This window comes from Lepeophtheirus salmonis, chromosome 3 (genome assembly GCF_016086655.4).
Source record: "Lepeophtheirus salmonis chromosome 3, UVic_Lsal_1.4, whole genome shotgun sequence".
Taxonomy (NCBI): domain Eukaryota; kingdom Metazoa; phylum Arthropoda; class Copepoda; order Siphonostomatoida; family Caligidae; genus Lepeophtheirus; species Lepeophtheirus salmonis.
Genome location: NC_052133.2, coordinates 9728501 through 9997414, shown reverse-complemented (window position 1 = coordinate 9997414; position 268914 = coordinate 9728501). Strand labels below are relative to the sequence as shown.

Below are 268914 nucleotides of genomic sequence, written 5' to 3'. Positions count from 1 at the left end.
TTACAACTGTCAAGCTAGTATAGCTAGGAACGGTTGCAACAATTGAGTTATCAATTCAAAATAATTGTTCCATATTCATAATATTATATACGAGAAATTAACTCTCAAAAACAACTTATAATTTTCTGCCCTGGCCAAAATCCCTTACTTGATTTTAAGTGTGATTATGAAAAATATTAAAGAAAAATAAACTTTTTACAGTAAATTTGGAATACTTGTTGCAAATATTCCCTATGTCAGACATTTCTCCAATATGTTTGAGTTTAGGACTTAATCAAATTATATTAATTGATAACAAAAGAATTAATAATCGCAATGATTTATTTCACAGGAGAAACATCAAAATACTGTAAGGCTTTCTAGAAAGTAAAACTGATTCTACGCCTCAAAAATACTTTTATCCAATATTTGAGAGAAAAGTTCACAAAACTAATTCACTTTTGTCAACAATACTCTACATTGTAATATACAAAAGTGATATATATATTAAATAGCAGTAGCTTTTTTATTTTACAGAAACAGGGATCAATGCAACCGCCCATTGCTGCAACTGACCCCGGTCTCTTCTACATATCCTGCTCCGAAAAAAATATCGTGTATAATGATTTTTGATTGAAAAGGTTTGGGTTTTCTAGAATAGCCTTCGCTTCTTCCTATAGAAGAGAGTGAATCAAAAGAAAGCTGCCGTGACCAGGATTCGAACCTGGGTTACTGCGGCCACAACGCAGGGTACTAACCACTATACGATCACGGCTGACTTTTTGATGGAAGCATTTTGAAGATATAGATATTTTTATTCGACATTATAGTACCCTTTCTCACTCACAAGACACACTCTCGGATGATGATATTAAAACTGTATTAGTTAGCCTACTTCAATGATTCCATCACACATCAACTTTTTTTCTTTCCTTTTTTTACAGGAAATCTTAGCGGATGAGTTAAAAAAGGCATCAGAAAAAAATTAAAAAATTATATTCATTGTAATCACATAACATATACTGTATTTATTGTTAACTTTTTGGTTGTTAAAAAAATAATAGAGATCCACAATAAAAAGGTTTATATATGTATATGAGAAAAAAAAAATTCAAATTGAATCACATCACTAATTAGAAATGCTTCCTTGCATCATGATTTAAAATCTTTTAACCCCAAATTGTCAAACAATTCTCCAAAACTTTATTACTTCCTAGTTGGTTTGATAATATATTTATGAATAATTAATTCAATTTTCTTTTGTTCTTTAATACTTCTTTTCTTTTTAACTTGTCCATTATTTATAACTCTACTCTTCTTGAACTGTAGTTTCCTCAACTGTGTTAATGGGCTGAACAAAGGAGTTTCCATAGGGGAAGGTGTAGTATGTATGGAGAGGGATAGTGGAAGTATCTGTTGTAAGTAGGGGCTTCAAAAGGAGCAGCAGAGTAGTAAAGAGGAGCGTGAGAAGGACTCATACTAGAGTAAGCAAAGCCCTTGAATGAGGGACCAACAGAATAATAAGGATAGGCAATGGGGACAAAATGGGCGCTTAGCAGCTTTGGAAATGGCCTTGGCATTCTTGTAAATGCTCATGAATTCCATTTTGGCTTCTGCAACATCAGTGGAGTCTGCCAAATAGGAATTCACGAATGGAAAAGGGCTAATTTTGCATGCTTTTCCGCAGTGGATTAATCAAATGCAGCTTGGAAGGTGGTTTTGGCTTCCTTGACCTCAGGAGTATCTTATTATGGGGCAGACATAGCTCCAGCAATGAAAAAAGCAGAAACGAGCTGGAAAACATAATATAAAATTCATTATTACCTAATTTTTCTCCAATCAAAAGGAAAAACATTTTTTAAAGAGATAATGAATCAATTACCAAGATATTCATGATAAATGATTTAAATGTGATGATGATGACTGGAGCTCAAAATGAAAACTGATGTGCTTGGATACATAAACATAGGGTTTATATTCTTTACTTATCATTACTTTGAGTCATGAGGGGTAATTGCCCTTCCACGCCAACTCGGCACCTCCATAAATCATCATATACACACTATCCTAACCAACCTACAACAATAACAAAAAAAGTAAAAAAGTGGGTTAGTTAAAGGGATATTCGAGTATGAAGCCATCAACAACAGTATCTATAATATCTAGTTTTCTTATATATTTCGTGCTAATTGTAGGCAGAATTTGTTTTGTATGTAAATCCGTTAAGTTTTGTTTTGTTTTTTAGTTGTTAGTTACAAAGAAGGTTGCAACCTCTCTTTTAATTTAACACTTGCGTGTTATACTTATATCATATTCTTTCAAATTAGCACCAAATCATTAGAATGAGTATAATAACAGATAATCATATTGCTTACAATGACGTTGCTTCACCATGATATTACCATGAACAATCTAGTATCACAACTAAAATATGTACATTGTATTTTTTTTTTTATAAGCTGTCAATTTTCTGCTTATTTTTTCGTAATAAGTGTTCAAAACAATGATTGGTTGAATTCAAATTATCTCTTTTAAACTGGGAATGGTTTAATAGATTGAAAACATTTTCCTTTTTGTTCAATGTTATTTTAAAAAGTTTAGTCGAAAAATATTTTCAGTTCTCAATGAAAATTTACTGATGACGTCATTGGAAATCCAAAAAAGAAATCAATATGATGGTAGGTTCGGATTTTAAATCCAAAACAAGTTTACATCTAAATATTCTGGTAACTACTAGATACATGTTAATGAAAGTGTGCTCATTAGATTCAACCTACAAAACTGTATAAGAATAAATTGAAAACCCAATAGATGTCTTCCCAATACAAACACCGTGCTGCCATTAGTTTGTCTCTTCGTACCACTGCACACCAAGGAGATTATTGAGTTTACAAAGCTCGCCAAATATACTGTTTACAAAGTTGACAAGGCTTTCAAGGAGTCTAAAATAAATAAAGGCAAATTACAAAAGATGATTAATTGTCTGATGTAGTTTTGAATTATTTTTGGGTTGATATTGTATAATTGACTCATCGGATTTCACAGACAACAAGCTACAATACTTAATACATGTTCTCCACGCTCTTTGGGTATTTGAATGCATACTTAATATTTTCTTCTTTTCCTACTAAGATAGATTATTAATTCTCCTCTATTATAGTCCCAGTCCAAGTAGATGCGTTGTTTTATTTTGAAATGACCGTATTCTCCCACGAACAATCAAGGAATGGCTCATTTGTCAACAAACGAGCTGAACACAACATGATCATGTGTACAAATCTATGATGCCCTTAATACAGAAAGAAATACTATTATGGTGAATCTGATATTTTCTAATAGTTGCCCCAAAAAGAAAGTAGCATTATACGATTTATATTTACAATATGGAATAACATTTCTACGCTCCTTCATGCATATTGCATAATGATAAGCAAGGGCAGTATATAAATATCATCTTCCAAGGGCGTGTCCCGTGTGTGCGAGAGAGTAATGTAACGTTGAATAAATATACTCTTATGTTTTCTAAGCATAACAATATGTGTCAGCCGTGATCGTATAGTGGTTAGTACCCTGCGTTGTGGCCGCAGTAACCCAGGTTCGAATCCTGGTCACGGCACTCCTTTTTCGTGATTTTTTGCACATTTTCCAAGTTAGTAATTCGTTCCTTCCAGCGATAAAATAAGTAATACAACGATTAACTTACAAAAGTAAAACAGCGTTCATGTATTTTTAGTGGTACACTGATGAATTAATATGTGAAAAACACTAGGTAATTTAATTGGTATAAGAGAACGAATAGAGATTAAACGTGATTAAAAGAGCCTAAACGAAATAATTCATACTTGATTATTATATCTAGATATTTTACGTCAATTCTTTGTTTTATAATAAATGATCTAAATTCATAACGGTTCTAGAAATTTGTTCGGTGGTTATGTCTGCGGATAATACCAACTACCGACATACAAGCATTTTGAATGGTAATATTCGACATTAGATTAAAAAATATTTGAAAATATTATAAGATTTGATTACCATTCAAATGACGTATAAGAGGTACAAATTAGAGGTTGTTATGGGTAATTAAAATATTGCTTGAAAATAAAAAAACATTTCTAATGATGTGAACAAATATTATATGTTACCAATAGAGTTTCACTAAGTTTGATTCATAATATAGAAGAAACATTATTTAGCATGACAATATTAGTCAGAGTTGGAAGTGTAGCAAACTTTGAAGGAAAACAATAAAATTATTCAGCTCAGAGTTGACTTGTAGACTTTTTTTTTTTTTTAAATATCAACAAAATAATTTGACCTTCTTATGTAAAATTTTGCAAGATAAAATATTTATTTTGAATACAATGAATTTTTATAGATAATGACGAAATAATTAAGCGGAAAGTTAGAATTATGAATATTAACATGAAAACGTTAGATTTGTAATTGTTCAAAATACAAATATTCAAATCAATATCTTATACTGTATAGATGTATTATACAATGAATTATTATGTTATATCTTACAAATCCTATTTCGAACTCTTTCCTGGATGTTATGCATGCGGTATGTAATCTAATAATTCTGAAATTTGTATGCAAAATATTAATGAAACAAATTCCTGCAGGATCTGTTAAAATAATTTATTTATATTCTACAATACAAACAGTGTTAATAATAAATACACATAGAGATCAAAAGTAGATCAAATAAATAAAAAGTAACAGGACAATTACGTTTAAAAAATATTAATGAACACTATCTTTCATATTTTTTGTCCTGAAGTAAAAAATAGCTGATATAATATTCAAAAAAATATCTAAACAGTAGCTAAACTAAATAGAAAAGACGATGTCTTCCTATTATTGACTTGATGAGATTAAAATATTGCCCAGACATCCAAAGAACAAATGTTTTGATATCCATGCCCATGCCCATGCCCAGAACGAAGAGGATGACAGAGGGAACACTTAATTCTTCCACGTGTAATGAGAAGTCAATAGCTAATTATCCAACAAAAAAATTGTGACCAGGAGAAGTATTTTTATTTCTTTTATAAGCTCCAAATAACATATTTGCCTTTATTAATTTAGAAGAAATATCTTTTGTCACACAAACTTTTGAATTTTGATAAATTATATCAGCTGAAAACAAGAACAAAAAATCTGTAGATTGTATTTGAATGCAACTCATCAAGAGTTACAACTGTCAAGCTAGTATAGCTAGGAACGGTTGCAACAATTGAGTTATCAATTCAAAATAATTGTTCCATATTCATAATATTATATACGAGAAATTAACTCTCAAAAACAACTTATAATTTTCTGCCCTGGCCAAAATCCCATACTTGATTTTAAGTGTGATTATGAAAAATATTAAAGAAAAATAAACTTATACAGTAAATTTGGAATACTTGTTGCAAATATTCCCTATGTCAGACATTTCTCCAATATGTTTGAGTTTAGGACTTAATCAAATTATATTAATTGATAACAAAAGAATTAATAATCGCAATGATTTATTTCACAGGAGAAACATCAAAAAACTGTAAGGCTTTCTAGAAAGTAAAACTGATTCTACGCCTCAAAAATACTTTTATCCAATATTTGAGAGAAAAGTTCACAAAACTAATTCACTTTTGTCAACAATACTCTACATTGTAATATACAAAAGTGATATATATATTAAATAGCAGTAGCTTTTTTATTTTACAGAAACAGGGATCAATGCAACTGCCCATTGCTGCAACTGACCCCGGTCTCTTCTACATATCCTGTTCCGAAAAATATCGTGTATAATGATTTTTGATTGAAAAGGTTTGGGTTTTCTAGAATAGCCTTCGCTTCTTCCTATAGAAGAGAGTGAATCAAAAGAAAGCTGCCGTGACCAGGATTCGAACCTGGGTTACTGCGGCCACAACGCAGGGTACTAACCACTATACGATCACGGCTGACTTTTTGATGGAAGCATTTTGAAGATATAGATATTTTTATTCGACATTATAGTACCCTTTCTCACTCACAAGACACACTCTCGGATGATGATATTAAAACTGTATTAGTTAGCCTACTTCAATGATTCCATCACACATCAACTTTTTCTTTCCTTTTTTTACAGGAAATCTTAGCGGATGAGTTAAAAAAGGCATCAGAAAAAAATTAAAAAATTATATTCATTGTAATCACATAACATATACTGTATTTATTGTTAACTTTTTTGGTTGTTAAAAAATAATAGAGATCCACAATAAAAAGGTTTATATATGTATATGAGAAAAAAAATTCAAATTGAATCACATCACTAATTAGAAATGCTTCCTTGCATCATGATTTAAAATCTTTTAACCCCAAATTGTCAAACAATTCTCCAAAACTTTATTACTTCCTAGTTGGTTTGATAATATATTTATGAATAATTAATTCAATTTTCTTTTGTTCTTTAATACTTCTTTTCTTTTTAACTTGTCCATTATTTATAACTCTACTCTTCTTGAACTGTAGTTTCCTCAACTGTGTTAATGGGCTGAACAAAGGAGTTTCCATAGGGGAAGGTGTAGTATGTATGGAGAGGGATAGTGGAAGTATCTGTTGTAAGTAGGGGCTTCAAAAGGAGCAGCAGAGTAGTAAAGAGGAGCGTGAGAAGGACTCATACTAGAGTAAGCAAAGCCCTTGAATGAGGGACCAACAGAATAATAAGGATAGGCAATGGGGACAAAATGGGCGCTTAGCAGCTTTGGAAATGGCCTTGGCATTCTTGTAAATGCTCATGAATTCCATTTTGGCTTCTGCAACATCAGTGGAGTCTGCCAAATAGGAATTCACGAATGGAAAAGGGCTAATTTTGCATGCTTTTCCGCAGTGGATTAATCAAATGCAGCTTGGAAGGTGGTTTTGGCTTCCTTGACCTCAGGAGTATCTTATTATGGGGCAGACATAGCTCCAGCAATGAAAAAAGCAGAAACGAGCTGGAAAACATAATATAAAATTCATTATTACCTAATTTTTCTCCAATCAAAAGGAAAAAACATTTTTTAAAGAGATAATGAATCAATTACCAAGATATTCATGATAAATGATTTAAATGTGATGATGATGACTGGAGCTCAAAATGAAAACTGATGTGCTTGGATACATAAACATAGGGTTTATATTCTTTACTTATCATTACTTTGAGTCATGAGGGGTAATTGCCCTTCCACGCCAACTCGGCACCTCCATAAATCATCATATACACACTATCCTAACCAACCTACAACAATAACAAAAAAAGTAAAAAAGTGGGTTAGTTAAAGGGATATTCGAGTATGAAGCCATCAACAACAGTATCTATAATATCTAGTTTTCTTATATATTTCGTGCTAATTGTAGGCAGAATTTGTTTTGTATGTAAATCCGTTAAGTTTTGTTTTGTTTTTTAGTTGTTAGTTACAAAGAAGGTTGCAACCTCTCTTTTAATTTAACACATTTGCGTGTTATACTTATATCATATTCTTACAAATTAGCACCAAATCATTAGAATGAGTATAATAACAGATAATCATATTGCTTACAATGACGTTGCTTCACCATGATATTACCATGAACAATCTAGTATCACAACTAAAATATGTACATTGTATTTTTTTTTTTGATAAGCTGTCAATTTTCTGCTTATTTTTTCGTAATAAGTGTTCAAAACAATGATTGGTTGAATTCAAATTATCTCTTTTTAAACTGGGAATGGTTTAATAGATTGAAAACATTTTCCTTTTTGTTCAATGTTATTTTAAAAAGTTTAGTCGAAAAATATTTTCAGTTCTCAATGAAAATTTACTGATGACGTCATTGGAAATCCAAAAAAGAAATCAATATGATGGTAGGTTCGGATTTTAAATCCAAAACAAGTTTACATCTAAATATTCTGGTAACTACTAGATACATGTTAATGAAAGTGTGCTCATTAGATTCAACCTACAAAACTGTATAAGAATAAATTGAAAACCCAATAGATGTCTTCCCAATACAAACACCGTGCTGCCATTAGTTTGTCTCTTCGTACCACTCGCACACCAAGGAGATTATTGAGTTTACAAAGCTCGCCAAATATACTGTTTACAAAGTTGACAAGGCTTTCAAGGAGTCTAAAATAAATAAAGGCAAATTACAAAAGATGATTAATTGTCTGATGTAGTTTTGAATTATTTTTGGGTTGATATTGTATAATTGACTCATCGGATTTCACAGACAACAAGCTACAATACTTAATACATGTTCTCCACGCTCTTTGGGTATTTGAATGCATACTTAATATTTTCTTCTTTTCCTACTAAGATAGATTATTAATTCTCCTCTATTATAGTCCCAGTCCAAGTAGATGCGTTGTTTTATTTTGAAATGACGGTATTCTCCCACGAACAATCAAGGAATGGCTCATTTGTCAACAAACGAGCTGAACACAACATGATCATGTGTACAAATCTATGATGCCCTTAATACAGAAAGAAATACTATTATGGTGAATCTGATATTTTCTAATAGTTGCCCCAAAAAAGAAAGTAGCATTATACGATTTATATTTACAATATGGAATAACATTTCTACGCTCCTTCATGCATATTGCATAATGATAAGCAAGGGCAGTATATAAATATCATCTTCCAAGGGCGTGTCCCGTGTGTGCGAGAGAGTAATGTAACGTTGAATAAATATACTCTTATGTTTTCTAAGCATAACAATATGTGTCAGCCGTGATCGTATAGTGGTTAGTACCCTGCGTTGTGGCCGCAGTAACCCAGGTTCGAATCCTGGTCACGGCACTCCTTTTTCGTGATTTTTTGCACATTTTCCAAGTTAGTAATTCGTTCCTTCCAGCGATAAAATAAGTAATACAACGATTAACTTACAAAAGTAAAACAGCGTTCATGTATTTTTAGTGGTACACTGATGAATTAATATGTGAAAAACACTAGGTAATTTAATTGGTATAAGAGAACGAATAGAGATTAAACGTGATTAAAAGAGCCTAAACGAAATAATTCATACTTGATTATTATATCTAGATATTTTACGTCAATTCTTTGTTTTATAATAAATGATCTAAATTCATAACGGTTCTAGAAATTTGTTCGGTGGTTATGTCTGCGGATAATACCAACTACCGACATACAAGCATTATGGTAATATTCGACATTAGATTAAAAAATATTTGAAAATATTATAAGATTTGATTACCATTCAAATGACGTATAAGAGGTACAAATTAGAGGTTGTTATGGGTAATTAAAATATTGCTTGAAAATAAAAAAACATTTCGAATGATGTGAACAAATATTATATGTTACCAATAGAGTTTCACTAAGTTTGATTCATAATATAGAAGAAACATTATTTAGCATGACAATATTAGTCAGAGTTGGAAGTGTAGCAAACTTTGAAGGAAAACAATAAAATTATTCAGCTCAGAGTTGACTTGTAGACTTTTTTTTTTAAATATCAACAAAATAATTTGACCTTCTTATGTAAAATTTTGCAAGATAAAATATTTATTTTGAATACAATGAATTTTTATAGATAATGACGAAATAATTAAGCGGAAAGTTAGAATTATGAATATTAACATGAAAACGTTAGATTTGTAATTGTTCAAAATACAAATATTCAAATCAATATCTTATACTGTATAGATGTATTATACAATGAATTATTATGTTATATCTTACAAATCCTATTTCGAACTCTTTCCTGGATGTTATGCATGCGGTATGTAATCTAATAATTCTGAAATTTGTATGCAAAATATTAATGAAACAAATTCCTGCAGGATCTGTTAAAATAATTTATTTATATTCTACAATACAAACAGTGTTAATAATAAATACACATAGAGATCAAAAGTAGATCAAATAAATAAAAAGTAACAGGACAATTACGTTTAAAAAATATTAATGAACACTATCTTTCATATTTTTTGTCCTGAAGTAAAAAATAGCTGATATAATATTCAAAAAAAATATCTAAACAGTAGCTAAACTAAATAGAAAAGACGATGTCTTCCTATTATTGACTTGATGAGATTAAAATATTGCCCAGACATCCAAAGAACAAATGTTTTGATATCCATGCCCATGCCCATGCCCAGAACGAAGAGGATGACAGAGGGAACACTTAATTCTTCCACGTGTAATGAGAAGTCAATAGCTAATTATCCAACAAAAAATTGTGACCAGGAGAAGTATTTTTATTTCTTTTATAAGCTCCAAATAACATATTTGCCTTTATTAATTTAGAAGAAATATCTTTTGTCACACAAACTTTTGAATTTTGATAAATTATATCAGCTGAAAACAAGAACAAAAAATCTGTAGATTGTATTTGAATGCAACTCATCAAGAGTTACAACTGTCAAGCTAGTATAGCTAGGAACGGTTGCAACAATTGAGTTATCAATTCAAAATAATTGTTCCATATTCATAATATTATATACGAGAAATTAACTCTCAAAAACAACTTATAATTTTCTGCCCTGGCCAAAATCCCTTACTTGATTTTAAGTGTGATTATGAAAAATATTAAAGAAAAATAAACTTATACAGTAAATTTGGAATACTTGTTGCAAATATTCCCTATGTCAGACATTTCTCCAATATGTTTGAGTTTAGGACTTAATCAAATTATATTAATTGATAACAAAAGAATTAATAATCGCAATGATTTATTTCACAGGAGAAACATCAAAAAACTGTAAGGCTTTCTAGAAAGTAAAACTGATTCTACGCCTCAAAAATACTTTTATCCAATATTTGAGAGAAAAGTTCACAAAACTAATTCACTTTTGTCAACAATACTCTACATTGTAATATACAAAAGTGATATATATATTAAATAGCAGTAGCTTTTTTATTTTACAGAAACAGGGATCAATGCAACCGCCCATTGCTGCAACTGACCCCGGTCTCTTCTACATATCCTGCTCCGAAAAAATATCGTGTATAATGATTTTTGATTGAAAAGGTTTGGGTTTTCTAGAATAGCCTTCGCTTCTTCCTATAGAAGAGAGTGAATCAAAAGAAAGCTGCCGTGACCAGGATTCGAACCTGGGTTACTGCGGCCACAACGCAGGGTACTAACCACTATACGATCACGGCTGACTTTTTGATGGAAGCATTTTGAAGATATAGATATTTTTATTCGACATTATAGTACCCTTTCTCACTCACAAGACACACTCTCGGATGATGATATTAAAACTGTATTAGTTAGCCTACTTCAATGATTCCATCACACATCAACTTTTTTCTTTCCTTTTTTTACAGGAAATCTTAGCGGATGAGTTAAAAAAGGCATCAGAAAAAAATTAAAAAATTATATTCATTGTAATCACATAACATATACTGTATTTATTGTTAACTTTTTTGGTTGTTAAAAAATAATAGAGATCCACAATAAAAAGGTTTATATATGTATATGAGAAAAAAAATTCAAATTGAATCACATCACTAATTAGAAATGCTTCCTTGCATCATGATTTAAAATCTTTTAACCCCAAATTGTCAAACAATTCTCCAAAACTTTATTACTTCCTAGTTGGTTTGATAATATATTTATGAATAATTAATTCAATTTTCTTTTGTTCTTTAATACTTCTTTTCTTTTTAACTTGTCCATTATTTATAACTCTACTCTTCTTGAACTGTAGTTTCCTCAACTGTGTTAATGGGCTGAACAAAGGAGTTTCCATAGGGAAGGTGTAGTATGTATGGAGAGGGATAGTGGAAGTATCTGTTGTAAGTAGGGGCTTCAAAAGGAGCAGCAGAGTAGTAAAGAGGAGCGTGAGAAGGACTCATACTAGAGTAAGCAAAGCCCTTGAATGAGGGACCAACAGAATAATAAGGATAGGCAATGGGGACAAAATGGGCGCTTAGCAGCTTTGGAAATGGCCTTGGCATTCTTGTAAATGCTCATGAATTCCATTTTGGCTTCTGCAACATCAGTGGAGTCTGCCAAATAGGAATTCACGAATGGAAAAGGGCTAATTTTGCATGCTTTTCCGCAGTGGATTAATCAAATGCAGCTTGGAAGGTGGTTTTGGCTTCCTTGACCTCAGGAGTATCTTATTATGGGGCAGACATAGCTCCAGCAATGAAAAAAGCAGAAACGAGCTGGAAAACATAATATAAAATTCATTATTACCTAATTTTTCTCCAATCAAAAGGAAAAAACATTTTTTAAAGAGATAATGAATCAATTACCAAGATATTCATGATAAATGATTTAAATGTGATGATGATGACTGGAGCTCAAAATGAAAACTGATGTGCTTGGATACATAAACATAGGGTTTATATTCTTTACTTATCATTACTTTGAGTCATGAGGGGTAATTGCCCTTCCACGCCAACTCGGCACCTCCATAAATCATCATATACACACTATCCTAACCAACCTACAACAATAACAAAAAAGTAAAAAAGTGGGTTAGTTAAAGGGATATTCGAGTATGAAGCCATCAACAACAGTATCTATAATATCTAGTTTTCTTATATATTTCGTGCTAATTGTAGGCAGAATTTGTTTTGTATGTAAATCCGTTAAGTTTTGTTTTGTTTTTTAGTTGTTAGTTACAAAGAAGGTTGCAACCTCTCTTTTAATTTAACACTTGCGTGTTATACTTATATCATATTCTTACAAATTAGCACCAAATCATTAGAATGAGTATAATAACAGATAATCATATTGCTTACAATGACGTTGCTTCACCATGATATTACCATGAACAATCTAGTATCACAACTAAAATATGTACATTGTATTTTTTTGATAAGCTGTCAATTTTCTGCTTATTTTTTCGTAATAAGTGTTCAAAACAATGATTGGTTGAATTCAAATTATCTCTTTTTAAACTGGGAATGGTTTAATAGATTGAAAACATTTTCCTTTTTGTTCAATGTTATTTTAAAAAGTTTAGTCGAAAAATATTTTCAGTTCTCAATGAAAATTTACTGATGACGTCATTGGAAATCCAAAAAAGAAATCAATATGATGGTAGGTTCGGATTTTAAATCCAAAACAAGTTTACATCTAAATATTCTGGTAACTACTAGATACATGTTAATGAAAGTGTGCTCATTAGATTCAACCTACAAAACTGTATAAGAATAAATTGAAAACCCAATAGATGTCTTCCCAATACAAACACCGTGCTGCCATTAGTTTGTCTCTTCGTACCACTCGCACACCAAGGAGATTATTGAGTTTACAAAGCTCGCCAAATATACTGTTTACAAAGTTGACAAGGCTTTCAAGGAGTCTAAAATAAATAAAGGCAAATTACAAAAGATGATTAATTGTCTGATGTAGTTTTGAATTATTTTTGGGTTGATATTGTATAATTGACTCATCGGATTTCACAGACAACAAGCTACAATACTTAATACATGTTCTCCACGCTCTTTGGGTATTTGAATGCATACTTAATATTTTCTTCTTTTCCTACTAAGATAGATTATTAATTCTCCTCTATTATAGTCCCAGTCCAAGTAGATGCGTTGTTTTATTTTGAAATGACGGTATTCTCCCACGAACAATCAAGGAATGGCTCATTTGTCAACAAACGAGCTGAACACAACATGATCATGTGTACAAATCTATGATGCCCTTAATACAGAAAGAAATACTATTATGGTGAATCTGATATTTTCTAATAGTTGCCCCAAAAAGAAAGTAGCATTATACGATTTATATTTACAATATGGAATAACATTTCTACGCTCCTTCATGCATATTGCATAATGATAAGCAAGGGCAGTATATAAATATCATCTTCCAAGGGCGTGTCCCGTGTGTGCGAGAGAGTAATGTAACGTTGAATAAATATACTCTTATGTTTTCTAAGCATAACAATATGTGTCAGCCGTGATCGTATAGTGGTTAGTACCCTGCGTTGTGGCCGCAGTAACCCAGGTTCGAATCCTGGTCACGGCACTCCTTTTTCGTGATTTTTGCACATTTTCCAAGTTAGTAATTCGTTCCTTCCAGCGATAAAATAAGTAATACAACGATTAACTTACAAAAGTAAAACAGCGTTCATGTATTTTTAGTGGTACACTGATGAATTAATATGTGAAAAACACTAGGTAATTTAATTGGTATAAGAGAACGAATAGAGATTAAACGTGATTAAAAGAGCCTAAACGAAATAATTCATACTTGATTATTATATCTAGATATTTTACGTCAATTCTTTGTTTTATAATAAATGATCTAAATTCATAACGGTTCTAGAAATTTGTTCGGTGGTTATGTCTGCGGATAATACCAACTACCGACATACAAGCATTATGGTAATATTCGACATTAGATTAAAAAATATTTGAAAATATTATAAGATTTGATTACCATTCAAATGACGTATAAGAGGTACAAATTAGAGGTTGTTATGGGTAATTAAAATATTGCTTGAAAATAAAAAAACATTTCGAATGATGTGAACAAATATTATATGTTACCAATAGAGTTTCACTAAGTTTGATTCATAATATAGAAGAAACATTATTTAGCATGACAATATTAGTCAGAGTTGGAAGTGTAGCAAACTTTGAAGGAAAACAATAAAATTATTCAGCTCAGAGTTGACTTGTAGACTTTTTTTTTTAAATATCAACAAAATAATTTGACCTTCTTATGTAAAATTTTGCAAGATAAAATATTTATTTTGAATACAATGAATTTTTATAGATAATGACGAAATAATTAAGCGGAAAGTTAGAATTATGAATATTAACATGAAAACGTTAGATTTGTAATTGTTCAAAATACAAATATTCAAATCAATATCTTATACTGTATAGATGTATTATACAATGAATTATTATGTTATATCTTACAAATCCTATTTCGAACTCTTTCCTGGATGTTATGCATGCGGTATGTAATCTAATAATTCTGAAATTTGTATGCAAAATATTAATGAAACAAATTCCTGCAGGATCTGTTAAAATAATTTATTTATATTCTACAATACAAACAGTGTTAATAATAAATACACATAGAGATCAAAAGTAGATCAAATAAATAAAAAGTAACAGGACAATTACGTTTAAAAAATATTAATGAACACTATCTTTCATATTTTTTGTCCTGAAGTAAAAAATAGCTGATATAATATTCAAAAAAATATCTAAACAGTAGCTAAACTAAATAGAAAAGACGATGTCTTCCTATTATTGACTTGATGAGATTAAAATATTGCCCAGACATCCAAAGAACAAATGTTTTGATATCCATGCCCATGCCCAGAACGAAGAGGATGACAGAGGGAACACTTAATTCTTCCACGTGTAATGAGAAGTCAATAGCTAATTATCCAACAAAAAATTGTGACCAGGAGAAGTATTTTTATTTCTTTTATAAGCTCCAAATAACATATTTGCCTTTATTAATTTAGAAGAAATATCTTTTGTCACACAAACTTTTGAATTTTGATAAATTATATCAGCTGAAAACAAGAACAAAAAATCTGTAGATTGTATTTGAATGCAACTCATCAAGAGTTACAACTGTCAAGCTAGTATAGCTAGGAACGGTTGCAACAATTGAGTTATCAATTCAAAATAATTGTTCCATATTCATAATATTATATACGAGAAATTAACTCTCAAAAACAACTTATAATTTTCTGCCCTGGCCAAAATCCCTTACTTGATTTTAAGTGTGATTATGAAAAATATTAAAGAAAAATAAACTTATACAGTAAATTTGGAATACTTGTTGCAAATATTCCCTATGTCAGACATTTCTCCAATATGTTTGAGTTTAGGACTTAATCAAATTATATTAATTGATAACAAAAGAATTAATAATCGCAATGATTTATTTCACAGGAGAAACATCAAAAACTGTAAGGCTTTCTAGAAAGTAAAACTGATTCTACGCCTCAAAAATACTTTTATCCAATATTTGAGAGAAAAGTTCACAAAACTAATTCACTTTTGTCAACAATACTCTACATTGTAATATACAAAAGTGATATATATATTAAATAGCAGTAGCTTTTTTATTTTACAGAAACAGGGATCAATGCAACCGCCCATTGCTGCAACTGACCCCGGTCTCTTCTACATATCCTGCTCCGAAAAAATATCGTGTATAATGATTTTTGATTGAAAAGGTTTGGGTTTTCTAGAATAGCCTTCGCTTCTTCCTATAGAAGAGAGTGAATCAAAAGAAAGCTGCCGTGACCAGGATTCGAACCTGGGTTACTGCGGCCACAACGCAGGGTACTAACCACTATACGATCACGGCTGACTTTTTGATGGAAGCATTTTGAAGATATAGATATTTTTATTCGACATTATAGTACCCTTTCTCACTCACAAGACACACTCTCGGATGATGATATTAAAACTGTATTAGTTAGCCTACTTCAATGATTCCATCACACATCAACTTTTTCTTTCCTTTTTTTTTACAGGAAATCTTAGCGGATGAGTTAAAAAAGGCATCAGAAAAAAATTAAAAAATTATATTCATTGTAATCACATAACATATACTGTATTTATTGTTAACTTTTTGGTTGTTAAAAAAATAATAGAGATCCACAATAAAAAGGTTTATATATGTATATGAGAAAAAAAAAATTCAAATTGAATCACATCACTAATTAGAAATGCTTCCTTGCATCATGATTTAAAATCTTTTAACCCCAAATTGTCAAACAATTCTCCAAAACTTTATTACTTCCTAGTTGGTTTGATAATATATTTATGAATAATTAATTCAATTTTCTTTTGTTCTTTAATACTTCTTTTCTTTTTAACTTGTCCATTATTTATAACTCTACTCTTCTTGAACTGTAGTTTCCTCAACTGTGTTAATGGGCTGAACAAAGGAGTTTCCATAGGGGAAGGTGTAGTATGTATGGAGAGGGATAGTGGAAGTATCTGTTGTAAGTAGGGGCTTCAAAAGGAGCAGCAGAGTAGTAAAGAGGAGCGTGAGAAGGACTCATACTAGAGTAAGCAAAGCCCTTGAATGAGGGACCAACAGAATAATAAGGATAGGCAATGGGGACAAAATGGGCGCTTAGCAGCTTTGGAAATGGCCTTGGCATTCTTGTAAATGCTCATGAATTCCATTTTGGCTTCTGCAACATCAGTGGAGTCTGCCAAATAGGAATTCACGAATGGAAAAGGGCTAATTTTGCATGCTTTTCCGCAGTGGATTAATCAAATGCAGCTTGGAAGGTGGTTTTGGCTTCCTTGACCTCAGGAGTATCTTATTATGGGGCAGACATAGCTCCAGCAATGAAAAAGCAGAAACGAGCTGGAAAACATAATATAAAATTCATTATTACCTAATTTTTCTCCAATCAAAAGGAAAAAACATTTTTTAAAGAGATAATGAATCAATTACCAAGATATTCATGATAAATGATTTAAATGTGATGATGATGACTGGAGCTCAAAATGAAAACTGATGTGCTTGGATACATAAACATAGGGTTTATATTCTTTACTTATCATTACTTTGAGTCATGAGGGGTAATTGCCCTTCCACGCCAACTCGGCACCTCCATAAATCATCATATACACACTATCCTAACCAACCTACAACAATAACAAAAAAAGTAAAAAAGTGGGTTAGTTAAAGGGATATTCGAGTATGAAGCCATCAACAACAGTATCTATAATATCTAGTTTTCTTATATATTTCGTGCTAATTGTAGGCAGAATTTGTTTTGTATGTAAATCCGTTAAGTTTTGTTTTGTTTTTTAGTTGTTAGTTACAAAGAAGGTTGCAACCTCTCTTTTAATTTAACACTTGCGTGTTATACTTATATCATATTCTTACAAATTAGCACCAAATCATTAGAATGAGTATAATAACAGATAATCATATTGCTTACAATGACGTTGCTTCACCATGATATTACCATGAACAATCTAGTATCACAACTAAAATATGTACATTGTATTTTTTTTGATAAGCTGTCAATTTTCTGCTTATTTTTTCGTAATAAGTGTTCAAAACAATGATTGGTTGAATTCAAATTATCTCTTTTAAACTGGGAATGGTTTAATAGATTGAAAACATTTTCCTTTTTGTTCAATGTTATTTTAAAAAGTTTAGTCGAAAAATATTTTCAGTTCTCAATGAAAATTTACTGATGACGTCATTGGAAATCCAAAAAAGAAATCAATATGATGGTAGGTTCGGATTTTAAATCCAAAACAAGTTTACATCTAAATATTCTGGTAACTACTAGATACATGTTAATGAAAGTGTGCTCATTAGATTCAACCTACAAAACTGTATAAGAATAAATTGAAAACCCAATAGATGTCTTCCCAATACAAACACCGTGCTGCCATTAGTTTGTCTCTTCGTACCACTCGCACACCAAGGAGATTATTGAGTTTACAAAGCTCGCCAAATATACTGTTTACAAAGTTGACAAGGCTTTCAAGGAGTCTAAAATAAATAAAGGCAAATTACAAAAGATGATTAATTGTCTGATGTAGTTTTGAATTATTTTTGGGTTGATATTGTATAATTGACTCATCGGATTTCACAGACAACAAGCTACAATACTTAATACATGTTCTCCACGCTCTTTGGGTATTTGAATGCATACTTAATATTTTCTTCTTTTCCTACTAAGATAGATTATTAATTCTCCTCTATTATAGTCCCAGTCCAAGTAGATGCGTTGTTTTATTTTGAAATGACGGTATTCTCCCACGAACAATCAAGGAATGGCTCATTTGTCAACAAACGAGCTGAACACAACATGATCATGTGTACAAATCTATGATGCCCTTAATACAGAAAGAAATACTATTATGGTGAATCTGATATTTTCTAATAGTTGCCCCAAAAAGAAAGTAGCATTATACGATTTATATTTACAATATGGAATAACATTTCTACGCTCCTTCATGCATATTGCATAATGATAAGCAAGGGCAGTATATAAATATCATCTTCCAAGGGCGTGTCCCGTGTGTGCGAGAGAGTAATGTAACGTTGAATAAATATACTCTTATGTTTTCTAAGCATAACAATATGTGTCAGCCGTGATCGTATAGTGGTTAGTACCCTGCGTTGTGGCCGCAGTAACCCAGGTTCGAATCCTGGTCACGGCACTCCTTTTTCGTGATTTTTTGCACATTTTCCAAGTTAGTAATTCGTTCCTTCCAGCGATAAAATAAGTAATACAACGATTAACTTACAAAAGTAAAACAGCGTTCATGTATTTTTAGTGGTACACTGATGAATTAATATGTGAAAAACACTAGGTAATTTAATTGGTATAAGAGAACGAATAGAGATTAAACGTGATTAAAAGAGCCTAAACGAAATAATTCATACTTGATTATTATATCTAGATATTTTACGTCAATTCTTTGTTTTATAATAAATGATCTAAATTCATAACGGTTCTAGAAATTTGTTCGGTGGTTATGTCTGTGGATAATACCAACTACCGACATACAAGCATTATGGTAATATTCGACATTAGATTAAAAAATATTTGAAAATATTATAAGATTTGATTACCATTCAAATGACGTATAGAGTCCAGAGCAATCCCTCATTGTTACTCTCCGTCTTTCATGAGCACTTGCACAAGTTATTACATCAGACATAAATGTTTTTTCTTCAAGAATTAAACAATAATAATAATAAGTTTACAAAATAATAAAACCTGTTCGGATTGCAAACTAAAAAATGCACTCTTATTTTCTAGGACATATTTTATACATCTCTACTAAATACTAATAGGAATTGGACTCAAAGAATGCTCAATATTTATTTGTTTGTTTTTTGTTTTTCCGAAGGATTTATGTACATGCGACATACAACATACACAAGTCTATTTTTGGCTACTCACATCATACAATGTCCCATTTTGCAAATATGTATGAATGTAAACGATTGTGCAAATAGTTAAGGGGAGAGGGGTATAAGGTCATTGATCTATGTAAATACAATACTCTCTTTTTTTTTATTTAGGAATGAGTTGCATTCCAAGAAAAAAAAATATTGGTTTTTTTAATATTTTTATTTTATGGGAAAAAAATAAACATAGCTCTAGATATCATATCATTTTTTTACACAGCAATTTTCATGTAGGATGGGTATTCCATTTTTTTAAATCTTTAAATAAGGACAAAATAAATGTATTGTTAGAGTGGTATATAATATGACCAGCCAGTATGGGAAAAGGTGCAACCGGATATTTGAATTAAAGATTTTATAAATCTACTGAGAAATTCAAGTGGTACATTTTATTAGTTTTTCCGTACGTCATAATTTATCTCTCTATCTTGAGATTGTGGAGAGTGACATCAGATAGTTGAAGTTCAATTATTACAACATTTTAATAATAGGGAAATTACTAAGCAAAGTGAAGAATATATAATTATTGGAGTAGGAAGACTTTTTTGATACATTCGGACAATAATCACTTTGGAGGATATTTTGCTTATTAACAAAGCCATTGAGCCAAAAATAAGATCAATCACTGCAGATGATTATGCAAAGAAAATCAGATGAAAATGGAACGGTTATTTTGATAATAAATTTCCTTAATTTTTAATTGCGGATCAAGTGTATATTGCTCGATGATGAAATGTATACTTATGAAGTTTCTTAATGTCGAAGGAAGAATAGAAGTATGGCATCTTTTTTTTGATAACAGAAAAAAAAATCAAGCTCTTCTGAAGAAAAACCCTCTAGATTGCAAACTCCAATGACTGTCTAATCCTACGTGGAAACTTTTTTGATCAATTCTAATCGATTAAATCGATGTACTTAGCAAAGTTATTTCCTTATTTTGAAAAGGCTGGGATAATTGAATTTCAACTTTCCAAAACGGCTGTCTATCATTTCTAGATAGAAAAAGAAAGTATGACGTGGGGACAAACTTATATAATTTAAGTTTGCCCCCATGTCATCTTATATTATACAATGTACCAAATTCAACTTAACTAAACACAATTATTAATATGTTTTGGGTAAAAAAAAACGAATCGGTCCATGTTTAATTAAAATCAGGATAACGACACAAGAAGAGGTGAGGAACACGGCCAATCCAGTGATTTGATAAATAAATCACATCAAGAAATGAGTATCTTAAGCCAACTCTGACAAATAATCGTTGGTAAACATTATAAAATTTGTATTACTATTTTCCATCGATGGTGAGGGAATTGAGGTTTATAATTACTTGAGAGACGAAGGGGAGTTCTTAGTTCTTGTGCCTCACTGCGTATATTATACTTTGTACTTTGGAGATAAGCCAATCAATTTTCCTTCTATGGAATATCCGTATATCATGAGGACGTTACAATGAGCCAATCCGAGGCACTTATAAGTTTATCCAGATCTCTTCATCCGCCTTCCTAAGGGCAGGAGTAATGGAACTCAGCTGTTAAAAAGGAAATATATATTAAATCGAATAATTAATCTGGAATGGTTTGACATTTGGATAGAGTTTATTTATCTTGTGTTATCGGCGTAAAACTTTATATTTTGTAATTATGAACGATGAAGAAACTAAGGTAATTTTTTTTTTTTTTTCACGTAATCAAGTGACTTATTTTCAAAGATATATATTATTCCAATTCAAGAGCAAACAGAGTTATGTTCCATATTAGTAATTGTGCATAAGTTATGAGGCTCATTCTTTAGTAGAATTATTTATTCATACATCAAAAGGTTTTTCATGTTGTTATAATCAAAATTACACAAGGGATCCATTAGGGGGGAGAAGAATTTTGTACTAATGAATTCAAACCAAAAAAGGAATTTATCTTTTTGAGCGACGAATCGAAAACTTATCTAAGTTTTCCTCTTATTCATCTGGATTCTGACATATCTGGAATTATAGTAATTCAGGATTATTATCGTTCAAAGTAATTTTTCTCCCCTTAAAACAATCACCAAATAAAAAGTAGGACTAGTAAAGCTTATGTAAAAGTGTTTTTATTGATTCTGTATCTTATTGTGAACTCCACATATTTCAATCTTTAGGCTGAACAATGATGAAAAACGACATTCCTCTGTAGACCCTTATAACTTATTCATAAGACATAGTGATGATGAATATTATAGCTTAGATTGTAAAAAAATATTCAATGAATAATTTAAAAATATGTAATCCCATGGATTTTTGTTCGATTTTGTATTTTTTAAGTGATCTCATTTTTTATGGGGGTGTACTAGCAAATAGGCAAAATATTTATCATATTGTTTACGATTTTAATGCAATTTTATTATTTCATGTGCAGAAATAATTAATATCACAACACCGCGCGTCGTACAAATTCAAATAAAACAATTATTAATTATATGTAATTGAAATAATATAATTTCCTACTCATCGGGAATGGATATCTTCATTGTTTTGATCCTTGAATCTCTGTCCCAAAGAAGGGATCCACTCTACTCCTTTAAGAGGTATGTTAGTTTTCCTCCGATGAATTATCACCCCATCGGTCCTCGTGGAATTCGGAATCTGAACATCTCTTGAGATGCATGATCAAGTTTACCTTCCTTCGATTGTCTCGATCTACCTTTGGTCCGGACTCTTGGAGAAAATAGAAGACCTCTTCTTTCTGTCTTTTTATTGAAGAATGATCTCTTAGGCCTAAGCAACTATCAAATATAAAATTTGTTTAAAAAGAAGCTTGATAAACATTATGAAGGCTCTGCACCTTTGGTTAGAACAGTTTATAAGTGGTTTCAAAATTTTCAAAGTGCCCTTTTGGGCACAAGGAACATTGAACGTTCTAGACACCCTGTTGAGGCTACTACTCCATAAATCATTGATAAAATCCATGATATGGTGATGAATGACAGAAGAGAGATTGTGCGTGAGACTTCTAGTGCTGCGGGCACCTCGAGTTGAACCCTATTTCCATTAATTTTGGGAAAATGTTTTCAAACTATGAAACCATTCCCAGTTTAAAAAGAGATAATTTGAATTCAACCAATCATTGTTTTCAACACTTATTACCAAAAAAATAAGCAAAAAATTGACAGCGTATAAAAAAAATACAATGTACATATTTTAGTTGTGATACTAGATTGTTCATGGTAATATCATGGTGAAGCAACGTCATTGTAAGCAATATGATTATCTGTTATTATACTCATTCTAATGATTTAGTACTAATTTGAAAGAAGATGATATAAATATAACATTCAAGCGTTAAATTAAAAGAGAGGTTGCATACAATTTACATAAGGATTTACATACAAAACGAATTCTGCCTACAATTAGCACGAAATATATAAGAAAACTAGATATTATGGATACTGTTGTTGATGGCTTCATACTCAAATTTCCCTTTAACTAACTGACTTTTTTTCTTATTGTTGTAGGTTGGCTAGGATAGTGTGTGTATGATGATTTATGGAGGTGCCGAGTTGGCGTGGAAGGGTGTTTTTGATCCAAGCTTCAGTCATCATCATCACATTTAAATCTGTTGAGGATTGAGTTGGTGCATTGTCATGATGGATTTGACTTTTTTATCGCCCAATCGTGAGTGTGTTTCTAGCATCTCGGTTTTCAAAGGTGCAATAACGATTAATATTATGCACCTGTAATAGTTTTACCCTTTTCCAGATATTTGTTTAGATTCCTTGCGAATCCAAAAGTCAATCGCCATAATCCCTCTGGCCTACTACTCGATTCAAACGAAAGACAAACAGAAATAAATAAACTGATCTGGCTGAAAGTTGTTGTGCGTTCTTCCAAGAGATGCTACTAACTAAACATAACCTCGATTTGCGCCAGTAGTGCCATCTCTCAGACTTTGTACGGACTTTTCAAACTACCCCCGTAAAATATTTCCTCCTCTAAGAATGACTGGGTGTGAATCTACCCACATTGAGTTCTAAAGAATAATTTCTCGTGACTGCGTTGTCCATTGAGTGATATTGCTCCATATAATTTTTTGCTAATTTAAGTGTGATTTGTAGTTGTAAAATTGAACAAAATTCAAGAAATGGTGAACATTCCAATTTATTTTGTTAATTTATGTATACATATTGTGCAACATTTCATAGGGATATTAGACTAATTTTTTACTTATTATTCAAATTTGTAGAATGAGTTCAGATACTGAAGAGTTCTAGCTATACTCTAAATCCTTTATTTGATTTAAGAGACTAATATTGACTCCAATATGGCCCCTTCAAATAAAACATGTTAATTAATTGTATTGTGACGATGAATTTTTGCTAATTTAAGTGTAATTCGAGACACAGTCAAAGGGTACAACTAAGAATAATCCTTTTTAAAAGAAATTCTTTGAAGAATCTATACTCCATTTTGAAAAACATCCTAGCTTGCTTTTGTGTAAATGGCCCACATATGTACTTCAATTTACTTTTTTTAAATGAGGCGCTGATCTTTAGCTACAAACCCTATATGCATGTATTTGTACAATTTGTGAATCCTCCAAAGGGTTAATCAGAATAATTTTTGTTCTAGAGAATGATGATAATTCGTTCCAGGGTGACATATTATGTATTTAACTCTTCTTTTTTTTAAGTTTATCAGACAAGCTCACCGTTAAAAGTGTGTCTTTCTAAGACGGACAGACACATAAACTTTGCTTTATTAACATAGATAAATTAAATCTTCTACATTTACATCTGTATGCATAGAGCTATAACATAGTATGTCAAATAAAGATCTATTTAAATGTATATATATATATATATTATACCTATGTGCCTATCTTCATAAAGGTATATACGGGGTGGTCCATTGAAATCTAAACACTTACTAATTCAATGCTTAATGAAGTTTGAGTGTTGATATTAATTAATATTTCGATATATTAAGGCATAAACAATTTATTGTGCCTCCAGGAGACCCAACTAAACCATTAGCGAGTCTGAAATGTTGTAGAGGAAGAAGAGCTCTGGCAATAAGGCCAAACTGGATCGGAGGAGTTACAAAAACTGCCCAGGCCTATCCCTTCAAGTCCATGAGGGCCCCTGCAATAGATCTCGGGGTTTCCCACCAGACTATCCAGAGACCTATCAAAAAAGTGTGGAGAAAGATCCTTGTGAGGGTGGACAGGCAACTTTTGACACCAATAATGAAATAAACTCATATCCTCCGTTACAAAACTCATTTGAATGAGTCTTTTGAGTTCTTTAGAACTCTTTTTTCTTCTTTTTACACTTTTGACCCCCTATAGCCCTGATACAAACCTCCTTGACTACACCTTTTGGGTGCATGTGTAGGGGGGATGTCAGTCATCCAAACACCAAGGTCCTGAAAGCCACTGTCAGACAGCACGGGAGGACATGACAAAAGGCTACATCCACAAGTGGGTGCAAGGCCTCTCGCTGCCTGGAAGCCACCAATGCCGCTTAGGACAACTATATTAATTATTAAAAGAGCTCAAACACACATATTTATTTAAAGAATTAATTTTTGTTGAAATTAAATATTAATTAATTAATTAGATCATGTTGAATTTTAATATTCAAAGTGATCAGATTTAATGGAGCACTCGGTATAACTTGAGAATGAAGTATGTATAAATCTAAAACCAATAGAATACTTCAAGTAGTAGGTACATACTTACTACTTAGTATGTAATGGAAAAAGTAGATAAATATGGGATATACTTACATTTAAGGGATATATTTTTTGTGAATTATGAACATTATGAATTTAGCCATACAAATCAAAAATGAATTAAGTTCTGCAATAAAACAAATATATTTACATGTCAATGTTCTTTTAAATTAATTGGGCTATGGGGAGTTTCTACAGTTGAATAAAATATGATTTGCTGCTACATGATAAATAAGTAATCAAAAATCAACATCAGGGCGTCCTCAGAAGGTGGGCTGGAGGTGCTGTAGCCCAAACCCTAATTGAAGGAATTTTTGCTTATTACTAGATTTTTTCAAAAATAATTATATTTGACATTTTTTTCAAAAAATTTAATTTTTTATATTAATTTAATTTTCGGCAGGTAGCTATGATTTTTTGAAAAAAATTCCCAAAAAAATTAATATTTGAAATTTTGTTTTTAAATTTTTTTTACTACAAAACTTAATTTTTGCCAAAAAGATTAATTTTTTTTTGGAAAAAAAAACTAACTTTCGGTTTGTAGCTTTGAATTTTTGAAACTTGTTTCCAAAAATTTTAATATCGAAAAAAAAATTTTAAATTAATTTTTTCTTTAAAAGTTTTTTCCAAATTATTTAATTTTCTGTGAATAACTATAGATTTTTGAATTAAAAAAAAATAATATTTCAAACTTTGTTCGAAAAAATTTAATTTTCTGTTAATAATGATGAATTTTTGACATTTTTATTTAAAGAAAAATGCAGCTGTATCAGAATAATTTAAAGAAGTTAGGTTTATATATATATTATAATTTATTCATAAATTTTAATATATTATATCGACAAATCAAGATTTTAGAAAAATTTTCTTCTGTTAATTTTTGCCTACGATCAGTATTGGTAGTTTTAAACATATTAAAAGACCCCTCAACGTCCACATTAGTAGTTTTTTTAAAGTAAATTTGAAGTTTGCAGGATTTTTAGGAGTCTTGTTAGATGGAGGCATCTCATAATCATCACCATAATATTACGTCCAACCTTTTGCGTAAGTTGAAGATCAGGTTTTCAAAATTTGGAACAAAAGTATTTGTTGCAAGATTCATGAGAAATTATTCAAAAGTCAATTCTGTGACAAATGTATCCTTCCTCAATTTCCCTGTCGTCGGAATCTGAGTACTTGGCATATCCAATCATATCATCATAACTCTGATTGCATTCATATGCATATTTTTACCTCGAAAAAGAGAGTTTAATGAAGGAAGGTTTTCTACAGCGAGTTTTTCACTCGAAAACTATAATCAAAAATGGTTGTGCCCCCATTTTCTGTATTTATTTTATACCAGTTTAAAAAAATAATCAACTTTTACGTTTACATGGTCATTACTTGATGCATTTTTATGCCTCTAAGGAGTAGATATACAGGATACATATTATATACAAAATTATTTGCAATGAATAAGAACCATTATGCAATATGCAGTGTCTTATTTGATCATCAAGTGCTCCAAGGAGTAGAGAAAAAAAAATTCATTGTGGATTTTCTTTTTATATTTCCTTTTTAATATTTCAAGAAGATAAATGGTATATCATTTAAGGAATCGTGAAAAGAGAGATCGTAGAATCTATTTATGGGTGTGATATTCTTTTCTTCTTTTGTCCACAATAGCTTCATTTCTTTATCAGATGGAAAGAAAACAAAAGGGATCTGGAGTCAATTTAATAGTGATGATTAGTGAAGTAGGAATTCTTTTGTTTTGAGTAATATAGAACATGCAAGCGTTAGAGCACGTCAAATCCCTCTATTGTGAAGTCAACATGGAACTAAAGAATTCATACTACAAACTACTGTTGTGTTGGTTCTTTTTTAGGACTGAAGACCATACAGTTCAGTCTCAGTCCGATCCAGTCCTAAAAACTTATAAAATGAATAGAACTAATTTTAAGCTTTCTTACGTTTAAAAAAAAATTCTCTATTTATTAAAAGTGTCATTTTTGGCTCAAAACGTCGAAGCCAATTTAAAGATAAAGAAATAGTCCTATTTTATAAGCGACAACAAACTTCTTAGTCTCATAAAAATGGATTCCGTCAATCAATTCTTATATTTCTTTCACTAATGTATTGACAAATATTCAAGCTTTGTTAAGTGTTTTTTAAAAAATTATCTGTCAACCGGAAAATGTTATTTTTTGCCCCAAAGTGCCACGCAAATCTACAGTTCATTACATCTTCTATTCATTAGCGACTACAAACTATTTCATCTAATAAAAACTGACGCTGGCAATAAATTTATATATTTTTTTCATTTATGACTAAATTATATACATGCTTCCTTACATTTGAAAAAAAAAATATCTATTAATTAGAAGGGTCATTATTGTCCCAAAACGTCCAAGTCAATTTTGAGGTCATTTTAAGTTATTACATGATGCTGTATATTCTGACTTTTTCTTGAACTTTTGAAAAGCCAATATAGTTTAAACCCTCTAAAAGAGTGGTTCTTAACCTTATTGGCGATACTGAGCCCTGCATGTTTTATCAATGTTTTTATGTCGACCATCCTCGAAAACGATTGCTCACAAAGATATGTTGTTGTAAATGGTATGAGTATCTCCAGGGATTTCTTCGCAATGAGAGAGTATGTTACAATTTTCTGACACCAAAACGTTGACAGCGTTGTTTGAATATGGTTCTGCTGAAGTTCAATGGTTTCATCCAGATATTCATCATTTACGTCTGCTGTCACAACAATAAACGTGAAAGTCTGTCTCACTCATGCTGGATATGACAATATGGCGGGGAAGTATCCATTGAGAGACTTTGTAGATCTTCTAAGTGAATGGAAATTGCTTGCTTCAGCTCTCCAGGTACAGAAATGTCTCAAATTTCCACAAAATTTTCGATCATACTAACACAGTCGTCATGTGGGGAAAATTTGAAAAGTTATAATTATCTGTTCCTTAGTTTGATAATGGTAGCTTTTTTTAAATGACTAAAAGTTTTGGTCCGCTGAGATTACGTTGACTCCATTGCCCGGTATCTTTCGATTGAGATGATTGAGAGAATCGGAAATATCTGCCATGTACGCGACAGTGAGAATGAAATCAACATTTTCTTAGTAATCTGTGTAACAAAGTCCCTACTCTCGCAAAAAACACAATTCAGCACCTTTCCACGTTTGAATAGTACATATTTTCCTAATTCTGAGCCCATTTCCTTACACAGCTCTTTGAAGATGTGGTACTTCATAACCCTTTTCTGCACGTAGTTCGCACATTCAACAACAATTTTGAATACATGTGCCAGTTTTGGGGGCAAATTTTTTGTTGCCAATACATGCTGTTCAGAACACAGTGTGTAACAATTATGAGTGGTGCGTCGGATTTCACCAGCACTCCATGGCTGGAGCTCTGTTTAACAAACAGCAGATACCATGTTCCATGAAAGTTTGTTGACTTTGAAGAAGGAATCCACAAGTATCTTCAAATCGACTGCCTTGGTTTTTTTTTTGTAAGAGACTTATAAAATAAAAAATCTTCCTATATAATCCTCATTATATAGCGTACGAATACAACAAGTTGGCTAAAATTGGAAATGTTCGTGGTCTAATCGAGTTCAAGGCTGAATTTTGCAGGGCTTGAAATCAGATCTGCAACTACTTGAGCCAAGATATCATAACTTATGCCGTCTATTCTGCTGCTGATAGAGTCATTTGAAATTTGTGTATGGGTAAAAAGCCAAGAACATGCAAAGTAGCCTGTCCATCAAATCTGGCTCTCTTCACCTTGAATTCAGCAAGTGTTGTATTCTTGTATTTCCCATCTCAATGCAGCTTTAAGAAGTACTCCTTCAGTTTTTTTCTTCTTATTGATCAGCTGTTCGAGCAACTTAATACGAGGTAGAAAAAAAATTAGAGAACTCCTTCTTTTGTAACATACATGGGATTATTAAAAAAAATTGGTGGGGGGGAGCTTCAGTAACTTGTAGGTTGGCTCAAGCGCCCCCCTTCCCACCAAAAAAACGCTAGCGACGCCACTGATGGTAGGTATACATCCTGGTTTTTTTTCGGTTTTTTTTTACTCGTAAGTTGGATTTTAAAAGTAATTACATAATATAAACTGGACCTATACTGTACAGACGGGACCGGACCGAATCAATAAACACAGTAAGAAAATTACTCAAAACCTCTCTTTTACAAAAAAAACAACATATATATATAATTTCATCCCCTTATCCCGCAAACTTGAAACTTTATTTTGTATTTTCTTGTCAGCAGTCTTTTTATTTTCCCATGGTTCTTGAACTCAAATCAAATTTGATTATGTAGTAAGCCTACATATAATAGCATATAGTCCAACAGTTGGGAAATACTGAAGCTAAAAATCACATGGTTAAACGTACTTGAGTAGATGTCTTGGTTAGTAGTGACGAGGGAATAAGGGGAGAAGAAAATGAACAAGAAAATTGGCAAAAATTACTCCGATGTCGATCTTCAATTATACTCCAATAAGGATTTACTTTATAACTCTGCAACAAATCATCGAGGTTCCTCTCCATAATTTATGAGCACACATGAATGTTCAATCAGGTTTTATATGTAATTGAATGCAGTAGAAAAGGAAGTTCACTACTCGGGAGTTAAATAATAATTACAAATCCTAAGTATGAAAAATAATTCTTCAGTCAGCTCTGTAACACTATTGAAACAAGTCATCAATTGCCTAACGTTCATATGTTATTCATTGATCTTTTTTTTTTGTTTTACATAGAAGGACCAATGGAAACGGGCTTTTGGGATTAATTAGTGAGAGTTTTTTGTATGTGTGTCCGTGCTGAAGTGTCAATGATGGTAAATTTGGGGAAGAAGAGTTGAGGATATTATGAGTTATGTTCTATAAAGGTGGAAAAAATCAAAACAATGCATGCCTCAGTCGATTCTCAAGTCTTTGCTCAAAAGTCAAAGTCCTTCAATAGTTTCACTGAGTCCATGAATATTTTATTGAGTCGTCCGATTTCTTTTGAGCTCATTTTAAACACATAATAATTATTAAGGATGTCAATTTTATAATAAAAAACTAAGTTTATAAATGAGAAAAGGAAAAAAGGTTTTTGTTTGTATTTTTTGTTCATTATTTCATAAGTGTCTGTCGTGTTAACTTTTACATCTGAAGTAAGCACTATAGCCTATCTCTGCTGTAAATTGTTTTAAAAATGCATAAGAGAATAAATATACAGGGTGGGGATTTTCAATCTGGAAAATTAAAGGATGCAAGGATATTTTGCTCTTACATGAAGGGGTGCATAGTGAAGTCCATGTTGACCACTGCCCCCGTGAATACAGGGTGTCCACGATAAATTGAAACTACTTTAAACTTCATCCAGATCCATAATGTGGATATTCGGGGTTAAATCATACTAATATAAAAGGTTGCGTGAACAATACACTATAACTTCTACCACAATTGTTTTGACAACAAACAATAGTCATCATAGAACAAGCAAGGAGAGACACCATCCCCGAATTGGCTCGCGCTGGACAAAGGCCCTCCGCTATCTACAAGCTTCTTAACTACCCCAAGACTACGGTGTACCGGGTCTTCAATGCTTGGGAGGTTGAGGGGAAGGTCTGCCGCAAGGCCCACAACATGAAAAGTGACCGAATCCGCTCTCCCCGCTTCCTTGAAGGCCTCCGGAAGTCCATCAAGGCTTCGCCAGGAACTTCCTTGTCCAGGTTGGCCAAGAACCATGGAGTGAACAAGCAACTGGTCTCCAAGGCTGTGAATGAGGACCTCGGGTACAGGTCATACCGAATGGCCAAACAACACATCCTCACGGCATCCATGAAGGCCACCAGGCTCACCAACGGTAAGCGTCTCCCCAATGACCTGAACAGCCATGGAGGAAGGATCATCTTCTTCTCCGACGAGAAGAACTGGATTGTCGACAGAAGCTACAACGTCCAGAATGATAGGTGGCTTGCCAAGGAGAGAGAAGAGGTCCCTGTGGTCTTCACCACAAAGTTCCCGGCCTCCGTGATGACCCTGGGTGTCATCTGCAGCACCGGTGAGGTGATGCCTCCTTTCTTCTTCAATCCCAAGGAAAGGGTTAATGCGATAAGGTACTGCGAAGTCATGAAGGAATTCGTCATCCCCTGGATGAAGGATACGGCCGCTGGTAGGGAGTTCATATTCCAACAAGACCCAGCGGCCGCACACATCGCCATGAGGACCACTAACCTCTTCAACTCCCAGGACATCACTTTCTGGGATCGCAACACCCGGCCCTCCAACTCACCCGACCTCAATCCGTGTGATTACTACTGGTAGGGGAAGTTGGAGAGGGAGGTGTGCAAGGTCAACCACATGAGCATCACGGCCCTGAAGGGCTCCATTACGAGGGTCGATTCTGCGGAAGTCATCAGGGCGTGCAAATCCTAAAGGGGCATGATGGAGAAGATGATGGCTGCTGAGGGAGGACATGTTGAATAAATTTATTGTTTAATATCCTATCTAACTTTTTCATATTATCAAATACACTCCAAATTCTCTTTTTAAAAAGCAGTTTGAATTTTAATATAGTTCCAATTTATTGTGGACACCCTGTAGAAGTCTGGTACGAGTCAACAGTGTTTTATTTACGTTTATTGGACTAGCTCTCCATGACACCCCACGAATTAAAGTCAAAGGGATTCAGATTAGGTGAGATAGGAGGCCATATTTTGTTTTTGTTTTTTTGCCTCGTGAAGTCTGGAGTGCTTTTTTTATCTTGGAACTATCATGAGTCTGTCAAAAGCTTAGCAACATTGTAAATAGTTTATTTGGGCAGCTTCGTAAACTCCATAATCTCCTCAAGAATGCACCTGGTACAGAGGCACACAATAATTGCCCCCCAGCGTTTGTATTAGGAGTATACCTCAAGGATTTTGTATATGCACTTATACCATTTTGTTAGCTTACTCTTATGGACCCACTTTCAGATGCAAAAATCTCAGGTTTGCCAAGATATTGTGATTTAAATGTAATATCCTCCTCTGCATATGAATTTAAATATATGTATGATATTTTTTCTGACCTAATGCTATTATAAATGTAGAAGATTCTCCTCTTAATTACACTAATTAATTTTCTCTCCACCAATCATATAATAAGCAGCTTATAGTAACAAGGGTCTTAATTCTGTAATAACAAGTGTATCTCCGCTGCCTTCTCCTCGAGATCATTTTTTCTTTACAAAGTTGCATCCATAATTATAATATAGGAATCTGAGTGTGAAGGCTTGTCTTCAGTTCAGTATTGAATAGATGTTGAGTATCAACTGAGCACAAGTTTAGTCTATCAAGTCAAAGTCAAGTTGCAAGTCTTGAATGATGCGATTTAGATGAGTTACAAGTATCATTCACCGCTTGGTCCCTTAGGAAATCCTGGAATTCCTACTTCATCCAACTAATAAGGTTGTCTTTGATGTTACATGGGGTTCAGTTAGTTTGTCATTTAATCACACCCCACATTAAAAAAAAAACCATCAGATTCAGATCCGGTGAGTTAGGAGGCCCAAAAAACCGGCGAGATGAAGTCGTCAAAATTGTATTGGAGCCTTTGGATATTTTTTTTCGAGGTGTTGTAGGGAGCCGAGTCTTGCTGTCCCATGTAAGGCCTCCAATTGGCAAACGTGTAGATCCAGATCTTCACGGCCTCACATTGTCTTTGGAGGTAACTCCCGCCCCCAAACACCATGGTGTGGGTTGGGAACTTCGTCTGCATTACGAGGGGCAACACCTTGGGGTAGACGTTCAACTACCTGTTGGTTGTTGACCTCCTAGTACAGGAAAAAATTTAATTGTCTTAGAAAACCCAATGTATGTATCCATGAAGTGGGTCTTTGAGACGGTTGAGGAGCTTTTGGGAGTGCTTTATGCGCTTTCTCAGGGCCTTTTTTGTCAAGATCCTAGCCTTTCCTGATTTTGTACTGTGATTAACGAAGTTTTTTTTAATGCAAAGCCGGATCAGCGACTCTGGCTGGCCAACTTCGCAAGCAATTGACCTGACGCAGTTCCCTGGATCCTTATTAACGATTTGTTGAATTGTGGCTATAATTTCTGGCGTCCTGGCAAAGTCACTTCAACCTTTGACATTAGCCCACATTATCGTGTTCCTCAAAATCACCTTTAGATACCTCAAATTCCCTCCTAAACATACAAACGATCGTCTCACTGAGTCCCAAAATTTTGAGGAAAGGTTATGTTGTCACTCCCGGTACAAATTATTAAGAGGGATCTGTACCTTTTCCAAATATTTGGGAGAACGACTTCGATCGATTCCATTTTTTCCCAACATGGTGCAGGTTTGAACAAGCTATCATCAGCTGATTAAGTGCCCTTGTTTGCCCAAGAGAGCGCACCAATGTGGTGGTATAAATAGATTGTGCATATTGTATATGTTGCCAAAAATTATAGTGCAGAGGATAGAGATCTGGGTTAAAGGAAGCCACATTTTTTTAGAACAATAAGACACATTTTCCTTCTGACGTGTGAGCAGAGGCCTCGTCCTGTTGCAGTATGTAATTTCCGTCTGGGACAATCTTACTCACCCAGGAAGGACCTTTGACTCTCCTTTACTATTTAATATGCACTTCTTATGCGTTAACCTTTTGGAAACCAAATTAGTTGCATTGCATGGCCATTTGAGACTACAAACCCCACTGACAAAAACCCTATTAACAATTAACCTATTGATTGTAGAGTGTACCACAGCAAGCTATGACACGTGCATCCAGATATTCATGAATGGTGTCGCCTTAATTGCACATTTTTGCCTTGCAATATTAGTTTTCGGTTTTTTACAAGATCCAGGCTTTCAATGAATCTCTATAGTTTTTATTTGTGTAGTTAATAATTATTCTAGAGAGCTAAAACTGGTGCCATCAGATATAATGTAACGCAAAAAGAAAGAAAAATTGCCACTGTTTGTCCAAATCGGATAATTAAAAGCAGATTTTATTTGGAAACCCCTACCCTTTTAAGTCATTTCCTAAGTAATAACTTAATCAACTAATTATATTAAATGATAAGGTAAAATATGTTTTGAATTAAATTATGGTGGGGATATGTTTCAGTCGGGAAATGTACGAATGATATATCTTAACACCATTTGAAGGAGGCCCTTATTTTATATTCTACGGTCGACATTCTATCGGTCGACGTTTTGTCTATTCGATGTTTAAGCTATTCGGGAGTTTGTCCATTCGACGCTTTGTATGTATACGTTTTGTTCAAGCCCCCATAACGACACCTTTCAAGATGTTTAATAATATATTTTCAATGTATCTTTGCAGATTAAATTATAATTTTACTGATGCTACAATTTATTAGTTTTTAAACTTTTTATTTTGCATAGAAACTGAGAAAAATAAAGATCTTCAAGTAGCGCCATTCTTTGAAATTTGACAATTTTAATTTTATAATATTTTATTTATCTATATTTATAAAACTAGGCTTGTGAGCGAAATCAAAATTGAACGTCGTTCCATGGAACATGCGTTTAATGAAAGAAACGGATTTTTTTTTTTTTTTGAACGCTATCTAAAAATCAGATTTTAGCGATCCGTTCCAATAGGTGATAGAAGTACGACTATACATTGAGAGTGCAGTGGATTTTGGCTACTTTAACTACAATTAGCGCCTCCAAAGGATTCATCAAAATCATTTGTTCATTGAATTAACAATCAGTAGTTGTAAAATGTATTCCCTATGTTCAATTTTGACAAAAATTATTATTCTTTCCCTTTTGGTTGACGTGCTACAAACATGCAATTTTGTTACAATGACTCAGTACTATTAAAAGTTGGTCAAAAGTTATTTATAATAGATTTTAATAATTAATCATGACTTCATTCATCAATATTTACATATGGGATTAAGGGAAGATCGATATGATTATGTTAGTCGGCATTTATTGTTTTGAATTTGAGTTTGATTAATTTTTTTATGATTCCCATAGACATTTAAAAACAAAAAGATTTGGCCCCCCAGAAATACATGAAAGCGTTCTCGTTTTTCTACATTCAATTTAATTTAACATTTGTAGTATCCGACTTTTTTATTCTTTTAACCCTGTAGAGCTACATTTAACGAGCGCGCTAGTGTATGTATGTATACTGTACAAGCCTGGTACTACCTTATAATGGGAACGCGGAACAGAACGAAAATAATACCTCAACGAAAAAAGAAAGATTTAACGAAACGCAAAAATAGCAGAACGCTTACATGTCTGGTTAAAACAAAGTTTGTATTTCTTCCTTTCTGGATGCATGAATGTCTACATGTATGAATATATGACAACAAGTCACCAAGTGCACTGTATGTAGTGCTCCATGATTTATATCATAGACATATTTTTATCTAAGGAATAAAAATGTAGTCCTATTAATGAAATGTTGCAGGCATGTGTCTATCGTAACAAGCGTGTATACATTGTGCAATGAATATAGTGTTCCTTGATGTAAATCATATAAATATTTTTGAAATAAGAAATAATAATGTAGTAATGAAAAAAAACACATGCACAAGGGTATATATAACAAAAGCAGTCTTTCTGTTTGTTTTTTGTCATTGGTCTCTTATGTACAGGGCTGACCATAAGTTTTAAATCTTTTTAAATTTTATATTTTGAGTGATAGATTGATCGTAGAGAAAAATACTCTAACAAAATATATTTTATTATTAATGCCTTCTTTATCAACTACCTCCCTTAGACTTGATTGAAATGATTCACATGCTGCACGCACCATAGATTTGGGAAGTTTCCACCATTTCATCTGAATTGAGGTACAGAGATATTCCAAATTTAAATATTGACGAATTTTTACCTTCGACTCGAGATAACCGTACATAAATTAATCGAGGGGGTTTAAGATATGGATTCAACAAGGGCCACATAGATTTTCCCCAAAAATGATTTTTTCTTTAAGCCCCCCTTGGAGCTGCATCTTTTTTTATAAATTAATTATATTGTCATTTATTGTAATCCAATGGCAATGGTATAAATTTAATTAATTAATGAAGAAAGTGACACAAAAAGTATAATAATTAATACAAACAACAAAAACATTAAAGTTAGTTGACATAAATAGAAACTTTTCATGTCCCAGAAAAAGTTTCTGCCCCAAAATAACTCCGAAACTAGCATATGTACAGCTCTATTCCATAAAATATAACATGTAATATATAATAGAAATAGTATACGATGTACAATAAAAGCCGTTACATTTAAAAGTTTTTAGGTTGTGTTTATTATTTTAAATTGTTCTGATAGATTAAAATTAATATTATTTTTATATTATGTCGTGGGTATTATCCAATGAAAAAAATCTTACTGAAAAGTAACTTTAATTGTTTTAGAGGAATTGGCTTTAACCCACAGAAGGACCACAGGATCCAAAACATATAAAATGTAGTCACCGTCTTGATACGGAGGCCCTCCGGAATAAAAAACAAAAAGAGGTATTTACTATTAACACGTTTCAGAATTGTTCTTTGGTGCAAGGAAACATATTTTGATGATGAGGCTAAGATTTGGTCGTTTTGACGGTTTAATTTTTGATCCAGGTCCCATTTCTTCTCATCCGCAAAGACATTTTCTCACGGCGGGCAAAGTTCTAATAACGTTTTAATTCTTTGAATCTATTTCATCCGTTCATCTTCTGTGAGATTTTGACCGTAACGAAACATCAGAGAATCCATCCCTAGGTCCTTATTCAATTCATCAAAATCTTTGACACACTGATCTCCTTAGCCCTTTTGCCATTGATATGATGGGGTTTTTGTATATTTTTTATTTAACATTGCAGACGTTATTCGAGTGGACTTCTTGGTTTAGCATCAACATTTCCAGTCGCTCAAATCTTTTTGACGTTATATTTAACAGAGGTGAGATTGATTGAAGCTCTAAAAATCAGATAAATTTGAAGGGATGATTTGCCAGCACGATGAAAACTGCTTTTATTAGATGATGCATCTTGACTAATAAAAATATCTTTAATGGTCAACTTTTTATATCAAAAGAGAGGAATTGAACTCAGATTGTATAACAATCAATCAGATTGCAGTTCATATACTTTACCGCCAAAATTTTACAAGCCAAATCTAAGAGGGTTAAGACTTTTGAACCCCCCTGTATAACATAATTCAATTACATTTTAAGTACATGTTCAGATTTGAATAAAATTTTAACGCTGGCATGTTATAATGATTTTTTTAATTAGTGAGTAATCTTAAGACTAAAGTATTCATCAGTCATCCCAACGTATATATATATATATATTAGTAGTTACGTGAGAGTGCGCTCATGAAAAACGGAGAGTAACAATGAGGATTTCTTGGCGAGTTATCCCCTATACTATTAATTAGCCGACGCCTAATTACTCCAAGTAATGCCAGGTGCTATCACTAGTTTCTAATTTATTTTTTTAATATAAATTTCCCCCTCCCTCTCTCTAATCAAACCTGCGTTATAACTAAAAGGGAGCTTGCCTACCACAGCATCAGAAGCACTGAAGTATTTTTTTTCTTTTTATTAGTAATAATTTATTACTAATACATAGTCATAGTATTCGATACGTTAAAAATTTATATCGACTATTAACTATTGGCGACTATTTGCGAGATATACCCAGAAGTTGATTAATTTCTTTTCAAGTGTAAAAACGAATTTACCCATCTCCAAAAACAACTGAGCTCTTTCTTACACGTCTTGGTTAAGGGCTCACTTAAAAACCTTCCAACGTTCTTTCCCATAAACGGTAGGATCTCTCATATAGAATTTGTAAATGCCATCAAGCAATGTTCAATTTGCTTTAATTTTGGACATGGAAAGACTAAATGTAATCAACACCCAAAAGGTTACAAAGATTACACGAGGTGGATTTTAAAAAAACTTAAAACTAATGAAAATAGTCCATTCTCGGAAAATATCACCGATGAAGAAATGAAAAGACTGAACACGAAAATAATATGGAAAAAGGAATTGAAACTGAGACAATACTCACAGCAGTGCATATGAAGAGAATACTGAGATAAAAAACACAGTGACAGTCTTAGCAGTAAACCATCATCATCATGACGAAATCAAGGTTGGTGAGGACTCTGTAACTGGAGAGGGACGCAACAACAATGTGAAAAGGAAAAGAGAACAAAGTAACGAGGAAGAGAAAAAAGTTACACTCCAGTATAATACTGAGTTGAGTATTATTGACCAGGACGAGACAAATAAAATTCACAGCAAAAATTTAAGTCATACATCTATAAAAGGTGAAAAGGAAGTCAAAAAGAAGAAACAAGGTATATTGGACGAAGTTGTCCAACTTCTAAACAGTTCAAAGAAATATATTAATGAACTCATGTAATATAAATAAATTTAAAAAAATCCACAGAAGGTCAAAGAATGGAGTCCAATATCTTAAATATTGATACCAATATAGCGACACCTAATGCTCCCGCTTGTGGAATAGTGAGGTGTATTCAAATAAATATGGGAAAAAGGACTTCTTGCACTACTGAATTAAATCAAAGACTACTAGGTAGGGATAGCTGTTTGATAATGGCAACTGAACCCCCGTTAATCAAATGTTGCTAATTTTACAATACAATCAGCTTTTGTAATTCATAAGCCTAATCCAAGGGGGCAATTTTGGTCTCAACAGATCTGGTAGACAAATACAAGATACATCAAATCTATAGTATAGTTGATATGGTTAGTGGCCACATACAACTTAATAGACATCTTTTTAAAATAGGTAAGACCCTGAGCCTGATCTGTCGACTCTGTGAAGAAGATGAGGAAACACCATTTCATCTTATCTATAACTGTGGCTACAATGCAAGAAATGACTGAACTTGCTCTGGAGTCTGTGGAAAAGAAAAGATCAATGGAGGAGCAACTTTTGAAGATTTTTAATATGTTGTGTAATTGTGATCTATTTTATAATAATAAAATTAGAAACTCATAAATGAACATCTACCGGCTGATACCAGATTGAGTTCTGGTGTGGTGTATCTAGGAGCTAAACAAACAAGATATACCCAACTCTAGCTTCATTATTCTGCGTTTTTTATCCTCTTTGTAAAAATCAAAGCACGGTCAAGCAAACAATAGCCAAGCACGGATTAAAGGTCAAGAAATGTTTGGTGGGATTGGAAAGAATCATTGACTATGAGCTGCTCCCAACAGGAAAAACAATCAATTTGGACTTATATCATCAAAAACTGGTCAAATTAAAACAGGCGATCGACCAAAAATGGCAAGGGTGTTGTATTCTATCAAGACAACGTTTAACCACACAGATCTTTAACGATAAGCTCCGAAGGCTGGAATAAGAGGTTCTATCGGACCTGCTGTATATTCCAGACCTAACACCAAGCGATTATTACCTTTTCAAGTATTTGCAAAGTTTACCTTATGATACAAAACTGGCCTCAATAGAGGCTTGTAAAAATGAGCGGCTCAAGTATTTTACCAATAGGGACGAAGATTTCTTCAATCGCAGAATAACAAAATTGCTTTCAAAATCAAAGACTGTCAACAAACAAAATGTTGCATATTTAATCTAAATCGGATAATCCTAATTATGTTAATTTTATTGTGAAAATAAAATAAAAAACGCTCAGTACTTTTTACTTCGCCTATTTAAAAAGTAAAATAAATTGACATAAACCAACTATCAGTTTTATTCCATCATTAAGGCTAGAAATTGGATTGAATTGAATTGTTCATTTAAATTTCTTTCTAAAACTACTTCTGACATATGGGAATTTAGAAAAAGAGTCGCAAAGAGTAGGTGTGGCTTTCTTTTGTATCATATACTTAACTTCATAAATTACAACTTTTTCTTACTGAAAAACTGGGAGTTGATACATATTTTATACTTGGGATTTGGAGGGAGTGTCCCACCTTATGTATATATTTAAGGATGAATTTTAAATAGAAAACTACATTTGTGCTTAATTTATATTTAGGGTAGTCAAATATTTTCAACAGAAACATACTTTACACTGCTAGTTTCAAATGTTTAAATACTATTGGCACTACAATAAAGAAAGCCTTATAAAATATTATCATTTATAAAGAAATATTTCCTTTAAAAATTTTTACGTACTTAAAAAAATGGGGTAAAAGTAGACTCAAAATTACGCTATTTAAATTTGTAATATTTTCCTAACTATTTCATATATTTTGCACTCGTGAATACAAATTATATTTTTTTTTTAAACTCTTTATAACAAGATTAAATTTGTGATTATTATAGTCTTATTTTTGATGAATACTTCCATTAATTATTGATGAATTTTAAATATTCGACGTGCAAATGCATTTTTTAAATTGGAAAAAAAAAGATAAGGAAAAGCAAAAGAACTAATAAAAACCGAACAAATTAATCACATTCACCAAATCTTTATTAAAAAATTAAAAATTTACAAACAATTTCCAGAAAATACATTTTTACAATCATAAAAAGTAGAATTTATTATGATGGATCTTTGTGGAGCATACTAAAAAAGTTCCGGCCATAAAATTTATTTAAACAGATTTGGAGCAATTTTGCTTTAATATGGAGTAGAGAAAATTCTTGTTCACGTAGGGAGAATTAAATTATACTTCAATAATAGACTTGGGATTTTTGAGCATTTTTTTTTTTTTTTTTTTTTTTCACAAAATGAGGAGAAAAAGATTGCTCAAATTTTTGAAAAATGAGGGAACAAAATATCAAAATTGAACAATTTGTTTTTATGGGAAAATATAGTATTATAAGGATAATTTAAAGTAATTAGTGTTGTGAAATATTTATCCAAATTTATTTATAAATATAGCCATGTTATATTGACAAATTAATATTTTGCGATTTGATTGAAAAAGTATTTATCCTTTGTTGCAAAATTCAAGGGGGATTATTCAACTGTCAATTTTGTGCCAAATTTCCCCTTCCTACAAATTGACTGTTATCAAAATCTGGTTACCTATCATACCCAATCAAGTAATCATAACACTAATTGCATCATATACATAGTTATAGCCCATAAAGAGAGCCTAATAACGGAAGGTTTTTTCAAGTTCATTTGCCATCGAAATATATCATCAAACGCTTTTGTCCTATCGAACTAGAATCCAATTTTCTATATTTATTTTATACCACTTTAGAAAAATGAGAAATTTTTACATAAAAAGGGGCAAAATTATTCATTTTTCTCAAAAAAGACTAAGTGAGCATTTTTAAGCGATTGAGCAAGAAATGATTATATTTCTTCGTTGGATCAGATCCTATACATTTGTGTGCCAAATCTAATTTATTTCTTTACACAACGAAGATAACACTTGTCAATAAAGTTTTAACTTTTTTTTTTTTTTTTTTTTGCTTTTTGGATTGAGAAGGTGTGTTCCTGATTGACTTTACTCCGACTAACATTACATTGACCTTAATAACCCAAAATTTCTGATTTTGTGTGCAACTAAGGGTTTTTTGGTTTTTGAATTTTTTTTTTTTTTTTTTGATCAGCAAAAAGTTTCCAAAAATTAATATTTTAAAAGTAATTTAATATTTGTTGATTGAAAAATATTTTTGCATAAATATTAAGCTATTAAAGCATATTAATAGTATACAAAAATTTTGTTCGCTTCAGAAAACAAAATCAAATTTTATTTTAATTTCAAATTATACAAGTTTCAACCAAAAATGAGACGAATAATTTTAAATGAAAGATTTACTGTATTTGAGATGAGGGCCATACAATTATTAAAAATTCCATGGATGATCGATATATCAATGGTCTAATTTTTCTTTTATTTTAATACAAATTACGGAAATATAGATATTATGGGGTACATTATTAAGTTCAAATACCCAAAGTTCTATTACACATAAATACATAATAATCATGTAATTTGTAAAGATTAAAATAAAATGTTAGTATCAATTAATAGTTTATAATAATTACATAATTATATGGACCCATATTGTAATGAAATAATGTATTGTAAGATGAAGAAATTACACTTGTACAATTTGATTATACAAGCTACAACACATGGGCAGAGCAGTCCCGGCCTTTATACATAGATGGCGTTATTATTTTATTATTCATTCACCCCCTTATCAGTTAGTAGCAACATTCAAAAGACAGTTGTCAAAATTTTTTGACAATCTCTTCTTTAGTTTGTGAGTTATTGAGACAAGTGTGACGGTACTTTTTTTATTTCCAAAAGAATGGATCAAAACAAATTTATGTTTTAATTTTACAGTGCCTATAGATAAAAAATAATACCGTTTAGGCTAAGTAATGGCTTGAAAAGTGCTATGGCGACTCCGTTCTATAAAATAAATAAATAATTTAAAAAAAGGAAATTTTTGAACGAAAAAAGCGTGTTTTCCTTGTAAAGCCCGGGATTTTTAGCCCAATTATTATATTCAAAAAATAATAATTTAATATACGAGTAATTATATTGTAGCGTTGATAATTCTTGTGGTTAACACCTCCCCCCACCCCCTACAAAAAATAATAATAATAGTGAAATCTAATACATATCGAGAGTATTTAAAGGAAGTAACGGAGTGCATAAAGTTATACCTGACCAATGGATCGATTATGGCTTTTAACCTTGACAGGAGGGGGGAGGATTCAAGGGTGCCACTATTTATATTATGTAAAACCTCGGAGGACATTTTGAAATTACATAAAAACTGGGGGGGCTTTCTAACAGTGCCTTGAGATGATTGCACAAAATAAGTGTATTACTTTTATTCTATATATTAATGTTCTTGTACATAAAATGAAGATTTGAAAATAAATTTCTTCAACGATCACAAAAGTTTGATTATATCGATACATCGATTAAATGTAAACTACTTGGGAAATACATAAACTTTGTTGATGTAATCTTATCTCAGTAAAAACGTACTTTAATCTAAATATAATATGTACCTACCTATTGTATACTTACAAAACTTGAAAAATATATGCACATTATGGCGATATACATATTTTCTAATTTATTAACATAAATTGCATATTTCTTTTTTTTTTCTTTAGAAAATAATCGATAAAGTAAATCTAAGTTAACTAAATCTTTAGTCTACACCAAGGATATAAACCGAAGTGGCAAAACACCCTAATGTCGTATGTAAATATAGCAGTAATTCATTATCTCTCCCCCAATTATATTAATTCAGTAATACCACATGTCTCTATCCCGCCTTTTCCTTGCTTTCTTATACATATCCCATCTCTTGTTATAAATATGTAGCACTTTATAAAACCTCAAAAGCTTTTTCTTGCTGGCAATCTGAACAAGTTTTTTTGTTTTTTTTACAAGTAATAACTAGTGCGTCTGTTGATGGAAGACGGAGAGTAACAATGAGGGTTTGCTCGGGAGTTATAAGTGTAAGTCCTTGCTGGACTTTGGAGTAGAAATAAAGATCAGCATCAGAGTAATCCTAGCCTATATGTGTAGGCTATATACAGAGTGGAATTTATGTTTACTTCCTTCTTCAAAGAGTTGCTTGCATCTAAACTAATAAAACGTTATAACAGTCCACTTTTTACTATTTTTGTACTATGGTTAGGACAGTAAACACATTTTATAAATTTTATATTGAACGGGTATTAACTTTATTTTTCATCCGGTCATTTCAATACTGTAAAGTTTAAATAATTGGGTTCTAACCAATATTTATTGAGCAACCTTTATAATCGCATGATTTTACAATTGTTCACTAAACATTTTAAGTTTAGGTATCAAATCAAATACAGGATACTCCTCCCTATGAAAAATTATACATTCTATTATAGGAATAAATAGGCAGTGTATGAACGAACTTATCAACAACTACAAAAATTATGGTTTAACTCTATATGGTATATAGTTTATTATCATTATATAAAAAAACAAATACTGCGTTATCCGAACGCACGGTGTTTGAAACCGCGTTATGCAAGATTTACTGTATGTTCCTAAGTCCTAGTTCCTAACGTCCAACCCCTTCTGTGAAAAAATATCAAAGGTTGCGTGTCGATTAATTAGAAATGTTGCGTAAGACAATATGCTCTATTTTAAATAGGGGTGCACCCATGCATCGGTATCAATATCGAAATCGGCAAGAATTGCCCTATTTTGAAGTATTGGAATAAGATATTGGAATAGATTCAATACTGATGATTCAAGCGATACTTAAGGATACTTATTTATATACAGTATCAAGCCATAAAAAAATAGTTTTTTTTTAATTTTTAAGTTATTCAAGTATACTTAACTTCCATGCCGAACAAAAAAGGTACTACTACATCCACTATTCAATAAATATCACGTGATCGTCTTTTCCCCACTTGGTTTATTGCACTGACCATTGTATATTGGAAATAGGGATTAATTACGTCCAGCACGACTTTTCAGAGGATGACAGCGCTAGTATCCGCAGCAAAACTCAATAGTACTTTAAATGATATTCATGACTGAAAACATTATGATATGTGAAAGATTCAAGCTCAAAGTAGAGTTTATATCACAAAAAAATGATGCCACAAAGTAATTTGAACTTTTTGACAGGAAGTCCGACTTCCTCTTAGTATCTAAAATTTAAAATCCTATCAGATCATTTAATTGGACAGAGGACGCTCTAGTGCTCATTTTTGTACATTATAAAAAAGTCCATATTGAGATTGTTTAACCTCCTGCGTCAAAACCTGGCATCATTTTAAACAATAGTTTTGCCCAAAAACATTATAAAATGTGCAAATTATGAGATCAATTCAAAAATGAGTTTTTTCTTAGAATTACCTTAGCTTAAATTGACAACGATATAGAACGTTTTTAGAGAGGCTCTTTTTTTTTAATTAAATTTCATACTTTCAGCTATCAAATGCAATAATTTTAAGCTTTTTGAATCTATTTGTCTTGAAGCTATGAGCCTCTGAATAAAAAGCACCTATTTTCCACTTTAAACAAAGATAAATCGAGTTAAAAGTATGGTGCAGACATTTTAAAAATGTTTTTAGAATTTTTTAACATTCAGCTTTAAAATATATTAACATAATTTATCCCTATCTTCAACACCGATGGCATGAAACAGCTTTGAACCTAAAAAATAACTAAAAATGTATGGCCTTTTTCTGAAGGCCACGAGGCTATGCGAGAAAAAATAAGATCATATTTGGAATTAAGGGCTCAAACTCTACTAAAAGAGCATATACTGTTTTTGTACCATTTTTGCTAATGGACAGTGTTATTAATGATACGCAATTAAACTACATATATATAAATATAGAACTGTTTATTAGGACTCTTAACTATGACTCAATATTTATACATATTATTTGTGCAATGAGTTCAAACTATATATTATTGTATATTTTAAAAAAAATGAGATTTCTTAAGAGCACACCACCACAAGTCCTAATATTAAATATTTTAATAGTATAAAAGCAGAAATAGTATTTGTAATATTATGTAAAAGTTATTCTTCAAATATGCGAATGAATTAATCTTCTTCTTTTCTTTTTTTTTCTCCTTCTTCTGCTGAAAATATTTATTTTCTTTTATTTAAAAGAATTTTTGATATATGATTTTTTTTAAATACGTACATATTTTAAAGCAATAATAATTTACTTTAGAAATCATATTTCTTAGAGTTGTTAGGAAATACTATAAATATTTCCAACAGGAATAAATTTGAGATAATTAATCGTTTGATACATTAGGTTTGCAGTGTATCCGACTGAACGTTTAAATCCTGTACTTATCTTAGATCTATTAATAATAAAGGACTCTCAATCAGCTGTGACAAGGGAAGCGGGAAATACATAAATAGTGATAGTACGATTCCAAAAGAATATCCTGATGCCGATTCCGATGCAATTCTAGAAAAAAAATCCAATTCTTTAATATTTTAAATAATAGTTAAAAATATTGGGTTTTGAAAATTCAAAAATTGAAATTTTTCGGAAAAAAATTTCTAATATATAATTTGATATTAATTTTTTTTCCAAAATCTACAACTATTAACAAAAAATTAATTATTTTGTAAAAGAAATTCAAAACCCCATGGCTATTCTCAAAAAAATTTATTTTTTTGAGCAAAAGTTCCAAAATCCACAACTGTTGACAAATAATGAAAGTTTGTGGAAAAAAATTTAAAAAATTAAATTTCTAATATAAAATTTCTTGAAAAAAAAATCAAATGTTCAATTTTTAATTGAACATATAAAAAAAATTAATTAAATTTTCTTGTAAAAAGTAAACATTCTTTAATTTTGAAGGGAGTTATTTTTTTCATAACCTACAAAAGTTATAAATAGTTAAATATCAGTAATAAATAAGAATTAGAATTGTAAAGTAATCATTATTTTTACGATGCCGATCCCGATTCCAGAAAAAACACCCGCTGCTCTTTATTCCCGATTCCAATTAATCATCCTATCACTAAAAATAAATAAATAAATTGCAAGAATGACTCCTATGTCGATCCCCAATTCTACTCTGATTCCAAGAAGGACTTACAATTATAATTCTGCCACAAATCCTCAGGCATATTTTATAAACACACTCGAAAGTTCTATCAGATTTTGAATATAATATAATATATTTAGGAAAGGATGTTCACTACTCAAGAATTAAATAATAATGACAAGTGCTGAGGAAAAAATAATTCATTTTTCAGATTACCAATTCCGAAAAAACGGGCCAGCTAAAAAATTCACAGGGTTTACATCATTACTTATTTTCAAAAACATAAAATCGAAGTCTAACAATAACTTAAAGGGTTATAACAATTTTGATATTTCAGATTGTTTTCTAATTTGTCAATTATAATAAAGTTATCAATATTATATTTGTATCTTTATTTATGGATTAATTGTTCAGTTTTTGAACACCGCTCTTATCATTAGATGTTTCCTAAAATTGATTAAGAAACAATGATTTAAAAGAATGTTATACTTGTACATTCAAATACACGATATCCTATACTTTATACGTAACAGTTAACGTACATATAATTCAGTTTCGTTGAACAATGTTTCTAGATATATTTATTATTGGAATAATTTAACGCTAAATTGTTGTGTTATTCAAATTTGAATTAAGTTTCAAAAAGTACTTTAAAGTCTACGTGGAACAAGATTTGTAGAAAATATTTCATTTAAAAAAGAGTGTATTTTCATCTCTCTAGTACTCCTTACATACATAGATCTGGACACTGACCTTAATTGAGTATATGTAATAACCAGCAGTATACACTACACCATTACTGAGTTGTAGAGAGCATTTTCCTTTGTTTGCTTCTGAGATATTTTTGAAGATACTTGCAAGATCCTTTCCCTTGTAAAGTTCTTCCAAGATTTTCATATTGTAGTATTTTGTTTAGTTCTTCACTTATATTTACTCCAGCTTTAGAATTTCATTAAGTTTTAGGTTTTTTCTTCTTAATGCTTCTTTCTTGCTCCTGTTCTTTAGAAGGTAACTTGATCCTTATTCAATCCTTAGTAGAGCCGTCGTTGAGGTAAGTAAATTGTTTTCCTGTAATTCCATCGCCTTGTCTATTATTCCTTCAATTTTATTGCAGATTTCAACATCTCCTAGCAATGAGACATTCAATTCCCAGAGGGATGGAGGAAATAATCGGAGAATGGTCATAATTATGGTGTAGCAAGGTTTTAAATCCGTCCAGCATTTCAGCTGTTTCGAGTGAAGCTAAAATCTAGTCAAGTATACTTTTTCTTTAGATACCTAACTTCGTAGTGCCAGTAAAAGTAATATATTGTTCAGTCGGGTTAGTCTTGATACCAAAGACCCTGAAGGAGGAGATATTTTGCCATTAAACACTTTACATCCGTCTTATTTTCCAGTTTCGAGATCCTTCATAGTTCATCATTTTTGGTACCATTCCTAAAAAGTAGACATCATTGAAGACAAAATTTCCTTTGGGATTAGATGAGACAAGCTAAAGAGGTAATTTAGATGAACTTCTCACTTGTATAAGGATTCCTCTTGAAGGATATGAGTGCTGCGAAGTAGCGTTTGATGCAAAATATGGATGGGTGGAGGGGAAAAGATGATCAATTCCCCCAGGATCTCTAAAGCGTGTCTCCATTAAAATTTCAGGGACACTTATCATTTTCAAGTAATGGAAGAGTGACGAAGCCCTGTGCAAAGACACAATGGAGTTTACATTATATGTATGGAAGAAAAATTTCATGGTTATTATATTACTAAGCGAAAGGGGATAGTCTTTTGGGAACTTGGGGATCAATTTCTCTCCCCCTCTTTCATTCTCCAGGTCTGAACTATTTAGAGTTCGTTTACTTAATTTTTTATAAATAGCCAAATGGTCAGGCTTTTATGTCGTGTGCGGTTTCTTCTGTATAAGGACTTTCCAATCGTTCCTTATGGGAGTGAGGTTGTAGGTCGATGGAAAAAATATTTTTTTACTAAAGTAAATAGTCTTTGTATCCTTTTCAACTGCCTCATCTTCTGGCGAAGCCTTTTGTAAATTTAACTCCTACCCATTAAGGTGATCGAAAATACACTTTTCCTCCTTCTGATGTATCAACCCCATAGATATTTCTTGTGTCCTACCTATTCCCAGGGGAAGACCTAATTCCATCCTAACATTTCTATCAAAATCTGTGTAGGATATCCTGTGGGGTACATTGCAACTTGTCCTTGAATGGCCGAACTTTAAACAGATATAGGCTTGGATTTGCAGCACCATCGATGAAACTTAGACCTAAAGACCCCCTAGTGGTATAACCAATTCAAGTTTCTTCTGAGCCTTTATTTTAAACTTGTACTTCCCCGTCATTATCTTGTTGAGGGACACTTCAAAATCGCCAATACTTTCATGAAAAATGAGCAATTTTAAACGTACAGGACTTTATTGTTGTATGAAGTAATTGACACGGACTTTTGGTACATAATGTATGTTAAAAAATAAGAAGCTGTGTTTTCATATTTAAAAAAGGGATCTTTGTAAAGAAAATTAATAAGTTTGGTGATCAGAAAAGGAAAACAGTTCTTGTGTATGCTATTTTTCCTCTTTATTTATTAAGTTAGGTCGTATTGTTGTTAAAGTAAGCATTCTCGCCAATCTTTGGTATAAATTGTTTAAAAATGGGTAATAAAATAAATACATTTGAATTCAAATTTAAATATAAGATTTTCCCTGGAATAATCATTTTCTACCCCCCTTCCACAAAAAAAATAATGTAACAGGCATTTAATATTAATAAGGTTCTTATATCAGAGTACCGAGAGTTGTCATGTTTATAATGAAAAAAAATAAAGGTAAATATTAGTAAAGGTAAAACGGTTGGTGCGAGCACTCTTTCTTCTTTTTTGTTCATTATTTAATATGTTACTTTGGAGTTAACTTTTCACTCTGAAGTAAGCATTCTTGACTATCTTTGTTGTAAATTGTTCTAAAAGATCATAATAAAATAAATATATATGTTTTTAGATATAATTATAGTATTTTCGCTGCATTAATGCTATTTTAAACGTAGGAGGTTCTCCTTTTTATAGCAGTAATTCCTTTTCTCTCACAGGAAGCTGATATCAACAAGGGTCTTAATTCAGTAGTACCATACGTCTCGCTTCCGCCATACTTCTCTCACACTATTTTCTCCTACAAAAATGTCAACTGTAGTACTACCACAAGTCTTACTCCCGCCTTCTCCTTGTAATCTTTCAAAAATCCCATCCCTAGTCATATTAAAAAAGCCAAGAAAAAGGGAGTACGTATGTATTTATATTAATAAAGTAAAATTAATCGACGTCTGATAACTCAGAGCAATGCCGGGTACTTCCTCTAATAAAATTACAATGAAGAATAAACCAATTTCAGGACTTTTTACAACTGTCCCCTTTGTACTGAGCGTTACATGCGACTAGCTTCTTCATTCAAGTATCAGAGGTAGTACCCGGCATTATACAGTATAATTAGGCATGAGTAAAAGACAAACTTGCTTTAATAATATAGAAGATGACTCCCTAACAAATGTTCAATGGTACTCTCCGTTTATTATATTTACGTATGTCACATTCAGTCTTATCATCATTTCAGTCATAAAATAAGGTGATGGAGTATTAAAAAAACTACTCGTAGGCTGTGTAGTATGAATATGATAAAGGTTCCGTTGAATTACAAAAGGGCTGATACATTATTAATAGTGTTGGATCGGTCTAAAAACTAAATTGACTGCAGTCCTATCAGTCCCGTCCTTATATAATTTGTCAGTCCTAAGACCAATCCTTATCTGTCTTTTGTAGAAACTACAACAGCTACAATTACGTAGTTACGACTAAATACGTCATTTGAGTCTCTGAAGTCACATCATAATTCATAACCTCTTTCAAAGAGACAAGATACCCTAGTAGTATGGTCTGAGTGATCCTTTCGTTAAATTTTGCACGATTCGATAATGGTTTCAGATGACTTTTGTTCTCACTCCTGCTTTCACATTTCTAAGTAAGTTTTCTAACGGCGAGCTGTCATTCCAGATGTGGCAGAATGGTCTTACTTTATCTAAACTGTTTTCCTATTCTAATCTCAAAACAGTAATTGATTTGACCAAACAGCCCATCTTTAGTTATACATTATATTCATGTATAGGGATGTTGAGCGATATTGAAGTCCGAAAAGTTCCATTCAATGTATATTATATTTTATTACACATACTAGAAGACTAGGAAAACCCGAACTTCTTACTTCTTAAATCCCTTGATAACTTTCTAACGAAGAAGAGGAGAGATCCAGCCAATCAAAAGTTAGCCAAAGTCCTCCAACAGAGTAACAGGCTCTTATATCACTATTTAATCGAATGAATAGGTAAAAAAGCACTTAAGTCCTGTTGATTTATATTTAATATCACATATGTCAGAAATGAAAAGTACCTTCTTACACATAGGCTTCGTATCGTTTTCCTATTTTTATTTGTATGAAGTTGGCTGTTCTCGTCTGAGACATAAATTTTAAGTTATATATTGAAGATGCTACCTGATTGTGCTGGCTATTAGGAATAATCACCTACTCATAACAAAAATTACTGTGCAGTAATAAGTTATTACTCCATAACAATGTTTGAAACCATGTTAATTTGATAGGAAATTGATTTGCTCTCGCTCATTTGCAGAAATTGCCTTGTAATAGTGTATACCTTTTGTACATAATGGATGTCATTTGAAAAAGGATGATTGTTTAATGCTTAAACTTTCTATTTAAAAAAATAGTTATTTTTTTTAAAGGGTAGTTATGAGCTGTTAATTTTATTCAGTTTATAAATGTGAGAAAATTCTTTTGCACTTCCGTTTAGCATAAAAGAAAATAGCACCTTGATACTCTGACCGGGGAGTACTTTTATACTGGAGTCTGCTTTGTATTTTACAATAAAATAAAGTGAAGTTGTCATCTCCCCTTCGCAGAGAAACACTCCCAACACGTAATGTTTCTACCCCCCCATATGCTTGACGGTGGGGATTTTTCTTCCTCACAACACTTTTGTTTTGTTCATATAAGCAAATATCCCTCATAGTTAAAATAAACCTACCATTAAAATTATAAACTATTCTTTTCTGTCAGTGGTCAAACTTACAAAATCAGCAAGCCATGAAATACTTATTTTCTCCTCCGTAGGTCTTTTTTCAATTATTATGATAACTTATAATTGCTAATTAAATATAATACTTAACAGAGACGGATTAACGTCAATGCCATATTATTTAACTTTCCAAATCTATTGGATCATGTTTGAGCTGCGTCCAGATTATGATTATCTATCCATGACGATGTTAATGAATGTGGTAATGTATTCAGTATTACACTATATTATTATATACTAATCTTATAAAACCCGTTTCAATTTAAGAACCCAAGAGATAAATTAAATATGAGTGTGATTAAATCATCAACTTCTGAATATTTCTATAATCAACAAAGCAGCTCACATTTCTTTGAATCAATCGGAGAACATAACTATTAATCGATATTACATTATTTTATGTGAATATTTATAATAGTTATATGATTAATCAAATTGTATGATTTATATGAAACTTTAAAAAAGTTAGAAAATTAAATTAAAATTTATATTGTTTACAACTTTACTTGGTATATTTATTTATTTATAAATCGTAACTCAATCAAAATTTATGAATTTAATGATCGAAGCTTTAGTTCATTTAGCAGACTTAATTTTATATCATAAATTCTTTCTTTTTCTAGCAAAATGATTTTGGCTGTTCATTATTTCTTAAGAAAAAAAAATTACAAACAAATTGTAAAAGATATTTTATCTAAAAAGTTATTAAAATTTGTGAGATTATTTTACATTATGCTGTCATTATCCATGACAAATGTTCTTCTTTTTTAATTAAAGTATTTACAGTAATAGCAAATACATGTCTTGGATTCTTAAATGTAAAACAATGTGTTTTTTATAGTATTTACTTGAAAAAAATTATGTAATATTTGACAAAGATGAATTGTAGTAGTTCAAGTACATGACATCTGTTAGTCTTTTGAACCCACTTCTATCCCTGGCATCCAAAAATTAATTTAACAAATAATGTATCCCAGTTTCATTGACATAAATAAGATCATTTTCAGATGAACAGACCAATTCAACACAATATTTTTGTCGTAAATATTTCATTATGCTAAAGGTTATAAATCCCCCGACGTAATAAATTACATTTTATATTCAGGTAAATTCAATTAAGTCTGTGATATCTATATAAGAAATCATTCAGAAAAAGGTTTTTGAATAATTTTTAAAGAAGAAGAGTTGAATGGGAAAATTTTCTTTTCTTTAACAGAAGGAATTAAAGTTCATTTTCAAAAGGACTTAATTCAATCTTTTTTTTCGCTCTCTAAAAAAGGTATGCAACTCAATAAGTAATTACCACCACCATGTTGACGATACCATCCGAATCCCCTTTCAATGGAGTTAGGATTATTTTTTCTGAATAGTATAAACTTAGCGTGTTTTATATAGATAAGTCCTGGGCCAATCCTTTAACTGTGTCAATAGTAGTCTGAAATGTTTCCGTGGATAAACTGTTGCGCTTCGCAGATATTGTTTTCTATTTCAATAACTATTCCCCGAATGAATTTAGATTTGTGTTCATTGATCGTTAGAAATTGGTTTTCTACTGCCATGCCTTAATTTTATATGAAAATGATTCGATGAAACTTTTCAATTCTCTGTTCTATTGTTGATTCATAAAATTTTTAGTGATAAGTTAACTTTTGTTTTTTGTTTTCTACTTGATGTGGATGAATTACTTCATTAGTTAATTTATGCGCGTATTTGATGCCTATGCTTATTTCCTATTTTAAAATAGGTTTAATACCTTCTAATTTTGTAGTATAAGTAATTTTGTCATTTTCAAAAGATGGGAAGACAAAATTTCGACGTCATAAGAAATTATTGTAGAAATTTTTGAAAATATACTCTATGTGAAACAGGAATATTTTTTTCCATCATTTAAAAATAATTTTTAATATAAGGTGCCTTAATTGATAATTTATCGAAGTATAATTATATGAATATATATATATAATTATATAATATAATATTATCCACATTTGCTCAATCCGATATAATTGAAATACATTGAATGAAACTGGAATAATATTTTTAGTATAATAACTTGTAAAATATCAAAAAAAGTTCTCAAGAGCGCTCCCTGCTCTGACTATGACAATTGATAAATTATCATTACTGAGTTTGTCTTAGTATATGCATTATAAAATAACACGAAATAAAATCTATAATACCGGCAAGGTTAATAAAAGTACAAGGTTATACCATATTATCAATGATAATATGTGCGAGCGCATGACGCAATATATTTTTATTGCACCATATATCCCGTTTATAATTGATAGTATTAATTAATTTTCAACGATTATCATTCATAAACACCAAGGAGTCAACATATACTAAATTAGTCGACGTTGAATTTAGGCAGGAGGAGCGGAGATGCGCCGTATTGATGTCCCTAGTCAATACCAAGGGCAAAGTGAGCAACAAAGAGATCTGTAACGTTCTTGGTGTGCAAATGCGCTTTGTTCAAATGATCAGAAAGAGGCTGGAGGGGAACAAAGAGGAACCTAAGGTCATCATAAAAAAGAAACTCAAGTTCAAAGAGATGTGTGGAAAATCTTGGGATGATGAATTCATCCAAAAAGGTGAAAGCCATGATTCTGGAAAATCCGAGCAGATCAATTTCAAGTTTGGCTAAGGAATTTGGATTTGATAGGAAGACTGTTTCAAGGTGTATCCAGGAGGACTTGTGTTGCAAGTAGTACATGCTTCAGATGAGAAAAAGGAGGTTGGAGTCAGTGAAAGAGCCATCTGTACAGGCGTGACTAGGTTTTTTCCTTGTGACATTTTTGACATAATGTAACTATCAACAATTTTTGAGAAAATTGACAACAACCCAGTCTCTTAACCTAATATTGTAATCATAATTAAAAGCGACGCTATCTTGGAGCCCATAGTTGATAATTTTATTTCATAAAATGAACAAATATTCAATAAATCGTGATGAAACTCGATCAAATGGGGTTGAAAATAAATAAAAAAGCCATAACGACCGTATTGAATACTACTTGGTGCCAATGATATACAGTAATATGTTAATTAAATCAAAGTAATCGGTGCTTCAAATGCCTATGAATGAATTAGTACAATTTATTTTGTTTTGGATCGATTAGGGACGAAAAAAGTAGAATATTTAATATAATAGTTATTTTATTTGTTAAAATTATTCATCAAATATGAATGATGGTGTAATACATTTTTGGGTCTTATATATAATAAAACTAGACATTAAAGGTTCAAATCCTTTCATTTGTAAGTCCCATTTTGGCATCCAAATTCATGACAGTAATAGTTAACCATTTTTCTAATATTCATGAAAAGAGTTTTTTATTCTTATAAAACTTGGTTGCTTCACATGGCAAACATCAACCTTGATGACGTTACATGAAAACGCTCTTTAAAAAGTTTGACAAGTAAATTGCCTGACCGCGACAAATAATTATTTAAGTTGAGGACAAACTACATTGTTTAGAATTGACTTAGTATGGGGGAATCAACCGCCTACATAAAAAAGGGACAAATCGAAAAATCTGAAGCTTTTTTGTTATCAGTTATGTTACAATTTAAGAATTATTAAGATGAAATAAGTATCGTGAGCCATATACTGAAGAAAATTGACTTAAAGCTGTAGTAGAAATAAAAATGTTTTCTTTGAATTACTTTTATTATTCAACATAACAAAATTTATTTATTTTTCATATTTGTTACATGTTATGAAGATTATAAAAATATAACTTGATATCAAATGTTGAAAATTTATGTGCTCAATTTTTCTATTTATTTTCGAATATTGATATTTGGAAATCAAATAATATAAAATGGTAAGTTTTACATTTGTAGTCAAAGCTTATTTAGAACTATTGGGGTAAAACAATTATTTTTACGAATTTCGAAAATCGTATCTGTATATAGCTTGATTTGTATGATTTAAAAACAGTTCAATGTCACGAAATAACATTTTGAAATTACAAAAGGATCTTAAAATATCCCATATACTTATTCTTTGGTATATTTAACGGATTATACGAGAACCGTGCAAAGGTGGAACTTGTAAGTTTTGACTCAACTTCAGTTCATATTTTGAAATCTTGCGACTTGACGTCATAATCAAAGACTCTTAGACTTGAATTGGATAGATTAGTCTCGTGAGTCGACTTGGAATCAAAAGCAATTTAAACTGAATTTAAGAAAAACCTTAACAGTTAACTCTAGGAACTATAGGCGGAGTTTGTCAGAAGGCCAGGCCCTCAAGGATTGATTTTATACCAACATGTATATTTTATATACTTTGGGAAATAACTAACTCTTACAACTCCCCCGCCCTAGAATATCAAACTCTGCCTATGCTATGGACCCCACCCAACATTATTATTATGGACTTAAAATTAGCTCGATAAAATTATTAATGGACTATAACTGGAGTCCATGAAAATATACAAGGACTTGTACTTGTGAGCAAAGACCTGAGCCTAGATTCTTGCGTAGACTCATCCATGTGAGAAATAATTAATTAAGCCAATACAAATATCACAACCGATTAACAAGTTATCGATAGATATATAATTGATTGATCTTTTAAGTTTGATTCCGGCAACATCGAACTGAACTGTTTGATAGCAAGGTGTTTCTCAGTACTATTTTTTAAGTCCCAGGATTTAATTATTTACCCATTTAAATATTGGCATTTATTACTAAAAGAACCTTTAAACCAGAGGAATAAGTGAGTGAAATGTGATTGAATAGAAAATTGTACTTTTTTATTTGAATCAAGAGGACTCAAAGAGTCACAAATCCGACCCGAGTATAGACTTCAGCTTGAAATGAAAATATGATAGCGAAACTAGGACGGATCAAATTCAAACTAGACGCAGTATTACTGTATTTTTATAACGGCAATCCCTTGTTCCAACCCAGACAACAAATAAATAATAATGAATTGACGAGATTTCACTACAAATATCGTGATTATCAGATGTTATTACAAAATTTGAAGTTAATTTATTACATCACATAAAATGATGAATGTTTTTTCAATGAATTCTAGTTGTGTTATTTATGATAACTACAGAAAAAAGAAACAAAATATGATTGGTAGGTATATTATTATAAAACACTTTAACATATAAGGAAGTTAATTTTATTTAAATAAAAATAAATAATCTTTAAATTTCGAATAGGTAATGGAATGAATTGGAGTGCTAATAAGAAAAGGTATAAAAAAAGTATTAATGTAAGAGCCAGGAATATGTAAGAAAATAAATGAAGCTTAAGATTAGGTAAATATTAAGTAGTTATTTCAAGGGGGAGTTTAGCTCAATAAGTCATTAATATCACTTGCCGTCAATGACTTTACAGGCTTTTGGGATTGGTTAGATGGTGAAAACACATTTGTGGGATTCAGACCAGCAAAGTTTGAAGATGAACTGGAGGACGCAGGACTCATAAAAGTACTATTTTGACTGCTACCAGAAACTGCCATGGAGTTCATAGTACTAGGAGTAGGCCTCGAAGGGAAAAGGGAGTCAAAAGCACTCAAATCAGGTTTACTTGTCTGTGATTGCATTGGCTGATTAAATGACTGGGAAAATTGTGCTGACATTGAGGATTGGGATGGAGTGTTAGAATTTAACGACATTTGACTTAGATTAGAGTTGATAAAAGCATTTGTAGTTGATTTTTTATTGAATGAGGACATACTTCCAAGAGTTTGAGTCTTGGGCTGTGAAGCAGATTGTTGTTTTTGACTCTCTGCTTCTCTCAGGATTCTCTGTTTTTCTTCTAGACTTAAAGAATTAGACTTAGAGGAGGCAAGACCGTCACCGGGCTCTCTGGAAGAAGAAGAAGGGCTCATTAAATTTGTAGCTAATTCACGAGTATCTTTCTGTTGTGTATATTGCCCCAATCCCATATTCAAAAAAAGGTCATCATCTTTCGAAGCCGATGCCACAGCAGATGAAGGAATAAGTTCTCCGGATTTATTTAACATATTATCCGACATGCTTATTTGAAGAGCTGACCTAAAATATTTTAATTATCTATAATATATGTAGATCCTCAAATATTCGATTAATTTTTACTTTTGTTCATCCTTAATTGAATTAAGTTGTGTGAGTTTTGCACGATGCTCAATTTCCACTTTAGCTATGAGTTCTCTGATTAAATTAACAATAGTATCGTATTGGGCGACGGTTAATCCGTTCTCAATGCTCAGGGGGAAAAGAAATGGAAGTAATTTGGATGCGATCACTTCTTTTGTTAGGCCAAGCTTCTCTTCATCCATGGATAACTTTACAATCCCTAAAACAAATTACGGGCATTGATACAAGAACATAATTAAAATTACAAGTATTATAATTACCTATAATCCCCATAACAACAGCGGGTTCACGCGAAGATATTTGTTGTAACATTGGAAGAATTTCATCAATTACTAACCATTTATCAAAATGTTTTAGTAATTTGCCAATACAAATCAAGCAATTGACACGAACCGATAAGTAATTTGTATGTATACATAACTTTTTCAATCTAGGAAGTAAAGCATTTTTCATTGCTTGGTAGTCCAATAGTCCTAAAAATATAATTAATTATAAAGAAACAGTTAAAATTGAAAATAAAAAAATCTCAAGAACTGTTAATATAATGTCAAAATATATTTTTTATTAGTACTTTAATTTATTAACGTACTTATCAGAGATGGGTACTCGAGTCAGACTTGTAATTCGAATAAATATAATTAATGAAGGTGACTCAAGTCCACTCGAGATACATAAACAAGCTGGTCCCGATTTTTTCTCAAATGAGTCTTATAGAATGTCTCATTTCTGAGATATTGAGCTATTTGACTCGGAAGTTACTTTTTTACCTTAGAGGACTTGAATCAGTCATCACCTTAATCAAGTCCAAAATCGAGTCATAAGCTCCAAGTCTGACTCAAAATTTGTAATTCGAGTACTAATCTCAGGTACAAAAAAAGCAAACGAAAAATTTGATTGTCTTAATCCAATATATAGTTGAAGTTTTTTTCAATTGATATATTATGGTTTTGTATTAATTGATCTTAGAAATTTGTAAGAGATTGTGTGCATAAGTTTATTTTCAAACATATTTCAAGGAATAGCTCATTTTTGTTTATCATACGTACCTTTATCTTAAGAAAAGCATAAAATGATAAATAATGTTATGAATGAATATTTTGAATAACAACGTATTACCTGCAAATCCAGGAATGATAGACAAGCAAAGTTCTTGAATTTGAGAAGTATCTGATTCTAAAGCTCGATAAATCATGGGCAAAACATCTGATTTAACATCAGTTGGAGGTGTTTTTGAGAGCAACATCTCCATTCTTTGCATGAAAATGAGCAAAATCTAAGGGATGAAACAAAGCAATTTGGGAAGAAAAAAAATATTTACTTTTCATATTAATAAGATTACATACTTGTATTGGTTCGACAATCTTCATAACAGGCTTTAAATCCGGAAGAATATACTGTACAAAGTCATTATTATTTGCTTCCTCTGCGATCATAAGAACACTTGGTAAAACAAATGGAATCATGTGAGGATTAACAAATTCTTTTGCCAGGCATGGGACAACCCGGTGCAAAGCTACACGCTTGGGTAAACGAGGTATAACTTGAGGTAACCCCTTATAGAATTGTGATTTTTGTAGATTATCCCATTGAAACTGAGAATCGAGATTATTTAGAGTTTTAACTCCAACATCATCGAAAAATGGTATCTTCGAAAATTGAGCTGCATCGGGACGTAGTTCAGGAGTTACATTCAAAAACATTTTTATATATTCCTTTAGATCAGTGGGTATTAACTGAAGATTGGACTCTCTAAGTCTTTTTAACTGAAATAATATAAAATATATTATATTAGTTTTATATGATAATTATTTCCATGAGCTTACCTCGCAAGAGTTCTTCTTGTAAAGTCCCCAGTTTCTATCATTTGCAAACAAGGGTTTCGAGTTATAGAGCGAAAAGGCGATCATTCCAAGTGAATACATATCTGACGCGGGAGAGCAAGTACCAGCAAGTGCATACTCCGGCGCAAGAAAGTCTAAATCGGGATAGCATTCGGATATGAGACCATGATCATATTCTGGAAAGTCCCAACTCGGAGGGGTACCTACTGGAGCTGAATTTAATAGACAATAATCAAATCCAAAAATTTTCCACGCCCCTTGATGATTAATGATGACACTTTCAGGACAAATGTTTCTATGAAGAAGCTTCACGCTTTCATGTAGAAAATCAATTCCTTCACAGAGTTGCAGAAGACCGTATTTAATTTCAACATCAAACATTTTATATTCTTTTGCCCTGTTACGTGTATCCTGAGGCATGTTATCCCATTGACCCAGAGCATTTGCAAGGGAGCAAAATACGGGCTCTGTTGCAAATGCTAAGCAGTCTCTTGACTCTTCTAATGGATGTTGTACAGTAAGTATTTGGGGATGTCGCAACCTTGTGAGTTGAGCAATGCCCTTGCGTGTGATATCCAAGATATTTTCTTTATCTTGCTTATCATATCGATCTAATTGTCGTTTTTCAAAGACGAAAATAGAGGCTATTTGCTTTGTACTCTTTTTGGATCCGCTGTAGACCTTCCAGCACAAATCTATTAAAATTAAAATTAAATTGTTAATAATATGTGGTGCGTCAATATAAAATCATTCTTCAATAAAAGTCAAGAAAATGAGAAAATCTATTTAAAAATTTTTACTTCAAATATACAATCAGTCAAATAATTCATTGACATATTTGAATCAATTATAAGCATTGAACTCAAATTTGTGGGATGAGTTAAGATACTCAAGAATTATACATATAATTTAGAACCTTTGTTTCACTTATTAAAACTATATTGGACCCGATATGGCCCCTTCCAAATTTCTCATTATTTATTAGTGACGATCTATTTTGGCTACATTAAGTGCAGTTTTCGGCGCCTCCAAAGGGTTAATAGGAATAATTTGGTAATAGAAATTGACGATAAATCGTCAAAGAATACAAATATACATAACCCAGTCGCAATTTTGAGAAAAATCATTTCTAGCTTGCATTTGTTTTAACAGGGAACTTATCCTAGTCAATGATAAATAATTATATAAATAGATTTAACTCACTCGGTCCAGCTGAAGCAATATGTTCAGAGACTTCAAACTCTCTAGCTACAGGATTCCCGGGAAGAACGTTGGATATTGTATTTGCCGCCACGGAAAGCGATGAAGCGGCACTAAAAACAGTATTGGATACTGAATTTGAAAAAGTGGATTTGAATTTGTTAAAAACATCCATATTCTGTTTGGGGACCTACACATACAAAAATAATCACTCAAATTAACTCTATAAATTATCTTACTTACCTCTCAAACGATGGAATTTATTATTTAATTAACTACAAACAAAATTGACATCTGGATCAAAAGTGTCTCTCTAGACGGGGTCTTACGTCATTCTCCTTTCAATGACGTAAGCAAATAACAAGCGTACATTCGTCGTATATCGTAGAAAGATAATGAACAGATATACAATTATATCACTAAACCTTACAAAGTACCATACGATTAATATATGTGATTTAATTCCGTACTTTCTACTTTTAATGTAGATTCTTTGGGTGCAACTGTTACGAGGTACAAGGGGCATTACCTTGTTCCTTCCTCTTGATTTTTTTTTGGCCTCTCCTCTCAACTATGGAATTGTATTTTCAAGCTGTTTGTAGGCAGAGGTGGGAACTTGAACTCGAGATACGCGACCTGACTTGATGTTATTGACAAAGACTCTCGACTTAACAATGGCACGGAAGCTATAATGTGCTCAAGAAAAGCCTCAACACTATTACAACCTTATATCATTATTTTGAACTTGAAATGAATTCAAAATAAATATTTGGACTTGATCAAAATATTAAGGGACTTCAAACTTTACTTGGACTTGCAGTATAATGACTTTTTCCCCCATCTCTATTAATGTAAGTAGAGAGTTTTCCTTGGTTAATGTTACATTTAAAATTCAATCTTATTTAAAGATATATTCTTCTTTTCGAGGTTGATAACAGCAAAAAAAAGTGTCCGTAGTGTTCTTTCTTAACGAATGGTAAACGTGCGTGCTTCACTGTAAAGCAACACCCATAATATCAATGATGTCACAACCACTTTCATTAGTCATTACAATCACTTCAATATGCCAATACTATTGTCATTTATCAGATAATACTTTCAAACTTGAATATTGTTATGTTATAATTGCGTACAAGCTGTAACTTGTACCAACAGGGTGTACTGGTTAAAATTAGAGCTTTTCATAACGAATTGCTGTTTTAACACGTCAGTCATATTGGTTACTAACTAATTTCATTTCGATCTTCTATTGAAATTATGTACTTCTTTATTATACAATTTCCTACTTTTCATCAGAAAAGTGATGGATTACTCTTTATATAATTATTAAATCGAAAATCTTGTTGAATTACATTATCCTGATCACAAGTTGTACCGAAAATTCATCATTTAAAATACTTAATTTCATATGTACATTAAACGATACATTCTACATATTTCAAAACCCCTAACTTGTATACCTAGATTTTACCAGTAATCATTTCTATATCTCTCTTTATATAATTACATCAACAGTCTTGTAAATAACCAACTATGAATTGATGCCATCATTTCATTTACATCTGTAAAATTCCTTATTTAATCAGTACTAGCTAAAACGACAAATTTTGATTTAATAATATAGAAGAGAACTCCCCAAGAAATTATCAGTGTTACTCTCACGCAACTGCTCAATTAATATAATGGGATTGGTGATGAGTACTTTAGTCTTTAGAGCGTTCACTTATAAAAACAAACAAAATTCATTTTAAACAAACCAGCATATATATGTGACTCGTTTTCATACATTCAGACAGACAGAAAGACAAACTTGGATTTATTTTATACAATAAATTTAATAGTGTGAATTTAAATTTACAGTGTGCTATGGAATTTGTAGTTATTTATAACAAAATAGTTAAGAACTAAACAATTCATATATGGACCATTCATTCCATTATTGGATTCTCCTCATCACAAGCCTACTCTAAATTCTTCATATCACCTTGTGGTTGCAACTTGTGAGGGGCGTCCGCAGGAGGTGGGCTGGAGGAGGGGTGCCCTCCTTAAATTAAGGAATTTTTACTTTTTAGAAAATTTAATATTTGAATTTTCCCCAAAGATTTAATTTTCTGCGAATAGGTCTGGATTTTTTTAATTTTTCTCTGAAAAATTTAATATTTGAAATTTTTTTCCAAAAAAGCTTAATTTTCCTAATTTATTTCGAAAAAACTTTATTTTTTGGATTTTATTTCAAAAAAATTTCAAAAACCAAGGCCTCACCGCAAAAAAAATGTATAATCCTACGGACAAAATACAAAACATGGTAAGCTATTATAAGCTAGGAGTAATTTTCATTACAATTAATAAGTAATGAAGGAAAAAACACATAAACTTTTGTTGTTAATTAATTAACAACAGAATTCATTCAGGTTACATTTTCATAATTACTGACACGCTATTATGCAACTATGTAGACAATTCTATTTACTGAAGTCATATTAAGGCATATTTGACCAACAAATTACACGCCTACTTATACATACATATTATGAAAAAGAGGCCTATATTTGGGTAGGTATATATTAGGTAATGATGAATCTCATAAAAAAGTGGTTTTATTGTTATTTTGACCTATTTTTTTTTTTATTTTTTTTTTGAGCAACTATTTTCAAATAATTGAGTCCTAATAATATTTCAACAAATTATGATTTTATATTAAAAAAACAATTTTACTCTAAATATATTGAGTAAAAATTATGGTTGACTATCGTTACAACATCATGTAGTCCATCAACACAAAAGCAAACAAGAATGATTTTTCTCAGTCGTTAATTTGTCAGGAATGCATTTGTAAAATATTCTAATTAGTCCTTTAAAGTACTCGCAGAATGCAAATAAAGGTTGCAAAATTCCAGGTCATAATGAAAGAATATGATAAATTATTTTTGAATGGTCAAATCAAATAATGTTTCATAAATTAATCAAATGGAGGATTTAGTAGACCAGGGGTTCTCAACAAATAGTTTGTGTGCTAAATCTAGCCCAGTTTGTCTTTTTTTAAAAAGTAATGTCTATTAAAATATTTAGTATCATTTATAAAAAAATAGAATCAAAGTTTATATTTTATAAATTTAGCTAAATTTTCCTATATTACTGACCCACCATATCAATAACACATAATAATTTGGCCTCAAATTTTTGTCCACCATTTAGAACCCATGTTCTTAACTATTATTACTAATAGTTACGAGTATTTCAAGCTATCCCAGAAATTTGAATATAAGACCCATAAAGGACATGTCAACGAAATATTGGAGCGTCAGGTCTGGTTTTACGGTGTACACCCGCGTTGGATATAATTTTGTATTAAAATTTAACATACGATTAGAATATATCTTTAAATATAGACAATAAAAGTAGAAAAAGGATTGAGCTTTTCCAAGAAAAAGGTAATTTAGAAAAATATATATACGAGTATATTTACTATGAAATCTCAAAAAGTGTCAGGCACATTTATGTTTGCCCCAGATGACCGCTCACGCTAAAACAGGCCTTAGGAGTTTGTATTTATGTTGTAATAAATAAATCAATTGATTGAAACTTAATTTTTATGTGGATTTGAATATAATTATAAGATGGTCAAAATTCAAACATCTAGCTTCTATAATAGATTATGATGAAATATATGACATTAAATTATTTCATAGTCGAGGATTATTAATCAAAATTGTACCTACAGTATTAATTAAATAATGAGAACCATATCTTTACCTTATGCTTTGACAAAATAAAAAGATACTACATCGTTTTTATCTAACCAAAAAACGACTCTAAAGGTTATTTAGAAATTTCCTTTAGACAACTGTGAATTCTTGAGCCTGTATAATAGAATATTTAATAATCTCCAATGACAAATATATAATTTGAAATGAATGGACCATTATTATAAAGAGTTTCTAAGCTTAAATGCATTTGACATTGATCATTATATGTGTTTCTTAATGACCGTATAAATAATTAGATGTGAACATATTTGAATACCATGAGTTATTTGTCAATTAAAAATATTTTATAATTTCGAATTGCCTTTTTTTTAAAAAATAGGTATGCAATTTATAATGTCTTAAACCCATTTAAGGATTTGCAGTATAATACATAATAAAACTAATTTTTATTGGATGAATGGTATCCCCCCTCCTCCCCCTCCCACTAGAAATAATTTATAGAATTATTGTGCAATTAGGATTAAAAGTCAATGAGATATTAATCCTTATTACAGAATGTTCTATAATATTTCCGATACACCTTTAATATATGGTTAAATGTTGAAATACCCATATCAGGACTATATTATATAAAAAAAGATGGAATAATTTCACTAACTCATGTACTTGATAGAGAAATACTCCTGTTTTTTAAAGAGAGATAGTATTTACCATCATGATCAGGTAAGAAGAGACTACTTAAGAGATCAGATAATGCATCCAAAACTTTTCTATAACATTTCCGCCTAAGAGGTTTTACTTATTATTGCACGATGTGTAGCAGCCTGTATTGGATTGAGTGAGAGTTTTGACCAAGTCAACGTCATAATAATAATAGTAAATGAACCTGAGTATAAAAACTTCCGCTTTCAAAAGGATGCCGAAATATATATAAATATAGTAAGCGTGTATCTCTTAGGCAAATCTTCTAATATAAAACTATATAATAAAGAAATATAAGATTCTTGCTCCTTGAAGAAACTAAAAGGCAGAATCAAAATGGCGATTCTGAAAAGGAAGAACACTACTGCGTTAGGCAGAGAATGTGAGGCGTAGCTACGTAGAGCGGAAAAGGGGGGGAGTGGAGAGAAAAGAAAAGGAAAGAGAAAAAGAGAGAGAAAAAGAAAGAAAGAGAGAGAAGTGAATCGAGATGTCAGTTGAATTTTTGCTACCCACCTGTGAGGATCCGCATTTTCCCCCCCTCATCTGACTCGTTTCTCAGTTTATTTTCTAACGGATTTTATTTATAATATTATATTTAGACTACATACACAATTAAGTTAGAAAAAGTGATTATTTTCTGTTAATAAATGTGAACATTTTTTTGTGCAATCCTTGATCGGAAACTCGGCTATTTTATAATATATCTTATAATTTTTGATCTATACATAATTAAGGTATGAAAAACGAATTAAAATATTTTTATGGTCCTTACCGAATTATTATCATAATTCAACTAACAAAATAGATGAATGAGAGATGTCTTATATTATATTAATATCATATGTAAAATAATGTTTATGCTTATTCAAGGTTATTGGGTGTATGTTTATCTTGGGGATTAGAATGATAAAAAGTTGCGAATTGTGTATCAATCACTGATAATAATTATTAAAGAAAAATACCATGTTTTAAAATACTGAAAGCTGTAGCTATCTACAATCAGAGATGAATGAATAATACATATATACATTGTTATAATAATATATTATAAATACCTATGATGTACTGGAGACTCGAACGTTATTTGTTCCAGAATTAGGGTCAATAAACTAAGACGCAAACCACCACATCCTTTTCAATCATTAGTTGCGAGAATAATACGGAAGAGCACATCATTCAAACGATTAAAGTACCGAATTTTTGTTTGTAGACCTAATTAGATGTAATTCAAGCAAACTGGGCCCATTTTTTGCTGGTGTATAGGACAATATTGCAAATAATCAATTTTGAATGTGACTTGATATTTATATAGTTTAGCCTGCGGAGACAATTATTCGCACTCTTACTTGTTAAGAGTCCTTTTGTTCGAGCTTAGAGTTTTAAAAATAATACTCTTGTAAGTATATAAAGTAAATTCTATTTCTAGAGATTTTGTCGTTATCCCTTTGAATCAAATACTAAGTCGTTGAAGTCATAAAAGTGATATGAGAGTATTAATATTATATTATGGCTTAAGTTTTTGTGGCAAGGATCTTTTTTAATTAAATACCTCACGAAATTCAATGATACTTTTGCTCTTAATTCATGACTTACACGCATAGGTAGTTAGATATTTATGTTCAGTGTTTGCTTTTAATACGAGCTTTCCTCTCTTGTAGTTATCATAAGTAACATGCAAATTCGTAAGATAAAAATCTTTTGAAACCTTATTGAATATGCACTTTCGTATTGTAAGGATTTGATCTTAATATATATATATTTTTTAATAATGAATGAAGAACCCATAATATTTTGAAACAAGAGTCCAAACTTCATGTCTTGTTTCTGTATAAATATCCATCAAGTCGTTTTCTCCAATTAAAGTCTTGGAACAAGTGGTATTTTATATAGGTACATCTGTTGGATTTCACTGTGAATCTATACAGATTATATTATATATGTTTTGTGTTTTTTTTGTAATAGAAAATGAGTTAAGACGTTTCATTTGAGCTATTTGTATTATGTACCCATATTTATATAGATACATACTGATGAAGGAATAAAGTCATTAACTATTAATATTAAAACTTGTATGTAAAATTATTTGTAGCTACATATTTTCACAGAAAAAATAACTATTATTTATATATTTGCTGTATTTTTACATACGAAATATTATGCACTCACAAATATTTTAACGGAACAACACGTGACCTACTTACCATATAAAATGATTTTTTTATGCATTTACCTTAATGCTAAAAGAATTACACTATATACATACTTTTCCAAGTCAACTTTTTATAAATTATACATACAGTAAGAGCAAAATATAATCGGCATACCTCTATTGGGGAAATAGTGAGTTTTTCTTACAAAAATAGAGGGTTTTCAACATAATTCCATGAAAATTGGACCGAATCCACATTACAACATTAGAGTAATTCCAAAATCAATTAAAATATACTCAGAATTAAATAGAGTTTTTATTTAAATACATAAAATAAAGTTATATCAGTGGCTTACATTTGTAATTTGAAAAGTTATTTTATATCATCTAATTAAGTCATATAAAAATTGAGTTTGATATAACAGTATTTATTTATAAAAATGTTTTGAAAAAATTGATAAAACCGTTGTAAATTCACGTCCTATTCACGCACCGTCAACATTATAACAATCTGTAAAAAAATAATTAAGGGGACCCCTTTTTTTTCTTTTTTTTCCATATATATTGCCCAATATTTGGTAGACATATTTGAGTCAATTATAAGCATTGTATTCATGTTTTTGGGATGAGCTAAGCTACCCAATAATTTTAAGTAGAGTTTAAGGTCTTTATTTGATGTAAAATACTTATATTTGCCTCGATATTGTCTTTCAAATGCAATATGTCCATTGCTTATTCTTTTACTGTGACAATCAATTTTGGTTAATAAGAATTAGCTTATTTATGATAATTTGTCAAAAAATGCAAATGTATTCCACAATCAATTTTGATAAAAAATATTCTAGCTTGCTTATGGGCATGACGAGCCACGTTTATATTCAATTATGTTATTTTACGAGGGCAGTCTGAAAAGTTTCCGACCCTCAACATGAAGATCGCAGCAGTCGTAAATAAAAGCTAATTTAATTTATTTAGCATCTGTTGAGAGTTACTCTCTAAAGTTTCAGCTATTTTGGACGCGCAGTTGCTATGTAACAGTTGTTTGAGAAAGTTGATGTGAGTGTTTTTATGAAAAAGGACAAAATCCTGTATCGAGTTGTGATTAATTATCTATATTTTTTTGAAAGTGTAGCCTTTCAATAGAATTAAACAATAGCAGATATACAAAGGCTTGCTGTGTTAAAATCTGACACGTTCAAGTCAATCCAACTATGAGTATTGAGCCAAAAACAAAAAGTGTCTGGTGAACAAATATTTTGCAGAGAAAAACGAGGAGTACTATTTGAACGGGTTAGAGAGATGGGAGCATCCCTGGGAGAAGTGTGAAAAATAAAAAAATACAATAAGAAAAAATGTCTTGGATCTTTGTTAGTTTGGAAACTTTTAAGACCATCCTCGTATAATATAATTTTAATTGATATGATATTTTTAAGGATTTATTTTCTAAAAAAGAAAAAAAAGCGCATTCGTTCAAATTATGCAGTGAAGCACAAATTTGAATTTTTTTCAAAAAATTCAAAAAAACAACCCCTAGGTTAGCCTGACAAAATTACATTAGGAATTTTTTAATATTTGGCCTAAATTTGAAATAAATATGTATTTAATTGTTTAGTTTTATCAATCCATTTTTCATAAAATTTAATTTAATAGGTTCTGTAGCCCATTAAAATATTTAAATAGTGGGAACGCAGACCATTATATTAAAAAGGTTGGCATCTCAGGTCTAGATCTATCATATAGGTCAATGATTGAGGACTTCATGTGTTTTTTAAGATTGTGAATATCGGCAGAATAACGTCAATGAAGTAAATAGGGGCCAAATATATTACTAAACTTCAAATTTCCTCAAATTTTTTTAGTATACATTTCAATCTGAACAATTATTTTTGAAAAAAAATTATAATTAATAATCTAAGTAAAAAGCTCATTACTTACCACGGATATTCTTAAGTATTGAAGAATTACTCACGAAAAATAAATCTAAATACAAATTATGAATACAAACTTAGGATCTGTTACTTAGGTTGAAAAAAAAAGGAAAACAGAATGGCGTTGATAGGCTTCAATATATATATAATTGCCAAAAATCAGGATAGGGAGAAAATCGGTCCATAGTTTGAAACCGAAAAAAATTGGTCCACAATTTGGAATCGAATACATCCCGTAGCCAAAAAAAAGTCGGTCTTGAACCAAGTCTCAACACAAGTATAAACCCTATAAAAAATATTCCTAAACTTGCAAAACATTGTTCTACCCAAGGTGAATAGCAATACAAGGTTAGACCATTATGAAATACTTGGGCTTGCTAGAATTTTCAATTTAATGTATCGCACTGACTGCTGGGCAAGACAAACAGATTTTGACAAAACACGAAACCAATAATATTCTATGACGTCACTATTAAAAAGCGTGGTGGAAGTCAAACATAAGTATTACACGCGTTATTGTATTACCTTGTATTTCTATTAACCTTGGTTCTACCTAAGTATTTCTCGTTTTGATGAAAAACAGTATTTTTAATGTGAGGTGATAAATATTGTCAATCTGCATTAATGACCATAGATGAAAATAATTAGTAATGCAAATCGTGTGTATTCTGGCAATGCAAAAAAACAACAAAAAACAAGTATGGTAACCCTGACAATTTGTAAAATGTTGTAGAGGAGAACAGCTTATGGGAGAAATAAATAAACAAGGGAACTGGAAAGAATTACTCCGATGTTGATCACCTATTCTACTCTGAGCCCAATAAGGACTTAAAATTATAACGATGCAATACGTCTTCCGGGTTATGAGCACATGCAATCAGTTTTTGAGTATAATTGAATGTAGTTGAAAAAGAATTTTTAATACTCAAAAGTTAAATATTAATGACAATAGCTGAAGGATAGAAAATAGATTATTCAGAAAACTAATTTCAAAAAAATGGGTGAGCCAAAAATAAGAAAACACCTCATAATTTACATAATTTAAAATGATAGTATCATTAACAGGGCCTGACTTTTTGTAGTTACTATCTGAACATTATTTTCTAAAGCTGTGCTCATTATTCTTTGATTCTTGAGGAGATAACATATTATATTTATAAACTATAAAGTGTAAACACGAATGTTGGACTCTGATTTGAATTGAGGATTGACATGGGAGGAATTCATGCCTATATCATGGCCAAATACAGATTGTTTTTTTGTTTATTTTGGGGTTATTTTCTCCACAGTTTTTGTCCTTAACATTTAACTCTTGAGTAGTGAACTTCCTTTTCTACAACTTCAAACTATATTCAAATCCAGATTTAACATTCGGAGAGTAATCTAGCGGATTTGTTGGGAAGTTATTTGTAAGACCTTGTTGGACTCAGAGTAGAATTGAGGATCAACATCAGAGTAATTCTGAACAATATTTGTTTCTCCCCCATCTCCCTCGTTACAGCTGATTGTAGTTGATCTAATAAAACGTCATGAAAGCTAAGCTGTTCTCCTCCAAAACATTATTAAAATTATCAAGGCAAGCACGTTAATTTACGGTATCTTTTTTTAACATACCGGTGATGGATAGTATATTATTTTCATCTATGTTAATGGTTTAAAAATAAGGGGAAAGTAAAAAACATACTGATGTATGTAAAAATGAACTTTTAAAGTTCATCATTATACATACAAAATAAGTAGGTATAATCTTTTATTAAGGCAGTTGGTAAGTCCTTAATTGAGAAAGATTTGACATTTATAGCGTGATATTAATAACATAGATCCACAAAATAGTAGTTTTTAAAAGGTTTTTTTTTCGAAATGAAAAGAAAACATAGTTAGTTATAAAAATGGTCTGTATTATATGCATGTTAAAACAAAGAAACTAAAAATCAAAATGTTAACTCTGATATTTTGAATAATATTTTGAAAGAGAGCAGTTTAATTGCCATGACGTTTCATTAAATCAGCTGTTACAAAGGAGGAGGTGGAGAAGGAAATAAACAAGGACATTTGGTAGAATTATTCCAACATCGAATCTCAATTACCTTTGGGTCACTCTCCGTCTTTTATGAGCACACACGAATGTTCAATCAGGTTTTGAATATAATTGAAAGTTGTCTGAAGGAAAATTCATTGCTCATACTTTTATTCAAAAAATACAAAATCCGGTGGTTTTTTTTTTTTTTTGTTTTCTTCACAATGGAGGCCATGAAAATTGGATTTTTGAAGGAAAAAAAATCCTACCAAAAATAAGCCCAGGGAAGCAGCGATGGATAAATTTAACTTGCGAATTTTTTATTTTTTTCAAAGAGGTTTTTGAAGTAGAGATTATCAGAAGCGACATTTTCTTTTCTTTTTTTTTACGTGGATTTTGAATTTTTTTTCCAAGGTAAATAATAATGACAACAGCTGAGGAAAACAAAATTCATTCTTCAGATACCCAATTCCATAAAAAACAGGTGAGATAAGTCCTAAGTTTTTGTTTTACTCTGAGTATAATACAGACAGAATAGACATTGGACTAATTCCTGCCTATATCATTCCTATATACTGAGTGGGATTTGTCTTTATTTCCTTCAATTCATAGCCGCTTGTTGCTATGAAATTATAAGTAAAAAAAAATTACAAATTAAATTATAAATATTAAATTTTTTTGAATTTTTAATCAAAAATCCCCAGCTGTTCACAAAAACTTTCAAATATTAAATTTTGAAGAAATTTTTCCCAAAAGTCCACAGCTGTTCACATAAAATTTAATTTTTTGACAAAAAAAAAATTCAAAAATTAGATTTTAAACATTAAATCTTTCAGGAAAATTTCAAAAATACGCAGCTTTTCCCAAAAACTCAAAAAGTCCATAGCTAACAACAAAAAAATTGCAAAAATCCATAGCTAACAACAAAAATATTTCAAAAATCGATCGCTGCTCGCAAAAAATTTGAAAAATTAAATTTTTTGGAACAAAATTTCAAAATCCATAGCCATTCTCAGAAAATTAAATTTTTTGGAAAACAAATTTGAATAATTATATTTTTTGAAAGTTTGGATATTTGGGGGACAGCCCCTCCGGAACCACACCCTGATTGACGCCCCTATTGGCGCATGTTATTTTTTTGCTGTTGTTGGTAACCTGAAAGGTGTTTTTTTTTATTTTCTAAACCTTTTAAATGTTCTCTCCGCAAAAAAAAAGATATCAAACCACGAGTGTTTGTACTCATGAATGGAGTAGAGAAACACTTATGAACTGTTGAGAAGATAAAAAGTGTAAGTTTTCAGATAAGAATTGTAGATCGGCATGGAAATAATTCTTCCCTATGTCATTGCTTGATACGTAGTAAGACTTGTGAATATTTCCTTTATCTCACAGATAATTTAATGAAGCTCTTTGAGAGCTAAGCTGCTTTCATTCAAGAAAATATTCAAATTGTCATATTTAGCAGGTTTTTATTTCAGATTCTTTGATTTTAAACATAACAAAATGCTTCTTCGATCTACAACCCTGGGTATAATCTATTATTAAGGCAGTTGGTAAGTCCTAAATTAAGAAACATTTATCATATGACATTTATAGCATGGTTCTACTATGAAGAGAAGTTATCTAGTTATAAGTATTTTATCAATTTATATTTTAAATGTCGATTTTTTTTTTTCTTGACTCTAAAACTATTATCATATGCATTATTAAATGAAGCCTTTTTATTTCACTCGGCTTATTTATTTATTTAAATATATATAAGGAAGAAAAATCTAATTTGTGAAAGCAATATAAGTGCTTGTTGGCAAAACGGGGGTCTCAAGCTTTACCACTGTGGCATACTTGTCCTTTAATATTCTATGTACTTATATCTGTACATAGATTACCGTTTTTTTGTGCCAGGAATCAATTATCATTTAAAGAACTATGTCATTAATGATGTAATGGTCTTATTTCGAACTAACGGGAGTAGCCGACATTACTGGAAGTTATTAGGTGTTGATGAACAGACAAACAATCTGTGCTCTAATAAAATAGAAATGTAAACCCCTTTTCTTTCCTTTATTTAATATGTCGAGCTGGGCTGTACCTACAAATACTAATTATTAGTAAATTTTTATTTCTTAGATCAAGGGGTGTCACACAGTTCTAATATTTTTGGAGCACACTAACAATTGAGGCTTCGATAGACAAACAGACAAACTTTGTTTTTATTAATTACATGTAGGTATATTTAACTTCATCACGTGGATAACTTTATTATATCTTGCAACATTTCTTCTGAGAAAAAACTGAAACATATGGACCAAAATTAGTTGATAGTTTTTAGCCAATTCTTATATTTGTGCAATTATTATTTAATAATTGTATACAGATTATTCACAAGAACTCTGTTTAGGGGAATGGAAGCAGAAACATTGACAGCACAGGTTACATTTTTGTATAGTGAGGAACGCCGTGTGATGAGTTCATATATATTCCAGCAATGATGAGCGCATCGAAAAAATCAACTCAAACTTTCTTGACGCCAAGGTGGTTTGGTACCCCTCTATTAGAGTGGTGTTTAAGTATAAATATATATATATATTTGTTTCATTGTCCAAAAATGCTCCTTTTCATGAAACAAAAAAAAAATCATATGTCAATGTACATTTTTGCCCAGAATCCAGCTCGTATCTAAAAAAAACCAAAAAACTCTCGTATCTCAAGGCATTACTGTAGTTATATAAATATATGAATGATGATTTTCTTTTGTTCAATCTCTTCTATCATTATCATGGCTTTAATAGGACGAAGGATAGCTTCTTTTTTCTCTCTTGAAAATAACTTCGATATATGTAGTATCGATTACGTTTATCTAATTATATATCAATATTAAAGGAAGGAAATTGGTTATTTTCACTACTAGTATCAGTATACTAATATCAATATTAGGGTTGACACTCCGTCCAAGACCGAATTTTACACCCGGGTCGGTCTTATGTGATTTTTTCTATAATTCAAAAGGAGAATAATACCCTATGATTTATATTTAAATTTACACTAAATATTATTTTTTATTTGCATTAATTAACATATAATATTCATATAAATAAATCTTAGTATGAGAGAGAAAATTATGTTTCAACGAATATAAAATTAAGCATTGGAGTTGTCGTAATCATTTTAATTAAGTATATCTTCAATATCCAGGTATCCAGAAAACAATCATCTCCCTAATCTCTTATAGTAGGGTTGATGGTAATATCCTGCATCGATAGAGAAGTGAGGCCGAGGGTACTGAAGATTGTTTTTCAAAACTTTATTAAAAAAACTAGTTTGTAAAGACGGTTGTGAGAACAAAATTAAGTTTATTTCTAGTAAATTATACCTAAAAGCAATATTTTTTATTCAATATGCCCATCCAATAAGCCTCATGTTCTTGGGCACATTCAAAAGCAGCTTGGCTCTAGACAGCCTCTCTCCTTTGTGGCCGTCGTTATGAGATGTTTCTTCCTTCTGGCTCTTAATTTTGTTCTCAAATCATCTTTAATTATCCTTCCTAGCATACCTCGCTCACATTTAACTTCTTGGTCATACTGCAAATCGTTCTCATTGGATTTCTAGCAAGGCGGTTTTTGACACGCATTATTACCTTTGTTCTTACTATTCCTTTCCGACATTACCATACTTTCTGGCGACTGCTCCTGTGAGTTCAACCCTCTTTATAATGATATACACGCCCGTCTGGCGTATTTTGAGGTCATTGGGAATCTCGGTTGGTTCATTGGTCTAGGATTTTCAGACCGACATCCAAAACTAACAGATATTTTCGTAAAGGTAGAGTGTTCAAACTCCCTCTTTTCTGTACATATCATATGATGTATTAATTTTTATTTTAAAATCTATGAGACTTCAATGATAAATGATTCAATAGAATTCTTTTCTCTCTATACGTATATGTATAAGTATATCAGGGGGTCCAGAATTAGTGACGTCCCACTAACTTAAACGTAAGTAAATTAAATTATTCTGTGACGAGATTTCGTACTACAAGTGTGATACCTTGGACTAGAGGTCAGGAAAAGTTGTTATACTGCAAATCCAAGTGGAGTCTCAATTTTCTGCTGACAAGTAAAATGTCCATGAATTATTTTTATCGAGTCCTGGTCTCAGTTCAAATAAAATATACCTTAAAGAGCACTTTATATCTAGTGAAAAAATTGGAGGGAGTTTTTAGTCCACATCATGCCCTGAGTCTTTGATCGTGTGATCAAGTTAACTTGCCGTGTTCTCAAAATATGGACTCGATGGTTCGAGTTGTCTAACTACCCATTTTGGATCGTAGAATCGTTTCCTGACACATTCCAAATGAAGTATAATATTGTTTCATCGATAATTTTGAGCACTTTAGTTCCAAAAATTTGAGCCTCACTTTACTCACTCTGATCTTAACCCAATTTGACTTTTCAGCGTATGATATATCCAAGGTGGAGGGTTATGTTGTTTTCATGCTCAACAATGACTCGCTGATGGCAACCAAGTAGGTAAAAATGAAGGGAGACCTTGTGCATACTAGTTGCAAACTGGCCTTCGCCAAGTTGTTCAGGACAAGGGCAAACACATTGAATGAGATATTAGTCAATTGTAGGACAGTGCTAAACCAGTAAAAAAGTAATATTACCTCCGCCAACGAAGTTGAACAGATGATATGTTTTTCCTTCTGTTTGTCTGTTAGTCAAATAAAGTTTTTATGTATTAAAATACATAATCGACCATCACTTTGGAACATATTGAGGTACAGAGCTCAAATTAGTGTTCTTATGTATGTTTTATAAATATACTTCGCATAGCCAAAATCCAATTTAGAAAAAAGGACCATAGACAGAGGTTGGTGTCTACCGAGTGCTCATTCCATTTACATATTATTCACATACGAGCCATAATCTGAGTTTTTTTTTTAATGGAAGATCAATTATGGCCCATCGGGTACATCGGTACAGACCAGACTAAAAAAATGAAATCTCACACCGAGTCTCAATACTAGCATGCTGAGGATATTTAAGATCTGACAAGGGTTTTGTTTGTCATCTGAAAAATCCGTTGATATATTTGTAAAATCATAACAGATAAACTGTTATTTACAAAACTTTTGGATTGGGATTCATTTTGCCTCTTAAAAAAAAGCATTATAAATGTATGTCATAATTAAATACACACACGGTATAACAACAATTTCTACATATATGTACATAAGTCTTTGCCACGAGCTTATTTTAAGAGTATGTTTTGAAGGGTACAGGTTTTCAATCAGGGTATTCTTTTGTTTTTTTCCTCTATGGACTACATAAAATGCAAATTATAATGGGAATTTACATAATATGATTTGCAATATTAATTATGTAGGTCATTATTACATATTTAAATCTAGTGATTCCCAACCGTTTCTTAACTTTGAAGCCCTTTCATATTTTTTAATGTTCTGTCGGTTTCCACCCACAACAATAATTAATTATTTATTTAATCTCTGAGAGAGCCGAAGGGCCTTAAAGATACCCAGTTGGGGTTCATTGCTTTAATCCAATAGATTTTTTGTCATCTTGGATCAACTTTTAGCAGACGCTGAGAGTAAACACAGAGTGGATCTACAGTTTTCGGATACGGGTCGTAATACATGTAAATATTTCAGTTTATTTCGGTTAACCAAACTTTCGGATCCAGGTACGAAACCAAAATTAGACGAATACATATTTCAAATTTTATGAGTATTTACCCGGAATCGAACTTAAATAAAGTAAGATCAGTAATCAGTACGGATTAATGATGCCGAAACAATTAATAACCCAATTTTATACTATTAGAACATAATTATGATTTATTATTAGAAATATTATAAAAATATTGGCATTGGAATAACAACGCGATGCAGTTGTTTACGTAGATGTCCCTTTAAAGTCCAAGCACACATCAAAATAAATGTAAATGCTTCCTTTGATATAGATAATATTTTTTTTTAAACAAGGATTATGTATTAATCACACTATAAACCTTTTAAGATCCAAAAAATCTATGGGATCTTTTTTTAAGATACGTTTGAGTAGCCGACGCCTGTTTGAATCCCAAACTCAGATAATAAAAATTACCTATGCTGTGACCGAGTTCTTTTGATCCGGATCCAGGATTTGCCTTATCTTCATTTTTAAAGATACGTAACTGTTCAAGTAGTCGATGCCGCCTGGGTTCTCGGATATTTTCAGGTACTAAAAGTTTTCTTATATTATACCTGGGCACATTCGGGTCCTTGAGCCATCCTATCTCTAGTGGAGTGGCCTTTAAAAAGTCAAAGTCAAGTTAAAAAAGGCCAATAACTATAATGAAAACTAAATATAATGTTTTTACAGGTGCTTTGTGGTTGGGTATTTACTTGCGCAATTATTTGCACACTGAAGCATAAATTGTTAAAAAATGTTAACTCAAATGAATCTTGAATATCGAAAATGTATGTATAATTCAACTTTTCATTGAATGAATTATATATTGGAAGCTTATATTATGAAATAGCAATAACTACGAAATTTTTGGGGTTGTTGAACTCCAAGAAATGTCCAAAAAATGGGGTATTGAGATCTTTGGGAGGAAACCCTAGTGTTAGCATTATATTTTAATATATTACCATTATTTATTTATTATGTATTTTTTGTGTAAAATAATTGTGATAATTTGGAATTTATTATGTGCCACATAATTATCATAGTTAATTAGTAATTTTTATCAAGAGAGTCTAAATAATATATGGTATATCTAATGATAATTTAATTATTGGGTAATGCTTTATATCTTCGGAATTTGTCGTCCGTAAAAACACACAGATATCACGGGAAAATGGGATGAATAATACCATACTAAGTAATAACTTGTGTTGAAACTACCTTTGAGACCAAAGTTATTTTTTTCTAGAACGATCTTGATTTTTTATTTTTACTTTTTCTAATTATTTATTTATCTTGACTGTATGGTTAAGTTGTAGAGTAAAATCCGGATGAATATAAATACGCTTATATTCAAAGTTCGTTCTCTCAGATACCAATTGTTAACTGCATAAAATACTTCGCTTATTTGAAACATGAAGTAATATGTCAGCTTAAAATCAACTTTTCCCACTTTTTTGCTATCGTTTTCTTAGGAATGCATGAGAATGAAGAATTCCCATGAGGATTTTTCTGTTTTATACTTACAAATCGTTAGCATTTTTGTTCTGTATGTTTATAATACAGAACATTTTTATATTGCCTTGCAATCAATACAGTGACATATACCGCAGGGGCGTCTGCAAGTGTTGGCAAAAGGGGTTTTTATTAGAAAATGTATTATATGAAATTTAATTTTTGAAATTTGATATGAATAGTTGTGGATTTTGAAAAAAAAAAATTCCAAAAATGTGATATTTGAAATTTAATTTTTAAAACTTTTTCCAAAAAATTAAATTTTTTGTTAATAGTTGTGGATTCTTGAAATTTTTTTGTGAATAGCTTTGGGGTTTTTAAAAAAAATTCCCAAAAATCTAATTTTTCAATTATTTTTTCCAAAATATTTAAACTTTCTGATTAAAATATATAAAAAAAAACCAAGCCCTTAAAATATAATCCTGTAGACGCACCTGTAGGGAGTTCCACATGAAAGTACTTTCGCTGAAGAAAAGCTAAAAATCTTGGATGATCTGTCAAAAACAGGATCTAATCAAACCTCGAAATGGGAGTTTCAAAATTTTTTTTACAAATGTATACAAATATTCTGATTTTTTATATACTGTGAAGAGAGACAACTTTTAACCTAAAAACATTTGAGTTTCCTTAATTCAAATTTGACTGTATCTCCTAAAAAAAAAAGATCATAACAATTTATTTACCAGAAAAAAATATATTAGCCAATTAAATATTTTTTAGATAATCTGGAGTGAGGGCCATTATTGAAATTTTTTTAAATTGGGGGATATAGATAAAAAGGTTAAAGACCACTGTTGTAGACCAAAATTACTACGAGATCGTTCCAGTTTGCAATTTGACCTAATTTGTTTGTTAAAAAAAAATATATCATCTCACTCACAGACAGGTCTAAAATATTTCAATACTATTACTTATTTACCAATGTTTATAAATAATTATCTCTCTTTATTTCGTTTATGCAAAGTAAATATCCATTTGATTAATAATTAATTTAATTATTTTCCAATTTTTTCAAACTGTCTTTCAAATGACCATTCTGCCCTTTTCAGGCAAAACACACCATTTTCATAATAAAGGATGAGAAAGTTGATTTCAACGTCTATCTTCTTCAGTAGGATCCTACAATTAATAATGTTTACAGTCATTAATATTAATGCTCCAGTATTTGAATGTGTTACCAATCAAAATATAAAAGTTGTCTTTCAACTATTGTAAGTGTGATATGACTGGATATTTTTTTTTCTACAAAGGATTAATAATAACAATTTGTTGCTAGAAGATGACGATAATTTGTCGTTGAAGAATACAAATGTACTCCACACTAAATTTACAGAATGGGGATCCAAAACTTGCAGTAGTATGACTTAGTTATGAAAATCGTGATTTTCATGGAGTCAAGAAACTACAACTCCTAACCTATTTGGGAGTACTAGAAAAACTGTACTGGGGAAAATTGCCCGTGTAAGATTGCCAGTTAGGAAAATTGCCTGTATTTTGTTCAAAATTATAAATCTCTTAATATTATTTATGAAAAATATCTTGACATATTTGTTTGTTCCATCCCCCAAGGGAATACCTTCAAGTGTGAGTAATATTATTGCAATATGGGAGGAGGAAGAGGCGGGGAATAATTAGCTTTGGGCCTCTTAAAATAAGTTTGAACACTGAGGGCTTAAATTTTTTAGAATTTGATTTCAAAAATCCATAGTTATATACGAAAAATTTCAAATTCTGAAAAAAAATCAAAAATCTACATAAAAACAAAAATTCCTTAATTTTGGCGGGTGCTACACCCCCTGCAAACACTTCTGGTTTATTGTGTTTTATCTGAACAGGACAATATTGTTGCGAGTGTTTTCCTCTGAAAGACAGAGATCTTAATAGCTCATATTGTTTCTATTGTGTTGCAAATATCTAATAATTTTTCCCCCTTGGCTTCTATTCTTCGTTTATATTAATATCTGCTCTTAAAATTACATAAATGAAACACTTTGAAAAGCTCTCCTTTAGATTTTGTTTTATATGTGCATTTTTTTTCTCTTATGACTTTATTATATTCTGGGTGTAAACGAAAAGTTTTCACACTTTGCATATTATTCTTGTAAACTAAATATATTGTACTTATAATATAATCTACAAAACTATTTCTAATAATGTCAGCTATATTTATATCCATTTATGTCACCATCATGACAGTAATCCTCATACGAAAAGAGATGTAAGGATATAGTCGAAATCCATTTCAATACAGGCCTGTTCAACAGCTTCCTTTGTCGAATACAAACTCCATAACGTTCTCTATATGCCTACATCTCAACATGCACCTATAAACGAGGTCAACATTAATTGTTTTTTCACAGGAAAATATGATTACTCTTCGAGCAGCAGACGATTTAAATCAAATACTAGTCCTTTGCAACGTTGAAAATGGGTCTGTTTGATGCTGTTTGTGAGAATAAGCATATTTAACATTATGAAGGACCAAGCCTTGCCACTACTTTGTAGTGGAGGACACTCTAAATTTTTTAGTATGATTGCAGATTTTAAGTAACGAATAGTTCTTGCACCACCTTGCTGTACTTCATTTTAATCTGAATGAAATCAAATGAACTCATATATGGTAGACATCAAAGGGAGAAACATTATTTGTAAACTTGGTCTCCAATCACAAGTTCCAAATGGGGCTGGAAAGGCTGGGCACACATGTGAACATGCTGCTCATTTTCTTCAAGGAACTTGAGATGGGGAATGTTGCTGTGTTGGACTTGCCAGGCTTTGAAGTCCACTTGTCACCAGATGCTGTAGTCCAGTAGGTTGAGGTTCGGGATCTAGTGCGGTCAGATGATGGTTGAGAAGACTCTTACAACGTTCCATACGGAATTGTCCATGCTTTTGAGTCAAGAATGCCATCTCCTCAAACCTCTTTGACTTTCCTCTAGCAGCTTTGACGAACTTTGGGACGGTAGACCTGTGAAGGGACTTCTATCAAAAGAGTTTGGGAGTTATCTTGATTAGCTTATCGCTTTGAGGACAAAACTTGAGATCGGGTACTTCTTCCAGGTGCTTGCGAACGCGGTTGACGATGTCCATCAAAGTTGAAATCTCTAATCCTTTTTGTTTCCATCTATGTGAAAAATTGAGATATTTTGATTGCCATGTCTCAATTGAAAGATAACAACAGCAGCTTTTTATTAATGCATCCAACTGTATGATTGAAACTCTCTAAACCTCTCAAAAGTACAATTTAAGATGTGGTGCAAGACTTATTCACTACACGGTTGACTTTGGTTGTGTTCATATGAATTATTTTCTTTTGGTCATCAGCTTTGATAATGGTTTTTCCGTCACTGTCATCCTTTATTTGAATGTTCACATCCTCTTCCAACTTCTTTATTAAATTAAAAACATTCTTTTAAGCTTTGAATTCTCAATTAAAGTGTGACCCGCTCGAATCAAAGTTGTGGCGTTGAGTTTTGTGTTCCAATCTTATTCCATTCTAAGCTGTATTACAAACTAGCGGTAGTACCCAGCATTGACCAGAGTAGTTAATGTTTTTATAAATAATTTAGAAGATAACTCCTCAAGAAATCATCTGTGTTACTTTCTATTTTTCATGAGCACACACACCCTCGTAACTATTCAATACTTTTATCAATTCATATGCATTCTCTCCCTAAGAATGAAAAATAATAATAAGATCTTGAGGAAAAACGTTTAATATGTTGGGATGACTGATGAGTACTTTAGTCTTAAGAGCACTTTCTAACTAAAACAAACAAAATTCATTTTAACATAGGAGCTTTTATATTTAATTCAAATCCTAACATTTTCTCAAAATGCACATAATTATGATACACATAAGGGACCAATTAGAGGAACAAACAGAAACAGTGCCGCATATTCGATGCGGCCCGCACACCCCTGCAATATTTCATTAATACAACTACATTGTTTGTCCAAATATATTTATGAAGTACATCAGGGAGCACTATATACAGTGCACCCTGTGACTCGTTTTCATAGATTCATACAAACAACCTAATATTACTTCATTAATATAGATAAACATGTTTGATGACAGCTAATATTTCATAAGTAATATGTAAGACCAGTATGTTTAAAATAAGTTACTTTCATTTTCAGAAATTTGAATGAGTTAGGGGTTTAAATTTTTAGTTTCACTCCGTATACATAATATACACTTTATCACAAATTAAGTCAATGTTCATAATTTATTTAAAGCACTTGATTTTTTTATTTTCCTTCATTTGTGTATCTTGGACTCGTAATACTTTCATTTTGGCGTAGAAATAAATGTCCATACTTTTAGCATGCGTTTATTGCAAACGCTTTTGTTGAATCTTCTCTTTTTTTTAAACAATATTTCTTTTAATAAGTGTTGTAATAACCAGTCGTTGTATATAGCTTTTTCATGTGACGTTAGTATTGTTGATGTCGACCATTTTGAGAGTCTTAACAACTAAGTTTTATTAAAATAAAACCCTTTTTTCATTTATATTAAGGAAAATAGTCAACTATTGGATGTCAAAATGGGACACACAAATAAAAAGACATATACCCTATCAATAGTATATCCCTTCATTGCCTGCCTAGTTTTATCATATAACAAATTTATTAACAATATGCTATTACATCGTTATACAATTTTATTTCTATATTGTAAATAAAAATTAACTATTACAAGGGAAAGAATAGGATATTTTTCGTCCCTAATTGATGAAAGTAATAATACTTGTACAAGTTTTGACACTTCATAAGGATTTTTAGTTCGTAATACTATGATTTTATTCAAATATCAGTGTTCATCATTGACATCAAGTAGTATACAATGGAGGTGTAAAGTCTATTTTTATTTTTAAAGCCATTTGATGGTGTTACATAAAGATTAAATTCGAAATTAACTGTTAAAAAAAAAAAATAGGCCTCTAGTCTTTACCTACTAGTCGAGAAAGTAATACTTAAACGTGATCGTCGAATTTCCATTCGCGCACTCCAAGCAGTTGGACGTCTCCAGAACCAACGTCTACGCCATTAGCAAGTCCGAAAAGTTGGAGATGAAGAAGGGCTCTGTCAAAAAGGGCAAACTGGATCCGGAGGAATAAAAGAAAACAGTACAGGCCAATCCTTTTAAGTCTATGAGGACCCATGAAGAGATCTCGGAATTTCACACTAGACTTCCCAGAGAGCTATCAAAAAAAGTAGGTAAAAAGGCCACTTTTAATACTAGCAATGAAAGAAACCCATTTTCTCCTTTCCAAGACTCTTTGAATGAGGCTATTTAGTCTTTTGAACCCTCTTTTTAACACTTTTTACCCCCTACAGCCCTGATCCCAACTGTCTCGACTACACCTTTTGTGTGCATATCGAAGGGAAGGCTTGAAGTGTCTTTTATCCAAACACTGAGACCCTCTAAGCCACTGTCTGTCAACACTGTGATACCATGACAGATGACTACATCCTCAGTGTGTGCCGAGCCTTCTGCCATGGCCTGGAAGCCATAAGGGGGCTACATTAATGATTAAAAGAGCTCAATCACACATATATATATAGTATTAATTTTGTTGAAATTCTATTGTTCATTGGTAAAATTATATCTTGTTGAAGCTTTAAATTCAGTCGTCAGATTTTTTTGGACCTCTCTTTATAATAGAATATTTCGAGTTTTTCAAGTAATATTTTGTCGTAGCTTCAGTAATAAAAAAATTAAAAAAATGCCGACTCCATTAAAGTTGTTTTTGTTTGGAGTTCGATTAATAATTTAATCCAACCCTATTATTTATTAGGTAGATTTCTTCTAAAGAAAAAGAAAAAATAGTTTGTTTTTAAGGTTTATAAAACTTTTAATGGGATTTTAAAGATAAATTCATTTGACCTTAATCTGTAAATATTTATATCTAGGTTATTTGTTCTTCTTTCGTGTACATAGGTCGATATTTTTAATCTTACAATTATCTCTTTTATATTTGAATAAGTGTTAAGTGTGTTACACCGCTCATATTGATTACAGATTTGATTAATTAGACAGTTGGAAGGATGATAGTAATAGGTAGAGTTGTTATTTTGTAAATAAAAAAAGAGCGCGAGGAGAAGGGGGAAGGAGATTATTATTTTTTTTTTTTTTTTTTTTTTTTTTTTTTGGGGGGGGTATAAAATGAATTTTTCCTACATTTAAAATTGCATTAGTGCTGGTAAAATATCATAATTATATTTAAATTCTTATATATTTATTTTATTATGTATTTTAAAAACAATTTACAATAAAGATAGGCAATAATGCTTACTTAAGAGAGTGGAGTTAACGCCACAAGGACCTATTAAATAATGAATAAAGAAGAAGAAAAAGCGTAGCCGTTTTTCCTTTTCTCATTTTAAAAGTAGTTTTTTTATTATTTAGAAATATGTTAACTCGAGTAATAGTTTATGACGCCATAGTATTATCAAAACTAGTTGTTAGTAAAATTTCAAAATTATTTTCAAAGCTCGTCATTTATACATCGGTCCTTATCAAGATTAAATCAATTTTATTACATCAAAAGTTTTAAATGTTTTGTACAAATTTAGATAAACAAACATATCACTATTTTTTTTTTCTTTTTTTTTATATGAGCTCCTTGTTAAAAAGAGTCCTTCTCCAACACACTAATAAGCACAAATACTTTTTTTACTCTGATAAAAGATAACAAGAAGTTAATCTTTTATCCGAGTAGAATTATAGTAAGTCCAGTCTTTACTTAAGATATTTTTTCTTTTGGTTCTTTTACCTGGGATAATAGAAAAATATAATATACCTATATTCATATCTTCAACTCATTTAAATATTAGGCTTTAAAACCATTGTATTTCTAGATTTATCGTTTTTTAATTCACAGAATTCAATTATAATATATTTTACATATAGTTGTATGTGGAAATGTGGATATTATAATGTATATTATATAATCGCTGACTCAAACGAATATGAAAGACATATATAAGTGCCGCTCAGATAACGAATTTTTATATATTTGAAATTCAAGTATTGTTTGGATATTATTTCTTATTTTTACATAAATTTTCTTCAATAAATTGATATTTGATTAGCTTTATATTCAAATATCTGCTACAATGTAATCTTTTTAATTAAAGATAGGATGGATCCACATTTTCTTGAATCTGGGTCGGCTCGGATCTTGAGGGTTAAATATTCTAGTAAATTTTATTAGTATTTTACCTAAATTTCGGCATTTTTTAAAATAAGATCAGGATTAAGGTTACATATTTAGTGATTACTGAGGCTGAAACTGGGAATTATCCAATGGTATTACGTTTACAACATAATTATTAGTTAATTTTACAATTATTGTTATGGTAACATTAGACACGTAGTGAACTTTATTGTATCTCGCAACCTATCCTCTAAAAAGAAACTGAGAAAGAGGCTCAAAATCAGTTGGTAGTTAAACAATTCTTCCAACTATGGAATTATTATTCAATAATAGTTGATAATTGTTCGCAGCTTATTAAGTACTATTTCGTACAAAAAACCAATCAATGTTAAGAATACATACTTAATATATACTTTTTTTTTTTAAAACCAACTTTTTTTATTAAAAAAGTTGCGCTTACGCGGAACACCAATAATTTCTTTTCCTTTTTCATGAAGAATAATTATTCTTTTAGAAGATGATATAGTTATTAATAATAATTTTTATTTTTGTTTCAGGTAAGAATACAATTTTTTTCAAAAAGTCCTGAAGTTTACGAACTTCAAACATTTCTATGAATAAAACAAGATTTGCATGTTTGTTTATCTGTGGATGATGTATTTTTGAGTGTGTGTTTCATATAGTGATGGGACGATTAATTGGAATTGCGAATTGGAGAATTGTATTTATTTTCGGGAATCGGTATCCGGAAAATATAGTTTAATCTACTATTCCAATTCTTATTATTTATTTCTGGTATTGAACCATTTATTACTTTTGTAAGTCAAGAACCAAAAATAGCTCCAAACCCCCGCCCCCAAAAAAAAAGGAGGAATTTTTGCTTTTACTAGAAAATTTAATATGGCAATTTGGTACAACAAGAATTAATATTTTAAATTTCTTTTTTTGGAATCTTCCAATCACTAGCTTAACATCTTATAACTGCATCACTAATTGCTCTAATCAAAAACCATTTTGAATAATTAATTCGCGAGTCTGTGTTGCTAAAGCTCTGAGCATCATATTAAAAAAGAAAAGAAAACGGGAGTACATATCTAATAGTGTTGTGTTCCAGTCTAAAAAATGCTGGACTCATGGGAGTACCTTATGATTTTTAGTGAGCCAAACTAATTTGGTCCTTTGGTCCTACAAAAAAAAAAATTGGCGTCATTTAATATTCGGTCTAAACAGAAAATGAATAGTTCATGACGTCTGTTTTATTTCAAAATTGTGAACATCGACCTACAACTCATCAATCAGAATAGGTGAAAAAATGTTTCTCTATAGATTGAGACCGAAAAAATCCTGTCTGGTTTCGGTTTGAAATTACTAGACCGGTCTGATACTGTTATGATTTTTAGTGAACCTGATCAATTTGGTCCTTTTAGAGAAGTTCAGTCTGGATTGGTCTCAAAGAAAAATTTGGTTTAGTCTGAATTGTTGATGACGTCATGCATGCTTCAAAATCTGGAACGTCAACACAATAACATTATATGAAGTTAAATGTATTGCATATTTTATATTTTTACAACTCATAAATTAGGATTAGATTAAGGCAGGGAAAAATAGGCTCACGATTTGAAATCGATTAAATTTCAGTAAACAGTTTGAGATCAGTCTATAAAAAGATATTTAAGACTCAACCGGAAAAAAAAATCGATCTTGGACCAAGTCTCAACACTAAGACTATATAATTAAAGCAAATTGTGTCTGTTCATCGACGTCTAAAAACTCCAAACTATACCAGATACTCTCACTAGCTGATCAATATGGCTTCAAATTTTATTTTTTTATTTGATATCAAAAGAATCAATTTTTGGACTATGTTCCCTCAACATTCAAATCAAAAAAACTAATTTTAGGATCACTATATAATATTCATAATAACAGATGGACTGAAAAGTTACGCCCTTAACAAAGAAAGCAAATGATTTTTCGTTCAAAATTGTCTTTTTTTAATCATTATTAATTATTTGCTTTATGGAGCGGAATCCCCATAAGACTTTTCAAGCCATTGCTTATATTGAACAGTGTTTTTTTGTTGTTGTTTTTTTCATCAAGAAGCAGTTGTAAAATTAAAAGACGAAATTTTTTTCATCCATTGTTTTGGAGATATCAAAAATTGTTTCACACTTAGAATAATAACTAACAAACTAAAGAACGGATTCTTAAGAATATTTGAAGGCTGTCATTGGGAGGGTGGTACTAACTAAAAAGGAATTGAATTTAAAAAATATAGCGCCATCTATGTGTGAAGACCTGGTACCTTTCAGCTCCTATGTTATATATTTAACAAAATACTAAACTCATAACTCCTACAAGTATTTTTGTTTTGTTGTTAATGCCTCAGGCTATAGATCATAGAGAATACTAATATAACAAACATTAAATAGAAACAAATGCATGTTTCATACCAAATGCTTAATTAAGGTACATGATAATTATTAACAGTATTTTGTGCAACATACATTCATTCCCACCGTAGAACGTTTGTGAAATTCATTTGTATTATTATTCATTCTATGAGATATTTCGAGTATAACAAAAAAAAAAAGTTGTTAAATTTGTTGCTTAAGTAATTGCTTATAAAAACAGTAAAAGTGAACATTTAATATACCGGAGAGAAATTTATTTCTCTTATAATTTGTGAAAAAACGTTTAAGTTCGTTGGGACCCGTCAACACAAAAATAAGCATGAAAGATTCTTTCCAATTTGAGTATCGAATGATATACATTTGTATTCATGTGCGAATAATTATGGTCAATTTCCATCAACGAATAATTATGATAAACCAATGCACTTTCAGTAGCAAAACGTCATTATCACAATAAAATCATTATAAACTGATATATTTATAGGCCATATCGTGGCCAAATTAAGCCTCATTCATAAAAAAAAAGGCTCTAAACCAGGGGTGTTAAACGTACGACCAGGGGAATGGCTCCACACAGCCTGTAGATTTGTACGTTCCCGGAGATAAATCTGCAATATTAAATTAAATGAATTAAATTCACTGTAACTTTCTTTAAAATCTGTGATAGCTATATTGTCGCCTAGGAAAACAGGGGTTGAGTACTCTTAAACAACACGAAATAACACTTTGGTGTAACAAACAAAAGTAGGTTGTAGCATTTGTTGGCAGTAATTGCATTATTAATTTTTCCTTTAACCTCGCACACTTATCTACGATATGTCCATGTCAAAATGGACAAAAGTGAATACAGAGTGTTGTATTTTTTTTTTAAAAAAAATGGCTGTTTTTTGATATGTTCACAGAGGTGAATGGAAAGCCCATTTGCTTGGTATACAATCAGCAAGTTTCGGTGTTTAAAGAATGCAATCTTCGGCGAGAAAAGGAAACTCAATAAAGTGAAAAATATAAAGCTTGCAGGGAGAACTGAAAAAACAAAACGTAAAGGAAACAGTAATCTTTTTTCATCCGGAGTACTTTTTACCGGATTTTTTCCTCGTCATTTGGGAAAATTATGGAGCAGAGCAAAAAATTTAACTTTCTGTGAATTTTTTAATTTTTTGTTGACAACTATAGATTTTAAAATATGTTTCCAAAAAAATTAATATTTGAAGTTTAATTTGTCAATTTATTTTTATAAATAGCTATGGAATTTTGTTTTTTTTTCACGAAAAATTCTAATTTTTGGATATTAAAAAAAAAAAATAATATTTGAAATTTGATTTTTGATCGTTTTTACCAAAAAATTTAATTTTTTGTGAATATCTATGGATTTTTGAAATTTTGTTCCCAAAAGTTTGAAATTTAATTTTTCATTTTTTTTTTAAATTGTTATGGATTTTTTTATTTTAAATTCTAATTTTTCAATTTTTTTTTCAAAAAAAATATTGAAATTTAATTTTTGAACTCTTTTTTAAAAAAATTTTTTTTTTTGTGAATATCTATGGATTTTTGAAATTTTGTTCCCAAAAAATTGATATTTGAAATGTAATTTTTGAATTATTTTTTTTAAAATTGCTATGGATTTTTGAATTATTTTTTCAAAAAATTCTAATTTTGTATTTGAAAATAAAAAATCCAAAAAACCAAGCCCACTTCCTAAAAAAAAAAAAAAAAAATAGATTATTTCTTTGTATTGAATAAGAAATATGAAGAAAATTACTGCATTAAGTGAGGGGAGAAACAAAATAGTTCATAGAGTAATTACAGGAATTTGAAAACTGTCCAATTTTGATCCACTGTCTAAAACCGAAATCTTGAGCAAACTATTGTTTCAAATCGGACCGAGTCTCAACCCTAATGTACAGATTACATTGTTTACTGTATAATATTCAATAGGATCCTTATTTAAATGTATACCTAATATTATGTACTCTTATTTCTTAATTAAAGAGTAGTCACGAATTCCAACTTTCCTTGAAAGACGACGTCAGACGCGATACTCTTTTATATAAGCTAACAAAGGCACACACAAAATGATGGAACAACGTTTAAAATTAATTAGTTAGGCACTATCAAATAACTACATCATTCATTATTTATCAATTTAACCTGTTTCGATCTCTTTTTAAATATCTAGGTAGGGAAGACAGGGATACTTTTTGTTTGTGGCTCAATTACTACTAACTACGAGTTCGACTTAGAATCCCCTAATTTTTACACAACATACTTACAGATATTTACTATTGTCTAAGTGTATTTAAAAAGTTATCCAATTTTTTAGTTTTTAACCAAATTGTACTTAAATTTGACTCGTCAAATGTTGCACCTGACCTTATAGCCAGGGACGACTGTAATAGTTTTTTTGTTATAGTCCGTTTGAGCGAGAAATTTAAAAATAAAAATAGTATAAATAATATTGTTGATGATTAAAATAATAGACTTTTCATTTTTTTGAATTTTTAACTACTAACAATTAGTGTTGGATCCGTCCGAGGACTAATTGTCTAACCAGCCTTTTTTTTATCGGTACCGTTATTTTTACCATTCAACAGTCCAATGACACTAGCTATCTTTATAGCTATTCTTCACTCATAGCTAGGATTGAATAATATAAAAACGAAGAAAATGATGAATGTATAATAACACCTCTACTTTATACTTCGTATCTTGTCTCTTTAAAGAGATTATGTTGAACAGCTATATGGACATAATTAGTTATTACGTCATTTCAGCACTTGTCTGTATATATATATATATATAAAATACAGTTTGTGTGTGTCTGTATCCCTTAGGGATGCCCACACGGTTGAACCTAGGAGGGTGAAATTTTTAACCTAGTCATGATAACACGGGTGTACCTACTTTTTCAGGGGGGTTATTCTATACCAAAAAACCCCTCAAAAACACAATTTTAGAAGCTCAATTAGGGGGGTTGAGTTTGAAATCATAATTTGATGGTTGTCTTAAAAAAAAAAACTATACGAATAACTACGTTTTCCAAACTTATTCAAAATCATAAAAGTTATGGGGGGAAAAAAAATATTTTTTCAATTAAATATTGAATCCGTAGATAAAATAAAGTTTGTACGAAATTTATCTGGAGATTCGTTTGCATATAAATTTGACTCATAAAAAGGATGTTTAACTGAAATATTTGTGAATACTTTTTTTTTTTTTTCGCCAAGCGTCAATTATCCATTTTTTAAAAAGAAATACCCCAAAATGATAAATTTTGGACATGAAATTTTTGAGTCTGATATTTCATTGAAGTATTTTCAATTTCTGGCACATTTCATTACATAATTTGTGCAATATTTGCAAAAATGAACGAGTAATAGAAAGTTATTTTTTCCACCATTACTCAACCGTAATCCCTAAGATTATGGCAAAAGTTAGAGATCGATTTTGATCTAACTTAGTACGAAGATTATAATATCGGGTGTGTCCACGTTGATTTTCTGTTTTTTCAACTTACAACTGTCCCTTCTACTCACATTTCAATCGACGAGAGCATTTATACTCTTTACAAATCTTTTAGCTAATACTTCCCTCTTAGGAGCATTTAATATTTTCTTACAAAAATAAACTATGTAGAGTACTCATAAAATGCGAAAAACACTTTTTATTTATTTTCTTCCTTAAAGAAATGTCCTTGATTCTAGCCTTCCATTCTGTCTTATTTTTTTACTTAAAAGCTCCTATACAATACAGTGTGCTTAAGCGAATCGTAGAAAAAAGCTTAGCCAATTCTAATTAAAGATAGGCGAATCCACGTTTTCTCGGATTGGGGAGGGTTTTGTTCTTTAGACGTAAATATGTGGGAAAATTTTGGGTATCCGAACTTTCGGATCCAGATCTGAAACTAAAATTAGACGGATACTTGACTTGAATTTAATTAGTTTTTATTTAAGTTCGGACATAAATATAATAGAATCCGTATTAAGGTTACATTTTTACTGATTACTGATGCCAAAACAATGAATGATCAAATGGTATTACAACTTGATTATTCGTTATTATTAGAATTAGTGTAATATTAACATTGGACACACTGTTACCTTTATTGTACCTCGCAACCTATCCTCCAAAGAGAAACAGAGAAAAAGGTTCAAAATCAGTTGGTAGTAAAATAATTATTCAAACTATGGAATTATTATGCAATAATAGTTGATAATTGTTCACAGCTTAATAAGAACTAATTTGTATCCAGCCAATCAATGTTAACAACACTGATTAGAGAAAAAGAAGAAAAAACTTCGATAGTTGAAAACCGAATATAGTTGCGATTTTTTTGTTAGAGCATGAGGTAACACGATGCAACTGTTAATGTAGATGTTGCTCTAATCCCTATTCCTGATAAATAGAATGTATATTCGATATAGATATTATCTTTTTTTACAACTAGGGTTAAGTACAAATCAAGCTTTTTTCGATCCGAAATATCCCTCGGATCTTTTGTATGATCCATAAAAGTTAGGGTACCTAAAGCTAGTTAGGGTCTCAGATCTTTTCAGATAATGCGAGTTTACTTATGCTTTATCCGGGTGCAAGATATGTCCCATATCCAGTTTCAATGCCCTGTGGAGGCTGCGGTTGTGTTGGTAGAAAAGATATTTATTATTGCAATTAATTATTTGCATATTCAAATTTCATTTCTCAAAATGGCCACCTTCTATCTCAACCATGGCCTCAATTCTCATAATGAAGGTACAGTAGAACCTCACATCATAGTTTCCTGGCATGGTAACCATTTGTTTCTCAAAAACAGCTATATGGGCATTGTTAGACGAGTGGGTTTGGTACAGGCTTTAATTTCCACATAGCCCCATATTTCATAATCTACAGGAGGAAAATCAGGGGATGATGGGGGCCAAAAATTGGATGGTCAATTAATAACCAGTTTTTCCCTATCTAGTTTGCTGATTTTTACCGATTCAGTAAGTAGCTAAGGTTTCCTTTTGACATATGAGTTAATACCAAAGTCCCTCAATTTGTTCTGTCCTCCACTACCTGTCCTTCTCTTCAGGCTTTACTCATCGTTGATATTTTTCTTCACCTCATAAACAATTGTCTTTCTGCAAGGGACAATCTCACAAATGGGGAGCAAGTCAGCAAATTGTTGTCTTTTTACTTACATTTAGAACACTTGTTGTTCTCTGACTGGATCAAAACAAAAAACCTCTTTAAAACCTCTCCGCTACAATACCTCGAAAATTTACTTATTTTTTTATCAAAAAGCTTTAAAAATCTTTCTACAATTTGCTGACGCACGGTGTATATGTACATATAAATATTATCTTTTAATTGTAAGCTAATACAATAATAATAATCAAAGGAACCTGAGGTGTACACAATATATGGTTCCCATCTGTCTCAGTATGCATTATAACTTTGAGGAAATATGAATTTTAACCACAAAAATGATTGTAATTATTTATTTTTTCCTTTGCGGATAATCATTTAGCAATTAACTTGTGTGAACTGGAGGTTGCCTCCTTTTTGTGTGCAATTGTTTTATAAAAAACATCCTCCATATATATGTAAATAAGTTTAGTACAAGCTACAACTTTCTATAGACCCTCCCCAAATTAAAGAATTTTTGCTTTTTACTAGAAGATTTAATTTTAGATTTTTTTTCTTTTTAAATTAAATTTTTGAATTTTTTAAATATCTAATTTTCTTGAAATAGCCGTGGATTTTATATATATGTTTTTTTCCTAAAAGTTAAATATGTGAAATTTCATTTTTGATTTTTTTTGTGAAGAACTCTGGATTTTGAATTTTTTTCTTCAAAAAAAATAAATATTTGAATTTTTTTTGGGTAACTCGGGAATTCACAAAAATTAAGCCCCCCTCAAATTATAATCCTGGGGACACTCGTGCATAGTGTTAAGGTTTTTCTTGAGTTCAGTACATATACACTAAGTTTCGAGTTTAAGTCGAGTAACTAGTCCCAACTATCAAGTTCATGTCTCGAGTTCAAGCCCCACCTCTGGAATTTACAACTCCATGTATCCAAGTTCCATTCATGTCTATTTAATTATGTCTTTCTGCTTAGAAACACACTTGATTTAAAATCTACAGACATCATACGTCAATTGTTCTATTTACATACTTATGTAATATTATTAATTAGCTCTCTGTATCCTAACTATGTTTACGTAGATATAAAGAGCATTTTTTTATTGGCTTAAAGAATAAATTATAAAAAAACTTACTCCATTGAATACTACTTGATGTCAATAATACACTCCGCAAAGTGGCATGACAGTATATGGATTATTTAAATAAAAAATGGTGCATGCTCAGAAGAATTTTTACAACGTTCTCTAGTCTCAATGTGAGTAACATACCTAGCATTAAAATTTTTATTATATATTTAATCATTCAGGGAATTGTATTTTTTTTTTTGCCACAAGACGGCGCCACCTTGTTTACAAACAAATATAAATAAACTACGTTCATATCCCATTAGGGGGGGGAAAAAGTAGGATAATTACATAAAAACATCTGATTCCTTCCATTGTAATAGTTAATTTATTGTCTACACTATGGAAATAAGATTGTATAACATATTTTTAATACATTGTAGGGCCTGATATATAATAAAGGATTGATTTTTCATAGATAATAAAGGTTTAAGTTCTTTTATTTGTTGGTCTAATTTAAAAATCCAAATACACAGCTGGAGTTCTTTATGTTTCTTAATATGAATGAAAAAGGGTATTATTTGTTATACAACTTGGTTGTTTATCCTCCTAAATTGGACAACATCAACATTACTGACGTCACATGAAAACAATTTATTGGCTTGTAGCAAAATAAGACAAATGTTCTCCTTAAAATTAATGGCACTTCCTAAAAGTAAAGTATCGTAATATCCTACTTCCCTCTCTCACAAATATAGTTTAAATATTCTTTCTATCTTTTGTTTCTATGTGATAAGTCATTTGACTGACGTCACAAATTGCATCATAATTAACATAAACCACATTGGGAGCTATAAGTACATATTTTTACAAGAAATCTTGAAATAACTTCATCAAATGGCTTTAATATAATCGGGTGGTCTATTGAAATACGAACAATTACTAATTCAATAACTAATGAAGGTTGAGTGAGGGAAATTTTTACACCGGACTTTCCAGAGAGCTATTAAAAAGTGGGTGGAAAGAGTCTCATGAGCTTAGAGAGGGCACTTTTGACACCAGCCATGAAATAAACTCATCTTCTCCGTTGCAAGACTCTATAAAATGAGTCCTTGGAGTTCTTTTGAATTATTTTAGACATTTTTGTAGGGGGTACATGCCTGATGCCAAAACCCTTCAACTACGCATTTTGAGTGCAGTTCCAGGGGAATGCCTGCAGAGGCCTTCAAAGTTCCTGTCAGCCTGTACTGGGACGCCATGACAGATGACTACATCCGAAGCGAGTGCCAGGCCTTCTACCGCCACCTGGAAGTCATAATTGCCGCTTAGGATCGCTACATTAATGATTAATAGAGATCAGACACTTATTTATTTATAGTATTAATTTTGTTGAAATTATCTAGTTAATTAATAAATTATATCTTGTTGAAGCTTAGAATTCAAGGTGTTTATTTTTTAATGGACCACTCGGTATAAAAACGCGTATTGAATATAATTTGATATCAAATTTAAAGAGTGACATTTGAATTTAATCTAGTTAATAGGCAATAAAGATCCCTATGGAATTGCTAGATTTTCACTCGATATTATTATATAATAAAGCTAGACGTTATAGAGATATACTTTTGAATTCAAAGGCTTTAACCCCCCAAAATATATTTTATTGTGACCACAATATAAAATTATTGTTAATTATAAGAAAATTTAAATGCAAGAATTTCGGATTTTTTTTTCAACTTCTCCTTTCTAAAAAATTCAGACTCTTGAAAAAAAAATCCTAAAAAAATTTTTTTGACAAAAAAAAAAAAAATCCAAATGCACTTCTTTTCTTCTATTTTAATTATATAACAGTTCTGATGTCCTCATAATTTTCGCCTTTTTAAAAATTAAATCCTTGTCCATTTCTAACAAGTAAAAAAAAAATGTTTTAAATTTAGTAAATCGAGATTTTTGAGTCTTTGGTTTGAAATGTACAATTTTATATATATTCAAAGTAACTGACTGACTATTCTTGCTGATGTTTATATTTATATATAAAAAAATGAACCATTTTTTTAATATAACACGGTCTTTCAAATTAGATTTGGGATTTTTCAAAAAACGCGTGGTTTTTTTCGATGAGGCAATGCGTTTGCAACACTGGAAGGTTAATAGTTAAAATTTGCATTTTTCCTGTTCAATGATCCATTGATTATTTGTTTGCATTGTCATCCACTAACTTTTTGAGGTAAAAATGTCTGAAATTAAGGATTCCAAAACCCATTTATCAAGTATAGGGTTGGGCAATAAAATGTGAACTTTGGAGCCTTCTGGACTTCATAATATCTGTCAGAAGGTGATATTGGGGTCTTCGTGTATAAAGAAATTCTCCAGTCACCTTTCACGCTCCTCTTGATTGTCCTAGCATCCACAGAGAAGTTGTTGGCGTGGCGATTATCGATTTGGTGTGCCCCTCCTTCATCTTCTTCTCCAAGCTGGAAAGTACCTCCGAATCTCTCTCAAGTGTGCCTCCACTTTCTGTTTTCCTGGATAGGTCTTATCCATTATTTTTCATCATGCCCAACTTGAATACCAGGCTCCTGGACCACTTCAGAATGTGCATAATCATCGCCACCTAAAATTAAGCGTTCCTGAGATCTGAGTTGTGCTACCTTTTGTCTCCTTGCTCACTCATAATGACAAGATAACGAGATGTTGATTTTAGTTTGTTTATGCACAAAGCATGGCTGAACCAGAAGGCCAAAAAATGATCACTAAACCATTTTAAATTGTTGAGAACAATATCGAATATATCCTGAGTGAGCAAAAAGCCAAAAGGTAGCACATTTCAAATCTCCTAGATGCCAAAGTTGAGATGGTGAGGATAATGTACATTGTGAAGTGGCCAAAGAGCCAAGTTTTCAAGGTGGCCAAGATGAAGATTGATGAAGAAGACCTCTTCAGGAAAGCAGGACGTGGAGAGCACAATTTAAAGAGAGATTCTGGCTGCTGTGACCATCAAGAGGGTCATGAAGGGGACTTGGTATTTTCCTCATGCACGAGGAGCCTACGCCACCTTCTAACGGAGATAATGAAGGGCAGGAGGCTCAAGAGTCTGCATTTTGCTGATTAACTCTGTACATTGCAAAAGAAATTCATGCTCCGGAGTAATTTGAATTTTTCGACAGAAATCCAGACTTCCTATTAGTGTTTAAAAATTGAGATCCTGTCATGTTTTGATGAAATAAAGTGCAACCTAGTGGTTATTTTTCTACATCAAACAGTCCCTATTAGCAACAACACAACTGCATTGTAAACATATAAGTATATTACTTATTAGATAAGTATACAAAAATATGACGTATTTTTGTAGATAAAACGCTTCGTTTTTTTTTTCTTCATATCGTTCATTATGTACATAGGCATAGGTGTATAGAACTAACAATAACTATATGAGGTACATCATTACAAATAGTGAAACTCTAGATTACTACCTATTTACCTATGTAAACTTAACAATGTTATCGTTGAATTTCATCAAAAATGAAACTCAGTTAAAAAAGTAAAAAAACAAAACTTGTTTGAATAATCCCATCCTCCTCACTTTGAAATGTAGCTTGCGTGAGCTAATCGTATTACACCAGTCAGAGCTCCATAAAACCATTTTTATTTGCAATCGATGTTGGATTATTCTAATCATAAATGATTATATTATTATGTGCTTATTTTATCCTTCAAAATCAGGGCGAGTATAATAATATATGTGCCTGTAGATTTAAAATATCCAAGTTTAAGTGTCTAACTTAATTACCCCCGTTCACTCAGATGTCAAGTACTAAAAGGTGGTCAACTTCTGGGGTTCTACCGTATGTAAAGTCTGTAAATACAAATCGTACCGTTTTTGATAAAATAAATTGCTCCAAAATTTATTAGCTTTCATACGCTTTTTGCATACTCATTGGTTGGGATGCGTCAAAAACAACGATAATGGATGCAAAAAGACAATCTACTACGGATCTCAACTACTACATAGGGGAGTACAGTTCTCAACAAGACTCAGAACCTGGTCATTACAACTCAAGGTTGGTGCAAGAAAAACCTCCCCGGTTTCTGGCCTCCGAAATTATGGCTTCCTTATCACTAAACTCCTCGCGACTGGACTATGAATTATGGGGCTTCGTAAAGAGTCTTTAATGTCCTCTGACATAATGTTGATTAACTAAAGGGAAGTAAGGTTTTCAAGTCCAGACTGGGAGCTGAAGGAGGACATTTTGAGAAATAATTGTTGATATTATAAGGTATAATTATCATAAAATTACTCATGATACGATATACATGACGTTATTGATGAAGTGGATTTAAATCTTACTATCAAAAACGCTATGATTTGCTTGCACTCAAAATACATATGGTACAGCCCCGGAATTGGACCACATTTCAGTACTTAACATCACGGTGAACGCGGGTTTAATAACTTGGACACTTAATCTTCGAATTTACACGCCCAGACATTATTTCACTCGCCCGGATTTTGCACAAAATAAGATACTCTCTTATTATTGGAACAAGACTACAGGGTATGCAGGTACTGGGCAAAAAACTTGCACATTGGTAATAAAAAATAAGATATCTTGCTTCTTATTAAAAATTTGTCTAAATATATATTATTGCACATCAAATTTAAGTCTATATTAATACGGCAAAGGTTATGTGTCATTCTATTTGCTTGTTTGCTTGCTTGATTGTCAGAAAATAACTCCATTTAACAATCAGTTTATATTATTAAAGAAAAGAAGAGTGAAGTACAATTAAAAAATACTGAATATGAAATGTAATGAGGTTCGACAAAATAAGTTTGTAGGAAAAGCACATCAAGTGAGCGATCTAGAGACTAATGTACTCCCGGACTCATCAGGATTACATATATGTTATAAGTATTAGTACCTTGAATATTATTGTACTACAATTTGTTCTTCAGTCTATCCTTAATTACTTCTGGCAGTGTCAGGTACTATAGCTTGTAAATTAATAAAGTTAAGCACGTTTGTGCTCTTTCCAAGCTTATCTGGAAAACATTCACAATTCAAAAACTACATGGCCACTTAGGGGAGGGAGGGTGAGTTGTTAATTAAAAACTACATAAACTTGAATAACTTGCATAGATGGTGTAAATGACGTCATAGGGAATATGGGGCAAACATTTTAGTAGAATGTTTTTAAAAAAATCTTATATTAAATGAAATATGGAAAACCTTCCTAAAAAGATAATTTAAAAAAGGCTTAGCCTGATCTAATAAGTGTTAATTTTGAAAAAAGAGTATAAAATTTTTTCCTGAGAAAAGGTCATATAATGAAATACGGGAAAATTATTATTTCTAGGGGGGGGGGAGGATAACACAAAAAAAACAATGTTATTTTTAGGAGTGGGTTAAGAAAATAATCACGTACGGCCACATCTGGGGGGTGGGGGGGGATTATGATAATATGAAAACAGAACCAAGTGGTATATGAAATACATTATTTAAAATGATTACATCTTCGGGTAGACGGTCTGAGTCTTGATTGAAATATTGGTCGGAATTGGTTTAGAATAGAATAACTTAAGAACGAATCTGATTCAATAATTAATTCGTCATAGACGAAGTCTCATCATTATTTCCTATTAATCCTGGTTTTGGATTGTCTCTTCCAAAAGTTTAATATTATTACTCTCGTCAATTTTTTATTTATGAATAAACAGATGGTGTTGTAATAATCGTGACTCATATTCGTGTGTTTTACTTCATTTTGATGCTATTGTAGTAGTCTCTTCTCTTTTTTATATATCCAAAAATATAATTACATAATGAGGATATTTTTGGCTGGGGATATTTTGTATGTAAATATGTTTGTACTTTGTTCATGGTCCTTTTTTCGTGTTAATATTTTTTCCTTACGGCATACACAATTTTGGGCTCTCGAAACAATTAAAAAACTGACTTTTGTAAAGTTTGTGCCTCTCAGGCCTAGACTTGTGACTATGGGTTTGTGTGTAGGGAGGGGGCGGATGCTACACCCCTGACTAATATTTTGTTCTCAAATCTGTAGAGAAGACAACATTTTTTGTCAATTATTATTTCGTTACAATTTTGAAATTAACAATATTTATTGTTGACTAATATTTTTTATTAAAAAAAAAAGGCTACTCGTCAAATTTTGCTTTCCCGAGGAAACAAAAGATTCTGTGAAAATTCTCAAAAATTGTTAAAAAGCACCACATCATCATACTTGGGACGGTTCAAGTAACCTTGTGTTGTCTCAGTCCTTGTTTATAGGTCGTTTCCGGTGTTGTTTTTAAGATCGTCGCTCTTTAAGATTATATGTACTGGAACTTATTTAAAAAAGAAGAAATAAAGTTAAATGACGTCATCAAGGATAAGTTTTTCCAGTTTTTCCAATTTTTCCAATCTGGACTATCAATTTTTATTATCCAAATCTCTTATGATTATTTTTTAATCTTGAGGCGATAGCATCTAAGTATGAAATAATCAATAATACACCTGCTGATGAAAGACGAAGAGTCTTTAATACACTCAAATTAGAATTGAGGATTCATATAGGAGTTATTGCTTCCTATATTTATCTTAGCTTGATACGCAATGAGATTTCAGTTTATTTCCTTGCCCTCATTACTGACGATTTATCTAATAAAACGTCTTGGGATCTCGTTAAAATCAATTTAGACCGGACCGAAAAATGACATGCTCTACTGCCAAACATTCTTCAAATTATCAGAGTTAGCATGCCATTTTTCGGTGCCGGTCTAAACTGTTTTTTGCAAGCAAATTTGGAACGAGATCCCAAGACGTTTTGTTAGATAAGTTTATTATCTAGAGCACGTACTAGAACAGGAACCTCCTTTCTATTGCCTTTAGTTTTCCACTTAAGACTATTTAATATGACTAAACTTCTTAAATTTTCGTTTTAATAACATTCCAAGACTTTTCGAACATATTGTATGATTTATGCAACACATTAAATTTTATATATAACATTATTGTAAGCTGATTTTCGAAACTTTGAGACACACATGACGTTATGAACAGAGACCATTTTTTTCTTTGAGACCGGTTCAAACCAAATTTATTTAAAAGACAAAAAGTTATATCGGTCTCAGACTGGTGTAGGATTTTCGGATCGAAAACCAACTCTAGCTTTTTATTTGGACGAATAAGTGAGACACTCCTCAGTTTTCATCCTTGAAATTTGATGCATGAAATGCAGAAATATTCATCATAATTACATATTTATTATACCTAAAAGAATAAATTTGATGGACATTTATTTTGTCTCATCGTAATGTTAATAAGGAGAAAAATATTTTTTTTTTCTTCCTTACCTTGGACTTGCTCTCTCAAGGTAAAAAAAAAACAAAAAAAAACACGATGAATTACATACACTCATATATTATAATTTATAGCTGTACGATTCATTCATATAACAACGATAAAGAGACACTTTGACATCAAATGTTTGTTCGTTAATACACATGTACTTAACAACTGAATGCTTCAAAAACAAATATTGTGGCATGATTTCTCAATTACTGGGTAATTGTCTTGAGCCGGATCCCGAAAAATATAATCTATATTTTGTCTCTTTGTCTATATGAAGACGAGTCACAGGGTGCACGTTATATAGTGCTCCATGGTGTATATCATCAACATATTTTGATCTAAGGAATAACAATGTAGTCGTATTAGTCAAGGTTCATAAAAATATAACGTTATACCATAACGCCTGTAGGATTGATGCTTAACTTCTACCATGCTTTTAATATTTACGTTATTGTAGATGAATGGTTGCTTATTTTGTCAAAATATGTTTTTCTTCCCTTGCAGTCGATACTATTTATCAAATTGAAAATTCTAGAAAGCCCGATTACACGATGGTTTAACCTTGTATTTCTATTAACCTTGACATTAATTTAAAAAATGCAGGCGTGTGCGTATAGCATGGAGTGTGTATACAGGGTCTACTGGATATAGTGATCCCTGATATAAATCATATCAATATTTTTGATATGAGAAGTAATAATGTAGTCTTGTTAATGAAATATTGAAGGCGTGTGCATGTATACAAGGATCACTGTGTCTGCTATTTTTGTTATTGGTCTCTTCATAATCATTTACAGTACTCGAGTATGTTGAGGTTTAAATTAAATATAAACGCTCGAATGTTAAAATGATTTTTTTTTTTTTGCTTTTATTTGTGAACCTTCCAAAGACTAAATTACTCATCAGTCATCCCCGCTCATGAAAAAAAAATTATTTTCTTTTTTGAGGACAGAACACGTCATATGAATTTAAATATCTATTATTATATTGTGTAGCTACGTGTGAGTGTGCTCAAGAAAAACGGAGAGTAACACTGATGATTTCTTGGGCATTAATCAATTAATATTGATAAAGAATAATGTTGTTGTTTTTTTGGCTTACGCATAATTACTCCGGGCAATGCATTGTACTACCTCTAGTTATTAATAGGTATAACAAATTTCCCCTCCTGGGTATTTACAATAACATCAACTCTTGCTTCCTTGAATCTAAAAGCATGTCCCATTAAAGGAATATGGGCATCTCATTATGTGACCATGGGATACAATTGGTGTATTAAGTGAGTTGAGCCAATCTGACTGAATTGAGTGAAATATTTGTACTTTTTCAGAAAATCTTGCTATTTGTCGTTGAAAAGTCTTTTAAAAGTAACTTGTATTCAACTTAAGGGTCATTTAGCGAGTAAAAAAATAAAATATCAATGAATTTTTTAACCAAGTGAAGGCATTTTTGATCCAAGACATAGCAAAGTAGTCAACGTAGATCTTGCAGTCGTTGAGCATGTATAATCGCGTATAGTGATCCCTGGTGTATATCATATACACATTTTGATCTAAGAAATAACAATGTAGTCCTATGAATAAATATTGCAGGTCTGTACATTTACTCGTTATAAGTAGAATAGATGATTGATATTGAAGTAAATTTTGCTACATACATATGTCTTTGCTGGATACGTAGTGGGATTTATATTTATTTTCTTACTATGATAGTTGTTTGGAGCTAATCTAATTAAACGTCATGACAGCTTGTCAGGGTTACCACGTTCATTTTTGGTTTATTTTTTATTTCATTTTGGCATAATTTATCACTCTCCTCAAACCCTTTGACTTTCTCCCTGCAGCCTTGACCACCATTGACTCTGTATTAAAGTAATAATTTTCTTAGAAAAAATATAGTCAGATGCTGTAAAATTTGGTTAATATTGTTCAAAATCAGCTAATTTAGATATACTAAGGGGAGGAACAATAGCTTTGGTGCGACCAAAACAAAACAGAAATCAAACGTGTTCAATACTGGTTCAAAGGGTGATGAGTGACTTATGAGGGAACTATTAGATTTAGTTTCATTTTATTAATTAACTTAACTGTCTTCATATGTTTTTCATTTTGGTGTACATAATATACACCTTCCGATCAAAGTCAATACACAACCCTTTGTGATTGGTATCTCGACCCGAAGTTGGGGTCGAGATGTAGCGTCTACGAGACACAACTAATATTTCACTTTTGAAAATAATATAAAATAAATGTCTTCTCACTCTTCCAAGACGAAAACATAAATCCTTTATTTTTAGTAGTACTCTTATAAATTAAGGATAAAAAAGAACAAGAAATAGATCCACACCACACGTACAACAAGCAAACTCCAGAAAATAAATAATAATTATCAGTGAAGATTAGAGGGACCACGGAGACACCAATGCTAATGTTTTAAATTAAGTTTTTGGTTTCGGACAATGTTTTGGATTCTGCGCTCAAACATAAATTTCATTATGGGTTTTAATTTTTTTGCTCAAAATTCGTGCTCTCCAGTATTATTTTTCAAGATTGTTTTTAAATTTACACACCACAAATGTAATCTAAACTAAATTTTGAGAAAAATCATTCGAGTTTACTTTTATGTTGTCGGGCTATATAGTTGTACATCCCTTTTAAAAGAATAATTATACAATGAGATGGATTAAATACAAGGTTGCTTGAAGCCCTATATATAGCTATATACGGTTGCATTTCTAATATAATGTATTTACATAGAGTACTCCTTAGACATTATAAAATATTCTTCACGTTGGCATAATAGATCTAACAAAATAAATGCAAACCCATTGCTTCAAGTCATTGTATATATAAATGGTATATGGCTTAGTTAAATAATAGATAATAGTGTTGGATTTAAAATATTCCTCAAACAACCCCGAAATATATATATACTACTTTAATTGTGGCAAAATTAAGGATAACTTATAGAGATAAGAAGGTTCTTTAATCCGGATCCTATTTTGTTTAGGTTCGAACCTTGGATAAAATTCTCTTCAAATTCGAGTCAAGGATCCTTCTAATTTTGGCTGCAATTATGGATTAAAAAGTTTGGGTAATCTTTATGTCTAAAGATCCTAACCGACCCGGATCCGAGAAATTGGGGATCCGTCCTATAAAATGCCATTCCAAATGTGTTAGTACAAAACATGAAATACTTATCAATTCCAGCAACTTCGTTACCGAGGGAGAGTGTCTCTTGTACTCCTGGGAAAACTATATTAAAAAGTGTACAAGTTGTAAAAGATGCAACAAAAAAAAGATGAAAAATTTTAAGGGAAGGATTTACAGTACTTGGGATGAGGATAATGGAATAATTGAATATTTCATCATTGATGATCGATTGATTATTGGTCTAATTTTGGCTATTTTAATACAAAGTACAAGGATTATTTGTGCCATATTATAAAGCTCAAATGCCCATAGTTATATTACTCAAAAATACCTAATAACCATGCAATCTTAATGGATCAAAAATAACATATAGTACCAATGTATAGTTGGTAATTAGAATAATAAATATTGTAAATAAATAATACTCATTAAAAGAAAGAAATTGACACTTGTACAATTTGATTATACATGTTGTAACTTGTACAGACAGGGCAACTTTTACACGACATATATAAACTTGGTTTGAGGGCCACGTATTTTAAGCGGTTCAGCGCACAGTAGTTTTTATTTTCAAATATATAATTACAAATAGCCAACTTGGTTCAGGAGGTAACCAGTAGTAACTGCTCGTTGTTCAGCTTCACTTACCTGACCGCTTAAAGCAGGTTTGCGGGTATTTTCTATAATTACTCACATTATTTGATTATTATTGACCACCGCCCTATTAATATAATCAAAACTGACATAATTGTTGAAATACCCGAATCCCTTTGATTGAACTGGACTTCATTAAAAGCTCAAAAACTCCAACTTGAATCCATCACTAATTAATAGGTTAAGTTGAAAACCAACCGCCCTTATATATACATATTTAATCAGCGTTTAATGTGTGCTCTCTTGTCTTTATGTTTGTTTAACTCCTCCTGATACCTCCTATGTTTATTGATAATATCTTTGCAGGAGGATTCTATAACTGAGATGAAACTCTTCTCTTTATGATGACGCTTTGTTGTAGAAAAAAGCTATATTGTAATAATTAAATGGCTTTATTTATTTATAAATATTGTTATCATGATTAGAGCTGGATTTTAGGTTTTCTAAATCTCTTATCCTTATTATATCATTCTTGAGTAGGGTACATATATCTAAGTATAATTTAATAACTAGTGAGTGTGTTTATTTTCTCCCCAAAATCATACAACAGACAGCTGATATTAATAAGAGTCTTAAATCAGTAGTACCACCACATGTCTCATTCATGCCTTCTTCTGTGCTCTTACACAAATCCTACCTATAAATATAAGTAAATATTTTAGTATTACAATCACTGTAGCTGAGCTAGGAATTATCTTTGAAGTTAATATATATGAAATAATAATTTAGTCGTATTAATGAAATATTGCAGTCGTGTGCACGTATAGCAAGAGCACTGTTTCAGTTTGTTATTGTTATCTTATGTATATCACAATTCAGGTTCATTATTAGTATACGCTAAGATTTGAATTAAATATAAACACTGGTATGTATACATGATTTTTTTATTATTAGTGAACGTTCTTAAGACTAAAGTACTCATCAGACTTCCCAACATATTTTTTTACTCAAACTCTTATTTTTAATATTATTTCATTATTGACGAGAGAACACGTCATATGAATTGAAATAAGTATTGAGTAGTTACATGTGAGTGTGGACCTGAAAAACAGAGAAACCCACATGGGAATTGGTAGGGGAATGATATTTTCTATATCATTAGAGCAAAATTTGTTTTTTACCAGACGCCTAATTACTCTGGGCAGTTCTTAGTATTACAGCTAGTATTCACATTATGATAATGAATGGGAGTTTAGATGGGGTTTAGGAAGGAGAAAATGAAAAAGGGGGGATTTCTTGGGGAGTTATCCTCTATATTATTCAAGCAAAATTTGTATGTTCATCAAGGCCTAATAACTTAGGGCAAAAAAATATTGCGTGCTTATTTTACTCGGTTATAACAATACTTTATTTTTCCTTTTTTTATAAAAAATTTTCAATAAAAAAATAAAAAAAATGACGTATTGTTTATTCATTTCTATAGTCATTTATTATTATAAATTACCCTATTATAACTTATATCTTCTTTTTTCAGGTAAGAATACAATGTTTTTCATAAAGTTGGGAAATTTATACACTTCAAGGACGATGCATGTCACCTCTAAACATTGATCAGTATGTCTCAAGTCTTTTCTTCATTTTTATGAAGATGAATATTTTTAGACTAATTCCCGTCTCCAAAACTTTGAAGAAAAAAAAAAAAATCCAAGGATCAATCTAATATCATAAAAATATTGGCCTGTTTGATTTTCAACTTTTTTCAAATTTCGAATACGGGTATTGCGGAAAATTTGTCATACGCAATGAAAATTACCTATGTAAAATTTTATTTGTCTACGATGTCATGTTTAGGTAACACATCTTGTTACAAGTTTGACAAGAAACAAAAGTTCTTAATCTCGGCAAAAATGATTAAAATACAGCGCACTAGTCATTATTTTGGATTTATTAATGATGAAAGACATTATTCTAACCTATGCAAAATATTAGTACCGTTTTTTTCTAAAGCTACCCTATGAAGCAAAAAGAGAGAATAATATAAGAAAATGTAAATCCTACCTCCCTGAAAATGTAAAAAAAGGATGCGCATTATATACAGTTCTTCAAATTTTCATAACTATAAATGTCTTTTTAGTATCTATATTCACTAAGCAAAAAGGTTTTCCCCATATTTCAAATTTTGAACTAGATGTGCAACCTAAAGACAATGGAATTTTGTATAGGTAATTTCCATACCATATGACAACTTTTCTGCAGCAACCGTAATTCAAATTTTAAAAAAATTGAAAAACAAAGTGTCCTAATGCGTGTGGATTACATTTGTTTTCCTCAACGACGAATTTATCGTCTATTTCTATTACCGCTTTTGAAGGACCTGCAAATTGAACCCTTTAAAGGAACTAAAGTTGATCGTTGCAATAAAAAAATGAAAAATGCATCGATTTGAATTAAAAAGGCCATATTGGTACAAAATTAAGGTTGACATAAAAAATAAAGGTTCTAAATTATAGCTAAAATTCTATGATATATTAATATATCCCACGAATTTGAATACAAACCCCTACATATAATTGACTACAATATGTCTATGATATATTGGTGCTGTATGTGCAGCGTTTGTTTGTTTTATAACATTGCACTTTGAGGGCCTGTAACAATTGTGTATTCTGAGATAGGACGTTGTTTGTTGTTCATCGATCAACCAAGTATTTATTCCACAATCTTGGAAAAGGCAGAGTGTGCTTGTCGGGATCTGCATCAGATGAGACAATGATCAGATTACATACCTCATCAACGGGGACAGCTAATTTGTCTAGAGAGTCAAGAAAGAACTGGAAGAGTCAGTAGGCGATACAAAGACTCTGCTCAATGTCCCACTGCAAAGAAAACGTTTATTTCCTTATCAAAATTTTATTTTCACTTTGTTGGACCCTGTGTTTGGCCTCCAAGCTCTCCGGACCTCAACCCCATGGACTTGTTTGTCGTGGGTGCAGTTGAGCAAAACAACAACAAGTCATCCAGCAACAGCGAAATCTGAGCTGATGTACAAGATCCGAGGGGAATTCCAGAGTCTTCCATAGGGCACTGTCGTTATGACCTGCTCCCTTTTCTGAGGTCAAGTTGAGGCCTTTAATGACGCCAAAAGACGAGTATATTGAATAATACTTTTTAAAAAAAGATTCCACCTTCATTTGGAATTGATTTTTATTAAAATCGGAGTATTAGTTGAGGAGAAAATCCATGTAAATAACAAAAATCGTGTTTTTTGTTAAATAGAGGTCACACTCTGTATATATGAAGTAAAAAAATCAAAGAGGATTATCTACTTTTCTTGATTTTAGTTCAACATTGTTTTTATGTTGAGGCATCACTGCCTATGTAATATATTTCACTATGAAGAAATACTCTCACACACAACAAACACTCTCGTTCAAATGCTCTTCCGCTTCCTTATTTTGACGGTCAAATCTTTTACGAATATGTGAACATTTATTATGTACTTATGTAGTACACAGGTACTCCCCCCCCCTCCCTTCGTTACTCAATGACCTTTAAAAACGTACTTCGTCTTATTATTGTTAATATTCAATTCTTTTAAGGATGGGTACATTATTATTATTATTTTTTGTCAATGGGTTCCTGTATTGAATTGACCCTCAAATTGAAAGTGAAGTTCAAAGGTTTCATGTACACATTAACACGGTGATTTTTTGAAGATATTTGAAAGACAACTTTTAATTTAGATAATACACATATGAATACACATATCAATTATGGAATCCATGTATGATAATATGTTCTTTCATAAAGATAAAAAATCAACAATATCAACAATCTTTTTTTTATTTTTTTTATTTACTAATCTTAGAACTGTTATTTTTTTCTATTTTTGCCCATCCATGATAACATAATCCTTATTTATGAAACTATTCATTTAGTTCATCAATGTGAACAAGAAGGAAACATATTTCCTCCCGAAAGTGGACGTCCTTTAACCAACAAAAAGGCTGTGAGCACATGATCAATTTGGCAGATCTGAATACTTTTGAAACATATGTTGTATTATCTTTAATTTCTCACTATAAAATCTTCGATCCTCGGCACTAAATTTTTACATATTAAAATATAGGGAGTACTCCTAATGCATTTTAGTTAATTTGATCAAACTTTGTGAATAATTCAACCCAAAGTTTAGAAAAGGATATTTTCTATTTTTGAAAAAAAACACAATAATAAATGTGGGTTTCGGCCTGCATGTAAAAATACTGTTGCATGGTGTAATCTATGAGCCAAAAAATAATTAAGTATAGTGTTTTGGCAGTCCTTATAGTTCTATAACTCATTGGGACCAGTCTTTAAGACTGTTGGTCCTTCTGACTGTCGGTACTAGAAATGAACAAAAAAAAAAGAAATACTGTTGAGTTTTAGGATTGGACCAAGAATTAACTAGACGAGACTGCAGTCTTCCATCCTAAATAAGGACCTACACAACACTAATTGCAACTATTTAAGGAGTTGAATTTATATTACCCACAGTGGTTCTTTTGAAGGAGCAAAGTTGATTATTTTTACAAATGTATTTTAAAGCAGTTGATTCATTTTTCCCTTGTGTTTAAGGATCCTTCACAAAGTTTACATATATACATACATAAGATAGGTAGAGTGTGTCTACTCATTAATAAAAAATGTAGGCATGGCGTTATTCTACAGGTAGAGAAGATAGGTATAAAAATAAACGATGTACATTGTACATATTGTAGGAACAACAGATATTTATTTTTATTAGTGCTAAGACTCGATCTCAGATTGAATTTTGTTCAGTTCGGTCTTATCCTATTAATTATGAATGTTTAAATTGGTGTTATACTATTTTACTTACTTAAAAAAAATCACTGGTTAGAGTAGGGATCGATAACCCTTGGCTCCTGAGCCGTGTGTGGCTCTTTCATCCTAATACTGCGGCTCTGGTATGGAGTTCAGTAAACAGTAACATTTGAGGTCACTGAATTATGGTTATTTCTGATCTATATGGGTCCATCTGAAACGTTTGAGTGATGAAAAGATCGGGTCATCATTGGAGGAGGATGTGCTCAGTATGGAGCTCTACCATTGAGAATGTCCTCCCTTCACTAGGTTCAAACGAACGATTGAATTATAATCCTCGAATGAACAGTAGGAGTGAGTTCCTTGGTAATGTAGGGATTACTTCCGCAGGTCAATATATATCAATCGGGAGCCCCTTATTGCATAATTTCTTTCTATGACAGAGAATACGGTAGATTTTCTCTGATTTCAATAGTAATTATCTTGGTCCACCGATACCTGATTTCATTGCCTTAGAAGGCATTCCAAAAAAAATGATTAAGTAATCTCGTGTGTTAGTGTTGATCATAAAGAGAAGGATCCTTCATCTATAGTAAGGTGCAGGTTCCAAAGGATGGGTATTAGCGATGACATGGAATATGTGAATCCAAACGTCATTTTGAAGAATACAGTCACTGTTACACCTCAAAAATGGTTAAGGTATAGATTAGGAACGTCCTGTATTTTTACAATCATGTCACGGGAGGATCCTTAGGAGATAAATTACTATTTTTACCATAAGAAGTTGGAAAGACCTCGTTTGATATATTCTGCGAATGCAAAAAAGTTACCCCGGTCCTTAAGATGGCGGAGAAAGAGATCTTGATTAACTTTGAGGCGAGTCTGAGTCCCTTGGAATTTGTTTATTGTAGCGTCCTCACGATATAGGTGGAAGATTGAGTGGATCATCAACAAAGTAAAATGCATAATACACGCAGTGAAATAAGAAGCAAGAGCAGAAATCTCCTCGTGGCTCCATGATTACGTCTCTCAGACAATTAAAATCCCCAACTTTCTTTTCTTCGATGGGAAATACTAATACACTAGAATATTTATGGAATGTTTACTACTAATAATGAAAATAATAAACATGACGCCATACATAATGCACAAGTAATATCAAATAAAAATGAAAATAAATCCCTCGGAACAATATAATTGAAAAACAATGCATGTCTCAAAACGCCTAGAATGGATGACTAGAATTACCCCTTTGAGCAATTTTTGTTTGATACATGCATAATTAGAATTGAAGTGCAACTTTTTAATTCATTTCAAAGAGTTGTTAAACTTGGCGTTTTTTAAGAGTAAATATATATAGTGATGTCAACAAGTATTTGAGGCTCTCATTGTTTTCTTTTCGGGGGTTAACTGATTCGAACGGCTCTTTGAGTGTAAAAGGTTGTCAATCCCTGGGTTAGAGCCTAATAAGTAGGGATATCCAAATTATACATAAAAATGCATAAAATATTTAATAAAATATAGTATAAAACCTAAGTGTTTTCCAATAGATTCATATATCGGTAATGAAAAGAAAAATGAATGCACTTAATATTTATTGAGGAAAAATGGATTTTTTTAAAAACCTCAATAGCTTTGGCAGCAAGATGAATGGGATAAACGGGTGTGGGGAATCTAATAAAGAGAGCTCTCTTGTTTTTGGAGGGAAAAATTTAGAGACTGTGTACTGTGGAACCATTGCACAATACACATTTTCTACTTGAGGCCCCCCTCCCAAAGGACCTAGCGACACCTCTGGCCTCAGATATGAGACAACTTGTATTACATTTACAAAATTGTACTGCACGAAAATAACAAATCCTGCAACAACCGACTGTGTTTAGAACACGTTTGTTTACTTTAAGTTTGAGTTCAATTTGTTTTTTCTCAGTTATCCAGTATACTTTGATCATACATTATCTTTTGACGATATTTAAAAAAATGATAAGACATATGTCATCAATTCACGTATCTTGTATCTTGGTATAAATATTTCATTTTTGAAAAGTAATAAATAGTTGAATACCAGTAATAAATAATTATACATAAGAATCGGAAATTACGCCTTATTTATCCGATTCTAGAAAAATCACATGTTTTTCCAATCATAAGTATAATGATATCAAGATAAGTTTTTGTACAATTATTATTTGAATAGTCAAGAGCCATATATATTAGTTCAAGTTTTTTTTTTTAAATCAAAGATTATAAATTTTACTTTTACTAGAGTAAAAATGAATTAGAAGTATTATTTACAATGATATTATCTTAAATAACTGTACTATCGTCTCTCTAAAATTGAACACACACTGAACATTGGAAAGAGTTGTGAAATTTTGTAAAATTGGAATAAAGGTTTACTAAAATATATAGAGTACTTAAAAGTTTGAAGAACTTATAGAGAAGGTTATTATTTTTCGTTGTCCGAACTATTTTGGTCTGGACTGTCCTCAAAGAAAAATTCCATCTAGATCGGTTCCAAATAATTATTCATTCTGGATTGGTTTATTTTTTAAATTCCTCGTAGGGTGGAAACGGTTAGTGAAGGCATCTCCTGAAAGAAAAAAAAGCTCCTAGTCAGCCGTGCAACAGTCTCCAGTGCCATAAATACTGAACTTTCAAATGCGAAACATTGTACTGTCGACAGATCCCACAGCATCTAGAACGACTGATGGTTGGTCACAGAGTGAGCTAATGTCTCCCATTTCTTTAAAACCAAGTTTCCAGACAGTACTATGACCCTTGGGAGCAACGATATTGTCATAGCCCCCTCTTCTATAAGCCAAAGGGGAAAGTAGGTGCCTACAGGTACAGTGAACTCATGTCTGACCAAGTAATACCTTGGATGAAATCTGAGGCCAATTGTGTCGAGTTCATGTTTCAATAAATCTTGGCCCCCTCTCACAGGGTCAAAAGATCCAAAACTTGTTGAAAGAAGATAAGGTGCCATTCTACTTGGCTCTCTTATTGATCAATATGCAGTTAAAGGTGGTCTGGATTTATCTGAACGACCCTGTATATATAACTTGTACATGACGTCAGTTGTGTTTTGAAATTGTGACCATTGACTTCCAATAATGAACAACTTATCAATCAGGATAGAAGAGAAAATCGGTCCGTAGATAGAGACCGAAAAAAACAGTCAGTCTATATATTGAGACTCCAAAATCCGTCCACCATTTGAAAAGACTTAAATTTCCATTTATGGTCTAATATTGTGGTCTGGGCCGAAATATTGGTTCAAATCGAAATAGAAAAAATCCTTTAAGACGGAACAGGAAGAAAAAAAAATCAACCTTGGACTGATTCTCAACACTGGTAAAAAATACTTTGAAGAATTTCTTCTTATCTTGATTTTAGTTTTAGATTATATTTAGGTTAATTCACTACATATGTAGATAGCTTTAAAGACTCACTCAAATAAGAAGTCATATACCTTAAAGCAGTGGTTCTCAATTTTTTTTTTTGAGTTCAAGCCTTAAAATATGTGGCTTGACTAGGAGCGACACCTACGCCTCTCATAGAAATATGAATATAATATTTAAAGTGCATCTTATGCAAATATATTATTTGGTTTTTTACCCCTATTTTGGCGTAAAAATGATGTATACTTAAAAAAGTATATATATATTGTCAAAAGCAAAAATTCGTTGATTTGGTACAGGTCCTGCTGTACCCACCTGCGGACGCCCCTGGGTGTATCCAATAAGTTTTGTATTATAAAAATATGTAAATTCATCATTATTGAAGTTTTTGATGGCACAATTTAAATTGTATACTTTTTTTTTGAAAATCAGGCCACGACAACCCCTTCCCCCAGGTTGTTTCCCGTTACCCCCACAGGGATCGCAACCCCCACTTTAGGAACCGTTACCTTAAAGGATGATCCTTCAATACAACACATTTCACTTTTTTTTTCATTTTGAAGTAGGTCCACAGGTCTGCCATGTCCACATAATTATATATTTTTTTTTTGGGGGGTGGGGGGAGATGTTGGATTTAAAAAAAAAAAATTTTTATTACATCTCAAATGTCAAAAAATTGAATAAAATTGAAAAAACTTGCAGCCATTCACAAAAAATTAAATATTTTGAAAAAAAATTTCAAAAATTAATAGCTATCCTGATATATATTTTTTTAATTATATTTCAAAAATCTACAGCTATTGAGAAAAAATTATTTTTTTTGGAAAAAAAAATAATATATTAAATTTTTTAGAGAAAAATTTCTTAAATTGGAGGCGGGACTCCATTCCCTCCAGCCCACACCATGGGGACGCCTCTGATCCAGTTATTCGACAGGTGTTTTTCTGATTATATATCTAATATGAGGCTCATTTTAGGACTTTCGTGAAAGAGAAAAAGGGAGAAAAAAACTGGTTTTTTAAGAGATGTTTTTTGTGTCAATAGTCCTCCTCTGCAGTGAGTGATGTTTTGTTATTATATTTTATGCGTCTATTAAGTTGTTGGGATTCTTTACATAACAAAAATAATAAGAATTAGTGTTGTATTCAAGTCAAAATGTTTGAGTTCGGTGTAAAGACTGGGGTCCCAATTTTTTTACAAGTATCATGTCTGGCATACGTTATTTTAAATAATTTATGATAAATAGGATAAATACTAATAAGTTGACTTGGAAAATAATTTCTTTCGTTTTACTGAGTTTAGAACTAAAAAAGTACACGTACAACAATAATAACCAAGTTTTATTAAGCAACCAAACGACAGTTTGAAAAAAAATAAATAAACAAGTTTTGTGTTCATATCATGACTTTAAGTATAAAACTGTCTTAGCAACAACAAAAAATACGTGTGCCATCTCCTCCACGCAGTGTTTCCAGGTGGGTTTATGCAAAATCAGCTAGTTTAAACAAAAAACAGCTGAAAAATCGACAAAATATTTTTTTTTTTGTAAATGTAATATATCTTATATGAAGGAGTATATTTATTATTTCCGGACTATTTTATTCCTTAACTTGGTTTTTATTAAATTCATTTGCTGAATGCCCTTTCAACTTCAGCATTGGAATGAGGCAATGTCATTATTGTCAAGGCAACATACTTAAGCTCAACAAAATGATGTAGGTTAGACGCATCATTGTATATGACCAAAATTTTACTGTGTCTTTTGTTTCTAGCCGTTTGAAAAGGGTTATTATATTGCACCATCGAATTTCTATTTTTGTTATGTCCTCTGAAGGTATATCCAAAGATTTTAATTTGAGTACTGAGGACTTTTTCACGACAAACAAAGTATTCATAACACTACATATTGGCATTGTTTTATATACTTTCACACTGTCGGAAAGCCTATTTCTAAGTTCTTTAATAAGCTTCAGAAAAAATTAAGAACATTGATCCCCGAGGTTCTTATCCCGATCCTCTGACAAGTGATGGTTCATAATAGAGAGGAAATTTTCAGCTTCATATCTTAAGTACAATTTAGAAACAAGCAATTTCTTCCAGACTACATGTGAAAGTATCAACCTGATGCTGATTGGTAGTAAGTTATAACGCTATTTACCAAATTTTCAACCAAAAGAGTCAAGTCTTAAAGCAATTTGATAGGATCACTATGATTGGAATCAAAAATCTTGTTGACTCTTTGGAAATCATTCAGCAAAGATTACAAAAATAACAAATAACTGTAATTATATTAATCACTGTGTAAAGAGTGGAGCATTTTCGATGTGTAGCACCTTTCGGTTAATTTGGTGTAACTAAAATGAGTTTTTAAGTCCAACCATTGGTCACAAACTCTTTGTAAAGAAGAAGCTATATATAACCATCTTCTTTGGTTAGCTTGTACAATTTTCAGAGGTTCATGTCCATCATTTATTAGTCTAAATAAATGAGCATATGCCTGCTGTCTTGAGGAAGATTTTAAAAACCAGTTATACGTTTCGATAGCTAGAAATTTTATCAGAACTTGCGTGCGAAACAGGCAACTGCGGTGAATGACATAGACAGCAAATATACACTAATGCAGGAACGTCTTCTTTTAGTTTTCTGTAGACCCAAGATCAGACAAAAATTGCCTAAAGTATTGCAAAACTCAGCTAAGATTTCCAACCATCAGCTAGATGATATTTTTTCCAGCTAGATCTATCTGGAAATCAGCTAGCCTGGCAACACAACTTCCTTGTCGGTGTCAGTGGCGAGAAGGATGTAAAAACTTCTAGACGTAGCTCAATAGACAACGCACTCGAGATTAATTATTGTTAGCGCCCCGATCGAGGCAGAAAAGAATATATATAATGATGAAAATCCAGTGTAGGATGGGCATATAAAAAACAAAAACGAAAATCACCATGACAATTTGAAGAATGTTTTGGAGGAGAGAACGAATATTGCTCATGACGTTGCATTACATCAGCTAAAATCAGCTGTGATAAGAGAGGAAGGAGAAAAAGATATAAACCATCCAGGACTGAAGGACCGACTAATTGGTTGTAGGACAGTTGAATAAGAGATAAGAATGTACCTATTCGAAAAAAAGATTGAAATGGAGTGGGGTAGAAAATACTGCTTAGAAACGCAGACCTGGGACCATTCGAACTCGAATGTTTTTTTTTTAGTGCAAAAAATTTTCAATGTGCTAGGCTCCTGATACGAGGGGTGGTCTTATAAGTTTTCAACCTCAACGTGAAAATGGCAGGGCTCGTAAATTAAAGATAGTTCCATCTTTTTAGCATCTGTTTGGCAGCTACTCATGAAAGTGTTCGCCATTTTGGATTGGTAGTTGATATGTAACAGTCGTTTGAGTGTGTTGATGCGAGTGTTACTGTGAAAATGCACATAAACGAGTATGTAGCTGTCATTAAATATTTGTTTTTGAAAGGGTAACCTTTAAATAGATTCAAACAATAACAGACTTATAAAGACTTGTTGTGTTAAAATTTGACGCGTCTAAGTCAGTCTAACTCTGAGTAATTGACAAGACAAAAATCAAAAGTGTCTTGTGAACAATTATTTTGGATAAAAACGCCGAGTACTATTTGGAGGGGCTACAAAGATGGAAGAAGTCTTCAGAGTTACAAGGAGATTAAGTTGAAAAAGAAAAATTAAGAAGAAATTGCTTGTATCTTTGTTAGGTCAGAAACTTTTCAGACCACCCTCGTACAAGTCTGATATCTCTTCTTTGGCTTAATACCCTATCAACATTTTACAACAGTATTAATAGGATTAGTCCTTAGAATGGACAGGATCAAACACATTTGAACGCTGGGCAACACTAGTTACACCTAAAGATGGTATTTTTGTAAGAGCGCGAGGAGTAGGCGAGAGCGGGACTTATGGTATTTGTAAATTACAACCCTATTAGCTGCCTGTTTTATGATTTTCGGGGAAGAAAATGAACAACTGTGCTATAAACAGGAGAAGATTCTACATTTAAAATGGCATTAGAGCAGATAAAATATTTTAAATAAATATATGTTCACGTATATTTATTTTCTGATGCATTTTTAAAATAATTTATATCAAGAATGCTTATTTCAGATGGAGAAGCTAACACCACGGGGACCCATTAAATAATGAAGAAAACGAAGAAAGCAACCGTTTTTCCTTTTCTAATTTCGAAGCATGTTTTATCATTAACATATCTAACTATTATTCATTTCACAGAAACTATTATAGTTTTTTGAAATTCATATTCTAAATATGCCGGCGTTAAATTGAATGAATGAAGGTCTAGTTTTGAGGACGAGGAGGAAACAATGAATTAGTTAATTATTATCGGAAATAAAAAGTATGATTGATTTTATGGAAGGGAAATTGTCTTTTTTTTGTTTTTTGATTCATTGATTAGTATGTATCTTGTTGCCCAGGGACTCAAATGACTCCTCTGCATGCATGTATTCCAGCATGAAATATATACATTAGACTGTTCCATTTTCAGGTTAATATTTTGACACACATAACAAATGGACAATTTGCCGAGTGACCACTTTGTCGCAAAAGTAATTATATATTTTATGATGAGTCGTGCAGCAAAACTATGTAATTATGATTTCCATTCATGTTACACTAATTTTTAAAGATACAATATTTCATTATCTGCCACGAATTTTTAATCATGAAGCGCTCATTAATTAATTATCGTCTCTAACTCTATAATTCTCAAGATGGGGATGTTATTGGACACGAAATTTGCATTACAAAAGGAGTTTCTTTAAAAAGCAATATAAATAATATCTTTACCTAAGAAATACAAACATCGAATACATCGAAGCATATAACAAAATACACAGTTTGTCATTGTGTTGGCAAGGTACCGTCCTGATTTATTGGATTTATTCATTATTTCCCTTACAACTGCTCTGATAGGTGTTCGAGTCACCTGTTAAAGTATGTTATGAATTTAAGTAATTATTAATAAATGAACACATAATTAATGCAATTAGTGTAATAATTAACATTTTATCTTTTAAAATTAAATAGTATTGCAGAATGAATTTTAATTCAAAATACGATAACTTGCCCAAAGTCAGTTTTTCGATTGACCCAAGGAGAAAAGGTCATTATAATATAATAAATACAGTTTTTAACGTATATTATGATATTTGGGACACACAAGCGGCCTAAAAGTTCCCTATTTTGACACAAAAATACCATTTTTCTAAACTAAACGGTTTTATGCAAAAAAAGATCTTTGTGCAGAGATATATGAATTTATACCCGAGAAAAGAATAGTCGTAACATAAATCATACATACATTAAGAGGGCAACGAACAACTACGGATATAATTATGCATTACTAACTCAACTAACTCATATAGAGCGTAAAGATTTATGTAGTAGTGTTTTGAATAATAAAGACTAAAGAGAAACAGAAATCAGTGGAAGATTGTTGTTGTTTGCTATTTATAGAAAATATATTTTTCATAGTTCTCCTCAGAATACATAGTATTTCTGTGATATTGTGTATAACCGTAATTGCTTGATATTATTTATATATAAATATTTATTAGGGTTGTCACAATACCAATATTTTCGGACTGGTTCCGATACTAAAATAAGCATTGATATTATGTCAGTACTTTGTGATATCTTATTCTACCAAAGTATAAAACAAAAATATGTTAAGGGTTGTTGTAATATGACTGTAATCACAGAGGGGCCTGGATCACTGGACTCCCTTTTCAAAATTAGTATGTATAAAAATATCTTCTATAATATTATAGCAAACATTGTACCAAAGCAAAGAAAATATGCTTCACCATGCTTCATGTTTAAGTTTACACTTAAAGAAACGCTAGCAGCTCAGTTTTTGTTATAATTTTTTTAGAAAAGGGAAGTTGCGTTATATTCTAATAATGGTTTATTATTATGTTTATTTATGAATACTGACTGTATCTTCAAAGACGACAAAATGGAAGCCAAATTAACTCTTATGCTGGAAATGCTCGCACCCCAGAAGACCTCAACCGAGATAGGCAATTACCTCAAAATCAGCCTGGACGGCCGTGTAATACATAAAAAGGTTATTTGAAACCCAAAGAACAGTTGCTAGAAAGTCAGGTCAAGGTCAGAAACATACAAAAAGAATAAAGGTCATCAATATGCGTCTCAAAAACTGAATTGCTAGAAATCCAGTTGTTGGGCAAAAGATGAATGTAAAAGAGATGACGCTCCGAAGGGTAATTAAAAATGACTGGGGAGCAAGGAGAAATAAATGTCTTATTACGGTGGGCACAAAGGAGAAGAGATTGTCTAGAGCCAAGTTTCTTTTGAATGTATCCTAGGACATGTGGCTTCCCAGCACAACAGATCTTAATCTTTGGGATTATTGCATCTAGGCTAAGGTCGAGGGAGCTTCTTGTAACACACCTCACGGATCTGTGAGATCTTCGGAGTCAATCTTCAAGGCCACCTGGGCTGATTTGTCAAAAGGTTTACATCTGTAAGTTTTGTGTGGCCTTCAGGAAGAGGGTAGATGCTGTCATTGAGGATGAGGGAGGCCATATTGAATATTTTGGAGTTTGTATAGAATTGAGGCTTAACATCGAAGGAATTCCAGCCTATTTGTCCTTCCTATATACGGAGTGAGATTTGTGTTTATTTCCTTCCTCTCACGACAGTTCGCAGCTGATTTTCCTTTTCTACTGTATTTTAGTATATTTCAAACCTTAGTGGACATTTGTGTGTGCTCATAAAAGACGAAGAGTTACCTTGAGGATGTGTTGTGGAGTTATAATTGTAACTCCTTGTTGGACTCGGTGAAGAATTGAGGATCAACATCGGAGTCATCTTTGACTAAATTCTTGATTATTTATTTCTCCTCCTCTCCTTCGACAAGGGGGATCATTTTCTGCTTCTTTATTTTTACCTGCTGGTAGGGAGAATGCATCAATGCGGATTATATATGTTAACAGTAAGATGCCATTTTTATTTATTTTTATTCATTGTCATATATATATATAGCTAAATTGCAGACTAATTAGTAATCAAGGGATTCAAATTAAGAGTATACACTTCTGTTTATGATACGTCTCGTTTGTTGTTTTATTTTAAATTTATATCGTATTGAGGTGAATTTTCCATTAGAATACTCCTGGTTGTAGTTTTATGAAGTAATTAAGTTAGAAACATTAAAATCCGATTTCCCTCCTTTGAGCGTCAATATCTGTTCTTTTGATGTACAAAGAATCAATCATCCTGAGAATTGTATAAAATATGACCCACCGGCATGCTAAAAAAAGAAACCCCGAAATCCAATTTTATTTGCTTTATGAAGCATAGTCCCAATAACATTATTAAATTCGGTATTTTTTCTCATCAAGAAGAATTGAATACATTAAAACACGAAATTGTATTTGATCCACTGTATGGGAAATAACAAAAGAAGCTTCGTACGTAGCACAATAACTCTCGTTAGAAAATTTGGATCCAGGAAATGATATTGAATACAGACAGGATACCAGCTACCTTATATGTGCAGTGACCCAAGTTCCAGGAGGGGAGCCGAAAACTAAGGGTGCTTAAGACAATGGTTCTCAAAGTGGGGGCCTTGAGGTGAGGCTAGGTGTAGGGGGGGGGGGTTAATATTATGAATATATATATATGTGTAATTCTTAATTAATTTTAAAAATTGTGAATAAATGATACGGCAATAATAATATCGTAGTACTTAAAAGAAAATAGAAGTTGGTGTGGTTGACTTATTTGGCTAAATCCAGATGATTTCGCGCTATTTTAATATTTCTTTTACAGATGAAGGGTTGCGTGATACGATGAAGGTAATAATGTCTTTCATTTACATCAAATTAGGTAGATGTAATATTAAAAAGTTATAAATATACCAAAAATACAGCAAACGAAAATAAGCACAATTAATTGCGGTCTCGATTCGTCTATTTCAGTTCCGGTTCTAGTAGTTTAAGAACCGGAACCGCTAGACCGATAATGGCACCGGTCATGTGATACTATGATGGAGACTGTTTTCAAAATATTTCATGATAACTAACTTGAACATGGGATAAGGGCAAATTTGAGCTTCCAAGCGAAAACTCGAGAATCCCTAAAAATATCAAGAAAGAAAAATTAAAAAAAAAAATTGAAGGAACCTTATAAGAATATAACTTTTTATTTGACCACAAAATATAATTTTTGAATAGAAATTTGGAATTCGATACACTACATAATATTCATTTGATGATGTTAGAAGATTAGTCCAGGGTTCTTTACTCCTTATAATTAAGAAGTGAGTAACATGATAGAGCCTTGCCTATCAAAGAAAATGAATGTGTTTTATAACGTTGAATTTAATCCCTTTTATTCATGTAGTTGTTGTATTTGCTACACTCGCACTCCATTAAGTGTCAAATTATTTCTGAGGTGATATTGTCATTAGGAATCTAATTCCGTTTTAAATATTGTGTACAAGTTGGATGTTTTTTTAACAGTTGTTGTAACTCATTCTGTAAGCAGATTGGTCAAATTGCAAAATCTCTTGAATCCAGCCATTTAGTAACACTCATTAAATATATTTCAAAATACTATGCAGGTATAAAATTATATCATTTGGGAGAACATGAAAGTGAGATCATTCAAGGGGTCTAAGTTCGAAGCATACTCAGGAACTTTATTAAATTTAAGAATTAAAAAAATCGGAAAAATTTACGAAAGTTCACGAAAAGTTAATTTTTTTAGGAAAAAATTTCAAAAATCCATGACTATTCACAGAAAATTAATTTTTTGTAAAAAAATTCAAAATCAAATTAAAATTCGAACGTTAAATTTTGTCAATTTTTTTTTTTAGATATTAAATTTTCTTGTAAGAAAGCTTAAATTCCTTAATTGGGGGGGTACAGTCCTTCTAGCCCACCCCTAAAACGCTCCTCAATATTTACCCCAAGACTGAATATTTTTGTTATAAGTATGTGAATGTAATACACAAATTAGTAAATATTCAATTAATTATCATAATCAAGGGTCTCATTACGGTGAATCACAATAGTTTTAACTCCACGTATTTAGCTATTTTTAAATGATGCTCGGGTAATGGGCATATGTAAACTTATAACCTGTTATTTAAGACTCATATTAAATATGTAGCTATAACCTTTCCTTAAAAATGAAAAAAAAAAAAATGTCAGAATAAATAATTATTATTTATCTGTACATAATTTTTTGTAAAGTTCAACTCATGATAGATTAAAAGAGCATTATCACTATTTTGGGCTTCTTAAATAAAAAATAATTTTGGCAATTTGAAGAATGCCTTGGAGGAAAACAGTTTAACCCTTTAGACCTGTATCTGAATAATTCGTTATACTATAAAAAATATATATATCGAGAATAAATAAAGAAGTAGAGCTTAGAAACACAACGAGGCTGGTAGATAAAAGGTTCTGTTTACACTTTAAGTTTTGTAGTTTTATAAATGTGAATTTTTATAGACTGTCGAAAAAGAAAAAAAATACAGATATAATATAATATTCATGTTTAAATAATTTGGAAAACATATTTTCATTTAAAATTGAATTCATGGTCTAAAGGATTAACTGCAATGACGTTTCATTAGATCAGCTTCAATCAACTGTGACAAGTGAGGAGGAAGATAAAAAAATTAACTAGGATATGGGCAAGAATTACTCCGATGCCGATCTTCAATTCTAGTCCTAGTCCAACAAGGGCTTACACAAATAAGACTGCAAAAAATACTCTAGATTTACTCATCGTCTCTCAGCTCTAAAAAATCATTATTTTGGCAATGTTTAAGGCTTCTCAAGACATTTTTGCGTAGTAAAAGCAAATCTTTAAAAATGAAGGTTGAAAATTGTTCAAACTGTTAAGATGTGTAATTTTTAGGTTTATTGACACGTTTTACTCATGATGATGACATGAGTAAAAAATTGAATATATATTATAATTTTTAATATTTGATATCTCTTATCAAATGACACCATTATAAGGTTATTTGTAGAGTAATGTAGATTCTAGGGAATAATATTTATTTAATATCCTTATCTTATTAGACTATGGAGGATTTAAGGAATAATCTTTTAAATAGTTTGTATCGATTTAAAAAAAAAAAAGATGATTCTGAAAAAGAAGAAGGAATTTGATCTATTTTTCCTTGGAACTTTGGATTAATTTGGGGTATTTCTTCCCTTCCTCTCCCTGCCTTTTTATTGTTCTTTTTATATTTAAATATGTCATGAAGCCAGAAGGAGTTAGATCTTCAGAGTATCTTGCAAGCTTAGATTTTCAAATACAAAACAATAAAACAAGTCTAAAATGAGGTGGTAGTTGGCCAGTATCGTCAACTTTTTTATTTTATTTTAATATACAAATTACTTATTATTTTATAAATTATATTTCTCTGCATATATCAGAGAATAAGGGATTTTGTTATTTTGGGGCAATCAAATAAATTTGTAGGTATATGTAGATCTCTACAGGTCAATGGGTATGTTTAATGATGTAAATATTGCATATTTTTTAGCCCTCCTCTTTAATCTGAAAAATGAATTTTATTTTCCTTAGCTATTGTTGTTATTATTCAACTCCAGAGTAGTGAACTTCCTTTCCTTCTACATTCAACCATATTCAAAACCTGATATAAAATCGTGTGTGCTTATTAAAGACAGAGAGTAACCCTGATTATTTGTTGCAGAGTTATAATTAAGAGTCCTTGTTGGACTACGAGTAGAATTGAGGATCGACATTGTCTGAATTCTTGCTAATATCAATTGTTGCCGGACATGTTCTAGTTTTGCTTGATGGAGCTATTTTTTTAACATCTTAAAACGGAGGGACATCTTGATTAAAATTATTTTTTAAAGTGGGAATTTATATCGTCCCAGGTATGATCCAATATTGGATACTCTCCATTGTATGAAGTATTTGGAATAATGTATTCTCTGAAAATGGAAGAAGATGATTTATTTAATTATCTTTAAATTGTGTTGTCATCCAACTTGATCTTGATCCAGAAACGTACTCTGTATTTCTCTGTCAATGTTTCTGCTTATTTCCCACTAATTAGTGTCCAAAACGTTGTTGATTGGTTTAATTCAAATTAGTGTTGTGTCAGTCATTATTTATCCGGTCCAGTCCAGACTTAGGACCGGTCCTTGGAATTATTAAATATTTCAAATATTAAATTTAAAAAAAAAATCAAAATCTATAGCTATTCTCAAAAAACTAATTGTTTTGGAAAAAAAAAATCAAAAAACCATAGATGTTCACAAAAAATTTAATTTTTCAAAAAAAAAGATTAAAAAATTAAATTAAATAATAAATTTTTCAAAAAAAAAAATTAAAATATTAAACTTTATAGTAAAAAAACAAACAGAAATTCCTTAATTTGAGGGAGCCACAGACCTCCAACGCCCCCATGCAGACGCCCCTAATGTGTGCAGTAAGTGGAATACAACAGCTTCCAAAAATAATGCATAGTAATAGATGTTGTAATATTTAATGAGGATATCTGTCATTGTTGTGTGGGATGTTATCAATAGCCAATAAAAAAATCATGTATTCCTTTTCATAAATTTAGTAACTATTTTAGTTATATTTAAATATATAAAGTTCTAAACCTCAAACAGCATATTCTGAATGTTGTTTGTATTTCGAACACAACTCTATTTATGTGAACTAATGATATTCAAATCATATATTGTCTAATTTTGAATGTATGTACATACCTACAGTATGTAGCAATATTGCTTCCTTTTTATTAGTGATGGGAGGATTCTGATGATTCTATAATATTTTAAATAATAGTTTAAAAATACTATTTTGCTCTCAGGAGCTTTCACAGGATTATATATATTTATAGGGGGAGGGCTGCTTTGGTCTTGGGATTTTTTTGAATATTAAAATTGAAAAATTAAATCTCAAATATTAAATTTTTTCAAAAATCTACAACTATTCACAAAAAATTCAAAATCATCAGCTGTTCTCAAATACAATTTTTTTTTAAGAAAAAAAAACTCAAATGTTAAATGTTTTGGAAAAAATTAAAATATACATAGTTATTCAAAGAAAGTGAATTTTTTTGGGAAAATAACTTGAAAGTTTTAATTAATTTTCAAATATTAAATTTTCTTGTAACAGTAAAAGTTCCTTAATTTTAGAGGGACACTTTTTTTTTTTTTTTTTTTTTTTTCCATAACCTAGAGAAGTAATAAATAAGATTTTGACAAAACACACAACAATTGTCTATGACGTCACCATTGCTATAATTTTCAATTTAATGGATCGTACTGACTACTGGGCAAGAAAAACAAATTTTGACAAAACACGCAACCACTCATCTACCATGACGTCAATATTAAAAGCGTGGTGGTCGTCAAACATCAGTCGTACACGCGTTATAGTATAACCTTGTATTTCGATTAACCTTGCTATAAACTATGTCCACTTGGACAAATTGTGTCTAGGATAATTTTATTCGGTTATATCATACTTAACACAGGTTTGAGTTCTCATATTTCTACCTTCATCAACGAAGTTGACATAACAGAGGTTATGTTTTAATTTTTCTGTTTATTTGTTTGTTGGTCACCAGGACTACGGCAAAAGTTACAGATCAATTTTGAACTAACTTTGTTAAAAGATAATAAATATATGGTGACATTAAGAAGCTTTTAAATTTTGGAGGGTCAAGGTAACACAAAACATTAAAAGTATATAATCGCATATAAATTTGCAACATATTGATTATTGAGCAAATAAATCCAAGCTCAAGATTAAAGGTCAAGAACGTATAATCGACCATAACTTTTAAACAAATTGAGACACAAATAATCTCTTTGTGGCACACAATACATAAACATATATAACACATATTGATGTATAAATGCAATAGATATTAAATTTCATTAAATTCAACATGCTCAACTTTGCACATTTTTACTTTAATATAGAGAATAAATAATGCTGCATTCAGGAAAAATTATGTTGGGGGATGTTTTGTGTTCTACTGAGCACTCAATTTAGTTTTGGTTGATGTTTAATTTTTTTAAAAAAAAGAAGGATTTTCTCTGGTTAACACTTCTAATATTAAACTTGTAATTTCTGAAGAAAAAAAAAACCCTTGAATTTAACACTTTTTCCAAGGGACAATAAGTTTAAAACACTGGAAGGTAAAAAGTAAGAAATTCCTATTTTTTTTTTTTATATAAATGATATATTAGATCCATTTATTTTTTTGAGCCAAAAAATGGTAAAGCTTATAAAATAAAGGATTTCAAAACTCATATCCAAAATATGATGAGTACAAGTTCAGTCCCTGATGACGTTACTCAACTTCTTTGTTTTATTTTTAATCACTTTTAGTCACTGACAGTTTTGGGACAGATAGGACGAGTCCTAAGACTGTACTAAATAAATAAGACCTGACGCAACACTAAGAAAGGAGTATAAACTTTAGTCGTTTATGCTTTCAGCATGGCTTATCGTCATCATGAATGATGACGTCACGAGAATAGCCCCAAACATAATTTCTTTAGTTAGTTTACAAATGCTCTTTATGAAATGAAAGCAATTGTTCTTACATTGATGCTGTAACAACTTAAATCTGTTCCTCAATTTTGAAAAACCATGAATGTTGATAACAGGAACGTACGCAGGATCATATTTTGGGGATGGGCTAAATTTTCGTCCAAAAAAATTTCAAAAATCCATGGCATCTCACAAAAAATTAAATTTTTCGATAAAAATTCAAAAATTAATTTTTTTGGACGAAAATTTCAATCAAACAAAAACAATCAAAGAAAATTAATTTTTTTCCAAAAAAAATTAAGAAATGAAATATCAAATATTTATTTGTTTGAAAAAAATTTCAAAAATCCAGAGCTATTCACAAAAAAGTACATTATCGTTTCAAATATTTAATTTTTGGATTTTAAGTTTTAATCTATAACTATTCATAACAAATTAATTTTTTTGGAAAAACATTTTGAATATTCACTCCTTAAGAAAAAAATTGTAAAATTCAAAAACAATCAAAGAAAATTAAATTTTTTTCAAAAAATTTCAAATATTAATTTTTTTGAAAAATAATTCAAAAATCCACAGCTATTCACAAAAAATTTCGAAATTTCAAAAAAAAATTAATTAAAAATTGGGCCGAATAACAAAAAAAATTCTAATAAAAAGCAAAAAAAAATTGTTAGAAGAGGACTCAGCCCCAGGATAACGATAATAGTGATGTTTTCTTTGTTTATTTTTTTCAATTTAACCTCAAATCCCCAATAAACAACAAGATCCGTTTTAATCTTCATTTTGTTTTATCTCTCCCTACAAATTCTTCAATATCTGTTTATGTATTTACCATCTACATGACGTGTTGACATAGGTGTTTCAAGGTCAAATAACGATTAATATTATTTTCTGATATTTTTTTTTGTGTTGGATCTGAGTAATAACTATAAAGTTCGAGTTCAAGTATGAAGCAATCTAACATATTTTTTCATTGAATTGATAAAATTCAACAAATAAGTCGGTTTGATTTCTTCAACAAGGTAGTCAATTAATTCATTGTTAATCAAATACTGTAGGTCATTTTAAAGAATATTTATTTGCATAATAGGAAATTATTTCCAAAAATTGTGTTAGAGCCGGATCTCCCGGAAATGATTTCTTAATCACTAATTGTGGGCAGATTGGTTTTGTTAAGCCCTCAGATCCCCTTTCTTTTAAATTCCGTAACTTGATTTGTTACGTAAAAAAAATATTATTAATGATGAAGGTAATTTTGACAGAGCTAGAAGTTTTATACTTCTAAAATACATAACCATCCCCAATTAAATAAAGCTAACAGTGCGTGAGAGCATATATTTTCTGGTGTATTTAGTTATATCTATTGATTAAGATATTGTGTAATTTTTTGATTATGTGATTGTATCATAAATAAGCTGAATGGAATTCATTCAGTTTTTGTTTTAAATCGGGAACCAAATGAGTAAACTGGATGCTAAAAGGCATCGTGTATCCGACTTGCTTGACGCACATTAAGCCAAACAAGGCATAACTTTCACAATTTGGGTCAATATGAGGACTGTCTGCAATATCCAGCATGCCAAAAATATTGACGAGGGAAAGTTCAGAGCTCCAAGTGGTGGAGTTTTGCTCCCGAAACTTTGTTGATTTCTTGCCAAAGGACTTGACTTGACATCCCCCTACTTGAAATTTCGTAAATATATATTTTTTTTATATCAGTTGAAATTTTGAGTTTTTGAAACAAAAAGTTTTGTTTTTGCTGGGAAAAATTGATTCTGCACTCTGTATGTTATGACGTAATTAAATGGAGATTTATCATGCAAAGAAGTATTTACTGGGAATTTTCTGTTGGTGTATACCACCTAAAAATCCCGTGTAAATATCCCTGTCGATATATGTAAAATTATATTTTTCGATGAGATTCGTCAATACTCGACTTTTGATCATTCGTGCTTTTCAATTAATACTTCGGGGCAGTTCGAGTAATTTCCAGAAACTTGTCCAGTTATTTTTGAGTTTGAGTAATACTCGAATCCAACACTATTGTTTATAAATTTTTTTTTTTTTGTAAATATTTCTTGCTTGAAAAAGCACCTTATAAAACTTTCTTTCCTCCAATAAATACCTTCGTGGGACGTTAAACAAATACAGTCAAAATATGTTTTTAAAGTTATTTGTTTACAATTGTTACTGTATTTTTTTGCATACCTTGCAAAAGGAAATTAATTATGCTAATTTACCCTTTTGAGTTTAGTAGTAGTAGGGAAGGCCTGAAACAGTTGCAAAACTTTTTGATTGAGGCACTATTTACTCTCCTCAAATTTTAACACAACATCCTTATATACAGAGGTGTATAAAATTGTGAAATGTAATTTAGCCACAACTCTTTTTGCGACCGGTAATTTTGACACCTACATTTTCGGTTTGTTAATTTGGCAGCCTAGAGATTTTCCTGCATGTCTATTTGATGCCTTTTTATGTTTTATATTATCGGTTCGAACTTTACCTTGCGTCTTTACTGTTGTATCTGAGCTATATGAAAATATACTCAAGAATAATGATGTAAAACATTGAGGGAATAAAGAAGGAATACTGTAAGGTGTAAAAGATCATGATTCTATTCCCATAGGAATAATTGGCTGGTGATACCTTAGTTACAGTTATGATATTAGTTGCGTGTGCCGTTTATTCGCTATTGTTCATTATTTAATGGGTCGTCGTGGTGTTAACTACTCCTTCTAACGTAAGCATTCTCCCTTATCTTTGATGTAAATTGATTTAAAAATACATAATAAAATAAATATATATGAATTTAAATATAATTACAATGTTTTCTCTCCACTAATGCTATTTTAAATGTAGAAGACTCTCCTCTTTATAGCAGTAATTAATTTTCTCCCCAAATTCATACAACAGGCAGCTGATATTAATAAGGGTCTTACATCAGTAGTACCACATGTCTCATTCCTGCCTTCTTTTGTTTTCTTACACAAATCCTATCTCTAAATATCTTAACTTGTTTGGATTAAATAATTATAAGAGAAAAGAATAATTTAAGTTGAGTAGTTTGTAAAATACAACTATTTTTCCGAATTAAAAAAGGAAAAACGGTTGTTGCGTGTGCTCTTTCTTCTTTTTTGTTCATTATTTAATCAGTTGGGTTTGTGTTAACATCCCCCTCTAAAAGAAAAGTTCTTGTCTATCATTGGTGTAAACAGATTTAAAGATGTATTATGAAATAAATACATATGAATTTGAGTATAATTAAAGTATTTTCCCAGCACTAATACTATTTTAAATGTAGACGATTCTCATCTTTATAGAAGTAATTCATTTTCTCTTCCCCCACCCCAAAAAAAAAAAAATCATATAACATGGAGCTGATATTAATTCAGTTGTAGCATATGTCTCGCTCCTGCCTTCTCCTTGCGCTCTTTTTTCCCCACAAAAATGTGAAATCTGGTTATATTTTATCAAATTCCTTCTTACGGAGTAAGTATTGAATCTAAAGTAGATTATATCAAAATAATTCAAATGATATAATTTACAGCAAAAAAAATAAAAAACTTATTGCATTATTACGACGATAATGCTCCACAAATAAAAGTACCTTCAAGACTCAGAATAAGTTTGTATCCTATACCTTTAAGAAAAGTTTTAAAAAAATATTGATTTTTTCCGCAATAGTCCGCATTATACCATATATGTAATTATGATGTCAATTTTATGACTGTACCTTTTTGATGTTCGATAAAAAAAGGCCTTTTAAACTGAATTCAGCCTTCCCTATGAGTAGTACATATGAAATATAGCATACAAAATTATCTTTCTATGTAGAAATCTACTTAGGTGCATATGTAATGTAGAAATATATCATTGACTAAAGTAGTGCATAGTCCATGGTTACTAGTCCTGAATTCAAAGAAGTAATTGGTATAATGTACGGCCGACGGCAGGGGTTGTGCTAGATGAGCTGTTTTGACACTTTTGATCCCTCTACATCTCTGATGCCAACACCCCCGACTACACCTTTTGGGTGCATGACGAGGTGAAACCCTGTAGTTTCCGTCATCCAAACATAGATACCTTCAAAGCCACTGTCAGCGTGTACTGGGACTTCCATCTGGTACCTGGCCTTCAACCACCGCCTGGAAGCCAACATTGCCGCTAAGGGTGGATACATTAAGAGAGCTCAGACACACATCCATTTATTGTGGTAATGTTGTTGAAATTCTATAGTGAATTAATATATTATATCTTGTGGAAGTTTCATATCCAAATTGTTCCGATTTTAATGGGCCACTTGGTAATATTATAGTAGAACAAAACTAGGGATGTCCCATGATTACATAATTTAGCAAATATTGTTATATGGGGCATCCCTAGTTTTTTTTGGCATACAATTAGGTTGCTTATGCCTTTAAATATGCTTGAAATGATGACGTCAATTGAAAAAGGTACTGGATCTATATTATGACTATAGGTATTTTGAGTTTGTATGAAAATGGGTTGTTATTATTCTGCTACCAGTTATTTGAAATTTAAAAAAAAACAAAAACGGAGAGAGTGAACAAATATAGACGTGTTCTCTTGGTGAACGTTTCTTTTATGACTAATAATGTTTTTATTTGCTTGCATGCTGACTCATAAGCATACAAAAGAACGAAAATAAATTATTTGCTCCTAAAAATTGTTTGTCCTTATGTTAACAGTACATAAAAGAAGAGGGGAAAAAAACATTTCTTATCAAATTTAGAGTAAAGATTGTGTTTTTTTTTTTTTCCTATTACTTCTTTTTGCAATATTGTATACATTTTTTGACTCTTGCACACTTTTTTATCGACCTCTGTTCATTCTTTATGTTCCTCTGAACAGGGGCTCTCAACATTTCGCAACTGAAGGATGGGATACTCAAAACATTTTCGAGGCACACTACCCAAAATAAATGATTGAACCCCTAACATGCTTACACAACAAATAATATACTCTATATATTTGTTGTGCCACTGTCAACAGCTGTAATGACGAAAATAGATATTCTGTTTACTCTCAGTGAGACACTTGGGCTAGCCTCCGGCAAAAAACGTCATCAAATCGTGGTGGAATGAATGTGAGGATGAATCTCATTCAATGTAGATTTGATTTTGTGACAGTCACAAAGGAAACACTTTACCTACATAAATAGGGATGGGGTTTACATTAATTTTCGACCGTCCAGGACAAGAAAATTATTATTATGTCGGATAGTTTAATGCAGTGAATAAACAAACAGATAGTTGTTCCCAATTTATGTGACCTCTGTTCGTTTTGACATGTGACACAGTTGTACTATAGTGTAATAATTGGAGTCTGCTTTATTTTATCAAATTAACATCGAATGTCCTTATTTTCCGTTTACAGTTTAATTACAGTGTCTATTGTCTATGCAGAGTTTTAGGAATCCATGTATAAACATGCAGCCCAATATTTCATGAACATATTATTGTCAATTATATATTTTGTATTCAAATGTAAGTGATAAGTTGATATATTCAAAGGTTAATAGAAATACATGGTAATACCATAATGTGTGTACGACTGATTTTTGATTTCCACCACGCTTTTAATATTGACGTCATAGTAGATGATTGGTTGCGTGCTGTGTCAAAATCTGTTTCCTTGCCCAGCAGTCGGTGTTATACATTAAATTGAAAATACTAGCTATAGTGACGTCATAGACTATGAATGGTTATGTGTTATCTTAAAAATCCTTGTGTCTTGCCCAGCAGTCGGTACCATACATAAGATTTAAATTTCGAGCAAGACCGATTATATGATGGTCTAACCTTGTATTTCTATTAACCTTGATGTATCCATAATATTTAATAATACAGGGTGTTAATATCAAATCGGTGCATTAAAAAAAAAAAAAATTATCACTCAGACTGCATTTTTCTGCAGATTCCTTTGATAATTATCTTGAATTGTATATTTTCAATGTTTAAAAGAGCTTCAACATCAATTACGGCTTGGATCTGGGCCTGAAAGTAGGAGCAGTTGTTGGCAAGGTAATTCCTTGGCATGTTTGTCAGTATTTTCTTCATGGCATCATATGTTCTATTTCTTTTTTAGATTTAGCGTGGCTCCAGATTAAGATCTGGACTGCTAGGGGCATATTTCTCTCCTAATGAAGTCATAGCAGAGTTTACTCAACCACTTTAGCGACCTGTCTCAGACATAAGAAGGTACTTAGTTTTGTTCCATGTTCAGGACTGGTACACCAGTCACATTTGAGACCTCCCAATTTGAAATCTCCTTATTGTTGTTGACAAAAATCATTGTCACGGTGCAAGGATGTTCTTCCTCTCTAAATTCAATCTTCTTTATATCTGTAGCAACTGTCGTCATGATGCCTAAAACTTCACCAAAGTGTGTTGATACAACAATATGCAAGCAAAAATAGACTAATCTCCACGGATTAATTATAATAATTTATTGACAGAAGTTGATCGAAATATATAATCTAGACTCCATTTGGGGAAAAATCATTCTAGCTTGTTTTTATGTTCACGAGGGACCACCACATATGTATTTACAAGACGCAATGTTGAAGGTTTATAAGGTAATTAAATCCCATGCATACTAACGATTTACCTGGGGTGTAATCATCCATTTTATTTATATCTGATGGTAGCTGAGGCTTATTTGGGACTGTCATTATAGTAGTAATTACATATTATGGGATAGCATATCACTATGGTCCAAATGACCTTAAGAAATCATCATGCAGGAGACTTGGAGGTAATTCCGATTGATAACGTCTTCTCCAGGAGGTCACGGACTTAAAGGGAAGAGGAGACCCCCTTTGATTTGTATTTGTTGAATGGTTCTCCTTATTTTTCAAGGTTGACAACTATATATTTATACAATTATAATTCTTGCAAGGTTATGCACAGAAATAAATGCTAAAAGACCCATTCATTTTTTCCCCCTCTGTTATAAATATGAACTCTAAGTTATCTATTAGACTGCTTTTTGTTCGCGTGAATACGTATTTTTAATTTTTGCTGGTAACAAGAGAAAAACGCATTTTGACAAAGTCTGAAGCCTCTAAGGATTGGTACATAGTATACCAAAATGTAAATATAGTTGAATTGATATTATTGCATAAAAAGGAGGAACGTGAGTGGTATGTCGGTCCTTATTTAGGACTGAACACTAGTGATGGGACGATTATAAAAAATATCCCTGATGCTGATACGATTCTATGTATTAAGAATTCCCAATTCCGATTCTTTAATATTTTAAGTAATATTTAAAAACGCCATTTTGCTATCAGAAAAGTACACAGGATTATATTTAGGAGGGGGTGGGGCTTGGCTTGAAAAAAAATCGAAATTTTTTAATTTTTCGATTGGTAAAAATTTTAAATATTAAATTTAAAAAGAAAAAAGTTCAAATATACAATTAGATATTCCAAAAATCCATGGCTGTTCATAAAATATATTAATTTTTAGGAAAAAAATTTCAAATATTAAGATTTTTGAAAAAAAAAAATTCAAAAGTCCCCAGCTGTTCTCAAAATAAATAATTTTTTTGGAGAAAAATTTCAAAAATACAAAGTTATTGAAAGAAAATTAATTTTTTTGGAGAAAAAATTTTAAAATTTAATTAACTTCAAACATTAAATGTAAAAAAAAAAATATATAATATTAAACTTTCTAGTAAAAAGCAAAATTGCTGTATTTTTTTTCGGGCGGGGGGGGGTATTTTTTCATAACTTAGAAAAGTAATAAATAGTTAAATACCAGTAATTAATAATATGAAATAAGAATCCGAATCGCAAATTAAACATTATTTTTCCGATTCCAGAAAAAACACTCGATTTTCCGATCCCATTAATCGTCCCATCACTACTGAAAACTATAGTCCAGTTCAGTCCTTATTACTTATAAAGTTCGGGCCAATGTTTTTTTTTAATCAGTTATATTACTGAGACTGATAGGATTGACCCTAAGACCGGACTGGACCGAATAATTAAGGTTCAACCCAACACCAAGGAACATTATGTAAGGTGTAGTAGAAATAAATCAATTATTTTTTTATAGTTATTTTCCCACTACTTTATCAACATTTCGATAATTGGCCTTCCAACACGTGGTTCCCTTAGAACTGAATCGACGAAGCCAAAATACCGCGTGATTAGATGTCACAGTATAAGGACCATAAACGTTATACACATTTTCAGCCGCCTAGCTTACATTTTAGCCTTGTTTGAAGAAAATCTGTAAAATATGGCGTATTTTCTCTTTGCTGGTGTCCATTGTTGACGTGACGTCCCCTCAAACGAACATGAGTTAAACAATTACAAAATTGTCTTTATAGGATTTTTTAGATCTGGCCATCTGGCGCAAAATCATCACACTTATATATCATTATTAAAACCATCTAATAATTGGTTTCTTTTTCGTAAACAAATTATTTGATAAATAGGGATGTGCTCAAATCAATTATCCCATCTTAGTTAGAACCCTTAATTGAGTAAGAAATAGGGGATCAATATTTTGTATGGATAAAGAAAATACAAATACACATCAAAAGTACAATTTTTACTCATAACATTATATTTAGGACGATACAAAATAGTGTTGTCTCTGTCCTAATTTCGAACCGCTGTCCAATCAAGTTTTGTCCTTAAAAATGTTCGTATTATAATGAAAATAGGAATAATTTTTGCTAGATAGATGCAATGAATGATACATATCTCATACAATTTATGTTCAAAAATAAGATGAATTATCAAATTTCATGTGCACGGTACATATGGTATGCTTCCTTTTTTTTTAATGTTTTGAACACTCGCCAGACCCTATATTTTGGGTCTTTGTCGATTTTTTGTTATTCAAAAACATATCAAAGAATATGCATCAAATTTTGTGTAAAAAACGAAATTAAGTATTCCAAAAGACTTGAAATATTGACAGTGACATAGGGTGAAACTGTTCTGAGTAATAAAAAAAATATGTTTACAAGTGGTACAAACTCTTCCAAGATGGCCGGGACAATGCCAATGACGAGCTTAGTTCTCGACGCCTATGCACGTCAACAACAGGTGAAAACGCTGAAGTAGTGAAGAAAATTGTTATTGAAAACCGTCGAATCACTATCAGGGAAGTTGTTGAGGATATTGACAAATCGGTTAGATCGTGCCATAATTTTTTTTAGAACGTTCTGCGCATGAGAAAAGTGTCAGGGAAGTTTGTTCCGAAAATACTTCATTTTGACCAAAAAAATTGTAGAATTTTTTTGCCCAATAACAACACTACAATCATGCATCAGGCACCATATCCAACGGATTTGGTCCCATGTTACTTCTTCTTGTTCCCAAGAATGAAGAAGCCTATGAAAGGACTGAGATTTGCAACGATTGAGGAGATAAATACTGCATCGCTGGAAGAGCTCAAGGTTATACCGGAAAAGTGCTTATGAGGAGTGCGTCAAGGATTAGAAAAAGCGTTGACACAAGTTTATTGTATCTGAGGGGGATTACTTTGAAGGAGACAACATAAATATGTATTGATTAATCAATTAGTATTTTGTCCTATTAAAAATATAAAGTCCCCTTACTTTTTGAACACACCTGATATATCGTATGCGGCTTAATAAACCATCGGCATTTTAAAGAAAACTTCGAAGGACTGACAGTCCTAAAGATCGATAGGACCGGTCTTAATACTGTACTCGACTGAATAAATAAGGACTGACAAAACACAAATACAAAGGGCCCAATCGATCCAACAATCGTGGTACTATGGTAGGCGGATGGATTTTCTTCCAATTAAAATGGCTTGTACCATGCCAAAAGTTGCCGGAGAAGCCTATAAATTTAACAAAGTCAGTTTTTTATTCTTCCCAGGAGAAAAAGTCTGCGTGCAGATCAAAAAAATAAATACCCGAAAACGGGAACAGTCTACTACTATCTGTCTTTGCAAATCCTTAATAAATGTACTTTTTTTTATAAACGTATGTGGTAGGAATCTGTAAATATTTCTACCTTTATGGCAACACACCTACAATAATAATTACACATATGTACCTATGTTTAAATGTACACCAACCCATAATTTGCCATGTCTAATCCTTGATATTTAATAGCGTAACTACATGGTATAATTCAATGTCTATGTGAATTAAATTAATTGATAATAATTTTGTGTCTTTTATTTATTTAAGGATATTTTAATTGGCCGGGTGTGGGATTCGACTTGTTGAACATACGTTATCATCCCTCATGTCGCATCACAGTGATGAAGCGATGCTAATCGCCGGATCAGAGTCTTTTTGGGAGCCCAGCAATTATAAAACAACCACAAAAAGAATTGAGGATGGTAATAAACTCTGTGATGAGCTCGTGACTCTAGTTCGAGAGCGTTCAGAGATTGAAAAGACTTATGCTAAAAGTTTGAAGGCATGGGCCAACAAATGGAGCACTATCATTGAAAAAGGTATGTTTGTAATATTTAGTATTAAGGAAAGGGCGTCTGCAGTATTATATTTTGGGGGTGGCTTGGTTTTTGAAATTTAAAAAAAAACATATCTATTCACAAAATAATATCAAATTTTTTGCAAAAATTTTCAAAAACCCATTCCTATTCTCAAAAAAATTTGATTTTTTTTGCAAACTAATTAAAAATCCACAGGTATTCACAAAAAATTTCAAATATTAAATTATTACAGCTGCTCACAAAAAAAATAATTTCTAAAAAAATTCAAATATTAAACTTTTTTTTTTAACATTTCAAAAATCTACAGATATTAACAGAAAATTACATTTTATGAAAAAAAAAAAAGATGAAGCATTATTTTTTGGGGGGAATGTGAATATTTTGAGGGAGCTACTCCCCTTCCAGTCCACACCCTGTCGACGCCCATGTAAAGAAACAAAGTTTATCTGAATGAATGTATGAAAAACAGTCAGAGGGTCCATTGTATATACTGCCCCCTGATGTTTAAAGATGGGAAAATTATAACAATAGTACTCCCTGAAAGCGTAGATGAGAAACTTATTTTCTTCGCTTATAATTTATGTTTTTGATTTTTTGTCTGTTCGCTCTTGCCCTTGAGTAATTTATTCTAACCCAAGGATGTCCAACCTTTTAATATAATGGGCCTCATTGACACTTGAAATATTTCTAATGGATCCCAAAACTTATTAAATTAAATATATTGAAAAAGGCTTCATAATATAAAACAATACATATTTATTTCAAATTTAGGCCAAATATTAAAAAAAGGACAAATTAAATTTTTCATGGCCAAAATCCTTTAAAAAAGGCCAATCTGTCAACCCTATTCAGGGGCATCTGTAAGATTATATATATATTTTTTGGAGGAATTAACATTTTTGCTTCCCTGGATAAGTTGATCGAATGACCTTTTTTTCTGGTTTCTCATTATGATTACTTGTTTTTCGCAGATCGATAATTTTTCAAAATAATTATTTTATTTTGGAAGGCTATTATGGAACAAAAAGATAGAATAAATAATAAAAGTTATCTTTCCTTTCTGAAAATGTAAAAAAAAGGATGCATGCGATATGCGGATCATCAGATTTTCTTTACTTTTTATTATTTTTTTTTTTTGTTCCTTGCAACAATTTTAGAAATAAACTTTATTAACACTTTTTATGGAAAAAAAAATAATTATTTATCAAAATTATTCAAGTTATAGTATCTATATTCACTAAGTAAATATATTATATAATTTGATCGAAATGTACGACCTAAAGACGAGCACTGAGGACAATCCAATTTTCCATATGGAATTTTTGTACCATTTGACAGCCTTTATGCACTAGCCGTAATCGAAATTCGAAAATAAGGGGAAAACCAAACTTTTGCCCGCTCACAATAACACCGACCCTGATCGATACTGATATGGGGATTAGCATTCTTTAATTTGAAAATAAGGACCAAATTAAAAGGATATATATATTATTCATATAATGTTGGATACATAACCATTGATATATGTTTCTATGTGTATGGATTTTGATTATTTTTTTAATTAAATATCTGCAACAAGTCCATAATGACGGGGGAAAAAGTTTTTCAAAAGTTAAACGTACATTTCAAACCTCAAAATGATTCATTTTATCAGTATATCATTGTTTTTTTAAGCAAGTTGTAATTCACACCCTTTGTTAAAACTTTATTAAAACTAAAAATTGATGTATTATGGGACTGCGTATTTGAAAACTAGACATTTTGAATATGGAAATTTAACATGTTTAATTTCGGGAAGTGGGGATCTGCATTAACTAATCTTTGTGCAGACGTTGACACATGTGTTTCCATTTATAATCTCTAACTCTATCGATTCTGAAATTTGGTAATTATGTAATTCATAAACAAGGGAGGTGTGTAAAGAAAAAACTAAGTATACCAATTAGAAAATGAAAAATGTTTGATGTATGTGTCCTTTTTTATTTATTGTTCAATATCTAATCATTCATGGTTGTAATCTCTTACCCTATAAAAGAAGAATTCGCGCCCATCTTTGCTGTATATTGATTTGAAAATGTATAATACAATTAATATTTATGAATTACAATATAAGTATAAAATATTTTTTCCCTGCACACTAATGATATTTTAATTGGAGAAGGTTCTCCTCTGTATAGCAGTAATTCATTTTCTCCCCCCCAATTAATGTAACAGGGAGTTGATATTAACAATGGTCTTACCATGTGTCTTGCTCCTGCCTTCTCTTCGCGCACTTACAAAAACACATAGCTTGTAATTGGGGCTCATGGATGACCAAGAATCATCAACAGAAGCTTTGAGAGCTTCTGGATTTGGTGCATTTATCCGGTAGCCTCTTGTCTCTACATATGGCCAGATTGAATGTTGGTCTCCAAAAAGGACTGTGTAACCTTTGATGGTGCTACGCCTTATTGGAGCTCGTCTTCATGATAATACCAGCCTTAATAGCTTTCATGACGTTGTAAATAATCTGCATGTGTTAGAGGCGAGTAATCTTGATTATTCGGTCTTTATGTGCGTTTGACTGCGTTAATTTTTTTTGGGAGGGGTTTCGATAGACATAGTTTGTCAATTCCTCTTATGTGTTTTTTAAGAGGCCAGACGTCAAAATTTTGACATATATATCCCTATAAATCAGTGATTAAACTCGTTTCATATCATGAAATTTTAGTATATACTTAATTTATTAAAAATTAATGGTTTTTTTGTGTTTTTTTTTTATGAAAGCAAATAAATAATGTGATTTTTTTTTTTTTTTGCTTGTTGGAATATTGGCTTGAGGAAAAACCCTATTAGACTAAATATTTTTGGTCTTAATCGTAAAAACATGTCAAGGTTTTCTGTTCTTAAAAACGTGACTTAAATGTTTAATTCTGAAATTACTGAAGAGGAACTTATATATAACAAATTATTATAAAAAAAATACATAGCAAAAATGCTTTGAATTTAAAACTCTAATTATTATATCCTTTCATCCAACAACAGGTCCAGAGTATGGTACGACAGAAGCTGGGTGGAAGGGTGTTCTCGTTGAAGCAGATAGACGCTGTGAGCTTCATTTACGAGTTAAGGAAGCTCTTTTATCAGATGTGAATAACCAACTTAAGATATGGCAAAAGGAAAATTATCATAAAGTAAGTATTAAATGACTTGAATAATTATTTTTAGGGATGCACTGATTAGGAATATACATAGATGATTGTCCCGATATATCGACCGATTATTGATTCATTTTCTAGTACAGTTTCAGCAAGCCCTGTAAATATCAGTAATATATTTTATAACATCACTGGTAGCACTGACCTAGCCTTGCACAGTCTCTCGCTTAGTTATTCTCTAAGCTTTCAGAAAAGGAGGATACATGCAAGGCCCGAGCCGTGTGACATCCCCCATGGAGTATCAGAGTAACTAAAATAAATTTACCATTTTTATTAACAGCTTAGGAAAAGGCCCCCAAAAAGGCTTGACCTTATTCGAAATACGTCATTAAAAACCTCCATTTCTAAAAAAAAAAAAAAATACTGGATTTGATTAAGAATGAACAATTTTTTTTTTTTTTACATATTCCTTCAATGTGTTCGATGGAGTTCCACTGATTAAGTATAAGTAAACATTATAGTTCTACAATTACTAAATCTGACATAGGAATCATCTTTGAAGTCCATATACATCATGTATATTTCCTTCACTAGGAACAACTGGGACTCGAACCTATGCACATTGAGTTCAAGAGAATAATTTCTTCCGAGCACGTTGTCTCCATTGAGCTACGTCGTTCCTTTCATTATGATTTGGTGAAAAATGATAAGGCACATATTTAGTTTCCCAAAAAAGTACCCTCATATTACAGTCAAAAAAGATGAAATGTCAGTCGGGAAATGAGACGGGAAAATACCCCTCCAAAAAATAGCTTTAAGGAATGTTATATAACAAGAAAGGTATCATCTGGAGTCATTTTAGTTTTTCGACAGAAAAACTTGACATCCTCTTAGTGTTAAATTTTTTGATATCATCACAGTTTTTGACTGCATAGAGTCTGCCCTAGTAGCTATTCTTGTACATCAAACAGCCCCTATTCTCTAAAAGATTATCTTTCTACATGTGTTACCGCTCCCAACGAAGTTGAACAAAGGTAATATTTTTGCCTATGTTTTTAACAAAACGTTAAAAATACATAATCGACCATAACTTTGGAACATATTAAGGTACAGAGCTCATCAAATTGGTATCCTTATGTTGGTTTAATAAAGATGTTTCATATAGTAAAAAATCTTTTTTAAGGATCAATGACTCTATGCAGAGGATTGCAATTTACCGGATGTCCATTCTAGTTATGAATGGTCTCCTCCATTTTGTTATAATTTAAATTAATGTTTATATAATGTATTTGTTCATTTAGCTACTTGAATCTTTATCAGTAATGACACGTTTATGGTACCAGTAGTAGCTAATCCACCAAATAACTTAATTAACAGCATGCACCGATTGTCGATTCATCGATGCATCCCTAACTTATTTTAATTAGATTTGTGTTAGTCCTTATTTAGGACTGAAGTCCCATCCAGTTATGTTTCGCTCCATTTAAGTACTGCATATCAGTCTTAAAACTTATAAAGTTCGTTCCTTGATTATGTCACTCAACTTGATTTCTTCTCTTTTTAATCAGTTCTAGTACTGACGGTCGGAAGGACCGATCCTTAGACTGGACTGGGCCAAATAAATAAGGAGTGGCACAAGAGTCTTAATTGAAATGTATTCTCTTTATATATTTTTTTTTAAATTTCAGACCCTGATGCATATTCGAGAAAAAAAGGACATGGATGAACAGTTTAAGAAAGCACAGAAACCATGGCTCAAATTGTTCACAAAAGTTAATAAAGCCAAGGCAGACTATCACTATGCCTGCAAAACAGAAAAAAGTGCCATCATTAATGAGAGAAATGCGTCGGGTAATACATCAATGTCTCAAGATAACGTAAGTTCTTACTCCGAATCATGATCCTATCCATAATTATTAGTGTTGGGTTTTCGTCTGACAACCCTAGACTAGTCTGAGACCGCTATGATTTTTAGGGTACCCAAATAATTTTCACCTCTTAAAGAACATAGATTGGTCTCGTATAAAATTCGGTATAAATCAATTCTATAGATGTATAAATTAATTGTTGATGACATCATGTGTGTTTTCAAATTGTGAACATCGGTATTATATCGTAATATGAAGCTTGGTATGAGCAGAAAATTGGTCCATAGGGTAGACTCAAATATCGGACCAAATCAGAACAGAAAAAAGCATTTAAGGTCGAGCCGGTAAAAAAACAGTCTTGGACCTAGTTTTCTGCTTCGACGGTATCTTTTTAGTGCTAGGTTTTGGTTTGACATGTCTAGACCGGTCTATTTTTAGTGAACCGCATGAATTTGGTCCTTTAATCAATCTCAATCAAAACTCAGTACAAATCGATTCTATAGATGCCTTATTTGATGACGTCTGTTGAGTTTCAAAATGGTGAACATTGGCCAACAATGGCGTCATAGGAAGATAAATGTGTTGCATAAGTCATATTTGTACAACTCATAAGTTACGAGTGGAGAGAAAATCGGTCCCAAAAAATTGTGTTGGGTTTCGGTTACTAAATTCTAGACTGGTCTGATCTCCTTATGTTTTTTAGGTAACTGAACTAACTGTGTCTTTTTAAGATCTTTTGTCTGAACTGGTCTCAATAAAAAATTCGCTCTTGATAGGTCTTAAAGAAAAAATCAGTCTATATATTTAGAGCGAAAAAGTTGTACACGATTTAAAAAACTATGAAATTTGGATCTACGGTCTGAGATAATGATCTAAATCGAAGTATCGGTCCAAATCAGTCTAGAAAAAATCACTGAAGACCAAACCGAAAAAATAATTATACCTTGGATAGAGTCTCTAACGTCATGACAGCTAAGCTGCTCTCCTTATAACATTCTTCAAATTGTTAAGGTTATAATGTTGATTTTAGGTTTCATTTACTCTTTCAAAATACTAATTAGGACTAATACTAATTAAGAACAATTAGGACATAGGAGGATCATATTATGAAAGTAGATGGAAGGTTGGTTTTGAGTTAGTCTCTTATGAGTATGTCAGAGGGGGGCTTGGAGTCGATCCGTCGACTGAGGGATGAGCTCAGAGGAGATTGCTATGTAAAGCAATATGATTTTTTCTTGTAAGGACCATGGCAAAGTCAAACTCAAAACTTTCTCTACATAATGAAACCTTCCATCTACTTTCCATGATCCTCCGTAGTGTTAATTGTCCTAATATCTTGAAAAATTCCAAATCAATCTCGTCTTAATCTAAAAATATATTCTTTATAATATTCTAGAATATAAAGTTTGAAAACGTACAAAAAAAAAATATGTTTAATGATTTCCTATGTATATTGCCAATATGTGCAAGGCATATTTGAATACCATAAGTTTACTAAGTATTTAGGGGAAATATAATATGTCTTATTTGTTGCTTAGATATGTGATGAGTAAACACAAAAACAATCATGAACAGAGATTAAATATAGGAGAAATGTCCCATTTTTTTACTTCAAATAAACATACTGGCCAATATTTTAAAGACGTATTTCGGTCAGTTGACATACCCACAATTGTTAATTATAATTTAAAACCTTCATTTGATTCATATTACTTAATTTGTGCCCCACCCTTTAAATTATAACCAATTTCTGATTCTCACATTGTACACGCCCTTAGCTTTATTGTATCACGCAACCTTTTCTCTAAAAAGAGAGAGAGAGAAAAAAAAAAGCTGGTTAGCCAAATTAGTCAATCATACCAACAGCTATTTACCTCTTAAGTACTCCCTGACTATTATCGTCATATTATTTCTCTACAGTTTTTAGTAAGAATTTCAGGATATTATAATCCTACATAGTATTTTATTTGATACTTTATTATAATATTACTTAGTAAATATTTATTAAAAGCGTAGCTGTACATTTTTATTTCAATATGATAGCCAAAATGTATTTATAGACATATTGAGAGGACTCAACAAAAAATTGTATTCCTGCCCTTTTGAAAACGGAGTATAATTATTATACATATATTTTTATAAATTTATGATGTATCAAGACAAACAAACAACAAAATTGAATTGTTGCTACTTTTAATACAATTTGAAGCACTACCAAAGGGTTAAGAATTATAATCTGTTTATAGAATTTGACGACAATTATTAGTCCAAGAGTATTAAAATATGCAATCCAGGCTCTCTTTTGTGTTGAGGGGCCACATATGTATGTAAAAACTGCTCTAATGATCTACCAATAAGGTTGATTTAATTGAATGAATGATATATAACAAACTGTCACTTTATATAAAGAATATCTTACCCTATAATTGTTACTGTTTGTGCCTTGATATTAAAATGTCCGAAAATGTATCCAAATTTTAATTATGAGATCTGTGCAAAGTTATATTCATTTTTTTCTTAGGTTTAACACTTTCATGAGGTCAGAAATTTCGGATTTTTTAAAACTAGAATCCTCGTTCATTTCTAAAAACAAAAATGTATTTTTAAATGGATATTCTTTAATGATCCATTAATTATAATATATTTGCAATTACATCCATAAAGTTTTTAAGCCAAAATATTGTCAAAATGTTTTCAAAATGAGAATGCTTCAAAAATGCATAGAGTGTTTTTACTCACGTCAGAAATTGAATCATAATTATTGGAGACGTCATTTTGGGGCTCAAAGTTGATATTTTTACTACATAAAAAAAGACAAATTGCCAATAAATCTTGATTAAGCTTCATCAAATGGCTCTATGAATAAAAAAAAGGTTTCATACTTGTATTGAATACTACTTGATGCCAAAGGTAAATACTGATATTTGAATATAATCAAAGTAATATGTGCTGAAAATCCCTAAAAATAAGAAAAGTAGGATAATTAGAGAAAAATATTTTATTCTTTCCATTGTAATTTTTATATAAGATATGGAAATAAGATTTTATAACATGTTATAAACTGTTGGTCCTTGTTTGACTAACAGTAGAATTGAGAATAAAAAACAGAGTGACTCCTTCATATATTCTTATTTAATACGGTGGAACTTTTGTTAATGTCTTTCTTCTTACCTGCAGCTAATTTAATAAATTATTGCAGAAACTTAAAAATTTGGCCTCTTTATCACTTGGCTTCTAAAAGTAGCTTATTTGAAAATTGTCAATTTTTGTTTAGAAAAAGTAGAACAAACTTTTCAACAACTGTCATCCAACTTTATCTTAACAAATTAATTAGATAGAATTAATTTAACTGAACTTTTCACAGATCCTCTACAAAACTATGCTAGTAACTCAGCAATAGATAAATATTTATCTATATATAGCCATTTATTTGATATATGTATGTTTTATAAGTGGCCAGTTAACATAAAAACAATCTTGAACAAAAATCAATATTTTTTATAGGTGGTACAAATTGTAAGCAGAGTCCCAATTTTTTATACTGTATGACGAATCAAGACAAATAAATATCATATCATGAGTGCCCCCCTCCGAAAAACACTTTTGCCTAGACATAAGCTAAAAATCATATCGATGATGTGTGTAAATGTAATCTAATCAACCAATGTTTCCGTCGAAATAGGGAGTTAAAAATTACTTATTTACATAAGTATCCAAAAATACTTACTATATATATGTTTCGGATATAAGAAAAATCCGACTATAGTTAACTTTTTATCTTAAAAATCGCGATTTCCTTTATCCGGATTTGAATGCATTTCTGTTATGATTTGATATACCCACGAAGATTAACTACCCTTTTAGACCTTCATTTGATATATGAGACTTAATTTGGCCACAATCTGGCTTTTCAAATCAAATGTATCAATTTATAATTGATATTTTATTAATAGACGCTGAAAAATTATTCTCTTGAACTCAATGTGTGTAGGTTCGCAGACAGATTGCTCCTAGAGAAGGAAATTTACTTTTTGTATATGGACTTCAAAGAAGATTCCCAAGTTAGATGGAGACAATGTAATATTATAATGTCTACTATATTTATTTAAGTTACTTATCAGTGCAACTCCATCTGACCAATTTATTTACATATAACTATTTTGTAACGATGAATTTTTAGCTTCTTTAATTTGCCAATTTAGGCGGTCCCAAAAGACACAAAGGAATTTGTTGTTCATAGAATTTGACAATAATTATTCGTCAAAGAATATGTATTCCAGACTCTATTTTGTGAACATAATTCTTCCTTACTTTTCTCTTGACTTACAACATATTAAATTTGATTTAAAAATTGTAAAGAGTGTATAGTTAAATACTTGTGTCATGTAAATACAAATATTTGAATTCATTATATGTTTTTTATTCAAATTTCTGGGATGAGTGTAGATACCCAAGAATTTCAGCTATAGTTTAGAACTTTTATTTGATTTAAAAGACGTATATTGGCCCCGATAGGGCCCCTTTTAACCATCAAATCCATCAATTTATTATTCTTCTATTGTGATGATTAATTTTGCCTACTTACTTACGGCACATCCATAGGGTTAATAAGGTTAATTTGTTGCTAAAAATTGGCAATAATCAATTTGTAAAAGAATACTTATCTATTCCACGCTCAATTTAAAGAAAAATCCTTCTATCTTGCTTCTGTATTGACGGGCCGCATTTGAAAATATATGCTAAACTTCTTACATATGACACGTTCTTACATTTATTCTATCACACAACTTCTTCTCCAAAAAGAAATAGAAAAAAAGCCACAAATAGTTAATAGTTTTCTTATCAACTATGAAATTAACATTCAATAATAGTTGAGAATTGCTCAGAGCTTAAAAGGATCTGATTCTAATTTAACTAATTTACTTTCAGAACACTAATAAAGAGGAAAGATGCAGAAAAATCCACAGCTGACAATAAAGTACACACATATTTTAGTCAATTGTAGTCTTATTATTCAATTAACTGGGATAAGTAAAGATAACCAAGCATTCTAGCTGTAGTTTAGAAATTTTATTTGTTTTAAGCGACTCATATTATCCCTTATTAAGAGTTTATATTTAAATATGATCTGTTCATTTGATTTTTGAATTACTTGTAAACAAAAGAAAAAAACATTTAAAAGACAAAATTATTTTGTTAATAATTATTATCCGAGTTATTTTCGAATTACAAAAAGATGTATTGAAAAATAGTTACTTGTGAAGTGAACAGTGAACTTACTACTTATGTTTTATTGCCAATTCCTAAAACTGGTTGACATTTTCCATATTCATTTACAATGGGTTTTCCCTATTTGAAAATACTGCAAGGTATCTTTTCTAATATGTTCTTTGTCAACGACAATGCCTTTCGTATGTCCAATAAAATGTGTTTTAACACTGCAATGATCTATGAAAAAATGAACAAAAACTAAAAAAAAGTGTATTTAGTATTTTTTCAATCATAAATCTGTAATGTTTCTTTGTGTTTTGCCCATCCATAACTACAGCGTGCGATCGGTGTTTAACAACAAACTTTGAGTGCATACTCAGAAAGGACGTTGTTTGTTGTTTCGTCGGCTAGTCAGCAGTGTTTAGCTTCAGTTTAAAAAAATGGAATCGATCAACGAAATATTTATTCTACAATCGTAAAATAGTTAAATTCGTTGCCGTACGAAAAAGGTCCTTTGTCTGGAGAGTCAGGAAAGAACTGGAAGGTGATATCCATTTCAAACAATAATATATATAATAACAATAGTGGAATATATTTTTTTGTAAAAAAAATCCAAAAATTAATTTTTTTTAGTATAAAATTTTCAAAATCCATAGAGGGTCAAAAAAAAAATTCCAGAAATCATAGCTATTCTTAAAAATTTAAACTTTTGAAGAAAAAAAATCAAAATTAATAGCTATTCTTAAAATATTTAATTTCCTGGAAGAAAAATTCATAGCCATTCTCAAAAAAGTAAATTTTTGGGGGGTAAAACTTCAAAAATCCTAAGCTGCTCAAAAAAAATTCAAATATTAAATTTTCTATTAAAATAAAAAAATCCCATAGGGAGCTACAGTCCCTCCAGTCCACCCCTTGTGGACGTCCCTTTATTACTAAATATGACTTAGAAGAATGTACATAATATGTGTGATTTACTGAGTATACTCAAAGTATTGACATAAGAATATTTTTTATATGTACTAACTTCGGTACTTAGACAATCAAGGGATTTGATTTTACTACTCTTTTGGTCGGAATATATCTATCAATATAATATAATAATGTATTTGGTTTTAAGGGTTTTTTTATACGTAAAGATATATGTATATGAATTATATCTCTGTGGTAACTTTTATTATTCAAAATGACTATATTAATATTACATTTACTTACAATTTCAATACAAGCCATAATGACGTATTATTCCTGTCTCAACTCCATTTTAAAGTCACGTTTGATACGCACATGACTTCCTCATCATAACGTGTTTCTCAATTTCTAATAGAAAACAAACTTCCAATACATATAATAGTTATTAAAACCATTTGCATAGTTCAGAACATTTGGAAAGACAAATTCCCTCATAAATAAAATGTATACCGTTCCTAAATTCGGACGGAGGTCGTCCGAATCCCGTTTTAACTCTTTATATCGTGTCTGAATTGAACAAAAGCCGTCTCACGGAACAGTGATTCCCAAACTTTTTTGGGTTCGACCTTTGAAATATCTGACTAGAAAATGTGCGACACCAATACCTCTCATTTGGAGTATATTTCATCCAAACAGATTACTTAAAGCCTATATTAAACCTCTAAAGTTAAACCCAGTGGTAAATAATTAAAGTTATTTGACTATATTGATCAAGAATTTCAAATTTTAATTTCACATATATTAAAAAAACATACAATGACGAAATAATCGAATATTGTAAAAATAAAATCAGTAATATAAATACTACTTGGAATTCTATCAATTCTCTTTTTTGCCATGAAATAAAGTTAAAATTGAGACTCCCAAACATATAATATTAATGGCCGTGGATGTGCAAATAGGTTTATAAATCAATCAAGGTATTAATGTCCATTGAGTAAAGCAGGTCTATTCTATGTTTAATTTTGGGCAACTGCAACTAGAAGATCATTCTCCACGTGAAGCCGTATTTATTTTTGTTATAAATTATAAATATTAAAATTACATATATTTTTCTTCTCGTTTAAACATCTTGCGACCTTCCGTTGTGTCCTGCGACTCATGCCAACAAGTGTGGCTACATGGAATAAACAATTTATATTATTTCTAGCCCATAAATAACATGTAATTTTCTTGTCAAATGATTTCTGCAATAATATTAATGATTAATGCGTAAATTGCGTTTGTAACTGTCTCATTTGAAAGGAGTCACCCTTTAAAAGGCTGAGGTGTTACGTCGCTATCACAAAAATATAGAGTGTATTTTCTTATAAGCTGTCGATGTTTCTACTTCTTTTCGGGGATCTGAACGTTATTTGCTTTAATTAGAACTAGCTCTTTTTAAACTTTAAATATTTCCCAATAATTATTTAATAGCCATTCCAATGTTGGGAAGAATTGGCTAACTACTGCCAACTGATTCTGGGCCTTTTTTTCTCTCTATTTATTTTTGAAGGAAAGGTTGCGTTATCCTCTAAAGGTATCAATTTGATGAATATTCAGTTCAGCATAAGTGCCGTGAGTTCAGTCCAAACCTCACTGACCTCATACTTGTCTACACACGACTTTAGAAACAGATCCTAATTAAGTACCGTTATAACAACCCTAATAATGTATAAAATAAGTTATATTTTATCATCACTTGTATATTTCCTTTTTTGCCCACATTTCTTTTGACAAAATTCTCCAAAAATCTTAGAATTGGAATATCTTCTATAAAACCTGCAATCCGCTCTACTTATTCCTATCACCAACGATGCAGGCAAGTACTTAATATTGGACAAAATAGTCCTCTCTAGGTTCATGAACAAAGAAACATACATATATATTTAATTAACTATCACATCACATCCTCACTCTAGATGTAGTATATAATTTAATTGTCGTTTTAAGATTGAAGTAAATGAGTTTTTATATCTATCTGTATATATTATAGCAATACCCCCATTTAGTCTGGGATTCGCTGGTGGAGAACGGTTTATCGCTACAAAATATTAGCTCGTATCCCTACCCAAGGTCTATAGCTCCTCATACGATGAATATTTAAAAAGTGCCAAAATTATTTATATACATATATGTTTCATTCCATGATACATTTTTACGAGGAAACGGATTGGACTCAAATTTTTGTATGTGGTATCATTGACATTGATTATTGATTTGGTCAGAAATGAAATTTTGGGTGACCTGTTACTTAGTCCAACTCTTAGTTTTGAGGTTTTAAAGATAAAGAAATTATTATTTTGCTGAATATTTGATTAGGGGTACATCGTAAGCCTCAACAATGATAGACAAGTATAATACATTATTGAATACTAAACAAAACGTATTTATGAATAAAAAAGTAACCTAGGTGCTCATAAAAGAAGGGGTGTAACCCTGAGGATTTGTTGGGGAGTTATAATTGTAACCTCATCCCATGTCACAGCTGCTTGTAGCTGATCTAATGAAATGTCATGATAGCTAAGCTGCTCTCCCCCAAAACATTCTTCAAATTGTCAGGGTTACATTTTGATTTTCGGTATCTTTATTTTTAACATGACCAAAAACACACGATTTTAATCACTACGTATAGAGTTGGAACCCTTAAAAAAAAAATTAACTGTATAGAGAAAAAGCTATGGAATTGGGAATAATTCTATGATTTATAAAAATTTTAACTTTATTCCTTAGTTTACTGTCAATAATAACCTACACAAAATTTAAGTCAAATCCGTTAACTCTTAAAAATTTCTCATGGAATGACCCATAATGTATAATTTAACATTATTAAAAAAAAACGAGATTGGGCTTTTGCACTTCACAAGAGTTAAACAAATACTCTCAGACTGTGTTACACTATAAAGTAAGGTAGACCAAATTTAGATATGAATAAGGATGCGACTTCTGTTGAGGTGAGTGATCACGCCCACAATTGCGATCTGCTTCCTCTGTTTTATTATATGAGATACTTGCTATAGCATTGAAACAAAGAGGGAAACCTGTTTGCTTGAGTCGTTTCCTGGTTGTACTGATATTTTTTTCCCAACGCTAGCTATAGCGTTTTATGATACCACAGCGGACGTTACTTCATCATTTCTCCGCATGAAGTATGCAACTTTTTTTTTCCTTAATTGATTTAAATGGGTGAATTCATGGACGTTATATTGTTATTTACAGAGTAATATTTTACTCGACGCCTTTAGTTTATAAAAAAATGTGGGTAGGATCAATACTTTATACAAATATTAATCAGGTGGTCTTCGTTTAGACACTTGGTTTATAGCTTTGCTACTTTCTAATGCCAATAGATAATAAAGAAAATTGAGCAAACTGATAACTTGACTCATATCAATTATTATTTTTCTTTTTTTTCCCCTCAAACTGTACTTTTTCTCAAATAAAGTTGCTTGATACTCAACCACTGGCTTTGACAATTTTAAACAGTTTAGTATATTTTATTGAAACCAATTACAAGATATAGACACTTTTTTTTTGCGACTCTGACTCGAGGTTGTAAACTTAGATCGAGGCAAACATTGAAGCATCATTATCTTTGTATATGGACGGTTTTTTTATAGTATTAATGACGATTGCATCAGGCCTGATCAAAATATCAAAGTAGGATACTTTAGTGAAATTACGGTAGAATATGTCCATAGCACCAGGCGTTCTTATACATCATACATTGTGGAAAAAAAAAAAGATAATATAACAGAGTCAATAGATGATGATCAATTAAATGAATAATTAAGGTTTATTTTATAACTCCTGAAATTTTCGTAACAAAGAATAAAATTGATACAAGTCTTGAAAAGTCCAGAAAAAATACCCAAAATGAAAATAATAGTTATTTTATATAACTTAAGTCTCTCACCTAACGGGCATGACCGTTGTTTACTTATATTAGTTTGTAAATAAGGCTACAGAGAGTGGCGCCTTATTGCGACAAAATAAAACAACTCCCTGCTCTCAAGCAATCTATCCTTTTATTAGTCTAGGTTTCAGAACCGCTTTACGGATAATAAATATTTTTGAACTTTGCTCATGTGGTATTGACAAATTTCTTAACTCAGATATTTGTTTTTGCAATGCTGTCAACCAAATGGCAAAATGAAGATCACGTGATCAATATTTGGCTAATATAATTTAGAAAGTTTTGGGGGTAATGCAAGTACTACTTCCTAGTGTTACATGAAATAAACAACATGCTACTACAAGGGGGTCTGCAGTAGGTGGCTGGATGGACTTGTGCCCCCCCCCCCGCCAAAAAAAAAGGAATTCTTGCTTTTTACTTGAATGTTTTTTGTTCAGGATGAAAAAAATTTAGGCGAAATTAAGGGTGAAAATTTAATTTTCTATGGATAGCTAATAAATTTTGAAATTTTTTTCCCAAAAATTTAACTTTTTATGAATAGCTGTGGATATTTGAAAAAAAAATCCTAAGTATTAATTTTTTCCCCAAAAAATACCAAAAACCAAGCTCCCCCCTCAAAATATATTCCTGCGGATGCCCCTGTACTAGTTTAGGGTAAATTAATTTTATTATAAGATCTTTTTTGATAACGATAAAAAAAGTTACCCAACCACTGTTCTATGCGATACTTTTTTATGTCCACTAAGAGAGTTTATTTTATTTTAATGTGTAACTAACGACGCAACCTCCATAAATTCACCTTTTTAATTGAATTAACAAGGTGAGTTCTGTGAAAGCAAAGTCATTTGTGGTATAATAAGAAGCAGCATCTTGCAGGGTGGGTGGGAGGAGAATTTCTCGTAGGGAAGGAATCTACTCAAGTGAATATGCACGTTTCGCTCATGGGTTCGGTCTTACCCTTTTGCCTGGATAGTTACTGTATCTCCCTCATTCTATTTCCGAGTCTCGTTCTCATATATTGTTATATCTCTTGGGCGGGTCACCCGCACTTAAATCTCACTCAACTGTAACTTCAGACACGATTCCAATTCAATGTGAAAATAATCAGAGACTAGGACTCAATCACAAATGACTCGACTTTGACTTGTTAACAGTTCTATCAATTACTCACATTGTTTGGGGTATTGCTGTAAACATATGTCTTATAATTATCGTAATGTACATTTAAGCACTCATCACCTATTCAAAAATGACCGCCCCTTGCATATTGTTCTTCACGAGTTATAGGGATGTAATTATCAAATAATTATGTTATTATCAAATGAGTATTACATGTTTGTGTATACTAGCCGTGGCATGGATCATTGTTCAGAATATATTTAGGCTGCAAAAATTGTTGTTTATATAAAAATAAATATTCTTTGTAGCAATTTGTAGTCTGTTGACAGATATTAATTAGAATTATATCATTATTTTTGTATGTGTGAATGAAGGTTCAAAAATGTCAAGAGCGAGTGAAAAAAGCTAAAGAAAATGTTGTCAAGTGTAAAGAAAACTACGAAATCGCATTGCAGGATGTAAATGGTTATAACTCACGCTATATCGAGGACATGAAAGAAGTATTTGAAAAGTGCCAAAGGATGGAAGCCCAAAGACTTCAAACGTTTAAAGACACTCTATTTTCTTTACAAAAGTGCCTTAATATATCGGATGATCCAGAGTAAGTATAAAGAAAAGGTGGGTTCACACATTGATAAGATTCATTTAAAATTAATATTATACTATTTTCTATCTCTGGAACTGCTATCCCACGATTATCACGTCAAAACATTTATTGTATCTTGCAAACTTTCCTCCAAAAAGTAATAGAAAGCTCGGTCCGAGACTGATTTTTTTCTAGACCGATTTAAACTAATATTTCGGTCTTACTCACTCCACCGATTGTCCTCTCATCCCAAATATGTATACAAATTGTACATACATGAATAGTGATGTATTTCTTAAGGTGGCATATTTTTTTTTTTTTTTTTGGAATTGGTAATCTGGAGAATAAAATTTATTTTCTTTAGTAGTTGTCTTTATTATTTAATTCCCGACACATCATTACTTTTATTGTAGCACGCAACCTTTCCTCCGAAAAGAAACAGGGGAAAAAGGCACGAAAAAATAAGTTGGGAGTTAGCTAATTCTTCCAAACTATGGAAGTAGGATTCAATAACTGTAAGACATTTTTTACAGCTGAAAAGGAGGTAATTTTCATTCAATCAATCATCGTTGAGGACACTAATTAGGACAAAAAATCGTAAAACTTTAACAGCTGATGACAAAATACTTTGTAAGTTTTTGAGTTAGCGGGGTAACGCCAAAATGAGTAGTAAACTTCCTTTCCTACTACATTGGATTATATTCAAAACTTGATCGAAAATTCGTGTGTTCTCATAAAATATGGAGTCTTGTAGATTTGTTGCGGAGTTATAATTGTAAGTCCTCCTTGTCCTTAAAGTAGAATTAGAGATCGATATCGGAGTAATTCTTGCCAATGCCCTTTTTTATTTCCTTCTCCCCCTCTTCCCTTGTTACAGCTGATTGTAGCTGCTCACCTCCTAAACATTCTTCAAATTGTCAGGGTTACCATATTTCTTTTCGATTTCTTTTTTTATGCCCAAAATACACATCTTGTTTTGAACGATGATGGGTTGAAATTGAATATACTTTTTACCAAGCTAGCTATAAAGACAAAACTTTTAAAATGTATATTGTGCCAAGAAATTTGGTTCACCTTTTTTTTTAATTATTATTAAAGACTAATAAAAGAATAATCTTGTTGTCTTTTGCACAAATGTGCCTTTTTTTCCATTAATATTATAACAATATCCTACTCGTTAAATAACCTGCTTAGAGGAGGATTTTATATCTTCATTTACTCAAATCTGTTGTTCTTACTCTCTCCTTTTTGACATTTTCCTGCTCAAATAGAATAACTTTTTATGTGACATTTGATCACGTAATTTTTCTCGGGATTTTAAGAAAGGTTTTGACATACAATAAAGATCCCATTTTGTCATTTTTTTTCTTATCAAATTGAACATGACGCTTGTTAATGTGTGAACAGTGAACAATACTCTTTAACAATAATTTGAACTGAATTTCATTATTTCATTTTACAGACTTCCACAAATTTATGAAGAATTTTACCACACTGTGAATAATGCAGATCATGAAAAGGATTTGAAATGGTGGTCAAATACCTACGGTGTCAACATGCCCATGAACTGGCCACAATTTGAAGTATGTTGTGTGAATGTTGGAGTTCTTTATTTCAAGGGGGAAAACTCTGTCCTTTTCATTTTTTTTAAATAACATTTTCGACTTTTTAAGTTTTTGATTTTTTTACATTTTTTTTATTTTTTTTTTATTTGAGTTTTTATAATTAATGATTGAAAAATTATTTATGTATATGTATGTTATGTACAAGTTATAGTTTCTACGTTTAATGAGGTGATATTTAATTACATCATCAGTCATTTAAATTAACAACTATTAATTTCATTTTGATGGATTAAAATTACTTTATAATGAACACATCTTATCAATATTAATCATAAATTATATCATTGATATATCGACCATATATGGAATATTCAATTATCCCTTTAGCATCACCACAAAGAGTCTTAATTCTTCATTTAAAATGATTTATCTTATTTTTTTAACTTGTATGCAACATATATATTTATTTTTTAATATTATGATAATTATATGGCAATGAAAGTCGTTTAATTTAAGAGTTTCAATCGTTAATACTTTTTATTTATTATTTATTTACTTAAACATATTTTTTATTTCCTATTATCTTATATCCTTGGAATGTTTTTGTAGGAATATACGGAAGAACTTCGTGACATCACTTCAAAAAGAAAACACGAAAAGTTTCCTGATGGAAATATCACGCTTATTAATCAACGTGCCGTTGGAGATGATTTGCCCGTAAATATATTGCTTTTTATGTGAACTAGGAGCAAATTTTTTAATCAAAATCAGATTGCACAGTTCCTTCTTTTTACAAAAAAATATGAGAGGACTCTCATTTTGAGGAAATATTATTATTTTATTAAATAATTTAAATACATATGTGGTTAGTTAACACAAAAACAGTCTTGAACAAAAATCAAGGAGACGATAAATATGTGATTTATTTTTTACACGTAAATTTCATAAGTATATTTGGATCGACTATAGGCTTCATATTCAAATTGCTGGTAGAAGTTAAGATACTCAAGAATGATAAAGTTTATAATCTTCATTTTGTTTATGACAAGATGAATTTGGCCCGAATAGGGCTTCTTTTCAAATAAAATCGATAAATTTATATTTTTTTTTATTCTAACATTAATTTTTTGCTACTTTAAGTGCAATTTATAGCATTAAGATTAATCAAAATTCAGAACCCTTGTTAATAAAACTTATATAAAAGGGTTTTTTATGATTTAAAAGGGTTGTTATTGATTCAGTATCTTGTTCTGAACTCGATATATTTCAATTTTTAGGATAAACAATGATGAAAAACGACACTCTTCTTTAGACCCCTATAACTTATTCATAATACATAGTGATGAGGAATATCATAGCTTACCTACAAATATATATAATATTATAGTAGGTGTTTTTTTGTATGGAAGGCCACTTATAGAAATGTATAACTAGGGTATTTATTTCACAAACGAAGACAGATACGGCCCTTAGATATAAACTAAAAGTTGTTCAGAATTATAAGTTAACTACCTAAATCTATGTTTAATTCTGATTGGATCAGATTCATGGGCTCTGGAGGGCAGTTTGTTTTTTGCTTATAAGTTTATTTATTTTTTCATAAAACAAGATTGAGTCCCCGTGTCTCAAATTTTTCCCTAAGGTAGGGGTTGTAGTTTCAAAAATGAGCCAAAAAAAAATTATAAATCTGAAAAACGAAAAAGTTAGAACGTACATATTTATTAATTACGAATTAAAAAAGGGAATTAAGAAGAGGATTAGCGAGTTTATGTTGGTATGTATTAATAAAATAATTCGAAATAAAAATCTCTAAAACGGGTACTACATAGTATAATAGAAAAATATTCCATGTATAATTTAAAAAAGATCTAATTAAAAAATATAAAGCTCTGAGGCTTTTTGTTCCATTTTGTATGATATGCCTCATGACTCTATCTATATTTATAAGAGTCTAAAGAAGAATGTCGTTATTCATCATTTTTCAGCCTAAAAATGGAAATATATCGAGTTCAGAACAAGATACTGAATCAATAAAACATTTTTAAATCATAAAAACCCTTATACATAAGTTTTTCTAATCCTTCTTTTAATTTAGGCATTGTTTTAAGGGTAAAAAATCACTCTGAAAGATAATAGTCCCGAATTACTATAATCCTAGATATTTTCGAATTCAGATGACTGAGAGAAAAACTGTTTTGGATTCTGTACTCAAAGAGAAATTAGTTTTTTGCCTTGAATTGATTTGTACAAAATAAGTGCTCCCCTGTGTAAATATTGATGGAAGAATACAGAATGAAATCCAGACTCCATTTTGAGAAAATATTATTATATCTTGCTTTTGTGTTGACGGGCTATATATGTACTTTTGTACTTTATTTTTTTACAAAAAAAAAAAAAAAAACTTTGCCCTCAGCTATACCTAATTAGAATATTTTACAAATTTAAAATTGTTCTTAATAACTAACAAAGTGAGAACATTTATATATCTACATAATCCTATTTGAGCCCGACCGATATGAATTTTTTGGGCCAACCCCAAATACTTATGCAGAGAAAAAAACTAATAGAACGTTCAATTATTTCTTTCTTCGAATTAACCCTTAAAAATATTGCACAAATCCCAAATATGGTCACTTTTGTCACTATAAAGCAATATCCCGTCGGATTCTAATATTTCTTGCTTAGCTTGTGGTTGTCTTTTAATTCAAGACTCTTTTAGTAATAAAAGATTTAAATGATAAAAAAACAGTCTGGCACATATTTATCCATGGATCTATTTACATTCAGATTTTGATAATTTTTAGACTGTAGATTCATTTTTATATAGAGCAATACAAAGGGCTTTTATTTTATTTTATTTATGACCTGGTTGACCATATTTATAATTTTATAAAAATAACTACTTTTAATTGGGATAAGAAATGTCTAAAATTACACGAGTTTTCCACCCTGAAAACTCAATCTCATTTTTAGACACAATGTAGTTAACTTTTTTTTTTTTTTTTTAGAGAAGAAATATCTGATAGATTCTTCTCAAACTGCTTATAGTCGGCTCGCCCATATATCGGTTGGGCCCTAATCAATCAGGGCGTCCACAGGGAGTTGTCTGGAAGGGATGTAGCCCTCCCAAATTAAGGATTTTTTAATTTTTACTAGGAAATGTAATAACGGTAATTGTTTTTCAAAAAATTTAATATTTGAAATTGAATTATTGAATTTTTTTTCCAAACAAATTAAATTTTTTGTGAGTAGCTATGGATTTTGAAATATATATACATACTTATAATCCTGCGGACGCCCCTGTCTATATACATTAATTTACTTTTGGTGAATGTGATTTATTCAACTCCTGTATTCAAATTTTTATAACAGCCGATGGAGTTCCTAAAGAAACCTGCTAGGATTGCTAATCGACTATCATCTTCTTCGGTTAGGGAGTTATCATACTTCTTGTAGTTTTTGTGTCCATCTTCTTTATTCTTTTTGTTTATTTTTCTATCGTTTGATTTTTATTTTTCTCACAATCCTTAGTTTGAGTTTTTCTATCCCTTTTATTCTTCTCATAATATATTTTCCGTAATTTAATCTACAGGTATTTTAGTGTACTAATCCACTTGTGGTGATATTATGTTCTATATATTTGTGTAATTAATATTTTGCACTTATTTTTTGGAGGATATATTAATATTTATAGCTATTTTGTAGCTCATATTAAACTATGTTGGATTATAATTCACGGTATTTTGTTTATTTTAATCTTTTTTACAATTGCACTATTTGGGTGGGGGTTTGAAGTTATCTAACTATTTATAAGCAAAGAGTAATTGTTGTATTTTGGAATAGTAATACTGATAAATTAATCAATGAGTGTCTATTTATACTATTATTTCTTTGTCCAGGAGTATCCTAGTGGAGTTCGTCAAAAAAAGTCTAATAGTATCTCGAGTAACAACAAAGATTCTCGCAATGGAAAGGCCATCTCTATCCCCACATCAAAATCTTCAGAGCAAGAAATCAGTCAGTCCCAACCACAGGAAATGGCAGTGAGGTTCGTTTTCTAAATAGCTTCTATATATAATTATGATTTGGTGTCGAATGACAGAGATAATGGGAATTGGGATTGTTTTTCTATATAATTTCTTTATAAATCAATTTCATTTCATTTCTTATCAATATTGAGTATTTGCAAACGTAATCTCCCTGTTAAATAGTTGATTATGAAATAGAGAAAATTGGATTTATTACCTTGTTATATCTTTATCAATTTTTTAATTACGTTATTTGAATGAAGTTGCTATTTCATTACATTTTGAGCTATAAATGAGTATTTGTACATAATTATACATAATTGTATTTCTTCTAAATCATCCAATATAATAACTTTGACTTACCCTCCTTTCTCCAGCGAGAATGGTAGCTTTGTTGTACATGTGTTGCGTAGGGTTCCATCTGTATCATCGCTTTCAAGCGTTGGAAGGAATCTTCCTTCCAGTGTACCCATGAAAGAAGGAATGGATTCGGAGGAAAATTATTCAAATTGGGTGTATGAATCTTTTTAAATCCTTTTTTTCATATAATTTGTTGTTCGAACTATGCACTCAATGTTATTATTATTAAATCTAATACGTCACATAGTATCATTAATCAATGGGCACTCACTTATGTATTAACTATGTACATGAGTTTTAATACTATTTGAGATAGAAAGAAAACTAGTCGTGGCGAAGTTAAAGCCGCTATTTACTTTTAAATATTGTTAGGACTCTTATATCTATCAGTAAATATTATATGTATACCTTCAATTACATCGTCACCTCCTAATTATTTGAATAGCAATCAATGTCAATGAGTTAAAGGGATTTTAATTGATATTATCCTTCTCTTTCAGTAATGGAAATTCAACGAAGGACTCCAATCCATTTGATGACGATGAATGGGACGATGAGCAAGTGGAGCCCTTGGTTGACAATGGAGAAAAAGGCGTTCCCGTGAAGGCATTATATGACTATGATGCTGCAGAAAGTGATGAGTTAGACTTTAAAGCCGGTAATTATGCATATATAAAATACATATGTGCCCCTTCCACCGGCAGAAATGTGTACTCCTCTCAAAAGACTCTGTAACACTTTCCAGTTACTTTCAAGAGTGATTAGTTTAATATGATTCGATAGGATTTGAGTAATCCTAACCCTTATTTACTTCCTTGGGCATTAATCTACCACAAAAACTGATATATCCGATTATATTCCTCTATCCAATTTTTTGGGATGGCGGTGCTTCATTAGTTTTGCAGCTATAAACAAATTATGTAATTAATCATTGAAGTTTCAAATTATATTTTTTAGACGTTTTTATTATTTATCTTTCCAATCATGAATATGAACAATATAATATCTAATAGGCCGGTTTGTTTTACAACTTTTTCAAATTTCGATTACGGGTCGTTCGGAAAAGTTGGGATTTGGTAAGGAAATACCTATGCAAAATTTCATTTTTCTAGTTTGTCATTTTTTGGTAGCACGCCTCGTTCAAAGTTTGAAACAAGACAAAAAATTTCTTTACTTTTTCAATAAAGATTAAAATACAGCATTTATCCTTATTTTGTATTTATGATTGTTCATAGATATTATTCTAACCTATAAAAATATTAATAAAGTGTTTTTCTAGAGCTATCTGTTCGAGCAAAAACAGGGAATAACATAAAAAAAATTTATCTTTCCATTCTGAACATGTAAAAAAATAATGCATGTCATCAAATGTTCCTAATGGTTTTCTCATTTTTGCTCATAAGACCATTATAGAAAAAAAACAACTTTTCAAATGCTTTTTATTGGTTTGAAAAATGTCTTATCAAAATTATTTTAGGCAAAATAACTAAAATTGTATTCTTAGTGTCTATATTCACTAAGTAAATTTTTTGCTATATTTCATAATTTGATCGAAATGTGCGACCTAAAGATGCCCGCGTAGGACAATACCATTTTGAGTTGGTAATTTTTATACGATATGACAACTTTTCCGCTCTACCCGGAATCGAAATTAGAAAAAAGTTAAAAATCCAACTACTCTTCAATCTGAAATGGTTTGTTATATTTTCCAATGCTGTGATCATTATTTTTAATTGTTGAAGAGATAGCTTCTAAATATTAAGTAATCATTGCAGCGAGTGCTCCAATGAATGACGGAGAGTAATACTAATGATTTTTTCCAGTGCAAATAACTCTAGTTACTGTGACACATTTACAGTCATTACAAAAGCAAGCAATAAGGATTTCACTCAAAAAATGAGCCTAGAATACCTACATTATTTGTATTCGTCAACTAATCTATCATTTATGGAAATTCCAGATCATAATGAAAAAATATGGTAGGTTTTACATATTTGAAAGGCCATATCGGCGCCAAATAACGTCACATAAATTGGTATAACAACCCATTCTAGAAAATTTAAATATTAAATCCATCATTCACCGAAATGTTTCAATGAAAGTGAAGTAAAAAAGAATAAATTGGGTATTTCTAATTTTATCTGTGAAATATTGCTTTGTGTTGACATTCCACAAATATGGAGTGAGTTAACATAAAATCAATCATGAACAATAAGTAAATAGAAGTAGAAATGTCAAAAAAACAAAAAAAAAACATACATCGTATATTTCAAATATAGGCAAAAACATACATCATATATTTCAGCCAAATATAGGCTTTGTATTCAAATTTATGGAATGAGTTGAAATACCTAAGATTATTACATATAAGGTCGATTTTTGACGGAATAATGGGAAAATTAGAGCTATGCTTCATATTCCTATGGACCATTTCCTATTGCCTATATCGTTATCTGTTGAGTCTTTAGGTCGATTTTTGGTGGAGCATCGGGCAAAGAGGTAAAGTAGAACAATAAAATCATACTCCTCAAGATCCACAAAAAACGGTAAGGGCAATAGGGAAGAGTTCATAGGACAATGAGGCATAGTTCTACTTTTCCCGATGCTCCACCAAAAATATATCTATAGTTTAGAGCCTTCAATTGATTTTAGATATATAATTTGACTCCAATGTTATTAACTTTCAAATAAAATCTAACAATTCCTAATTATTTCATTGTGACGATAAATTTTTGCTTTTTTAATTCCCTCCACCAACGAAGTTGAATGGAGGTTATATTCTCACCTCAGTTTCTTTGACTGTTTATAAGTAGGATTACGGAAAAAGTTACGGACCGATTTTGATAGAACTTTGTAGAAAAATTACATATCTCAGCAGAAAAAAGCATACATATTTTGAGAGATCAAGGTCAAAGATCACTATTAAAAACGCATAATCGACCAGAACTTTAGAAAAAATTGAGACACATAGCTTAAATTAGTGTCATTTGGTAGGTGTAATAAAGGCTCATCTTGAACAGTATAATGTCTAAATCAAAGGACACAAGGAAGTTCAAGAAATGTTCAGCATTGCAAACTTTTGAATAATAATGGGGGTCGCCAACTCTCTGAAAAATAAATAAGGATCACCTCAATGGAAGGTTTTGATACTTTTCTTTAAAAAATATGGGGCGATTCCGTTTTATTGTTGTCCCTTATGCTTTGCATGTGCCCACCAATAGTAGCATATTACTTGAGATCCGTCAGCCTACCCTGAGGAGTGCAAGTTGAATGGTTGTTTGAAGATGGACCACTGCGTAGAGAAGTGTCTGCATTTGATTCATTGTCAGCCATGCTGCTTTTTTCCCCGCTATCTTCCGCAACAGTACCTCCTTGCCTAATGGGATGAGCGTATTTTATCATCATAAACGTGTGAAAATATGCTGTCAGCTCATTTTCCCAGAGGAGGACATGGTCTGGGAACACGTTTACTGCAAAATTTGATATAAAGAGCATTGTTATTCATTTTCCGGGGGGAATTTAACTGACCAATTTTTAAAACTCACAGTATTACGGGACAAAGTGCGGTCCGTTTCAGCTCTATAGGATAAGTCATCATAATTCGTTGATAGAAATTCACGATGCTTGTTCGTCAAAAAATACAAATGACATCTATACTTATTTTGAGAAAATATTTTGTGATTACGGCGCACATATTATGTACTTATTTGAACATTTGTTAATACCATTCTTTTATTCTTTATTTTTCAGGTGATTGTTTCGAAAAATTAGAGGATGAAGATGAGCAAGGATGGTGTAAGGGACGGAAAGATGGGAAAGTGGGACTTTATCCAGCAAATTATATTGAAGTTCTCTAATAATATAAAAAAACCACACGAAACAACAGAATTACTTTATAAATATATATTTATACACATATACTTTTGTCGATAAATATGAGCAAAGACATTTTCATTGCTTTTTTATATAAGAGATAAACTTTAAAAAGATAATATTGTGTAATCATACATTTTAAAAGAACAGAAAAAAAAATCTATCTTATGAAATAGAAAAATTTTATGAATTAAGTTTCTAGACAAGAATTTATATATGCATATAGTATGAACAATATATTAAATTGCTAGGGTTGTATCGGTTCCGTCCAAGTCCAGCCATGTCCCGTCTACATCCTGTTATCGTTCCTTGGAAAACGTCCCAAATAATTTTTAAAGCCCCCTATACGAGGGATCATTTTCACTATTAAGATTATAATAAAGTTTCTTAGTTGATAATTTAAATTAGTTGTGTAAAAATTTAATTATCTTTAAAACCTGTAAATAATTTGCAGTTATTCTTAATTTATGCATAATTAAAGTAAAAATTAAGCTTATTAAAATTATAGAAGATTTTCTTTATGATAACTTCACTAGTAGTTAATCAAAGATTTTTCTATGGACGGTTCCGACTTGGAAACGTCCTTCAAATTTAGGACTGGTGTGGACGTCAAAACTTCGGGGCCGATACATTCCTATAAATTGCTAACATAAACGTTAATATATAGATTTACATGATATATTGGTGATGGACTTTACGTAATTCAACATAGTACTACGAAAGATGTTGACTGTTAATTATATTTATAGATCAATTTCATATATATATATTAAATTCAGACCTTTTTTTTTTTTTTTTGTTTAGATAGTTGATTTTTTAAGAGCTTATCACTTTAATTATCATTAATTAATTATTTGTCATGTGTTTTTTTTTTCATTGTTATTGAGTGTATCCTAATATTTAAATGTACAACATTTCTGTCACATCCAAGTCCTAATAACAGAATCCGTGGAAAGTTGTGTTAAATATCTTCGTTGGTTTAACCCTATTATAAAACCAATGCGTGATCAAAACTTTCTGATTTGATTAAATATGAATGTTTAATCATTTCTAACAACATTTTTTTTAAATCGATATTTTTGAGTTTTTTCGTTAGTAATTGAGATTTTTTTATTTACTCAAAATAACTGACTGACAGCTTTTGCTGATGTTTATGAAAGAAAATATTGATTTACTCCTTATAACACTTCTAAAATTAGATTTGTAATTTATTTCATTCGATGGCATAGTTAATTACTTGAATAGCTTAGAAATTGTATACGACATTTTATTCAAAATGGCCGTCTTTATAACAGACTTAATGTATATGAAAGGGACTTGCATTTATTACTATGATTTCAAGTTTTATCCATCATAGCTGGGATTCTTGCAGAAAAATATACCACATACATTCAAATCGTGGATGTATGGAGGCCTTTGTTCCAGAAACCAATAATGAGGCCTTTCCCTTGACTTCCACTGAAGATAGGAAAACACAATTTATAACAAGTTTAGCAATAAGAATTAATTTAACATAACTCTTTGCGGAACCTTCACAATCTGAATAAGGAGTAGTTTCCATATTTCTCGCCCTGTATTGTAATGAAAACTAATTTTTCTTTGTTTGTTATTAAGTTATAATTATATTATTATATCTTGTTGATCATTTAATTAATTAATCATTATTAGAGTGATGAAATTGGCACAAAATATAAATAGCTAAACATTTGTATGTAAATAAAAAGCTTAGTTAATTAGATTGCAATTCTACAATGATCACTTTTTCTGAATAATTGTTCAACTCAAAACCCTCCAAATGTAATCTAATGACTCATTTTGTACTTAATGAAATCATTTAATCAACATTAATTAGTCGACCCTTCATATTTTTTTACAAATAAAGTTATATAAACAATCTGTGACAACCTTGTCGATAAATTATTTTCCTTTAATATTAATACATATATTTATCCTGGTCGACTGTGAATTCAATAGTAATTTTACTGTTGGTTTGTTCCATTCCATTTTATTTAATATATCAAAGTCATGGTCAAAGGTATTGCCATTCCACTCATTTTTCCACAATAAAAGTCTTGCTTAAGTCTAAACAAGAAGTGTCTGATAATTTCGTTATTAATAAACTATTGCATCTAATGATGTTGAACGACAAAAACATGGATGATCTCAATTTAAAATAACTTGAATTTATATCCCTTTTTTTCTTCATTGTAATTGATATTTTATCATTTTGTAACAAATTATATTGCTCGCGTTCTTGATTAAAGTTTAATTAAGCCTATAGACACTCAAAAACTAGTAAACTATCAAAATAAGAAAATATAGTCGACGAAGAGGTCTATTAATAAATTTTATACTTATTTGTTAATTATAATCAGGCAAGAAAAGGAAACTCATATAATTATTTTGGTCTGAGAGTCCTCTTGTTTAGGCTAGAGTTGAGGTGTGGAGATCACATGTCATAGTTTGGGATTTTAGAGAATAATTATATAATTAATATGTAAATAGCAATTTGTACAAGTTAGAATTTGTAGGTATCATTACACTATATTTAATAACAGCATTAGTCATTCTAATTACCCAGTGTCATTTGATGCTATCCTTCATTTTAATTTATTAAAATAACTTATTTATTATGTATTTACGAGTAATAACCCTGTGGATGCATATGAACTTTATAATTTGCCACAGACTACGTCCAATCAATTAATAATTTTTATTTTAAAAAGTAAAAAAAAATCACCAATAACTAATCAAAAAACTAATGGAATATTCAATTTTGTATCTCATTTTTTGGTTGCAACTCGTACCATTTGCTTTTACAGGTCTATAAAACACATGTAAGATCATTCAGTGTTTTTCTACTTTAAGAGTCAATACTTTTGAACACGACTTTCTATACTCCTCTAATGAAGTAATGTCAAAAAAAATTTACAATTGCAATAAATGTTTATAGCTATTAGTTTTAAAAGATGTGCCATAAAGTGGATCTGCCCAAGACGACGCCCTCTGATGGCGTACATCTGGTATTCGTTGAGACAATATTATAATTTATAGCACACTAATAATATATTTTATAATTCCCCAACTTCTGTTGGTTTGTATTTGAAGAGTATAAGCTTTTAAAAAGTCATAGCTCTAATATCATTTAGCAGATAATAATTATTAATTCTCTTGTAATTTCAAACAATGTTATAACAATTCTTTATTTGCATATGCAGTATAATAATTTTGCAAACATCTTATTGTATTTTGCATTTATATCTTAGAATGTACTTATTTAACATGATTTTATTTGTCTAATAATGGAGGGATGGGAGGTGTGATTATAATATGGGTTTAATTATGTTATGTGTCTTCATTCTTTATGGCACTGTCTTGCTGTAATTTGTAGTTGCTTATATGCAAAAAAAAAATATATATATATATAAAGTCAATCTTGGCTATATTTTTTTTTAATCACTAGATCTATTGTTTCATAACTTAACGAAAGTTATCACAAAATACATTTTCTAATTTGTTGTGGTTTTTTTTGGGTAAAGTTCCAGTATTTTATTGATTATAAGTAGGACCTAAACAATATTATATAGAGTTTTCACTGACGTCATAGGTTGCATAAGCTGCATATGACGCATATTTTACATATATTTTATATAAAAAAAGGACAAATTTGCAAATAAATCTTATGAAAACTTCATGTAATGACTTTTAAAAGAGCTAAATGTTGTGTCTTGACGAGCGTGAGAAGACACAAACTATTTAAAGGTGGAGAGATCCAGGACAACCGAGAGAAGTTTGGAGAATGAAAGGCGTGGAGGAATCATACAACGGTTATTTATAAGAACATCTGTACTCTGTATAATACAAAAACCTACTCTGATAAATACATAAAATACAAGACTATTTTTACTTAAAACGAGGTAAAAGAATGTACTTTACACATATATATATACAAGAAAATAAGAGACGAGAAGAAGGGGGAAGAAAACACTAATACATAACACTAAACATATCACAAAGTTACGTCACTAATAAAAAATTCACAATGTATGTATTCGGTTGTCAATTGTCGATTTTTCTGCTTCTTTCCCTTTATAAGTCAGATCAGATTATAATCAGAGATGTCAGCGACATTCTCTAAACGAAGCCATCATCAACCTCAAAAGGTTGCTAGATGAGTTTCAGCATTATTTTCCGTATTTCAAAAGAGACAACCCAATGAGGCAGTTCCCAAGGGATCCTTCAGCTTTCGAGTTGACAACTTCCCGAAAGAAGCAAAAGACATCAAGACCAGTTTCTTGACCTGGTACATGACTCTACAGCAAAGGCTTTTTTTGTGGAGACAATCCTGAAGGCATTCTGGGCCACTATACGTGGTTCATATCCTCGCGTTGTTGTGGTGTTGCTCGCACTAATGGTTGCATTTCCCTCCACGTACCTGTGCAAGTCGGGGTTTTCGAGCATGGCTGAGATCCAAATCAAATTGCTAAACCACCTGATTAATCTTTAATCTATTTTGAGCTACGTCATTTCAAAAAAGGCAAAACAAATACTAAAGTCCAATTAACCTTTATGCGCCTAATGCTCTATTTTTTGATGTTTTTTATGGGCTAAATAAACTGAGGAAGAAAAAAATAACGAATCCTTTCATATGTATTTATTTCAACTGTTAGTAAAAAAATATAATATAAACAAACCAAGATTAAGGGTCATCAAATGGCATAAAATACAAAGCGTATATTTACGTACTATACACTGTATGGGTTAAAATTGAATTGGTCAAAGACCAATGCTGTTGTTGGAAATTGAGAGTTTGCTCACTAAAAAGTGGGGAGCTGGAGAAAAAAAGCTATTGTGGTTAGGCTTTAAAGTGATAAGGAGTAATTTTTTGGTGGGTAATGTAAGCTATATATATGATAGATAATTTCATGATACAAAATATCAATTAATTGTACTCTATTATGAAAAAGATTACTTTTCAAGCATGTGGTAAAAAAATTAAAACCTTACAAAATTTTATCCTTTCAAGATATACATACTTGAAATTTTTGTACAATGTTGAACGAATTAATATCATTTCATATTTTATTTAAAAAAATCTACAATGAAATGTATCAGTTGCTTCAATTATAAACTTAAACCTTGAAGAAAGTAACAATTTTGAACACAGATTTCAAATAACTCAAAAAGTCTCCGTTGTATCTTTTTCAAACTGAAAGAATCGAAAGACTTAAGCAATTTAAAAAAGCTTCTATAAGTTTTAGGAGATATTTCAAAATATTTTTTCTTTCGTATATTGCAAAAGTTTAAAACCTCCTGGGGTGTTTTCTTATTTTTAGTAGTAAAGGAATTTATTTTTAAGTTGAATTCTTTGCTCAAACGAAGTGAAATAGTGATGACACTTATTTTGCAACCTTTTCGAATAAAATAAGACTTGTTTTTTTTTTTTTTTATTGCAGGCACTAGTGGGGGAAACATTCAATTTCATCATGGCGTCATCTCCCGTGGAGGGTTTCAAGGGGCCTGTTTTCTTTTTGTCCGTATAAATCCTGAATTTTGCAAAATTACTGATTGCAGTGTGAACAGCTGTCTTGCTACAACACACTTTTACGACATCATCAATTTTTGGACATGCTGTAGATTTCTGATTTTTTTTTTTTTCAAAAAATTTAAACGGTAAAATTTGATTTTCGAAATTTTTTGTTAATAGCAATAAATTTTTGAATTTTTTATTCCAAAAAAATGATCTTTTGCAAAAGGCTAAGAAGATTGATGTTTTTTTAAAAAATAATTCAAAAAACCAAGTATTTTTCCCGTATATAAGTTTGTGAACGCCCTTGCATTATAAATATTAGAAATTATCTAAACAATTCGACCAGAGAAGCAATAATATTTAAAGTTATATTTTTGAACACAAACACACAAAAATAGCAATTAGGTTTATATTAAAAAAGTATTGGACATAACTAATATAGATTAAGATGAGTACAAAAATTCAACTTTTGGCAAAAACACCTAAATATAAAACTTTAAAAATATATAAAATATAGCATATTTCTATAAACTCTAGAATAAATAAATATAAAGCATTCATATGAGCGCCATTTTAACATAGAGAATACTCATTTACTTTCATGTAAGGATTCAATTTTCTTAATTATTTCTCGCATTAGGAAGGAATCTTCACTATATTCACCGGTTTTTAATATTATTTCTTTTGCACGACTAAGCCTCTGTATTTCTTTATTGATATTATCGCTCGATGATGATGTTTCTTTTTCTGTAGAAATGCATTCATTACACCGAACACGTTTGACAGGAATGGTATCAAGTTCCTTATGTTTGTCTACCGCCTAAAAAAGCAAGGACTTTGTATTAAAAATCTATACATAAATTCTCAGGGGCGTCTAGAGAGGCTGGAGGGGTTTTGGGCAAATTAAGGAATTTTTGCTTTATAGTAGAAAATTTAATTAATTTTTTCAAATTATTTTTCCAAAAAATTAAATTTTCTGTAAAAAGCCATTGATTTTTGAAAATTTTTTAAAACAAATAATTTTCTGTTAATAGCTATATATTTTTGAAATTTTTCTCCACAAAAATTTAATATTTAAAAAATTGAGCATTTGAAATTTTTATCCAAAAAATTTAGTATTTGAAATTTAATTTTTGGATTTTTTTTGAAAAATAATATAAAAATATAATCATGTAAACACCCCTAATTCTCACTTACTATTTGATGACCAGCTATTTGACTTTTAGCTATTCTTAGTTGAGTATTAAGTTCAGATACTTTATCTGTATATTCAGAGATTTCCGCGTCCCGTTTTTTCAGCTCAACACAGAGCCTGGAGTTATCCTCCTTCTCTCTCTGAAGATCCTTTTCTAATAGTTTTATTCTTCGATCTTTTTTAGCTAAACTATCCTTTAAAATGCCTCTCTCTTTTTCGAATTCTTTAATCTTTTTTAAGAGCCTTTGGACTTCTTGACTCAGATCCTCGTTTTGTTTATTCGTTTCTTTATGCCTTTTAGAGAACTTGCTGGACTCCAATGTAAGCCTGCTTCTCAGTTCTTGTATTGTTTTATCTTTCTCTTCAAGCGTGTTACTTAAAGTCCGTTGATTCTTAAGAGAGTCTTGAAGAGTCTTCTGAAAATGATTAAATTGTCGCAACTTTGCCTGAATCGAAGAACTCCTTTCCGATTCATGTTTTTCCCATTGCAGTCGATATTGCTCTTCAAGTAAATATAACTGTATGAAAAGAATAAAAGCTTTATAATATATTAAGCAAGATTAATTGTTCATATTTACTTGTTTGCGATTCCATTCACGTATGCCTTCGTCCTTTTCCGTTTCCAAAGGAGTATGTTTATTTACATTATCGCCATCATTCGAATCTACCAAGAGAGATACACTACTCGATAAGGATCCAATTTTTCTTTTACAAAAGTTTACCACAGGTGAGGTAATTTCAATTTTTTTAGACTTGTTAGACATGGATTCACCATGAAAAAGATTAAACAGCTCAATAACAGATTCTCCAATAACTTGAAGGTTCTTATTCACGTCCAATACTTTAACGACTATATTATTATTTTTTAAGATTTTGAGACAAATAGAAGGCTCTACTTTAAAAGCAAATTTGCAACCCCCGTATGGTACAAATTTTCGTGTATGTGGTTCAACCCAAAAGTCATAGGAGTCCACCTCTGTATCTTTGATCAAAGGTGTATATTTATAACGAAGTCTAATATTCCTTCCAGGAAGGGAATCGAATTCAATGGCTTTTAAATCAATGGATAAACTATAGGATACTTCTATATCATTTGAAGAATTTGGTTGAGTGCTCATTGGATTTTGTATTTGAGATGTATTATACACGTTAGATTCACGTACTTGAAAAAAACCATCATCACTTAAATGAGTATTTTCTGAAGCCCTGTCATCCGTATTTCTCAAATTAATATTTTCTGATACAGCACCATTCGTATTTGCTAAATTAGTATTTTCAAATGCAGCATCTGTATTCCCCATATTAACAAGAGAAATAGAAATCCCTAAAGATGCATCTTCACTATTATCAAAAGAAAATACCTGACTGGATTCAAGTATCTTTTTTTGAGTCAAATTTTCCACAGTCAATCCCAAAAATTCAACCAGAGAAAAATAAATTTTAGCAAGAACAAACTTTTTGGAACATACACAAACACAGAATGGAGATCCATGTGTAAAGAATTGTACAATATCCGGAAAAGAGGAATGCACTTTTATCACAGCTTCTTCAACATCGAAAAGGGGATCTTTGAGATCTGTGAAAGGCTTTGTCGTAATTGTTTCTCCGAAAATATCATATGAAAAATAGAACAACCTTTCTTCCTCTTCCCCAAAGAGTAATTCCTTATTTACAGCCTGGATGCAGAAAAACAATTTCATTAGATAAGTACAATGAAATAAATGAATTAAACAACTACCAAATGAAGGTTAGAAGCATAGTAAATTTCGATTTTCAAATGAAACACTTGGATTGGATTGGATCCCATCTCAAAGAAACCTCCTTTTTCGTTTAATGCGATTTTAACGTTATTAGAGGGGATCGATAAAGTCGATTTCTCCGTGGTGGAGTCTTCTTTCGGATGAATTTTTAGAGTGAGAAGCCATTGGAGAGAGGGAGGATCTGTAATAAATAATAATAGTATAAAATTAAAATTTTGAAAAACGCATGAAAAAAGAAATGATAATATAGAGCAGGGGATTCTACAATAAATGAATATGAAACGATATCTTTTTTTGTCGTATGCTTATTTTGACTTGAGTGCAAAAGTGTTATAAAATAAATGCTTTAAATTCAAACTTTAGCACCTTCCCATTTCCAAAAATAATTAAATTTTTATATAGGAAGTTACACATCAAACAAATACATCGAATATGTATTATAAATTTTTAACCCTAAAATTTTGTTTGTTGGACATTTGCTAAAAAACTACAGCTTTTATACAATATTTAACTAAAATGTGTGAAATTGCTACTTTTTTTACATGTATAACAACCCTGTTGGTAATTGTGAGAAAATTTTTGGTATAATTTTGCATCATAAAATACGCTAAGTAGATAATTAATAATTAAAACAAAATCCAAAAATCATTTTTTCCCGTTATTATAAAGCATTTAAGGGTTAATTTAATCCAATTTTATAATGAAAAACATAATATATAACTTTAAAAATCAAGATAACATTGTAGTTAATTCATAATTCAATTAAAAAAATTGAAAATTTTTCTAACAACGCTTTTCCTTGTTTTTATTGCATGAAGTTGGCTTCAGAAAAAAAAAAGCTACCATATTGAAGAATTAGTATTGAAAAAAGAGCTGATTATTACTGCATTATGATTTTTGAAACCGTGCTAGTTTGATGGGAAATTGATTTGCTCTTGATTATATGGAGAAATTGGCTTGGCCACAACTTGTGTAATGGTGTATGTACAAGAGGTTCCCGCATAACGCAGTTTCAAACACTGCAGATTTCGCATAACGTGGCTTTAGGAATTATTATATCGATGGATCGTTAAGCCAAATAAGATATATGAAATATAAATTAAGATTATTGAACATATATTGCAAAAAGCATTATTTTTTGCATTAAAAAGTGAACATATTATATAATTTACACTATTACATAATGGAATCATAAAAAAAGGAAAAACACACTCACTGACATTACGAAGGATCGATTTTACATCCTAAATAAGGACCGAACCAACATTATATATTATATGAATATATTATCATAATCAAGGTTAATATAGATACAAGGTTAGACCATCATGTATAAAGCTTTCTAGAATTTTCAATTTGATTTACCGTACCGACTACTTGGCTAGAAAGATAGATTTTTATGTCATAGAGTATAACAGCGGTACTCTAACTGTAACAGCCAAGGAAAACGACATATAGCTACTCTTAGTAACAGTTATACTCTGTAACATCACTAATAAAAAGCGTGGTGGAAGTCAAACACCAGTCGGAAGAGCGATATGGTAAAACCTTGTATTTCTATTAATCTTGGTCATAATATATTCGAACTCATCAACGACTACAAAAATTCTTGTTTACCTCAATATATGTATAGTTCTTTATAATTTATTATCATCATATACAAAAACACGATATGAGGGAACATACCGCACTATATACAAAGTTATACAAAAGGTCAAAAACGCAATATCGACCATAACTTTTGAACAGATTGGGATAGTGAGCTGACATCATCTCTTTGTAGCACACAATACATATATTTAAGTATGAATGCAAAGTATATTAAATTTACCGTCGCATGTTTTTGACTTTTAACTTAGAGAAAGATTTAAAAAAAAAAAAATTAATATTTCATTTAGAAAAAATCAAAATTCTAGTCTTAACATATATTTGGACCTAAGTGCCCCTTTACATGTTTGTCTCTTCTCCCTTCTTCACCCTCTCTGTGTCCACGATGGACCTTGATCTTTGAGAAGGACATAGTTTGTGACAATGGTTAAGATGTTATGAGGCTTAAACTTTGAATTTACTATATACATCATTTAGTACAGGAGCATCCACAGGGGGTGGATTGTAGCCCACCACCCACATTCAGGAATTTTTGCTTGTTACTAGAAAATTTCATATTTGAAATTTAGTTTAATTTTTTCAATTTTTTTTCCGAAAAATTTAATTTTCTGTAAATAGCTATGGATTTTGGAAATTTTTCTCCAAAATTTTTTACATTTATAATACAATAGCTGCGAAATTTTCATTTCTTTTTTTTTCCAAAAAATTAATATTTGAAATTTAATTACTTAAATCTTATATTAAAAAATTTTAAGTTTTAAATTATTTTCAAAAAATATAAATTTTGTAGGATTGGCTGGGAGTATTTTAACTTTTTTCCAATTTAGAATTAAATTTTTGAATATGTTTTTTCAAAAAATTCCAAGTCCCCCCCAAATATTACAGTGTATGAATAAGAAACACTTCTTTTGCACTCCCGTCAAGCACAAAAAAAAAAGAGAGACTTGTCTATTCATTCCTTACAGTGTTCCCTTAAAGGAGTTACCACTTAGAGTGGGATCTTTTTTAGACCCAAGCAGACGCGACCATTTGGATTTGGACTCGAAGAAATCCTCAGGATTTGTTTGGTCCGGAAGAGGAAACGTCTCGCGCAAGTCCAAAACTAATGCTCCAACCTTCACATCCCTTTCAAACACAGTTATCCGAATAGGCACCTTCTTACTCCTCAAAGTATGATAGGTGTTCCGATCCGTGGTCCAAGCCAAATCCTCGGCAAACTCCAAAGAAGTAGAGGAACTTGAACTCACCTCTTTTGTCTCATGTTTTGTCTCTTTGAAGTTGGCAATCACCTTGTATTTTCGAGGACCTGCCCGGGCCATGCAAGTAGGAAGACCACGGAGTCCAATGATGGACAGGATAATGACATATTCTTCATCCATAGTCCCATGAATTATGAATTATTTAATGACACAATTCACAAGGTAGAGTCAAATCCTTTTCAAATATTCTATTTGAGCCCTCATTAAATTGACTCCAATGAAAAACCTTTCTCTTTCTTTCCTTATCTTCTTTCATCCAATCAAAGCTTTGCTTCTCCTTTCTCAACAATAGAGATGTGAAAATTCTCGAACTACTCGTCAATATACATTTAAAAAAGTACAGTCTGGATATTAGTGCTCTTTTTCATTAATAATATGTCATAAGCTGGGAAGATTTGCACTATTTTCTCATCTCTACTCAGTACTCAGATAATACCGGGTGGCTCATTGAAATCTGAACACATACTAATTCAATAATTAATAAGAGTAGATTGATTTAAATTATTTCATATTTCGATACATTAAAACATAAACAATTAGTTACAAACAAAAAAATCTGAGCTCTTTAGCCTAGGTGCAAGTCGAGAAAATGACACTTGATCATGATCGATGCATTTAAATTCAAGCACTCCCAGCTGTTGGGAGTCTTCAGTACCACCGTCTACACTGTCAACAAGTCCGAAAAGTTGGAGATGAAAAGAAGGGCTCCCGTCAAAAAGGCTAAACTGGACCCGGAGGAATTAAAGGTAACAGCCCGGGCGAATCCCCTAAAGTCGTTGAGGGCCCATGCAAGAGAACTTCGGGTTTCACAACAGACTGTCCCGAGAATACATCTGCATCAAGTGCCAGGCCTTCCGACGGGACTGTCTGGAAGCCATCTTTGATACTCAGGGTGTCTACATTAATGATAACGAGAGCTCAGACACACATCTATTTATAGAATTAATTTTGTTGAAATTCTACTCTTAATTAATAAATTATATCATGTTAAAGTTTAAAGTTCAAAGTGTTCAGATTTTAATGGACCACTCGGTATGTATTTTATCCTGAGATAATATATTAAGGAAGACCTTAAATAGATATAAATTACTGTGGTCTTCCTTGAAGACTTGCTACTAAGTACAGAGAGCAACAGACCGGAGGAAGAGCTTGAAAGTAATGAACACTGTATTGGGGGCTTGGGTTACAATCATCCATTGACAAATATACTTATGAATGAAGAAGTAGGTACTACTACAATAATATAAGATCAAAATACAAGTATAGATCATCGCTAAAATGTACATTTAAAGGACTCAAGGTACTCCCTTGAGTCCTTTAGGTACATTGATTATTATTAAAACTAAAGGACTTGAGTCCTTTTAATTAAAACTATTCCCTACGTCATATACCAAATGTGTCATATATTTATGATCCTGCCTATTAGATGTAGACAGGATCTGTATCCCGATTTTACTTGTATTTTAATATATTTCTACCTACTCAAGAAATACTACGTGAGTCCTTTACTAGAAACTAAATGACTCACGGGACAGAGCGGACAGACAAGAAATCAAGGTGATAGACGGGAAAGATGTGTTATGTAGAAATGATCAAATTCTATGCAAAAACACGTACAGGAAATCGAATCAAAGCTCTGAACATTAAATTGAAGAGCAAGAAGGAAATTAGGAGTTTAAAACGGCTCTGACAGTTATCAAATTAATCAAAAACTCCGATAACAAACATAAATAACAACATTATGCACTTACATGTAAAATGTGTCTACAGTATGCGTAAATAAATGCTAAAATGTTGCTCGAATAAACCGGTTGTACCATTATTTATTTGAATTAGTTCATAGATATAATTTTGATTTGATTTTAAACTCAAACCGAATTTGATTTCTGTATAAAATGATGTCTTAGATATGTTATTATAGATCTGGACATTAGTCATTTGTCTTCATATAAATTGCTTATGAATCATAAGCATTGATCATAAGTTATGATCAGTTTACAAGAAGAAAATCTTACATTTTGAGTTATATCTTAGAGTAAAATACAAATGCGGTCCAGCATTTTCCATATATTTATTACAGCATTAAAATGGGACTGCTTACTTCTATCAAATTATAAAAATCATGAGCGATGCACCTTTATCATCTACCACCTTGTGAAAAATCTCTATTGGGGAACTGATGTTAAGCAGTTGAATAATATTTGACCTGATTTTGCCAATTGATATTTGATGTGTGATTCTTCTTATCATTATTTATGTATTCATAGTACCTAGGATGTATTACAAACAAGTAAATGTATACAAAATCATTCTTATATATACTATTAAAGTAACAAGGCGTATTTTATTTTATAATCTTTAAGAATTATTTGGTGCTTACGCAATTTAATTATAAGCATCAACCAATATTGATATTTTTTTTCTAAAATTATATAAAAAGTATTGAAATTACTTCATCGTTAAAAGCTTAAAAATGGCTTTTATTATATTTTTTGAACTTTTTCCGGCTTCTAATTAATCTTTTAAGTCATGAAAAATCACTTATATCTTATAGTTTCCATGATTTTCTGAAAATTATTAAAAAATATTTTTTTTTTGAATAGTTCCAAATTTTGGTGAATGGGCTACTTTGCTCAGATGAGCAGAAAAATTATTGAGTAACCAGAATGGACATGCTTGTGCTTTTGAATGATTATTTTTATTATACTTTTCAGGGTTAATATTAAGGGAGGAAAATAGGCGAATAATATTTTTTTTTTTGCCAAAAAATCTATTTTGTTGGGAGGTATATTAACAAGTTAGTTTTTATGAAATATATGGAAAATATATATATATTGCACCACACAAATACCTTTTTTTAAATCCTTTAAGATCCCCACTACCTGGAAAACCAGTTGAAAATTAGGCATTATAGGATTTTCATGTTCAAGGAAAGTTGCCCTTGAGAAAACTGACAGCGTGTAAAATTTCCCGTCATTTACTAACAAAATCGCAAGATCTCTTTCTGTTTGAGTGATGTAATTTGAAATAATAAGAATGGGTGTACAGACGGATTTGACTAAATAGGAAAAAATGGTAATATTATTATATGATTGTACCAATAGAATAAGGAAGATTACACCCACAGAGAGTTCCTACACTCTTTGATGCATATTCCTTAATCAGAAGCAAGGATAGTTTATAATTTATATTATTATATTAAATAAACATACATGTAAATCCGGTGTGTTTTTTTAGCTGTCCCCTTAATTTGTAATTGGTAGTATAAAGAACCAATTTTATAATTTCAGTTGTCATGGTTATTTAATTTCTGAGTAGTGAACCTCCATTTCTAAATATTATATTCGAAACCTGATTTAACGTTTGTGTGTGCTCATAAAAGACCCTGATGATTTGTTGCAGAGATATAATTGTAAGTCCTTGTTGGACTCAGAGTAGAATTGGGGATCGACAATGGAGTAAATCTAGGTAATGTCCTTGTTTATATCCTTTTTTCCCTTCCTCTCTTGTCTCAGCTGATTATAGCCGATCTAATGAAACGTCTAGAGTATTATTCTTTCTTTCCTCCAAAACATTCCTCAAATGGTTAAGGTTACTATGTTGATTTTCGGTTTCTTTTTTTTAACAGGCCCATTCCACACTGGATTTTCACCTTTGAATATAAATATCATCTTCCGAGGACGTGTCCCATGTGTGCGAGAGAGTAACATTAGGTTGAATAGATATATTTTTATTTTTATTTCATTCTTATAGGATTGTCCAACATGATCATATAGTGGTTGGTACATTGCGTTGTGGCCGCAGTAACCTATGTTTTGAATATTGGTCACACCACTTTTTTTTCGTGATTTTGTACCTTTTCCAAGTTAGTAATTCGTTCCTACCAGCGATAAAATAATTAATACGTCGATTAACTTTCAAAATCAAAACAGCACCCACTTATTTTTAGTGATATACTGAATTTGCTGTGTAATAAGGGTAAGACTTTAGGTAATTTAATCGATATAAGAGAGTGAATAGAGATACAACCTGATTAAATTTATTTAAAAGGGGATAATTTAGATTTAATTATTCAATCCGGGTGTTTTACGCATATTCTTTGTTTTATTTTAAATGATCTAAATTCTGAACAGTTCTTGAAATTTACTAGATGTCATTTTCTGCGTATAAAACCAATGCACCACATTCATACTTATATAGAAAATGATTCATAATATTCGTTATTAAATCTTTCAATGACCCAAAAATACATAAGTGATTATAACTGAATAAACGGTTTTAGGAAATTTGCATTGTAGAAAATTCCCAGAGTGGAAAATTGCCATAAGGAAAATTTCCAGTCATTTACTAACAAAAACACAATACCTCGGCGCAAAACTTGTTTTGTGCTACGTCTAGGCCCATAACTTTAAAATGAAGGCAGAGTCCATGGGTTGCTTAAGAATAGGGAGGGGAAACCATCCAGGTTAAATACCACCGCCACCACTTCACAAAGCATTTAGGGCCCTCCAAAAAGCTCCAATATAACTCGGGCCCATGGGTTCCTTAAGACTACAGGAATTATGTCAAGCAGGTTAAAAAACCATACGAACACTTCATAAATCATTTAGAACACCTCCAAATAATCCGAAATAAATCCCAAACTCATAGGTTGATAAAAGGATACGAGCAGCTATGAATTGAAGAAAATGAACACAAATCCCACTCCGTATATAGCAATGATATAGGCAGGAATTACAACGATGTCCTTCCTCAATTTTAGTCTGAGTCCAACAATTAAAACCTTGGAATCTTAATTTTACTTTTTGTCTTTCTCGTGAATATTTGGACATGGGAAAGCATTGTGCAAAGTTGTTTCCACATGAACCTACAATCCAAATTCAGCGTGTCATAATTAATAGTTTATCTCGAATTACAATATTTTTCAAACCCTCACATGGATTAATTAATTATGTAAGTATGAAAAAATTTTAGTCGGAATATTTGGATTATTTCTGTAGTCAATTTAAAAAAATTGACTACAGAAATATAGAAATAAATATTCTTTTTTATAAAAAAAGTCTTTAAATAAATGTGAACTCAATTTATTAATAAAAGGCCAAAAGGGATTTTAATGATAAACTAGAATGGACATTCAGTAGAATGCAAAACCTTCCTCTAAAATCAAATTGATTTATGTTCTGAAGTTATGGTCGATTATGCATTTTTTACGTTTTGTATCATAATCACCCTTTATCGTAATCATAATATAATATCCGTACCAAGTTTGATCAAAATCGATTTTTAACTTTTGCCATAATCCGGGTAGCTCACAAACTACCAGAGGCAAAAATATAACTCCTTTGACAGAGGTAAAAATATTTTTGTAAATATTAAAGTGTCATTTGATAAAAAAAGTTATATTTTATTTTTGGAGGAAAACGGAAAGGGCCCTCATTTGTTTTCTAAAAAAAATTAATTATATATTTGAGACAAAAAAACAAAAAAGGAGACAAATTTATGAAAATGTTCAACACATCCCTAAAGTAAAAATAAATACGTTGTTACCTTTATTGTATCACGCAACCTTTCTTCCCAAAACCCTCACAAAAAAGGCCCAAAATCATGTGGTAGTTACCCAAATAAGTCAGTCTTACCAACTGTTATTTATCTCTAAACTACTGTTAGACTATCACTGTCATATTATTTCGCCACAATTTTTAAAACGAATTATAAATATATATTTATAATATTGAAATCCTACATAATACTTTATTCCATTATAATATTGCTTATTAATATTTTACTATTTACAGGAGTAAAGAGTTTACATTTCTATTTGTATATTATAGCCAAAATTTCTTCATTAATATAATAAAATGCGCAATATAAATATACGAATACGAGATATTGTATTCCTGTCCTTTTGGAAACGGAACATACGTATTATAAGTGACTTATTACATCGTTTATGTATTAAAAAAAATTAAAAAATTATGAAATAGTCATGACGTATAAAGTAAGACGAGGGAATTGACTGCTGACAACCAATTAAAAGGGTAATTTTGTGTTACTGAGGTAACACTATGTATAGCGATGAATAAATTGTGCCCAGATTTATAACGAAATCTAAAATTGTAATTCCAACGAGTAAAGTTTGTGTTTAATTTCTACATTTCATAAGTTGTCTAATATATAATGATTATTAATTAATGAACGAGTCATGCCTGATTAAAACTAACGAACAGTTTACGTTAAAATATGAAGTGATCCATATCCTGAATTACAATCTTTTATTCATTTTGAAGTGCTGCTGTCACAATAGCATTCTCATGATTATGAATAGTATATGCGAAGGGGCTTGGATGAGCTCCTGCATACGTATAAACACGATAATGCACAGGCCGGTAATGTGCACTCCTTGGAGAAAATCCAGTAGGATCCACAACTGGGAATGTATAATAAGGGATCACAGATGGGGCATCAGGTTGAATTGAGGGGATTTCAGAATTGGATTCCACATTCTTAAAGAGGACTTTAAACTCCTGCTTTGCATTGGTTATTTGAATAGGTTCATCATCCTTTGTTTGGTATGAGGAGGATGTCTCTTGAATGTCCAAGGGCACGGTCGAACCATATTGGAGTGTGCAAGACAACACCACGAGTAATATGATATGTATCTGTAGTTAGAAAAAGGGTTTTGAATTAGGATTCTTCTTGAATATAAGAGGTGTTTGAACTTACCAATGGATTCATGACTTGGACAAAAAAATTCTTGTAGAAAACTGATGATGTAAGACATGTTTTAACTGGGTTATATAGGTTGATTTTATACCTTAGACATCTTAAAAAAAAAAAAGAGAAATTCTGATATATATCTAGATAAACGTTAAGTGTATGGTCTACACCCCTAAGAGGCAAACTTTTTAGTGATAGGCCTGTATAATGGAGTATCAATGTATAAATGGATGTATTCTAATATTAAGACCCTTACAGACGGATTTTATTTTAAGACCAATACAAATCAAATTTTTATATGACTTTCACTCCGAACTCCTGATTTATGAGTTGTAAAAATATAATTTACGCAACACATCTTCACATGACATCATTGTAGGTCAATGTTCACAAAAGAATCAGCTCCTATTTATCTGCGAATAATTTCCAACAATTATTCAATAAGAGTTCCATAGTTGGTTTCTTTTAAACCCTCCGTTAGTGAACATCCCTTTTTTTACGTAGTTAATGAACTTGGGTTCAATGTTAACTTCAATATTAAGTGAATTATAAATTTTTGATACACAGTTGATATTGACTCTAAATTATTTTAACCAAAATAAATTAATTTGTTGATATTATAATTTCATTTTCGATAAAAGTATATACATTGAAATACTATTTCTTTTTTTTTTTCTTTCGAATAAATAGATATAATTATTCTGCAGTTAAGATAAATAATTATTAACATTATAAATATTGAAAAAAGGATAAAAAATAAAGTAAAACTCTCTTTCGGTTCCTCGGATTCGGATATTAATCTTTAAAAAGGTTAGAAATGTTATCTGTACATCTGTTCTTTTAAAGAAAAATTCTACCAAAATTCGTAAATATCTAGAACAGCGGGAAAGGATCTTTATATTATATGAAATATTAATTACTTTTAAGGAAATTTTGTTTGAAAAAACGGATTCATTAACTATGATGAGATTGAGTGTGATGTAGGGAATAACAGCTGATATTACATTTGTAACAATGCCTATACCTTGAATTGAAAAAAGGTAAATAAACAAAGCAAAATAATAACTTAAAAGTGAAAAAATTAATCAAATTTACCAAACCTTGATCAAAAATTACAAATTTCACAAATAGTTCCGAGAAAACACTTTTTGGTTGCATTTATTCTAAAAGATATTTGAGCAGTATTTTAATGCTGCTTCATGCATTAAAATCAATTATAAAGAGATTTAAAGCTATTTATCAAAATTTGAGTGCAGAAAATTCCAATTGACAAACGATGGGCTAAGGGAAGATTGCGTTGTACAATAATAATAACGACGTGATCTGTATATATTTCTAGTGTTGGAGTTCGGTCTAAAAATCGAACTAATTCGGTTCTTTAATGAAGTTCGATCTGAACCAGTCTCAAATAAAAATTCGAACGAAACAATGTAGCTCAATAGACAACGTGCTCGGGAGAAATTATTCTTTTGAACTGAATGTGTGTAGGTTTGCGTCTCGGTTGTTCCTAGAGAAGGAAATACACTTCATATATATGGGCTTCAAAGGTAATTCTTATATCAAATTGAATAATTTTAATACTATAATGTTTACTTATACTGAATAAGTACAGCTCCATCTCACCAATTAAAGGAACATAAAAAAAACCGTTTTCATATGGATTACCGATTTGTTCGTTTTCAATATATAGACCCATTTTTTGGGTCTCAAAAAATGGACCGATTTTCTTCACACCCCGCCTGAATTGAATGAGTTGTACAAATATTATTTATGCAAAACTTCATGTGACGTAATTGTAGTAATTGAAGGATTATTGCAAAAAAAAAAAAGAAAAAAAAAAGGAGTAAATTCTATAAGTTTGCCTGCACACCATATTTTCTCTTTTTATCTCGAACTTGGAGACAGCAACAGCGTATGGTTGAAATTCAATCATCCGAACCTTTTAAAAAATAAGGGAATTTCAATTACCAAGGAATATATTATTAGAGAAGAACAAGATTGATCTCCACTTTTCTGAGATATTCGGAGAATTCATACTTTGGAAGATCACGAAAGTAAATCAAAGGTCTTATTATGCCATTTATGAAGTATTTCTGGGGGAAGCTTAGAGTCGATCCGTGGACTACGAGATGAGGCTCGAGGAAATCACATCTCAATAAAGATTAGCACTAAGTTTTTTCTTATATCTACCATGAAATATTATAATATAACTACAGGAAGAACGTAATAGTTATGAAGGAAAGGAAGGAACATCTATGTCATCAAATCCATTAACTCCTGAAACAGAAAAGTAATATAAACATACATAAATAGAATTATACCCTACAAACTCCAATGATTTTCTAATCTTACGTTGAGACTTAATTGAGTTAATGTACTAATTGAGTCGAAATCACTCTCCTCCTTCTCCAATAATATAATCTTTGCATTGCAAAGCGTTCCACACTTAGCTAAGTTATTCCTTTATATTAAAAGGTTGCAGTAACTGAATTTCAAATATTCGCGGGCGTTGTCTCCAATTTTAAAATAGAAAGAGAAAATATGAGGTGCGGTCAAATTTTATACAGTGAACAAAAAAAATGGATTTTTTTTCTTCCCAGGATACAAAGAACCTAGTTAAATATTCACTTACAAAACTTCACACTGATTGGTCAGTCGTTTGTGAGTTTATTCCCAAGAACGAAACTTTGATACAGAGAAATCTACACGATTTTCATTAGTATAGAAATAATAAATTGCACGTTTACCCAAAAACAAGCTTGAATTACTTTTCCCAAAATGGAGTGTGGATTACATTTTTATTTTGTGACGAATTATCGTCTGTTTATATCAAAAACCAAAATTGAGTGTGGATTAAATTTTTATTTTGTGACGAATTATTGTCTGTTTATATCAAAAAATCATTTCTATTAACCCAACGGAAGTGCTGCAAATTGCACTTAAAGTAGCAAAACTTGATCGTCCCAATAAAAGAATGATAAATTGACAGATCTTAGTTGAAAAGCCTTGTTCTAATCAATCAAATAAAGATTCTAAACTATCTTTAAAATTATGGAGTTTCTACACTCCTTCCATAAATTTGAATTCAAGGCCTATAATTGACTCAAATGTATCAATCAAGTATTGACTTGTATATACATATGTAAGACCAAATCAATTCCGGATGAGTCTTCCTATGGTGGCCCTTTAGGTCTTGTAATGCAAATGACCGATTGATATTTGTATGCATAAATAAATCAATTTTAACTAAAGATGGAGAATAATTCTTCTTTTAAAGAAGATGTTAACATCACCACAGCTGAATAAATAATGAACAGAAGAGAAGTAAAGCAAACGCATCAACTGTTTTTTCTTTTCTATTCGTTTTCATAGTTCCATAGTATCCATAGTTTTTTCTTTACACAGATCCCTTCTTTAAGTGTAACTTATAACTTCTTTATTTATCAAAAAGAATCTATTATGAAATAGGAATGACATATTAAGTGAGATGCAGGAATCGACAGCTGACAACAAAATACAAAGGGTATGTAGTAAGATACCACCATGTTCTCCTAAACTTCTCTATTACATCTATGTTTGTTAACAGCTGAAATTGAGATCAAAATATTTAAAAACCTGTTGCCTTTCACAACATTACCCCTAACACAAAAATGCACATTGTATATTGCTGTACGTTGTTGTTGTTTCTACGTCTTTTCTCCTCATCGTTGATTGGTTGAGTTTGAATTAGCACTTGTTATACTGTAAAAAATTTCCAACTGTAATAGTTTGGAAGAATTGGCTAAATTTTGGGCCCTTTTTATATTTATTTTCGCATGAAAGGTTACAAGATATAATAAAAGTAACGAGGTTTTCTATATATTCCTTTCTCTGCAGGTGTTAAATGCTTAAAATTATTGTCTTTTCTAAAAAAATACTAACCAAATTTTGGGATTTTATATAATAAAAACAGAGATTGGACCTCCTAGAATTTTGAATTCCTCTCCTTGGATATAGGTCGGGTCGGCCGCGTCACTAAAATCTTTTTTTTAAGAAGCCCCCATAATTTTTTTTTTGCCTATTATTGAAAATAAAAAAAATATTAATGTGTTTCTAAATCCTTCTCTAAAAGCCATATATCTGTCCTACCCTGTAGGACATCTCTTAAATTTTACAGATATAAAATCTAATTAACATAATTTGCTACCTACTACTTAATTTCAGACCTTCTTTATTTATCTTTTCGTACGATAGGGAAGGAGATACACCTTAATCACATTTAAAATTCTTCATAAAAACACTATGGGAACAGTAGTTTCAGCAGGATTTATCGAGAATATGACATAACTTACACCAAAAAAAAAAGACCTAACGTTATAAATAAAATAGATAAAATCTTATATAGTTTTAAAAATATAGTCGAAATGTAATTATAATACAAAGGTTATAGTAAATTTAAAAAAAGTGTTCTAAGGAATAATGAGTTAACAAAAGATATTTATGAAAACAAGAAATTATAGACTCTTTTGTTGATGGCATCATCCACCAATTTCCCTTCAACTAACTCACTTTTTTTTTGTTATTGTTGTAGGTTGGTGAGAAAAGAGCGTACCCATCATGAATCAAAGTATATATAAACCCTGTGTTTTTTGATCCAAGCACATCAGTTTTCATTTTGAGCTTCAGTCATCATCATCACATTTAAATCATAAATCATGAAAATCTTGGTAATTGATTCTTCTTCTCTTTGAAAAAAAAAAGTTTTCCCTTTTGATTGGATAAAAATTAGGTATTAATGTATTTATATTATGTTTTCCAGCTCGTTGCTGCTTTCCTCATTGCTGGAGCTATGTCCGCCCCATTGGAAGATACTCCTGAGGTCAAGGAAGCCAAAACCGCCTTCCAAGCTGCATATGATGAAGCCACTGCGGGAGAACATGCTAAATTAGCCCCTGTTCCAGTTGTGAATTCCTATTTGGCAGACTCCAAGGATGTTGCAGAAGCCAAAAAGGAATTCATAAGCCTCTACAAGAACGCCGAGGCCGTTTCCAAAGCTGCCGAGCGCCCATTTGTCCCCATTGCCTATCCTTATTATTCTGTTGGTCCCTCATTCAAGGGCTTTGCTTACTCTAGTATGAGTCCTTCTCACGCTCCTCTTTACTACTCTGCTGCTCCTCAGCCCCTACTTTCAACAGATACTTCCACTATCCCTCTCCATATCAGACATACTACACCTTACCCTATGGAAACTCCTTTGTTCAGCCCATGAACAGTGTTGAGGAACCTGCTGTTCAAGAAGAGTAGAGTTATAAATAATGGACGAGTTAAAAAGAAAAGAAGTATTAAAAAACAAAAGAAAATTGAATATATTATTCATAAATAAATTATCAAACCAACTAGGAAGTAATAAAGTTTAGGAGAATTGTTTGACAATTTGGGGTCAAGAGATTTTAAATCATGATGCAAGGAAAAATTTCTAATTAGTGATGTGATTCAATTTGAAAGTTGTTTTTCTCATATACATATATATTTATTTTTTATTGTAGATCTCTATTATTTTTTTAACAACCAAAAAATTAACAATAAATACAGTATATGTTATGTGATTAGAAAATAAATAAAAAAAATTTAATTTTTTTTCTCGTACCTTTTTTTAATTCATCCGCTAAGATTTCCTGTAAAAAAAAAATAAAAAAAAATAAAAGTTGATGTGTGATGGAATCATTGAAGTAGGCTAACTAATACTGTCTTAATATCATCATCCGAGGGTGTGTCCTGTGTGTGCGAGAGGGTACTGTAATGTCGATTAAATATATCTATATCTCCAAATTACCTTCATCAATTAGTCAGCCGTGATCGTATAGTGGTTAGTACCCTGCGTTGTGGCCGCAGTAACCCAGGTTCGAATCCTGGTCACGGCAGCTATTTTTTGATTTAATCTTTTCTACAGGAATAAGTGAAAGCTATTCTAGAAAACCCAAATATTTTAAATCAAAAATGCATTTTATATGATATGTTTTCGGAACATGATATGTAGAAGAGACCGGGGTCAGTTGAAACAATAGGAGGTTGCATTGGTGCCTTTTTCTCTCAAATAAAAGAAGCTACTGATACATAATATATATATCACTTTTGAATATTACAGTGTAGAATATTCTTGACAAAAGTAAATTAGTTTTGTTAATTTTTCTCTCAGATATTGAATAAAAGTTATTTTTGAGGCGTAGAATCAGTTTAACTTTCTAGAAAGGCATTCAGTTTTTCATTGTTTCTCCTGTGAAATAAATCATTTCGATTATTGATTCTTTTGTTATCAGTTAATATAATTTGATTAAATCCTAAACTCACACTGACTGAAGAAATTTCAGATGCTCAGCACAAAGGGAATAGTTGCAACAAGTATTTCTAATTTACTGTATAGGTTTATTTTTCTTTAAAATTTTTCTTAATTACACTTCAAATCAAGTATGGGATTTTGACCAGGGCAGAAAATTATAAGTAGTTTTTGAAAGTGAATTTCTCCTTTATAATATAATGAATATGGAGCACTTATTTTGTATATCTTTATATTGAATTGATAACTCAATTGTTGCAACCGTTCCTAGCTATACTAGCTTGACAGTTGCAATCTCTTGAAGAGTTGCATTCAAATACAATCTGCAGATTTGTCTTTTTATTTTCTTTGTTCAGTTGATATAATTTATCAAAATTCAAAAGTTTGCTTGACAGAAGATATTATTTTGAGCTTATAAGAGTAATAAAATTACTTCTCCTGGTCACAAAGCCGTGGAGTTTGCTTTATTAAATATTAAATCATTGATTGCAAAACAATTAAATATTGACTCTCCATTAGATGTGGAAGAGTTAAGAGTTCCCTCTGTCATCATCTTCGTTCTGGGTATGGGCCTGAAATATCATCACATTTGTTCCTTCGAGGTCCGGGTAATATTTTAATCTAATCAAGTCAATGATAAGAAGAGATCGTCGTTTTTTATTAACTTTAGGTGATGCTTAGACATTTTTTGAATATTATATCAGGTATTTTTTACTTCAGGACATTAAATATGAGCTATAATGTTCATTTATGTTTTTTTAAACGTAATTGCCCTGTTACTTTTTATTTATAGGATCTACTTTTTATCTTTATGTGTATTTATTATTTACACTGTTTGTATTGTAGAATATAAATAAATTATTTTAACAATAAATAAAAAATATATATATCCTCGAGTAATTTGTTTCATTAATATTTTACACACAAATTTAAGAATTATTAGATTACATACAGCATGCATAATATCTAGAAAAGAGTTCTGGTTTGGATTTGTAAGTGCTAATGTACTAATTCATAATATAATACATCTATACAGTATAAGATATTATATTGACCCTTTGTATTTTGAACAACTACAAATCTAACGTTTTCATGTTGATATTCACAATTCTAACTTTCCACTTAATTATTTCGTCATTATCTATAAAAACTATAGATGATATTCTGAAAAAATATTTTCTCTTGTAAAATTTTACATAAAAAGTTCAAATTATGTTGTTGTTGTTTTAAAAAAAAAAAATATACAAGTCAACTCTGAGCTTAATAATTTTATTGTTTTTCTTCAAATTTTGCTACACTTCTAACTCTTACTAATATTGTAATGCTAAATAATGTTTGTTCTATATTATTAATCAAACTTAGTGAAACTCTATTGGTAAAATATAATATTTGTTCACATCATTAGAAATGTTTTTTAATTTTCAAGCATTATTTTAATTACCCATAAATTAACAATCGCTAATTTGCACCTCTTATACGTCATTTGAATTGTAATAAAATCATATAATATTTTCAAAATATTTTTTCATCTAATGTCGAATATTATCATTCATTGCCTCTAACTTCTTGTATGTCGGTAGTTGGTATTATCCGCAGACATTGACAACTAACAAATTTCAAGAACCGTTATGAATTTAGATCATTTATAATAAAACAAAGAATTGACGTAAAATATCTGGATATATTAATCAAGCATTAATTATTCCGTTTAGGCTCTTTTAATTACGTTTAATCTCTATTCACTTTCTTATATCAATTAAATTACCTCGTGTCTTGCCCTTATCATATAGCAAATCATCAGTGTATCACTAAAATTAAGTGGACACTACTTTACTTTTGAAAGTAAATCGATGTATTAATAATTATTTTATCGCTGGTAGGGACGATTTACACACTTGGTAAATGTGTAAAAAATCACGAAAAAAGAGTGCCGTGACCAGGATTCGAACCTGGGTTACTGCGGCCACAACGCAGGGTACTAACCACTATACGATCACGGCTGACAATTCTATAATAATGATGTAAACATAAAAGTATACTTATTCAACGTTACATTACTCTCTCGCACACACGGGACACGCCCTCGGAAGATGGATATTTATATACTGCCCTTGCTTATAATTATGCAATATGCATGAAGGAGGGTAGGAATCTTATTCCATATTGTAAATATATAATCGTATAATCTCCTCGACCTTATATGTATATCACCATCTTTTCATAATGCCACTTTCTTTTTGGGGCAACTATTAGAAAATATCAGATTCAACATAATAGTATTTCTTTCTGTATTAAGGACATCATGGATCATTACACATGATCATGCTGTCTTCAGCTCGCTTGTTGACCAATGCAACATGTATACATTCCTTAACCGTTCGTGTTAGAATACGGTCATTTCAAAATAAAATAACGCATCAACTTAGACCGGGACTATAATAGAGGAGAATTACTAATCTATCTTAGTAGGAGCAGACGAAAATATTAAGTATGCATTCAAATAACAAAAGAGCGTAGAGAACATGTATTAGGTAGTGTAGCTTGTTGTTTGTGAAATCCGATGAGTGAATTATAAAATATCAACCCAAAAGTAATTCAAAACTACATCACACAATTAATTATCCTTTGTAATTTGCATTTATTTATTTCAGACTCCTTGAAACGACCTGTACGAAGGCACAAACTAATGGCAGCAGGGTGTTTGTTTTCGGAAGACATCTATTGGGTTTTTAATTTATTCTTATACAGTTTTGTAGGCTGAATCTGATGAGCACACTTTCATAAACATATATCTCGTAGTTGCCAGAGTATTTAGATGTAAACTTGTTCTGGATTTAAAATCCGAAACCTTCCATCATATTCCTTTCTTTTTTTGGATTCCCAATGACGTCATCAGTAAATTTGTATTGAGAACTGAAAATAGTTTTCGACTAAACTTGTTATAACAACATTGACCAAAAAGGAAAATGTTTTCCAACTATGAAACTATTCCCAGTTTAACAAGAGATAATTTGAATTCAACCAATCATTGTTTTCAACACTTATTACGAAAAAAAATAAGCAGAAAAATCGACAGCTTATAAAAAAAATACAGTGTAGATATTTTAGTTGTGAGACTAAATTGTTCATGGTAATATCATGGTGAAGCAACATCATTGTAAGCAACATGATTATCAGTTATTATACTTTTTCTAATGATTTAAGGCTAATTTGAAAGAGCATGTATAACATATCAAGCATTAAATTAAAAGAAAAGTTGCAACTTTCTCTGTAAATAACAACTGAAAAACAAACAAAACTTAACGGATTTACATACAAAAAGAATTCTGCCTACAGTCAGCACGAAATATATAAGAAAACTAGATATTATGGACACTGTTGTTGATGGCTTCATACTTGAATTTCCCTTTAACTAACTCACTTTTTTTCTTTTTTTGTTATTGTTGTAGGTTGGTTAGAATAGTGTGTGTATGATGATTTATGGAGGAGCCGAGGTGGCATGGAAGGGAGAGTACCCATCATGACTGAAAGTGAGTATGTAAAGTATATAAACCCTATGTTTTTTGATCCAAGCACATCAGTTTTCATTTTGAGCTTCAGTCATCATCATCACATTTAAATCATAAATCATGAAAATCTTGGTAATTGATTCTTCTTCTCTTTGAAAAAAAAAAGTTTTCCCTTTTGATTGGATAAAAATTAGGTATTAATGTATTTATATTATGTTTTCCAGCTCGTTGCTGCTTTCCTCATTGCTGGAGCTATGTCCGCCCCATTGGAAGATACTCCTGAGGTCAAGGAAGCCAAAACCGCCTTCCAAGCTGCATATGATGAAGCCACTGCGGGAGAACATGCTAAATTAGCCCCTGTTCCAGTTGTGAATTCCTATTTGGCAGACTCAAGGATGTTGCAGAAGCCAAAAAGGAATTCATAAGCCTCTACAAGAACGCCGAGGCCGTTTCCAAAGCTGCCGAGCGCCCATTTGTCCCCATTGCCTATCCTTATTATTCTGTTGGTCCCTCATTCAAGGGCTTTGCTTACTCTAGTATGAGTCCTTCTCACGCTCCTCTTTACTACTCTGCTGCTCCTTTTGCAGCCCCTACTTTCAACAGATACTTCCACTATCCCTCTCCATATCAGACATACTACACCTTACCCTATGGAAACTCCTTTGTTCAGCCCATGAACAGTGTTGAGGAACCTGCTGTTCAAGAAGAGTAGAGTTATAAATAATGGACGAGTTAAAAAGAAAAGAAGTATTAAAAAACAAAAGAAAATTGAATATATTATTCATAAATAAATTATCAAACCAACTAGGAAGTAATAAAGTTTAGGAGAATTGTTTGACAATTTGGGGTCAAGAGATTTTAAATCATGATGCAAGGAAAAATTTCTAATTAGTGATGTGATTCAATTTGAAAGTTGTTTTTCTCATATACATATATATTTATTTTTTATTGTAGATCTCTATTATTTTTTTAACAACCAAAAAATTAACAATAAATACAGTATAATTTATGTGATTAGAAAATAAATAAATAAAATTTAATATTTTTTATATGTACCTTTTTTTAATTCATCCGCTGTGATTTCCTGTAAAAAAAAAAAAAATAAAAAAATAAAAGTTGATGTGTGATGGAATCATTGAAGTACTGTCTTAATATCATCATCCGAGGGTGTGTCCTGTGTGTGCGAGAGGGTACTGTAATGTCGATTAAATATATCTATATCTCCAAATTACCTTCATCAATTAGTCAGCCGTGATCGTATAGTGGTTAGTACCCTGCGTTGTGGCCGCAGTAACCCAGGTTCGAATCCTGGTCACGGCAGCTATTTTTGATTTAATCTTTTACAGGAATAAGTGAAAGCTATTCTAGAAAACCCAAATATTTTAAATCAAAAATGCATTTTATATGATATGTTTTCGGAACATGATATGTAGAAGAGACCGGGGTCAGTTGAAACAATAGGAGGTTGCATTGGTGCCTTTTTCTCTCAAATAAAAGAAGCTACTGATACATAATATATATATCACTTTTGAATATTACAGTGTAGAATATTCTTGACAAAAGTAAATTAGTTTTGTTAATTTTTCTCTCAGATATTGAATAAAAGTTATTTTTGAGGCGTAGAATCAGTTTAACTTTCTAGAAAGGCATTCAGTTTTTCATTGTTTCTCCTGTGAAATAAATCATTTCGATTATTGATTCTTTTGTTATCAGTTAATATAATTTGATTAAATCCTAAACTCACACTGACTGAAGAAATTTATATATAATTATTATTATATTATTATAATATATTATATGTAATCTAATAATTCTTAAATTTGTGTGTAAAATATTAATGAAACAAATTACTCGAGGATATATATATTTTTTATTTATTGTTAAAATAATTTATTTATATTCTACAATACAAACAGTGTAAATAATAAATACACATAAAGATAAAAAGTAGATCCTATAAATAAAAAGTAACAGGGCAATTACGTTTAAAAAAACATAAATGAGCATTATAGCTCATATTTAATGTCCTGAAGTAAAAAATACCTGATATAATATTCAAAAAATGTCTAAGCATCACCTAAAGTTAATAAAAAACGACGATCTCTTCTTATCATTGACTTGATTAGATTAAAATATTACCCGGACCTCGAAGGAACAAATGTGATGATATTTCAGGCCCATACCCAGAACGAAGATGATGACAGAAGGAACTCTTAACTCTTCCACATCTAATGGAGTGTCAATATTTAATTGTTTTGCAATCAATGATTTAATATTTAATAAAGCAAACTCCACGGCTTTGTGACCAGGAGAAGTAATTTTATTACTCTTATAAGCTCAAAATAATATCTTCTGTCAAGCAAACTTTTGAATTTTGATAAATTATATCAACTGAACAAAGAAAATAAAAAGACAAATCTGCAGATTGTATTTGAATGCAACTCTTCAAGAGATTGCAACTGTCAAGCTAGTATAGCTAGGAACGGTTGCAACAATTGAGTTATCAATTCAATATAAAGATATACAAAATAAGTGCTCCATATTCATTATATTATAAAGGAGAAATTCACTTTCAAAAACTACTTATAATTTTCTGCCCTGGTCAAAATCCCATACTTGATTTGAAGTGTAATTAAGAAAATTTTAAAGAAAAATAAACCTATACAGTAAATTAGAAATACTTGTTGCAACTATTCCCTTTGTGCTGAGCATCTGAAATTTCTTCAGTCAGTGTGAGTTTAGGATTTAATCAAATTATATTAACTGATAACAAAAGAATCAATAATCGAAATGATTTATTTCACAGGAGAAACAATGAAAAACTGAATGCCTTTCTAGAAAGTTAAACTGATTCTACGCCTCAAAAATAACTTTTATTCAATATCTGAGAGAAAAATTAACAAAACTAATTTACTTTTGTCAAGAATATTCTACACTGTAATATTCAAAAGTGATATATATATTATGTATCAGTAGCTTCTTTTATTTGAGAAAAAAAGGCACCAATGCAACCTCCTATTGTTTCAACTGACCCCGGTCTCTTCTACATATCATGTTCCGAAAACATATCATATAAAATGCATTTTTGATTTAAAATATTTGGGTTTTCTAGAATAGCTTTCACTTATTCCTGTAGAAAAGATTAAATCAAAAATAGCTGCCGTGACCAGGATTCGAACCTGGGTTACTGCGGCCACAACGCAGGGTACTAACCACTATACGATCACGGCTGACTAATTGATGAAGGTAATTTGGAGATATAGATATATTTAATCGACATTACAGTACCCTCTCGCACACACAGGACACACCCTCGGATGATGATATTAAGACAGTATTAGTTAGCCTACTTCAATGATTCCATCACACATCAACTTTTTTTTTTTTTTACAGGAAATCTTAGCGGACGAATTAAAAAAAGGTACGAGAAAAAAAATTAAAATTTTTTTATTTATTTTCTAATCACATAACATATACTGTATTTATTGTTAATTTTTTGGTTGTTAAAAAAATAATAGAGATCTACAATAAAAAATAAATATATATGTATATGAGAAAAACAACTTTCAAATTGAATCACATCACTAATTAGAAATTTTTCCTTGCATCATGATTTAAAATCTCTTGACCCCAAATTGTCAAACAATTCTCCTAAACTTTATTACTTCCTAGTTGGTTTGATAATTTATTTATGAATAATATATTCAATTTTCTTTTGTTTTTTAATACTTCTTTTCTTTTTAACTCGTCCATTATTTATAACTCTACTCTTCTTGAACAGCAGGTTCCTCAACACTGTTCATGGGCTGAACAAAGGAGTTTCCATAGGGTAAGGTGTAGTATGTCTGATATGGAGAGGGATAGTGGAAGTATCTGTTGAAAGTAGGGGCTGCAAAAGGAGCAGCAGAGTAGTAAAGAGGAGCGTGAGAAGGACTCATACTAGAGTAAGCAAAGCCCTTGAATGAGGGACCAACAGAATAATAAGGATAGGCAATGGGGACAAATGGGCGCTCGGCAGCTTTGGAAACGGCCTCGGCGTTCTTGTAGAGGCTTATGAATTCCTTTTTGGCTTCTGCAACATCCTTGGAGTCTGCCAAATAGGAATTCACAACTGGAACAGGGGCTAATTTAGCATGTTCTCCGCAGTGGCTTCATCATATGCAGCTTGGAAGGCGGTTTTGGCTTCCTTGACCTCAGGAGTATCTTCCAATGGGGCGGACATAGCTCCAGCAATGAGGAAAGCAGCAACGAGCTGGAAAACATAATATAAATACATTAATACCTAATTTTTATCCAATCAAAAGGGAAAACTTTTTTTTTTCAAAGAGAAGAAGAATCAATTACCAAGATTTTCATGATTTATGATTTAAATGTGATGATGATGACTGAAGCTCAAAATGAAAACTGATGTGCTTGGATCAAAAAACATAGGGTTTATATACTTTACATACTCACTTTCAGTCATGATGGGTACTCTCCTTCCATGCCACCTCGGCTCCTCCATAAATCATCATACACACACTATTCTAACCAACCTACAACAATAACAAAAAAAGAAAAAAGTGAGTTAGTTAAAGGGAAATTCAAGTATGAAGCCATCAACAACAGTGTCCATAATATCTAGTTTTCTTATATATTTCGTGCTGACTGTAGGCAGAATTCTTTTTGTATGTAAATCCGTTAAGTTTTGTTTGTTTTTCAGTTGTTATTTACAGAGAAAGTTGCAACTTTTCTTTTAATTTAATGCTTGATATGTTATACATGCTCTTTCAAATTAGCCTTAAATCATTAGAAAAAGTATAATAACTGATAATCATGTTGCTTACAATGATGTTGCTTCACCATGATATTACCATGAACAATTTAGTCTCACAACTAAAATATCTACACTGTATTTTTTTTATAAGCTGTCGATTTTTCTGCTTATTTTTTCGTAATAAGTGTTGAAAACAATGATTGGTTGAATTCAAATTATCTCTTGTTAAACTGGGAATAGTTTCATAGTTGGAAAACATTTTCCTTTTTGGTCAATGTTGTTATAACAAGTTTAGTCGAAAACTATTTTCAGTTCTCAATACAAATTTACTGATGACGTCATTGGGAATCCAAAAAAAGAAAGGAATATGATGGAAGGTTTCGGATTTTAAATCCAGAACAAGTTTACATCTAAATACTCTGGCAACTACGAGATATATGTTTATGAAAGTGTGCTCATCAGATTCAGCCTACAAAACTGTATAAGAATAAATTAAAAACCCAATAGATGTCTTCCGAAAACAAACACCCTGCTGCCATTAGTTTGTGCCTTCGTACAGGTCGTTTCAAGGAGTCTGAAATAAATAAATGCAAATTACAAAGGATAATTAATTGTGTGATGTAGTTTTGAATTACTTTTGGGTTGATATTTTATAATTCACTCATCGGATTTCACAAACAACAAGCTACACTACCTAATACATGTTCTCTACGCTCTTTTGTTATTTGAATGCATACTTAATATTTTCGTCTGCTCCTACTAAGATAGATTAGTAATTCTCCTCTATTATAGTCCCGGTCTAAGTTGATGCGTTCTTTTATTTTGAAATGACCGTATTCTAACACGAACGGTTAAGGAATGTATACATGTTGCATTTGGTCAACAAGCGAGCTGAAGACAGCATGATCATGTGTAATGATCCATGATGTCCTTAATACAGAAAGAAATACTATTATGTTGAATCTGATATTTTCTAATAGTTGCCCCAAAAAGAAAGTGGCATTATGAAAAGATGGTGATATACATATAAGGTCGAGGAGATTATACGATTATATATTTACAATATGGAATAAGATTCCTACCCTCCTTCATGCATATTGCATAATTATAAGCAAGGGCAGTATATAAATATCCATCTTCCGAGGGCGTGTCCCGTGTGTGCGAGAGAGTAATGTAACGTTGAATAAGTATACTTTTATGTTTACATCATTATTATAGAATTGTCAGCCGTGATCGTATAGTGGTTAGTACCCTGCGTTGTGGCCGCAGTAACCCAGGTTCGAATCCTGGTCACGGCACTCTTTTTTCGTGATTTTTTACACATTTACCAAGTGTGTAAATCGTCCCTACCAGCGATAAAATAATTATCAATACATCGATTTACTTTCAAAAGTAAAATAGTGTCCACTTAATTTTAGTGATACACTGATGATTTGCTATATGATAAGGGCAAGACACGAGGTAATTTAATTGATATAAGAAAGTGAATAGAGATTAAACGTAATTAAAAGAGCCTAAACGGAATAATTAATGCTTGATTAATATATCCAGATATTTTACGTCAATTCTTTGTTTTATTATAGATCTAAATTCATAACGGTTCTTGAAATTTGTTAGTTGTCAATGTCTGCGGATAATACCAACTACCGACATACAAGAAGTTAGAGGCAATGAATGATAATATTCGACATTAGATGAAAAAATATTTTGAAAATATTATATGATTTTATTACAATTCAAATGCCGTATAAGAGGTGCAAATTAGCGATTGTTAATTTATGGGTAATTAAAATAATGCTTGAAAATTAAAAAAACTTTTCTAATGATGTGAACAAATATTATATTTTACCAATAGAGTTTCACTAAGTTTGATTAATAATATAGAACAAACATTATTTAGCATTACAATATTAGTCAGAGTTAGAAGTGTAGCAAAATTTGAAGAAAAACAATAAAATTATTAAGCTCAGAGTTGACTTGTATATTTTTTTTTTAAAAACAACAACAACATAATTTGAACTTTTTATGTAAAATTTTACAAGAGAAAATATTTTTTCTGAATATCATCTATAGTTTTTTATAGATAATGACGAAATAATTAAGTGGAAAGTTAGAATTGTGAATATCAACATGAAAACGTTAGATTTGTAATTGTTCAAAATACAAAGGGTCAATATAATATCTTATACTGTATAGATGTATTATATTATGAATTAGTACATTAGCACTTACAAATCCAAACCAGAACTCTTTTCTGGATATTATGCATGCTGTATGTAATCTAATAATTCTTAAATTTGTGTGTAAAATATTAATGAAACAAATTACTCGAGGATATATATATTTTTTATTTATTGTTAAAATAATTTATTTATATTCTACAATACAAACAGTGTAAATAATAAATACACATAAAGATAAAAAGTAGATCCTATAAATAAAAAGTAACAGGGCAATTACGTTTAAAAAAACATAAATGAGCATTATAGCTCATATTTAATGTCCTGAAGTAAAAAATACCTGATATAATATTCAAAAAATGTCTAAGCATCACCTAAAGTTAATAAAAAACGACGATCTCTTCTTATCATTGACTTGATTAGATTAAAATATTACCCGGACCTCGAAGGAACAAATGTGATGATATTTCAGGCCCATACCCAGAACGAAGATGATGACAGAAGGAACTCTTAACTCTTCCACATCTAATGGAGTGTCAATATTTAATTGTTTTGCAATCAATGATTTAATATTTAATAAAGCAAACTCCACGGCTTTGTGACCAGGAGAAGTAATTTTATTACTCTTATAAGCTCAAAATAATATCTTTTGTCAAGCAAACTTTTGAATTTTGATAAATTATATCAACTGAACAAAGAAAATAAAAAGACAAATCTGCAGATTGTATTTGAATGCAACTCTTCAAGAGATTGCAACTGTCAAGCTAGTATAGCTAGGAACGGTTGCAACAATTGAGTTATCAATTCAATATAAAGATATACAAAATAAGTGCTCCATATTCATTATATTATAAAGGAGAAATTCACTTTCAAAAACTACTTATAATTTTCTGCCCTGGTCAAAATCCCATACTTGATTTGAAGTGTAATTAAGAAAATTTTAAAGAAAAATAAACCTATACAGTAAATTAGAAATACTTGTTGCAACTATTCCCTTTGTGCTGAGCATCTGAAATTTCTTCAGTCAGTGTGAGTTTAGGATTTAATCAAATTATATTAACTGATAACAAAAGAATCAATAATCGAAATGATTTATTTCACAGGAGAAACAATGAAAAACTGAATGCCTTTCTAGAAAGTTAAACTGATTCTACGCCTCAAAAATAACTTTTATTCAATATCTGAGAGAAAAATTAACAAAACTAATTTACTTTTGTCAAGAATATTCTACACTGTAATATTCAAAAGTGATATATATATTATGTATCAGTAGCTTCTTTTATTTGAGAGAAAAAGGCACCAATGCAACCTCCTATTGTTTCAACTGACCCCGGTCTCTTCTACATATCATGTTCCGAAAACATATCATATAAAATGCATTTTTGATTTAAAATATTTGGGTTTTCTAGAATAGCTTTCACTTATTCCTGTAGAAAAGATTAAATCAAAAAATAGCTGCCGTGACCAGGATTCGAACCTGGGTTACTGCGGCCACAACGCAGGGTACTAACCACTATACGATCACGGCTGACTAATTGATGAAGGTAATTTGGAGATATAGATATATTTAATCGACATTACAGTACCCTCTCACACACAGGACACACCCTCGGATGATGATATTAAGACGGTATTAGTTAGCCTACTTCAATGATTCCATCACACATCAACTTTTATTTTTTTTTATTTTTTTTTTACAGGAAATCTTAGCGGATGAATTAAAAAAAGGTACGAGAAAAAAATTAAATTTTTTTTATTTATTTTCTAATCACATAACATATACTGTATTTATTGTTAATTTTTTGGTTGTTAAAAAAATAATAGAGATCTACAATAAAAAATAAATATATATGTATATGAGAAAACAACTTTCAAATTGAATCACATCACTAATTAGAAATTTTTCCTTGCATCATGATTTAAAATCTCTTGACCCCAAATTGTCAAACAATTCTCCTAAACTTTATTACTTCCTAGTTGGTTTGATAATTTATTTATGAATAATATATTCAATTTTCTTTTGTTTTTTAATACTTCTTTTCTTTTTAACTCGTCCATTATTTATAACTCTACTCTTCTTGAACAGCAGGTTCCTCAACACTGTTCATGGGCTGAACAAAGGAGTTTCCATAGGGTAAGGTGTAGTATGTCTGATATGGAGAGGGATAGTGGAAGTATCTGTTGAAAGTAGGGGCTGCAAAAGGAGCAGCAGAGTAGTAAAGAGGAGCGTGAGAAGGACTCATACTAGAGTAAGCAAAGCCCTTGAATGAGGGACCAACAGAATAATAAGGATAGGCAATGGGGACAAATGGGCGCTCGGCAGCTTTGGAAACGGCCTCGGCGTTCTTGTAGAGGCTTATGAATTCCTTTTTGGCTTCTGCAACATCCTTGGAGTCTGCCAAATAGGAATTCACAACTGGAACAGGGGCTAATTTAGCATGTTCTCCCGCAGTGGCTTCATCATATGCAGCTTGGAAGGCGGTTTTGGCTTCCTTGACCTCAGGAGTATCTTCCAATGGGGCGGACATAGCTCCAGCAATGAGGAAAGCAGCAACGAGCTGGAAAACATAATATAAATACATTAATACCTAATTTTTATCCAATCAAAAGGGAAAACTTTTTTTTTCAAAGAGAAGAAGAATCAATTACCAAGATTTTCATGATTTATGATTTAAATGTGATGATGATGACTGAAGCTCAAAATGAAAACTGATGTGCTTGGATCAAAAAACATAGGGTTTATATACTTTACATACTCACTTTCAGTCATGATGGGTACTCTCCCTTCCATGCCACCTCGGCTCCTCCATAAATCATCATACACACACTATTCTAACCAACCTACAACAATAACAAAAAAAAGAAAAAAAGTGAGTTAGTTAAAGGGAAATTCAAGTATGAAGCCATCAACAACAGTGTCCATAATATCTAGTTTTCTTATATATTTCGTGCTGACTGTAGGCAGAATTCTTTTTGTATGTAAATCCGTTAAGTTTTGTTTGTTTTTCAGTTGTTATTTACAGAGAAAGTTGCAACTTTTCTTTTAATTTAATGCTTGATATGTTATACATGCTCTTTCAAATTAGCCTTAAATCATTAGAAAAAGTATAATAACTGATAATCATGTTGCTTACAATGATGTTGCTTCACCATGATATTACCATGAACAATTTAGTCTCACAACTAAAATATCTACACTGTATTTTTTTTATAAGCTGTCGATTTTTCTGCTTATTTTTTTCGTAATAAGTGTTGAAAACAATGATTGGTTGAATTCAAATTATCTCTTGTTAAACTGGGAATAGTTTCATAGTTGGAAAACATTTTCCTTTTTGGTCAATGTTGTTATAACAAGTTTAGTCGAAAACTATTTTCAGTTCTCAATACAAATTTACTGATGACGTCATTGGGAATCCAAAAAAAGAAAGGAATATGATGGAAGGTTTCGGATTTTAAATCCAGAACAAGTTTACATCTAAATACTCTGGCAACTACGAGATATATGTTTATGAAAGTGTGCTCATCAGATTCAGCCTACAAAACTGTATAAGAATAAATTAAAAACCCAATAGATGTCTTCCGAAAACAAACACCCTGCTGCCATTAGTTTGTGCCTTCGTACAGGTCGTTTCAAGGAGTCTGAAATAAATAAATGCAAATTACAAAGGATAATTAATTGTGTGGTGCGATGCTGAAACGGTTCCTTCAGACTTCATGATATCATATATATGTAGCTATATAATTGTAATCTTCAATCTATTGACAAATTTGTTAATAATCTGAGGAAAAGTTATAAATTCAAGCATATTGGTGTGTAATTTTATTTCTTCTATAGACCATTCTCCTTTCTTGAACCTCCCATCCCAATTAAAGATGCCAAACCAAAACGCTTCAGAGTCAGTATTAATTTCAAAATACGGATATAATTCCTGGAGGATGAAAAGCACGAGTTTCATAAATTTGACAATTATTTTAAGTAACTCAAACTCTATGATAACAATCTAATTTATGGTTTATAAGGGACATGAAAGTCCCCTTTATTAAGATCAAATTGTAAATCCCACATTGTCCACAACATAACTAAAAATTATATTGTCTTGCTATTCTATAAGTTTTAAGCTGGCTTGCTTGTGATCAGAGGCCCGTAATAACAGATTATCATGATAGATGCTGCCACTTCTATTAAGTTCCGATTTAATAAAGTTAACAACCGGTCCCTGTATTGTATTATTTCAGTCAAAAACAGCCTCTTAATGAGCTCAGAGGCCCAAAAAATATTAAAGGAACATGCTTGTGTATTTTATAAGTCTACTTGCTAAATTTCAGACTGATTTGTTTGACCGTTTTGGATTCCATGTCTGATTGCACCAAAAACAGACTGATCTTATTAATATACCAGGGGTTGAACCTGGTATTATCCGGAGTTATTAGACGTTGGCTTATAGACAAATTTTGCATTAATAATATCGAAGATAACTCCTCAATAAATTATCATTGTTACTCTCCCTCTTTCATGAGCACACTCACACGTAACTACTCAATACCTATATCAATTCATATGTATTCTGTCCTCAACAATGAAAGAATAATAAAAATAGTTGAGGAAAAAAATTGCTCAAAGTTGTCATTTCCCCTCCAGTACTTATGTCCATATGAGATAAATGATATTTACCATTCAACTTACGAGTAATTTATTGAAAAATATTGTATATTTGATATTCATTAGATATAATTCAATAAATGATCTCATCAAATTTATATTACTGAATTAAAAAGGAGGCGTTCAATGATTAGACGGTTCTTTGAGTCTCATATATGTACATATATGCAGACTTTGAGATATATTTGGTTACATAAATGTTTCAGAAAAACAATGACCAAGAATAACAATTATTGTGCATTTTTTTATACTTTTGCAAATAAGTAATAAATGTCCCCTACAACAGTGATGATTTGCCGTTAAAAATATGTCTGGATTACATTTGTATTTTTCAACTAAATATAAATGTTTTAAGTTTAAGTCCTTGTAGCACAATGAGTAAAATTGCGAATAAATATCGGAGTAATTCCAGTCTATATAATGTCCCTGCTAAAATAGATATACTTCCTCTCTTGGATGTTTGCAGCTGATCTAATAAGACGTCATGACAGATATGCTGATCTCCTCCCAAACATTATTCAAATTGTAAGGGTGACAGTTATATACCGAATGGTACATTGAAATCAGAGAACTTATTTATTCAATAATTAATTAATGTTGAGTGATTGAATTTTATTTAAATTTAGAAATTTTAAAGCATGAACAATTAGTTACAAAACAAAAAAGCCAAAGTACAAGTCGAAAAAATGGCACTTGAACGTGATCGACGAACTTCCATACGTGCACTCCAACAAGTTGGGCGTCTCCAGGATCACCGTCTACGCCGTCGGCAAGTCCGAAACGTTGGAGAGGAAGTAGGGCTCTGTTAAAAAGGCCAAACTGGATCTGGAGGAGTTAAAGAAATAGCCAAGGTAAATCACCTAATGTCCAAAAGGGCTCGTGCATGAGATCCTGGAGTTTCATAGAAGACTTTCCAGAGAGCTATCATAACAGTAGGTGGAAAGAGCCTAGGGAGGGTGGAGAGACCACTTTTGCCACGAACAATGAAAGAAATCTATCTCCTTCGTTGCATGACTCTTTTGAATTAGCCTTGTGAGTTCTTTTGAACTCTTTTTTTATCCTCCCATATAGTCCTGATGCCAATTCCCTCGACAACACCTTTTGGGCGCATATCAGGGGAAAGCCTGCAGTGTCTGTCATCCAAACACCGAGGCCCTCGAAGCCAGCTAGAGCTGGGACGCCATGACAAGTGACTACATCCACAGCGGGTGTCAGGCCTTAAACCGCCACCTGGAAGCCATCATTGTAACTAAGGGCGGCTAAATTAATTATTAAGAGAGTTCAGACACACATCTTATTTATTGAAATTCTATTGTTAATTAAAAAATTATATCATGTGGAAGTTTAAAGTTCAAAGTGTTCAGATTTTAATGTACCACTCTGTATTATGCATCACTGCTAATATTCCATGGCTTGGGTTTACCCCACCAACACAAGCGTTCCACTAACTCTGCCTCCAACAAACCGTTGCTTCAATTTATTATACATATATAAATGAATTTCAAGAGCCTGTATGCATTAATTTTTTCTTCAAACAAACTTATTTGATATATTTTCCATTTACTATGTTTAAGAATAGTTTGCATTATTAATTATATTTATACTAATAAGAGGAATATAATAGTTATTAATTATGACAGTATATTATATACCTAAATATATTTATATGTATATGTTGTCTTGGTCATGCTTACATCATTAACAAACACTGGAAGTTTCATTAAATTGTTTGTACGATTCAATAATGAATCTAAAAACATCAACAAAGATATTTGTTGCGTCAGTTTTTTGTATATTGTTATATGTAGTTGAAACCCAGACAATGGCCATTCAACGTGGTTTTCTCTGTCAAAAAATAAAAAAACAAAGGTTACTTCACTACCATAAAAGTGTACACTTATTTTGTTGTAACTGTTGTTATTTCTATTTCTTCCAATCAGTTAGTTGAAAAAACTGGCCCAGAATCTGCTAACTACTAATTGATTATGGTTCCTTTCCTGTTTCTTTCTGAGGAAAGGTTGCGATATACAATAAAAGTAACTACATGAGAAGTATGAATCCCAGGGGCGTCCGCAGGCTTATATATAAATATATGGAGGCTACAGCCCCTCCAACCCGTCCCCTGCGGGCGACCCCGAATTTTTACTAACAAATATCTCGTGAATTATGGAACATTTTCACTGACGTCATAAATTGTATCATCATTAAAGGATAGGCCATCTTGGGGGATCAAAGTTAATATTTTTACTACATAAGATGGACAAATTTCCAATTTTTTTTTTTTGCAAAAAGATGTAACTGAAAAAAAAATTATATCATGATATAATTCCATCAAAGGGCTTCATGAATAAAAAAAACCATAAACCCAGCATTGAATACATGTTGATGCCAATGCTATAAATTAAACAATGATATTTAAGTATAGTTGAACTAACATGTACTTAAAATTAGTGAAGAGGAATATATATATAAATATTTTTGATTGATTTGTGACAAAAAAAAAAATAGGATAATATTAGAAAAATCTTAGAAAATATCTGATTCTTTTCATTATAATAGTTCATTTTTTCCCCGGCACGGAAATAAGATTGTATAATAAACCGATTTGATTTTTTTTTTTAGAATTTCGATCACGGGTAGTGAATACTATTATTATCTATTTTTTCTCAATAGTTTAACTTAGAAAAAAACTTTAATAGATAATTGAAATTGTTTATTTCATCATTAATTAATGTAAAAATAAGGATAAATGCTGTATTTTAATCTTTATTGAAAAAGTAAAGAACTTTTGTCTCCTTTCAAACTTTGAATAGAAGTGCTAACTTCTAAAAGACATCGTCGGAAAATGAAGTTTTGCGTAGTTAATTTCCTTACTAAATCCCAGCTTTTCTGAACTAGCCGTAATCGAAATTCAAAAAAAGTTCAAAAATAAACTGGCCTATTGTTTTACGATGTAATTATATATTTTTCGTACATTTTAAGGTCATATATATATATATAATAAAACAAGGCAATTGAGCAATAAATTATTTGTAGACAGTAAGGTTTAAGTTCTGATACTCAAACTTTTTGGAAAGAGCAAAAAACAACGAACTAGTTATTGGTTTAAAAGCAAATTTGTTATTAATATTTTATATTTGTATTTTATTGATTTTAGTTGATAATGTTTTTAGTTTAGATATATGAATATTTTATGTTTGTAGGCCTTAATCTGGTGAAGAAATTTTAAACTATATTGTTTATTGATATTTTTGTAAATGCATCTTAACCTCAAAATTTTAGATAATTCTAATTTTTTATAAATTATTTTCTGTCTAAATGAAGGTTAAAAAAAAATGGACGACACCAAAATTGTTACTTCGCATGAAAACGTTCTATAGAGCGTTTTCACTGACGTCAAAAATTGCAGCAAAGCTGATAGTTCATTTATTATCAACTAAAATGAACAAATTTCCCATACATTTTAATTAAACTCCATCAAATGATCAAGGTAGTACCCGGTTGAGGTTCAGCGGTTCAATAGGTCCCAGTTTCGGTTATTTCATTTCAACGGTTTGGGACTCCGTTCAGATTTATCGGTCTCGGTTCTTGTCTTTAGTCACGGTTCTTTTTTTAGAGGCTCAGTTTGGTAACAGGCACTTAAAACAAGGGGCGAAGCTAGAAAATTAGGCCCAGGAAATGATATTAGATACAAACAGGGCCACCACTACCTTATATGCAGAGTGCCCCAAGCTAGAGGGGCACAGGAAGATGGAGAATTGAGGATTACATTCAGTCTACACATACATAGTACACATGTTTCGTATAAAGTGGGCCTCAGCTAAAAATGTATTAGTGTAGGAGAGCCTTGGTATAGTAAAGTTTGGGAAACTCTGGCTTAAGAAATTTTTTAGTTATCATATGATAGGGCCCCGAAAAGCATTGAAGCGGACCTGGATCCATAGTCTATCCCCCTTCTTCCCTCTTTTATTTACACCGTCGGTTGCCTACAACCACTTTTCTACATCTAAAAGAAGCCCCTAGCAATTTGAAACTCAAATACAACTCTATGTACAACTAGTGACGTAAAAAGATAATTGAAAAACACTGCAATTGCACACACACAAAAAAAAGACTAAGGAAATTAACTTATTGGTTAAAACTAATCTATTTTATATAATATATCTTTGTATATAAGCACAAGAACCGAGACCGATATGCAGCATATTGCGTTCTCGGTTCGACTTTGTCGCTTCTGGTTCTAGCGGTTTAAGAACCGGAACAGTTTGTACCGCTGGATCAATAAGGGCCCAACCTTGGAAATTACTTTAAATATTAAACACTTTTATTAAATACTATTTGATGCCAATGACGCACAATTACATTTGAATTAAATCAAAATATGTAATATCTACTGAAAACCCCTATAAAATTGGGAGATTTGTATAATAAAATTTGTTTTCTATGGATTAAGCACGAGGAAAATAGTAGTAAATTTATTGTTTATACTATTTGAATAAGAATTTTGAATAATGTAATAGCATATTTTCAATATCTATTAAGGTTTGATATATCATTTAACTTTACAGGGCTTGGAAGATAAATTGGAAATTTATACTCGATAAATTATAATATGTATAGCGTAGTCATTTATTGATTAAAAAGATTATGAAAATGTGTGAAATTTTTGCCAGTGATTTTGTGTTTTGATTCATTTGATGTGAATTCTCCACCTTCGACAATCTTTATAATCCTTAGCCTGAATCGTAATGCAGCCTTGATGACAATATCAGCTAAGATCATTCTGCAGTTCTTGGAGATACTAGCATTTAGAGAGTGAAATAAATTTGCTATAAGAGTGTTTGTTGACCTGTTCTTGAAGGATGCCCCACAGATAGCAATCGAGATTTCTAGGCTATATTTTAGCCTTCACGAAAAATCCTCTTAGAAATGAATGACAGAGTTGCCTTGGAGGTATGGAAAAGAGCAGAGTCCTGCACAATTATTAATTTGTTTAGGCTAAATTTATCCTCCATCCAGAGTAGCTAGGCGTCCTTCAGGATCTTCAGGTACTCAGGTGTGTTGACATTAAATCAAAAGTCGATTAAACGTGGTCACTGGTCACAGCTCCAAAAACCATGACTCCGGCCGGATTTGTGGACTTCAAAGCTGGTAAAACTTCAATTGTAATACAGTTTATCACTAAGAGCGTCCGTAGGGGGTGTTGGAAGGGCTGTAGCTCCCATAATCAAGGAATTTGTGTAAAATTATTGCTCTAGAAGAAAAAAATAATAATGAGAAAACAAGTGGCAGTTTAAATATAAGAAGATACTAAGAACACGCGACCGTGGACAAAAACAGGAGGAGAGGGGGTCTAAGAAGGACCTAACGTACTGGGTTGACTAAGGTTACAAACCTCTAACGATTGGGGCTGTTATGTCTTATGATTGACCTATATTATTTAATGTCCCGCCACAGACAGGCATTTCAAGCATCCATTCAACCTAACCCACAAACATAATTCCTTATATACACAACAGTGTAACCCATTTAATGCACATATATGAATAAATTATAATACATTTGCCTGATTTACTTACGTAAACTAGGCTGCAATGGTTCAATCCTTGGAGGCCCAACAAACGGTACTGGGCAGACAAATCACGCACAGGGAGTAGGAAACGAGTAGAGAAAAACGAAAGACAACGAAATCTCAAAAGTTGAGACAAAGAACAATGAAATTTGCAAAAGAGTAAAAAAATTTATTAGGATTTCTTTCCTAAAAAAAAGTTCATTCGATGAAATTATGTAACAGAGCAAAAAATTAAAAAGAATCCAAGTCTCCTCCAAAATATTATCATTTTTCTCTTCGACAAGTAAAATGACTTTTAAAAATGTATTATGGCCTTGGCCTTCTCTGTAAACAAAGTATCATATGAAAGAAATAATTCACCCAGTCACAGCAAAGCAATTTTAATGTGGGAACCGAAATATAGAAATTTGAATTTGAAAAATTCACAAATTATATGCAAAGGCTATCGATAGGGAGTAAGGCTTTACACCATTGTATTTTTTGGTTCAATTTTGACATAGAATACATGGTTCATCATTTTCCTTAATCTAAATGAGGAAATAAAGGATTGCTTTTCTTATAAATATAAATTGGTTGCATAGGCCTCTAAGATGGCCGACATCAACAATGCTGACTTGACATGAAAACACTATATAGGTTATACGATCTCTTCAACAGAGTTCATTGTAAATATAACGTTTGTATATAATTATTAACTGCTTAGCATATGGGTCATAATTCAAAGATGGACGCCTTGTATGGTCTTGCCCCACTACTAATTTACAAACAAAGACGTTGTTGATTATAGTGCGTACATAATGTGGGGTGGAGGGGAGTGGGTTTAAAAAAGAAAGTGGAAAGGTAACAAACAACCCTCAATATTGACTAGTTAAAAGCTTTGTTGTACTACATCTACGAAAATAAAATCAAACGGTAAAAATTTCTAAAAACCTTTTTATGGAGAAAAAGTAAATTATACACATCTTTGTTGTATTTTTTTGTATACGGAGATATGAATCTTGAAGAGTTGTATAGTCACTTATGATAGAAAATAAATAGAGCTTTGTTATGTGACAACATAGTTTTATAAGAATAAAAGCCCTTTTTCATTAAAATCCAGGGGAAATTGTGAACTATTGCCTTTATTTGGATGTCAAAACGGGACAAAAAGAGAATCCTTTATTGCCTATCAAAAATTTATCTTACTAACGTATAACCTAATTATCAGTTCATAATATTTATTAAAACAAATATAAAACAAATAAACAACATAAGATATCTGAAAAAAAAATTAAAAATCCATCAATATTCACAAATAAATTAAAAAATTAAAATTATTGGAAAAAAAAAAAAAATTAAATATCACATATTGGAAAAAAATTCAAAAATCCATAGCTATTCACAAAAAAATATTATTATTGTTATTACTTTTTAATTTAAAAAATCCACAGCTGTTGACAAAAAATTTCATAATCCACAGTGTTAAAAAAAAAAGTTAGAAAAATTATATTTTTTGGTGACAAATATTGAAGAATTAATTTTTGGGGGAAATTGGGGAGGGGGCTACAACCCCTCTAGTCCATTCTCTGCGAACACTTTTGTAAAATATGTTATTACATAATTAAATATGATAGCCTGCGAGTTGAATTTTACTGGTCGAGTATTTTCGAGTTATAAATAACACTGGATGAATTACGAGCTATACTCGTTCCTCGCCCAAACACTTTTTACTCGCTAAAAAACTTGTCAGTGAAAAAATCATATTTTTTAAAGAATTATTCAAAAAGTGTCATTTTATTATTCTTTTCGTAATTTATATTACGCAAATTAACCTAAAAATATGCTGGACTTATTTGAATTGTGGTCATAAGCGTAATTCAACAGTTTATTTTAGGCTTTTAAGCGTTCCGCTAATTTAGTGTCCCGTTCAGCTATCCATTCGATTTGTATTTTTTTGTTCAACGTTCCAATCATATACACTTTACGACAGAAAATCGCGACTTCTATTTTGATAGTGTCAGGGAGGCCTCATTTGAGAATTCGGTTACAATATTTTTTAATACTATAATAAATTGGAACTATCTTAAAATTCAACCTGCTTGATAAAAATGGAATTTGGAGTGTATTTGTTAATATGAAAAAGTTAGACATGATATTAAACAATAAATTTATTCAACATGTCCTCCCTCAGCAGCTACCATCTTCTCCATCCTGCCCCTAAAGGATTTGTACGCCCTGATGACTTCCGCGGAATCGACAGCATTCCACTCCCTCGTAATGGAGCCATTCAGGGCCGCGATGCTCTTGTGGCTGACCTTGCACATCTCCCTCTCCAACTTCCCCTACCGGTAGTAATCACACGGATTGAGGTCGGGTGAGTTGGAGGGTCAGGTGTTGCGATCCAAGAAAGTGATGTCGTGGGAGTTGAAGAGGTTAGTGGTCCTCATGGCGATGTGTGCGGTCGCTGAGTCTTGTTGGAATATGAACTCCCTCCCAGCGGCCGTATCCTTCATCCAGGGGATGACGAACTCCTCCATGACTTCGCAGTACCTTATTGCGTTAACCCTTTCCTTGGGATTGAAGAAGAAAGGAGGCATCACCTCACCGGTGCTGCAGATGACACCCAGGGTCATCACGGAGGCCAGGAACTTTGTGGTGAAGACTGCAGGGACCTCTTCTCTCTCCTTGGCAAGCCACCTATCATTCTGGACGTTGTAGCTTCTGTCGACAATCCAGTTCTTCTCGTCGGAGAAGAAGATGATTCTTCCTCCATGGCTGTTCAGGTCATTGAGGAGACGCTTACCGTTGGTGAGCCTTGTGCCCTTCATGGATGCCGTGAGGATGTGTTGTTTGGCCATTCGGTATGACCTGTACCTGAGGTCCTCATTCACAGCCTTGGAGACCAGTTGCTTGCTCACTCCACGTTTCTTGGTCAACCTGGACAAGGATGTCCCCGGCGAAGCCTTGATGGACTTCTGGAGGCCTTCAAGGAAGCGGGGAGTGTGGTTTCGGTCACTTCTCATGTAGTGGGACTTGCGGCAGACCTTCCCCTTAACCTCCCAGGCATTGAAGACCCGATACACAGTGGTCTTGGTGTAGTTAAGAAGCTTGTAGATAGCAGAGGGTTTGTGTCCCGCGCGAGCCAATTCGAGGATGGCGTCTCTCCTTGCTTGTACCATGATGTCTATTGTTTGCTGTAAAAACCATTGTGGTGGAATTTATAGTGTATTGTTCACGCGACCTTTTATATTAGTATGATTTAACCCCGAATATCCACGTTATGGATCTGGATGAAGTTTAAAGTAGTTCCAATTTATCGTGGACACCCTGGAGTCCAGTGAATATTAGTGTTTAAATGAGCTACAACTAACTAAAAACTTCCATGTTTCAAATCTCATTTAAAGGGTTCAACGTTAAAAAAAATCAGTACCGTTCATTGAACGCACGTTCCAGAGGCATCTCGAGTTGAAACCCTACTTCCATTAATTTTGCAACCATAATTGCAGTAGTGTGGGCTCCTACCTTGTCGTGATATAAAAGTACTTTTTTGTAGGCCACTTGTGGGCGTTTTTCTAGCAGCTCGGTTTTCAAACGGCTCTGTATTACCGTTCAATTTTGTGTTCAGTTCATAAGCCTGGTTTTTATAATTAACACATCAATATTTAAACACAGTCGGGTTATAACCAATATATTTTTAGTGGCACTGATGCTCATTAATATAAATGCATACTAATTATAAATAAAAATAGACATTTTTCAGTAGCTAACCTTTAAAAAACATTTCTTTCTTAAATAATAATAAGATTCCCATTAGATATATCATTTGGATATAAATCCGGTGATTTTTTTAGGTGGGCCGTTTTTTTGGAATTGGTAATCTGAAGAAGGAATGTTCTTTTCCTTAAGAGACTGAAATTTTGCATGGGTCCCTCTTTTGAGCCTGGTCAGGCTAAGATGGAGTGGCGATTTTTGCCAGGTTATATAAGTGGGGCTTATGCTATATCCAAAACAAAAATCCGCTTTTAGGATTTCAAGGAGACTAGACAGAGGGTTGAGTTATAAATCAAAAAAGTGATGGGCGTCTCAAAAAACAACTATTTTAATAACTACGTTTTCTTAATTTATTCAAAATCAAAAAAGTTATGTCCTAAAAAAGAAATCTGTAAAAATTGCAATTTCATATTTTTCAGGTGCAAAAAAATGAACTTCCAATTAAATATTGGATTCGTAAATAAAGTAAAGTTTGTAGAAATTTGTCTGGAAATTCGTTTGCATATAAATATGACAATTAAAAAAATAATTTTTCAACATCTTTCCATTTTTTGTCTCTTTTTTTCCTCACATGTACCAAATTTTCACTTTTTAAGAAGAAATGCCACAAAACGATGCTTTTAGATTCTAATATTACAATTTCCAGAACATTTCATTAAATATGTTTTGCAATATTTGCAAAAATGAACAAGTTATCGCGGATTATTTTTTCGACAACATTATTTTCCATAACTTTTATTTTAATTTTTTGCAAGTATTAAAAAATTATTGTTAGGGTTTGTGTTTCTTTTACAGTACCAATAAATGCTATTAAACATTTTTACAAAATTAGTATAAAAACTTTTTATTTATTTTCTTCTCGAATTTCGATTTGGTAATTTTTTGACAAAAATAAAATATGGAAACTAGACTAGAACTCAACTAGACAATTTTTATATGTATACATATGTTCTTATTTTTTTTCAAGTTTAGAACAATATATTTTTTTTTTAATTAATAGTAACTAGATTAGATTTTCCCGGCGTTTACCGGGACATTAAGAAATTAACATTAATTGAGAACTCTTCTGTTTAATATAAAACAAAAAATAAAGACAATAAAATTTTATAAATCATTCTCATTTTGGTTTTAAGAGTTTGAGTAGTCTAATATTTTGATATTATATAGGCACTCTTCTTTCAGGTAATGAGGAAGTAATTGTTTTATTCTGGTCTTCCGCCAAATTTGCAGACACTTCCCTGAGTATCAAGGAACTACCATAATATCCCAAAATACACCCCTGTACTCAGGTTGAAGAGGTGAAGTATTGAGCCTTAAGGCAGTTTAAACTGCAGCGCCGCCGCATTTCTAAGCATCAAGAACCCCTTATAATATGCTAGAATACAACCCCGTCCACGGGTTGTGCATGTGAACTGCTGGGCCAAAATACAGCTTAAACTCTACCACCGCCGTGTTTTTAGGGACCAAAAAGCCCTCTAGAATATTATTTAGTACACCCCATCCCATGGGTTGCGCAGATAAACTGATGGGGCCAAGGAAAGTTAAATTTATCTGCCGCCCCTTCCCTGAGCATAAAGGAACCTCTTAATATCCCAAAATACACTCGGCTCTCAGGTTGTACAGGTGAAGTACTGGCCCTCAATTCAGTTTAAACTGCACCGCTGCCGTATTTCTAATTACCAAGAACCCCTACAAATATGCTATAACACGCCTTTTTTCTTTTTCTTTTAAATTTTTCTACCCCTGTATTCTGTTGGAATAATGCTGAAATTTCAATTCAATCTATCGAAATATCAACTATGTAATGATTTTGTACCTGAGACAAAATAGATAATAAAACTATTAATTAATATAATAAAAAAAATAAAAAAACACGACAACGATTCGAATGGAAGAAGTGCTAAAAAATTCTTCGTGACCAATTATCATTCGACATGGTGAAAGAAACTAGAGTGGGGACTCGATACAGCTAAAACTTGAGGTATAGCGCAACCCTCCACTTATATTAATTTTTATTAAATGGGATTTATGGTAATATAGGAACACCAATTTGTTCAATTTGTATCAATATGTTCTGAAGGTATGGTCGACGATTATGCATCTTTAATTAATTCTTTGTGTTACATTGACCTCTTAAAATTGGTCAATATATTGTTCAGAAATTCATGCCTTTTACTGTGACCATAGTACCTAGTTTGATCAAAATTGATTTCAAACTTTTGACGTAATCTTGATGGCAAACAAACAGAGGCAAAAACATAACCTGCATAGCGGAGGTAACAAGACTTGATATAGGTAAAATGGCTGCAAATAATAAAGTCAATGTTTTGAAAAATAAAGAAATAGTTAATCAAATTGGTTAATTTATAATAGTAATGATTAAAGTTAAAATAAGAATACAAAATACGATCATGTAATGTAATTAAAATTGTTATAATTTATCTCCATGACGTAAAAGATGATGATCCACCTGAAGAAGGAGCAAATGATGCTCCGCCCGAAGAAGGAGCAAATGATGATCCGCCCCCAAAAGCAGAAGGGGTCTGTTGAAAAGTATTTGTAGTACTTTGAGCCGCTAAAGAACCAAAACCATCCCCCCCTCCGGATGATCCCAAGTTACCAAACGTGGATGAACCTACAAAATATTTAATATTATTTTACTCGGCTATATGTAGGTAAATAAATATATTTACCAGGAGATTGTGATCCGAAAGTAGGTTGTTGAGGAGAGTTTGACCCCCCCAAAAGAAGAACTACCAAAACTAGGAGCACCTCCAAATGAAGCAGTCCCACCAAAACTTGGATTAACTCCAAATGTAGGAGCGTTTCCGAACCCTCCAACTGTAGATTTCGGACTACCAAATCCTTGACTCGAAGGAGTATTTCCAGAGAAAGAAGATCCCATTCCAGTTTGTGGCGTAGAAGGCGCGGAGTTGCCAAAAGTATTACTGGTACCACCAGCACCACCTCCAAAAAGGTTACTTGGTGGAGGCGTCGATCCAAAATTAGATGCCGTACTGAATATGTTTTTGGAATTATTTGCAGGATCAGGAGCAGATCCAAGTCCACTAAAAATTCCACTTGAAGAAGATGCATTGTTATTATTATTTGAACTTGAAGGTGATGCAAATACGGAAGTGTTGCTAAACGGTTGAGAAGAAGTAGGGTTTGATCCAAATACGGAGCCACCTCCAAATGCAGGGGGCGTTCCACTATTATTAGCACCTCCAAATATTGAGCCACTTGTCGATGTAGTTGTTGTATTTCCAAAAGTTGAAGAAGTATTGGTAAAATCACTAGCAGTTGTTTTTATAGTGTTAATTGAAAATGCATTTCCACCAGTTGTTGAAGAAGCAAAAGACACACTACTTGGAGTTGTACTGTGATTGAAGACCGATGATGGGGTCGGAGTAGCAGCAGCCTTTGTATCACCAAATATTGATGAAGTTTTAGCGACACCAGATGAAAATATTGAATTCTGGGTAGTTGATGGTGGCTTCCCACCATTACCGCCAAAAATGGACGAAGATTGACTTCCTGTTAAAGAGTTCTGTCCGAAGACTCCAGTCACACATGGAGTTGACGGATTTGCACTATTACTAAATAAATTACCACTACCAGTTGAACCAAGCCAGGATGTCGTTGTGCTAGTAGTAGGAGCTGTGTTTGCTGGAGTCGTAGTATTTAAAGTGGAAGTTACAGTATTTGTTCCAGCAAAAATATTAGAAGACGCAGAGGAAGAGCTTGAAAGTACTGAAGATGATGCTACGACGTTGGGAACTGATGTAGTAGTCGCAAGGGGTTCATTTGATACAGTGGATGGTGTACTAAATATACCAGAAGTATCCTTCTTAGTTTCACTTGATGAAGAACTTGTTGCACCAAATATACTTGAGCTTGGTTTATCAGATGTATTTGATGCTTCAAATATTCCAGAACTAGATTTAATAGGAGTATTAGAGGAAGTGCCAAATACACCTTGTTTTTCAGAAGTATTAGGTACAGTACATGGGGAACTAAATATTCCAGAGCTCGGTTTATCAGCTGAGTTAAAAATATTTTTATTTGCAGACGTCGATATGGAACCAGTACCAAAGACACTAGTAGTTGAGGTACTCGAAGGTTTGCTTAACGTACATTGCGTCAAAGTTGACGAAACAATAGGAGAACTTTCTGAGGATGTTGTATTGGTGGAAGCACCACCAAAAATAATTGTGGTGGCAGTTGAATTTAATTTGGGAGTGCTTGTACCTCCTCCTGTGGAAGTTACAGATGCACCACCAAATATGCCTGCTGATGTTGAAACTGGCGCAGAAGAGCTACCAAATACAGACAAAGAATTTGCAGAGTTCGTTTTCGTTCCAAATATCCCTGTTGATGTTTCTGATAAAATATTGTTGTTATTAGACGAGCTAAATACGCTCGAAGGAGTTGATTTAGGAGTCGACCCAAAAATTCCAGGAGACGTTAAAGGAGTAGTAGAAGTTCCAAAAATACCTGAAGTACTTGCCGAAGTTGACACAGCAGAAGAACTTGAACTATTAGTTGTCGTCACTGTGCTTGTATGTGATGGGACAATCGTACTTTTTATCTGATCAGATACCTTAGGGTGGGATGTGCCCATTGAAAATGGCGAAGAAGCAGCAATTGGAGTCGAATCTACTTTTTCAGTAGTAGGTACTTCTGTTTTGAAAGCAAACCCTGAACTATTTCCACCAAATCCTCCAGAAAATGGCCCTGGTTTAGATAAAGGAGTATTAGATGACGTAAAGCCTACGGAACTAGTCGTAGGAACAGGAGTTGTACTACTGGACGTAAGTTTGAATACGGAGCTACCAGTGGTTGGAGTTGAATTTTGAGACCCAGAGCTCTTAGTGTTGGTTGCAGAAATGCCCAAAGAAGTAGATGTTGTTATCGGTGTACCACTTGTAGAATTAAATAGCTTCGTAGAAGTTGTGCCAGTAGAAAATACTGTAGTATTGGGTTCCCTCCCAAATGGCAATGAAGAGCCAAACCCCATCGTCGAAGAGGTAGCCGATTTTTGTTTAGAATTAGGGACAGAAGTGACAGTCACACTTTTTGGTATAGAAGCTAATGAATTACTCATGAAAGGAGTCGTTACATTAGCTTTTGAATTATCAATTGAGGGTTTCTTATTAGTTTCTTTTTCGGACTTAATCTTCTCAACGCTATTATTCAGATTGATATTCTCTTTTGATTCAGTGTAAAGGGCTTGAATCAAGTTTTTAGAGTTATTCATCTCTTCATTACTATCCAATTTTAAGAATCTTGACTCTGAAAGGTTTGTTGGTTTAGTTGACCTAACCTTTACTGATCCTTTTAAAGCCAAAAATTGACGAAGAGCTGCCTCTTTTTTAGGAGAGAATGTTTTAATCGGAGAAGATAAATCATCTTTTTTCTTGAAGGAGGCACTTTGATTACGAAGAGAGAACACAGATTTCTCTAGTGCATCTGAAATTTCGTTGATTCCATTGTTAAAGGAACTATCCACTTTGTTAAAGATATTCTTGATAGATGAAAAGGAAAAAATGTTAATCAAAGACCACTAAAATAACCCATTGCCTTACCTCTTTCATGGCTATTTCATTTACTTTCTCAACTAAAGACTCGACTTGAAATTTTTGAGCCTCTAAAACTTTGTGATTATTCAACAAGGCCTTATAGATTGTATCTCTAGATGGAGTAGATTGAGAAGAGTTGTACCTATTTTTTTTTCGGATGCTATTCTGGTGATCTTCCCATTCAACATCCAATACATTGTTCACTTCTCTCAACTGTTGATCCAAGTACATATACTTTGACAAAACGTTATCTAATTTCTTTTGACTCAGAGGATCTAAGGCACGTCCTCGAAGAGCCTTTAAATATCTAAAATTGAAGTGAAATTTAATTTATTAAACACATAATTATAAACATCAATCTGATAAATTTGCTAACTTGGGATCATTATTGCGAACATCACGCGAGCGAGCCTCTTCAATCCATTCAAACCCCTCCAGATTAAGATTCTGAAGACAACTAATTTCTTTGGTTTGAGCATTAGTTATTTCACACACATTCACACAGAATTTATCCAGTTCTTCCGTATTCTTTTTTAAATTCAATTTATCCTCATTAGATCCTATTTCAATTTTAAAATCAAGGGTCTTATTCTTAAATTCGTCGATCTCCTTTTGAAAAAATGATATTTCGTCCTCAATAGCCTTCCTAAATATTCTCACTGGAACTTCAGGATTTTTCTTTGTCTGAGGTTGCAATTTAGGATCCTCATTCTTTGAAGGAGGTGGTTTGGTAAAAGTATCTTTAACCAGTGCTTTGGTGACGGGGGGGATTGGTGCTTGTTTTTCTGTATTACCACCGAAGGGTAGGCTAGATGTGCCAGAACTAATAAAAGCAGGCGGAGGCATCTCTGAAGATACTTTGTGAACGGCTGAGTCAGAAGTTGTATTTATTGGCGAAGAAGAGACTGGTGCAATACTAGCCGCTACAGGAGTTGATAGTGCTCCAGAAAAAAATGTTGTTCCACTTGTGGTCGTTTTTGCACCAAATAGAGGAGGCTGCGTGGCTGAATTGGCTACAGAACCGAAAGGAATATTACATGATCCAAATGGACTCGAAATAGACGTGGTAGAGGAAGGAAGTACTTTAGAAGTAACCGGCAGAGTAGTGATCACCTCTGGAGTCGATTTCATTGTTTGTCCAATTGGTTTGGGAATGTTGATACTCGACAATCCAGATCTGATACCCTCTAGAGTAAATGGTGAAGCTCCTGTAGTAATCTGTTTATAAAAATTAAGATTTAAGTACCTCTAATAATTGTATCATTAAAAAAACACTTACATTTTTTGATCCATTAAATAAGTTTTTTATGTAAAAGCAACAAAGTAGACCGTCGGCCGAAAGGAGATAAAGAATAGGCATGGGATGGGGGAGACTAGAAGCTTCTGTAATTGCTAGAATCTTCTTTGAATTAAAAGAAATACCCATTCCAACTGGATAACGCTCATCCTTATGATCCTTCATCGGCATCTCAGCTCTTTCATTAGCGAACATCCATTGATGCCAAATTGAATTATCTGGAGAGCCTCCCAAAACAGCCAACTATAAAGATAAAAGTAACAATGAACTCATAAATACAAGAAAATAAGTAAAAAATAACCTCCATAGAACATGTGGAAACACATAGTAATAAGTTCCACTCGTTAATTATTTTGAAGGAAAATCTTTGGTTAGGAGCTTCTCCAGTGGCATAAGTTACATCATCATAATTAGTATAAGAAGTTGCTCCAGTTTTGGAAGATTGAACGATATACAATGCTGAAAATAATAGGGTGGAAAATGCATAATTGAATGATTTAAAATTTACTATCAATTACAAGGTCTATTGGAAGGACTATCCTGATATCCCACAGCAAATTGATAAGTCGATATCCACAAAATAGATGCAACTGATAAAAGAGATCCATTAATAGATGGGCATGGCACAGTTTTGGCCTCTTTTAAATCTGGTGTGTATTGCGTTAAAACTCCTGTCCTTTTACCCGTGACAAGTTGTTTTCCCTTGGGTGACCAAGATACACATCTAATGCCCTCAGCTGCTGGCAAACTGGACATATCTGCCTTTCCATCAGACACAATATAAAGAGCAAAGCTACCGTTAGAATAAACAGCGCAAAACTTAGAACTGACGACAGGATTCCAAGATAAATCGCATACTGCTGCTCCAGGCGGTGTCCAATCCGGGATCTACAGATTGTTTTAATAAAAATTATTTGACATATATATAATGAAGAATTTATCCTAAGTAATTTCATAGGCCTGTCGCGATATGCAATAAATCGATTAATTGCGCAACAAATTAAAATGAGCGATAATGTTTTCCCGGTGCAATAAATTCCATCCACACACTTCAAAGTAACTGGATATCAAAAGATTTTAATCCGGTATTGGTATTTCTTGCTCGGAATCTGCAAGACTAAAGAAGCTACAGATCTGCATATGACCTGTTGAAGCATCCGCTTTTAGTCATGTTTTTTGTTGTTAGTTTGCACTTTTCTTATACAAAGGTCCTAATTGGCGATTTTGCCTGTATATCTGAGCCTAATGCTTCTTATTCATTGAAGTGCAATCTGGTTTACATGCTTCTTATTTAGTGTTTAAATTGTATTTAATGTTTTTGGTTATGTTTGATTTTTATTCTAGAACATTTTTGGTTAAAATAATTTTATTTATTATTTTTGAATGTTTTGTTTATTAATTCTGGATATTTTAAATGTTTTCCAGATGACTAGTTCCAGTATTCCTTAAAAATAAAAGTGATTGAGATTCATGGTTAATTACTTAGGATTTATGATTCCAATTCGTATTTCTCCGATTTTAAAAGAATCTTTAGTTATCTGTCATAAATTGAAACTATTGAATTGTTGATTCCTTTTTTAATATTCGGCAATGTCTTGAACAAAATGTGATTAAGGATTTAGTTATTTTCAAGATTTGACATGAGTCAATAATATAATTAATGATTTATCAGATAACTAACTAGATGCGTTTTTAGGTTAAATAGTTTAATCAAATTAAATATAACTCTCTATGAATCATAATCCAATATATGAGGCCCGTCAACACTAAAGCAAGTTAAAATAATTTATCTCAATAATGAGAGTGGATTACATTTGTATTCTTTAACAAATTACTCTTAATAGCCTTTTCAGGGTGTCGCAAAATGCACTTGAAGTAGCCAATATTCATTGCCAGAATAAAATAATGAGAAATAGATTGATTTTATTTGAAATAGGCTATGTATAAATATATATTGAGTCCAATATAAATCTCCTAAATCAAATAAAAGATCTATACTATAGGTAAAATTCTTAGCTTGACTGAAATATGTTTATGGAATATTGAGTTGTATGTGAAGTAAAAAATATATATTGGGATTTTTCCCTTTTCTTGATTTTTGTTCAAGATTGTTTTTATGTTAAAGATCACATATATAGATATATTTATCCATTTAATGTTTTTGTACCAAATATTCTTTGATGAAATGGCTTTAGACAAAGTGCCTACGTGCAAAAGAGAATACCTACCTCTAAAAATGGCTTAAAATCCTTATTTTCTAAAGCTCTTGTATCGAACAAATAGATTTTGGCCTTTTGTTCATGTTGTAGAACCACAGCAAGGGTCGTTTGATCTGCATTAAGGCTCTGAAAATGAAATAGATAAATGTTTTAAGAATATTTTCTTTAGTTATAAAGAGTATTGTATCAAAGTACCACAAACTTTGGACGACTTGGTAAAGGGATCCGTCCAAGGGGCTCCGGAGAAGTGGAATTCTCAATTGCACAGGAATCCAAAATCACGAGTTCATTTTTGCAACCCAAATAGAGGCGAGAAAATTTATTTGAGACGCCAACGGCATTTCCAGGCGCATCGGACAAGTCGTTGACTTCATCTCTCCAATCACCAATTTGAAAATTTCCAATAGAGGAAAATTGAAGCTCAGATATTTCCTTTGGATCTGGACTGCGGACCACCGACATGATAATTGATGATGACGATGAAATGTCCTTTCAAAATCGTACCAAATGGATCGAGAACAACGCAAAACTGCAAGTATTATTATGATAAAGGATAAAATAAATTTGTGTGGTGGGAACGAAAGGAGCGCTCACTGTTCAGTTATGAATGACGTCATGTGATTTCTTGCAGTTGCAGTGGAGGGGAAATTACTTCACGCGGTAAATAACTTAGCTGTTCGCATTAAAACTTTAAATCAAGTAGCGATACGAGGACCCACGTGATCAATAGCTAAAAAAATGTATCGGTGTACACAAACTTTATTTCTCCGCTAGAGGTAGTGTTTTGTTATAAATTTGAGATATAAATCCATTTGATATAAATTACAATAATTAATTAGGGATTTTAGAAAAAAAAGCAATTCTTTTTAACTGATATAATAAGTATAACTATCACCAATATTAATAAAATAGATATATTACGATAAAAGAAAAATAAACTAACACGACAGCGGTTAATCACTTAATTATCTGTTATCAATTATCTTATCATTGCATATATTGATGGATTATTCATTTTCGACGAGACTCTAGGATTGACGTACAAACATTTGCATAATACTAAGCAAGAGCAGTGATTTCTGCTTCGTTATTATCCAGGATGTGTCAGAAGAAAAAGTGGTTGGCTGTGGTACAACAAACCACGGTGAGGATTCGGGCAGGTAGTCAAAGGTCGAGTAATTAGATAGTGCGATTAAAACTGTATCAGTCAGTTGGAGCTATCTGAAATTATGATACAACGATGGTCTTCGTCTCTTCATAAACCTTCCTTCTTGTCCAAAGAGAACGAAACAGGCTGCATTACGTAGTTAGCTAAATGAATCGAAGTACTGTGAATTCATATTTCTAATGTATCAAGCCAAGTTATGAGAACCATAAAAAGTGACTTATACTAAATGCGAAAGCTATGTGGCCGGGCATAAAACTATATCCCTGTTCCTGTCAGGTGCTGGCCACAATATCCGATTTGAAGGCTAAATGAATCGACCTTTGACAACCTACCGGAATCCTCTCAGTGGTTTGTTGCGCCACAGCAAACCACTTCTTCTTCTGACACATCCTGGATCCTAACGAAGTGGAAATTCCAACTCTTGCATGGTATTATGCAAATGCTTGTACGTCAATAATCCAAGAGTCTTGTCGAATATGAATAATCCATAATTATATGTAATGATATTATAACTGATAACAGATAATTAAGTGATTAACCGCTGTCGTGTTTGTTTATTTTTCTTTTATCGTAATATTCTATATTATTAATATTAATGATAGTTATACTTATTATATCAGTTTAAAAAGAATATTAAACTGAGATACTTTTATTTTTTTTCTCCTGCCATTTTTTCCTGGCACCATATTTAGTAGTTATCTAATATATTTTACTCTTAAGAAGAGAGCTCATTCGAGGTCCTGAAGACGGACAACGCTTAGCTAGATAAGATTTTTATCATATGGAGCTTTGTTAACCCACCAATTTGTTTATTCGTTTTCAAAGATGATGATGCTCATTAATGTAAAAATATACCAGTATTTTATAATTAAATTCTGGAGTCCAAGTAAAGTCTCTGACACCTCGGACAATAATTGACCATTGCGTCTTAAATTATTCATATATTCTTATAATATTAATTATTATAATTAATAAAAATCAATAAATCATAATTGAATAATAATTATTGAAAATTTCTCTCTGGGATCATTGATGGGATATTCAAAACAGGAAAAATAATAAGAAAAATTCTTCTTTCCCTACAGCAAGTTTAGAGTGTGAGACGTGCTCAAAGAATTTTTCTTGGGGCCGACTTCATCAGTCATCCTCTTTGACGTCATATTAAAAGAGACATCTTGCGAAAAAGTGATAAACTGCTGCACCATTGTCTCTTCAGGCTAATGGTCGTGTTTTGTTTCTTGGTTTAAAGTTTAGTTCGAATGAGTTGGGGCAACTCATTCGATTTGATCCGCTCTCTCTTTCTCAATTCTGTATTAAAAATGTACGTCTAATATATTGTATATCTTTGCCTAAAAAGATAGTTCCTAATAAGAACGGCTAAAATTTTCGATCTAAACTTTTATTTAATTTGTAATTTTTTTGTAAATAAATTGTAGAAAAAAAGTTAAATATAACATCTAGCTGTAGCACTCCTAGGTTCTAACACTCAAAAACTTTTTTATTTCAGCTAAAAAATGTTGTCTTTGTGGAAGAGATATTAATTGTAGCACGTGACTTCCAAAAAATTCTCTGATGATGATGAAATAAAAAAGGAGTAATATTGTACAAAGTCATTTAGATTTTGCCATTATAGGTCTATGTTAGGAACATCATGTTAGGTCTTCCTTGTCTTTTGATTGTATTGTTTATTTTTCCCGTAATCGCTCTTTCCCTGGAACCCTTTACCCATCCTTATTGGTCTTTTTTTGTAACTTCAAACAGCTTAAATTATGTAGTTACTAATTAAAAATAATGTATATTCAGCTCTTCAACATAACCTCTTTCAAAGACAAAATACCTGAAGTTTAAAGTAGGAGGTTTGTGGCTAGAACTTATTACTATACGTTCTAGCTATCATTCATTAAGGGATGGGGATAAATTGATTAGGCAATCATTTCTACGACCGATCCAAATCAAATTGCTATTAGGAGTTTTCAAGTTCAACGGCGGTAAAAATTCAAAATATATAAACAGCCAAATTAAAAAAAAGCTTAAACTATATGTTCCACGCATACTAGATACCCATCAATCATCATAAATAACGAACTTTATCCGCACTATTTGCAATTGGCAGGTTAAAAAATAAATTGGCTAGCATTAAAGTTTTATACTACTATTATGTTGAAATAAATAACAATAATTAAAAACTAGTTATTCCATATTTGAAATGATATTTTGTACCCAAATAATAATTAAATTAATAACATGAAAGCTTATGTTATCATCAATTTTTATGTTATTGCATATTTATATAATGGAATGAAGAAATGTATAACAAAATATCCGTTAGCTTGAGTGGAATAAATCCGTTAATTTTTACTACATAGTTTTTAAAAAATATAGCCAGGAAATAAGAGGTGACAAATTGAATATCTGTGCTGTAAAATATTTACGTAGCGCTCCCTCTCTCTCAGAGTATCTCCTTGCATCTTTCTGCCTCTTTCTCCCTTTTTCTTTTTCCCTTCTTTTTTCCCTCTAAAAATTTGAATGGACTATGATGGCACAGTTATAGAAAAATAGTCGGTTACTAAATTGTTGGATGTCGTTGGGTCCTGAATAGTAATTGCACAACAAGCAGGTCGCATTTGGTGATGGAGACTCTTCAAAGCATATTCGACAGCCTCTCTGGCTCCATGAATTTGGGTTGGAGAGATGGAAGTTTCTTGGAGTGGATCGTGAGCGGCGTTCCGAGTTTGAATGAGATTGAGGGTGAAGGACCTTTCGGTAAGGCCAAAGGAGCCTTTGTGAAGCATTTTCCAGGCGTTTTTCTGGACGAAGGTGAAGAAGAAGAACTTTTGACCCGTCTGAAACTCACTCTTTTCGTCTCCTATTTGGCTTCCGTGAAGCACGGATGGCAGCCCTTGAAAAAGCTTCTTTTGGGTAAGATGTGCCCCTTGATAATCTTAGTTTCTATATCTACTATTTCACTTTCAGGGTTAAAAATCCACGAGCAACGCGTGATTGAAAGGATTTTCTCTTACTTGCTCGAAGATAAATGGGACGAAACTCTGGTGAAATCCGTGAAAATGGATACAAGTGAAGCCTCGGCTGTTCCTATCTCCTCGTATGCCACAACCCCCATCAGACGTCTCAAACGTTTAAAATCCCCTTCCTCACCCTCTACTTTCAACTACTCTCCCAGCACTCATTTCCCGACTCTCCGGGAATTCTTTTCCTCCCCCATTACGACACAGATATCCAAATATCAAAGAATTGCTGAAGATCAAAAGAGAATTTTAAGTTTGGTTCGACTAGAGCTAGATCAAGAAAAGTTAGAGACTCTTAATCTTATGAAAGAGCGTGAAGAGCTCATTAAAGATCGGCAAACTCTCAAAAAATCCCTTGCCATTGCGAGGCAAAATTTGCTTGATAATCAAGTTGACATGGAGGAAGAGGACGAAGAAGCTGCATATGGAGAATTACAGAGGCGTTTAGCCGAGAAAAAGGACTCTGAGAAATATATCATTTCTCTTGAAGAGCAATTGAGTGAAACAGTAAGTGAAAAAGATGTATTAAAAAGAACAGTGAATAGTCATAAAACAAAGCTTGATGAAATGTCATTTCGAAATACTGAACTCAGCACTAAAAATATTCAACTCCAAGTATCGCTAAGTCAAGAAAACGATATGAACACCGATCTTAATAATAAGTGCAATGAGTTAGAGGTTCAAGTCAAGGAGTTGCAAGAAATCCTTAATTCAAAGCGTTCGTCAAAAGAAAATGCGGGAAAATTATTAGCGACTCAACTAAAGAGTGGCGTTTCTGTATCGGATATTAGTCTAGATGATCCACTGATGTCTATGCCACCATCTCCCGAAGGAGAAAACATGGCAAATGCGCTAGTGATTCCTGAATTGGAAGAGCAGTTGGCACTCATAACAGAGGAGCGTGATAATTTTGAGAAAAGAACAAGTCTTTGTGAGGAAGAATTAGTTTTAAAACGTGAAGAAGTGAATCATCTTTCAGATAATCTATGTGAATTACGCCAATGTAGTGAAAATTATAAGTTAATTGTCGAAAACTTGGAAAAAGAAAAAACGACCATGGACAAATATCTTGAGGAACTAACTCTCCGAAAAGAATTGCTTCAAAACGATTATGAGAAAGTAATAATGGACTGCAATTCTTCTAAAGAAATTATTAAGGACATAAATCAAGTCAATGAAGATCTTCAATGTAAGATAAATACGCTTAATAATGAGATAATCGAATTACGTGAATCGAATAGTAAAGAATTGAATGCTCTATCAGCTAATCTAATTTCTTCTCAAACTTCTCTTGAAAGCCTGAAAAGTCATAATAGATCCTTGTGTGATGATATAGAAACTCATAAGTCTATTCAATCAAAATATGAAAGTGAAATGAAAGAACAAAAGATGCAAATAATGTCAATAACGGAGGATCTCAACTCACTCAAATCAGTCAATGAAAACCTTCAAAATGAACACAATATTATTTCTTCTGATTCCCAGTCTCAAATATCCTCATTGAGTACAACTGTTGACAATCTTAAAAATGACCAAACTCAGCTTATTAGTGAGAACGAGAAATTAATTTGTAAAAACAGGGATTTAACTACTCAATTATGTGACTATCAGACAAAAATAAATGAATTAACGGATAAAAATTTACAATTGTCCACTCAAGTACAGGAGTGTAACTTTCAAATATCCACCATAAACAAAGATTTAGAAAATTGCGCGGCAAAGAATGGTGAATTTGAAGGGAAAATAAGTCATTTAGAGACCCATTCCAAAAAGTTAGAAGATGAAAAGTTGGAAAATTTAAAGAAATTGAGATGTTGTAAGGACGAAAATGATAACTTGATCGCAGTTCTTAAAACAAATGAAGAAAAATTGAAAAAGGACCATGAAGAATTAATTCAGAATAATCATTCCTTAATTGCTCAACTCTCTGACTGTAAATTAGAAATTGAGTCTCTTCAAAAAAATACTGGCAATCTTAAAGAAAAGTGTGATTTCTACAAAGGGGTTATTAATACTAATGAAGACAAACTAAGAGAGGTGAATGATATTAATGATAAATTAATGCAAGATATGGAATTTTCTAAGGAGCAAAACACTGCAACTTTACATGAATCAGAAGAAAGATTGAATGCTCTGAATAAGGAGTTAAGTATGACTATCAGTGCTAAAGATAAAGAAATTTCCAACCTTAAAAGCGATAATTGTAATAATCAAGATAAAAGTCTTAAAAAGGAGGAACTGTTAATGGAGTCTAACAATGAATGTAAAAAGCTTAATGAAGTGATCAAATCATTAAATGAAGAAATCATCTCCAAAACTAAGGTATTTGACTCTGAACTCAATAGTTTCAAAGAAAATATATCTACCCATGAAGAGACACTTTCCTCATTTAAAAATAATGTTCATGAATTAAAAGAGAAACTCAGAACTAAAGATGAAGAAATTGAGTCTCTTAATACTGGATTAAATACATTTTCCACGGAAACTTTTGAAATAAAGAAGAATTTAGAAGACATAAAAGAGTCTAAGAAGTTAATTGAATCTTCCCTATTAACGGCTAATGAATCTTTGAAAAAATTTGAAACTGATATTAAAACAAAAACGGATTTAATTCAAAATCTTGATTGCAAAAATACTGAGTTAGACAAAATAGTGTCAAATCTTCAAAAGGAAAAAGTTGACATCGAACAACTTTCTAACTCGCAAAAAAGTGAATTAGCTAAACTTTTAGGTGAATTAAAATTGCTACAAAAGGACATGAATTCTAAAACCGAGGAATTTAATCGTATTACTTCTGAAAATGTGAAACTAACTTCTGAAGTGAAAGAATTAAAGGCCTCAAACTCAACTGCAAATGATGCTGAAGGTAATGCTAAGACTGTCCTTGAAGAGGTTAAATCCAATCTTTCTTCTAAAATTGAAGAAATGTCCACAAAGTTTGAATCTGATATTAAAGTGAAGACGGATTTAATTCAAAATCTTGAGTGGAAAAATACTGAGTTAGACAAAATAGTCTCGAATCTTCAAAAGGAAAAAGTTGAAATGAAAGAACTTTCTAACTCACAAAAAAGGGAATTAGCTAACCTTTCAGATGAATTAAAATTGCTACAAAAGGACATGAATTCTAAAACTGAGGAATTCAATCGTGTTACTTCTGAAAATGTGAAATTAATTTCTGAAGTGAAAGAATTAAAGACCTCAAATGATGCCGAAAGTAAGGCTAAGACTGTCCTTGAAGAGGTTAAATCCAATCTTTCTTCTAAAATTGAAGACATGTCAACAAAGTTTGAATCTGATATTAAAGAGAAGACGGATTTAATTCAAAATCTTGAGTGCAAAAGTACTGAATTAGATGAAATAGTATCAAATCTTCAAAAGGAAAAAGTTGAGATGAAAGAACTTTCTAACACACAAAAAAGTGAATTAGCTAACCTTTCAGATGAACTAAAATTGCTGCAAAAGGAAATGAATTCAAAAACTGAGGAATTCAATCGTATTATTTCTGAAAATGTGAAATTAACTTCTGAAGTGAAAGAATTAAAGACCTCAAACTCAACTGAAAATGAATCTGAAGGTAATGCCAAGACTGTCCTTGAAAAGGTTAAATCCAATCTTTCTTCTAAAATTGAAGAAATGTCGACTATTCAATTACAGCTCAATAAGGAGCTAAAAGATAAAAATCGTGAATATGATTCCCTCCTCTCACAGTCTAATGCCATGAAGATTGATATTATAGCCCTTAAGAAGTCTCTTGACTCAAAGTCTACGGATTATGCTAATCTTCAAAACGAGGTTATTGATTTCAAAAATAAAGCGGAGACGAAACAGAAAGAAATTGAGGCTTTAAATGCTGAAGGAAGTAAATGGGAAAGTAATTCTAAATTTGAAAATGAGTCCCTATCAGTTCAAGTATGTGAACTCAGTGCGGAGTTGGATATTAAGAACAAGGCATTGCATGACTTGAAAAAGGATTATAATATTATCAAGGATGAAAAATCTTCAATTGAGTCTTCAAATAAAGAACTAACTAATCAAATCAGTAAGGCATTAAATGCTGTGGATAATTGTGAAAAGGAAGTGACGGTTATTAATAATTCACTCTCTACTTTAGAGGCGGAGAATTTACAGCTACGTGAAGAATTAAATGCCCTTAGACTAACTCTTCAAAATACCAAGTCCGAGTTAGATAATCGGGACCTTGATAATCTCACTGAGAAGGGAAAGTATGAAACTCAACTTCAATCTTACAAGGATGAAATAAAAACCTTTAAGAAAGAGTATTCGACCGAGGAGCTTTCTCTCCAAAACAAGTTCAATGATAAAATTGAAAAATTAAAAGAAGAAATGGAAGCTAAGTCTAAAAATGACTTAGCTTCTCAAAAGTCGCGCTATGAAGTTAGAGTAAAGGACATTACAGAAAAAGTGACTAAGCAATATAAGATGAAGATTGAACAATTTGCCAAGGAAAAAGATTCGGAAATGGATAAATTGAATCAAAAATCTCAGGATTTTGAGAAAAAGTACAATATTGCCAAGGTTAAATTATCTGAATTAGTTTCTAAACTTGAAGAAATGACAAAGGAGAACAGTGCTCTTCAAAAGAAATATACTGGAACCAAGAGTATGATATTAAAGCTTAAAGATGAAAATGAACATACTCTAAATAAATACTCACATGAGGTTAGTAATTCCATGGAAATTGAGACACTTAAAAGACAATTGAATAAAGTTCAAACGGATAATCGCCAGTTAAATGTTCAACTTTCTACCGCTGAGCTCAAAATCAGGTCATTACAAAAGGAGGTGACGACTCTTAACTCTCAACAGACGTATCAATCTATTTTACCCACAGCTCAAATATCTCCTGCTCGTTCTGTTTTCAAAATTCCATCAGCTGGAGACACTCCAGGAAGGACAAGAAATGGAAGAACGCAGTCCGAGTCTAACTTTAATACTCGCCGACCTCCTAATGGTGTAGGCGCCTTATTCAACGTGGACGATGAAGAGGGAGAAATGTTTTCCAATTCATATTTATCAGATGTAAAAGAAGGGATATGTACCGTTAATCAGAGTGGACGTTTAAGTGAATTGTGCCGGCGAAATACGCTTCAACCCTCACACCTGAAGTCATCCTATCCCATTGAAACTCAATTCTACAATACCGACCAATTCAAAGAAAATGAGCTACAGGAAGGGAAGGTACTGACAGATGTGCGGTCTATTACCAAAGGAACAGCTAATCTGAGCGTAAATTCACCTGCTATGAATACCCGTTCCCGTCGAACCACCATTGGGGGTTCAGCCAACGTATCTCCTTTATCTACTAGAAAAAGGGCCGTTCTTGACAATTCATCTTTTAATTCAAACACAAGTAGTATTATTAGGTATGAGGCTAAACGTTCAAGAAAGGAAGCTCAACAGACGTCCTACTCTAAACCTGGTCCACCAACTCCTGCTAAAAATAAAAGCTTTCATTCTAATACGAGCATGAATAGATCTTCTACTTCTGATTTTGCTGTAAGTAGTTCTTTGAATTCATTACTTTTGGTTGATTATCTCTATTTCTTGGTAGATTTGTTTTTTCGATAAATTTACGAGATTTATTTATTTATTTTTCCCTTCAAATGTCTATAATTTCAACTTTTATAATAATTGAGTATAATGTATACATTAGAGGGGTTTGATTTTGAACTTTTTTTTGAATTTCGATTTTGGGTAGCGCGGAAAAGTTGTTTTATGGTATGAAAATTCTCCATGCAAAATTACATTGTCCTACGAGGTCATCTTTAGGTTCCACATCTCGATCAAATTATGAAAAAAAAAAAACCTATTGATTATATATACTAAGAATAAATTTTTAGTTATTTTGCGTAAACATTTTTGTAGCCTATAAAGAGGGGATGAAAAGTTTTTTTTTCTAGAATAGGGAAAAAAGAAAGTGAAAAAAGTTGGGAACATTTAATGATCCGCTTATAGTACGCATCCTTTTTTTTTAAACATTATTTTCAGAAAGGAAAGATCAAATTTTTCACATGTTATTCTCTCTTTTTGATCTATAGGGTAGCTTTAGAAGAAAAAAAACTTGACTAATGTTTTTGATAGGATAGAATAATGTCTATCATCATCCATTATTAATGTAAAATTAGGATTAATGCTGTATTTTAATCTTTATTGGTGTAGTAAATAACTTTAGTTTCCTTTCAAATTTTGAACTAGATCTGCTTCCTAAAGACGACATTGTAGGAAAAGGAAATTTTGCAAAGGTTATTTCCATACCAAATCCCAACTTTTCCGAACTAGTCATAATCGAAATTCGAAAAAAGTTGAAAAACAAAACGGCCTTATATACATAATTAAGTCATCACTTAACATCAAATCGCCCCAAAACTTTCTCCTCAACAACTATTTTAAATGTAGAATTTACTCCTCTTCATACCAGTAATTCATTTTCTCCTTCCAAAATCATATAACAGGGAGCTGATATAAACAAGGGCCTTCATTCACTATTACTATAAGTCTCGCGCTCATTTTATCTTTTTAAAAATGACATCCTTAGGATTAGGACTGGACATATGGGTGAGCGCGGGAAAAGGGCAGGAGTGAGACATATGTTACTTTTGATAAAAATTATTTTCTTTAAAATTATGTTATTTATGGTTTTGGAGTATTGAGTATGACGTGTTTCTACTCCAGAAATAATAGCCTTTTATATTTCAAATAACACTAGAGGAGAGTTAATATAAAAATAGTTAATTGCACTAATAGTATTAATTATATTACATAAAGGTAGGCAGCAAACTATAGATTCCTTATTAGAGGAAGAGGTTATAACAATAATAGTTAGCTAAAGAATAAACAAAAAAGAAAAACAGAGCACACGCAATAAGTGTTTTTTTCTCTTTCAATATCATAACTATTATGTATCCCTACGTTTTGCCCATGGTTAATAGAAATATAAGGTTATGCCATCATGTAATAAATACCAGAATTTTCAATTTGATGTACCTTACCCACTGCTAGGCAACTTAAACAGACTTTGACGCCATAGAGATTAAAGCGGTACAGTAACAGTCATACTCTTTGACGTCACTTTTAAAAAGCGTAGTGGAAGTCGAATATCAGTTGGAAAAGTGCTATGGTATAAGCTTGTATTTTTATTAACCTTGGTTTTGCCCAGCTTTGGTCATAGTATTACTGTGTTATAGATGAAATGAAGAGCTAAAAAATAATTTCTGGGATCCGCGAGGTCAAAGGCACCAAAACGATCTCCATATATATTTAATTTTGTTAAATTCTGAGGTGGTCGAAGATTTATTTTTTTTTGGCGATTTGATGTGTGTTGAATGACCGACCTATCAACATAAATCATAATAAATAGTGATGTGCCGCGAGCTAAGTTTTGCTGCTCGAGTATATTTGAGTTAATAAAAAATCCAGTTGAGGAATTACGGGCTCTACTCGTTACTTCTTTGAAAACTCATTACTCTAATGGGTATTTAACATAGAATTCTCGTAAAACGGATAATTTTAGAGTGATAAAGACAAAAAATCATTGATTGTGGGAAACTACAACCCCTCAAGTCCGTCCACCACCTTCGGACGCCCCTGATTCTAGTTAACACTTTTTGCACGCTAACAAATTAGTCAAAAAATCATATTATATATCTTATTATTACAAATTAGAGAAAGGAAAAACATTTTTTAAATGAGAAATTTTCAATAATCCCAAGGTTAATTTGCAGTTATGGAGAAGCTGCAAGAGGGTCATTAACCACAACAAAAGTTTCACATACTTTAACAGAGCCCTCTAAGGATAATAGCAAAATAGCTGAGCCAGTAATTTAGAATAACTAGGGTCAGAGAAGAGCGATGGGGTTTTTGGTGCACGCACAAAGTATTGAACGAAATAAAAAAAGCCCAAAAGTAATAGTATTTAATTGTTTAAAGATATATACAGTCCCAGGAATATTAAAAAATACGTAGAAAGAGTGAGACACTTTGGAGTACATGTACACAAAGAATGCAATTTCTTTGTTGTCAATCATATCATTCTTTTATTTCATATTTAAATTATTTTGTTTTAGTTTATTGTTAGAAATATTTTAGAAAATGGGATTTTTAAAGGGTATTTGATGATAAGGGAAGCAGTGGCAGTGGGTAATAACCCACCTTTTGATACTAAATGAGTTTGATTGTCCAAATACAGTATAAATTTCAATGAAAATACACACCACTATCAAATTGCTTCCAATGAAATTGGATCCTTATCAAATCCTTAATGATCAAATTGCTTGCAATGAATTGTTTAAAAGTCAAATTTTCCTAAATTATTTTACCTGACAATGTAAATAAAAGTAAATTGACCACTCTATGGGGATTTTTATAGATCGCCCGGGCAATGTGCAAAATGCCCGGACCCTAACATATATATATCACTACGACTCCCAATGCAATGAGAACTTGCCCCACTTATTTTCCAGTCCATTCTTTCAATCTTTTTTTTACCGAAAATTTTAAAGAATTGTAAAAAACTTAAGGAGTTTAAACGTAGGTTGGAATTCGTAACTATAGTTGAAGGATTGAGATAAGAAATCACCATACTTTGCACCTAGGATTTGTTTCACTGACATGGGAAAATGTTTAATAAGATTACATGTAAATTCATCGATTATGCTGGTGAATGGGATATTAGCTCATTGATGAGGTGGTCCCACCTAATGTTAGTAGAGCAATGCTAGGAAACAAGAAAATGGCAAGGCAAGTACAGCAGATTTATTAAATAAATATTTCTATTTGTGGTGACGTCATTGGGAGGAGTCTTTGTTATACATACTACCTAAATTTAAAAGGTAAAAATTTAAATAAATGATATTATTATCAGAGAGTTGGTTATTTTATATTTTTAAAGCGATATTTTACTAAATATGATCATACGCCAAAAGTAAGTTTTTAAATTTAATAAACTATCAAAATGATGAACACAAATTATGGCTTCATCAGTATTAAATTCTTGGATTTTGTATTTTTTTTTAATCCGAATAAAAAAAGTACGTTTTGAGGATTTACAGCCTTTAATCTCAAAAATAGAAAGAGGGATGAAACATAATTTTTGACGAATTACCAGTAAATACTCCGAATTTTAGAGACACGAGCCTAGTTTTTTGATTAGTTCATAAAACTCGAGTACCAATTTACGATTTTTGCTCGTGACACATCACTACTAATAAGTGTTCACTTTAGTGCGTATGTATGCATTTTTTCAATCTACTTTTGAAGGTTGCTATGTATACTAATGAAGTGATATTTTGATATTTTCGTTTAATCACATGCATTTTCTATGATAATTAATTTATTTTTTCCATTCAGTATCAATAGTAAAAAGTGAAGTCATATTTTATCATAAGTTATATCCTTCACTCCTTCCTTCTTCATCGCTCTGTCACAATCATTGTTGTAATTCCTTCTTATGGACGTATACATATGTACTATCAATAATTATCATTGAGGTAACTACTCTCTGGGTACTCATTATTAGTTAGTCAGCGTTATCTTAAGAGTCTTTTTAACATCCTTTACTAGTACTAACAATACTACTCTGATCCGCACTAAAAACTAATGATGAAAATACGCGTGCAGGGAAAAATGCTCGTCATTTCCTACTAATATTTCAGATTGGATAGTGTCAGATCTGTCTAAAAAACTATATCAGTCCGATTCTAATAACATTTGTCAGTCCTTGTCGTTATTTTATAGTAACTGCAATAGCTACGTCATTTTAGTTGTTAAAGTTTCTTCTCAACTAGTGATGAAGAATCGTTATATTTTTTTAAGTGGGCGTTTTTTTCGAATGGGTAATCTGAAAAAATGGATTTTTTATCCTTAGCAGTAGTCATTATTATTGAATTCCTGAGTAGTGAACGTCATTTCTTAGATAGACTCAATTATATTCCAAACCTGATTGAACATTCGTGTGTGTCCCTACTCTCTTTTAACAGTTGATTGTAGCTGTACTCCTCCCAAACATTCTTTAAATTGTCTGGGTTGCCATATTTGTTTTCTATTTTCCATTATACACACGATTTGCATCACTAATTTTTGTCAAAGAGACTAGATACCTGAATTTCTAGACACCAGTCATTATTTTCTTCGTTTTATATGCTTCAACCCTTGTTAGGAGTGAAGAAAATAAAAAGATAAATATGACCTTAGAACTGCTGAATAGTAAAAAAGATCTTACATATAAAAGCCAAGACTTATTAGGAAATCAGTCCCAGGACCGATCCAATACTAAGGTTAGACAATACTTTAGAATATAACACCTCCTTACCTCACTAATTCAAATATGTAGGGGTAACTGATGTAATATGAGACGCTTTTCAAAATCACCTATATTTTTTATTCTATTATACCGGGTGCGGCGGAAAAATCTGTACACTTTCAATCTAGAACTTTATCAAGATGTATTTCAAAAACCAGCTGAAAGAGGGTATGTCAATAAAATAAATTATATGATGTCTTGGCTACCCTAATCGTCGATGTAGCCCCCTTGGTAGTAATGATGGCTTCCAGGTGGCCACGAAAAGCCTTGTACCCATTTCACATTTAGTCCTCAGAGATGGCTGCCCAGTTCTGGTTGACTGTGTCCTTGAGGTTGTTGATATTTGGGTGACGACGGACGGTGCAGACCTTGGACTCAACATGCATCCAAAAAGTGAATCTCAAATGTGCTGGCATCTGGTGAGTATGGGCCCACATTTTCTTTGAACAGAAAGGCAAGTTGTCCTTCAAACACTTTTGGGCCTTTTTGGACGTGTGTGCAGGTGCACCATCCTGCTGGAACACCATGTCATGTCCGAGTAGTTAGTTTGAACCCATGGTAACAATGCAATCTACGTTGGTTTCTTGCCAGCGTCCAAAAGTGCGTGGACCGAAATTCGTTGGTCACGTTCAAATGACATTTTCTCGGCTTCTAAGACAGTGAGGAAGATCTAGTTTTTTTGTTTATTTTAATACTTAACCAGAACAATTTTACCGTATTCACAAAAACCTTGATTTATGTATCAAAAACGAAATGTAAATATTTTTTTGCTGCACCCGGTAGTTATGTAGGTATAACTTACATAGTAAATGTACCTTCATGTTGTGCATAAAAAATTATTAGCACTAGCACACAAAAATATTTGAAGTTAGATGCCTTTTTTGAAAAACAGGAAAGGACTTATATTACCCCATGCTGAGGGTAATACACCAAAGTTGCATTAGTATAAATGAAACTTTATTTATTATTTATTTAGCAACTAATTAGTTAATACTACATAAAAAGTATTATATGATTGATTAGATGACTTAGATAGCACATACATATAATGTGAGCAACAAGTGTTTGTTAAGCATCATATAGGCTACACCTCCTACTTAGCAAAGTTAGACAAATCTATGCCGAAATTCAAAGTTGTGCTAGCTCCTACAAATTGAGGATTTAAAGGCCTCATGAGAAAATGAGAAACATCCAGAAAGTAACGGACAATATTACCTCAATTAGTATGTATCATATTACCTTACAAAGTCATTTAATATATTTTATTATGTTACTTCTAAATGTATTATCTTAGAAACTAATGCTTATTACCAGACGATTATCCAGATCTTATTCTGTGATTACTATTTTATCATTGTTTGCAAATCAAATTTAATCCATTAATGAAGTTTAATGAAAAAAATTGCACTAAATCTATGTGTGTGTGGGGGGGAGGTATAAAGAATAAATACATACCTTCTTCACATTGGTGGCACAATTAGCTTGAATGCAATATGACTAAATGGTCATGTTATTTACTGTCACATGTCAATACAAAGTAACTCTAGAATGAACAGTAAAGTGTATATTAGACAGGAAGATTCGCCCTCATATATATATTATAGTATAGATGTACCTTGGAATTGTTTTTTCGAGCTTAAAATGGGTCTTCCATCATTTCAAATCCATTGTAATTCATTTTCTTACATGGAAAACGTTGCCAAATGAATTCAATAGATCCTGTTCAAAATCAATCGTAAAGGGTTCCTGTTCTAGAGTTTCATATAGTCCCTTCAACGGTAGAAAAAGGCGCGGTATGTCTCCGGTGAGGTACATTAAAGTAACGCGAATAGACATTTTAGTTCTAAAATGACACTTATTGTAAAAAGCTGATAATATATGGTTGAACTACATTTGAAAGTTCCGTTGCAAACTCAATGCTTATAATTAACGGGGTCTAGAATCTCACTTTCTGCTATAAAAATTAATATAGCATACTCAACCAATTGCCTACAAGAAGTCAATTGGCTAGCAATATATATTCGAGATTGAATTTATTACCAATGACTTCATGTGCAATGAGACCTATTTTAAACCTTAAATTATATGTGAGAAGATATATTTTTACTAAAATATATGTTCATATGAGGGCAAATATTCCTAGGGTGGAACATCCTAGAACCGTATATTAGGGTGTTTCATATTATCCCATCACTGAACTTTTTTTTGTCAGCCACCGATTTTTTTTTACTTCTTTTCCTTAGTCAATGTTTTGAATGTTGATTGGTTGATCTAGAATTAGCTATTGCTAAGCTGTGAACAATTTCCAACACTATTGCCTCATTTTGTGCTTTTTCCCCCTGTGTCTTTTCGTATGACAGGTTGCGAGATACAATAAAAGCAACAACATGATTAACATCGATTCTAAAAAACAAACAAATTAGTTCAAAAATGAACTTCAAAGAAACAAAACCCATATTGATACTTAACAACAAATAAATTTAGACTGTTGAAATGCAATTTCTCATATTTATTTGATTGTAAAAATTGGTGAACACCATTATTTATAATGAAAGAATTGACTTACCAAGCTTAAATATGTAAAGCAAATATTTTGGTTAGGATGATTTGACTCTTACCTTGCGATGAGAAACCTTCGGGTCGAAATGACTCGTAAAAATATCTTTTTATACAAATATTATAGGGCTATTCCACGACCTTCCTAAGTGTCCAAATTATACACACTAAAACTTGACTCAAGTTGGATGAGGAAAATTTAAAAAAAACATTCAGAAGTAAAGAGTACCAGTACTTGGTCAACACATAAACTGAAATGGCTCAAATTAAGACAAGAGTTAAAAAAATATGAGGGAATAATAATCAAATTGACTTCAAAAATAGTTTTGAAAGGTAGCGTTATGTCCGTCCTTATTTATTCGATCCAGTCCAGTTTTAAGACAGTCGGACTATCAGTACTGGAAATGATTACTAGAAAGTTGAGTTACGTCATCAAGTAGCAAACATTATAAGTTTTTGGAGGGATATGCAGGACTAAACGGGACTAGTGTTGTGTCGGTCCTTATTTAGGACTGTGTCCAGTCCCACTTGTCGGTCCTTAAAGCAGGTAAAATCGATCCTTGGTAACTTGATTGAGGATATTTTTCCTTTATTAGATTATTGCGTTATATAATAAAATAAATTATATAACTAAATAACAATATATATGTTCCTATTATCATGGACATTCGCAGGGGTTTGTATATAGGGGCTGTATCGCCCTCTCCCCCAATGAAGGAATTTTTGTTTTGGAATAGAAAAAGTTATCCCTCTAGAAAAAAATATTTAATGAGAAAATGCAGGTGAAAATTAGCAAAAAAAATTAAAAAACAAAGAAAAAACAGCCCCCCCCCTTAAAATATAATCCTGAGTTGATTATATTGCATTATAGTGTTAAAAAAATAATTTTTTTGCAATATATGTGTAATAATCTAAAAACATATCTCTCATATCTTATTTGGCTTCATATACCATCGACATTTTAGGAAAAATTCCAAGAAACGACAGTCCTAAGGACTGAGCCCAAGAACTGGCTGTCTTGAGGACTGGTATGGATTGAAAAAGCTATGGTCGACACAACGCTATTGAAGGGTTTTGCAAAATTTATGCCAAATCAAATGCAATGTCGGATCCTGTTAAAACTAATTAATTAATTATGTTTATATATTGAAATACTATCCAATCTGAAAAAATGCCCCTCATTTACACAAAACTTAAACTCACTGTTTTCCTCCAGAGCCATTCTCCTGGAACCGAAAAGAGACAATGTACTAATATACAGTCATACCGGGTCTAACGGCCAACTGTTTCAAGCGTTTCGCTGCACTAAGCGGTCATATCCAGTTTTCAAATTTAGAACTGTTACAAAATAGGAAACCTTGTTTAAAAGGTTACTTTTTCAGTTTTTCTTGCCTGGCCGCTTAATACAGGGTTTAGCTTACCCCATAAATTAATATTATTAATTCGTAATTGGGGTTAATAAGAACTAACATTTACTTTTTGATTAAATTTCATATTATTTTAGGGACTGGAAAATACTCCGAGCATCAGGTCCACCCAATCTCCCAACGTGTCAAATCGATCTCTTCGATCCAGAATAGTAGATACACCTCTAACTCTAAAGAGGGCCGTTCGAAGTGCTTGGAAGAAGAAAAAGTCTTACAATATGAAGGGAAAAGTAGAGGAAAATGCATCCGTGATTGTATTGGATAAAAAGAGAACTCCTTTAAAACGATTGGATAAAAGGAAATAATCTTCTTTAAAATTAAAAATATATTTGTTTTTTATTAAACCTTTTAAAAAAATTATATTAAACATTCTGTTTCTTGAATTGATTGACATTACTTTATAATATGTGGCTTGAGCGTACATATTATATTTATTTAAAAAAAAATCCTTATTTATTGGTTGCTTTAATTGTTTTTTTTTTCTATCTTCTTTCATCTCTTATGCTAAAATATACATACTTATATAATATACAGATCATTTGGCTTTAATAAAAATACTAAACATGATTGAAATAATACAGGGTCCCCGCTTATCCCGAACAAGAAATATCCGCGTAGGATGAAATACTTTTTTAGGGTGCTAGATAATTTTGTCTGAAACTATTTTACTTCAGGATATTTCGCCTTAATATATAAATAAATGAGATTTATACACGTCGTTTTTGATATTTTTGGTTAAAATTGATGTTCCCTTTGAATTTTTGAATCAAAATATATAATGTGTATTATTACAAAACGCATTAAATGGTCGTTTCCTGTTGGAAAAATGATGGAATCATGCTCCAAAATTTAAATGCCCATACCGACAAAATCTCACTATCTCATGAATTTTAGATAGATGGATTATACATAATAGTAGACACTCATGAATTGACAAACAAGAGTCAAAAAACTAATTCCATCATTATACCAAAGGAAAACAAACATTTAATGCTTTTTATAGTAATAAATATTTTATATTTTGATTTCATAATTCAAAGGGAACATCAACCTCAACCAAAAATAAACAAGAACGACGTTTAAACGTATTCATTACTATAAAATTTAAATAATCAGAATTTGACCAATATTTATTCGGAAAACCTTTTTAATTGCAAGTTTGTATAATAAGTAATAACCAAATGTTTTAAGTCTAGCTATATCAAATACTTTCAGGACACTCTGCCCCTATACAAAATTATACACTTCTATTTTGGAATATATAGACATGGTATGAACGAACTCATCAACAACTACAAAAATTCTTGTTTACCTAATATAGTTTTTTGAAATTTATTATCATAATATAAAAAAAGGCGATATGAGAGGACACGGGAAGTTGGATTAGTTCCAAGGCCTGCATTATGTGGGGACCTCGTGTAGGTTCCAAAATATCACTAAAAAACATTGGGTATCTTTTTATGAAATTTGGAGAGTCCTTCATAGGAGAGATAATTATTGATCCGACTCGTCTCACACATTCTCTTTTGATCCGATGCCAAATCCTTGCTACAAGTCACATCGTGGTAGATGTGCGTTAAGGATGGATCAGGAGTACGAATTATTTCAAATTTGGTAAAGCGAAGGAACCTCCGATGCAAATCCCCGTCCTCTTTACCCCACCCCACAATAGTCTTGTCAAATTTGACCTTATCATAGTCGCCCTTATACACAGCGACCATTCCATAGCCATAGTATCTCCAATAGGCACCAGTGTCCTTAAAATTACTCTTAATAATGGGGAAATAAACACGAGTATTTAACTCAGTGAGGATCCTTGCATTAGAGAGTGCCTCGGATGTGAAACGAATGTCCACGTCCATAAAAAGCATCAAATCAAAATCACGACAGAGATTTGTTCCTATGTCGAGGCCCACGGCTCGAGAGAAAACACGATTGAGTGTTACCAGAACTCGGTCGAAGTAAGAATAGGTCTTTTCTAGGTCCATGAATTTATCTTGGATTCTACTCAGTATCCTTTGACTCTCCGTATCCGAAATGAAGTATACGACAATGAGTTTAACAGACTCTGACTCTTTGAGTACGACGTCCTCAAAACATGTGATAAATTTATTAAATTGCTCTTCCCTACCTGCGAGAGGCAGTATAAAATGTATTTTCTCTTTCTTCCTTCTATTGTAAATCTCGTTTGAGATCTGAAAGGGTAGAAAGGGTGTCTGACAATAGATGTGCCTCCGGACTCGAGCATCCTTAATTTTTCTTTTAGTGTGATGCTCCTTTTTCTTAATTTTGTAAATAAATAACAAATCCAGAATATAATTGACACCAGACTCTGAAGGCTCCTGAATATAGCCATAGTTGATATCTCTAAACTGAACGTAGCGATCCGAGGCCTTAGCCTTCATACTAGATTCGATCAATGAAGTAAGCCTCCCCAAATCAATCCCTAATTTGTCATTTGTAAAAGAGATGGGAAGCTCTGAATAAAAAACTTTTTTACGTACAAACGTCCAGCGTGATAGATTAGAGGAGTATAGGGAACTCAGTTTGGGCAAAATGAGTCCATGGTTTGCATCATCTTTCAATGATAACTCTGAATGAATACTAATCATTTCCTTGACAATGTCCTTGTGATTTGCAAGTCTAACCCTTTCATGCAAGTCGTATAAGTTTGAAACAGTCTTGAGAGGGTGGAATGTAATTGTATTTCGGAGGAAGGAAGTATCCTTTGATCGAGTTATGAGAGAGGACTCTCCTTTAGGTCCTGACAGATGAAAAAATAGGCTTTGCATTTGATAGGACCAAGTACAAGGAATCCCAACAAATTTAAGAATGCATCGTCCTACTTCAATGTCTTCATGAGATGTTAATAAATTGCTTAAACAAGTCTCTATCACTTTATGTCCATTCAGTTTACGAAGTGTAACATGACTTAGAATAACTCCGGGCCCACCCATACAATAATTTTCATCATTATCCAAATGAATATGCCCTTTCTCTTCTTGATTTCCCAATCCAGCCTGAAACAAGATGTGAAAGTTGAGATTAATAAATGAACCCTTAGAACCTATTCATGTACCCCCATGCGTCATATTTAAGTTTACACCCTAAGAAATGCTCACAGCTTGAGTTTTGTTAGGAATTTGTACAAAAGTGAGGTTGTGTTATATTTTAATAATCATTTGCAATTGTTTTAATTCTAAAATATTGGCTGTATTTTCAAAGATGACAATATAGAAGCCAAAATAATTCTTGTGCTGGAAATGTTCGCACGCCAAAAGTCCCCAAACGGGATTGCCAATGGCCTCAATATCAGCCGGACAGCCATGTATAACATTAAAAGCGATTTGAGTCCACACTAAAAGTCGCCAGAAAATTCTGGTCCAGGTCGGAAACTAACAGTAAGAGTATTGATTATGCATCTCAAAACCCGCCTTGTTAGAAATCCAGTGAAGATTATTCCTGGTATTTCCAATTATCACATACTCACGGGTCTGTGATATCTTTGGAGTCCGTCCTCAAGGCTGCATGAACTGACTTGTAAGAAGACTACATCGGTAAGGTTTGAGTGGTCTTCAGGAAGAGGCAGTCATTGAGGATGAGGAAGGCCATATTGAATAAAAAATGTAGGTTTCAGTTACAATTTATTATTTGGAAATAAACTTAATTTTGTTCTCACTGTCTTCACAAACTAGTTTTTAATAAAGTTTCAAAAAAATCTTCAGTGTAAACTTAAATATGACGCTTGAGGTAGATATATATAATACCTAATTATAAAACCAAGGAGTTATTTAGATTTATTTTCAAAATTGATATCAGGTTTCTCAGACTGAAAAGGAAGCTATTGAGTGAGCAAAATAATTGAATGAAAAAAGTAATAATACATTTTGATTCATACTGATGCAAACGTACAAAAAAAAAGTAATTCTTAATATACTCAAATATTGTCATATCTAATTATAATTTATGCTTGACAATAACGCAATACCCACAAAAAAAAACACAACATCTTGAGTTTAACATTAAAAACAATGAATGGACAAATCCTATTGAATGAAACTTAAAATTACCGAACTATATTTGGCTCACAATCAAATTTAATGTGAGGATTGAATTCATGGAATTAATGATCTTCTCACCTGCCCAAGATAGAGAGGTAAATTGGAGTCAAGTTGTCGAAGCAGGCTTTGCAACTTATCTCCATTCACGTAGACGTCATCGTCCACTCGCATGAACCATTCATAGTCCTCTACGTGATGCTCGTATAAATGTTGTAACATATAAAATGACTTTTTTTGTGGTGGATAGATATTATCGTCCACGGGGAGTTGAACCAGAGGGAGATTGCAGGGATTTGGTACATTTTTACCCACATAAAATGAAAAGGAGTGATTGAAGTACATGGTCCAGGTGCGATAGGCTGCACAGGCACGAGAATCAATGTACTTTTCTGCAGTCATGATCCCGATTCGTAGAAGTTTCTTGGGTTGAGAGGGTCTCAATGTGTTTTTTTGTGCTTGTAGATGAAGAGTTGGAGATAGGGTGCTCATGTAGATAATTTGACCCAGAATGAGTCCTAGTAAAAACTCATAAACCATTTTTCTATGGCGTCGAAGAATCTGTATCATATCTAGCGTTCCCCTATGGTACTATTTGTACACGAATCCATGGCTGAATTCTAGATTTAATAATAATGAGAAAAAGAAAGATTATGTCTCATAAGTGTTGTGCCAGTCCTGATTTATTCAGTCCAGTCTTAGGACCGGTCCGATCAGTTCTTGGGACTGGTCTTTAAGACTTTCATATTAGAACTGATTAAAAAGAAATAAAGTTGATTGACGTCATCAAGGACCAAACTTTATAAGCTTTAGGACTGAACTGGAGCAGACTGTAGACTTCAGTCCTAAATACGTACCGACACAATATTACGTCTCATTCATACACTAAATAATCAAAAGCATTATTTCACACAATTACGTAAATTATACATAGTAATTATGCCTCTCAAAGATTTTGCGAGTGCTTCTTTTGCTTCTTCTTGGTCTTATCTTGAAGAAGCCCAACAAGTGCAAATGCAAATACGCATAAATAATATTCAAAGTCATATTTCAAAAAGTGTATAGTATCACAATATGAATTAGATGAAATGATCTTTAATTGTACAGTTAGAAGATTGCCGGGCTTATTTGAATTTAAGAAGACGTATGAGACGTCAAAGCCGGAATGGTACATTTAAAAATCTCATCATATTTCCAAAAGTGTAGGCTCAACTAAATGTAGAAATGTTGTTGATGGTAGTGTTGCGTCAGCCCATATTTTTGACTGAATACTGCAGTACCATCCAGTTCAGTCTCGTTTGGGTCAAGTCAAGTCCTGTATATCAGTCCTAAAACCATGAAAAGGTCGGCTCTCAACTTCATTTCTTTTTTTTTAATCAGTTCTGGTATTGACAGTCTTAAGGACTAGTCCCAAGAGCTGATAAGACCAGTCCTAATACTTGATTGAACTGGACCAAATAAATTAGGACACAAGACTATATTATGGTAATGGAGTAAATACTATTAGTTACAACAGATTACCGGGCTCATTTAAATTTCCGACGTCAAAGCCAGAATTTCAAAATATCTTCATGTATTAAATATAGACTAGAAGCAAAGAAATAGCTGAAAAAGCCATAAATAAAAGAGATCCATACTTAGTTATTATATCAATATAGAGTTCTTTCGATCGGAAGCTTTCGAACCATTAATCTTTCTCGTCCTCCTCCGCCTCCTCTCTCACCGTTACCAAAATGAACGACACACACACATGGACTATTTACAGATCACATTTCTAGGAAGAGGTGGTGAGTGACCGACGCATCACTTTGGACGGAACTGAATTCTATACACGTACTTTTAATAAACTTATATTAATACACGCGATACGACATATAGAATGCAAGGAGGGGGGAGGCTGGGGGAAATTGAGGAGAGCTGGAGAAAGGAAAATGTTCGCCGGTTGATTTTCATGCTCATTGATAATACATGTATTTATATCATATATATTTTATATGTGCTCTTATTAACATTATCATGCCAATGAGGGAATTTGTGGAGGAATTATTAAGAATGAAATGGATTTGAACTAAGATTCAATTAAGTTTCTCCTTAATTATGTCAACCTCATAATTTATGAGGTTGACAAATGATACCACATATGTGTACGTCAATCAGGTAGCTACAGGAAGTTCCTCCTATCGTATAAAGAATGAAGTAAAAATAGCTGTAAGATAATTTACCTCAAGTTCTTTATGACGTCACTAATGACCATTGCTCCAAGTACGGATATATTATACGATTTTAATATAATATCTTACATACGTAGGAAGAGTTAAGATATATATTTTCTCGTATCCGGGTCGGTTTGGATCTTCAGAAGTAAATATTCAAACTTTCGGATCCAGATCCAAAACAAACATTACACAGATACTTGTCTCAAATTTCATGAGTTTTTTTATCCGAAGTTCAGACATAATTAAAATAAAATCTGGGTTAAAGTTTGATTTTTGTTGATTATTAATGTCGAATAATGAATAACTCAACGTTATGACTGTTAGAACATAATTATTCGTTATTATTAGAATGATAGTTATAATAACATAGGACACGTCGTTACCTTTATTGTACGGGGTTTTAAGATCAAATCGGTATATTTTTCAAAAATCTTTAAATTGTCACTGAGACTACATACTTGAAAAATGGCTTGAATTGTACATATGAATATTGAAAAAGAGTTCATTTTATGTATCTGCCACCAGTATCAATCACGATCATAAAAGAAACAGGAAAAAAACCCAAAATCATTTTGTAGTTCAACTATAAAATTATTTTTATCCAATAATAGTTGATAATTAATTGTTCACAGCTTAATAAGAACGAATTGGTTTACAACAAATCAACGTTCAGAAAACTCATTAGAGGAAAAGAAGAAGATATATCGACAGCTGACAACCAAATATAGTATATATTTTGTGTTAGTGAGGTAACGCTTTGTAGAATAACCAGGCGATGAAACTGTTTATGTGGATGTGGCTCCAAGCCCTAATCAAGATAAATAGAGATGCAACATTTGATATAGATAAAACAGGGGAACAAATAGGTGGGGGGGGGGGGATTTTGGCTAAATGAATTTAAGCCAAAAAAGGAATTTATCTTTGAAGCACAGAATCTAAAACTGATCTCAGTTTTTTTCTCAGTCATCTTAATTGGGAAATATCCAGGATTATAGTAATTCAGAGACTATTATCGTTCAGAGTCATTTTTTACCCTGAAAACAATCCCGAAATCTTTTTTTGTCACTATGATTAAGTATTATATAACACTATAAGCTTTTTAGGATCCGGAAAATCCTTCAGATATTTTTTATAATCCCTAAAAGGTCGGGTACTCCAGGCCGCCTCAAGTCTAGAATCTTTTTGAATAATACAAGTTTACAAATACCCTACCCAAGTACTTTGTATTCGAATCCAAGACCCATCTTATTTCTAAGCTAGAGTACGTTTCTACCTAGCAAATTGTCGATATTCAATCCAAAATATGTAACTCTATAAATTATGCGATTAAAAAAACAAAAACACAATGATTTTAGCAAATGATATCTTTTTCTATTTACTAATTATATTAATACTATCTCGATTGCATTAACTCATTATTTTTCACTCTCATTTTTTTAATACCTAATCACTATTTGTATCAGCTATACACTTTTCTGCTTCTACAAATAATATGAAATGTCATCTTGTTGTTAAAATACACAAAAATTAACATAAACACCCTACACAGAGTTAACTCTATAACACATAAATATTGAGTATATTGTGTTGTCAGCTGTATATTTTTCTGTTTCTTTTCTCCTAATCAATGTTCTGAAAGTTGATAATTTGGATTATAATTAGCTCATGTTAAACAGTGAACACTTCACTACAACAACGCATGAACAAACTAAAAAAATATAAACTATCTGCAAGGTGGCGTAAAAGTCTGTAGCTTGTTCTTTAAAAAATGGTGCATACTCATAAGAATTTTGGCAGTGCCCTCTAGCTAGAAAACATACGGTCATGTTATTTTTTATGATAATAATATTATCATTCAGGAAGTTGTATTATTTTGCCACAAGACAGCGCCACTCTCTGTCATGTTTTAGAGGAGAGAAAGAATAATGCTCATGACGTTACATTAGATCAGCTGCAATCAGCTGTGACAAGAGCGGAAGAAAAAAGAATATAAACAAGGGCATATACTAGAATTACTCCGATGTTTATCCCCAATTCTACTCTGAGTTCAAATAGGACTTACAATTATAATTTCGCAACAAATCCTTAGGGTTATGCTCTATCTTTTATGAGCGCATACGAATATTCAATCAGGTTTTGAATATGTTTGAATTTATTTAGGAAAAGATATTCACTACTCAGGTATTAAATAATAAAGACAACTTCCAAGGAAAAGAAAATTCCTTCTTTACACTACCAATTACAAATTAATGGGCCAGCTAAAAAATATACCAGATTTACATCATTGGTCACGATGTTTCATTACATCAGCTACAAGCAGTTGGGAAGAGCCGAGTAGAGAGAGAAGGAAATAAACAAGGATATGAGCATGAATTTCTTCGATGTGATGGAACCCATTAGCATCACAGCTTATTAGTGTTCTGAACGTTGATAAGGTTGAACTGGAATCCTGAAGGTTACTCTCTGTCTGTTATGAGCACACATAAACATTCAATCAGGTTTTGAATATAATTTCATGTAGTGGGAAAGGAAGTTCACAACTCAGGAGGTAAATAATAATGACAAAAGTAAAGAAAGAGAAAATTCATTCTTCAGGTTACCAATTCTAAAAAAATGGGCAAGCTAAAAAATACACACTACTTATATCATCAACATCCTGCATAAACCTCAACGTTATACACAAAATGCCTGCGAAATTGTTATTTCTCAGATGAAAAATGACTGTTTTTGAGTAAAACATACATTCATACAGACTTTTTTATTAATATAGAATGGATCCGTCCTGACGTCAATGAGGATATTTTCCCTTTTTTTAAAAATTATTCCGTTATATAATAGAAAAAATTATACAACTAATTAACAACATAATATGTTCATATTATAATGGGGGAAAAATGATATCTTTGCAAGATATGTGCAATTATCTTACTACATATTTCATATATCTTATTTGGCTTTATGAACAATCAACATTTGTAGAAAGTATTCCAAGGATCCATAGTTAAGGACCAGTACCAAGGACCGATAAGATCCGTCCTTAGCTGGACTGGACCAAATAAATAAGGGTCGACACAACACACGTCGGAAGGATTGTTTCTTAAATTTTATTACATTTTCAAATAATAAATCCATGCATGTTTATAAATAGACTATGAGGTCAAACCTCAATATTTAGTCTCTGGTTCGAACTCATTAGTCATTACATAAGTGAAATTATTATTTATACTAAATAAAGGAAGAAGATTCATCCTCCTGGCGAGCTTTATCCTAGGTGAATTTTTCCAGTATATGAGTAATCTCTAGGTAACTTTATCCAAAGGCGAGCTTTCTTGACACCTACAATAGTCACTAATACACTTACAACAGAATTCAATTGTGGCAGAACAGTAGAAATTTGTACGATTTATAGGGAGACAGTAGGCCATATTTTGTTAGAATGTAGGTCACAAGGGAGATAATATATGTAATTCAAATTACAATATACGATTATTTTAAAGTATTTTTGAAACATTGTCATTTTTCTTTATTTATTTTCTTTCATCCAAATCAAGGATGAAATACTTTTTTTTTAATAACAAAAGTTTTATACATTATTCAAAAATTTAGATCCACAATAACTCCCCCAATCTATACTAAAAAAATAAATTTTTGTCTGTCTGTCAGTCTAGCTATTTGTCGGATGATGACTCATTTTTAACAACGAGCTTGTTAAAAAAATGGTAGAAAAATATTGAATGTGACTTTAGACAAGGTTTAGCAACGAGTGTGTGTAGGTAAATCACAGCATCTGAGCTCTCTAGAGACTAAAGTACTCCCTGGCTCATCACATCATATTTAAAAAAAAGTATGGAGCTGTTATTATTATTCTTGAGGAGAGAACATATATGAATTGATATATGTATTGAGTAGTTAGTTACATGTGAATGCTCTATGTAAAATGGAGAATAATACTGAGGATTTGTTGGGGAGCTATCTTCAATATTATTAAAGCAAAATGTGTCTGTCAGTCGAATTCTTATTACTCCTGGTAAATTTATGTACTACCACTAGTCTATAATTTTACGGATATTGTAGAAAATGTATTGTTAAACCCAAGATAAATAATAATCAACCTTCTCATCACTGAGGAGCTCTTTTAGGGATTTTTCTTTCAAGAGGGGAAGAGCTAATTTTGCCTGTCAATTTTTAAGACAGTTTTTTATTATATATTTTTTTAGTTAATACATTTCTTGATTATTTAATAGCCATGCGGAGCCCTAAACGACGCATATTGTGGATACATAGAAGATAAAACTTATATTTTGTTTAATGTAAATCCCTTCCGTATTAATAATGCGCTTTAAACGGCCAATAAGTGACGAAAATACCTTAATATCTTAGCCTGGCTCAAGTTTGAGTTATTCCTTTGTGAATCCTTCTTTGACGGCTCTAAAATTTGGTATACGTTTATGAAAGGCCCCACCTCAATACTCGTCTATATATGGGGTTGAGTGGAAGGCCAGAAGTATTTTGGACCATAAAAAACCTTTTCATACAAAAATTTGTGGGGGATTTTAGCATTTTGGACAGGGGGCAATGTCCTCTCTTACAATAAGACATTGTTATATTATATTTAAAGCTAGACTTGAATATGTTTAATTCCTTAAATACCGGCAAACTGTTATTAATTACTAATCTCTATTATACAAGAAAAAGCAGAATTCCTCAATTGTTGACATGGCCAGGAAGATGAACAAGTCCCCATCAGCGGTGTCTAAGGCTCTAAGAAAGGCTGAATGAAAGACTTTTCGGCGTATTTCGAGAACTCTGTTGACAGAAAAAAGTATTTTCTGATGAGAATACGTTTACAACTAACTTTGTCTTCAACTGGCGGAATGATCGAGTAGTGCCATTTGGGGACATAGCAGAAAAACATCAGAGTGGCAACAGGCTAACATATACTTCTGGGCAAAGGACTTCTGGACACCGCCTGTACCTTACTCTCAATCCTGAGGGTGAATACATTGACTAAAACATACTCTTTGGGTTCCAATAATAACTAATAAACTTTTTTTCCTAATTCCCCCAGGATTCTACCATGGACTTCAATACTTTGTGTGCTAAAATGGGTAATTAATAACGGTTGCCTGATACGTGTCGATATATTGGCAATTTTTTGTTAGTAAACACAGATACATAGTTAGTAGCTAATTTTTGAGTAATTCCTCTAAAAATCGTTTGAAAAAGTGTGTAATGATGAGGCATGGACGTTGTTTATACAAGAATATATTAGTTTGTAAACAAAGTGACCGAGAGTAGTGCCACTTTACGGGAAAAAGTACAACTCCTTTTCTATATTATTGGAGCAAAGTTTATCTACATGTGAATGTATGTTTAAAAAAAGACAAATTTGATCTAAGAAATATTAGTAGTAATTTTAATGAAATCTTGGAGGTGTTCTGCACGTAGCGTAGCGTATCGAGTATGTGTAGCTAAGTTTTTTCCTTCTTTTATATATAGTGATCTCTGATGTATATTATATTCATATGCGTATTTTTGATATAAGAATACATTATATAGTTATATTAATGAAATCTTGCAGGCGTTTTACATAGAGGGTAAATTCGGATAAATTCAACGGCCAAGAATGTACACAAATATTTATTTCTCGAAGCCTTTTTTTACACCACTCCCATCAGTGTGAAATTTCCTTCAAAATGAGAGAAAATTCATTCCTCATGGCCACTATTTGCAACAACTACAGGCCTCAGAAGCTTCGGAACTGCTTCACACGCGGTACGAATAGTCTCCTACGACAAGTTGTCCCATGCAGACACTGTGGTGGCCTTCAAGTTGTAAACGCTGCGGTAGGAAGTCATACTAACTTCATACTACAGAATTGATCTTATGGATATGTCCATTACGTTGAGATCTGGAGATGTCCTTGCTCCAAAAGTCCTAAAAAATGGTTCGGCGCCACTCTTGAACATACTTTGCAGTATGTGAAGGTGCACCATCCTGCTGGACGCAGTAAGACCCTTCGTAGAACTGTTCCTGGATGTAGGGAATACTTGGGATAGTAACATATACAGATAACCACGTTGATTGACCTTCACACACTCATGTAGGTATTAATCCTTCGGGTTGTTACAGCCGCCCAAACCATCAACGAGGCCGACTTTTGGCCCCTGAACACACATCACCCGGTCGTTGTGCCTGTTGTAACCCAGCTCCACGATGAAGATCTTCTCGTCAGTTCAAATGATTGAAACGTGCGTATACGAATTGGAGAATTTCGGAAGCCTCTCCGCCATTGTGGCTTCGTTGAGAAGCTGCCACTTTTGTAGACGTTACGGCTTCATCTTCAGATCTTTCCTATATATAGTTTCTCAAGACACAACAGTCTTAGGAAAATCTTTCTCATGAAGCGCTTCTTTTTGCGGTTGATCTTCGACTATGTTGCTTTGATCAACTTTGGTGTCCTCATGGACGTAGGGCGACCACTCCTTGGCCTATCATCGACAGTTCTGGTCTAATTGTACCGATTAACCGTGTAGTGGACATATGACTTGGACTCATTGAGTTCTTTCAGGGCCTTATTATGGCACTACAGCTCTTCCCTTCCAAATGAAAAGAAAGGATGGTAAATGATCTTGCCGTTAGAGGCTCAAGAATACGTTTTTGAAAAAACGTTATGGAACAAAAAGCAGAGATTTATATTCCATAAATAATATGCAACAAACAGAGTTACAAAATAAACACTTATCTCGGAAAAATATTAAATTAAATTTGTTTTCCTAAAACTTATGGTTCACCCTGTATATCATCGAGTGAGTGTATCTAAGGAGAAGGGGGAAGGGGAGAAAGACTTATGGTATCATTGTTTAGAATACTGATGCGATTATCAGCTGCCTGCTTTATTAGGATTTTTGAGGGTATAACTAAAGTATTTATTAGTACATGTTTAATGAAGATATACTACGGAAGTTGCTATATACAATTGTGTACAGGATAGATTTATCTCTACCGATGAGATCTAAAAAATTATTAATAATAAAGTAAATGTCATACTCATAAAATTAGACAATAAATATACTAGTAAAAAAATGTTAGAATCAAATCCATCGTAAAGATTTAGTGCAAAAGCTAATTATGTAGTAATGTCCAGCGATATTACTCCTTATCAAGAGCATCAAAAAAACTGTAAAAACTTCTTCAGGTCGATGGGTCGTTAACAACTTGGTTGTGGAAGTATGTAAAGGAGTTTTGAATTGAACATAAGAAAAAGTGGAAGAAAATGATATTTTCGTTGCACTAGATGAGACAAAATATATAATAACATACTATTATCATGAAAGATACACACAATTGCTAATTATAATGCTACACCCAATTCAACTACCCCCGTTGTTGTGACCATTTAAGCAGTTCTTTTTGCCTTTTATGAGTTTTCTGAACACCATTTCTTGGTGTTTATCAACCATATCTAATCTTTAAGTGATAAAAAAGTAATATTTATTGACTATGTAACTTTGGAAAACCTAATTATCACACCCAAGTCTTTAAGGGAAAAAACTAGTGTCAGACAAACTAGTTGCGAACCATCCAAAGCTACAACCCCCCGTTGCTGTGACCATTTAAGCAGTTGTTTTTGCCATTTAATGAGTTGTGTATCATAATTCTAGATAATTTTAGCTAAAATAGAGTCATATTTTATGGTTAGACCTTAAAAAAAAAATGAATACTTACTGTTAGATTGAATAAAATTCAGCGTTCCATTTCGAAATTAGTAAATATTTTATACTTTTTACTGATAACTTTGATCGTAATTAGGTGTGGATGACTCAAAACATGCTGAAAATTATCACAACTTCACAATTTACAATGGGGGTATTTCTATAAATAACATCATTACCAACATACTCCATTAATTTAATGATGGTTCCTCGGGAAGGGATAGGTTTACCCGTGTATTTCTCCATAAATTTTTGAACGTAGATGATTAGCAATGGATAAGGGTATATACATGCAATAAGCATCCTTGTGAGATCAAAGTTAAAGTCTGACTTGATGCACTCATCAATTATCTTGATTTTATAGATGAATATCCATGCTCTTGATATGAGATGAGGATAATGGGTGGCGTGGAATTCTAGACATGGGACTAAAAGCACATTTATATCGACAAATCCGACAAGCCATCTGTTTCTCATCCGGTAAGTATTTCCAAACTCCTGGGCCTCCATTTCCAGAAATCCAGACAGAAGGATATGTTATTTTAGGCATTTTATTTAGTTCTCTATCGACTATCAGTATCTAATATTATATTAATATTTAATAATAAAGGCTCTACAGGATTATCAACTTTGGCTAATGTACAATGGTATAATGTGCTCCCTGATGTATAGCATTTAGCAACACAGTATACAGAGAAAAAAAAAGAAGAGTATAATGTACAGAGACCACTGTATAAAATGAATGAAATCTCGCAGGCGTTTAGTTCCAGTCATATCAAAAAAGAAAAAAAAAAGAAGTAGGGTATGTTACTCATCGTCGGACGTTTCAAATTGTCGGACACTTAACGGTTAAGTTGCAACAATTCTTTAGTACTTCAACCAAGAATATCAAAAGAGATTGTTATGTAATCATCACAAATTTTAAATAATCTTCTAAAATTTCGAATCGATTGATGTTGTAATTTTTGAGAAACAGAAATTTAAAGTTCGAGGCTCTAATTAGTCTCCATTGACTTCCTTGCTTATTAATAAATCGAACATGAATCTTCCCAGTTAGTGAATGAAGCCTTTCACAACACGGAGGATAACTTGGATTTTGTAGAACGGTTATGCAAAATGTCTATGCAGATAGTGATGTTGTAATTAATAATTAATATTGATAAATGAAACCAAAGAATGTAAAAGGCTATAACATCAACATCATGTATCAGAATATAAATTAATAACTCTTGATTGTTGAAGTAAATGAAGGATTTAGAGACAATTCCTCTTCATAGTTGATCCAACATATTATCAGGAAGAGAATTAATACACATCTTGACATGGAAGAGTCTCAATGAAATATAAGATCGTATTGGAAATGAGGATTTAACTTTCTGGAGTTGACGATACGAAAAAACAAGACCCGAGAATTATTACAAAGTTGATTATTTCCCGAGGTTCCATGAGTTGAAGTGAAGCAACTTGGACTCCGAAAGACTCCATAGATACTTGGGTAGAGTTAAAATCCGAGTAAAGATTTAACAGTGAATCGGATATTGGAGGTATCCATGGAATACATGGTATCACTTCCCAGAACTGGGTCCATTATATTCTTCCCCGAGAAGGAGTTGGAAACAGAGACATGATCCTTAATAAATTATATTAATTATTAGACAAAAGGAATGATGATTATCCTTTTTCTTTATCTAATTTATACTCTGTGTGTTTGTTCCACCCTCTATTCGTTCTCATAAAATAATATGAGATCCTTCATTTCAAGGATTGCCAAATAATCAAGGATTGTGTTTGGTCTTGACAAGGTTGAAGAGACACAAGTTATAAAATAAAGGAATCCAGGACGACCATGAGAAATGAGGAGAGAAGAGACGTGGAGGAATAAGGCAACGATGTAATTTAATAGGAACACGTATATATTCTTATTAATACATAATCATTACTACTCTGACAAACACACAGAATGTACGGCTATTTATAAGAAGAATAATGAGGATAGTACTTTATAGATATATTAAATAATATCAATAAATAAAAGATGAGAAGGAAGGAAAGGAGTCACGAATACATAACGGATTCCCGTGTGTACAAGAGTAGGTACGTTGTATTTTGAATTTTATCCATCCAAGAGATAAATATTCAAACATCAATTGCACTCTTATGTATAGTTATATCCTATATTTTTGCTATTTCATGGTGTTTGAAATCAAGAAACATGATTCGAATAACGTTCCAAATTAAAATTTCTGATTTGAAACTTGTCCCAATTTCTGAATTTTGGGCATCTTTTGATAATGTTTTAAAATCTTTAATAACCTCTTTATTCGATATTTTAATGAAATTTTTTTGATATAAAAACTTCTTACTAACATATTTATCAAAGTGTTTATTTAAAAAAAAATCTCAAATATAACGCACGATGTCTATATAAAGTACATGAACATAAACACCTCTTCCATGTGTCCGACCATGCGTAAGTTACCCTGCTTTATATAATTTTTTGATTAAATGATGTGACTTTAGAGAAGGTTTAGCATCGAGCTAAAGTAAGTACCCCCTGGCTTTCCAAATGATATATCAAGCTGTTATTATTAAGGAGAGAACGTCTAGGTATTGAGTACCTACGTGTGAGTCTGTATATGAAAAACGGAGAGCAACACTGATGATTTTTTGTGGAGTTATCTCCTATACAATTAATGCCAGGTCCTTCGTCAGGTTTAATATAAAATTTAGATATATGACTCCCATTGACGGAGCTGTGAAAAATGTATGCTACGTCCCCAAGCTGCAAACTGTCACACCACCTGTTTTTGTTTACTTTGCTAATGCCCTATTAAATTGAAAACTGATATTTAATCTCAGTTTAATAAAATAAAATTATATAACTGTAATAATGGTTTACATTTCTCTTATACATAATTGAATATTATATATTTGCAAAGTTTAATTACTCCTTTCATAATTTTCGGTATGCCAGGATTTTTTTTTTTATTTAATTTTACAGTTAAATACATTCGTTCTCACAAATATAAAAGCGATTCATTATATCAACTTCACTCTCTGCGTGACAATTTATTATTATTTTTGTACAACTAAATTCTACAACCTCTATCGAGTAGGTATGCACCTATTTTACATTTATTATTGATAAATGTATAAAACAAAATTACCCACCTTGAATTTTATTGCGCAATTGCGTTGATTTATTATTGAAAAATGTTTTATAATTTTTGCAATTAGTTATTCTTGGCAAATTCTTTCCTTTTTCAAATTTGAATGTCACATGTATCTTGTGACTTGAAATATTTATTTAGAAAATTGGATGATAGTGATAGGTCGGGTCTTGGACCTGGATCCGAATTACCTGGATACGCTAATGCTATTTATATTACTTTGGTTGAACAGAATATTTTCCTATCAAGAAGGAAACTAAAGTTAAAAACAAAAGATTGCTTTTGATCCATTGTTTTGGAAATAACAAAAGTACCGTCACACTTGTCACAATAACTCACAAACTAGAGAACAGACTGTTATGAAATTTTGACCACTGTCTTTTGAAGGTTTGTACTAACTGAGAATGAGGGGATTAAAAGAAATATAGGCCCATCTATGTGAAGCCATTTACTTTTCAGCTCATCTAAAGTAATTTAAAGAAAACACCAACCCATATTCTAAATTTATCAGTATTCTATTCTTAAATTGATTGATTCAAATATACTATAAAACAAATAAGTCCTCTTATGGGCGAAATAAAGACGACACTAATCGTTTCCAAATGAAAAACGATACGGAGTGTGACGAAAAGAGCAGAAACAGTTTTTTTAAAATAAACAAGAATGCAGTGTATTTTGCTTTCAGCTGCTTGCATGAATTTTCCTAAGCTGACTCTTGTATGATTTAAAGCAGCAGACTATACGTTTATTATGAACTCAAAAAGGGTATTACCAGGTGTAGAAAAAGTACTGAAAGTACCTCTAAGTAATCATTAAAATACTCATACTTTCAGTGATTCTCACCAAAAGTGCCTTAGATATAGGCTGGCAACATCCTCACTTTTTACGAATAAATGAAGAGCGAGTCAGGAAGATAGAAAGTGTTCTTTCTGTAAGAAGGAGACATCTTTTCATATTTTTTACTTCTGCACGATAGTATAAATCATGTTGTGAGTGGTGGAAGACATGGTATGGCGCCAATACGGATTGAGACCATCCAGATGGATTGGCTTATCGTCACGTCTGCATCATATTAGGAGTGTCACAATGGTCCAGGAAGTACTCTACGCGGCGAAACATAGGAATGGAATGATTAAACTCGGAATCCGAAGCTGCGTTTCCACCTTGATTAATTTCATGGGCTCCTTCTCAAGTGGAGGTTTTAATTACGCTTTTGACAAATAAGGTCCATCCAATGGAGCGTTGTTTGTTTCTTTCCTATCTCTGTGAATATATAATTGGGAGATTTACTCGTTTGTGATCCTCTTTGAAGGAGGGGGAGAGGGAAATTTAAAAAAATAAATATATGTTTTATACCGTTACTTTTTATTACGATTCCTATTAGGAAACACATGTTGAATGATTATAAATAGTTAATGTGTCCTATTTTTCGTTTGAGGAAAAAAAGGGAGAAATATTTGATAAAATTTGTTTAATCGAATATTATTATTATTTTTGTTACAGTTTAACTATTATCTTCAATGAAAATTAATATACTCATTATTGATCAGGATGATGTTGTACATAGAAATTTTTATTTTATAATATTTTTTTTCCTATAACAATGCACATTAAATATGAATGTGGTCACCATCAACCTCAATGACCGCCTCAAACTGCCTCCGGAACCCCTTGCACACATTATAAACGTAGTTTTTTTTTCATACTCCTCCACTACTGGTTCACGGACGTATTCAGGGCATCAATATTCGGGTTGGAGACATTCCAGGACTTCTTCTCAATTTGTCACCAAATAGAGTAATCCAGTGGATTCAGATCTGAGCTCTAAAGGGGCCAAAGGATCTTGGACCAGAATTTCATGTTGCTACTCATCCACTCTTATAAAATATTAGCAGTATGGGTCGGAGCCCATGAATTAATAATGTTAACAGCTTTTGAAAATATAAGCCACTGCTCAGGTTACCAACCATACAAAAATCGCGAACTAAAAGATGCTCAGTATTAATCATTCTATATAGGCATAGGAAGGTTTTTAATCGTAAGCATGAAAAACACGAAACTCAACATGATAATCCTTCCAATTTGAAGAATGATTTGGAGGAGAACAGCTTAGCTGTCATGACGTTTTACTAGATTAACTGCGAGCATCCATGAAACAAAGGAATTGAAAATAAATTTCACTTCATATTTATGTTGGGATTACTCCGATATTGATCCTCGATTCTACTCTTTTTTGGGAGGAGAGCAGTAAGCTGTAATAACGTTTCATTTAATTAGTGGAGAGTAGCTATTAGATGAAGGAAATAACCACAAATTGTACTTCGTATCTAGCCATAATATAGACAGGAATTACATTATGTCCATCCTCAATTATAGTCCGAGTCGAATAAGGGCTTCCACTTATAATAACACAACAAATCCTCAGTATTAATTTTTGTCTTTCAAGCACTAGTGACAACTTTATACTTAGATGTTGTCTCTTTAAGAAAAAAAAAGTAATGATAACAGCTTTGGAGCATAAAAAAACTTTCCTAAAATTGCAATTACAAATATACAATTTTCAATTTTTTTATATGTATATAAATATAATTGAAGATCTCTCTAAGATGTCTGCTAAAAGTGTTACCTCTTTTTATTTTCTGTTGTACCTACAGGATTGATCTTATCTAGTGGTACACATTTTATTATTTTCAATTTATCAAGAGTAAAATTTAAACGAGAGGTTTTGTGAGGACATTTATTTAACAGAATAATTTAAAAATAGTGATCAGCACAACTTTTATTCAATATGGAAGCTCTCTGCTCTAATAATTGCCTCAATGAGAGGCCTAAATCCCTTACTAACCTTGACTAGGTGTCAAACTCGAGCCTGGCACACTCCTTCTTGATGGAGGCCTCTAGAGACTGGACACACATGTGAGGAGTAGTCCACACCTTCTCCTCCAGACGCGCCTAGATAGAGTACTCCAAGGGGTTCGTGTCTACAGAGGAGGGGGGCCACATGTTGAGGTCTCAAAAGTCTGGAAAGTTGTCTCTTAGGAAGATCTTGGTATTAGCGGTGCGATGAGACGGAGCTCCGTCTTGAAGTAAAAGAAACTTTTCTCTGGCCTAAGGTAGCACTATCTTATTCAGAAATTAAATGTAAGTATTTTCATTGAGCAACTCCTTCCTCTTCAGAAAAATGGGAGGGAAGACTTTGTCTCTGCTAATCACATGTTCTGAAGACATGTCTCACTAAAGCTGGGACATTGTCTGGATGTTTGGTTGTGATGTAGTGGCTGCTCTGCTTATTCACAGTGGCATCAACCCTTAAAAAAATTTTCATCAGAAAAGAGAAAAACTTTGCCCAAATTTTTGTGGCCTCGGGAAAATTTAGAATCTTTCTTGTTCTTTCCAATCTTCTCAGATTCACCTCTTGTCCTCCTCCTTGTTTTTACACCAAGGGCATTCCGGATTGAAAATAATAAAGTGTGCACCACAAGGTAAGATCCACCTTGTATATGCAATAGGGTAGAGCTTATTTTGAAAGCTTCCAAATTTGAGGTTCTTAGAATATCAAAATATCAATAGTCAATACATAACTTTGAACCATTTGAAAAAATATTTAGTTTTTCTAAAAAAATTATTTTTGTTTTGAAATCATCTTTATAGTATAAATTAGAGCTTTTGTGCTAAATAATAAATTTAAAAAAACAAAATTTATATCTACAATATTTTTAAATTTTTATGAGAATTCCGTATCTACGTTTCCAAAAGAACGATAAGTGTTATTACGTGAATTTTAGCTTTCTGCCTAACTGGTTGTCCTTTAGCGTATTACTGCCAAATAATTTCTAGCAATAAATACCACAATTTACAAGTACGCATATTGTTTACTTAGATAACCCAAAAAGTGCGTTTTTTTGAAGACCTTGAACTGGGTCACCTTTTTATGACCTCTATTTAAAGAAAAAGAAAAATACCTATAAATCTAAATTCTATAGGATAACTCAAAAAATTTTGTACAATAAAAAGTTTTACAAAATAAATGTAGTAGGAGTCACTCTCACATAAAAATAACATTCGAGGCATTTGAGGCCGAAGGCAAAGCCCTCTATTAATATTTTAAGATTTCCGTAAGACTCTTTTTATTTTATATTGTACCTATACAAGTAAATACCCAATTACACATGTAATTAAATGTAGTTTCTACGGAATATTTAAAAGAATGCAATCTATTTGCTTCAAAAAAAAAAAAAAAAAATGTTAACCTTGAATCAAATAAACAAAGCGAAAATGAGACGACATAGGATCGACATAGACTCCTGTTTTCACAACTTTTATTTTGTAACAACAATGTGTTCATTGTATACAGATTTATAAATACTCGAAACAAGAGTAAGTGTTGATGGTGGAAGCATGAAACATCTGTTTAGAGTTTACATATATATTAAGTTTGTTGAACTTTTAAATAACAAAACATGGGTTTGAGTAGGAGTTTCCCCCTTCTGGATTGGTTCATGTGATAAAAATAAATTAATCTTAGAATAGATTCATTTCACATGACCTCATGTGTAAAGTAAACAAATTATTTGACTCCGTCAAATAAATTTATGGAATTGTGAATATGATGACTGAACATGAGTCTTGCCCAATATGAATAATTCATCCTGTCTAATAAAATTATAATTGATAACGTAAAATTAAGTGATAAGCACTTCTTCTTCCATTCGAACCACTGTCGTGTTTGTTTATTTTTGTTAATCATAATATATTTTATATTGGTGATAGATAGGTATTATATCAGTTTAAAATAATTTTACAATTTTTCCGCTTTGTCACCTTTCCTTTTTTTTTCATTGCATTTTTTCCTTGACCTTTTTTCCCTTGCCATTTTTTCCTAAAATCTATATATATATATTAGTGTTGAGACTCGGTCCAGCACCGAGTTATTTTTTCGGTTCAGTCTTAAGTGATTTTTTCTCAACCGATTTGGACAGATTTTTTCCGGTCTCACTTCGTAGACAGATTTTGATTCGATCTCACTTTATGGATCCATTTTTTGGGGTCTCATATATTATGAGAGACCATTTTTTTTCTAAATCAACTGTCATTCATTTTTTTTCAAAGAAATTTTAAAAGTACAATATAAGTTCTAGAACCAATACTTTATACATATAAGAGACGGTGGGATCAAAATTAATCCGAGCTATCTCTGTTTAAACTTCGTATAACGTCATTGTACTTGTAAAAACAAATGACGTCATGTTATTAATAATTTATCTGTAAAATCAGTCTAAACGGATTTTTTTTGGACCGAGCTTGACCGAACTTTTCCTTTGGACCGATTTAGACCGAACTTTTTCTTTGGGCCGATCTAGACCGAACTTTTCCTTTGGGGTGATCTAGACTGAATTTTATATTAGACCGGTCCTAACCGAGCTTTTTTGTTGAAACGAACTAATTACGCCCAACAAAAATATAACTGTCACAGACCGGTCTAGGATTTCCAAAACGAAACCCAACACTAATATATATATATATATATTGGCCATCTTAATATGTCTTTAAATAAATTTTCATATACAAATGTATAGCTACGCTTTTATGATAATATTACTAAGCAATTTTATAATACAGTATCGAATAAAATAATATGTAGGATTTTAATGTTATGAAATACCTGTAAATATGTAATTCATTTTAATTATTGCGGATAAATAATATGATAAGGATAGTCTGGGATTTCTTAATAGATAAATAGCTTTTGATAAGGTTGACTTATTTGGCTAGCTACACTGCAAGTCCAAGTCGAGTCTCTAGCCTTTGCTGACAAGTCTATTCAAGTCCAGTTAAAGTATCAGAAAATAAAAGAAAATTTAATAAATATTCCATATCCACTGAAAAAATGAAATGAATTTCTAGTTCAAATCGAGTCGCGAGTTTAGCTTTCAAGTCCAAGTGAAATCTCGAGTCTTTGATGGTGTGATCGAGTTGAGTCTCAAATCGACGATTGCTAGGCCCCTCTTTCAGTTATTTAAGATTGAAGGAACCCTAAAACATATAGAGGATCCATATAACTGTTCTCATATTCATTTATTCATTCAGCAAATGTCTAAAATATATAGTATATGGGTACATTGTATACGGGGTGTAGAAAAACTAATAATACCATATACAGTTTTGAATAAGTGTTAGGGTGATCACCCTACCCCATTTTTTTCAAAAAGTTATGGATGTGATCGGCCTTTGTTCTAGGATTTAAACATAACCTTTAGAACAACTATTCAAAATTTGTTGAGGGTTGGACAATATCTTACGTTGGGGCATTTGGAATAAACATATTGGATTATTTTTATATAATTCCATAACATAAACATACCAGGATCGTTTGAAAAGTCCGTGCAGAGTCCAAGAGATGGCATTACTGGCGCGTATCAAGGTTATTTTTAGTTAGTAGCATCTCTTGGAAGAACGCAAACCAACTTTCATTCAGATCGGCCTATTTCTTTCTGTTTGGTATTTGTTTGAATCGTGAAAGTGGAGTGATTTCCAAAAAAATGACGAAAAAGAATTTCGTGTGTCGATTAAACATTACTTTATGAAAGACAAAACGCCTCAAAAGACTTTAAAAAAAAACTTGATAAACATTACACCTTCAATTAGAACATTTTATAAGTTGTTTCAAAAATTTTGGAGTGGTCATATGGGCACAGGTGACCCTGAACGTTCTGGAGGTTGAGGTTACTACTCCAGAAATCATTGATAAAATCCATGATATGGTGATGGATGGCAGAGGAGTAAAGGTGAGTGAGATTGGTAGTGCTGTGGGCATTTCGAGTTGGAAGCCTATTTACATTAATTTTGCGACCACAACTGCTGAGGTATGAGCTGGTGCACTGTCATTATGGAAAAATACATTTTGTGGGCTAATTGTGGGCGTTTATTTTACAGCTCGGCTTTCAAACGGTCCAGTAACGATGAATTATAGGTACTTGTAATAGTTTTACCTTTTTCCAGATAGTTGAATAGGATCATCACTTGTAAATCCTAAAGACAGTCACCATAATCCTTCCGGTCGATTCCTCGATTCAAACAGATACCAAACTGAAGGAAATAGAACGATCTGCCTGAAAATTGGTGTGCGTTCCTCCAAGAGATGCTACTAACTAAACATAACCTCGATATGCGCTAGTAGTGACATCTCTCGGACTTTTCAAACGACCCTCGTACATATATTGTTTAACAAATTTGAATAATTTATATTTTCTTTAAATATAGGTTTTAATCAGGTCAGATAGTTAGAGACCGTCTTTTATTATCTGATTGATTTTTCGCTGGTTTGGCATGCAACCACGACAATTATGGACTCCTTGTAGTATGTTTTGAAAGTTTTGCTCGATTTTTGATTTGCCTATATTGTAATTGTAAGGCTTCCCTCCTGTTTACAACAGATAGATTTCCACGACAGACAGCAACAGCTGATAGATAACATTCAACTATTGCAATCTTTTAATACTAAGGAAATTGTATTATAAGGAATATATTATTGGAATAGGTGGCGAATAATCTCTACTCAATCGATCACAATTACACAAATAAGTTTCCACGTAGGATTATCCAATCATTGGACTGTGTACTTTATATTTCTCTGCCCTCATCCCTCAGTTCATGGATCAACTCCGAGTCCACTCCCTCCCAGAATACTTCATATGACACAAACTCACAATTAAATCCACCTAATGATTCCCACAATTTACTTTCATGATCCTCCAAAGAGCTACTTCCCGGAATATCTCGGAAAAGTCTAGATCCTTCTTCTTCTACTCCAATAATATCTCCCTTATAATATAATTTCGTTATTATAAAAAGGTTGCCACAATTGAATTTTTAACTCTCCACTGTCGCTGTCTCCACTTTCGAGATAGAAAGAGAAAATATGACGTACTGGCAAACGTACAACGTACTCAAATATATTTATAAAATAATTTATCCATTTACAAAAATTCAAACATTTTAAACAATATCAGTGATGCTATTAATTCTATTAAATATTTTCTGAAAGACCGTATTAATGTAGATACACATTTTTGAAGAAAAAAAACAACAAATATATGTACTTTTTATGCCCTGATGAAAATATTAAGTAAAATATTTGAATAGGTATTAGTGAGGAATAAGGTAAGAATATTGCATGTACTCTATTTTTTCCTTTATGGACCAACGAAGGGTTATTTTTCAAAATATTTCTACTTTAAATGAAAAAGAAAATTAAATAGAAACAATGGCGTAATACATGTCTTAGGGAATTAAAATGATTGGTTTGCTTGTTGCATTCCCGATATACATTTTGTCAAATAGTACCCGGAATTATTAATTTAAATTTCCCATGCCGAAGGTATTTAAAATTTTTTATAGGTAGGCAGCACTGTCTTTCATTATGATGCCAAGTTTGAGCGCAATCGGTAGACCAGTTTGCTTGCAACAGCTGGAGAAGTCAGTCTACATCACTAGTACTCCACGATTTTTACAAATATGAAATTATTAAACAAAGAGTTAGCCTTAAAATTTTGTGTTGCGAACGCAATTTCATGTGCTGACGCGTTGAAATGTTAGAAAAAGCTTTTGGTCAATCAGTTTTATCAAAATCTGGGCATATGAGTAGGACAAGGCGTTGAAGGAGGGCCGTGAGATCGTGGAAGACATGCGACGGATACTCATTGTTTTCTTTCATTTCTACGGTCTGGTGCATCATGAATTCGCTCCAAAGGAAAAAATGTTCAATAAGGAGTACTATTGGGCATACAACGCCGTTTGCGTTATAAAATATGTCAAAATTGGACGGAATAATAGAAGAACAACTCGTTGATTTTATACGACAATAAAACACCATCGCACAAAGCCACGATTGTGAGCGAATTCAAAGCCAAACCATAAATACCATCGATCAACCACCATATTCACTTGATTTAGTTTCGTGTGATTTTTTTTCTCAAACAAACTTAAATTGCCACTGTGGAACCCGTTTTGAGTCTATTGAATCCATAAAATAAAATTTGTGGAAGGAGCTAAAGCCCATGCCAAAAAGTACTTACAAAAAATGTTTGGAGGACTGGTTATAACGTTAGCATATGTGTATTGCATCTAATGGAGATTACTTTGAAGGCGACAAAATAAATTTTAAGAATAAAATGTCAAATTTGTGTTTTATTTAACAATTCCCGGTACTTTTTTGACAGAATGAACATGCAGTATTACCAGTCATTGCCCGTAGCACACATACACCTAGCTACTCCCTCAATAATTTGAAAGTATCTCCTAAAGAGATTGAGACAAAAATAATAATATTATGAATGATTTGATGAGCCAGGGTGTACTTGAGTGTACTTTTACTAAAAATAATCTCATCTAATGTCATATTTATGTTCCTTAAATTATAGAATACAAAGTACTTCCATTTTTCTTTTCTTTTTTAATATGAGTTGAACAAAACACCTGCGAGACTTCATTCATTTTATACAGTGCTCTCTGTATAATATACTCCCTTTTTATTATACTGTATTGGTAGGTATACGAAGGTAGTTTCCCACTTCAACTTGAAGACGGCAGCACTTGTTAAATAATAGCTAGTTACATGTTTCTAGCACCTGTTGACGGTTACTCACCAGAGTTTCAGCCATTTTGGACGACCAGTTGTTATGCAAGGGTCGTTTGAGTGAGTTGGTGTGAGTGTTACTTTGAAAAGGGAGAAAATTGATTATCGAACTGTCATTAAATATTGGTTTTTGAAAGTGTAACGTTAGAATAGATTCAAACAATAGCAGACATTTGAAGGCTTGTTGTGTTAAAATCTGACACGTTTAAGTCAATCCAACTATGAGTATTGAGCCAAAAACAAAAAGTGTCTGGTGAACAAATATTTTTCAGAGAAATACGCCGAGTACAATGTGGACAGTTTACAGAGATGGGAGCATCGCTGGGAGAAGTGTGTTGAGTTAATAGGAGACTATGCTGAATAATATTTCATTTCTGGGAAAATCATCATAGGCGTAGGTTTGCGTTTTACTAAGTGCACATTCTATTTATGTTATTATTACTTATTTGATATTTCTTGAGAAATGAATATCTAAATATTGAGTAGTTACGTGTAAGTATGCTCATGAAAAATGGAGAGAAAAACTTTAGATATTCTGTTGGGAGTTACCTTCTTTATTATTAAAGCAAAGTTTGTCTGTTTATCGACGCTTAATAACTACCCGAGCCCTAGGAGTAGAGTTACGTCACCGGGATATCCGCTTTACGATAGCTGACTTCCTCATGTGTTTGAGTCACTGCCCAAAACATTCAAAAATTAATACTATATTTTAGGTGAAGAGCTTTTTCACCTAAAAAAATTAAGTGGATTATTATTTGGATAAACATAAAATTTGAAATATATATTAATTAAAAATATGACTAGATAACTTATCAAGAAAGAGCAATATCATATTATATATGGATTCAATGACCTTGTTTTGTGGAAAGCATGTGAAAATGTTAATGAGTACTA

The 268914-nt window shown here is 31.7% G+C and overlaps 8 protein-coding genes, 5 long non-coding RNA genes and 7 other non-coding genes across 26 annotated transcripts; 13 read left to right on the top strand and 7 right to left on the bottom strand.

Annotated features, from left to right (window-relative positions):
* Positions 1 to 3523: 3523 nt before the first annotated feature.
* TRNAH-GUG (transfer RNA histidin (anticodon GUG)) lies at positions 3524 to 3595 on the top strand. The gene has a single exon. It is a non-coding gene; the product is annotated as a tRNA-His (tRNA).
* A 5107-nt stretch (positions 3596 to 8702) lies between these two features.
* On the top strand, positions 8703 to 8774 carry TRNAH-GUG (transfer RNA histidin (anticodon GUG)). The gene has a single exon. It is a non-coding gene; the product is annotated as a tRNA-His (tRNA).
* Positions 8775 to 13866: 5092 nt separating this feature from the next.
* Positions 13867 to 13938, top strand: TRNAH-GUG (transfer RNA histidin (anticodon GUG)). The gene has a single exon. It is a non-coding gene; the product is annotated as a tRNA-His (tRNA).
* Positions 13939 to 19025: 5087 nt separating this feature from the next.
* TRNAH-GUG (transfer RNA histidin (anticodon GUG)) lies at positions 19026 to 19097 on the top strand. The gene has a single exon. It is a non-coding gene; the product is annotated as a tRNA-His (tRNA).
* A 4318-nt stretch (positions 19098 to 23415) lies between these two features.
* Positions 23416 to 24303, top strand: LOC121115418 (uncharacterized). Its single transcript, XR_005863487.1, has 2 exons — positions 23416 to 23503; positions 23588 to 24303. It is a non-coding gene; the product is annotated as an uncharacterized lncRNA (long non-coding RNA).
* Positions 24304 to 52080: 27777 nt separating this feature from the next.
* Positions 52081 to 52575, top strand: LOC139904872 (uncharacterized). The gene is made up of 3 exons (XR_011779122.1): positions 52081 to 52221; positions 52284 to 52392; positions 52458 to 52575. It is a non-coding gene; the product is annotated as an uncharacterized lncRNA (long non-coding RNA).
* A 4707-nt stretch (positions 52576 to 57282) lies between these two features.
* LOC121114174 (SCY1-like protein 2) lies at positions 57283 to 61763 on the bottom strand. 2 transcript variants are annotated; one of them, XM_040708044.2, is made up of 8 exons: positions 61582 to 61763; positions 61342 to 61528; positions 60121 to 60833; positions 59641 to 60060; positions 59414 to 59570; positions 58558 to 58770; positions 58277 to 58496; positions 57283 to 58216 (listed from the first exon to the last, which is right to left on the bottom strand). In XM_040708044.2, exons 2-8 carry the CDS (start codon positions 61511 to 61513, stop codon positions 57508 to 57510), a joined length of 2604 nt encoding a protein of 867 aa, XP_040563978.1. In that variant the 5' UTR covers positions 61514 to 61528; positions 61582 to 61763; the 3' UTR covers positions 57283 to 57507. The 2 variants fall into 2 exon arrangements, with proteins under 2 accessions (XP_040563978.1, XP_040563980.1); XM_040708046.2 differs by having other exon boundaries at positions 61342 to 61516; positions 61582 to 61714.
* A 4473-nt stretch (positions 61764 to 66236) lies between these two features.
* Positions 66237 to 168259, top strand: Synd (protein kinase C and casein kinase substrate in neurons protein Synd). Of its 4 annotated transcripts, XM_040708047.2 has the most exons (12): positions 66240 to 66481; positions 137943 to 138214; positions 141239 to 141387; positions 143040 to 143228; positions 154788 to 155014; positions 156462 to 156582; positions 157174 to 157281; positions 159937 to 159993; positions 160464 to 160612; positions 161453 to 161610; positions 164703 to 165329; positions 165389 to 168259. In XM_040708047.2, exons 2-11 carry the CDS (start codon positions 138001 to 138003, stop codon positions 164807 to 164809), a joined length of 1479 nt encoding a protein of 492 aa, XP_040563981.1. In that variant the 5' UTR covers positions 66240 to 66481; positions 137943 to 138000; the 3' UTR covers positions 164810 to 165329; positions 165389 to 168259. The 4 variants fall into 4 exon arrangements, with proteins under 4 accessions (XP_040563982.1, XP_071743121.1, XP_071743122.1 ...); XM_040708048.2 differs by lacking the exon at positions 159937 to 159993 and having other exon boundaries at positions 66237 to 66481; positions 164703 to 165050; positions 165493 to 168259; XM_071887020.1 differs by lacking the exon at positions 159937 to 159993 and having other exon boundaries at positions 66237 to 66481.
* Positions 168260 to 170709: 2450 nt separating this feature from the next.
* LOC121114177 (uncharacterized) lies at positions 170710 to 176467 on the bottom strand. The gene is made up of 5 exons (XM_040708050.2): positions 175904 to 176467; positions 173289 to 173491; positions 172129 to 173226; positions 171553 to 172068; positions 170710 to 171175 (listed from the first exon to the last, which is right to left on the bottom strand). The coding sequence occupies exons 1-5, from the start codon at positions 176295 to 176297 to the stop codon at positions 170945 to 170947; spliced, it is 2442 nt and encodes an 813-aa protein (XP_040563984.1). The 5' UTR covers positions 176298 to 176467; the 3' UTR covers positions 170710 to 170944.
* A 5824-nt stretch (positions 176468 to 182291) lies between these two features.
* On the bottom strand, positions 182292 to 183043 carry LOC121114178 (uncharacterized). The gene is made up of 2 exons (XR_011779088.1): positions 182901 to 183043; positions 182292 to 182836 (listed from the first exon to the last, which is right to left on the bottom strand). It is a non-coding gene; the product is annotated as an uncharacterized lncRNA (long non-coding RNA).
* Positions 183044 to 187496: 4453 nt separating this feature from the next.
* LOC121115420 (uncharacterized) lies at positions 187497 to 188306 on the top strand. The gene is made up of 2 exons (XM_040709625.2): positions 187497 to 187600; positions 187693 to 188306. Exons 1-2 carry the CDS (start codon positions 187589 to 187591, stop codon positions 188140 to 188142), a joined length of 462 nt encoding a protein of 153 aa, XP_040565559.1. The 5' UTR covers positions 187497 to 187588; the 3' UTR covers positions 188143 to 188306.
* A 416-nt stretch (positions 188307 to 188722) lies between these two features.
* Positions 188723 to 188794, top strand: TRNAH-GUG (transfer RNA histidin (anticodon GUG)). Its single transcript has one exon. It is a non-coding gene; the product is annotated as a tRNA-His (tRNA).
* A 3884-nt stretch (positions 188795 to 192678) lies between these two features.
* On the top strand, positions 192679 to 193557 carry LOC121115421 (uncharacterized). The gene is made up of 2 exons (XR_011779087.1): positions 192679 to 192848; positions 192941 to 193557. It is a non-coding gene; the product is annotated as an uncharacterized lncRNA (long non-coding RNA).
* Positions 193558 to 193964: 407 nt separating this feature from the next.
* TRNAH-GUG (transfer RNA histidin (anticodon GUG)) lies at positions 193965 to 194036 on the top strand. Its single transcript has one exon. It is a non-coding gene; the product is annotated as a tRNA-His (tRNA).
* Positions 194037 to 196147: 2111 nt separating this feature from the next.
* Positions 196148 to 197140, bottom strand: LOC121115422 (uncharacterized). The gene is made up of 2 exons (XR_005863488.2): positions 197061 to 197140; positions 196148 to 196968 (listed from the first exon to the last, which is right to left on the bottom strand). It is a non-coding gene; the product is annotated as an uncharacterized lncRNA (long non-coding RNA).
* A 1558-nt stretch (positions 197141 to 198698) lies between these two features.
* TRNAH-GUG (transfer RNA histidin (anticodon GUG)) lies at positions 198699 to 198770 on the top strand. The gene has a single exon. It is a non-coding gene; the product is annotated as a tRNA-His (tRNA).
* A 2618-nt stretch (positions 198771 to 201388) lies between these two features.
* Positions 201389 to 202389, bottom strand: LOC121114179 (uncharacterized). The gene is made up of 2 exons (XM_040708052.2): positions 202302 to 202389; positions 201389 to 202210 (listed from the first exon to the last, which is right to left on the bottom strand). Exons 1-2 carry the CDS (start codon positions 202311 to 202313, stop codon positions 201722 to 201724), a joined length of 501 nt encoding a protein of 166 aa, XP_040563986.1. The 5' UTR covers positions 202314 to 202389; the 3' UTR covers positions 201389 to 201721.
* A 13591-nt stretch (positions 202390 to 215980) lies between these two features.
* Nup214 (nuclear pore complex protein Nup214) lies at positions 215981 to 223354 on the bottom strand. Its single transcript, XM_040708053.2, has 9 exons — positions 222928 to 223354; positions 222742 to 222858; positions 221032 to 221401; positions 220815 to 220972; positions 220496 to 220756; positions 219593 to 220434; positions 219223 to 219523; positions 216328 to 219161; positions 215981 to 216269 (listed from the first exon to the last, which is right to left on the bottom strand). The coding sequence occupies exons 1-9, from the start codon at positions 223192 to 223194 to the stop codon at positions 216251 to 216253; spliced, it is 5169 nt and encodes a 1722-aa protein (XP_040563987.1). The 5' UTR covers positions 223195 to 223354; the 3' UTR covers positions 215981 to 216250.
* Positions 223355 to 226342: 2988 nt separating this feature from the next.
* Positions 226343 to 241760, top strand: LOC121114181 (uncharacterized). 2 transcript variants are annotated; one of them, XR_005863217.2, is made up of 4 exons: positions 226343 to 226819; positions 226874 to 232443; positions 236293 to 236432; positions 241305 to 241760. XR_005863217.2 is itself a non-coding variant. In XM_040708054.2 (3 exons), the coding sequence occupies exons 1-3, from the start codon at positions 226531 to 226533 to the stop codon at positions 241530 to 241532; spliced, it is 6087 nt and encodes a 2028-aa protein (XP_040563988.1). In that variant the 5' UTR covers positions 226343 to 226530; the 3' UTR covers positions 241533 to 241760. The 2 variants fall into 2 exon arrangements, 1 of the variants encoding a protein (XP_040563988.1); XM_040708054.2 differs by lacking the exon at positions 236293 to 236432.
* A 570-nt stretch (positions 241761 to 242330) lies between these two features.
* LOC121114182 (chondroitin sulfate synthase 1) lies at positions 242331 to 247135 on the bottom strand. Of its 2 annotated transcripts, XM_040708056.2 has the most exons (4): positions 246923 to 247135; positions 246807 to 246872; positions 245367 to 245905; positions 242331 to 244247 (listed from the first exon to the last, which is right to left on the bottom strand). In XM_040708056.2, exons 3-4 carry the CDS (start codon positions 245853 to 245855, stop codon positions 242664 to 242666), a joined length of 2073 nt encoding a protein of 690 aa, XP_040563990.1. In that variant the 5' UTR covers positions 245856 to 245905; positions 246807 to 246872; positions 246923 to 247135; the 3' UTR covers positions 242331 to 242663. The 2 variants fall into 2 exon arrangements, with proteins under 2 accessions (XP_040563990.1, XP_040563989.1); XM_040708055.2 differs by lacking the exon at positions 246807 to 246872.
* Between the last annotated feature and the right edge of the window lie 21779 nt (positions 247136 to 268914).

Excerpts from the sequence above, each read along its gene's own strand:
- LOC121114181 (XM_040708054.2), top strand. The coding sequence starts at position 226,531 with ATGGAGACTCTTCAAAGCATATTCGACAGCCTCTCTGGCTCCATGAAT. Across the intron at positions 226,820-226,873 it reads CTTGAAAAAGCTTCTTTTGG|GGTTAAAAATCCACGAGCAA; the intron begins GTAAGATGTGCC and ends TTTCACTTTCAG. Across the intron at positions 232,444-241,304 it reads CTTCTACTTCTGATTTTGCT|GGACTGGAAAATACTCCGAG; the intron begins GTAAGTAGTTCT and ends ATATTATTTTAG.
- Nup214 (XM_040708053.2), bottom strand. The coding sequence starts at position 223,194 with ATGTCGGTGGTCCGCAGTCCAGATCCAAAGGAAATATCTGAGCTTCAA. Across the intron at positions 222,859-222,927 it reads CAAGTCGTCCAAAGTTTGTG|AGCCTTAATGCAGATCAAAC; the intron begins GTACTTTGATAC and ends TTTCATTTTCAG. Across the intron at positions 220,973-221,031 it reads TAGTCCTTCCAATAGACCTT|CATTGTATATCGTTCAATCT; the intron begins GTAATTGATAGT and ends TATTATTTTCAG.
- LOC121114182 (XM_040708056.2), bottom strand. The coding sequence starts at position 245,855 with ATGATACAGATTCTTCGACGCCATAGAAAAATGGTTTATGAGTTTTTA. Across the intron at positions 244,248-245,366 it reads TACCTCTCTATCTTGGGCAG|GCTGGATTGGGAAATCAAGA; the intron begins GTGAGAAGATCA and ends ATCTTGTTTCAG.
- LOC121114177 (XM_040708050.2), bottom strand. The coding sequence starts at position 176,297 with ATGGATGAAGAATATGTCATTATCCTGTCCATCATTGGACTCCGTGGT. Across the intron at positions 173,227-173,288 it reads ATGCTTCTAACCTTCATTTG|GCTGTAAATAAGGAATTACT; the intron begins GTAGTTGTTTAA and ends TTCTGCATCCAG. Across the intron at positions 172,069-172,128 it reads GTGAATGGAATCGCAAACAA|TTATATTTACTTGAAGAGCA; the intron begins GTAAATATGAAC and ends CTTTTCATACAG.
- Synd (XM_040708047.2), top strand. The coding sequence starts at position 138,001 with ATGTCGCATCACAGTGATGAAGCGATGCTAATCGCCGGATCAGAGTCT. Across the intron at positions 157,282-159,936 it reads CCGTTGGAGATGATTTGCCC|CCGATGGAGTTCCTAAAGAA; the intron begins GTAAATATATTG and ends TTTTTATAACAG. Across the intron at positions 160,613-161,452 it reads CCACAGGAAATGGCAGTGAG|TAATGGAAATTCAACGAAGG; the intron begins GTTCGTTTTCTA and ends CTTCTCTTTCAG.
- LOC121114174 (XM_040708044.2), bottom strand. The coding sequence starts at position 61,513 with ATGGATGTTTTTAACAAATTCAAATCCACTTTTTCAAATTCAGTATCC. Across the intron at positions 60,834-61,341 it reads TATTGCTTCAGCTGGACCGA|ATTTGTGCTGGAAGGTCTAC; the intron begins GTGAGTTAAATC and ends TAATTTTAATAG. Across the intron at positions 58,771-59,413 it reads TATCATTCCTGGATTTGCAG|GACTATTGGACTACCAAGCA; the intron begins GTAATACGTTGT and ends TTATATTTTTAG.